Consider the following 288,358-nt stretch of genomic DNA (forward strand, 5'->3'; position numbering starts at 1 on the left):
GGAACTAGGAATTAGTCCTAGCCCTAAAAACAATTACCGGGGTCTATGCGAGTAAGACTGGACTTGCATAATACGGAAATCATAAAATCATGTAAAAATATATAACAATAATTTATAAAAAGAATATATGAAATATGAAAAAAAAGTAACAAAATTAAAAATCAACAAAGTCTTAGTTCGTAATTTCGCTAAGTGCAAATTTCCAGAGCTCAGACACAAACTGTAAAAAAATATACACTACAACCAAAAAAAGACTTGTTGTTGACTTAATTTTGACAATGTCTTTTTTCACTCATCTTTGTAAACACGTAAAGATGCATAAAAAATATCTTATTAAAAACGAATCAACAGACAATACTTGTGTTTAAAATAAATAAAATGTATTACCGTAAAAACAATCGTTTAGAATATATAACACAATTTTTAACAAAATAGCCAACTTACAGTCAATGATTCCAAACAAGCCCAATATTGATGACACCGGCTTTTATACTTGTGGGCATTTCTTATCACTTATAAACACTGATAATAAAGATACTACTTTAAGAGAGAAAACCGTCGATATATATGCTATATGTCAATAGCGATTGCATCAGTAATTGCAAACCAAAGCCAAAATACTGTTCAAATTCTTTCGCTGACTTTTGAAAGTAATGTCTGGTGACACATATGACAAAACTTGTATGGATAATTTTTACACTTATTTTTTTTTTATCGTAATTTTTATTAACATAAGAATTAACAACATTAAATGCTTAAATATATATATGAATATATGAGCTAAAATAAATATATGAGCTAAAACTGGTTACTGTATAAATCTTGACCGCGTTAAATGGTGACAAGAATACTAGCAGCATTTCCCCGTTGAATCGCAATTCCGATCCTCTGGGCAAAAAACGAACCAGCCCTCCTGTCACCAGTGGAGGCAATGAGGCGAGGCGTTATACTTTTGATGAAGCTTTTATTTAAAATTATTTAAATTACATATTTATAAACACTTATTTGACATTATTTAAGAATCACTTTAAAAACAAAACAAAACACGCTCTTCAAATAAACAAAATCTCTAAATGCGAAAATGGAACAAAATCGGTTAATTTTCACATTTGAAATTGTGGGTAGTAGCTGTCACACAAAAACTATACCTGATGGAATCAAAATAGATATGGTAATAATTATAGGTTAGTGATCATTCTTGTTACAAAATTTGATTTGAGGTTAACCGGTGTTATTAATGAGAAGTAAACATTTAAAGAGTCGAGATGGGCCAGTGGTTAGAACGCGTGCATCTTAACCGATGATTGTGAGTTCAAACCCAGGCAAGCACCTCTGTTTCATGTGCTTAATTTGTCTTTATAATTCATCTCGTGCTCTGCGGTGAAGGAAAACATCGTGAGGAAACCTGCATGTGACAAATTTCATAGAAGTTCTGCCACATGTGTATTCCACCAACCCGCATTGGAACAGCGTGGTGGAATAAGTTCCAAACAAGGGAGAGGAGGCCTTTAGCCCAGCGGTAGAACTTACAGGCTGTTGTTGTAAATATTTAAAAAAAACCTTCGTATTCCTTACTGCAAATGCATTTTACAGCATTCACAGTGGTTTAGTGGATAGAAATCCCAACTTACCAAAACATTTCGGCTACTTTCGCAATAATATTGGTATATAGGAAATCTGAAGTATGTTTACGTCTTTAATTTTTACAGAGTCATCTTGTTTAGATGTTTAATAAAATAAAGATAGCGCTATCTCTTCCAGTATATTTATCGCTATTTTAATAATAACAGTTATTTAAATCTTTGTCATCAACCACTTTAATCAATAATTTGTAAATTAAGTGTCAATAAGGTATAGTACGACACAACTTAGATGTAGCATCGGCAAATTCAATAAAACTGATTATTGCCGATTTATACAACCATTAGAAATAGCTTTCTATCTCGTATTCGACGCTATTCGTCGCTATAATTTCTCGCGGCAGTTCAACCCGCGAAAGCAAGTGGATATAAATCGACGTGTCAAATTGACGAATATATAAGATCGTATGATATTACAAGTTATCACGTTTGCGTAAAGATTATATTCACATAAGAAATAAATATTGATAATTTGGGATAGCGTACTTAATTCGGATGTGATCGGTTTTACGAATTTTGCCGATGTTACATCTAATTTGTGTCATACTATAATGATCACCTTTAAATGAAAGACAGACGACCGTCTTCCACTTTCAAATAAAAAAAGGGTAGAAAATCATCAATGACCTTAACCCTCTCGATCAACTTCAAAAAGGAAAGAGTATTCTCATGAAGTTTTGAAATAGTGACGGCGAATTTAGTGATGGTCAGATACGTAAGTTACTTACAGTAAGTAAGTTACTTACTTACTTACAGATACGTTACTTTTTTATTTGTAATCAAAAGTAAACGAAATCGTTGCTACAATATAGAAAAAACAATGGTTATATAGGCATTGCCTTTACGAGCGCATACTCGAGGGTAATTATTTAGATACAATTTTGTGGGACTTGTCAAGTTCTAGTAAACAGATATGTCATTAACGCGCAAAAAATTGAAGACTAGAAAACGTCCTAATTGGGACGTTTGCCTTTAGTCGTTTTCATCCTAATTATGCCAGTAATACGTTATAATACATCATAATTACATATGTAGTAATACGTTTTGCTTAATTAAAACATCTAGTTATCCCTTTTACTTATTGTTTTTATCAAGCTATGCTTTTTACTTGTAACGAAATGTAAAATAAACGGTCCCCGGCGCGGCACACTTTTTTCTGTTGTTTAGTATGGGTATAACATATCTGTTTATTAGAATATCATTGTGCAAAGTCAATAAATCCTTCTTGGGGCAAGGTATCCGTTTCGATTATAAAATTCCGCAGATTTTTTTAACTTAGCTATGTCATAATTTCAAATCATGTGTAAAATTATATTGATAAAGAAGGCATATTATTCAATAAAAGATTATATAGATGATAAAAAGTTTGGAGCTAACACTTGTTGACTTCCAGGTAGGATATATGACTTCGTAATTTTTATTGGTTAAAAAGAGTAATTACTGAGTTTCTTGCCGTTTCTTTTCGGACAGTCTATTCCGAACCTGCGGTAGCTTCACTTAATATAGTTTGTTAAATGACGATTAAAAATAATCGAATAAAGTATATTTTGATTTTAAGATTTTGAATGGTGGAAGATTCTCACTAAAAAAAGAACGAGAAACGTTATTAAGATCTCCAGAACCCATTGCGTTGTCTTTAAAAGAATTATATCGAAATATTCGATTTAAAAATATTTAATCGAATATTTCGATCTCATACGAGTTCATAAAAATATTTTTAAAATAAAATTTTATTAATCTATTTCTATTTAATTTTAATTTATTCAAGTCAGTTTATAAGAATCATTTTCGTTTTTTTAAATCTTTAATAATTCTTTAACTGGCTTATTTCTGATTTTTATAGGTTTTATTAATTTTATATGTGCTTAAAAACTCAAAATATATCTCTTTAAACTTTCCTGATGTACTCTTTATAATTTATTATCGAATATAATTTTTTAGGTGGTAACTTTGTATCATATTTTTTTTTCTTTTGTGTACGTGCAGCTGGCAATTCATAACTCCACAAAATGGCATCATTTCCGGCGGTGGTAAGACGGCGCGGGCGCTATGAGCTCCGCCCGCTTATGAAGTCTAAAGAGTTTATTTTTATAATTCGTTGAAGAATAAGTGTTTCTGTTTTAATTACAAAGAATTAAACTATCTAATTTAACAAATGGGTAAACCAGGTAAGTTATAAATAAATTTTATATTTTCTCGTTTCACACGTGTGGTTACCGCGTGGTGTTTGTCGGCTATTTATGTTTTACATCAGTAATTCAATTATACTTTTATCATTTTAAAGCTAGTTCAGTAAGTTATAACCATTATGATTACATTATGATTTAGTAACATTTACCGAAATTATGACTTTTTTATACGGCCGTGTTTAAGGTTAAGTTTGAAACTACATGTGGAATTTTAGACTGTAGCGTCCGATAAATTGAACAAATTCTAATATTTATATAAAGTTTTATTGATAAAGTGGTGATTTTAGGCACTCCACGTGCTTTCCAAGTAATAACCACATGCTATGAAATAAAATTAACTATACGATAGTCGTTTGAATTTAAATGTAATGATTAATGATACATTGAAGGATTCCCACGTGTTAATTATTCTTTGTTTATCTTCAGATTTTAGTAGTCCGCGTGGCGGCGGGGGTCGTGGTGGATTTCGAGGCGGTCGTGGGGGCGGCGGCGGTCGGGGGGGATTCGGTGGTGGTCGAGGAGGTTTCGGCGGTGGGGGCGGAGGAAAGTTTGAGAAGCGTGGCGGAGGCGGAGGCCGGGGCTTCGGCGGACGAGGCGGCGGAGGTACGATATTTAATAAAATGCCTATTCCATCCAAACTTCAGAAAACTGATAAAAATTACATAGATATTGCTCAAATCGCTGAAGTTTGTTGATCTTTCTATATTTTAACAAGTGTAGGATTTAATTAAATGATGAGAGAATGGTCCCTCTAATCTAGACCTATTCATGAAGACTATGATACCACATACCCACTACTGATATATAAAAAGTAACAACCCAAAATGACATTTCTGTGAGTATATTATATTAATATATTGGTCTTCTCAGGCCGTGGTCGAGGTGGGGCTCCAAGAGGTGGCCGAGGTGGTTTCAAGGGAGGAAAGCAAGTTATCATCGAACCCCACAGGTAAATCTTACAATAATTATTTATTTTCATGTAGTACGATTTATTTAAAGTATCCATGTAAATAGTGTAGTTTGATATATCTTTTGTTTTAAATAAGATTAATTTTTAGTATATACATATATATTTTAACCTTAGTCCTATTAGTACTGACTGACTCATTAATCTTACATCCTTTAATCCTAGTTAAAATAAGTTTTAACGTTATTACAACATGAAGTCGTTATCACAAAATAAAGCAGCAATTTGTAAATATTCTATTGCTGGGAATAATTGCTCTAATGGTGCTGACCCAAATTTTAATCCACATGTAGATAACATTGATATAAAACAGTTACTAGGTTTTTGATAGTTCAGCTCTGTAAATTCTATATTATGTTTAAATAGGTTGACAAATATTAAGTCTCTTTGAATACTTTATAATTTTATTTGATTCCGTTGAAATCTCTCTCAGGATAAATAAGGTCAGAGTAGTTATACATTCAACCTAAATGATGTTTCAAACATAACTTTCGTTCTTCTGAATGCGAATGCTTGAAGCCAAATTATGTTTCTGATAATACCCCCATCAAACTATCGGTACAATATATGTTGGTACAATATTGATAAGTTAATTCTTTTTAGACATCCAGGAGTGTTTATCGCGAGAGGAAAAGAAGATGCATTGGTTACGAAGAATTTAGTGCCCGGTTCAGAAGTTTACGGTGAAAAGAGGATATCAGTCGAGGTTTGTATTGTAATATTATTAATATTTAATCTTTAAATAATGTTGCAATTTGGTGTCCACTTTAGTTATATGTAATAATAAGTAAATAAATTTTAATATACCTTTATCATGGCAACTATTACTTTTCATTTGTAGTGGTTAGCCCACATTAATGTGTAAAGTGCTTATAAAATTATTTCATGCTTTTTATTGATTATACTGACTCTGTTGTATATGATAGAAAACAACAGACAAAAACTCAGAAATTTTTGAAAAATTTTTGAAAATTGCTCTTTTCAGATAATGTTTATAATATGCAGTAAATAAAGGTTTATAGCTAGAGTGGACTATGCATATAATTTTTTTTTCTAAATATTTAAAATGATGATTTGGTCCCTCTAATCTCGACCTAACCGTGAAGACCATATCCACATACCCACTTCTGATTATTAAAAACCTCATAATTTGTTGATACTATTTAGATAATGTATATTAATTCTATAAAATTACATCTCAGAATGAAGGAGAGAAGGTGGAATACAGAGTATGGAATCCGTTCAGATCAAAATTGGCTGCCGCTATCATGGGAGGTGTCGACGCTATACACATGCCACCAGGATCAAGAGTTTTGTATCTCGGTGCAGCCAGCGGTACGACAGTCAGTCACGTCTCAGATGTTGTCGGACCCGTAAGCAATATTATTATTTAATTACACAACTTTTTCTCTTTAGATTGGTTTATAATATATATTGGGTATAAAGAAAAAAAAAACAAGTTTAATCAATCAAATCAAAATAAACTTTATTCAAGTGGGCTTTTACAAGCACTTTTGAATCTTCATTTTACAGTTAAGTGGAGCTATGAGAAGAGCTACTGAGAAGAACTCACAAGAAAATAAATATTATAAACCAATTATGTACACTATTGTTGTGTGCCTTTACATTGTATTATGCAATGAAGTTAAATAATTTTTCAATATATAATTCTAATGATGAAAACAAGTAAACAGACCTATCCATGAAGACTACTTCATATCCACTACCCACTATACTGATTATTTTTCTTATCTACAAGAAATACCATTATCACCAAACAAGATTAACTAACCAAATGTTAAACCCGCAGGAAGGCCTCGTGTACGCAGTGGAGTTCTCACACAGATCGGGACGTGATCTTATAAATGTAGCCAAGAAAAGAACAAATATTATTCCAATTATTGAAGATGCCAGACATCCGTTAAAATATAGGTATGTTACATTTAAAAATTTTTTTTTTAAGTTTTGTATTTGAACAAAATTTAGTTTATTTATTAATTATTTAAAGCAAAGATTATTGATTTCTTTTAAAGCATTACTATGATGATATTCAATATCTAAATATTTCATGTTGATATTATTTGAACTCTCTCTCTGATGAACACTTCAAATTCATAAAAAATAATAATGTAACGACAGAGTCTACAAAACTTCTATTTTTATTTTCAGAATGTTAGTAGGTATGGTTGACACAATTTTCGCGGACGTCGCCCAACCGGACCAAGCTAGAATTGTCAGTTTAAACGCACAACATTTTCTCAAGAATGGAGGACACTTCGTAATATCCATTAAGGTATGTGTATATTAGCTCCTTTTATTTCTTTAGCGGACAGCATTATGTAATATTATTTTACTAGTGTTATATGTCAAAATGTATTAATTTATATAGTATTCTATACTATATAATATAGTATAAGTATAGGATTAGACGAATTTCCTATGATGATACAAAATAACTAAATTTTTCATGTTGAAAGAAATTGAACTCTCTCACTGAGGATTAAGATTCATATTAATAATAAATGTATGAATTACAATATGACCTAATTGATTCTTTCTTACTCCAGGCATCATGTATAGACTCAACAGCGCAGCCAGAAGCTGTTTTCGCAGCGGAAGTTAAAAAATTACAAGCTGACAAACTAAAACCTCAGGAACAGTTAACTTTGGAGCCCTACGAGAGGGACCATGCAGTAGTTGTAGGAGTTTTCAGACCACCGGCTAAGAAAGCGTAGTATTTTGTAATATAAGTAATATAAAATTTTAATGAAAGTGCATCTTAAATTTACTTGGCTTCATTTGATATTCCATGAAATCATTCAAGAATTTTCAGGCAGTTTTTGCTAAAGAAATATTATTAGAAATTTATAAAAATTATAACTATTTTTAATAAAAAGTGTATTTTTATTAACATTTCTGTTAGCACGCCAATGTTTCAATACAAATAGTTGTAAGTTAGGTTAAGTTGTGGACATACGAGGTGATGTATGTTATATTTTTAAGAGATAAATAAAGACGGTGCGAATACAAAATTTATTGTATTATTTACTATTTTTTATACCTTTACATTTTTCTTATCGATTCAGAAATTTAGTAAGATTTTTAACATTCCAGAAGGAAACATTTTTCGTCCTTTTCCCTCATATATATTGTAAAAATATATCCATTACTTTATTTTTTATTAATTTTCATCAACAAACGATGGTAAGTGACGTATTTTTTTAGTTCTAGATAGTTAAGCAAATTTAATAAACTAATCTTGATACTTTTATTGTTATGATTTATTTTTTCACCATGCTTGTCCTTTGTTTGGTGTACTCACTATGTCCAATTAAAGTATGCAAGTGAGGAAATAGTACACGCGTTTGATTTTTATCAGTTGCCAAATTCTTGAGATTGTCCCCACAACGAGGGTTGGCATGTATAGTACGACGCAACTTAGATGTCGCATCGGCAAAATTCGTAAAACCGATCACATCCGAATTGAGTACGCTATACCAAATTGTCAATATTTATTTCTCATGCGAATATGATCTTTGCACGAACGTATTAACTTGTAATTTCATATGACCTAATATATTTGTCAATTTGACGCGTGGATTTACATGCACTTGCTTTCTCTGACGCGCGAATCTATAGCGACGAACAGCGGCGAATGGCGCGATGGGGAGCTATTTCTAATGGTTGTATAAATCGGCAGTAATCGGTTTTAATTTCATTCCATTGCATTTTCCGATGCTACATCTAATTTGTGTCCTACTATACTTAGGTTTTTGGTGAGCTTAATTACAATTCGTAGTGGTATATTTCGGTTGCATATTTTTTCGTATTGTAAGATTAATTAAATATAGCTGAAGTATTTATATTTAACTCGTCTTATTAATGTATGTAGAACTATTAAAATGTTCGTTCATTTTCTAATGTTAGGTCCGTTTGTTGATACTTGATATATACATTTTTATGTAACAATTCCTGACAACTGACGGACAGTGCTAGCCATTGGCATCAATTTAAGCTGCATTATTTTACCCTGATGCTATCTACAATATAAACTGTTATTGTATGATTTCGATACATCCAACTCATTAAGTCGTATGACAAAATTTGTGATTTTTCAGGAGAGCTATTTTTTACTTTCATCTTTGCATTGTTCAGCCACCAAACATAGTTTGTGATTAATTTTGGTACACAGCACAGATTGTATGTTAGAGAGTATAATAAGGCCTATTTATTGATTTGATAATTCGTATTTTAATAAAAATCGGGAAAAAATAAAGCCCTTCTTTATTCGTGTTGTCCTAAGGTCTTTACTTCAACACGAAACGATGCATATAATCGTAAGTTATAGTTACGACGTATAATCAATAAACGTCGACCACGCATAAAGTCGCAACTTCTGTGTTGCAACGTTTTGCGTCGGACATTTGTAGCAATATTTAGTTCTTTTTACACTATACGACGTCGGAACTGCATGGCATGGTGCACTTGTGCGCGCTATAATAGATCAACGTATATCGTCGCAAGCGAGGATACGACTATATGCGCGGTGGTTAAAATATGTGATGTGTAATATTTATATTTTAATACATTACAGTACCAAAATCTCATTTTTGCAAAAAAAATCAAAATAAGACCTAATGCGTTGGGGGTGTCGATTTATTGAGTTTGCTTTAGTGCTTGCAATGTAAGTTAAATAAAGCTTATTTTAATATTAATAGGTTTTACTTCTGTTCGTGTAAAAGGCAAATTCCTGACTTATGATGTCTTTAACACGTTCAGTGCCAGCGACAAGCCTAGCGTGTTCATGCGAATTTCTATAGCCACGCCGGGAACACGCTAGGCTTGTTCTAAGAATTTCAGTGATATCTTAAAAACTAGGCTAAATTATTCATTCAAACTAATTGTGTGCAATCTTCAAGCGATAAGCTACTGAGTTTTTAAGTGGCCCGTTAAAAATAATATTTTTTTTTATTTTAGAAAAAAATGTCTTTTGTAATGCCGGCGACACGCTAGGCTTGTTCACTTATTAAGGATAATCATAGATTGTTTTTTCAACAAACCACATTTTATTAATGGCTTATTACCAATTTGTTGACAATTGAACTAATTTTGTTATTGTTTTCTCAAATTTGAGGAACTTTGTTACATTTTTTTTTGTACAAATATCTATTATTATAAAAATTTATACACCTTTGTAGTAAAACTATATAAGCCGTAATTCTGCCATTCCTATTTAATGACAAAGTTTATACTAAATTGTCTTACTTTGTGTTATGTTGATACTGATACTGATTATGTATTACAAGTACCTATATGTTAGTTCGATTAATCATTAACTACCACATACATACACCAAATATATAAAATCAAACACTAAATAAGGCTGATTTTACCTTAAAAATGTAAACACATGTCAACTTCAAATTCGTGTTACAAGAATTGAAGTAATGAAACAATAAAACGAGTTTAGCTTACAAGAAGCTTGATTATTTTTTAATTATTTGTTTATTAATTATTACTTATTTAATTTTTCTTTATTATTATATCAAGACATGTGCACCGAATCGATATCCTATGACCTTTGAACATTTCTAGCAACTAAAAAGAAAGTGAACGAAACAAGTGAGATAAAAATTGATTTTAGAAATTAATAAGTATGTATTTGAGAAAAAAAAAGAAGGTGGATTTTTATGGACACTTTATGAAGCGAAATTTAAACTCTGTTTTAATTTGTATTGAAAGTTCTAATTTCAAACTGACCCGCGTCCTTTGCAGGGATACAACAGTAGATAACAGATAACAGTATATATCATGAACAATTTTTTTTATTGAAATACGAACTAAATCATAACGCGATAAAAAGTATATGTCACATTCGACACCAATGTAAATATGATATGTGGGAATTTATTAAAAAGTTTTACAACCACTGATTCATTATGATGTTTAGTTACCATAAAAGCGGTTTTTTGTCATAATTCCGGGATAAAACACTGACAACATCATTCTAAACACCTTAATTATTGCATAACACAAGAAATATTAACTAAAAAAGACCGTTTTAACAAAAAAATAATCATTTTTTTGTTCCTGTGCCAGTGGACACGCTACGCTTGTCCATACAATTTATCTTGCGATGCCGGGGACACGCTTAGCGTGTTCGCGGCATTATGTATGCCGGCATCGCTATAAGCATAGGAAAAATTTAGGTGGCAGTGAACGTGTTAATATAAAATAATTCAAATACGAGCGTATAAAATTTAATGCAACATAATGAGTCTTTCCAAGTTAACATTTTTCCTCAATCTCATTGTAGATAAAGTAATTGTAAATTGTCTTTTATTTTTGAATTTTTTGAGCAAAAATTTCATGTGTAGTTTTTAAAAACATTCCCAAGGCTTTTAACTACTTTAATTTTATCAAATTATGTATTACTAATTAAATAATATATTATTTATCAGATATGAATAAAAAGAGAATTACACTTAATAAAATATTTCCATTTACTAATCTTAACTTTACAAAATAATTACAGCGAGTAGGTTCAAATGAAACATCAAATAAAAACAATATTTATTGTGTCAGCCATCCGATCTGTCACTGTGACTGCCTTGGCTCTCTCCGTCCACCTCGTCATCTTCCCACATCTGGTCACTGTCCGATTGATACTTCTCTAGTTCCACTTCCTCATCGGACGATGTGTCTGTAATTTAGAAAATAAATTTATATGTAAATTCAATTATATAGCAGTAAGGGCTTGCCAAGATTAATAATGAAGGAATAAAAATAAACCAGAACTTAATTTAAAATGTTTATCAATATCTCTGAAGCCTTTTTGATATTATCAGTAATAAAGTAACTTGTATGTATCAAAATCCAAATAATAGAAAAATTCACCAAAGGCATGTCTATGGAGATTGACAAATAAAAGAAAAAGCTATCGCATAATAACTACAAAGAATGTTTTTGTATGCAAATTACTAAATAATTACCAAATATTCTATTTATACAATTGGAACCTGTTAATGAGTCACACATAATGAGTTATTTTAATATTAAGCCTATTATTGACACAATTTTTTAATATTTATCTTTTTTACAATTGTCAAGATAAACTTTTAGTATCAATACTATTTATTTGTATCAAATACATGAAGTCATACCATTATACTCAAGTACAGGCTGCTGTTCAATAATTTCGTCTTCGCTGGAGCGTTGTGAAATTGTAAGGTCCAGACGTCCCTTAAGGTTCAACAGTTGACAAAGGTGTGAGCGTCTGAAACACAACAGAAATTATAATAGGCTATTTGACTGGTTTATAAAATCCATTTTATATTATTTAGTAGAGGTTAAGGAACCCATTTAAAGTAGATTTTTTTTATTTCTAGTACATATTTGCCGAAAAATGTCATATTAAAAAAGGGTCGGTGACGTCACTTTGCTGTATTTTAATCTGTGCTACATATAGTAGAAAAACAATGTTTACAAGAAAGTGACTTCATCATAAGCCCGGCCAATCAGGAGCGTTTTGTGTCACGTGACAAACGTTTAAAAAAATGCATTTTTATTTATTGATTTTTGAATAAATTAAGTATTATTTTCAACTTTCGTTAGTAAATAACCATTTTTAAACTCATAATATACACTGATTACAATAATTCAAAAGTTATTTTTCGCATTGTCAAATAGTACAAGTTTTACATAACAATAAAACTTGTATTATTGAGCAGAGACGATGCACAGCATCCGTGAGAGTGCGTTGTATACTTCCCTTTCCTGTTTCTTATTTTTTCGTATGGCGGGTATGACGTCACGTCCGCCCCACTCCTTTCGTTAGGTTCCAGGGGGGCAGCTTGCCATTTTGTTTTCATAGAAGTCTCTCACCAGGAGCCCTTACTGGGATGCTGTGCATCGTCTCTGCTCAATAATACAAGTTTTATTGTTATGTAAAACTTGTACTATTATTTGGCATGTGACGATGCACAGCATCCGTGAGAGACGTGTTTATATCTCCTGGTGACCCCTAAACGACGCTATGTGACAACTGAGAACATATAATAAATATAATAAAATCGGTGTAATTGAAAATTATATATTCACTTGACCAGAAGAATATAAAAATCAACTGAGTTATATAACATCAACTTAAGACTATCCGACTTTATATATTAATTTCAACAGTAACCATAATACACATCGGTGTTTTAGAAAATTATAGACATAAAATTATAAATAATCAATTAATAGTAAATAATTGAATAATCAATATATTAATCTACAGGTTCAAAATTATTTGAAAAATTATAATGAGATGGTTTTGAATTACTTATTATTTGTTTACAATAAAACTTAAGGAAAGTCTTTTCACTGCGCCAGTTTCCACGTGCTAATATGTCTTCAATAGAGAAATGTTCAAACCAATTTAAGGGTGCGACGGCAGAGCGGAAACTGCCTGCCGAAGCTACAATGCCTGCATCTTTAAAAACTGACTTCACCCAACCACTTATCACACAGTACGAGAAGCTGCTCGGTTTGAACCTCTAATTGTTATGAATAGAGAACTATCGCAAATGGGCGTCCGCCGCTCAGTGCCTAATTCGACCACTTTTCTCAACCAGTATACAGGACAAACCCTAGTACATGAATGACTCATCAATTTCCAACCTGATTGCCTGTACGTGGCTGAATCAGTCTTAGAGCCAAATGTAGGATGTAAAACTATATAGTCACCGAAATCAAAGTAATGGCGTGAATCTATTTTTAACAATGTAAGGTCATGAACACGTCTACCAGATGCGAGTAACAAAAGACATGCTAATCGTCGTGAGGCCTCAAACAAGGAATTAATCACTGGTGGATTGTTCTTTAACCAGGCAATCAAATCATTTGGATCCCAAATTGGAGGCTTTATGGTTTTTGGGCTACGGAGAGAAATAGCTTTTAAAATATGCTTAACTAAAAAATGTAAATTCAAATTTTCATTATTTAAAACTTTTCCGAACGTAAGAACTACTGATTTATGTAGGAGAATGGTAGGATAAGCTAATTTCTCTTCTAAGCTCAAAAAGGCCAAAAACCTTGATAAACTAACTCCACTTGGATGTTTAAAATCAAAATTATTTAACGCACACCACCTTATCCATCTAGACCAAGCGGGTTTATATGTTCTAAGTGTGGATTCCCTCCAACTAGAACTAAGCAAAGTCTTTTCAGCTTCAGACCAAGTCTGAATTACATCTTCCCAGCCCCAATTTTCCATACAAAAAGCTCTATGTCTTGAATTCGGGGTGGTGGCAAGCCTGTCGTTTGATCCACCAGCACTTGAGATAGCCGTTTGATCTTCAAAGGTCTGCATAAAGCTCGTCTGCGAAGATCTGGAAGCCAAAACACTCTCTTCCACATTGGTGCAACGATCAAAAAGGTTCCTTGAGCAGTGTTGAGATGTTGTAGCACCCGCGGAATGAGACTCGGTGGAGGGAATACCCACGCTAGATGAAACTGCCATGGACGACTGAAGGCGTTGCAAAACAGAGCTGAGGAGTCCTGACAATTGTTCGAGACGTACTTCTGTACCACTCTTGTTTCCTTCGTGGCAAACAAATCTATCTGAGGAACTCCAAACCTGCGGAATATCACATTGAGAGCAGGTTTCAGTAGGTGCCATTCGGCTGCTTGTTTCCCTCTCGATAAATGATCGGCGATGTCGTTGAATTTGCCTGGAATATATTCTGCTGTCATCGTAATATTCCACTTGTCCAGATAATTCAGAAGCTGGTAGGTTTGATTGAGAAGAGCCATCGATCGTGTGCCGCCTTCTTTTTGAATATATGCGATAACCGTTCGATTGTCTGACTGTAAAATCAGATACGACCTTGTATTTGTAATCTAAAATGTCTTATAGCCGCTATTATGGCAAACATTTCTTTGCGGTTGCAGTGCCATTGCATCTGATCTTTTCTCCATCTGCCTGACACTGTGTGATCGTCCATTTGAGCTCCCCACCCAAAATCTGCAGCATCTGTTGTCAAAAAATGATGAATGAGTTCCGAGTGCAACATTGTTTTTGGCTGAGACGTCTCCAAAGTATTGATCCACCACTTCAGATCTTTTATTACTGCTGCTTGCAAGTTCATTTCTTTCATTGACGATCTCACTAGCATCCTGGATTGTAACTGAAGCTGACGGCAGTGTAATCTCCCTCGAGGGACTACAAAATTGGCAAAATTTAGGTAGCCCAAAAAAGCTTGCGCTTCTTTGAGTGACATTGTACGTCTCTGATTCAGGCGGTATGAAATTGATAATATCTTGTCTTGTCGTTGTTGAAGTTCAACCTGGTGTTCCAAACTATTCCTAAGAATTCCACTTCCTGGGTTGGTTTGATTATAGACTTCTCGTAGTTGATAGTCCAACCCAGCATTCTGAGCTTGTCTATCGCCAACTCTACTTGGGACTGAAGACTTACTTCCGATTGATTTACAATTAAGAAGTCGTCTAAATAAACGACAACTCGCAAACCTTGATTGCGCAAATGTTGTGCCACCCAGTTGGTTAATGCAGCAAAGTTCTTCGGGGCGCAAGACAGTCCGAAAGGAAGGCAAGTCATTTGTAGAACTTGTTGATTGTAAACTAGCCTTAAGAACCTTCGATGGTATTCCCTAATCCCTACATGGAAGTAGGCTGACGACAGGTCGAGTTTCACCATCCAGTCGCCCTTCTGTAGAAATCGCGGTATCTGGAAATGTGATATTAGTCTGAAGGGTTTGGTTGCAATGTACTGGTTTAACCGCTTTAGATTGAATATTGGTCTGTTCGAGCCGTCGCTCTTTTTGACCAGAAATATTTTTGATAGAAAACTGGGTTCGTGGTGGTGATGATTGACTACTTCTAGAACCCTCTGCTCCAATAACATTTTTACTTGTTCGGTCATCTCTGGTGACTGTGGCGTCTGGAAGCGTTCGAGAACCTTTGTTGAAAGTCCGATTAATATTGGTTTGGAGGTAAATGGCAGACGCATTCCCGTAATCATATCGAGAAGAGCCTTCGGAGCTCCAAGCATCTGCCACTGCCTTCGATACGCTCGAAGGCAGCCCCCGTAAAATTTGTTGCGGCGTGGCCAATAGTCACTTGTCAGACGGTCGCTTGACCTGTTGCTTATCCTTTTTAAAGGTTCTTCTATTTTTGGGGTTATACTCTTGTCTTGTAAAACCCGTGTGAGATTTAGGCTTTTTTGTATCGAATCTCGAACGAAAGGAAGGATTAGGACCGTCCATGATGAAATCTGAATTATTAACTTTTTTGGTAGATTTAATAAGAGACTTGTTATTAGTTTTAGATTCTCTTCCTGTATGATACCATGGACGCAACCATTTATCAATACCTCCCGTAGTCTGTATGCAATGTCTAAGTTGATTTTCATCGAAAAGATGATTAGAACTCGGAGGTATTTTACGCAAACCCTCACGAAGGTTCTTATTTGGCAACTCGTTCAGGATACGCTCCCGACGATTTTCAATATATTCGGCACGCTTACCACAGACCATTTGCATAATATCTTCGCTAATTTTGTGAAATTTTGATGTTGGTTGAAATAAATCACTTATTTTGTCAAAAACATTAGTTGCAGACAGCACCGTGTCGACGGAGGCCGCCCAATCAACCAAACATTGTAAATTTTTATTAAGAAGCTCACGCTGTGTAATTAACGCATTACACATGGCCGCCAGTGCTTTTTCGGAGGATGCTAAATAGTCTTTACCTTTTGCAAATTTTGGAGAATTTTTACGTGCTCGGGATCGGCCCGAGGCACCTTTGGGTCTTTAACTGAAGTATTAATCAATCCTAAACTTAAATGACAAGAGGTATTGTTTATGCCAGATAATTCAACTACCGGCCGTTTCAAACAAAACGTTGGTGCTGACGAACTTCCTATGGGTTCGATTGAAGGAGCAGGTAATTGAGTTGCTTGGTTATTATCCGGAAAAGAACTCAATAAATTATTCGAATGCATTTGTGTTTGTGATGCGGGTAGATAAATATTTTGCAATAAAATATTGGTAAGCTCACTGACCTTGTTTGTCAAAGCATCAAGCTGATTGGAAGACCTGATCCGCTTCCTCCGTCTACTGTCTGACTCACTGTCAGAGGAATTCGAAGAAGACAAACTTGAATCGCTTCCATTCCCTTGTTGTTTCCTTTTGTTAGACGCCGGTTCTAAAACCGGCGATTGCAAAGACCGGTTACTACAACCAGCAACTTGCTCGAAACCATTATGGTTCAAGCGCACATTTTCCACATCACTGTCACTACTCATATTAAAAATAGCAGAAACACTTATTAGCACAATATAGTATTTCACTAAATATAACTAACACTATTTTAATTACGAAAGGTACAAAACTTTACACAATTAGCAAAAATTGATGTTACCAGTAAGAGAAGTAACGACGCTATGAAAACAAAATGGCAAGCTGCCCCCCTGGAACCTAACGAAAGGAGTGGGGCGGACGTGACGTCATACCCGCCATACGAAAAAATAAGAAACAGGAAAGGGAAGTATACAACGCACTCTCACGGATGCTGTGCATCGTCACATGCCAAATAATAGCCTATTATATAGTCAATTTACTCTCAACATCAAAAGCAAAATAAACAACGTTTGCCATCTAATTGGTGCGATATGATTGGTCGAGAGCTTGCATAATCTGATATTCATTATGGGTTTGGGAAAAATCGTCGATAAAATTTTTATCGATACAATACAATACAGTAAAAGTAAAACTAAAGAGGATATCAGTAAGTGCGATAAGATTACATCAATCAAGAACTGTAGCGTACTAGCGTATAACATAGCTGAGCATTAAAATAATCTTTATTACTATAATAGCAGAATCTATAAGGCGGATTGTGAATATAGTAATTTGTTTATTTTCTCTTTATTGATGGTCAAAAATCTGCGCAGTTTCGGAAATAAACATCTCGGGCGTGAGAAAAACCAACGAATCGGGTAGCTTTTGATCATTTTATATTGTACAGATGTTTTTTTCAAAAAATAATAATAAACATATTTTCATTATTTGAAACAGTCCGAAGAAAATCCTCATTCCCAAGATGTAATCAACTAAGATGTCAATAGATTTGCAATATCATTTAACATACAAACGCTTTCCACCAACCCGCATTGGAACAGCGTGGTGGAATATGTTCCAAAAACCTTCTCCTCAAAGGGAGAGGAGGCCTTTAGCCCAGCAGAGGGAATTTACAGGCTGTTGTTTTTTTTATATACAAACGCTATGCAACGATTCATTTAAATTTTAAAACGATATATTTTTAAACATACTCTGGGATGTTCTTTTGTATTGTAAAAACTTATAAATGTTGTCCCACAAGAGTTAATAAACACCATGTAGTACACAGGATTAGCAACTCTTTTAGTATGTATACTAGATTAGAAACTTCTATGAATATTTTGTTAAAATTACCTATGAGTAAATATTGCCAGCAATTGTGTGAGGTGGTCCGATGTTTTCGAGTTGAGCGTGGCCAGCACTAAGGCGGAGTGACACTTCAATACTGCTGTTAGCCAGGTGCAAGAAGCAGCACATCTGGAATTTTAACACATTACATATTATAATATTTTCTGTGCAACTGTGTAATCATTGTAACAGCCTAGCCAAATGTCTAGACATAATAAATTAAGTTACTTTTTTAATAAAAGAAGTTTCTTTTTTTCCGTATGTCACAATTACTTTATTTTAATGGTAAAGAATTTAAGTAAAAAAAAAGTAAGCCTCTCAGTAGTAGTCAGAGTCGGATTTAAAGGTGTGGAGGCCCCGGGGCCACAAAGCAGTGAGGGCCCTAGACAAACAGAAGCGTGAAAACCCTAATAATTATATTATTATGAATTAATTAGTTTTTTATTTCAATCAGTAAGCTATGAATTGTTTCGTATTTGTATCGGTAACTTTTAAAATATTAAATAGTAACATTATTATAATTTGACTATATCTCAGTATTTGTTAACTTGCTGAAAACTGTGTCCCCCTCTCATGTGGAGGCCCCAGGGCAGTTGCCCCGGTTGCCCTCCCCTAAATACGGCCCTGGTAGTAGTAGCATTTGATTTGTAAGGTCTACCATCTGACACTGGTAATAAGCAACATCAACATTATATGCTTTCTTATCTGACGTCACCGGCACCGCGCGATCATTGGTCAAAACTTTTTAACCAATCATTCCGCCGGAACCGAGATGGCTGCGTGATTAGAACGCGTGCATCTTAACTGATGATTGCGGGTTCAAACCCAGGCAAGCACCACTATATATATGTGCTTAATTTGTGTTTATAAATTCATCTCGTGTTCAGCGGTGAAGGAAAACATCGTGACGAAACTTGCATGTGTTTAATTTCATAGAAAATCTGCCATATGTATACATATGGCAGATTTAGAGTCGGATTTAAAGGTCTGGAGGCCCCGGGGCCACAAAGCAGTGAGGGCCCTAGACAAACAGAAGCATGAACACCCTAATAATTATATTATTATGAATTAATTAGTTTTTTATTTCAATCAGTAAGCTATAATTTATTTACTTGTATCGGTAACTTTTAAAATATTAAATAGTAACATTATTATAATTTGAATATATCTCAGTATTTGTTAACTTGCTGAAAACTGTGGCCCCCTCTCATGTGGAGGCCCCAGGGCAGTTGCCCCGGTTGCCCTCCCCTAAATCCGGCCCTGTGTATATTCCACCAACCCGCATTGGAACAGGGTGGTGGAATATGTTCCGTAACTCCTCAAAAGGAAGAGGGAGCCTTAACCCAGCAGTGGGAAATTTACAGGCTGTAGGTCAGAGTGCACTCACTGGCTGGTCTTGCGGGCGGCGAGGTCTGCGAGCTGATGCAGCAGGCGCGGTACCAGCTCGGGCGGCAGCGCGCCCACCGTGCGTGTTGCCAGCCGCGCGTCATCCTGTTGCAGCACTGACAGCAGCACGCTGGCAACACCAGGGAATCACAAATCATATATACTCATATTATATTATAGTATATTATATTATATTATATTATATTATATTATATTATATTATATTATATTATATTATATTATATTATATTATATTATATTATATTATATTATATTATATTATACTGTATTATATTATATTATATTATACTGTATTATATTATCGTTTAATTTTTTAAGACTATCTTATGTTTTTTGTACACCTATATCATTCTTTCTTGTACATCCTAAGGTTGGCTGGTAGAGAATGCAGTAGCATTAAGCCCGCCTTTTGTTAATACTTTTGTATTGTACAATAAAGAATTAAAATAAATAAATATATTTAATTAACCGAGACGGCCCAGTGGTTAGAAACTAATTAAAACTTGATTAAGCCAGTGGTAACTGTTAACCTGGTTATTCTCAAAGTGTTAATTTCCGAACGAGGGATAGATTTTTGGGTATCAATATGTAGTAACACTTCTATATTGAATAAAAATTCTGTCTTTAACAGACATAAGGAAGATAACACCTTAGAATTGTCATTGGTATTGGCCAAAGAAAAATTGTATTGTATTTTAAGGTATGAGTCGAGATGGCCCAGTGGTTAGAACGCGTGCATCTTAACCGATGATTGCGGGTTCAAACCCAGACAAGCACCGTTGATTCATGTGCTTAATTTGTCTTTATAATTCATCTCGTGCTCAGCGGTGAAGGAAAACATCGTGAGGAAACCTGCATGTGACAAATTTCATAGAAATTCCGCCACATGTGTATTCCACCAACCCGCATTGGAACAGCGTGGTGGAATATGTTCCAAACCTGCTCCTCAAAGGGAGAGGAGGCCTTTAGCCCAGCAGTGGGAATTTACAGGCTGTTGTTGCTATGTTACAAGATACCTGCTGTCGTGGTATGGGATGAGGACCGTTTTGTAAGAAAGGTCTTGATATGGATGAATATAGATAGAAGTAGAGCACGACCAAGGAAACAATGGATGGATTGAGTGAATGAAGATATGGTTAGAAATAATGTTACTTGTGAGATGACCTCCGACAGAGAAGTATGGAAGGAGAAGACATGAGGATGATGATGATTTTACATTCACTTTGTTATTAATACCAATATTTATAATTATGAATATTTCGTTTTTCTAATCAAAATTAACATATGTTTCAAAGATAGGAACAACCATATCTCAAAATTGAGATGTTTACATTTCCAGGAAGCCCATATGTATACTAAGGTTGTGTTATAATTATATATCAAAATATTTCTTTAAAACAAGTAGAACCTTCTTTGTATTATTAATATAATGTTTTATGTGTCAAAATAAAAAATAAAATTTTAAATTTAAATAAAGAGCAGCTGTCGTTAACCGAAAGTGCGTGTGAATATGTTAGAAAGTTCTGTCGCATTCTGAATAAGCAGGTAATTTTTCTTGTAAATATAAAAATATATCAAGCTGGTAAGTCATTAGGACTTTTACCAGAGAGATTACAACAAGTTGCAAAACAGCAAATAATGGGGCAAATATAATTGATTCATATTAAATACACATTTTTATAAATGAATTCAAATAGTTCCTTTAAAATACGACAGAACTTTCTCTTCAACCTTTTGTTAGCTTTCATACAATTACATTTTAGAAAAGTTAGATAATCTATAAATAAAATATTCAATAAATGCTTGGTGGTAGGGCTTTGTGCAAGCCCGTCTGGGTAGGTACCACCCACTCATCAGTTATTCTACCGCCAAATAACGGTCTGAAGAGTGAGTGAGCCAGTGTAACTACAGGCACAAGGGACATAACATCTTAGTTCCCAAGGTTGGTGGCACATTGACGATGTAAGGAATAGTTAATATTTCTTACAGCTTCATTGTCTATGGGTGATGGTGACCACTTACCATCAGGTGGCCTATATGCTCGTCCGTCAACCTATACTATAAAAAAAATCTTACGATTTATCATTTGAATGCAATCCCTGCATCAAAAGTTTAGTCATGTTCTGACTGACTGCCGACTTGTTTCTATTCTTAACGTCCACTGTTAGGTTTGCAAGGCGGTCTTCCATCGACAACTCCACCTGTTGACAAATTTATGTTTAATATTAGGTTATTTAATACTAGCGATCCACCCCAACTTCACATGGCATTTGAAAGCAAATGAACACTATATAATGGCTATTTGACAATGCCAAAAATAAATTGTGAATTATTGTAATAAGTGTAAATTATGAGTTTAAAAAGGGTTATTTACTAAGTTAAGTTGAAAATAATACTTAATTTATTCAAAAATCCATAAAAATATGCTGTTTTCAAACGTTTGTCACGTGACTGGGCTTACGATGACGTCACTTTCTTGTAAACCTTGCTTTTCTACTATATGTACCACAGATTAAAATACAGGAAAGTCCAAGTAGCGTTCTTGCGCGCTTTTTAAAAATGGAATTTTTAATATGACATTTTTCGACGAATATGTACTAGAAATAAAAAACACAACTTTTACTGGGTTCCTTAACTTCTACTAAATAATATAAAATGGATTTTAAATCTGTCAAATAGCCTATTGATTAAGATTGTGATTAATCTATGATATTCAATATGAATTTGTGAAAAGTAGTATTTTGAAACTATTATTGGAAATTTTGGAAGTACAATGATAGCGGAAATAAGTAGGTTAGTGGAATAGTGTTGTATATGTATAAATATCGAGCAATTTTGATTTTTATCAGTATAAACAAGCCACTTGTTAGATAAGTAAGATACCACTAGTCTTATATTTTATTCATGTATTTGGAATGTTTTTAGTGTGTATTTTGTTGGTGATCTAATGAAATAAAAAAAAATGTAACTTACCTTGCCCCCAGGTGTGATTCTCTTTCTGCTGACTCCCCCCATGGGTTCCACGTATGTGACGTCAGCCCCCTTTTCCGAGCGTACCTTGTTGACATCTTTCTTCTGGTTCACTTTGCTTTTTACTTTCGCCTCACCCCTTATTAACACTTGAGTTTTTGATTTTAAGTCTGGAGTCTGAAATTTAATATTTAAAGGAAATTTAAAAGGTTATCATTGATCGTAGTCTTGTGAAGACATTCATAGATAGTGTCGAAATATCATGCTCGACCGAATAAAAATAAGCGTGATAATTTAAAATCCTATCATTGAATAAATTGATAATATGATATGTAACAGGAACATAAAATTCACACTTTTCATATAAGTACCCACATTGGAACAGTGTGGTGAAATATGTTCCAAGCCCTCTCCTTAATGGAAGAGGAGGCCTTATCTCAGCATTAGGAAATTTACAGGCTGTTACTTTACTTTATATAAGTAGTCTAAATCTAAAGCCCATGGAATTGCAAAGTTCCAGTAGTAGCCCAGTTTTTATTACTATAGACTTTAATATAGTCAAACTTTTTTTCACTAACAAGAACCTCTGCCTAATAATTCTGTTAAGGCAGCTTTACTACTTTGAAAATCTTTAAGTAAGTTTTATTTTTAGTATTTTTAGTGCAATAAAGAATATATTATTGAATGAAAACTTACATACATAAAGGAATTAATTAATACCTTCTCGGCACAAATATAATCCACAACAAAACAGCACAAAGGAAATTATATCTGATGAGGCACATTCTGTTTAATTTATTGGTATAAGAAAATAACATGTAATATACTTACAATTTTCTCGAAGAGTAACGATGGTCCATTGTTGTATCCTATCAGCAAGTCTCCTGTCGTTGGCAATTTACAACACTGCAACGGCAGAGGTTGTGCATCCTCGGTTGTCACTTGTATTGTATTGGAAGGTTTTATTGGTTTAGTTGATGCCCTGAAAGTAATAGCAAGTTTAATATTACTTTTCTTTATGTTGTCTATCATTATTTAATTCATGCATTTACTGTAAACTTTTTTATGACTTATTTGGGTGGAATTGGGGTCACCGCCACTGCCCATACCACCCTGCCCGCTGTTTATTTAAAAACAAATTATATCTTATCATTCTTTACATTGACACAACACCACTAATTTTGGGAACTGTGATATTTTGCGGAACATGTGGCAAGTGGTTTAACCTACAAAATAGGCATGTTAAAATCCTACCTGCCACATATATACCTTTATACCATTTCAAATTATGAATATATAATTTTTTTATAAAGAAATTGAGACTTAAGATTTTACTATTGATTACTTCTAGGCCCTCTGAGATTAAATAATATATCAACCAAATTCAGCATTATAAGTACATTGTGCATACTTTTGATTGACTTAAATTATATTGAAAATAGGACTATAATATATATATAATTATTTGACTGGTATTTAAAATCGATTTTATATTATTTAGTAGAAGTTAAGGAACCCAGTAAAAGTTGTGTTTTTTATTTCTAGTACATATTCGCCGAAAAATATCATTTTAAAAATTCCATATTTAAATAGCGCGAAAAAACGCTACTTGGACAATATGGCGCTGTGTGACTTCATCATAAGCCCGGCCAGCGTTTTGTGTCACGTGGCAAATGTTTGAAAAATTTTCATTTTTATTAATTGATTTTTCTATAAATTAAGTATTATTTTCAACTTTCGTTAGTAAATAAATATTTTTAAACTCATAATATACACTGATTACAATAATTAATATGTATTGTCAAATAGCCTATTAAACCTACCCATTTAACATATGTCCATAATAATGTACAACACCGCTCCTAGTCGCTGCAGCTAAATTTAACTTCGTAGCACCATCTTCTGCTTTTATTTCAACGTCAATAATTCTCGGTGCATCTTCTAGTACAAAGTTGTACGTCGGTGTGGGTATGACTGGAGCATTGAGGGATAACTTTCTTTGTCTTTTACTTGGTGTAACTTCTTCGCCATTTGTTTGAGGTAAGTGTTCGTCTGTTATTGTGACGTCCCAGAATGATAGAAGTCGTTCAGTTCTGTAAATTTTTAATTAATATTATTGGATAGTAGATACTCTAACATGGCAGTTTTAAGAAATGAGATTTAAAGTTAAGTTATTAAAAGCTAAAATACAATGATACAAAATATAAGAGCCTGTTAAACCACATTTTTAAAAAATAGCATTGAAGCCTTTCTAACTTTCCTTATTAGGCGCTAATATGTTGATATATTTTATACCAATATTTGATTTAACAAGTATTTACATATACATACATTAGCAATTTACATACATTTTTATAAAGTGCAGTTTCATTTTATAATGTTGATTAAGAATTGGAAAAAAAAATGTAGTGTCCATGATCACATCTATGGAAGGTCAATAAAGAAAACAAGCTGATGTATGTTTAAAATAATATATAAGGGCTAGAACTTAATTTAGAATACATTAGCATGTGATACGAAAATATCTCAAACTTAAGTTACACATGCTAAAATAACTGCAAGTTCTATTGTCTATGTTTTATCTGTGGCATATTAATATATACCTAGATCATAGTTAATTTATTTCGTTAATATCTATACTAATATAAGAAATGCAAAACTAATTATCTATCTGGGTCTGTTTCATTTATATAATTACGTATTAAGAAAACTAGAACTCCAAGAAGAAACATAAGCTACTTTTTTATGCCTTAATCTTGGCAACCAAACCCTAATACAGGAGCGATACATAGAATGTAGTGCTGGGCGTTTTTTGTAGAAACGGTTTTTAAAACTAGTTCTTTCAAGAAAAACGAACGAACTGTTTCTCGATTTTAGAAAAAACGGTTTTTTAATCGAACGAGAAGGCGCCCGCACTCGATTTCATTGACATTTGACGTTGACGACTGACGTTTTTAGTTCGTTTGGTGGACACTTCGTTCTCTGTCAAGAGCGCACGCAACGCGCAATACTACCAACAAGCCGTTTGTTGGTACTACTGCGCGTTGCGCGAAACCGTTTTCGATCATGTGTAACTAATTAAGTACTCTATTACTATGATCCTAAGGACTATTCTTGTATGAATATTAAACCAGTTACAAAAAACTGTTTTCGATTGGAAGTAACGAATAAGCTGCGATGAACCTTATGTGTAGCATTGTACGATACAAATTTGATTGTAGAAAAATTATGAATAAAAAACCAGTTTTTTCGTAGGCTCGGCGCGAAACGGTTTTCGATCACGTCTAACTAATTAAGCACTCTATTATTATGCGTTTAAAGACTATTCTCGTATGAATATTAAACCAGTTACAAAAAACTGTTTTATTTTGGAATTTACGAATAAGCTGCGATGAACCTTATGCGTAGGAATAAACGATACAAATTTGGTTGTCGCTAAATTATGGATTTAATAACCAGTTTTTTCGTACGCTCGGCGCGAAACAGTTTTTTAACACGTCTAACTAATTAAGCACTGTATTAATATGAGTTTAAGGACTACTCTCGTATGTATACTATACCAGTTACAAAAAACTGTTTTCGATTGGAAGTAACGAATAAGCTGCGATGAACCTTATGCGTAGGAGTAAACGATACAAATTTGGTTGTCGCTAAATTATGGATTTAATAACTAGTTTTTTCGTACGCTCGGCGCGAAACAGTTTTTTAACACGTCTAACTAATTAAGCACTGTATTAATATGATTTTAAGGACTACTCTCGTATGTATACTATACCAGTTACAAAAAACTGTTTTATTTTGGAATTTACGAATAAGCTGCGATGAACCTTATGCGTAGGAGTAAACGATACAAATTTGGTTGTCGCTAAATTATGGATTTCAAAACCAGTTTTTTTCGTAGGCTCGGCGCGAAACGGTTTTCGATCACGTCTAACTAATTAAGCACTCTATTATTATGCGTTTAAAGATTACTCTCGTATGAATACTAAACCAGTTATAAAAAACTGTTTTATTTTGGAATTTACGAATAAGCTGCGATGAACCTTATGCGTAGGGGTAAACGATACAAATTTGGTTGTCGCTAAATTATGGATTTAATAACTAGTTTTTTCGTACGCTCGGCGCGAAACAGTTTTTTAACACGTCTAACTAATTAAGCACTGTATTAATATGAGTTTAAGGACTACTCTCGTATGTATACTATACCAGTTACAAAAAACTGTTTTATTTTGGAATTTACGAATAAGCTGCGATGAACCTTATGTGTAGGAGTAAACGATACAAATTTGGTTGTCGCTAAATTATGGATTTTAAAAACAGTTTTTTTCGTAGGCTCGGCGCGAAACGGTTTTCGATCACGTCTAAGTAATGAAACACTGTATTATTATGCGATTAAGGACTATTCTCGTATGAATATTAAACCAGTTACAAAAAACCATTTTAGGTTTTACGTAACGAACAAGCTACGATGAATGTTATGTTTAGAGACATACAATAGAATTTTGATTGTAGAAGTAATTTGTAATAAATGCTAGTTTCATTCATAGGTTTTGTTTAAAATTGTTTTAATTTTATAATACTTATTAATTTAGAAGGAAATATAATATTTATAACTTAATTAATTTAAAAAATTAGTTAATTTAAATAAATATGATATAATTTTATATATATAAATTTATTTCGGTGAAAAAAAAAAAAAAAAAAAGGTCGACCAAAAAACCAGTTTTTTTTATAACCGTTTTGCAGAACTGTTTTTTGCGAAAAAAAAACTAGTTCGTTTCGTTTCACGTAAAATATGAAATGACCCAGCTCTAATAGAATGTCAACTAGTAAAATATGAAATGTTAACTTACTGAGAGCCCTCTATCAACCAGCATGATTTATTTAACTGAGCTATAGTTAGCAGAGCTCGAGGTGCTGCGCTGTGTCCGAGACATTTGATAACCGCAGAATCATTCCCGTGCAACCTCCATAGACAAACTTGCCATGATGCCGCTATTAAATATTTGGCTGGAGTGTTCTGGAAATAAAGTATTATACTGTTGTATTTATGTGAAAAATGATTTTTTGTAATTCTTTTGTTTCAGACTTTCAGACTATCATTCTGTACAGATTGTTATCTTGATAGTAATGTAAAATGGTGAACAGATCATTCAATTCTCATTTCTCTATCTATATAATAATCTTTAGTTAATTTAATGAGTTTACAATCTGTCTGGATTTGTTATAAACTTTCAATTACCAAATAATATATACATTCTAAAATCCTCAACTTGTTTGAGCATTTTTAGAATGTATTATATGCCCTGTAGTGTTCTGATATAATATTATCAAAATGCAAGAGGTGATGAAATAGGTGTGAATCATAATAGATAATTGTTCAAAAAAATATTTCAAGAGATATATATGCACAATATATAAAAAAAAGAAAATTAAAAAGTCTTAATGCAGTCTACTACTAACTATTTAGTTAAAGTACCACACTGACTCTATAATTTACAGTCATCAGTTCCACTGCATACGGACTAGACATGACTAGAAACAACTGATTTAAAAATAATATGACTTTCAAAAAAATTAATAACAGGTTTAAAAATTTCTATACAATTGATTTAATATTTCTGTTTTTATATTATAAATTCAAAAGAAACTGTTTTCTATACATTGCTCATTCACGGCCAATCACAGAACCAAATTTGATGAAATTTGGTATGTATCCATTTAGAGCCTCAAGGAAGGGCAAAGCACTTAACATGAATGAAGCAGCAGGCAACAACTAGTATTGAGACTTATAAGAAATTATCAAATGCAGTAGTGAGTTGATACATTCGTTTACAAATTAGGTACATAATAATATAAAATAACTAACCTGGTTATGAGGTACGATTCTTATAGCACTGACTTTGTTACTTTGTTTATTCTTACTTGCAATATTAACATTGTACTTATTTCTAACGGTCGAACTCTCTATGTCCCATTCTTGGACGAAGTTGTCATTCGTACAACTAAACAAACCATATTTCCTATGCCAATCTAAACTTTGAATTTTATTCTTTAATTTCGGATCCGTCAAAACCGTTTCGACTTTTGCTTGGCTTATGGAATATAAAAGAATCTTTCCGCTTGTTGTTCCTAACGCTATACATTGTGTTTCTTGAACATCCACAGATTTTCTTCGACCTTTTTGAGGACTCTGAAATTAAGGTTATGTTAGTATTTACGTGTTATCGAATGATTTATTTAAAATATTAACAATATAATTATGGTTTATCATCGAATCTATGTATTCAAAACTGGATACGTATATTTTAAACTCGAATAAATCAAAATAGAGGATAAAAAACCACGTGTGATGTACTTACTGTAGTTGATGTGACGCTGATCCACTGTAAACATGATGGTGGCGACGTCAAATGGAGGTTTGGCGTGTACTCCTGTTCCAGGAGATTAGTTTCTGTGTCCCATATTCTCAATCTACCGTCTTGAGTTATTGCTGAATAATATTTCCCGTCCTTCGAAAAGGCGGCCTCTGCCATCTTTTAGAACCTTTTGACATATACTTAATACACGAACAGTTGACAGATAGTTTGCCAAATGCCTGAAACCATTTTACCTCATAACATAAAAAAAATATTAAAATATTTTTAGAAATTATTTCGTGCTATCAATGATTTTACAGATTTAATAGATGGTATTTAAAGCTATAAATCATTTAAAATAATATTGACTTTAATAAATAGAATCACTTACATGGAAAGCTATTAAATCGTTCTACCTATTTAAATGCGTATTTTAAAAATGGTTAAAGTAATATTTCTGTATTTCAATATTTATTTTATTAATTTAATGAATTTTACTATAGGGATACATTATGCAGATTATTGAGTGTATCAGTATTGAATCATATGTTACTTATGCGGCTAATGTTGACTGATTAAATTATTGTAATTTATTCGGCAACTCAATTACTATTATTACATAGTGTATTTGAAGAATTATTGAGATATTTCGATCCATTGGTATGAAAAACTATGCGTATGATGTATTTTTTAAAAAATAAATCGTCATAATAATAAAACCAAAAATTACCAAAATTGTGGTATAAATTTCGTTATGGTAACTTTCAACTTGTGTCACTTTGACAGTAACAATGTCGGTTCTTAATTTTATTAATTTTAATTTTATTTAATTCTTTAAATCAAATTTAAATGAACAACATTGTATTTTTTAAATCAATGATAAACCATTTTTAAATTATTTTAAGAATATTGTTTAAGCTGAATTATCACACATACTATATGAGTACAGATAAAAAACCCATTTATTCAGGATACCATTTAATGTTGTAAATACATAAAGTAAATTATGATGTAACTGTATTTATTATTTTCATTTTTGTTCACTATCTTTTTTATTTTATTTTGTAGCAATAAATTCATATCTTATGTCGAATTTACCAATAAGAATTAAGGATTGACCATACACCTATTTTCTTATTGGCTACCTACAGAGTTGTAGCGAACTAAGTGTTGCCAAGATAAGATCTAAAAATAAAAATCATACGGTTGGTCCATGAAATCATAACATTCCTTTTTCGTTTCGTCGTGTCTGTTGTCGTTCTGTCGACTATCTATTCGCGAATGCGATCGTGCTAATCGCGAACGAATGTAGATATTTTTTTATAAGTGCTCTCGTTCCACTTTTCGTTAATTCTATTAATTTTTCTTAGTTCTGTGTTTTCTGTGCTGTTCTAAATCTAGGTTCTTTTAAAGTGTAACAAAGGCAGTGGTCATTAAAAGCGATGGTTTTGTGAATATGATGTCACGGTTATTAAATCCTTGAAAAATATGAGTGTTAGTGTTGAAGAGGTTTCGAGTCCTTTATCCGAAGGGCAGAATAGCGTTTTGGAAGCGATCAAGTCGGATAGTGAAATAAACAAAAATGACAGTGTTGAGGAAGATCAAAACAAATCGGAACCAACTACACCCAAACCTCATCCCATGGCTTTCACGATTGACTTTGGAGCCCCGAAACAGTTCGATAACCGTAAGCTTGAGGAGCTAGCGAAGAAGTCCCAGGCCCGGCACCAGCGGGTACAATCGATGTCTGCCAGTCAGTCGAGGCCCAGTCCTGTCTCTCAAAGACCACCTATGAGTGCGAAACTTCCTCGAAAGGCGCAAGGTTATAATTCCGAGGGATATTTTTCGTCTGATCAAGAAGACAGTGGGCTGTCAGGCTCTTTGAAACTGAGAAGAAGTCCCCTCGCTCAGAGTGATCGATCGAATATAACTAGTCCAGTAACGAATAGACAAGTGAAATCGCCTGTCAATGACCTTCTCCAATCCAAACGTACGTCCAAAAGTCCTATAGTCGACAGCATAATGTCGAGAAGTGATAATTTTACGTCCCGTCATGCCCTGAACTTACCTCTGAAGAGTTCAAACAGTTCCTATATAAGAGACGTTCAGAAATCGCCGAGTTACTCTAATATTAATAATAAACATCCCATGGATATTATCGATCAGAGCCCCGAAGGTGTTATGCTGACAGATATTTCTAGCCCAGAATTAGATATATTGACCCCTGACAATGGTTTGTCCACTCCAGAACATTCTAAAAGTCCGTTGCGTAAAAGCAGAGCCTCGTCAGTGACACCGGATTTATTGTTTAAAAAGTGTCCACCGAAATCAGAACCCCTGTATATAGATGATGATGATGATGTCGACGATGAATCAAATCATTCATCGACTGGTACATATACAATTGAAGGTGATAACTACACCGAGGAACAGAAAGCTAGAATGAGCATAGATCGTACTTTCGGTACTAATATATACAATGAAGCTCTAGAAGTCGCTTTAAATAAAACTAAAAATGTCGAGAATGATCCTGAACTAATCTTCGACTTTCCCAATCCTCAGAAAGTTATCACTAAAGAACCACGAAGAGATATCCTCAGAGCACCGGTCTCGTCCAATAAAGATAATGAGCAACAAAAAGTTTCGAAAGATAAAAATGTTCTAGAAATATCCTGTTGCTATGAATCACCCAATGAAAGTGACTTGGCTTTACAAACGACAAAGCAGATTAAATCCACTCGGAGCTATTTAGAAAAGATAAAAAATAGAGTCCGGACAATAACAGAGAAAACATTCTCAAAATCACCTCCTAAACATGATGAAGACGCTGATGAGGGGATGTTTACATCAGTAACAACGTCAGGGGTTCTCAGCTCTAAGTATCCAGTTAAAATTGAAATGCCGAGTCGTAGACGTTGTAGCTTGACCAAATCGGATATAGATCAGACGGATTACGTACATAGACTGTCACGAGAATCCTCAGTGCCGGTTTCATTACCGAGTAATAAAGGTGTTCTTGACGATGCTAAATTTGAAAGCACAGCTTTGAGGAACGCCCAAAAAGTCTTAACAGATAGTAATTCAGATATAACGACTGACCAAGTAGTGGGTAAATTATCATATTTGAGCTTAAATAGGTGTAAAGGTGATAAGACCTGGATTCAGGACTGGGCTGACAGTGTAAAGAAGTATAATAATAATACGTTTGGAAAAGAATCTGATTTGAATACAACAATTTCAATTGAAGACCGTCCTCCTATCAGTCCTAGATTGATACCTGGGAAGGGTAAGTTATTCTCATTTTGTCAAAACATTTATATTTATTCATTTATAATAAATAATTATTTACATTGTACAATAAACAAATTAATAATACATGAAACGAAATTAACCGTTCAATTATTGTGAAGTAGATTTTTATATGGATTCTAAATGCCACCTCTTCCTATAGGCCTCCATTAAGCAATATCAACCAACCTTAGGAACTAAGATATTATATTTCTTGTGCTTGTAGTTCCATTGGCTTACTCTTCAAATTTGAACACAATAATTCTAAGCATTGCTGTCAGTTAGTAGAGTATGTTATTGGTATTATATAAAAAAAATGTAATTCCGATTCTGGTTTTTTTTTTTTACTACTATTATTTTATTCTTAGCTTCAGTTATGCCCAAGGTATACATATCATTGGTGCTCTGAAATTTTTGTTTTTTAAACTAAAATTATTCACATTTGAGAAATTATTTTAATAAAGAAAGAGGCAGTTGTTATACTTGTTAATAATTTTACCTTTTAATTAATTTTATTTTTAATTAGTAAAGCAAACTAAAGTAAAATTGCTGTTATGTTTAATATAATTTAAAGGAATATAATATATGCTCTATAAAATGTTCAAAATCAGTGATTAATAAAACTAAACTAAACTGTTCTTTACATTTGCATCAAATTTAAAGCAGACCAAAAACATTGATTGGGAATTTACTGGCCCCAAAGATATGGGTTCTTCTAGTTTATGGGTACAGGGCCTCTGTGAGATATGTATTTTGATATAAGAACAAAGAATATATTTTGATTTTTTTTTTAATTTAATAATATGTTAAATCTCGTATATGTTTGATTGAACGCGTTGATCATCTGTTTGAAAAAATATTTTCGTGTTAAATAGCCGATGTATTGAGAAAGGCTCTGAATTATATAACACGCTAAGACACGCGGGGCTAAACAGAGGGTAATTCTACTAATTCAATACGTTCACGATATGTTACCGATATAATTTTATTTCACTCGTAACAACTATATCTTTAAAAAATACACATAAATCATTCTTAAAAGAAATTTCTACCTATAAACGCGACTGAGTCGTTGTGATATTTTTTTTATGCTATTGGTTGTCGAACGCATATACCACCTGATGGTAAGTGGTCACCACCGCCTAAAGACAATGACACTGTAAGAAACATTAACCATTCTTTACGTTGCCAATGCGCCACCAACCTTGGGAACTAAGATGTTAAGTCCCTTGTGCCTGTAGTTACTCTTGCTTACTCACCCTTCAAACAGAAATGCAACAATGCTAAGTACTATTGTTTAGCGGTAGAATATTTGATGACTGGTTGTTACCTACCCAAACGAGCTTGCACAAAGCCCTACCTACAAGTAAAGTTATTATAACAGCTAAATGATTTCGATTCGATTGCGAAATGATACTTTTTAGTTTTAGTAGTGTTTAGTAGAATTGTCCCCTAGTAATGTTTAACGCTGGTGCAACTACACGAAGCAGTGGCTTATTGATATCGTTAAATCTGAAAAGTATAACAAGTTTTATAACGCTGGCAACTAACTTGTTATTTTCATATAATTATATTTATTAATTAGTAATAATTATTACGACCGTGTTTCGGCTACTTAGGCCAATGTATATGACATTCTCTTAACTTGATCTGTGCTGGTGATATTATGGTGTAGGTTTGTGTTACTAGTTATCGCTCGTGGCTTAGCTCGCTTTCTGTGAGTTTGGTTGTCATGTGTTAGACAAAAAAAACTAGCCCATGTATAGTACAACACAAATTAGATGTAGCATCGAAAAATGCAATGAAATGAAAATAAAACCGATTACTGCCGATTTACACGACCAATGGGAATAGCTCCCTGTCGCGCCATTCGACGCTATTCGTCACTATAGATTATCGCGTCAGTTCAATCCGAGAAGGCAAGTGCATGTAAATCGACGGGTCAAATTGACGAATATATTAGTTCATATGATATTACAAGTTATTACGTTTGTGTAAAGATCATATTCACATGAGGAATAAATATTGATAATTTGGGAGAGCGTACTCAATTCGGATGTTATCGGTTTTACGAATTTGACCGATGCTACATCTAAGTTGTGTACTTACGTACCTTACTTACTTGGAGTTCAAATTTGCTTAATACCAAATTTCTTCAAAGCGACAGTCAGACAGACGAGTTGGTTAGTTACTTTCACATTTATAATATTAATATAGAAGTATGGATTTTAGTCTTCAGCATTCAGGTCAGGGGCATGTCACAATTAGTTTACGTGTCTCTGAGGCACGACTTTGTATCACTGCCAAATTTTTAACTCCTGGATTCGAAAACACACTAGGTCAGGTCAATAAAAGCTATTCGTATTATATCTTCTTATCCTGTCTCGTTTCCTCGTGATGCTACGAGCAGAAATAATGGAACGGATGCTGATATATGATAACGGTTCCTCTGCAAATCAAATCAATTTTATTCAAGTAAACTTCACAATGAAGCGTTTTTTAATCGTCTAAAATTAAATATAACCATGGTTTCGGAAAGCTGCTTCTAGCGAGTAGAAACGGCAAGAAACTCGCATAGTTTCTCTTTTCATATAAACAGATTTACAAGGCTGTTCTTTGCAATAATTAGTGTCCTGTCATTGAAATGCTTCTCCGAATCGTTTGACTACAGCCATCGCAGGTTTTGGAGCGTCATGGTAGCGTACCGCATGCACGGCCATGCATAAGCGTGAACATCGCCGAGAGACAAAGATGGTACCGCTAAATTTTTAGTGGGTATTCCTGTGTACGAGGATGTCCTAGGCGACCTGAGCACAGGTCACATACCCCCGGGGGAAACATGCGTTTTTCCATCGAGAAACAAAAGTTTTGACCCCGGTACATACCTCGGGATTATCTCAAGAATATTTCCCCGGCGAAAGAAAGTCTATTTCTAAGCGATAATGATATGTATATCATACGATATTTACTTATGGGTGTATATAATTATATGTATCTTTAGTTGAAATATATTGTTAGCGAAATATAGTGAAAAGTAAAAGTAAAGTAACAGTCTGTAAATTTCCCATTGCTGGGCTAAGGCCTCCTCTCCCAATAAGAGGGTTTGGAACAAATTCCACGCTGTTCGAATGCGGGTTGGTGGAATGCACATGTGGCAGAATTTCGATGAAATTAGACACATGCAGGTTTCCTCATGATGTTTTCCTTCACCGTCGCACGAGATGAATTATAAACACAAATTAAGCACATATATATAGTGGTGCTTGCCTGGGTTTCAACCCGCAATCATCGGTTAAGATGCACGCGTTCTAACCACTGGGCCATCTTAGCTCTCAAATATATTTATTTAGATGAGAATGAGGAAGTCTCAATTATAAAACTGAATAATTAAATGCTTTATGTAAATAAATTATTCGTATTAAAAATAAATTTTACTTAGTCTTAGTCTTCTTAGTAATGATTTGAAATTGTGGCCGAGTTCGAGTTACTGATACATATTTTCCAAATATAAGGAAGATAGTAAGCTGTAACGTGAATTGTCTTTTAGAATAATATATTACTTGTTACTACAAGGTATTAATTATCTTTGTGTAAAACACATGTCTCGTGGAACCTTGTAATTGTAAACTGACATTGGATTTATGTAGCATGTTCACGCATCAAAAATATTGTGATATTTTATTATATACTGTAAATATCTCACTGGAATGCTATCAGTTTAGTGAAGGAGGTTTTAAGTTTATTCAGCATGCTCACTTGGTGGTAGGGCTTTGTGCAAGCCCGTCTGGGTAGGTACCACCCACTCATCAGTTATTCTACCGCCAAATAACAGTACTCAGTATTGTTGTGTTCCGGTTTGAAGGGTGAGTGAGCCAGTGTAACTACAGGCACAAGGGACATAACATCTTAGTTCCCAAGGTTGTTGGCACATTGACGGTGTAAGAAATAGTTAATATTTCTTACAGCGTCATTGTCTATGGGTGATGGTGACCATTTACCATCAGGTGGCCCATATGCTCGTCCGCTAACCTATACTATAAAAAAAACGAGCTTTTGTCCGAGTAGATACATTTCCATATGATTGGCAAAGCATGCTAGTTTCTTCAGCGTTGAACGCGACACAGGCAGATTAAAGTAACTAGTATCATCTATACATATAATAAAATTCGAGTATCTGTTTGTAATATTAAAATAACAGCTTATTAAATACATATGTATGTATATAACGGTACATATTCCAAAATAATTTTGACGGGACTTTCACGAGCATAGCTGACGTAATAAGGAGTATCTTAGGCTACAACAATGGTTTTTTTTTGTTAAATTACATACAGAAGTAGCGAACACAGATTGTCCTTAAAATAAATCTATTGTACTATATAAATGTACTGTTAAGATCAAATGTATACCCAGTTATATAAATAAAACGTCTTAACACGAATGCATAGATACCTTACGTTAATATATAGTTTATATTTTATACAATACATATAATTGTATTAACTTCTAATCTAAGATAGATATAAAAATACTTCTTCATCTTTTTGAAATGAATAGATTAGCAATATTTTCCTTTAATCACGCAGCATTCAAATTAATCAAATATTTTTTTGATAATTCAATCAATACAGTAGCATTCGACCACCGGTTCGAAAAAACACAGTAAACCAGTACAATTATAAATTATTACGCAAAGATTACAAATATTATAAAAACAATGTGTAAAGATTACGATAATGTGTATAGATATATAACTAATAAAAGCAGAACCGTTAGCATAGGTTTTATCTGTCATAATATATACTAAAACCTTCTCCGAATTATATAATTTTTTAAGTCATGAACAAATAATTTTGTCATTAATACAGATAATGTCAATTTTAATTCAACGACCAATATAGGAATAGCTTAATTTCTACAATATTAATATATTAATATATTAAATAAGATTCAATAGCGCAATGCGGGCCTAGCCAAGTAAAAAGTCGTACGTTCGATCCTGTCGGTGATCCTCTAAATCAGTCGGCAAGACGCGGCCCGCGAACATCTTCCTTGCGGCCCGTGAATGTTTTGTAAAAACGTTAACAAATCAATGATGTTTTAGTAAACAGATATGTTATTAACGCTCAAAAAGTGAAGACTAGAAAACGTCCTAATTGGGACGTTGGCCTTAAGTCGTTTTACGTAGTAATACGTTTTGCGTAATTAAAACATCTAGTTATTTCTTTTACTTATTGTTTTTATCAAGCTATCCCTTTACTTTCAACGAAATGTAAAATAAAATAAAATAAACGGTCCACACTTTTTTCTGTTGTTTAGTATAGATATAACATATCTGTTTATTAGAATATCATAGTTGACAAATATATTAAACATACAAGAAATAGCGTCTCAAATGCAACCTCAGATATAACACTAAAATTTGTGTAAAGTCAGTTTCTTATTTAGGTCGTTTGTAGCTATTTTCTTTATTTCTCTCTTATTTTTCTAAGCCAAAACATATTAACATAATGTAAGTATTATGTTTACGAATTAAAGTCTGTATCTTTTAACAATTTTCAATAGAATTTTTCTTTTTTTCTATGTAATATGATTCATTAACACTAATTATGCGTAGGTATTCTTTCGGCTCCTGAGGTTAATATCATGACTGCGGCCCGCCTATACTTTATTTTGCCACCTTGTGGCCCTTCCCTAACAAAAGGTTGCCGACCGCTGCTCTAAATTGATAGGGTAGATAGGAATGTTAGTAATTCAATAAAATTTAAATGATATTGATTCAAACTACAGTTGTTTATTCATTGTTGTAAGGTGAGTTGAGAAATGATTAAAATCATTTTTATTTTTATAATACTACTTTGTCGCCCGCGATTTCTTTTGCGTTTAAGGAGTTCCTCTTGGGGTGTTAGACATAAAAAATAGCATATGGTTCTTTCTTGGTCTTCAAGACTTTTTCATACAAATTAGGTTTAGTATTTTAGCCGTCAAAGAGTATTAAACATACTGAAAATAGATAGTATTCGCGTATATAATATTAGTATAGATTAATATAGATATATTATATCAATATATTGTATTCGATAAAACCGAATTTAACACATACGATATGCTCTCGTAAATTATTATAATCGATTACACAAACATCCGATTGATATAATAAACTCGATATAAAACTGATCGCTCATTCGATATTAATTGATCTTCTTTTATAGGAACAGGAAATAATATTTTTATGTACTTAATAGTTTACGCCCGTGTATTTGCCCGCTTGTGCTGTTTCACACTATAATTTATCTGTGTGGCAAATTAATTTACATCCGTTTAACCAACAATCCATATGCTTAAACTTTCTCATTTATTATTTTAATGAGATGAGTTTTGAGTAAGATATCTTGTATTAAAGTCTACATGCCCCGGCTTCGCACGTCTTAACTATCAGTTTCTCTACTATGTTTTGCATTATGATGGAAAGCGCCACCGCCCATGGAAATCTGCAACACTATGGAGCTTGCAGGTGCGTTGCCGGCCTTTAAGAAAGGAGTACGCTCTTTTCTTGAAGGTTCCCATGTCGTATCGGTTCGGAAAAACCGCCGACGAAAGCTGGTTCCACAAAGTGGTTGTGCGAGGCAGAAAATTTCTAAGAAATCGCGCTGTTGTGGATTTTCGGACATCAAGACAGTGCGGGTGAAACTTAGAATTTTGACGAGATGTCCGAAGGTGAAATTATTGTTAATGTATTCCACATATAAACCTTCCTCTTAAATCAGACTATGTATTAAAAAAACCGCATCAAAATCTGTTGGGTAATTTTAAACATCTAAGCATAAATAGAGACAGACAGGTGTGAGACACTTTGTTTTATACTTTGTAGTGATTCTAAGCAAAATGTTAATTTAATTTTAAATTAAAAAAAAATGTAAATAGATAACACAGTTGAATGATGTTAAACCAAAATGATTAACTTTAATTTTTTTTTTTTGTTTTTTATTTTTCTTTTTTTGTATGTGATTGGTGGCAAATTTTAATAATTTCTCGTTAGTATATCCTTTTATATATTATAACGATGTACAAATAGAGATAACATTTCCATGATCACCATTAAATCAATGCTTGTCTTATTATATACATATTTCTGTAAAGTCTATATTGATGTACTAAATAGATATTCCGGCTTACACATTGTCCATCGCACTGGTGTAATTGGACAAGTCACTAGCAGAAAACTGTAAGGGTGCCTCTACGATTAGTGTCGAAGATCTATCGTAGTGGTTGTAATAAGGAAGGAATCCTACATAGTACATAACCCGATTTCTTCTCCTTGACCAGGACCAGTTGTCTGTGCGAAGATTACACCACAAAATGGGTGCAGTTGGTGGAGTACAAATTTGAGAACGTTCTTATCGTAATACTGCAGCGTTACATTTAAAATTTCGAGACTATATATACATTGTAGCGAACCAAACGTTAGCGCGATTTAGATTCCTTTTCATTGAGCCAATGAAAACAGCTGATGCGAAAAATTCCGTTGGTTTATTGGCTGATTGATAAAGCTGTAGATCCTGAATTCCAAGTCCAATAAAACGTAATTCTGTCGAGAACTTTTCAGTAGCTTCCCGGAGTATTTAAAGTTTGTTCAAAGTTAGCAGTGTTTACAGTGCTATGCCTGAGAAAGTATGTGAAGTTTGTACATCTGAATTCTGTCTGGTCGTATCGGATTTTCCGCTCCAACGTATTATGTGGGAGATCAAATATAGTATAATTGAGTTTGCACTTGCGCTTGTCCCATTTTTATTTTTCTGTTCTGTGCCGCATGGCCGACTTGGCCACATTAATCTGGAGGACACCATATATGTGGCGTTTGTAATGTAAAAATAACAGATAATAAAGACAAACGTCAAAATTTAACAATTTTGGCAGTATCGTACGACGTCAAGGTCTCACTAATAGGATATAATTACTCGAAACCTTACAAATTTAACAATACTTGAAGGACAATTAGCTGAGGTTTACCAGTGTTTGTAGTTTTGTCTACGTTTCGTTTTACGTACAAATGTATCGGCTAAAATTGGTATAAGCTTGTTATTAAATAAAATGGAACGTCGAGGTTATTTTTATGAGATAATATAGTTACCCTTTGTATTTAAACATAGCCACTGTAATAATTATTCTGTTTTCAGTCCCTTATATTTTGTAGTCTGATGACTCAGCAATCGGATACAATTGAAGAGAGATTTAAGGCAAATTATTTCCTTCGAATTGGTACTGAGATTGCTTTGACAGAAAAATACACTTATTTTTATATATAGTCAGGCTACAGAATCGAACTCAGGATTTAAATAACTAGCCTTGCCTAACCATTACAGTAGGTACTCTTACTTCCGTTATCTGTCAGAAAAATAAAGACCATATTGCGTCTGACTGAAAAATGCCATATTTGGCCCAAAGTGCAGGTTTTGCCACGACAAAGTCATATTTTCCACTGGCTTTTCAATCCACTGGAATTCCAGCTAACAATATGGCAATATCAAGACGTAAACATATTTCTCACAAAGAAAATAAGTTACTATATACATTCTTTGGTTGCACAAATGTTCGACGCGAGTCATATAACTTTGGTTCCAAGTTTGTCGAACCATTGCCAACGTTAAGGTTACGCCAACTTTATGGCGTGAGTTCATTGGTTCTGCTCCAATCTGCTGTGGCGTTTGTAAAAGCGATTGCTTAATCGATTGGTCGATTGTGGTTAGTCACAAATTGCGTGTTTTGTCTTTGAGTCGAATTCGTGTTCTCATCTAAATGAGAACTTTCTCATCATCTTTATACAGGTCACTCGGAAAAGGACTTAACACGTCCCGCACTCAGGTGAAATCTGAAAACTGATAAACAAAAATAAATTATTCACTCAAGTGAAATCTTGTGCGAAAATTGGTTGTATAAAATGATAATGGTTGCTAAACAAAAACAAACTGTTCGTTGTTGAAACCACCATGTTTAATTTGCGTTGGATAATTTTTAATTATCTGGGTCATTTGTTTTTAATTATAATGTAGTTAATTAATTTTTTCATCGTTTTGACATACTGGGATTCAATTTTACAGCCCTCTAATATAAAATCAAAATAAACTTTATTCACCTAGGTTTTTACAAGCACTTTTTAATCGTCATTTTTACAATTAAGTGAAGCTACCATCGGTTCAGACAGTAGGTTTCACCGAGAAGAACCGACAAGAAACTCAGTAGTTACACTTTTTTAACATTTAAAAAATACAAAGTCGTGTTAGTTAATACGATTATTTAAATTAATATGTCCTGCTTGGAAGGCAACAGGTATTAGCTCCACGCTTTTTTATCATCTATAAAATCTTGTATCGAATAATATCCTTTTTTACCAATGTATTTTTTTACAAACGATTTTACGACGGCAAAGTTAAAATAACTGACGTCATCAGATCGAGAAGACTTACCGAAAAGCAAATGAAAAGGCATAATAGGTTAAAACATTACTTTGGTGAAATGGCGTATTACAAATTATAATCAACCGAGTATCGTTTTGGTTATTGTCTAGACCCCCCCACCGTCCTGGATAAGCTTAATTGTCTACCAAGATATCAGGACACAAACCTTCCTAGCTCAATTTATTTTAAAATGTTTATGATGTCGAGACTAAGGTTTTCATTCACAGCGTTTATTTTGTTATTAATTTTATAAAGCAAAAGATGTTTTACTCAACAATTTGGGTAATTTGGGACGTTTAAACTTTGTTTATTTTATCCGTACGAAGTTAGGAAGTTAGTAGTAATAAATACATATGTAAGTACACGGAATATTAATTGTTCTTTTTTTTTTTAAATTGATTCACAAAACTTTACGGTAAATTGGTGAGTGTCGTTTAATTTCTGATTACGTTTTGAAATCGATTGCTATAAAATCGGATACAATAACAAAATATGTAATTATTAAATATAGAATATAATAAATGAAGATGTATTATCTCCACGGTATATTCAGCCCCATTTTGAGCACAATAACGCAGGTGCAGGTGCAATGTCTTCGCGATTACAGTGACCCAAGATTATCATCATTGGTGAGCCCCCCCTAAGAACGAAATCCAAGTACTTTTGTATCCCTGGGTACATACGAATCTGAATATATTAGTGAAACTGCCTTCGTGTTATATACCATAGAAACTAAGAGGTTAAGTTAAATACAAACTTATCAAAAGAAAATAAGTCAAACAGAAAAATGTAAACGTCGAAATAAACTCGGGTTATTTCCGCTTTGCCGCTGAATATGGTTTTATGCAAATGTTTGCTCGTTTCAAAGTTATTCCCGAATGCAACGGAGTGTATACAATATTATAAGCGTTTGAATTCGTATATTAGTTTCTTTGCTATACAACGAAATGTACGAACGTTTAATCGACAGACAAACTAATGTAATTATGTTATAGTAGTTGTCGTTTGCGGGTTTGCTCGCGTTAAGGGTGGTAGGGCTTTGAGCAAGCCCTTCTGGGTAGGTACCATCCATTCATTATATGTATATTCTACCGCCAAACAACAGTACTTGGTATTGTTGTGTTCCGGTTTAAAGGATGATTATGCCAGTGTAACTATAGACACAAGGGACATCTTAGTTTCCATGGTTGGTGGCGCATTGGTGACGAAAGGAATGGTTAATATTTCTTACAGCGCCCTTGTCTATGGCCACTTACCATCAGTTGGCCCATATGCTCGTTCGCTAACCAATACAATAAAAAATATCATACTCAAAAATATCACAAGTTTAGTTACTTAATTTTTTTTATATTTATGTGTTTCTTTTTCATAAAATTAACATGTATTTGTTTTTACAGCACGTAGTCCGCACGGCACGCCTACCAAGATACCGAGCCCCGTCGGTACACTGCTACACCGCAGGACACCAGTAAGTGTATTTTTAATAGTATATAATATAATGAACTACCCTTGGATTCCCACGGGTAGAATAAGATTCTACACTAACAATAATAAGAAAATATATTTTTATTTTTTGGGCTAACTCGCCAAAGCTTTATCATAATCGGACTAAAAATATAGAAACGCATGGGGACATCATAAAGCATTTATTTTCATTCAGATAGATAGTCTATTTATTCCAACTACTATACTATTAGAATACAAAAAAAAAAAATGAACAACACTTGATCGAATTGACGCTAAATCATTGGTCGAGAGCTAGAATCTTTTATATTAATAGCGTAATCCGATATTTGTCCCAATTATTATGGGACAATAGCTGTACATACAAAATATTTCATGGTCACATTTTAAAGAGCTACAGTCGTAGGTGTGAAAATTAACGAGGATTCTTGATTGCACTTCAATAGTTACAATGTAACTTTACGTGTTTTTTGAATATATGCAAAGTTTTGCAAGATAGTAGTAATCTATGAAGTTCATTATGGATTTGAGGATAAATTGTAACTTCGATGAGACTGTTATCCGATTTTTTTTAAGTCAAATTAAAGTCTATATATGTACAGTGTTGTATTATAAATAAAGACGTATTCATTCAGAATTATTAGTAGTGTAAACTTAGCTGTAATATTTATTTTATAATATATAAGTAATTAGTTATATAAACACACAGATAATAGATGTACATAACCGTTTATGTACTTAGTATCTTAGTGTTCAGAAGCAAATATTGATGTTGATATACGATATATATTATTACATCGTGTTAACTTATTGCTAACTTTGATATGTTTTTTTTAATTTGTACCAGTGTTATAGTTCATTATGGCGCTGTTACATTGTATTTATAAAATTATTTATGAACATAAACTTGAAATGCTTCGAGGTTCTGGCAAACCAAATGTTGGGTCGCTGGTTATTGGGCTTTTTATCGAAAAACTATCTCATCGCCCATGGCTTCGCTGGCGTTTTAGGGCGTTGGGTGTTATGTATTAGGCAAAAAAGTAGTCTATGTCCTTTCTCGGAGTTCAATTTTGCTTCATGCCAAATTTTATCAAATTAGATTCAGTGGTATGGTTGTGAGAGTGCGACAGACTGAGTTACTTCACATTTATAATATTGGTATAGATTGATAGTAAGAGACTAGAAGGTTGGAAGCATGAGGACTCCTGATCCTCGATATAGCTCGTAATGCGTTATTTCTATAATAAACACAGTACATTTTTGTTTTTCGTTTTTATGTCTTACATGATTAGTTAGCCTGTAAGAGTGATGTACCTTCAATCTACATGGTCATATTTCTTAAGACTTGATGTATATAGAGATTTAGGTACTTTGTATATCACGTTGGCTTCCCAAATAAATAAATAAATGTCGTTTCCAGTCGTGTCAGATAGTAGTATGTTTGCACACACATTTGTGCAATAATATGTCCTAAGTAAATGGCTTGTCTTCCTTAAGATAGCGTGGCCTTAATCGATTAGGAGGACGTCAGTCTATGCTATATAAATTATTGTTATAAATGCGAAAGTAACTCTGTCTATCTGTCACTCTTCCACTATCAAACCAATGAACCGAATTTGATGAAATTTTGTGTGAAACAAACTTGAATTTCAATAAAGGACATAGGCTACTTTTTTGCCTGACATATGATAATCAACCACAAAAACGCGCGCGAAGCCGCGTTCGACAACTAGTATTATATAAATGCGTTGCAGTTGCATTAGTATATAGCTTATACACTTATATCGATTTTAGTCGTTTCCCAAGACTACTTCAAAGCGAAACTTTGCATCATAAATCTCATTACTACATAATATAAAACAAAGTCGCTTCCCCCTGTCTGTCTGTTCCTGTAAATGCTTAGATCTTTAAAACTACGTAACGGATTTTGATGGGGTTTTTTTAATAGATAGTGTTTCAAGATAAAACATGTACTCTTATCTAATTAAGTACCTTAAATACATTGTGCATTCATATAGCCCTTTACATCATGTAATTGAAATGAATATATATTCCAAGATATTACAGATTTATAACGCAAGGCCATAACGGTTTGTATTGTCTAATGACAAAAAAAGCTGTGAACGTTGTGCATTTAGTATTAACAGGGCGGGTTGCTAGTAGTTTATATATGATAGTTGTTATATATGTATGTCCCAGTCGAGTTCTATGTTCAATTTAATTATTATCGGTTCAGTGGTTTGGTCGTGAGGTATAAGACAAGACGGAATTACTTTCTCATTTATAATATGAGAAATCAGACCAATATATGTTGTATATAAATAAATATGTATATCAGTAATACTAAGATTTGTGAAGATGTCTAAAAATATAACATACGAGTAGGCTTTTACAAGGATCTTCATTAAACAAACTATAATAAATGAAGCTGTTACCAGTGCGGAGTGTTGATGATGTAGTGTGTATAAATACGTTATGCGAAATAAAGAAAGGGTCATCTACTATTAGTAAACCGAATTTGATGATGATGATACGAAGCAAGCTTGATCTCCAAGAAAGGACGTAAGCTATTTTTTATACCAAACATTTATATATATCAATTAGTCAATAAATCCTCCTCGGAGCAAGGTATTCTTTTCTATAATAAAATTCCGCAGACATTTTTAACTTTGCCGTTTCGTTCGAATCGTTTGAATTGAAAAATACATTGGTAGAAAAAGCATATTATTCGATACAAGATTTTATAGATGATAAGAAAGCATGGAGTTAATACCTGTTGACTTCCAAGCAGGATATATTAATTTAAATAATTGTATTTAACTAACATGACTTTGTATTTTTTAAATGTTTGAAAAGAGTAACTATTGAGTTTCTTGCCGGTTCTTCTCGGTGGAATCTACTTTCCGAACCGGTGGTAGCTTCACTTAATTGTCAAATGACAAAAGTGCTTGTAAAAGCCTACTTGAATAAAGTTTATTTTGATTTGATTTTATATATTCTGTCTGTCATATATATATTTCTCAGCGACATGACTGTTGCTTAAGTAATAAGTGTGTTCCAATTCATCTCAATTTACGATCTAACAATTTGACATACTAAATGTTTAATTTGCAATGTATTTTCTGTGTATAATGTATTGTTCGTGATTGTATTTATTTATAGTCACGATGAAATCGCGTCATCTGTGTCAATTCTGATGTTAACATTCTCTAAATGTAATTAATATAACGGGACTGTTGATGTATAGCCATCTCTTTCACGCTAATGACAGCCGGTATTTGATGGAATGAAATAGACAAGTGACCTCTGCTCCTGTGGAAGGGATGCAAGTTGTTCTAATTTTGATTGGTGGATTTCTTCTCTTTGATTTTAATTGGTCAATGCGACTCAAAGAACAGTGTTTTTTAAGGTATATTAACAAGCCCTTATCAGTCACTACCAATGCAACACCAAACTTGGTAACTAAGATGTTATCTCTATTTTGAGGGCTACACAGATAAGGTATTCTCACTCTACACTCATCAAACGCACACCATTGTTAGGTATTGCTATTTGGCAGTATATTATTTAATGGGCAGGTTGTACCCACCCAGACTGGCTTGAACAAAGCATCAAGTGTTCCAAAAGTAATTGGTTAGGCATAAAAAAGTAGACTATGAAAGCAAGCTTGTGTGTCCCTATCTTTCTTACACAAGCTTCTCAGTAAATTGCATCGAATATGTTTCAGTGGTTTCAAAGAACAACTGATAAACAGATAGAGTTACTTTTGTACAGGACGTTACAACAACAACATGAACAGCCTGTAAATTTCCCACAGTTGGGCTAAGGCCTACTTTCCCTTATGAGGAGAAGGTTTGGAACATACTTCACCACGCTGCTCCAATACGGGTGGTTAATAACAGGTTATTTTCGGTTGAAATATGTCACCAAGCCAAGGTCGTTAAACTAAAATATATTAATTAGTGAAGCACATGGGCACGGCTCTTTCGCACGATATAATATATTACCTAATGAGTAACGAGAATTACCTCAATATTTATATAACACGTGTGTTGAATGTCTAGCAAATCGACATACTTTCCAGCGACAATTGTCGTGAGTTCATTTCCCCCTAAGAAGGCTATTCGTTTAATGTTCGAAAGAGTTAATGCATCACGTAAAATGGTATTTCATTATGGAACATATTATCCTATTGTGTTTATAATTTCCTACTGAATTTATTCATTTTTATTCATATTCAAAAATCTTTATTCAAAATGGAAGTGATTACACTTTCTTATTGATAGTCAAAAATCTATCACCGGATCGGAATTTAACACCTCAGACCTGAGAAGAACCGGCGAAAAAAACTCAGCGGGATCAATTTTTTTTTTCGTATCATCTTGAAGTTAAAAAAGTTACACTTATATTTGTATATGTCTTTTGGTGATATTCCATAGACTAACCTGACCGTTATGTCTTTATAAAATCTGTCAGCTCTTTTGAGAGCACTGTCATCTGAAATACAGTTCAGTTTATGATTATTATAAAAATGTTGTTTATCTTTGAATTGATGTATGGATGGTACTCCCCAACCAAACTTCCATGGCTCCCGTACCCATAGCTAATGGCTGTAACCAGGGGTCTTAAGGATATGTAATTCTGGATACGGATATAATATGAATAATATTTCAAGGGTTTCAGATATGTTTACGGATATAAAATTATTTCGGATTATCCGATTGGTTCGATTACGGTTACGGTTTTCTGTAACGTTCCTTGGTTGATAGGATAAAAAGTTGGGAATTCTTTCATCATTATTAAAGGCCGGCAACGCACCTGCAAGCCCTCTGGTGTTGCAGATGTCCATGGGCGGTGGTCACTTTCCATCATGTGAGCCTCCATCTCGTTTGCCATCTATGTCATAAAAAAAATCTTCTTTATATTCTATTGATATAACAATACTTAAGGTAATATTTCATTATGGTTAAGCAAGATACATTTTACTGTATTCCTCAATTGTAATTCTCAACGTTAAGTCCTGAATACACATATCAATATGTTTGCAAAATGGCATAATAGCTTCGACGTGTGAATGGCATGTTCGTAAATGGCAAGTTTATTGCAAAAGATTTAATTACCAAAAGCTACGTGTGTAATCATGATCATTAATGAATCGTTTAAGATAAACAAATCTTTGATTTATGTACAGTCGGGGTAAGAAAAGGTTCGTCACCTTAAGATCTATTTTCGTGTGCTCGGTGTAAGCGATAATCTGCTTTACCGATCGAGAATAACATATCGCGTCGCAATGATTTGATGTTTAGATTCAAAAGGCACTAAGAGTTTAAGACTTGATAAAGGAATTAATTTGAAAACTGACGAAGGTTTTCTTACTTTGACTGTACATTACATGGTATTTGCTTATAGTTCTGCTATAAACATTTCTTGATTAATAGGTACATCTTCATTTGTAACTAGTAGTCGCCTGCGTTTTCAACCGACTTCCAAAAGGAGGAGGTTATCAATTCGTCTGTATTTTTTTTTTTTTTTTTTTTTTTTTTTTTTTATGTTTGTTACCTCATAACTTTTCACTGGGTGGACCGATTTTGATAAATTTTTTTTTGTTTGAAAGGTAGTGCTTCTCGTGGGGTCCCATTTTTTTTTAATTTTTTTCCGATGATGGTATCCATATGAAAACGACATAAGTCTTAAATTTGCATTATGTATATGCGCGACAAATCGGTGAATAACTGAAAATCACGTTAACCAATTTTGATAATTCTTTTTTTATTATAAAATATATACTTCAAGGGTAATTTGGTGAAAGTTTGGTAAGGTTCTGAGCACAGGATCCATGACAAAGTAACGGAACGGAAGGGAACGGAACAATTCTGAGGAGCACGTTAGCGATACTCAGTCGAATCTTTTATTTATAGGTTATTTGGATATTTGAGTCACCTTCCGTAATGTGGTTATGTTTACGTAATTATCATAGTCGAATATTATAATCAACTAGCTACCCACCCCGGCTTCGCACGGGTGCAATACTGATACTAAATATACTACAGAATTTGTGTATTTACGACATCACATCGCAAACTTCTAAAATTATCAGTGTTTCTTTACTATATTGTTCATGTATTATATACACAAACCTTCCCCTTGAATCACACTATCTTTTAAAAAAAAACCGCATCAAAATCCGTTGCGTAGATTTAATGATATAGGGACAGAGAAAGCGACTTTGTTTTATACTATGTACCTAGTGATGGAACTCCTATACGGCTCGCAGTTAGGGTGCGATATGGGGCAGAATTTCTTACTATCTTTAATCAAATTTTGTGTATGTGATGTGATGTCATATGATGTACGAAATATAGTTGGTCTTTTTCAAAGTTTTTTTGCTGAGTTCGATTACAGCTCTTTCGAGGGATCCTTGTAGTTTACGCCGCGTGACGTATTAAATCCGCATTTTCGAAAGTCTATTTTTGCTTTATTCGCAAGTTTCCTTTGAAATTGTCCTCGAAGTAGTTTCTGACTCATATAAACGGAACGCTTAATCTATCAGCTTCACTTAAAATCAAAAAATAAATAAAAATTTTAACAAAAAGAAAAACCGACTTCAAACAAAACACTATTTTAAAACAAATGAATATGCACGAAAAAGTAATAAAAATAATTGCGTATTCAACATATTTTTTAGAGTCTTCCTAAGTTAAATGAAATGAAAAATATTAGACTACTTAAAAGTCGATTAACGATTATATCATGTAGTTATAATTATTGTTATATTTGGAGTCGGTGTCAGCCAATAAAACCCTACAGTATATCTATCAAAAAACAATACGAGAATACTTTAACAAATATGTTTTTTACAAATTACCTTTTATACAATAATATACTGGATCAATCAAGGGGCTCGTATCGCTTCTTTCTTTTGATTGTTGGGGCAAGGGCACCGTGGCTGACACCGGCTCCAAATATACCAATAACTATAACTACATGATATAATCGTTAATCGACTTTTAAGTAGTCTAATATTTTTCATTTCATTTAACTTAGGAAGACTCTAAAAAATATGTTGAATACGCAATTATTTTTATTACTTTTTCGTGCATATTCATTTGTTTTAAAATAGTGTTTTGTTTGAAGTCGGTTTTTCTTTTTGTTAAAATTTTTATTTATAGAGTGTTGTTTCTCATGTTATAAAAGTAGCCTATGTTCATTCTTGGAAAATTTAATATAGTATATATTTTGGGGGATAAAATAAGGCATCATAGTAGCTCCATGCTTTCATGTCAGTTCAATCAGTCGAAAATCTAAGAAGATTTATACAAACTTTCATGCCCTATTTTATCCACTTAGGAGTGGAATTTATCAAAGTCCTTTCTTACGCCTACGTTGTATCATCTGTCAACTGCATGCCAATTTTCAGCTGGATCCGTCCAGTGGTATGAGCTGTGCGTTGACAGATCAACTGTGTCAGTCAGTATTTGAGTTATATGTACTAAACTTAATGTACTAAACTAGAATTTTATTTCTGAAGTTCCGATAACGACTCCGCCAATATTCGGAATATCAAGTTTTCGCGAATCCATAATGAATATCATAGATTATTCAAGATCTCGGCCAATGATATCACGTCAATTAAATGTCAAGGCTGTTTATTTGTATTTACTCCTGTGGTTAAGATAGGCTATATATTAGATATGTATACATATGTTTAAATTTACATATGTATTTATAAGGAATATTGTTTATTTGAATCGTTGATCTAGGAGATTTATATACGTATAATATGACACATGTATATGTATTAATATATATATGTATCAATTGAGAAACATGGTCCATATTATAAGTAATTTGGACCATGATTAATTTTTATACCTAGTGTAAGCGTTAAAAACTAAAAGCGAGCCTTACAGTACATTTAATGCGTAACATCTGACTTTAAACTTGGTAATATGCAAATTAAAAACTTTTTTATCCCCTCGAAAATGCGTCGGTAATATCTGAAGATCAAATCCAGCACCGCGCGCTTATTGGTCATTTCAAATAGCGCGCGTTTCTGTTACAAACTTCCGTCCTGTTTCACGAAATCAACCTCGCGGATTGTAGGAGCGAGAGGGAAGATGTTACATGAATGAAGTAAATAACAAGTGAAATACAATGTACATTCTCATTGCAGTGGATCGGTGTACAAGTGACTTAGAATTTCCGTCACTTATCAAAATTCTTCGCTATGTTTTGTTATGCACATAAAAATCTAAACGCTTGTGCGAAATTGAACCAGTGAACTTAGCCCTTATTCCCAAATTAATGGTCATTTCTTTTCCTATAGGACTTGCAAGATCGAGAAATGCGAATGTTTACATTATTTATACCTATACACGGCGATTAGATATAATTGTATTTTTTAAATATTTGTTTTTGAATAAAAATGTGTTATTAAAAAGTTTGTATTTATTTTTAGTTTGATGTAGAAATATTTGTTAAGGCAACACTTGGGCCCACGAACAGTAACTGTTCCGTAAGAACCAACTCGAAAATTAACGGAAAGTTTTATGAGATAAATCATTATAATCTATATTAATATTATAAATTTTCACGGGGAATGTTCCGAGGAATTGTTCGGATTAATCCCGGCTGCTGAATTTCACCTTCGGACATCTCGTCAAAATTCTAAGTTTCACCCGAACCACCATGATGTCCGAAAATCCATAACAGCGCGATTTTTTAGACTTTTTCTGCCTCGCACAACCAATTTGTTGAACTAGCTTTCGCCGGCGGTTTTTCCGAACCGTTACGACATAGGAACCTCCAAGAAAAGAGCGTACTCCTTTCTTAAAGGCCGGCAACGCACCTGCAAGCCCCCTGGCGTTGCAGATGTCCATGGGCGGTGGTAGTCACTTTCCATCAGGTGAGCCTCCTTCCTGCTCGTTTGCCACCTATGCCATAAAAAAAAATACGAAAGTGGTTCTTGTCTGTCAGTCTGTCGATTGCTCTTTCACGTCCAATAAACTGATTCAGATGAAATATGGTATGAAGCCATCCTAAAGTCCAAGGTCGTTATAGGACGTTATTAAACCAATTAATTACTACTAAACCATAAAATACGGGCAAAGTCGCCAGCGGCGAGTTATCTTTATATATTCATATGGAAAAACAAAATAGTAAAAAAAAACATAAGTAATATTTTTATTTTGCTACTTATAATATTAATTTGTCTGTAAAAATAAATTAGAAATAAAAGTAAAAAACCGTTTAAATAGTATAAATAATAGTTTTTCTCAAAATTTAATAATGATAATGTTCGAGGTTCACTGATAACATTTTAAACCGACACCCATCAGAAAAGCATCTTAAATTATTTGAAAGTGAGATACGAAATCTTGAATTGAATTGAAGTACTTATAGAATAAGACTGTTGTCGTAAATACATATTATAAATGATTCTAACAAGAATAAGATTTCTTGTAAAGGTGAATTACGATCACGTAGGTGGTCTAGTTGCCAGCCTGTCTTCCTATAGCCATAGAAGCCTTAAATTTGACGTACATCCTGTTAAAATATTAATTACAAGGTATTTTATGCTTCATTAATTAATGTTGGCAGTGTACAGTTTTACGTTTGCCATATGTCAATTTTAAATTAAAAAAAAGTTTTGTACGGTCAAGAAGGAAGTTGGTCAATATGTGATTGTTCTAACGAGGATACATAGGAAGTATGGTGTTAAAGATATTCGAAGATATGATCGTATGTGTTTTTTTTTAATTTTTTATTATTAATTAATTTTAATACGTACGACTTCTAATTCAGACATATATATATATATTGTATGAATACCTTATTTCGATTAAAAAAAAGTTATTCCTACAACTTAAATTTTGATGCTGTCTGGTAATAAAACCTGCATAGTGGTAAATAAAAAAAAATAATATAGGTACGACACAGACAACATGCGTTTGGAGATAACAACAATAACAATAAAAATGTACTAAAACGTCATGTTACAATATACGATTTTATATTTCTAAAGTGAATTAAATAATATTGACAGACCTAATGGTACAACAACAACAACAGCCTGTAAATTCCCATTGCTGGGCTAAAGGCGTCCTCTCCCTTTGAGAAGAAGGTTTGGAACATACTCCACCACGCTGTTCCAATGAGGGTTGGTGGAATACACATGTGGCAGAATTTCTATGAAATTTGTCACATGCAGGTTTCCTCACGATGTTTTCCTTCACCGCTGAGCGCGAGATGAATTATAAAGACAAATTAAGCACATGAGTCAGCGCTGCTTGCATGGGTTTGAACCCGCAATAAGATGCATGCGTTCTAACCACTGGGTCATCTCGACTCATCTAATGGTAACAATCTGTAAATTTCCCACTACGGCGGGCTACGGCGCCCTCTCCCTTTGAGGAGAAGATTAGATGCATATTCCACCACGCTGCTCCAATTAAGGTAGGTGGTTCACATGTGGCAGAATTTCGTTGAAATTAGTCACATGCAAGTTTTCTCATGACGTTTTCCCTACGAGTATGATCTAATTTATAAACATAAATGAAGCACATGAAAATTCAGTGGTGCCTGCCTAGGCTTGAACCCGCTATCATCTTTCTCTCTTAGTGTGTGCAAAGTTTTAGCAAATTATCACATTCTGTAAACGAACTGATTTAATAGCCAGTAGCAAAATTTGACACTCGCATACTAAAACGTGAAGTCAAATAAGAGCTTGTAAATAATGGACCAATTAGAATCAATTCCAAATTTGAATTTGAATATGTTCGTTTAATTTCACGCGGTTTCACTACCGTTAAAACATACTTATATAGTCTATATTACAGTTTATAGTAAAAAAGGCCAACTAACCAGCATTATTTAGTACACTTTATGCCTAAGTTGTGTGAGCCGAGATGGCCCAGTGGTTAAAACTTCGAACGCGTGCATCTTCACAAATGATTGCGGTTTCATAGCCAGGCAAACCAACCACCACTGAATATTCATGTTTAATTTGTGTTTATAATTCATCTCGTCCTCGGCAGAGAAGAAAAACGTGAGAAACTCATTTTGTCATGTGTCTAATTTCATAGAAATTCTGTCACATTTGTATTCCACCAACCCGCAATGGAGCAGCGTATTGGAATATGTTCCAAACCTCAAAAAGAAAACAGGTCTCAGCCCAGCAGTGGGAAATTTACAGACTGTTGTTGTTGTTTGTTGTTTGTTGTTTGTGCCTGTCTTCTTTATCATCAGATTAGGAAAACAAGACGTAGAAAAGATAGTAGCGCGTTCAAACAAACATAGTTAAAGGTATTATAAACCAGTCGAGCCACCGGTCCAGCTGCCAGATGTCTAAGAACAAAGGGTCAATTAGCATACAACTAACGTATATATTGTTTTGTTTATCCTGAATACCTCCGAAATGATTCATAGACCACGCTCAGTGTAACCATCTTTGGTTGTTACTATCTATGGTAATGCTGCGTGGAGTTATTTTGCATCTGCATCATGCATTTGTTATCTGTGGTTTATAATACAGACAAGAATATCTTCATGCAACAAGGTTGCTTATATAAAATGACATATATAATCCGTAATCGGTGTTCTAGTATAAGTTTTACGTATATTGGTTTAGTATTTTTCCAGTTGGATGTTACAATAAAAACGTCACTGCATCTATGGTTCTAGAGATGACGACCTCCATGGTCGAGTGGTGTGTACACCGGTTTTCATGGGTACGCCACTCTGAGGTCCCGGGTTCGATTCCCGGCCGAGTCGATGTAGATTACCATTAGTTTTCTATGTTGTCTTGGGTCTGGTTGTTTGTGGTACCGTCGTTACTTCTGATTTCCATAACACAAGTGCTACAGCTACTTACATAAAAAATAGAGCGCCATTATATTCATCTATACTCTATTAAATGTGTAATATGTGTAATATTCTAATAAATGTGGTAGTATGTCTTGTTTGCATGTGGTAGTATGTCTGTTTCAAATAAATTTGATGTTGTTGTTGTACAGAATCAGCTTTGAACCCAAGTTCCTTTACCTTACATACCCCTTTTGTAAATCATAAACTGATGACCGCTTCCTGTCACCTGAAGGCGTAAAATTTAAATATAAATAAATATTGGACAACACACATACATGACTCTGATCCCAATGTAAGTAGCTAAAGCACTTATGTTATGGAAAATCAGAAGTAACGACGGTACCACAAACACCCAGACCCAAGACAATATAATAAACTAATGAACTTACTCTACATCGACTCGGCCGGGAATCGAAACTGAGATGTAAGAGTGGCGTACCAGAAACCGGTGAACAAATGATTTGACCACGGAGGTCGTCAATATGAAATGGTTGTGAAAAGTTCTGTTCTTTTTTTTATGGTATAGGTTGACGGACGAGTATATGGGCCACCTGATGGTAAGTGGTCACCATCACCCATAGACAATGACGCTGTAAGAAGTATTAACTATTCCTTACATCGTCAATGTGCCACCAACTTTGGGAACTAAGATGTTATGTCCCTTGTGCCTGTAGTTACACTGACTCACTCTTCAAACCGGAACACAACAATACTGAGTACTATTATTTGGCGGTAGAATAACTGATGAGTGGGTGGTACCTACCCAGACGGGCTTGCACAAAGCCCTACCACCAAGTAAACGTTTACGTTTCATAATATTACACAATTATATAACTACGATGTAAATGTTTTACTGTCTCTTTTTGAAGTCAGTTCTCAAACGAAAATAATAGTTTTAATGTCTAATTTTAAATGGAGTTATGATATAAACATGATCGTAAATCTATTTGAAGATGTTTTAAAAGAATAAACGTTAACAATCCTTTTCGACACGTTTTATTACGACTTTGACTTTTTATGGTCTTTGAATGTATATTAACATATCGTTAAATTTATAAATAATAATGTTTATTTAAATAACTTTTGATGGTAAGAATAGAGTATTATAATGACCTTACTTAATGTAATTCACCTTCCATATTTAATTTGTTTAATATAATTTGAGTCTGTTTTTAATATTAAAGTAACTGCTATAAAGTAAATGTAAATTACTCAAGATAAATAAGGTTGTTGACAAAGGCACTCTGAGTCCACGCTTGTAGCCAAGACCAAGACTTACCAACCTTCCAAGACTTGGGATGTACACTGCCAACTTCCACTCTCCAGCTGATAGTGGAAATATCTTGGTAGAAAATCTGGTTCAGTGGTTTGAACAGCCAGACAAAGTTACTGTCGCATCAACAACTAATATAGTTTAGATGTTCTGTGCACCGACTTTCTGGTACACTATTCAAGAATCTAGAGGGTGTAATGACGAAGGTTCACTTTTTAGTTTCCCTTGTAACCAAGCATTACCAACTTTCCAAGGCTTGGAAGTATATACTGCCAACTCCCAAGCTCGAGCTGATACTGGAAATATCTTGGTAGAAAATCTGATTCAGTGGTTTGAACAGCCAGATAGAGTTACTTTCGCATTAATTATATTAGTATAAATGGTCTGTGCAACGATTTTCTGGTAAACTACTCAAGATACACGACGATGTGAAGACAAATATTAACTATTTAGTTAACGCTTGTAACCAAGACCAAGCTTTACCAATTTTCCAAGGTTTGGGAGTATAGACTGCCAACTTCCAAGCTCCGGGTGCTACTGCTTTACCAACTTTCCAAGGCTTGGAAGTATATACTACAAATGTCCAAACTCCAGCTGATACTGGAAATATCTTGGTAGAAAATCTGTTTCAGTGGTTTAATCGTGGACGAGGAAAAGACGGCCAGCCAGTCAGAGTTACTTTCCCATTTATAACATAAGCACAGATAAGCATAGCGTCACGATTCCCATCTATAGATAATTATGCCTTCGTTTAATTATGCAAGCGTGTATTCAGACTGGAACGTAAAAATTTCACTTTTGCCATGAGTTTGAGTCTTGTTGTAAATGCTAGTTAACTAGGTGAATCTGCAGCTTTACCTGCAATTTGTAAAACTTTACCGAGAGTACGCAAACCGTAATACACCACTTTACTCGAGAGTGGATTTAAGAAAATGTATTGTCCAGCTCTAAAACTAGCTACATCTTTAAATTCAACTAAATCGGTTTAAGCGGGAAGTGGTAACAGAGTTACTTCCGATTTTTTAATATTAGCTTGAAGTTTTTTGTTTTGATAATATCTAATTTTAAATTTCTTGTTCCTTAGTTTATTTTGAAATATAACCGTATAAAATTGATATGGAAAATCCCATATGGCCCTAAAGAGTTCAGAGTCAAGTACATTACAAAGTTCTGAATATGGAACTTTAGGCTCCTGGGAAATTTATAATTGATAATCTGTATTTTCCATCGATCCAAACTGGTGTTCGATACCATGATCGTGGGATCCGTACGTACGACAAGCAAGTGAATCGTTCTTACGTGCTCTAAAGTGGTCAGTCTGAAAAATTTGATGATTATTTTTTCATAATAGTTTCTCATCGTACAAGTTATTCAACGTCAAGAATCCAACTTATAATTTATTGTGCCATAAAGGTTTTTTTTTAATGCAATTAAAATAAACTTGGTTAGATACGATCGCGATTCGCTCTAAAGAGGCTTTACTTTTATGCAAATGATTTCAAAATTTATTTTGTAATTATTTAATTTCATACTAGCTAAAAATTTCATTACGCGGTGTGCATACGTTGACAGTACTAGGGCAGTACCTTCGCGCGCGTGCCAGCAAAAACTGCACAAAGTGACAATTAATTAAGATAAACGATGCCTTTTTGCATTGAATACAAACAGGCTCTAGTTATATGTATAAGATAAACAGTCTGGCGGATATATGTGTGCTTATACCAATATTTATTAAAAAAATAAGATATTTTTTTTATTCCATTCACACCCACACCAAGTAATATGAAGTTTGGAAGTGTCATGCATAGTTGTCACGCACACAGAGATAATAATGGGTCATTTAAAAAAAAAGTAAATACCTGTAAATTTCCTATTGCTGGGCTAAGGCCTTCTTTCCTGAATTTCGGCAGAATTTCGACGAAATTAGACACATGCAGGTTTACTCACGATGTTTTCCTACACCGTCGCACGAGATGAATTATGAACACAAATTAAGCACATATATATAGTCGTGCTTGCCTGGGTTTGATCCCGAAATAATCACTTTAGAATCTAAGATGCACGCGGTCTAGCCACTTGGCTCATTTGTTTAAGGTATTTTGTAGCGCGAGTCTATTTAGATATATAAATAATCTAAGGTTATTTCAAATAGCATCAGACTGTACATTCGAAATGAAGCAACACGTTGCAAAACATCAATCTCGTCTAAAGGTGAGTCCACATAAACGCTATAGTCACGAGTGCGTGCGATTCGTAGATTCTGAGAATAGCAATTGGAATTTACGTTGTATTTTAAGTAATGCCATTGTGTCGCTTCTGCGAATATTTCGACGTGCTTTTGACATTTGTTACAGATACAGGCTTTGTCATTAACTATAGCGATGCGTCCCGGGCGCATTGCTGATAGGTACTAAATATACGATAGAATTTTAAACAACGTTCACGATTTTTCAGTTGTTATCAGTGTTTCTTTATTATTGTCTAGGTATTATATACAAAACTATGGAATCATTCTATATATTCAAAAAAACCGCATCAAAATCAGTTTTGTAATTTTAAAGATCTTAACATAGGGACTGATAGCGATGAGCGACTTTGTTTTATACTGACTGTAGGATCAAAACCTCTTCACCTTCTTAAGAGTCTAAACTAGAAAGACTAGTAAATATGCTACTTAAGGGCAGGTTGTCATTAGTGTCAGTAGACATCTTCCATGCGTTACCAATTTTGGGAGCTAATATGCCTGAAGACACTGACTCACTTACTCTCTAAATAAATACTATATTTCTGTTATGCGTGACAATATTTGATAAGTAAAGGATACCGACCAAGAACAAGTAAGAAATATACGAGCGTTTTATTTTTTTACCGTTATGTAATTTTCATATTATATACGAATCTGTTTTATGTAATAAGTGAAATTAAATAATATATAATTATAATTTGATAATATTGCTTCGTTTATTAAGTAATTAAAAAGTTTTAATTATGTAATAATAATTTCGCGCTTAAATATTCACAGACAATTGTTTTTTTTTTTTTTTAATTTTATGTGTGGTCGTTGTCTGCATTATTCGTAAAGTTTATCTAAATTAATATTATATATGTGAAAGTAACTATGTCTGTCTGTTTGTCGCTCTTTCACGATCTTATCGCTGAACCGCTGAAATTTGGTATGAAGCAAACTTGAACACCAAGAAATACATATAATACCAAGGCATCTTTTTTTGTCTTTTTTTGTGTAAATTATTGTTGAAAATAAATTTCGAGACTATTTTATAATTTTTTTTTTTTAATTCTTAAAGTAGCTTGCGAAAGCGATCCCGTGTCGCCATCCAAGAGATGGATAGGGTATAGCTAGTTTTAGTGAGTATTTACTATTTAGGTGTTGGATTCCCACATAGTTCTTATTTAGTCTTTCATACTTTATGTGTAATGCCTTTTTCCACAAGAACAAAAAAAAGAATTACGTACAATGAAAATGAATTCGAATATTAATTTACATTTTGTTTTTGTTTTTTTAATTCATTCAATGTGACGTTTCTTTTTTTTTATGAATGACCGGTAATACACGTAATGCCTAACTTAATATACGTATGTCGCCTTCGTGCTGCGTCGTATCCTGTTGAACGTCTTTCTAAATTTTTATGGTCGCTCTTGACGACCGTTTGTTGCTTTGTCATCGTAATGGTATGTGACCTTAACGATTTCACTTGACAATCATTTTAATATATACATGGGTTATGACATGTGTATGGCCGGTCGTAACCGTTAGAATTGTGCATTCTGAATTTGAATTGATCATTTATATATCACCATATCTGTGGTGATAATCGAGTTTCTTCTTAAAGAATGCACGAAGTATTCTGTAACTCGAATATCATTCGAAACTCGAGTTAAGATGGCATGCCATATGTAATAATTGTTGATTTCTAAATGTTGCTCTTGCTCGAATTTACACTGGCTTATTCGCCCTTTATATTGTCAGGAGAAAGTCTTTTGGTACTTTCCTGACTATCTGAGCTGTGATCCCTTGAATATACAAGCATTATTTAAAAATAAAAACATTTTTTTTTCTAACTGTACATATGCAATCTATTTTTACATTGTTACGAATGACAATGCAATCGGGAAAACGCAGTAATTATATACAATTATAAACCTTATGACTTTGTAATAAGGTCGGTTAACATGCGCTAATTTTAGATAATCTCTGACTGTTTGAATCTAGTATTTTGTTTTAAGTTCGTTTACAACGCTCGACCGGTTACTGTGTTTATAAAGCCCGTTTATATCACACGATCGTTAAATGTATTTCTTTTTCAGTTTTTGTAATATAAATTATTACTTTTTAGATTTTGTTTTAAACTAGACTGGAATATTTGTTTATAGGCGAAATCGTGTCTGTTACATTTTATCTGTGATGAAGAGCAATGAAAAAACAGCTTATGTGTAAAACCTAGTGCATATTGAACGCTTGATTTGTAACTATTGGTCTATAAATTTCAGGTAGGAATAATATTTCCGTCTGTTACAAAGACTGTTACATTATTGTATTTAAATAGATTTACGCCTATCTGTACTTCTATACTAATATTATAAATGTAAAAGTAACTTTGTCTGTCTGTTTGTCGCTCTTTCCCGAATCAATGAACCGAATTTGATACAATTTGATATGAAGCTTGAATTCCAAGGAAGGATAAGCTATTTTTTTCCTAACACATGACAAACTCTTAAACGAGTGAAAACACGGGCTATTAGTAGAAAAATAAATGATACTCAACGACGAAGCGACGTGATGATAGAAAACGTACGTAAATATGGATTGAGCAATAACAGTAGCAATAATAATAACATTTAATATTAAAATATGTGTTATAATTAGAATACGTTTCGTGGTTTTTTTTGGACATTTTAAGTGAGTTTGAGGGGAGATAGAATCAGAATAGAATAGTAGACAAATATAGTCGCTAATGAAAAGAAAAATTTAGTTATATTGAAGGTTAAAATATAATTAGCCCCTTCGAAGTATAACTTAGTAAAAAAGCGTTATCAAAAATTAAATTAGGACCTCCTTTGAGATATAATATATCATAATATATTATATTAAAAACGTAAAAGATAATAAGTGCAAATGATAAACAACTTGAAAAGACTTATTATGAAGACGGCTAAAATGAATGTAAAAGTCAGGTGGTCATACAAAAGCATCAACTGTTTTGAGATACTTTGTAAAATATATCTAAATACAATCGTTGTGGCAAATAAACAAACACAGTCTAATGCGTAATTATTGCTAATCACAATACGTAATGAAGAAGGAAGATATGAAAAGCTGAATAAATGGCGCCCAAATGTGTCGAGCTATTCTCGATAGGTTATCTAATCTCAATGTACGATAACTCATTATAATCCTCTTATTATAATGCGAATGTACGTTTGTTTATTATGCTCTCGTATCTTAAATATTCAATCAAACATCATGATATTACCCCCTCCACATTTGGTGTGAATCCATGGCTGGAGTTAGTGAACAATAACTAATTAGAGGTATTGGGACACCCAGTTGGAACGAAGTCGCTTTTGCTATATACAACAACAGCCTCTAAATTTTTCACTACTGGGCTAAGGTCTCTTCTCCTTTTGCGGATAAGGTTTAGAACATATATCCATCACGCTCTTCCAATGCGGCTTGGTGGAAAACACATGTGGCAAAATTTCTATGAAGTAAGACACATGCAGTTTTCCTCACGATGTTTTCCTTGACCGCCGAGCACGGGATGAGTTGTAAACACAAAATAAGCATATGGCTATTCAGTGGTAATTGCCTGGGTTTTGTTATATATTATTTACTAACAGACATTTTAAAGTGAATTAACAACGTTTAAGAATAAATAAACAACAATGACAAATTATTAATAATTATTCTGTCTGACTAGAATAAGAACGAGAAGGAAATTTTCCCTGGTGGGGTGTAACATTTCATCCTATCTTGATGATTTTTACCAGTTTTCTCTACAGTAAGTTTCATAATAGAACTTCGAACCGAAAATAAAACTAATACCTTACGTATAAGAACTTAATTCCAAGTAATTTTAATTCTAAGTATAAGAACTATATGTGACGTGTGCGTGACGTCAGTCAATAAAGGGGTGAATTGTAATCGCTAATTCAAAGACTTCGACCTTGACACTTCCGTGTGCGAAACAATGGCGTTATCTTATCAATGAATGTTATCACATCGATTATAATATATTTATATTACAAAATGCATCAAGTTTATCTGCATCTAAATCTGCGTGATGTTTTTGTTTCATTACTAAAATGTATAATTGTTCATACTAGATTCTTCCTAAGGGCATTGTCATCGTGTATGGATCCTGGATTATCAGCTTATCATATACTAGCGATTCCCCCGGCTTCGCACGGGTGCAATACTCATACTAAATATACTACAGATTTTTTAATGTTTCTTTACTATAATGTCCATGTATTATATACAAAAATCTTCCTCTCGAGTGACTCTATCTATTAAAAAAACCGCATCAAAATCCGTTGCGTAATTGAAAATCTAAACATAAAGGGACAGAGTAGTTTGTTAGACTTTGTTGTATACTATGTCATATATATACAAAAGTGACCATATATAATTTTGTAATATACATTTTTGCTGATATAGAAAAATTCGTCCACTTTCAAGTTACTACAAAATTAAACAGGTTAATTTAAAATGTAACTTAAAATAAATCATTAAAAAGTGTAGTTGTTAATGACTGTGTGCCATCAGCGCTAAAATAACGGCGTGACATGGCAGCAAAATCGGTTGTGTGGAACTAACTTACAGTTAAGTTGCAAGAGCTAGACCGTGCCACATATACAGCACCTATTAAGTTTTATTCATTTCACGTTTTACTAAACGTTGCGTATAAAATCGTTATACTTAAATTCGACCTTGGAATAAATAATGATTCAAATGGGTACAGTTCCTTTACTATAGATACTAAATTTACTGCAGATTTTCTTTATTTGCGACATCACATTAGAAAATTCTAAAATTATCAGTGTTTCTTTACTATATGTTCATCTATTATATACAAAAACCTTCCTCTCGAATCTGTTGTGTAACGTTAAAGATCTGACGATACATAGGGACAGACAGCGGTAAGCGACTTTGTTTTATACTACGTAATGATAAAGATTAGCTTTAATTGACAATCTGGTATTTTATTTACTTGATGTTTGAATATTTTAAATCTTAATATATAAATATGTTTGAACACATTTTTTCCTATACATTCCACCATGACGGCTATCTGTGTTTTCGTTTAATAAATTGCTTAAAACCAATTTATTGACAATGAGTCATAAATCTTTTACAGTAAGTACATTCCAACCAAAAGATGAAAAAAGTAAACATGATATCACTGACCGAAACTTTGATCAATGTGTGATATTTATCAAGCATTTGCAAAAAAAAACTCTTTGTATTGAACCTTTAGACTTGAAATTGAGGTTATAATAAGTAGTTATTATAAAAAACAAATATTAAACTAGTGATCCGCCCCGGCTTCGCACGCGTGCAATGCTGATACTGAATATACTGTTTACAACGTTCATAGTTTTTTAGTCGTTAGACAATATAACTCGTTATGTCCCTACGTTTTAAATCTATAATACCTTCGAAAATATTCATTAAAATAACATGCGCCAAAATATTGATCTATATTAAATTCACAATGAATTTAAGGTACTTAATTTGATAATAGAAATCACTTCAATAAACCTCTAAAATTTTCAGTGTTTCTGTACTAAGTATATTGTAGCCTTCCTCTTGAGCCAATATATCTATTCAAAATCCGTTGTGTAATTTTAAATATCTAAGCATACAGAGGAACAGACTGCGGTAAGCGACTTTGTTTTATACAACGTTATGATAAAGATCTGTTAGTCATAAACTGTACTGCACAATATAGCTATTAGCAAATCGTATGGAATATTTAAATTTTAGTAAAGCACGTTTACACTTCACGATATATCGTTACAATAACTAATGTCGTCTACGATACCGTTCGATGTAAACGCTCATATTTAATTCTAGTTAGCAAGGAAGTCTTTTGGATTGATTTATAATGTACAGCGACGATTAATGTTTGTCTAAATTAGATATTAGCAAACATGTTCGTACTGTCACATGTGTGTTCCAACGCGCATTGGAATAGTAAATAATAAAAATAGAAAATATAACTTTTACAAAAAAACTTATTGAACTTTTTTTTAAAGAAAATTTAATGCTCTCCAACTTTTGTAATAACTATTTTTTCAATAAATATCATAATTGAGAAGTTATTTAGAAAAAAACCATGAAAGTGTACCTTTTTTTCAAGATGGCGGCGATTCCGGAGCTTTAATTGTTTAGGACTTTTAACCCGTTCATTAATAAGCCAGAATGATCATTGTAACCAAATTTCAAAACTTTCGTATTTATTATTTTTATTTTACCTTTGTTGCCTGGGCTATTCTACTAATTTTATAAATGCGAAAGTTTTTGAGGATGGATGTATGTATGTTTGTTACTCTTTTAGGAAAAAACTACTGAATACACTTGGATGAAATTTAACAGTAACACAGGATATACATCAGAATATCACAATTTATAAAGATTTTATGTAATTTGGTTATAATGTAACGAGACAAATAAAGTACCCGTGCGAAGCTGGGGCGAATCGCTAGTACTATTTATATAATTTCCAACATTTAACATTGAAATACAAAAATGGGAATGAACGCTATGCAGACATAACGTGACTCATCGGTCTGACAGAGCCTCATGCCGTTTGCCTTTCCGGCATAAGAGTCAATCTTAACACCAAGATATAACAATAGATGTTTGAAATCAACTATAATTTGCCAGGCTCTTTGGATAGGGTCACCCACGTCAGTTGACAAGACAAGTGACATTAGATATGTCACTGTGATTAGTGTCAGATTTTTTTTTTTTTAATGTTTATGAGCAGAGACGAATACTCATTGAGCGCCATTGCCGGTATTATTATATAAGTGAAAAAAAAAATTAAGCTGGTGTTATATTTATAACTACTTATGCAACTTATATATTATAGAGTAATTGATTTAAATGCGTAATTGGTATAACATATATTTGAAATCATGAATACAATGATTCAATTTTAAAATCATAACTATACGACCTGTTTGGCATCATAATTCAGATCAAGTACAAATTCCACGACGTGAATCACCTGTCAAACTTTCGCGCGAAAAAAGATACAATAGCCGTCTGCCGCGATCGCTGATTCGTAAATATATTTTTTATTTTAATCGTGCCTAGTTTTATAATAAAAAGTTTTTATTTCGTCGGATAACAGTAATTTTATATTAACAAGGAAATCGATCTGAAAGATTGTGCAGAAATAAACTTTCAAATCTCGTTACATGTCGTGTCCGATCCGTTACACTTTCTATCGCTATTTTAATGTTTTTTTTTTTAATTATTTGTGTTCTGAAATTAAAAACAATGAAAATTTTGAAGAGTTCCATTTTTAACTTTATATTTTGTTGTTTTTTTAACCGAACTTAGTATTATGAATTTATATAAAGAATTTATTGTTTTGACTTTCCATGATTTAAATTTGACATTAAAAGTACTTATTTTACTTTTTTTTAAAGATTTGTTCTTTTTTTTTAAAGGTAGAAATCGTTTTATATTACAATCATTTATTGCATAGATAGTGCTATTGTTTTCGAAGCGTGAAATCAAAGTCTAGATTTAGAAAACAATATGAATCTATGACTCACAACGTTATTAAACAATTATGTATCTGTGAAGTGCTACGGTGCTGTTTTAATAGCTAGCTCTATTTGGTCTCGTTATTTAGTAGCTAGGTACTAATTACTTAAATTTGGCGTTTATTTTTTTTAATATACGTCTTGAGGAAAAGTAGATGTATTACTTCATTCTGCCATATGTATCGTTTTGTGTGGTGATTAGTCATATGTATGAGTATAATTTTAAAAATATTGTGTTACGTCATATTACAGCTTATATCGTCAAGTTGGCTGATTATATTGTATTATATAAATTATCATAATTAAAACTGTGTTGGTTTTATAATTTTGTTTAAATTATTTGAAATACTTTAATCAATTCCATGAAGGGCTTAAGTAAACGACAAAAAATCATGTCAGTTTGATATTTTCCTAAGTCATGGGTACGATTTAAAAAAAAAAGCATTAATATTCAAATAAAGAATAATATAAATATTGCGCGCATTTAGCTGTAATGTAGGCGGTGTCTAGGCCATGTGACACACTTCCGTCATCAATCATACTTATTAATACATACTGTGTTTTAATTAAATCTTCCTCTTGTAACAACAGACCATAAATTGTGAGTAGTGTTTATCATAGGATAAACAATAATATCTGACGGAAGTTGTCCTTGTTAGGGTGATCGTGTCTTAATATTTTGTTTTTTTTTTTTTTTTTTTTTTATAACATATTCGTTACAAGCTGGCCGAGTAAAATTATTTTGATAATTTCGTTATATATGAACTAGCGGATCCGGATTCGCACGGATGAACGTAATTTTTTTTATATTTTTACCTTTTATTTGTATATTCTTTGTTGATTTTTTTATACTTTTTTAAACGTAACACTTTATCTATTTATACTTACTATCTGAATTTGTTTATCTTTTTTTTATTAAAGTAACGTAGATCTGTAGATCTATAAGAAAGTATTATTCTCCTGATACATTGTTTTATTATATATCAAAGGGATTAGACAGCCTTTCCGGTAGAAACTCCCTAGTTTCTTAAATTTTTCTGTCATTCTTAACAAACGTCCTATTTTGACTTATTTACTCAAAAACCATAATATAATATATACCTAAACCTTTCTCATGAATCACTCTGCCTATTAGGGAAAACCACATGAAAATCCGTTCAGTAGTTTTGGATCGAACATACAGACAGACAGACGCGGCCGAGGTACTTTGTTTTATAATATGTAGTGATGATACTATTAGTTTAAGCGGTAAATTGAGCATGTCAGTAAAACTCCCAATTGCTATAATTTATTTATATATTTTTGACAATCGTTATATTTCTACAGGTACCGGGTTCGATTCCAGGCCGAGTCGATGTAGAAAAAGTTCATTAGTTTTCTATGTTGTCTTGGGTCTGGGTGTTTGTGGTATCGTTTCTTCTGATTTTCCAAAACACAAGTGCTTTAGCTGCTTACATTGGGATCAGAGTAATGTATGTGATGTTGTCCCATATTTATTTATTTATATTTTAGCCAGTTTATACAAACCCATTATGAATACTTAACCTTCCACGTTAATCTCTATTACCATTACCGAAAACCGTATGAGAAACCGTGTTGTAGTTTTTGAGTTAATCGCGTTTAAACTGACCGCTAACAAGTGATTTAAAATTGTAAATTTATGAGAATAAGTAATGTGACTAGGTTTAAATTATTCAGACAAGTTTTCTTGATATTATCTTGTTATTATAAAAATGTACTGTATTTTCCTCATTCGCCGTTACATGAACTGGGTATAAAAAAAATATGAGTCGATAAATACATTCGTCGTAATGTGTCTTGAGTAATTTTTAACAATTAAATGGTAACCCTACCCCATGCCGCCATATTGTGCGCGGGAGTCGAGGGCAATGATCTCTAATGACTCAACTTGTATTGTTCTAATATATTTTTTTAAAATAAACGAATATTAATTTGAAATTAACATTTGTTAATTGTATCGTTTTGTTTTTACTCTATTATCATTTGTTATGTATATTGGTTTGTTCTTACACTAATTTTGAAGTGTGGGTTACTAGAAAAAATTAATCAACAATGATTAATATAAAATTGTTCTTTAAATTACACGTAAGTATAGTACGACACAACTTAGATGTCGCATCAGCAAAATCCGTAAAACCGATCACATTCGAATTGAGTACGCTATCCCAAATTATCAATATTTATTTCTCATGTGAGTATGATCTTTGCACAAACGTTATAACTTGTAATATCATATGACCTAATATATTAATATATATAGTAATCGGTTTTATTTTCATTCCATTGCATTTTCCGATGCTACATCTATTTTGTTTCGTACTATAAAGTTGTTAATTTATTGCTGTTATCAATTGTCATATGTGATTACGTTTGTTTAATTCTAAAATGAAATTACTGCATTTGATAAAAATAATATATTTTTTTATCATCAATAAAATGTTTTCATTGATATCATTTTAATTCTGTTACCGTTCTGAAAAGGGTGTCTAACGAGGTTTATTTCAAATAATTTAATTTTAAAAAATATGTATTTCTAAATGTGGGGTAGTCGTTTTCTTAATTCAAAATGTCAAAATCAACTTAATATATCTGCTTCGAAATTTGAATTTAGGAATGCTAATTTTAAGTCTTTGCTCAAACATCAATGCAATAAAAAAAAGAAAAAAAGGAAGAACAGATTATATATATGTGTATTCTGTTCCAAGAAACCAGAATTCTCTATACCTGGGAACTAAATGCATGAGCTTACAGTTTTTGAATATTTATGCACTCGTAATTTCGAACTGCATACAAAATTGAATCGTAAGTATATATAAATAGAGTTCGAAATGTATTGCAAATCAGATCTATTGTCAATTCAACCATGGTCCGCATGTAAATTTGTCCGCAACGTGATAAAGATTGTGTAGTAACCGGTAATGTTGGGAAAGAAATTGTATGGCGCCATACAACTGGATTGTGTTGTCAATAGTTAGAAATGACCAAAACAAAATATAATTTGTTCCAGTAGGCTTAAAGCACTTGTATCACAATTTACAACACTTAATGTTACCAAGTTAAGCAAAAAACTCCCTAGGTACAAATTTGCACCACAAGATATATTTATAACTGTATTTTATAAATAGGCAAAGACAGAAAAGTTTAGTGCCATTTTATTATCGGATTTAAAACCGATTCCTTTGCTAATTAGTCATTTGAAAAAAAAAAGAAAATAGAAATAAAAGAACAAAAATAGTCACAATGTTTTCTTCAAATATTTAAATTATGATTATGTTTAAATTTCGAACACAATTCGAACACATTTATTATATATTCTAAAGTCAACAGTAATACTTTAAATTGGTGTGTTCCGGTTTGAGGGTTGAGTGACCAAGTGTAATGACAGTGATTTGGAATCTTAGAATTTGTGGTCAATAGTGCGTCTATGTTGTAAATGGCTATCTATGGGTAGAGGTTCCATTGATGAGTTTGTGATTAAGCTATTAATAGTAAATTTTATATTTAATCCAGCCATGCGCACCGGCTTTGCACGGGTGCAATGCTAAAAGATCTTTTTAAAATGTATGTATAATATTGTAGTACATTATTTTGATCTATCTCGAAGGAATCAGCCATCGTTATCAATGACGGCAAAAATGTGTTTCTTTTCGACATCACATTAGCAACTTCTAAAATTTTTATGGTTTTCCAACTATTTTATGTGTGTATAAACATCTTAATCATATCTAATAAAAAAGAACACATCAAAATCCGTTACTTAGTTTTAAGGTATTTTGCATACATAGGTACAGAAAGACAGCTACTTTGTTTTATACTATGTATATAGTGATGATCAATACAGCTTTAATTTTTATATGTTTTTTGGAACATGTAGTAAGTCTAAATTGACAAGTAAAAATCGTCAATCTTCTTCAAATCTTCTAATCTAGCTTCAAAGAAACAGAACTTTACGAAAACAGGAAATGTCTAATCTTTTCAGTGCTAGAAGTTTTCAACCAAGAAATGGTTTCTTACTTAGTAATATAAGCTAACATCATATTGGAAGCTGTCTGTATCATAATTATTAAGCGTAAAGGTGAATCTGTTCTTTTTAAAGACTTTATTTTCTATCTTACTGAATAAATAATATGCTTGTTACTCCGTAGTTGGTAGGTCCTTGGTGGTTGAGCTGTGTGCAAGCCCGTCTGAGTGGGTACCACTCGCTCATCAGATATTCCACCGCTAAACAATAGTCCACAGTATTGTAGTGTTGCGGTTTGAAAGATGAGTGAGTCAGTGTAACTACTGACACAAGAGACATAACTTCTTAGTTCCCAAGGTTAGTGGCGCATTGACAATGTCAGGATCAATTAATATTTCTTTCAACGCCATCGTCTATGAGCAGTGGTGATCACTAACCTAAGCCATAAAAATACCTTTGATCTCTACCGCCTAAAATCCTACATAAAATAAGATTCCTGACATTTGCCATTACTTTATTTTCAAATCCGTATTGAAGATACAAAGTTGTCTATTTGTTCTTTCTCAGTTTATTCCATAAATAAAAGTATATTTTTACGTAAAGGTTAATGCCACGAGCTTAAAATAAAGGTACGTCAAAGAATGTTGACACTTCGGTCCGTTTGTTATCATAGATCATTCTGAGATTGGAGTTCGTGCTGTCTCCGGCACGTATGCACTGCAATATGTATTTTAAACATTCGTTCAGGAACCGAATTCCATAGATAGTTGGATTCCAAATATTTATGACTAAGAAGTTTGTTGTAATTAATGGAATGTATGGCACGTCATCGACGTCACGGTAGCACGCGAAAGAGATGAAGTGACATCCGCTGAAGAGACGGAGAGCGTATCAATGTTTTTTTTGTGGGTTTGCCAGTTAGTTAGGTGTTCTGGATACCGGCAAGTCCCTACATCTCATATTTGGAGGAAATGTCTCCTTTTTCTTTCCTGTTTGTTGGAACATTTATTTATTTATTTATTTAATGCCACACTGTATACATATCATTACAGGATTATGCCCCAATTCGATATTACAGCACTTAAAAAAAAAAAAACAAATTAAATACATCTATTTATGTTATAATAATATATATAATACTAAATTGTATATGATATATTCCAAGCAGCAACTACACTAACATAAGTCATTATGTCTCTGAAAGAGTTAAACGTCAGATGGTTGAAAGGACAAGGCATCTAAAGGTTAATTCAATACAGCGTTCTCAATGTTCCAACGTTTGCCAATAGTTCCGTGCCAAGTGCCAATGTCAGATGTCGGGGATGCCGTGTCTCTGTATCAGAACACGAACAAGTGTAGCATCTGTAGCTAATGATAATAATAACTATGTCTAAAACTAAAACGACTACATTTTATTCTTATTAAGATTTATTTAAAATCGTTCAAAAATCAAAATCAAAATCAAAATAAACTTTATTCAACTAGGCTTTTATAAGCACTTTTGAATCGTCATTTTACAATTAAGTGAAGCTTCCACCGGTTCGGAAAGTAGATTCTAGCGAGAAGAACCGGCAAGAAACTCAGTAGTTACTCTTTTTTAACATTTAAAAAATACAACGTCATGTTAATTAAATACAATTATTTAAATTAATGTATCCTGCTTGGAAGTCAACAGGTAAAGACAACAATAAAGAATTTATATATACCAAACTTCTATCATAAGTAAAATAGTTAGTAGAAAATACTGGCTTGATCAAGACAGCACTCTTAATGTGGGATGACGTCATCAGCTTTTGCAATAAAATATTAATAAATTTAAAAGTAGAGATTGTTAGAACACGTGTAGCTTGACTGAAGATTTCGATTTTAAAACTAGGCAAGCACCACTGTTTTCATGTGCCTGATTAGTGCTTATCAGTCATCTCGTGCTCGGCGGTAAAGGAAAACATCGTTAGGAAACCTACATGCGTCTAATTTCAATGGTATTCAGCTATATGTATTACCACAAACTGACGGCTGGGCCGATTTTCAAGACACTTTTACTGGCAGAAAGTTGATGCAATAAAGAGGACTTAGGCTACAATAATAACATTTTTGGTAAATTCAAACACGTACGAAGTCACGGGCAGAGCTAGTATGATATAAATAGTACTAGGCTAGTCGTTTTACTGGTAGGCGAAATCTTCTTTGATCTTGAGAAGATTAGGAGTTTATCGTTCCTCTGAGAGGTTTTTCCTGATCTAGTTGTATATTTTATAATAGGTTGGGGAAAAAGTTTCTTCGTATTTTATATGAAAATTCAAAAAGTTTTTTTTTATAGTTTATTTACATTTGACTAAAGTATGTAGGTGCCATTTTGTTCCATAACTTTTTGCCATCTTGTTGGTAGTGACATGATCCCATTGCTGTAAAAATTTTGGAGCTTCTGATCGAAAAACTGCGACAAGTGGTTTTGGCAGTCCTCTCGTGATGTTAACCTGACACTGCCTAAGGAATTCTGCAGAGACCGAAACAGATGAAAATCTGAAGGTGCAAGGTCAGGACTATACGGCGGATACATTAATATCTCCCAGCCAAACTCTCGTAATCTTTGTTGAGTGGCTAAAGATGTGTGAGGTCTAGCGTTGTCATGGTGAAAAACCACACCCCTTCTGTTGATCAATTCTGGCCGCTTTCTCTCAATTTCTTGCTTCAATCTCATCAATTGTTCGCAATACAGTTCTGAATCGATGGTCCTGCCGGGCGGTAACAGCTCATAATGAATGATGCCCTTCCAATCCCACCATACACACGGCATTACCTTGTTGCGAGTTAATCCGGGTTTTGCCACAGTCTGTGAAGCTTGACCGGCCTTTGACCACGATCTTTTTCGCACGTTCTTGTCGTATGTGATCCACTTTTCATCACCAGTTATCAGCTTCTTCAAAAAAGGTTCGGTTTCATTACGTCGTAATAAAGAATCACAAATGAGTACACGGTTCATTAAGTTTCTTTCAGTGAGTTCATGAGGCACCCATATATCGAGCTTTTTTTGTGTACCCAGCTTTATTCAAATGAGTCAAAACCGTTTTGTGGTCAATTGCCAGTTCTTCAGCTACATCGTAACTACTAATATGCCGATCTTGCTCCACTTTTTCAAAAATGGCATCAATTTTATCCGTAACAGGGCAACCAGAGCGAGATGCATCTTTGATATCAAAATTTCCGGCTTGAAAACGATTAAACCAAACTTGCGCTACTCTCACAGATACTGCATTAGGTCCATAAACATCACAAATTTTTTTCGCGGCTTGAGTTGCATTTTTACCTTTTTTGTAGTAAAATTTTAAAATGTATCGAATTTCTTCTTTAGATTCACTCATTTTAACAACAACAAAAACAAATGAAAATCACACAAATTCCTAATTTGAATTTGGAAGTGCCTTCTTTAAAATTAAAACTTTTTAATGATACCAAAACCAGCCAGATACAAATAGTATAGCCAAAGAGATTTTATTACAAGTTCATACATACTATATGCGAAAAGACTTTTTCCCCAACCTAATATGTTAATGTAACTATCAATAGAAGCAGTTTATACTATTGTTATATACGAGGTAAAAATAGATGTGATTCCAATGCCAAAATAACAAAAGATCTTTGGAATTAAGCCAGTGTATATTGATTTGAAATGTGCGAATTTAAACTTGCTATATACCTTAATTATATATCAACATCAAAATGTACTATATCCTAGTAGGCTTTTACAAGTACCTTTGAATTGTTATTCTACGCAATTGTATGTGCCAAGTTGGGAAGCATTCCGACGGAATGAAGATTCTACCGAGAAGTACCGACAAGTATCTTGGAAGTTTCTCTCTTCCAACATTTGAAGTATAAGGTTAATGTACTATATAAATAAATAATAAATATATATTGAATGTAACTGAAGTGAAGTGATCGTTCACTGATTTTGGTCACTGATAACCACCCAGGATATACAAGGATGAAATGACAAAGGTTCATCCTTTAATTTAATGTTACATTTCAATTGGAAAACAGTTCGAAAGATAAAATCCGAGACCAAACTATACCAACTCTTAATATGCTTCGGAGTATTTTCAGCCAGCATCACAAACTACATAGTATACAAACTTTTTTTCTACGAGGAACATTGTCTATTTGTTTCGACTAATATTTGGATCGGCTAAGCCGATTTTGACGAGACTCCCACTGGCAGATAGCTAAGGTAATAAGGATAGCTTAGGCTACAACAATATTTTGAATTATAGATTTCAGTCTTATTGGAAAGCAAGTAGTCGCGGCAAAGCTAGTTATGAATATACCTAATATGATAACTGTAACTTCAATTTCTTAGTAGGACCTTAATGGTTACTGTTATTTTTTTTTATGGTATAGGTTGGCGGACGAGCAAATGGGCCACCTGATGGTAAGTGGTCACCATCAACCATAGACAATGACGCTGTAAGAAATATTAACTATTCTTACATCGTCAATGTGCCACCAACCTTGGGAACTAAGATGTTATGTCCCTTGTGCCTGTAGTTACACTGGCTCACACACCCTTCAAACCGGAACACAACAATACTGAATACTGCTATTTGGCGGTAGAATAACTGATGAGTGGGTGGTACCTACCCAGACGGGCTTGCACAAAGCCCTACCACCAAGTAAATGGATTTAAAAGCATTTATTGTATGTAACATATAACAGATTCATCTCACAGTCTATTAATAAGTGTTGTGATTCGCAGCTGGCTTTCACGAACTGTCAAGGACGCGACGTTAAAAATATCGGGGCGACCCAATTTTGTTTTCTCTTTAAATCTCGTTATGCTTAAAAAAGAGGAATTCGTCTTATTTTGTTGTCATTAGGACAACCAACAGGGTAAATGTTCTATTATATACATAACTCAAACTCAAACTCAAATTCCTTTATTCAATGTAGAAGCATTACACTTACTTATTGATGGTCAAATTAAACACTACCACCGGTTCGGAAGAGAAGCCCTGACCTGAGAAGAACAAGTGAAAGAAACTCAGTATAGAGGTAGTCTCACCATGCACTATCACATTGCACGATGTGTATTAAAATATTAATGAAACATAACTAATAGTAATTAGAGATAAGAATATTAATACATTTTTTTAATAATTATATAAACTAGTGGTCGCCCGCGGCTTCGTTTGCGTTTTAAGGGTTGGTTGTCATGTATGTCATGTTGGTTGGAGTTCATGTTTGCTTCATACCAAATTTCATAAAATTCGATTAAGGGGTTTTCAGCAAAATTAAAACATCCATAATTATTTAATTTATTCAAAATTAAGAAAATAAAGATTATTGAAGTTTATTTTATTATTTTAATTAAGTAATAATATGAGTACAGCGATTCGAATCTAATGTGTGCAAATGTGCGTTCACGCGTATGTGCATGTGTGTGTTATGTGTATATACTTAATTTATACTAATATTATAAATGCGAAAGTAGCTGTCTACGTTTTCACGCTAACAACTGAACCTATTTGGATGAAATTTGCTATAGAGATAGTTCAAGTCTCGGGAAGTAACATAGGCCGTTTATTATAATTTTATTGTTCCCTCCACGGAGTAAAATGGACTAACACCTAAAGACATATCGATTTGGTGCGGATAAAGCAGATTCAAAGAAGACAATTATCGTTATTTGTCTCGAAGCGACTTTAGGCGGCAAACTTCAAGTTCAACTACGAGAATGGTATTAATACAAAACTCACTTTCTATTTATTAAGCTATTAAAAATATTATGGAACAAAAACTGTTGTTTAACCATAAATTTATTTAATTAAGCCGTACAACAGGTGAAGGGAGTGGCAGAAGTTAATCTGACGTCACCTACCGCGGACAGACTAAAACGAGTTCTATAACTATGGGAATAAGGTTGAAATTAATCAAATTCCATTTATATAGGAGTGTATGTTGCGTTCGGCTTTGTTATTCGAATTTGGAATTAGTTGTTCGCCATTTTAAATTGTGTTCGGTTTAGGCTGAATAATATTTATAATTTTAAAAATGGAATATTTTTAGTTCTTATTTATGCTCTGATTTATTTTTCTTTTTTTAATGTTTTTTTTTTAACATTTTTATATTTAAATGGTGTAAATTTAGTCAGTCTATTCTAGTTTATTATATTATTCAAAAGAATTACATAGACGGCTAGGAATAAAACGCGATATATTTGGGTATAGATTGTTTGTTAATAAATGCAAATTGAAATGATGCTAAATAGACATCGCAGATTTCGCCATTTTAGTTTCAACAGTTTACTGAACAACTGAAAATTAACGTTTTTCAAGGTGATGTATCGTAAATTACAATTGATCATTTTATTACTAATATTTAAAGCAAGGAGGTTAATACAATTCAATACAATTTTTTTAAATAAATATTCCGATTCGTAACTGCGACCTCAAAACTGTGAGGAGCAAAGGTATGACTAATTTCTAACTGTATATTATAAAGACGAAAGATTTCTTTGTATTTAATCTGTAAACTCTGGAACTACTGCAGCGATTCTAATCATTTATTTGACATTAGAAAGCCATTTTATCTGAGAGTACCCTGAATCTATATTTATCAGTAATATTAAGATTTGAGTCAATAATAATGGTATTTCTAATCTCGTAAATATCTATGTGCATTTTCAGTAGTTCGGGATGGCAAAATAAAATGACGTTATACAATGTTGCTCCAATCACTGTATATTTCTTTACAATGCCCCGCAATAATTCAAATGTTTTCTAATGGCAATTCAATCATTTTTTAAATAAGTAATAGTCTTATATGCCAGTATTAAAAAAGTAAATTCAATTGTTTCTGTTACATTCGTAATATGTAATCACAATATCATATAATTATTTATATAGAATGAAATGACATAACACCGTTAACATGGGAGGCTAGGGTTACTCTCTGCTTTCCACGCGGACGAAGACGCAGGCACAGCTCGTTAAACTTATATTTATCGTATCTGTGTGATGTTTGGAACAAACGTTAAATCATCTTTACAAAAAAAAAAAAAACGAAATGTCAAGTATCATTTCGCGCCTTTTTGTGAGCTGTCGTCATCTTGACATTATGTTTTTTTTTTAATTCAAATATCTGGTTAACGTCATGCTTTACAGATTTATGTTATTTTAATCTGTTGTTACAATAAAGCCGGAGTATGTCATATTGATTCAGTCAAGCCGGGCAAAGAGCTTATTTCAGCATTCTGCTCCAAAATACACATGAGGGTAATTGCTTACAGACACATACAAGTTTCACTGGATGTTTTCCTCACACCGGTCGAGTACGAGATGAATTATTAACACAATATAAGCACTCCAAAATTCAGTGGTCGCCCGTTGTGCTCAATATTGAAGCCTCATTAATTTGCTTGCCAAAATAAAAAAGTCAACATTCAGACCAGCGGTTTAAGAAAAAAAAAAAGATGAAAAAAAAAAAAGAATACGCAGACCTGAAGGAATTGGTGTAGGATACTTTTTTTAATTTTAGAATATCCTGGAACCATTCGCATTATACTATGTTAACTTGGTGGTAGGGTCTGGAACCATTCGCATTATACTATGTTAACTTGGTGGTAGGGTTTTGTGCTATTAATTCAACCATCTAATTGTGTACTGAGTGGGCCAGTGTAATTATAGGCAGGTATAAGGGACGTAAAAGCGTTAGTGCCTAAGGTGTTTATCAAATCAAATCAAATTAAAATAAACTTTATTCAAGTAGGCTTTTACAAGCACTTTTGAATTTTACAATTAAGTGAAGCTACCACCGTTTCGGATAGCAGATTCTATCGAAAAGAACCGGCAAGAAACTCAGTAGTTACTCTTTTTCAACCAAAAAATACAACCATGTTAATTAAACAATACATCACTTACCATCAGGCTATAAAAAAACCATCAAAATATAGGTAGCGCGTGGATCGTACATTTGCGAATTATAATAGCATTGCAAAAAGATCATTAAAAATAAGTCTGAAGACTCCAGAGTTTCCAGAATATTCTCCGAAGACATTTTATATTTTCTTTAAACACGACAATCGATTCTCGGGTGCCATTTTGTATTCGCTTCCTTATCTAGGTCAAGTATAAATCTAGATTCAGGATGACGTCACGTTTTGCTGTTTTTTTTTTGCTCGCATTCGAATTGAGTTAATGAGGTACGGTTTTATTAGCGGGACTGAGAAGTACAGACGCGGACATATTAGATGTTATATTGTTTATCTTTTTTTTTTAATTATGGCTGTTTGAAGTTGAACATTATTAAAAAAAAAAACAAATACAAAAAGAAATCAAAATCAAAATAAACTTTATTCAACTAGGCTTTTATAAGCACTTTTGAATCGTCATTATACAATTAAGTGAAGCTACCACCGGTTCGGAAAGTAGATTCTACCGAGAAGAACCGGCAAGAAACTCAGTAGTTACTCTTTTTTAACATTTAAAAAATACAACGTCATGTTAATTAAATACAATTATTTAAATTAATGTATCCTGCTTAGAAGTCAACAGTTATTAACTAATACAATACATAATAATACATAACTAAACTAACATTTGTGGGCAAAGGCTTACCACTAGGCGTACGCATTAAGTATGTTTTAGAATTATTATTTAGATAACATATAAGTTAAAACAATAAGACAGATAAATAATAGCAGCGTTTTACCTGAAATAAAACGCATATTAAAATACTTACCTACACTGGAAGCTTTAGTATGAGATAGCATATCCGTTTCCGTCGAATTTCTACCAGTTTCCGGTCACTTTTTACCCCTAGTGGCGCCGCCTGGTGGTCGTGTGGCAGGTATAGTTTACGTTTATTTCTGCCACGCCATATTTTATCATTGGCTAATTATAACCAGGCAGAGATACACTTAAAGCTTCCAGTGTAGGTAAGTATTTTAATATGAGTTTTATTTCAGGTAAAACGCTGCTATTAAATTACTTGACCGTAACTGGAAGCTTTAGTATGAGATTTGTTTGTTATCGCCTGGTGGTGCCACTATTAATTAACATATAATTTATTTTAAAGTATATAACGCCAATGTGACAATAAATAAAAACAAAATTATTGTGATACTTAATTTATTTAAAAGGAAAATAATATCAATTAAATAAGTAAAATAATTTATAAAGGTAAATTATCACTTAATCAACAATTGGTTCAAATAATTCACTTACATTATTAGGGGTATTATTAACAATAACTTCACGTTTATAGAATTTCTGGAATGTTTTATCTGACCTCCAATTTCCACGGGCTAGAATTTGCTCTATAGGATGATTTTCCAACCAACTTTTTGAAGCGACCGCAGAACGAACACTTCCAGGCGTGGCAGTTATGTCGGCTTCTTTAAATAAGGATTTAATCCAACCTGCAATTACTGTGCGTGAAGCAGGTTTTGCTTTACCTCTAACTGTAACAAAGAGATTAAATGATTTTGCATTATTGCGTTTTTCACTCAATAAGTCTATTGTTCTTTCCACCCAAAAAATTGGATTGAGGTTATTATTATCAGAGTTTAAAAGTAATTTCCATCCCGACTGTCTGTATTTACTATTATCGGTTTTTGAACCAAACTGAGGCCAAAATATTATACTTTGATCGGATTTTATATAATGTTTTTGATCTATTCGCAGTAAAGTTAGGTCGTGTATGCGTCTACCGGAACAAAGTAACAACAAAATAGCAGTATGGCGGGACGTTTGAAAAAGATTGTTACAGTCGATTCTATAGTTAGTTAAATATGAAGTGAGTTTACTGACATCCCATACAGGTGGCTTGGATGGCACTGGATTTTTTAAAGAAATTGATTTTAAAATATGTTTAACTAATACATGTGAACTTAAACTACTTGATGATTCTGTATTACATAGAGTTGATACAACTGATTTGTGTAAAAGAATTGTATTGTAAGATAAGTTATGAATCAAATACAGATCTGATAAGAATTGAGCTAATTGCGCACCTGTAGGGTTTTGCATATCGATGTTCTTAGCAACAGACCATGAACACCAACGATTCCAAGCTACTTCGTACGTCTTTTGCGTAGACTTTCGCCAATAATTTTTAAGTAATAATAATTGTTCTGAATTCCATGTACTTACCGCCTCGGACCACCCCCACATTTCCAGACCTCCAGGATGATGTTCTCGACTTGGGGAGGTGGAAGTCCCGTCGATGTGTCGACTAGATTTTCCTGTAGGTTCCTCAGTATTATTGGTGTTGTTAATGCTCTCGCCTTGAGGTCTGGACGCCAAAATACTTTCTCCCATCGAGGAACTACAATTAGAAATATTCCTGTCGACTGGTTTAAGTGCATTAGAACTTTCGGGATCAGAAATGGTGGCGGAAACACCCACGCGAGTGGGTAATTCCACGGCGAACTGAATGCGTCGTGAAATAGGGCTTGTTTGTCTGTCAGATCTCGAGACACATAGTTGTGGACTATGTGAGCTTTTGCAGAGGCAAACAGATCTACAACAGGGGTTCCCCATTTTGCAAATATGAACTCCACTGAGGCTGGTAACAGGTGCCATTCTGGTGGGCGTCGATGGCGTGAAAGGTGATCGGCATGATTGTTGTATTTCCCTGGTATGTAATGAATGCTGAAATGTATCTGGTTCTGATCTAAAAGACTCAAAATTTGATGTGTGATTTCTGTTAGCTGTAGTGATTTTGTCCCTCCTTCGTTCCGTAGATAACAAACAGTTGTTCTGTTGTCGCTTTGAATGAGTACAGAACTGTGTTTTAATAATTGAATCTGGCTTTGGATTGAGTAGAGTATGGCTAGCATCTCTTTTGAGTTGCAATGCATTGTCTGTTCCTCGTTTGACCAAGTGCCCGAGACAGTCATATTGTTGAGTTGTGCGCCCCATCCCTGGTCTGACGCGTCCGTTGTCAAGAAGTTTGTCGGAGGCGGGTAATGGATAGCCGTGGATAAATGACAATTTTGAGTCCACCAAGTCAGTTCGCTTAAGGCATTTTGAGTGAGCGGATATCTTTTGATTGGAAGATTTTGTATTGAATGTATGGACCTTAGCAGTTGACGATAATTTAGTCGACCTCGTGGTACTACAAAACTGGCAAAATTTAGTAGTCCTACTATTCTTTGAAGATCTTTTAATTTTATCGTCATATTTTTGATGGCTGATTTTGCCGTTTTGACTATTGTGGCAATCTTGTCCCTTGGAAGGGATTTTAGATTTATCCATGGATCCCACAGGATACCCAAGTAGACCAGACTTTTTACGGGATGAAGAATCGATTTCTGAAAGTTTACCTGCCTACCCAGTTTTTGTAATATTGCTACTGTTTGTTGCACATGATTGCAAAGTATGTGAACATTTTGATGTACGATTATAAAATCGTCTAGGTACACTAATATTCTCATACTGTATCTTTGTCGGAGTATCTGGGCCACCCAATTCGTGAGTATTGAGAAAGTTTTGGGTGCTGTGCTCAATCCGAATGGCAGGCATGTCATTTCCAAGAGTTCGTGGTCGTACACTAGACGTAGATAGCGTCTGTGTGACCTGGCCACATTGACATGGAAATATGCTTGGGATAGATCCACTTTGCACATCCAGTCTCGAGGTTGCAAGAAGTCGGGTATTCGGTACATATTTATCAATTGAAATGGCTCGGTGACTACATAGTCGTTTAATCGTTTTAGATTGACAATTGGTCGAGCAGATCCGTCGGGTTTCGGAACTAAAAATAGGGGGGAGACAAAACTTGGCGAAATTTGAACTACTTTGAGTATACCCTGCTCTTTCATTTTGCAAATAATTGTGGACATTTCTTTTGTTACTTGGGTCTGGAAATGGATATCTTTTAAATTCGGAAACAAGAGTGGTGGTTTTTGAACAAAGGGGATTCGATAGCCTTGAATTAGTTTTAAAATTATTTTTGTCGCACCCATTTCCTTCCACTGTGGAAGAAAATACCTCAACTGACCTGCTCGAAAGGGACCCGAGTCATTGTTTGTACCGTTTTTGTCCCCTTGAACCTCGTGTAATTGTACGTCCTCTATTATATCCACGATCGGGCCGCGAGCCTCGGCTGGGAAATAACTCTCTTGGTTGGTTCGAGACAGTGGTGAATTCGTTAGAATTTTGACCACTTACAGGAATATTATATCTGGCACCCCGCGAGAGTGCATTATTACAATGAATTTGCGAATCATTGTGTGTGTCACGAGTAGTAAAGACTGACTCATGAAATTGTTGCGTTCCACGCGATGGAACTGCATGTCGCATGTTTAGCCCCCGCGAGGGGCGGCGACTTGATCGATTGGATTTCATTTGAGAAGATCCATCTATTTTTACAGGCCAAAAGGCTTTACGAACACCCCCAGCCTTTTCTAATGCATTTGTAAAAGGTTCAGAATCAAAAATGTACTTATTAGAAGGTGGAATTCTATTAAGCGATGCTTTGAGCAATGGATCTTTAGCTTGGCTTGTTATGGATTCGCGGCGCATTTGAATAGTTTCGGCCCTATGACCACAAACTAATTGCAAAAGATCAGATGAAACTTTATTTAAATCACCTTTTTGGAATAGTTCATCAACTTTAATATTCAAATTATCAAAATTAACTTCGGTATTTTTAGCCCACAAAAGAAGATTACGAATACTTTCTTGCAAACATTCCTTTTGTTTTAATATAGAATAGGTAATAGCTGCATAGGATCTGTCAGCTAATGCTAAATAACGAAGGGAGTCGTATATTTTAACCTCCTCATTCGTCTCTAAATCAACGAAACCGGGAGTATGATTGTACATTTTTTGTGTTTCTGCGTATCTTATTTCAGACCAAGATGGAGAACCTAAATGCTGCACATCGCTTAACATTTTCAAAAAATTTTCTGTTGTTCTGGGAACAGGCGGTTCTTTTAACTTTGTCTCGATATCGAACGTAAAGTTTTGATTCGAATTTTGACATTCATTATTAATACATCTTGCATTGCTTATATCTCGGTGCTCAAAAAGATTTCCACTTATTCCAGAACAAATTGAAACATGGTCCATGTCATTACAATTTGCCTCAACGTTATTTGATGAAAAAATATGTTCACGAAGCTCACCCACTTCCTTGAGAAGTTTTTCCATCTGCTCCGAATGTTGTCGTTTACTTTTCTTGTGACGCTGTCGGCGTGAACGCTTTCGTTTATTGTTAGAAGATGACGAATTGCTTGAACTACTACTTGTGCTGTCGCTACTAGAACAGCTCCGATTGCGCTTGCGAGACACTCCACTAGAGCCAGGTATCGGCTCAGAATTTAATAAATTTTCGTGGTTATCCATATCTGAAATCAGATTATGTTAGACACAAGCACTTTATTCAACACTATAAAACTGAAAAACAAGCACGGATAACTGGTAGAACAAAACAATTTGCACTTACAGTTTATTTTATGCTTACCCTCCTTATTATCACAAGGTGATGAATTCGTTATTTCTGACTTCACGACTGAATGTTTCAAAAATTTATTATTTAAATTTTATTTAAACTGTACGTTTTAATAAAAAGAAAAAGATTAATTTCGCAATAATTTAGATACTGCGAGTTTGTTGCTTCGACGGAATACGAAACGCCAATGATAAAATATGGCGTGGCAGAAATAAACGTAAACTATACCTGCCACACGACCACCAGGCGGCGCCACTAGGGGTAAAAAGTGACCGGAAACTGGTAGAAATTCGACGGAAACGGATATGCTATCTCATACTAAAGCTTCCAGTTACGGTCAAGTAATTTAATTGATTAATGTAAGTGTAATTACTATGTGTTATTTTTTTATCTATGTTTACAATTTATAATTGTAAATGAGGTTTTTGTATTTTCCGACGATTATAAACAATTACTTCGCTGCTTCGCGTTGGATTATTTCATACTACATATTATATAAGATGGGTGTTTCTACCTACTTACAGTTATTATTAAAATTTAGATTATGCATGTTTACTTTTTTCTTTATAAAGAGCTGGCCATCCTAACACAAGTACTAGTCTCTAGTAACTTAATAAGTTTTGGTTTTTAAACTGTTATAGGTTAAGTTAAGTATTATATGTAACACAATGTTTTTTTTTTTGTTATGATACCTTCCCGATTTAATTTAAATCAAATATAGATACAATAATTTGAAAAAAAATATCGTAACAGAGGGTCAATTCTACTAATTGATGTTGTTTATGAAAGTTGGAAACTTTGACGGAACCTGCTTGTGTTAGAATAAATATTGGACAACATCACATACATTACTCTGATCCCAATGAAAGTAGCTAAAGAACTTGTGTTATGAAAAATCATAAGTAATGACGGTACAACAAACATCCAGACCCAAGACAACATAGAAAACTAATGAACTTTTTCTACATCGACTCGGCCGGGAATTGAACCTCGGAGCAGCGTACCCATGAAAACCCGAGTAACACTCCTTGACAGGACTGAAATGTAACGATTACTACTATTCGATAACGATAAAGTGACAATTTGTTGTTACTGGTCGATAGCTTGAATAGTCTGTGGCGTTCGTGCTAGTGCTGTATATTATCGATAGAAATTTGTAATCACGATTCAGTCTGCTTTAATTAGTTCTGTAAAAAAGAATAATTACTGAGATTTTACTTGATTTTTCTTCTTTAGATTTAGATTAATCTTTTGTTTGTGATTTGGATACGGCTGTATACGTTTAAACCTTTGGCTCGCTATTTTTTTTTTAATTTGTTATATCTATTTATGCGTACGTCTGTACAATAGATATAAATAGAGATATCATTCGAGGTATTACGGAAGCGTCTAGCGTCCGTGACGACTGACGAGATACACTTTCCAAGATTTTATATATTAAGTTATATGCGGCTCTGCGCGATTTCCTAGCGAGTTTTAATTAAACGGTATACTTAGAGGTATGTTTTATCACGCATTCTTTTGTGATGCAGGGTCGAGATGGGTTCAATGAACCTAGAAGTGGCAATCATCGCTCAAAGATAGTGGTTCTGTAAGAAATGTTAACTATAGCTTAAAATACAACAACACAACAACAGCCTGTAAATTCCCACTGCTGGGCTAAAGGCCTCCTCTCCCTTAGAGGAGAAGGTTTGGAACATATTCCACCACGCTGTTCCAATGCGGGTTGGTGGAAAACACATGTGGCAGAATTTCTATGAAATTTGTCACATGCAGGTTTCCTCACGATGTTATCCTTCACCGCTGAGTACGAGATGAATTATAAAGACAAATTAAGCACATGAAACGGCGGTGCTTGTCTGGGTTTGAACCCGCAATCATCGGTTAAGATGCACGCGTTCTAACCACTGGGCCATCTCTACTTATCAAGAGATAAGACTGTTTACTTTTGGTAAACTTCCTTTTGTTTATCGTCGGACTATCTATCATCTTAAGGGCTGAAAGTAAGCAGTTTCAACTGTTTACAAAATAGGAGGAGGCATGCTGTTCGAGAGGGGGTGGCATAATCATGACCCACCCAAAAAACTTAATAATATTATATCTATTTTAAAAAAAACTTGGTACAGAGATACCCATAGATGCTTGAAGTATAATCAACCATCCCATAAAAGTTCCATTTGACGTTCCTCATTTAAAAATATGAGCCCCCCCCCCTAAATTTTATCTGTGACTGCCTTTGAGAAGAAGCTCAGTTTTAGCAGTTCCCATGGTCCTTATCAACCGAGTTACATTACCCATATTAAATAATTTACCATTGAGTCACAACAAAATGGTTAACATTATAGAATGATTCATAACTCTGTTCCTGAGTTACAATATCGCGATTAGTAAACAATAGGAGTGGAGTAAGGCGTCACGCACGTGATCCAGACATGCTCCGACGCGCACGCCACAAGTGTATCCTGACTCCTGAGCGTGATATAAGTTGTAACGTCACAGTGACTATGTTTCTTATAAGTATATTATATATAAGTTATCCTCAAGTAGGAAATAAGATAAACAAACCTTATTTTTACGTATTTCATGCGATTTACGAATACCTCTATATTGGGCAGTACTGTCTATGATTAATTTATTTTTATTAATAATACAAAACTACAATACCTACCTACAATAAATAGGTTCGTGCAATAGTGTCCACTTTTATTTTATTACCAAAAATTTCGATATTCAGTTTCGCCGACGTTCAAAATGCCATTTTTACGCAAATCGACAGTGAACATCATAGACTAAATATGTCAGAGCATCATTTAAATAACCTACTATTGTAACTGAAGGACATACTTTCTCTTATAAATTTAGCAGTTCGGTAACATATGTGCTTAACATTACTTCCACCTTTATATACAACCATCACAGCTCGTAGCGTTATATTAATTAGTACACCAATTAATTATTAACTCAAGAACATTAATTGGACTATCATACGTATTTTCATCATCTGCGTAATTATAATCTTGGTTCAATTAGAGTTTAAAGATAGTAATTTATTAAAAGCTTGGAGGGAAACCTTCTATTGAACAAAAGCATTCATTGTCTTATTTACAAACTCCCACAATATAAGTTTCAGTATGTTTCGTCTTTACTTTAAGAACTATTATTGTAAATTTAAAAGTAACCTGCTATCTTTTCCCGCTTAAAGCGCTGAACCGATTTAGATGAAATATCCTATGGAGATAGTTTAGTCCCGTAAAGGACATAGTAAAGTACATTTTCTTTCACTTCCGATGATGATGATTACGAGTTGAATTATAGACACAAATTAAGCACATGAATATTCAGTGGGTTTGAACCCGTAATCATCGGTTTATATGCACGCGTTCTAACCACTGGACCATCTCACCTGGGAAAGTAATACAACACTTATATTCATTCAACTTATTGGGCAAAAATATGGCTTTTCTGCTATACAGTAATATACAATTATATCGAAATCATAATTTTCTTTATTTAAGTAGGCTTTTATAAGCGCATTGGACCTTGTAGAATTATCGAATTAAAAGGCTACCACGAACTCAGGTAAATCAAGCAAGAAACTCAGTAGTTACTCTTTATCATCAATTTAATTACAGAGTTATGTCGAAACAGTACAATTGTATATATCCTGCCTAAAAATCAACAAGTGTCAAGTAATAAGAAGTATATTTGGCTTTAATGTAAACAAATATTAAATATACATAAATAAGTATGTATACAAACAAAAGGTGGTCCGTACATTAAACGGATGCACGGTCTGTCGGTCACGACGACCGTAAGTCCTTATTTAATGGTTGCAAGGCTCGGCGTATAGCGATTAATCATATATCAATACACTAGCGACCCGCCCGGATTCGCACAGGTGCAATACTGATACTAAATATACTACAGAATTCGTTTATTTACGACTTCACATTACAAACTTCTAAAATTATCAGTGATTCTTTACTGTATTGTCCATGTATTACATACAAAAACTTTCCTCTCGAATCACTCTATCTACGAAATAAAACTGCATCAAAATCCGTTGCGTAGTTTTAAAGATTTAAGCGTACAAAGGGACAGAGAAAGCGACTTTGTTTTATACTATGTAATGATATACTACTAATAGTCGCTTGCGGCTTTGCGTGGTTGATTGTCATGTTTTAGGTAAACATTAGTTAATGTCCTTTCTTGGATTTCAAGTTCGCTTCATACCAAATTTCATCAAATTCGGTCCAGCGGTTTGGTCGTGAAAGAGCGACGAACAAACAGGCTGACAGACTTACTTTCACATTTATAATATTAATATATGATGATTACAATTACGAGAAGATTAATTGTATGTAATAATCAATTATAAGTATGTTTTCTCTTATGAATTGTACCATGCGACATTTTAAACCTGCGCATATCCTCTTATTGACAGCCCTTTGTTTTTCGAAGCCTATGGCCCTTTTTTACCGCGTTAAAAAACACCTGTCAAGTGCGCATGCGTGACGAACATTTGTTTATGTGTGTGTATGTAAATTGACCTTAACCGGATGATACCAGTGGTTGGCTTATAACAGGTGCAGACCCAAGGATATTATAGTAAAGTTGGGTTAAGAAATAGCTTGTAAGTTTCCCACAGCTGGGCTATAATCTTCTCCCCCTTTGAGGTTTGAAGATGATTCCAACCCGCTTTTCCAATACGGGTTGGTGAATTTTGGTGTTGCAGGCACATGGAAATTCAGCTGTACTCGCCTGGGTTTCAACCAGTAATCATTCGTTAAGATGCACGCGTTCTAATCTCTGAACCATCTCAACTCATACTATAGACCAAAGATAAATTTAAAATAAATATATTGGACAACATCACATACATAACTCTGATCCCAACGTAAGCAGTTAAAGCACTTGTGTTATGGAAAATTAATATAATAAGACAACATAGAAAACTATTGGACTTTTTTACATCGACTCAACCGGGAATCGAATCCGAGACCTCGGATTTGCGTGCCCATGAAAACCGGTGTACACACTACTCGACGAGGTCGTCAATCAAGAACCCTTGATTATTCAAGACTTAACTTGGATTAAGGTATTAAAACGCAGACGTTTCAAAACTCTCCGAGATGAAATCAGTGGATAAGCATTTTTTAATTACTTCTTTAATTGAAAAAGGTTTTAAATCCTTGAGAATCATTGGCCTGATATGCCATTTGATTACTAGAAGCAGTTAAGAGGCATAAACGTAAAAGAAAAAAAAACAGATAAAAATGCGTTTAAAAAATATTTCGTTTTTGAATATGGAACGTCTTAAACCTTCTCTCGTAACTTGTACCGAACATGCGGCACAGGACCCGCGCACCTGTTGATGACGTCACTTCCGCTGAATAACAGCCCGTAACAAAGACTTTTAACAAAGCAAGTGGGATTGTATTCAATGCGATTAATTAATTAATATATTTCTTGATAATTATTTAATTTTAATTGTATAATTATTACTATATATTTTTATGTATGTTTTATGATAATTTTAATTTAATGCTTGTAATCATATTTCTTACATATATTAAATGGTCAATATTAAACAGATCGTCACCCTTTCCTCCAATTTGTCAACCGTTTTTTTGTGGCATAATATTGATGGGCTTAAGTTTAAATTAAAAGTTAAAAAAAGTACGTAACATTCAAATTCGTATAGAGTTTCCTTAAGTTTTAAATTATGGTTACATTCGAATGATCATTGGCCGCAATGAAGGTTTTTTTAAGGTATAGGTTGGTGAACGAGCATATGGGCCACCTGATGGTATGTGGTCACCATCACCCATAGACAATGACGCTGTAAGAAATATTAACTATTCCTTACATCGTCAACGTGCCACCAACCACGGGAATGTTATGTCCCTTGTGCCTGTAGTTACACTGGCTCACTCACCCTTCAAACCGGAACACAACAATACTGAGTACTCTTATTTGGCGGTAGAATAACTGATGAGTGGGTGGTACCTCCCCAGACGGTCTCACCGTAGTGATAAGTTATATCAAAACGTGCGAAAAATTCTTATCCCACACTTACGAAATGCCTCCGAAGAAGTTGCACGAAAATTATTGCAATCGGTATCATAAAAAAAATCGATGAACTGACCAAAAATGAAATTCCAAATTCAAAAATAAAAAACAACATCAAAAATATACAGAATATAAAAGATTATATATAATCGCGTCCCATTAACATACATAGCTATGAAGCATAAAAAAATACTTATTAAAGTTATTCAGACCATAAAAACAGGCTAACTACATCTCATACGTACAAAATGGCGAAACATCTTCGTATACCGTTTCATAATGGCTGAAATCGTATTCATAAAAACTATCTGTTTGACGACCTCCGTGGTCGAGTGGTGTGTACGCCGGTTTTCATGGGTACGCCACTCTGAGGTCCCGGGTTCGTCCCGGCCGAGTCGATGTAGATTATCGTTAGTTTTCAATGTTGTCTTGGGTCTGGGTGTTTGTGGTACCGTCGTTACTTCTGATTTTCCATAACACAAGTGCTTCAGCTACTTACATTGGGATCAGAGTAATGTATGTGATGTGGTCTCATATTTATTTAATTATTTATTTGTCTTTGCCAGTCGTTGATAAAATTAAACAGTATTGATTATTTTATTAGTGGTAGGACTTTGTTCAAGCTAACTGGGTAGGAACTGCATACAAGGGACATACAATTTTAATCATTATTGCCCACCGCTCATACTTTCATCCAAGCAGGATATATTATATACATGTATTGACTAGCATAACTTTATATTTTATATGTTGACAAAGAGTAACAAAGTGTGTTTCTTGCCGATTTGTGGAAGAATCTACATTCCGAAACGACGGTAGCGTCACTTAATATAGTTAAGTTTAATTTATGTCTGATTAATTGTTTATTCCGGTTAATCTCTAAAACTGCTGGACAGATTTTGACGAGAGTTTCACTAGCCGATAGCAGATATAATAGGAGAAATTAGAGCTACAATTTTCTTTTCTTAGTCACACCCAATATATCGTATTTTTTAAATATAAGTAACTTTTTAGAACATTAAAGAAATCTTTATAAAACTGCATTTATCTCGTAAGACGTTATCAGAATCTAAACAAAATACGAGACGCAGCATCCCATGATATCACTTATGAGTCAATGTTTATTCTTGACTCATTGCCTGCGCAATCTGAACTTGTCTCGACCTTTTGACCATAAAAGACCAGGTTTCGTATTGTTGGATAAAAATAGCTTGTGTTTACATAACGAGATGATACTTGTTGCTTTAAACCTAAATGGGATGCTATTGATGACCTTGGATGAAATTACCAGGTCTTGATAATTGGTGACGTCAAATAATTTATCCCTAAGCAATACTTGTGTACTACTTGTATCTACCGTAAATCTGATTGCTTCAAAACTGTAATATAAAACGAGAAATTATAGTGTAAAAAAAGGCACGAGCAATTATGAGCCTGTGGATGCAGACTGTTTAATAAAAAAAAAATTGTGTACTAAATTGTGTAATAAGTAGAGACACAAGAGTGTACCTTACCATATAAAATAATGTTTTTTTTTTTTTTTTTTTTAAATAAATATATATATTTTATATATTGATTATTGCCTGAATTTTCGGCTTTAATCGCGCGAGCTATATAAAATAATAGCAAACTGTCACCCCCCATTTTACTATTGAATTTAAAAGAATTTAAAAAGTAGTTTGTCTTTCTTTAACTCAAACATCTCCATAGGAAATTTCCTTAAAATAGGGTGAGTGGTTTTAGTGTTCAGATGTAACAGACAGAGTTACTTTCGCATTTATATTGTAATAGTATTATATTATAATATGTATATAATATATCAGATAGTAGAGTTACAAAAAAGGCAAGTAAGTAGGTGTCACTTTTGCCCAAGAGATTCCATTGTCAAACGACACGTGGTCTAGCGTTGTCTATGGTCAGGGACTTTATAAAAATATTTTTTTCATAACGTCATCAACGTAAGTTGAAAAGTACTATGATGTACTGCTTAAAAGACGCGAATATATTCAATCTGAACACAGTAATTGTTTCATTATTGAAAGAAATAATTCCATACAATATATATAAATAACGCTTAATTGAGATTGAACCTTTAATTCATTGTTTATAAAGATCGATTTAGTAAAATGTGATAAAATTACAAGTATAAATAATTATAGGAAGCATTCTACCGTACCATATATATGTACCGTTTAGTACTTCATCAAAATAGATTAAGTAAAAATAATTCGTAAAGTTGATAACTATAATGACTAGAATTTTTTTCTGTAGAGGATTAAAACTATAGTCTTGATTCCGTTTATATTATTCGTCTTTCTGTCTTAGAATGATTTAATTAATCATTAAGTAATTGGGCTTGCTGGTTGTCAGTCAAATTGTCCATAGTTTTGCTCATAGAAATTGTCTCTGTAAAAACTAAGAAATATCAATCATTTTTTACTTCGCCAATGTCAAGCTTGGGAACTAAGATATTATTCCATGTTATATTTAAAATACAAAACATTCACAAGTAAATCCGCGAGACAGTTTCTAACGAAGCGCGAGTGACCGATTGACAGATCAACCTCGTTTTCTTATGATGGACTTGTAAGTCTTTTCTAAGTATGGCTTCATGCGATAGAGCCTATGCCAATCACAGGAGAAGTTAAAAAAACTACTTTGACATTGATGATGCAATAACATTGGTCGGGAACTTGATTAATCTATGGTATGTGGTATTGGGAACTATATATGTTGTCGATGGTGTAATGATCATATGTAATCAAATGCAATATTAGTTAAATTAAGTACCGTCTTTAACGCGCGCTGGTTAATACACCTACTATTTTTTTTTTGCTTTATTTGTGTCAAAAAACACAATTTATTTCGCCAATGTCACGAGCCATGGCGAAAACACGATAGAGATTGATCGGTACGGTCGAGATTACATGCTCAAATTAATTTTGAATAATAGCAGTAGACGAATTTGGAACCCATAACCTTAAAAATATCCTAAATTTTCCCGCGCTTCGCAATGTGTTACTCGCGATGGCAGATGCATAAATACACAGATAATATATACTTATATAAAATATTAATTAAAAAAAAACTGAATACTATATTTTATTATACATCTGTGTACACTACTCACGATTCGTCCAAGTTAACTTTCTTTTTTAAAGATAAATTAAACAAATAATTATATTTAAGAAGAAATAATCTTGAAAAAATTACTAAATAACTTTTTAGCTTGTAAGATTTAAATATTTAGATAAATAATAATCATATTTTTGACGTAATATTTAAATAAACCGATTTAATATTGTACTTAAATTTATTTTATAAATTATTTAACACAAAATGTTCGAAGTACACGTGACCATGAAATAAATTAACTATTCGTTGAATAAATCTCCTAACCGCATTGTTCAGCGTCAGGAGACCTTACTTCAGCAGTTCAACCTTAATTGTGCTCGAAACTAAGCCGCATCAGGATTTATTATGCATGTGTTTAAATACGGAATGAATAATTTATTTATTTTTTAATTATAACCTTTTTTTTTTTTTTTTTTTTTTCTCGCTGGAAAAACGCTTTACGCGCTTCCCCCACGTGATGGAAAGTGGGGGGGTGTGTGGGACTCCCCGGAGCCCTGGACGCCGAGTGCGCCCAAGTACGCCGGGTTTACCCACTAAAAAACCAGCGGTACCCTCTGCGTCTTTCGATGGACGCCACGGGATCGCTTACGCATGCTACCGTGACGTTTTAATTATAACCTACAATAATACAGCATTAAACACGTTTACTGAGCATATTTAAAAAAAAAAAAAATGTCATGTCAAAATACGTTGATGAATAAGAGTATATTTATGATAAAAAATTATATTTAGTATTTGTTGATTTTCAGAACGGATATAAATTAAATTGATTGTATTTAATTGACACACTATGTTATTAAATTGGCATCAAAGAGTAACTACTGAGTTTCTTGCCGGTTCTTCTCGATATAACCTACCTTCGAAACTGGCGGAATTGGGCTGTTTTTTTTATTATTGTTATTATAGCGGCAACAAATACGTCTGTGATTGACGGACGGACAATGGAATTTTAATAATAGGGTCAGTTTTACCCTTTGGGTTCGGTCCTTATACATTTACGCTTCAAGAAATCCCAAAATTGTAAAGCCCTAACCATCCTCTGAGGATTCACACTTGATTGATCATAGAGGTGGTCGTGTTCATTTTCCACTTGATGGACATTATTAAAAAAAAAAAAAACAATCACTATCACTACATATTATAAATCAAAGTCACCCAGCCGCGTCTGTCTGTCTGTATGTTCGCAATAACCGAAACTACTGAACGGATTTTCATGCAGCTTTCACTAATAGACGAAGCGAATCATAAGGAAGGTTTAGGTATATAATATATTAGGGTTTTTGTGTAAATAACTTGAAACAAAACGACAATTGTTAAATATGTCGGGGAATAAAAAAATATGAATAAAAATGTAAAATAAAATTATGTACACCCGTGCGAAGCCGGGACGGGCCGCTAGTATATTATAAATTTAAGCTAAAGATAGATGACTGTATTACAAATACAAATACACTAATACATAGTTATCAATTTAATAGTATATAATCAATGAATAAATCGCTCGCTTAATACTAAATACAGTTACTAAGCGGGAATGCGATTGTAAAACGGAAGGTCAGTGAAAGTAAGTCGATTTGTGTTGCTGACATAGTTGAGTACTCAGAACAGTCGAAACAGAAGTGCTATGTGACCAGCGCATCTTAAACTGGCAGGTTGAACTTGGCCCTTTAGCTAAGCCGGATGAAACGATACCAAAATCAAAATAAACTTTATTCAAGTAGGATTTTACAAGCACTTTTTAATCGTCATTTTACAATTAAGTGAAGCTACCACCGGTACGGAAAGTAGATTCCACCGAGAAGAACCGCCAAGTAATTCAGTAGTTACTCTTTTTCAACATTTAAAAAATACAAAGTCAAGTTAGTTAAACACAATTATTTAAATTTTTTCCCGCGTGGAAGTCAACAGGTATTAACTACACGCTTTTTTATCATCTATAAAATCTTGTATCGAATAATATGCCTTTTTACCAACGAAACGATTTGAAATTACGAAACGGCAAAGTTAAAAATGTCTGCGGAATATTATTATAGAAAGGGATACTTTGCCCAAGAAAGGATTTATTGATTATGATTTACTGGTTTAAACTAGAATTTGTGTTGTGCAAGTGCTCAGCAAGTGTCTAATTTAAATTAATTTCTGGCACCATCCACCGCCAACCCGTAATAAAGCAACCTGTTGGAATAAGCTCTAACCTTCTCCTCAAAAACAGTAGACATCCAGCAATGGGACATTTGCAAGCTGCTACTATACCTTACATTGGGTTATGTTATTGCTTACAACGCGTGTGCGTGACTTTTTTATTGAAAGGAGGGTTAAATACCAATCAGCTTTTATACTTAGATGTAAAAACAAATGTACATAAGAACGTATAATTTTTATTTTAAATCAATTTGCTAATGGGCAGTTCGCTTACAAATTCAGTAAGTATTTTGTAATCAACTTATCCAGAAACACTAATGACAGACCGTCTGGTTCAGTACACTACACTTACTTCAAGCACAAGAGTCATATCTTAGCTCCCAAGGTTGGCGTATTGGCGAAGTAATGGATGAACCATATTTATTAAAGCACTAAAGCCTATAGGAGTTGGTGACCACTATCACTTGGTCCAATAGCCAATATGTGTACCAAGTTCAAATAAAAAATGATAATAATATATTGATCGGGGTTAGACCAGACCTATGCAAAGATTCGTTAATGCGTTTCGATTTAATATGTATAGTACGACACAAATTAGATGTAACATCGGAAAATTCAATGGAATGAAAATAAAACCGATTACTGCCGATTTACACGACCCATAGAAATAGCTCCCTACCACGCCAATCGACGCTATTCGTCGCTATAGATTCACGCGTCAGAGAAAGCAAGTGTATGTTAATCGACGCGTCAAATTGACGAATATATTAGGTCATATTATATCACAAGTTATTACGTTTGGGCAAAGATCATATTCGCATGAGAGATAAATAATGATAATTTGGGATAGCGTACTCAATTCGGATGTGATCGGTTTTACGAATTTTGCCGATGCGACATCTAAGTGGTGTCGTACTATATGTGTTTACCTATGAAACTCCACTCTGTGGAGATGTGCTCTCGTTTAAATCGATAGCTATTTTTTTTACTGCTCTCAACTAGACCAGAGATTTAATTAAATTAAAAGCTGCATTCCACGCGGCCATGATTCGTACGGAAGCTATTTTTTTATTTTAATCTGTATATTCTCATTTATGTGTTCGATGTAAATAAACGTTTTTACTTCAAAAATATATAAATGTATATCGTTTGGAAATCGTAATGTAGCCGACGAACTCGATTAATTATTAATTAATTTCTAGCAATATTCTGGACTTACTTTTATAATTCTTTTTGTCTACTTGGTGGTTGGACTTTGTGCAAGCCCGCCTGGGTAGGTACCACCCACTCATCAGTTATACTACCGTCAAATAACAGTACTCAGTATTGTTATGTTCCGGTTTGAAGGGTGAGTGAGCCAGTACAGGCACAAGGGTCATAATATCTTAGTTCCCAAGGTTGGTGCCACATTGACGATGTAAGGAATAGTTAATATTTCTTACAGCGTCATTGCCTATGGGTGATGGTGACCACTTGCCATCGGGTGACCTATATGCTCATCCGCCAACCTAAACCATAAAAATGAGAAAAAAATTAAGTCTAACCGTTGAGCGAATGGTTTGACGTTTGACATATGATTATGACAAGTGACATTGTAAAAATTAACGATTGACGTAACCTTGTAACGACGCGCAATGGGAATTAAATAAAATATTATTATTTATTTAATATAATTTATTGTAAGTTTACATATTGTTTTTTATTGTTGGGTAGTAAAACAAATAAACGATACTTATATGTTATCGTAAATTGTACGCCATTACAAAGTTACATCATTAATAAATCTGTCATTATCTTATAAGCCGGACTTGGGGATTACACACATACATAGTAATATTTATATGTCGTGATAGATAAAATATGATTTTGTAACAATCCACTAACGAGACCGTAACGTGAAATGTTAAATATCATAGCTATATTTATTATAATAACATATTCCAATAACAGGAGAATAAATAAATTTTAAACCTAAAAAATAACTAATGATAGAAAATTAAAAAAACACATGTCATACAGAAAAATGCACCACAGTTATTTAAAACAACAAGTAACTAAATGACACAGAGTGATGGGTTTTCAATTCGTGATACCACTAAGCCCTAACTAAGGTTTTTGGGACTGTAAAACCCTTACGCCCTTCGATATAACTGAGTTATTAGCAAATCTCATGTAATTGGTAAATATCTCTTTAGAAGATGGCCCGGTGGTTAGAACGCGTGCATGATGATGATTAACTTGGTCCGATGATTGCGGGATCAAACCCAGGCAAGCACTACTATATATATGTGCTTAATCTGTGTTTATAATTCACCTCGTGCTCGGCGGTAGAGGAACACATCGTGAGGAAACCAGCATGTGTCTAATTTCGAATTCTGCCACATGTGTATTCCACCAATCCGCATTTGAACAGCGTGGTGGAATAAATTCCAAAACCTTCTCCTCAAAGGGAGAAGAGGCCTTAGCCCAGCAATTGGAAATTTAAAGGCTGTTGTTGTATGCATCTCTTTAAATCTGTCCTTGAATTAGTCAACACATACACCCACGTGTCTTTTTTTATCGCTGAAACATCAATGTTATTGTTAAAGAGTGCGTCAGTAAGTATAATGTTTACACTTAAATTAAAGGATATATCTAATAAAAGATAAATTCGTAATGTCTATATGATTCACTTACAAATAAAGGATGAAATATAGATATTTTCTTTCTGGTTAATCTCACTTGTTCTCATTTGTTAATTAAAGTGTCTCCACTGACTTTTGATATTTGAAATTTACTTTTCTGTGCTATTTCAATATTTTATTTAATTAATTTCTATTGAAAATCACAATTAAACATAAAGCCACTTAGATATGTGTATGTAGATATACATAGAAGAAAAGTAGAAGTAAATTAAATTAAAGAACGCTATATAAAGATCATTTTCTTTCGATATCCAGTTTCACCCAGATTATTCTGGATTTATCCGGATATCTAGGAAAACTAGTTCGGTTAAGATCACGCATATTTAATAATTTAAGATAGCGTAATGTTATTATTAATTAACTTATTGCCAATAAATGTTCCACTGTTGGGAAAAGCCTCCTCTTCCCCCTGAGAAGGTTTCGAGCTGTTTTTCATCATTCATCATATTCCAATACGTTTATAGAATTTCATGCAAGAATACGAGCACGAGACGAATTATAAATACAAATGAATCACATGAAAACTGGCGTTAAACTGGTTTGAACCAGTAATCTTGAATTCAGCTTATTCTCACTACTTGACAAAGAAAATTTGGACTTTCTGTTGTTATCAAAATCAAATCAAATCAAAAATAAACTTTATTCAAGTAGGCTTTACAAGCACTTTTGAATCGTCATTTTACAATTAAGTGAAGCTACCACCGGTTCGGAAAGTAGATTCTACCGAGAAGAACGGGCAAGAAACTCAGTAGTTACTCTTTTTTAACATTTAAAAAATACAAAGTCATGTTAATTGAATACAATTATTTAAATTAATATATCCTGCTTGGAAGTCAACAGGTATTAACTCCACGCTTTTTTATCATCTATATAATCTTTTATCTTGTAGCTTTTTCTACCAAAGTATTTTTTACAAACGATTTGATTTACTGCCATTTCTATTATTCTCTACTCTGTGGTTCAATATTTTTGACGTATCGGTATTAGATAATTAACCTACAAACGATTAATCCAAGCAAGATATACAATTAACTTTTTATGTTGTTAAGGAATTAGTATTATGTTCGTTATCGTAGGTTGATCTAAACTGTATATAAAATGCAGGTTAACGTTTTTCATTTTGCATTTGATATGTGCCTAGCGACCCGGCCCGGCTTCGCAATGATATGACGTCATAGTCGGAACTTTTAATAATATCAGAGTATCTTTACTAAATTGTACTTGTGTTATCTACACAAACCTTCCTCCCAAATCATTTTGTCTATTAAAAAAACAGCATCAAAATCCGTTGCGTGATTTTAACTAACGATTAATGTTATATTATAGAAATTAGTAGATTTTTCAAAGTTTAACGGTATGTTGTTTATTTTTAAATCATGACATTTAATCACGCCATCTTAAGGGTTCTTGTTATAATTGTTGTAGGGCCTCTGTCGCAAGGCTGTCCGGTATATCTTACAAATTTCGAATATTTCAAATTGGTCTTATCAATTTTTTATCCGTAGTTATTAATTGATTATATTTATGTATCCTTTTTACACCAGATAAAATACAGTTACATCATTTATGAAATATTCGATTTTTTTCCCATACAATCAAATATCATGACAGGTATTATATGGTATTTGATTGATTAGCGACTTTAATTGAAGTGTATATTCTTAATTTCAATAAATTTGTGCTTTATCATTTACTCAGCAAAATTTTAATGGTAAAGTTAGTGTGTTAATGTTACCATTTCTTAAGACGTAAAGTAATCTCAGACAAAAATTACATTTGTATGTCAAAAAAATTGATGTTGTTCAAAATGTAAATGTATCTCATAACTATAACAGTTTATAGTTATATGGTATATATGTATTATGTAAATTCAAAAATGTCGTTATAGTTTATAATAAGTTCATAGAATACATAAATTATGGAAACAAAAATAAGTAAGTCTCAAAAATGTATTAATTTTTTTTTAACATAAACTTTTCTTTGTTTCAGGATCTAATACCTCCTCAAGACACGGAGTCCTACTTGCTCAAAACACAAAATGCGATCACTAACCTCCAAGCAAAGCTGCACTCCACCCGAGCGAATAACTCTCACATTCCAAACCCATTGACCACAAGCTTGATCAGCGATAAGACGCTCGTCTCCAGATTGCCACTGTCACAACTAAGCAGATCAAATTCACTAAACTATCGTCTAAGAAGGAAAGACAATTCCGGCGACAGCAGTCCCTTAAGGAGTCCAGGGAATTACGTCATAACGGGATCCTCAAAAATACCGGAAAGCACCAAAATTCTCCTCAACACCGCTTCGAGGTCTCTCGACCAAGACACGCGTCATGATTCAAACATGAACAGTCCGAGTTCCGAAAAGGGTTTGTTAAGCAACAGTTCGGATGACAAAACGTTGTCGAATAGACCGCAATACAACGTTGATGCGATCCTATCACCTCACAGGAAAACTCACACGAGGCACAGGTCGTTCGATGGTCGGAATCCCGCGGATTTATTCGCAAATGACGTCAACAATGCCAACAAAACTGTCTGCCTCAAGACAGTCTTGAAAAACAATGCCTTAGAAGCGAAAACCTTTCGAATCGACCAAACGCGTTGTCAAGGTGATCTGAAGAAAAACCATCAAAGAGTATACAGCGATGGCAGGCCAAATAAATCCTTATACAGCCCGAATACAGCTTTCGGAACATCCATCAGGCGTTCGAGTTCATTCAGTACCGTCAACAGAAACAATAATCACATTGAACCGCGATTGGTATCTCGGAGATCAAGCGGCCAGTCCGAGGAATATAAGGATTATTCCGACGAATCGGACAACGGGTCGTTCGAAAAATCGCAAGATTTGAGATTCAAGAGACAAGTCCATAGAGGCAGGGTAGAGTATCCGGATTTAAAATCCATCGTACCGTCGAATTCCCCGAGATGTCCAAATACGCCTGAGATGCAGAGGAAATTTGGACCGGGATTGGTCAGGAATTCAGTAAGAGTGACCAGTAAGGAGCGGGGATTAAATACGAGGATGTCGGAACCGCCAATCTCGAGGGAGGAAAGGTCTAAACCAGCCAATCACCAGAGCCGCAGGATATCGGAGCCAACCAGACAGGCGGTTTTAAATAGACTTACTAAGTCCAGATCGTCTACGAGGGAAGTTCATTCTAAAAATCAGGATAAAGGTTAGTTTTCATATATTTATTACTCATTATTACTCTCATTTTAATAATTATTAATATATTTTTGTTTTAATATTTGTTTAAAATTTAAGTAAGACAAAGCACCTGATAGGTTTAAACAATTGTCACATTTTCCCGCCAAAGACCTTGACATATGCACAGATAAATAACGGAACTAAACTTTTCAATTTGACAATAAGACAAAGAGTTTAACATAATGCCCAATAAGAACAATAGTGGTCCTTGAATATAATCAATTCAATACAATTTATCGCTTCGAACAAAACAATCGATATCGTGATAATGACAACGTGTAATAACAGAGAATACAATTTATTTTATTATTTTAAAAAACTCATATTTTACTGTATTTGTGTGAGTGTGATAATGAACGCAATTTAATGTGGAATAATATTGAACAAAACTTGGGATCAGAAGTGCTAATCTGTATCTTAAAATGTTAAAGCAGACTTGCAGTCAATGATATTCTAATAAACAGATATGTTATATCCATACTAAACAACAGAAAAAAGTGTGCCGCGCCGAGACCGTTTATTTTAGGTTATTATTACATTTCGTTAAAAGTAAAACGGATAGCTTGATAAAAACAATAAGTAAAAGGGATAACTAGATGTTTTAATTACGCAAAACGTATTACTACGTAATTATGATGTATTATAACGTATTACTACGTAAAACAACTAAAGACAAACGTCCCAATTAGGACGTTTTCTAGTCATCACTTTTTGCGCGTTAATAACATATCTGTTTACTACAACATCACTGCTTGCAGTGATATATTTTAAGATATTTGTGAAGCTGTAAATTTTCATACAAAAAGCGATTGCATTTTTCTCTCCGTAAACATAGTCTAGTCTAGTTGTAGATTTCATGAAAAAAAAGGATCCATACATTTTTATTACAAAGAAATATTGCATTCGATTTAAGTTATTAGCATCTAAATACTGCCTTTAAATCTTCCTCGGGCGTTTATTGAAAAATGAAAAAACTACACACAACTTAATGAGTTGTGTGCGTAAATTGTCCATATAAAATACCAAAATTGTTTCATTTCGTAAAGGATGATGAAACGTGAAAAATATCTAAAGTTCTTTCGAGATATAAACACGCACCTCATATCGTAACTTCGAAATAATCTTAAATATTATATAATAATTGTAATCACACTTTCTGACTTTACATGGTCGTCTCCGTAAGTGAGTTTCGAGTTTTTGTACTTACAGAATCTTATCTTACTGAAATTTGTCAGACATAAATATTTACATTAAAACCTGTCATAAAAAAAGCAATATCCTCCAGGGCAAAAGAAACCAAGTCAATATCGTTCATCGTCGGCCCTCGCTACAAAAGAAATGGAGTTCTCCAATTGGAAGAAGAGATCGTCCTATGATCCAATGAAAGCGGCGCAAGAGGGTAGAAAGAAACAGCAGATGGCGAGACGGCAGGAGTGCAACAAGGACGACCTCAGTTCGCCCAGGTTGGTGTTTATAATTATCATATCAATATTATCCATCGATATATTATGTGTACTAATAAATGTCAATCATGTTATCATATACACTCTCTGTTGTTTATATGACACTTGCATGAATGAATGAATTAATTAATTAATTATACGTTACTGAACACCACAAAAACTAAAAAAAAAGAAAGTAACACAAAATTAATAAAATGCAAAAAAATAAGTAGATAGTAGAAAAGTGTTGTACAACGAGTGGTCTTATGGCTTATTAGCCATCTCTTCGGCGTAGGTGATGCAGTCATAAACTTACATACAAATATTTACACACTAATACTTATACTTACTACATATATAAAAATTAGGTATAAATAATATATATATATATATATATATATATATATATATATATATATATATATATATATATATATATATATATATATATATATATCTATTATACACTAATACATACTGAAGACAATAAAATGATAATAAATGTTATATAAAGGTAATTAATTAAAGTCGTCTAAATTATTGTTTAGGTAATAGTTTTTAACGGCTCTTTTAAAAGCTGAAATTGATGGAGCCTTTTTTAACACAAAAAAATTGATGGACACTTTTTACAAAACAAAAGGTTAATTGTCAACGCAACAATTTCACGGAAATTAATTTATCCTACGAAAAAATGAACACCAGCCTTTTTTGATCTCTCATCAATATACTAAGAGCTCTGGTATAATCACAAATAGCTCTTGATTAATGTATATTTACAATTCAATTCATCATTCAGTTGTCGCGTAATACGTTTAAAAAAAACTGCCACACAAGGTTTTACTTTTGACGCAAAGTTTGTATGCTTCGGATATTTGGAGTCGTAGAAATAATATTATAACGATCAATGAAGTGATACTAAAAAAAATCAATGTTGTATCACAACAACAGCCTGTAAATACCCACTGCTGGGCTAAAGGCCTCCTCTCCCTTTGAGAAGGTTTGGAACATATTCCACCACGCTGTTCCAATGCGGGTTGGTGGAATACACATGTGGCAGAATTTCTATTAAATTTGTCACATGCAGGTTTCCTTACGATGTTTTCCTTCACCGCTGAGCACGAGATGAATTATAAAGTCAAATTAAACACATGAATCAGCGGTGCTTGCCTAGGTTTGAACCCGCAATCATCGGTTAAGATGCACGCGTTCTAACCACTGGGCCATCTCGACTCACAATGTTGTATATTGATCTTAAATCCTGCTAAAGGAATAGGCTTTTGTATTTTGCAGATCATATATATTTACATACTCAACCATTATGAAAAATCCTACTAAGGAATATTTGATCATTGATTTTAATATTTTTCCAGTCATTCATCGCCCGTTCATCGTTCACAATCTTTCCACACAACGAACATTGCTGATTTGACCCTGGATTACTCCTCGGAGGAAACTGAAGATGACCAGATACTCTCAACACTACCAATCGATCCCATGATCACATCAACTCATTCAGATATTCTGGACCTGAGGAAAGATCTGAGGAGGCAGGAGGTAGTGCTGGCGAGGGATTATGTCACCAATTTCCATGTAAGTATTAATGGAATCCATGTTAGCGTTAGAAGACAGTAATCAATTAGAGTAAGGCCCCCTTTTCATATACCACTCTTATTCCCCAAAGCGAATTACATATCAAGTTGAAGCATTTCATGCATTTCTAATCGTCAATATGCAGGTTTCCTCACGAGATGATTACAGGCATAAATTAAGTCCATGCTTTCTTTATGGTACTTCAATAATCTTGCCAAAGGTAAACTTAATTATGGTGTATCTGTTTCTCTGGTTTTTATCTGTCAGTTCAATGTATCATAGAGGTATGTAACGCTTAAAGTAAGATACATAATATTCTTTTCCAGGTAAATCAACCTACAGAAAAGCTAAAACGTCGTGACGACAAACGGAAATATCACGACGACTCCAAAGACACGGACTACAAGGAGGCCATAGACAAGAGGAAAACCTTCATTCTGGACAGCGACACGAACTCGACGACCAACGGCAGCAGTCCGCGGAACTCGTCCATATTCAGTCACGAGAAGAACTCTCTGCACACGAGCGACACCGAGGGCGAGAGCGGCCCCGAGAGCGCGCCCGTGCTGCGCCGACAGAAGAAGGCGCCCGTGCAGCCCAAGCAGAGGTGCGTCACACACACACACACACGACACTCACATGTACACGATACATGACGCGTACGCTACACGTACACGGTCATAGACACACTCACATGCACACGACACACAACTCACACGCTACTGTCAAGGTCACAAACACACTCAAATGTTCGCGATACACGACGCGTACGCTGCACTCACAGTCACAGACACACTCACATGCACACGATGCATGACGCGTACGCTGCACTCACACAGTCACAGACACACTCACATGCACACGATACATGACGCGTACACTGCTCTCACACAGACACAGACACACTCACATGCACACGACACACGACTCACACGCTATTCTCATAAGGCCACAAACACACTCAAATGTTCGCGACACATGACGCGTACGCTACACGTATACGGTCACAGACACACTCACATGCACACGACACACGACTCATACGCTATTCTCATAAGGCCACAAATACACTCAAATTTTCGTGACACACGACGCGTACGCTACACGTATACGGTCACAGACACACTCACATGCACACGATATATGACGCGTACGCTACACGTACACGGTCATAGACACACTCACATGCACACTACACACGACTCACACGCTACTGTCAAGGTCACAGACACACTCAAATGTTCACGACACACGACTCACACGCTATTCTCATAGGGTCACAAACACACACAAATGTTCGTGATACACGACGCATACGCTACACTCACACGGTCACTGATACACTCCCATGCACAGTAGCGTCCGTGTGGTGCCCTATTACAAGTTCAAGATAGATTTCCTGTCTGATTTTTTTATAGTGATGGACTGACTACATGTAAATATTACGGAAAACATTAATTTCGTAACTGTCATAACAAATATAAAGCATAGATTATTATCATAATGACAATGGATACACGTGAGTTTTTTTGTTTTTGGTTGAAATCCATGGATTTTACAGCCCAGTTTTGTTATTGCAATTATTGCGACTGAAATAAAGAAATAAAATTATCTACGAGTTATATAATCATAACATAACTATTAATAAGTACACAGTAATATTGTGTTATAACGACGTTAGTATAGTACAATTGATAAAGCAATACGTTCCTTATAACAATAGGTACAGCGGTGACTATTCCATGTCATCGTCAACCACCTCGATAAGTCACAAGAAGCCAAAGGAAATCCAGCCTAGATACTTAGACATATCTAAATATAAGTCTGAAAATTCGCCGAAGAATTTCCTGAGGAGGGATCCGAGTAAGACTTATGTGGGGGTGCTGAATCACTGTGAGAAGAAGGAGGTCAGCAAAGGTAGTGCTCAGCACTACGAAATGGGTAAGACTTTATTTTTAATCACAATTTCTATTAATGCCAAGACACAAGTAACACCACAACCTGTATTAATATTATAGATGTGAAAGTTACTCTGTCTGTCTGGCGCTCTTTCCCTCCTTTCTTCATGACCTACGGCTAAGCCGAATTTGATGAAATTTGGAAAGAAGCAAGGTTAAACTCCGAGAAAGGTCCCGGAGTGCAAGCTTGATTTTTATTTGCAAAAAGTCTAATTTACCTGGCATTTGATAACCAACACCCTAAAACAAGATAGCCGCGGGCGACTGCTAATAATAGATATAAAGCATAATATTTTAATAATAAAGTCATCAATCAATTTTTTTTTTGATTAAATAGAATATATGTTTTTATTTACAGAACAAAAGAAACAGGAACTAGAGAAGTGGAAAAGACGAGCTTCGTACGACCCGCGCAAGGCGGCCGCGCTCGCTAAGAACAAGGCGCCGCCCAAGACCGCCAGGTCAGCATACAATATACATTATCTGTGACATATCCCTCAAACACGATTACGTACATGACACTTTAAAAAATCAATATGTCAAATTATGGCGGGAAAAATGAGTTTGACATTTTAGATTTTTTTTTTAAATAATATTAGTGACAACATTCAAAATATATTCAATAATATTGTATTATATATAAATAAATCTCACGATTATAACCTATACATCCTTAGATTATTTGTAATTCTAGATAGAGTTACACTCGACATTATAATATTTATAATGGCCAAGTATTATTATTAGTCTATCTAGACACATAAATAATCTAGGTTTATACCAGACATTTGATATTAATAATATCCGTTGTTTATTAGGTACTGGAATATAGAAGGTAATAAAATTAAAAATGGTGTACGTAATACCTTATTATCCTATTATTTCAACATACATACATAGACGTATACATTTATTAGTTCACAGACGACATTTATATAAACTGCTACGTATATTATTATTTTTTTAATACTAATATAAATTTTATACCGCTGAGTAGTATAAATAGTTACGAAACATTATTTTGCATTTATATCGTAAAGTGATTTATTTTTGCTACATATATATTTTTTATTTTTTTTTAACATATATGTTATAACATAGGTTTACCAAGAGGAGTTATTAAAATATTGTTGTAATATTTTATAGAGCGTGACAGATGTCAAAATGCATGCAATTCTGGATAAAGTGTCAGTGGCAGCCATCTTGTTGAGGTCAGTTGTAAAGAGTGGCTGATTTGGCGGGAAATGGTGTAGGTGGAATTCGTATGGAATCTGCGATATACTTGCGTTATATTACAAATATATTTGATAAATGTAAGAAAAATAATTAATAATAATATAAGAAAATATAAATATCTTTGGATTGATATGTTACTTGCATTTGTTTTGTTTATATAAATCAATTTCAATTCATTTGTTTTTCATATATTAATTATTAAATGCATTTTGGTTTTCATATGACTAAAGATACGGGCATCAAATATCTTTATACAAATAAGTAATTACATCTAATTATAATTATTTGTATATTAATAATATATCGCACTTTCCATAAAAAAAGTATTAATATTGATAAGATACCCTCTGCCACTTGAATTTGCTGTCACAATATAACAAAAGCTTAAATACACGCTTCTCACAATTTTCAGCTGTTTTCCATCTTGGTTTTTCATTTATTTTTTTTAGTTACCTGATTATATTGTATCGTTCGTGTAGGGTTGAGCTTATAATAAGTTTAGACTTTAGATAGATTTAATTAGTACTAGGTATTTTTAATGAAAAATCAAGATTATTGAATTACATATATGCTTTATATATAATGTTATGCTTTATTGTATCAAATTTGTAACTTATATACGCTTTTATAGCTTAATATGAATTAAATTATTAACATTTATAAATGTATCGCTTTATATATTAAATAAAATAATTATTTTAACAAAACTAAGAACTAGCGTGCACTGGTAACTTTTGTCACGGTGACTGTTTCGTCACTCTTGTCAAGTCTGTGAATATGTACAGATGCAGACACAAATGTCACCCAATTGTCACGTCGTAACGTGCGCGCACCTTCATACATATTCACGGACTCGACAAGAGTGACGAAACAGTCACCGTGACAAAAGTTACCAGTGCGCGCTAGTTCTTAATATGCTTAAAACATATGAATAACGTAATTAAATAAATAATTCGTGTTTCGGGTTGATGTGTGACGAGTAATGCTCGAGTGACCGTGCGATCTGGTTTAGCAGTAACGTGCTGCGCTCGCAGTCGTTCCACGGGCCGGTGCTGTGCGCGCCGCGCCCCGCGCGCCCCCCGCCCGCCCTCGCAGAGGCCGGCGACGCCTCGAGCGACAACGACTTCTAGACGACCCCCGAGCGCCTCGCGCGTCACTCCGACGGAACCAAATGCATAACCCCCAGTACCCGCTTTCGTGACACTGACAGCTGTCAATGTCAAACTTTGCCGCCAAAAGTTTTGTCGTTGATTTTGGGACGATGCAATTTTTCGGTTATTTATCGCACAATACGATATCATATGTTTTTTTTATTATTATTATGATTATTATAATATTTCGTCTACGAAAGTACACTTTGTAAAAGTTATTTAGTCGTATCTATAGGAATTGTTATATCATATGCACTTGTGTAATTAATTAATTAGATGTTATATATTAAGATATTTCCGTTAAGTCAAGTAGTCTTCGAAACGGACTAACTCTCATTTTTTTTTATTATATTAGTAAGTATATAAAAATTATAATAAATTAGTTGCTCATATCATTCATACATCGATTTATTTAATTTTAGTAATTACTAAGCTTTAGTTAGTATGTAGTAGTGCAATTGAAACATCACATGGGAAATCACTTCAAAAATGTTTTTATTTAAACGTCAATCGTATTACTTGTCCAAATATCATCTTCAAAATATACGGCCTTATTGAAAGACTTTGTTTAACGGGTGGTTCAAATATAGAATAGTTTATCTCTGTCTATTGCAAATGATTTGACATGCGAAGGAAAAAGATAGCAATCTTTCACTAATCACCCTCTAAACGACAATTAAAGGCAAATTGAATCAACAGTATTTACGTTTTTTTTTTCTTGTAACAACGTACAAGTAAAAAGGATTGATTTTGAAGTCACTACGCTAAACAGCGGCTTTTTAATAAATTTACATAATTATTATTGAAATAATACAATGATACGCCTAATTCTTCAAAAAGCTGTCCAATAAAAATAGATTTTTTGTAAGACCGTTTCTTAGCGTGGTTCGACTTAAGGCATAATATCATTTAAAAAAAAAAACTTATTGCTCTATGAATTTATCCATTGTTAATGTTTTATTATGAAATAATTTTATATACACAATTATATATTTATTCGTGGCTCGTATAGAACAATTAATTTACGAATTTCTATTTTTGTATTTTGCAAATAATAAAAAAAAATACTATAATATATAACAGTAATACTCATCCTATCAGAATGCAAGTATAATTTATGAATAATGTAAGTTTTTGCTTTCATTTAAGTTAAATTCCAGAGATTAATAAAGTCTAGTATTGTTTTTCGTTTGTACAAATTGTTTAAATTGAAAAGTAATTTGTTCATATACGCTTTAAGCTTTCTGTAATTAGAGTCGAGTGAAGTGGTTTACAAAAAAAAAAATATCTTTCTAAAGTCTTGAATTCGTCCGAAAATGATCTCAATTTTCATAGTAATTATAGGTAATATAATCTGTATTTTCTCTGCTGTATTAAAATATATTAAAAAAAAGACCACTTCACACTTCTCTGTTAAAATTGTCTTTATCTAAAGAGTTTTTACTCAAATTTGAGTATTTCCGTGAGTAGTAAGCCTGGCTTCTAATTTTTGGATTTGAAATGTATAATACAACGCTCGAAGCAAACCGTAGTGTTTATATTATAATAGTTGATGTTTAGCATTTCATAAAAGTATTGTTTTATCGAGGAAATAAAACGAATTATAAACAAAAACGTTTTTTTTTATCCTATTCATATTATCTTGAAATATTTTGAATGACGTAGAGATGAATTTAATGACTTAGAAAAGATGCGACATTTTTATTTTTGTGTTTATTGTAAAGAATTTCTTATAGGATAGATCACGTGGATATTAAAAATTTAAAACACTGTAATTTACAGCAAAAAATGCGGTTTCAAAATGTTAATTTAAATTTTCGCGCAAAATTGGATCTTTATTTCGAATGACGTCACTGCTAACTGTCACTAACCCACTAGTCATACTTGTCCTCACTGGTATTAACACTTATGCATTTATCTCGATCTTTGATATAATTTTTTGTAAAAATTCAAAACGGACTATCGATACTCCGAAAAAAAGTTTTGTTGACGTATGTTTTGTGCCAATGTGTTCAGCTACTTCAACAAAGTTTTTAAGTAAATGGTTTTTGACTGGACATTCTGACACAAAACTGAGATAAAAGTTTCAAGCTGAATAGAGGAATCTGGAGTCTGCTTTGACAAACCCATCTTCCATTTTAATTTGAAAAACGCAATTGATTTTCGTTTCAATGTTCACTTTTTTATAACTATAGCCTGAAATAAGTATTCATAACAGGTGTGACGTCACTGAACGCAAATTAGTATTTTTAAAATACGTTCCGCTTCACGTTACTTTAATTCGTAATTATTATTAAAATAAAAACAAAATTATATCAAATATAAACCTTGCAGTTTTCAGTGGCCCTTCTTTTATATTTTTTTTAACATTTTAATAGAAAAATTTTCGTAAATATTATATTTGCATGTTCCCTATTGCATACAATTAAGGTAAGCGTCATCGTTGTCAGAATTAAACTGTTTCGTGCAATTTAATTAATGTTTGACTCCTGTGTGTGTAATTTCAACGAAATTCGGCTATCCATGTGTATCCAACCCGCATTGGAGCAGCGTGGTGGAATATGCTCTACCTTATCCTCGAAGGGAGAAGAGGCGTCCCAATTGGAAATTTACAAGCTGTTAATGTATGAAATGCAAAAATATTGTAAAATAATATCCTAATCTAACTTGTCTGTCTGTCTGACCGCGTTGAGTCAAAAACTGAACAGATTTTCATAAAGATTCGAATACGTCGTCAAGAACATACTGACACACTGCATACCAGTAAAGGACCCCTTTATTGGTATGCAATATGTTAACAGATAATTACATAATACAATATGAAAGGTTCAAATAGACGCTAGTCCTAGCCCGGGTAGCCGGGGCAGGCAGCTAGTTGTTAAAAAAAAACCACGAAACTACATTTATTATTAGAATTTTATTTTAATTTAATACATCATTTTAATATAATTTCACGTACTTATATATTTATTCATACATACTTGCTGTTGCATACACAGAATTTAGAATTTACTTCTAATATTTATTCACAAAAAAGGTTTGTTTGAAAATAAAACTTTGCGTTATTAATCTTTTAAATTTCGTTGTTCAAACATACTGACTAATGTTAGAATAAGAAATAAATACGTGAATAACATTTCACTGTCACTTTTTAAAAAAGGAACTTTTAAATTTCTTGCCAGTACTATATTAAGTCACAACCACAATTCTCGTGTAATTAAAAAAAAAGTTACATTTTTTTTTTTAATTGAAACCAAATTATTCTAAATTGAGCAAAGTTGAAGTGACGATAAAACGTTATTCGTTAGAAGAGTCAAAGGAACTTCACACGACTTGTAATATTTTTAATAAATTTAGGTCTTTCTTAATAACATATTTCTTTTTTTTATAAAACGATTTATAGATACAATTTCAATTATTTAAAATCAGTCATGTGAAGCAAGCGACAGTAATGAAAGTGTTTGCTGTTTATTTTGAAAATATTTCACTATTATTTAATTAAAAAATATAGAGATGAAAATAAAAAAAAAATTCGTCGTGTTTGGCTACGTAGAATATTCCTGAACTAGAACATTCCTATTTCAAATATTATTTTTTTTTATTAGTGCACATCAACTTTCCTTTCATTATTAGCGTTTTTTTTAAATGTGTAGTTTCGATCTATGAGCAAATAATATAAAGCAAATATACTTCCATTTTCACTTATTTGCAAACAATTTAATTTACAACTGACATCAATCTTGTTATAATATTTTTACAAACTAAGAAAATGGACCACTTATATTAAATATTATTAGAATTAACTTCGCAAAAAAACTGCGCAGTTCGTAGCTATAGTCGTGTATTATTTTTATTATTATAATTAAATAAAAACACACTGAAATTGAAATTAATAGGAATATTCGATCAAACTATTTGCTAACACAAAAATTTAAAATGAATTCCGAGTTGTTAGTAAATACAGTGGAGTTTGTTTATAAACTGACGGAAATTTTAGGCCTTTTGGTATGTATGTAAGGAATCCAGGCCCTGACAAGGACCTCAGGCCCGGAAAACAAAACTCAGTAATAGCTGTATTAATAATATCATGTAATATTGATTTATAGCCCCATTACCTCTTCGAATGTAGAGGAGGAATTAACTCAGTGAGTTAAAATATTTACAGTTTATTACTTCGAGAAGTAGGATACATGGTTCTCAATATAAGAACGCAAGCTAATTATAATGTATTATATTTGTCGATATATATGTATTGTCTGTGTACGGGTTTATACAACTGAATTCTTCTGAAACGACTGGACCAATTTTGATGATCTTTGTTGATATATTGGGTCCCGGGCTGGTTTAAATGTGATACAGTAGGCGGAGCTATGATGGGTTCAAGTAGTTTTTATTACTTCACCCGCGAGAAGTTGGTACGTACAACTAGTATTTATTGGATTTTTTATAAATTTGAAATTAGTGACCATGGCCTACTCTCAAAATGCCTAAATGATAATTAAAATAAATAATATTTTTTATCAATATTTGTAAGAATGTCTATAAAACTCGGTCGGAATTCTGCATAAAGGTCTGAAAATTTAATTTTTACAAACAAACTCCGCCATAATTACTCTCGCATGATAATAATTTATTGAACAATTTAAACAATTTTGATAACTTCGCTAGGAGATACAGCTTATTTAGCTAACGTACCTTTAGTGTAAAAGTCTTTACTTCGAATAAAAAAAAAGAATGTATAAAAAGCGGGGTACGGACTATAATATTATCGAGTCGATAGTATTTCAGATTTATTTAAACAATCATTGCTTGCCTTGTGCGCATTAAAAAAATTAACACCAACTTATAATTAAAATTATTATTAAACGCACTATAACAAACGTTTATTTAATAACATATATTTATTTAAAATCGTAATTTTATATTTTAAAATACTTAATACTTACTTACAATAACTATAAAATAATATCATTTAAATTTTTTGGCTGTATAAATGGCGGGATTATTTATGACATTACAGATATAATATACAAAATTAAAAAGTTCATTGTATTTATTGTTTTTTATAATTCAAAGGTCAAGGGTCTTCAATTATACATTTTAAACTTTTTTTATATTATCTGTATTACATTACAGATAATATCTGTAATACCATCGACTCTAGTCATTTAGAAACACATAATAACAATTTAGTTTTAGATCTACGTTAAATTCATTCAACAATTAAAACCGTGCCTTAATTAAATAATACTTATATAGTATAATGTATCTTTTTTCGTAGTATATATTTAAATCTTAATGAAAAATTTAATTCCTATAACTAACATGTTTAAATCTGTACAATAAATTATAGAAGGGTATTTAACAGAGAAGAATCTTAAAATATACACTACAAATAATTACATAATGTGCATTTTTCACATCAATTTATATATTTATATTTAAACTCACTTTCAACCAATTCAAATAAAATCAAAATACCCTGTCATTTCGTGCCTAAACAGATTAAATAATAAATGCAAGTTTAAGCTGTGATTCCTTTGGCACTACTCTGATGAACAAACGAAAACTTCATTCAAATAAAAACTCATTCTATAGTTTTTTTACTTATAATTCTATCTTAAAATTTAATTAAAGCATCCATGTATGTAACTTACACACATATTTTTCATATGACATATATATTATGTATAATAATAAAACTATTAATTTTTTTTTTTTTTTATATTTTAACCACCTTGGGCTGTCAATGTAAAATTCCTTTTTTTAAACAGTGCTGCCTGGATAAACATATCATGGAATAATATTATATATTAAAAATGTTCTTTTTTCAAAAATAAAAAAATAAAATTGTTGCAAAAAATCGTTTCGAAATATCCTAGAATAATTATTCTAATCCTTTAACGGTTTAATATTTTAGTTCATATACGTCAAACGAAAACATCGACACCACAGATAACATATTTTTTTTATAATATAAATAAAATTAAAATATCGCTTTTTCTCTACATCTAAATTTAACATAACATATGTTATTTTCATTTTACATCTTAGCCGGGGCGGAATTACACAAATCACTACTTTATATATTATTTACAAATATGTAAGCTTTACTACTTTCTCTAATTAATCACTTTGGCATATATTAAATAAAACAAATATTTAATGATAACTCATTTAGCCATAGAGTATAAAATGAAAATATATGTATTTAATATATTATCTGTGTATATAACTCATTAAAAGAATTCGCTTAAGTTATAAATTTCTTTTCTAAATTTAATGTGAAAGATATTACTAAAATGTTGTAATAAGTACCACTGTGTGCGTATGTCCGGCTGTGGTCATCTTGTATGATATAGATTAAAAATATTTCAAAATTTTGCTACCCAAGCGAGTCCAAATATACAAAAATATCAATAAGAAATAACTATACTTTGTGGTTACATAGAAAAATCTAAATTTATTGTTCTAATTTGGCAACAAATTGAGCAAATTGAGCAACCATAATAAACTATTTATAATACTAAGCACTTAGGAAGCATTTAAAATAAAATCTCAATTCAAACTTAACAGATTGTCACAGATTGAAAAGTATTCAAAACAACAATTGATAAAAACAATTCTCACATTGAATGTTATTTATTAAAAACGTACTTTATATTTACAAACCAGAGGCAATATATGTTTTTTTTTTCTAATTTAAAAACGTCCGAACGGCGACACTTCACATCATCACAAGATTAGACGTTTGACAGGTGGCCATTTTGTTTTCGAATGTTCTTAACAACTAATTTCCGAATCACCGAATTCCCCGTTGCTACCCTGTTTAATAACTTTTTTACTTCCAATGACTATTTCGGGGTAATTTTTATTCTTTTTATTGTTGACCATATTCTGCGCGTTACTACCAGAGCTTGAGGACGCATTGTCGCTGTCAGCGTACGGCACGTCAGTCATGGGTCCGTTCAACAGACTCGCCGCGGAACTCGATTGTTTCAACTTCCCTTTCTCATCCTTCGCTTCCGGTTCTTGCGGTGACTGGAGGTCATGTATAACCGCTTTCTTCGGGTCGATTTGAATCGTCTTCGATTCTGACAGTTTATTCGGAGTGACCACGTTTATATATGGCGGAAGGATTCTCATCGTGTTCATAGTTGTCAAGTTAACTGACCCGCTGTTCTTCTTCAGAGCGTTTAAGTTTTGTTCCAATTGAGCTGCGTCTAAGCACAGCGGTTTTGCTTTGGGCATCAGCTTTGGAGGGTCTTTGTTCCAAGCGTTTATTCGCGGCGGGTCGGGCGAAGCGATCGGCGCTGCTTTCTTGTCAACAGTGAGGGAGCTGATATTTGTTTTGTCGATGACGGTGGACTCTATCGCCTGGGACAGGACGTTTTCTGGAGGTTTTGGTGACGTTGGCGTTATGCTTATAAGTTTGTCAACCTGTTAATAGATGATATATTAAAATATCTGTCTTTCGAAGTCATAATACATATGAAAACGAAAGCGATGGTATAAAATACATTTTAAAGATCTGATCCGAACTGAACAAGCATGAGCGACACTAATATTCGCTATAATAATAATATTCGTCAAGCAATATTTTGCTTGACAAAAACAATATTTTGTTTAATTGATTATGCTACCACCACAAGTGTGCAATAACACATTTACTTTAAGGTAGTTCTCATTTTGAGCAAAAAGGTCGTCATTATCAAACTATCCTGCGACCTTCATTTTGACTTATGTCACAAAAAGTTACTTTCTAAGACCTGAGAACCTATGTTTCCGTTCTGAAATGAAAATGTACTAATATTGCCACTGTTTATAGTAGCTGTCAAATATAAAGGTAGATTATCTCACGATGGGTCCAGTGTCTGTGCTCAGTGCGGGTTCAGCAGAGGGAGTCTTGGGTCTGATTTCGGTGAAAGAAGTCTCCCAGACAGCGGGTTTTTCATCTGTCTCTGAGGCCGTATCTTCGTCCATGGATGTGCCTTCCACTGAACTTAATAACCTTCAAAGATAAATGAATAGAGTTATAATAATGACCTTGAATTTTTTCTTTATTTGTTGAAGTTAAGACTACCTACTCGGTAGAGCTGGTGGGACATATTACAGACAGTGTATTTTGGCTATGGTGATTAGGGGCCGTTCATTTATTATGTAAAACGAATTCACTAGTTTTTGACCCCCCCCCCCCTACTATAAGAGAAAATAAGAATAGGGCAACCCACTCCCCCTATATACCTAATATTTATTACGTAAGAATCGAAAGGAAAAAAAAATTGGTTTATTTTAATTTTAATTTCAAAATAAAAAAATATTGAAATGTTTATTTGTAATTTTAAAGCTTCTAAAGGTACGTATTCAAACGAACTTCATGAAGCGCGCGGTTTTGCGCCCTTTTTCAGATAACTTTAATCTTACGTAAGCACTGTCAAAACACCTTTCCACCCCTTTGTGAGAAAACATAAGACATGGTCGACCACCCTCATTAACCATCACATGTCCCATTTGTGTGCCAAACTATTTCAAATAAAATAAATCATCCAAAATCTAGCTACCTGTCAGTCGAGTTAGACGGCAGAAATTTTGTGTTGGTCCGCGTCTCCACGCTGGCAGCAGTGGAGACGTCGCGTTTTGCGCTGACGGTCACGTTCGCGCCCAACGACGCCATTGGAATGTTGCCATATTCTTGTGATGCTGTTATGTTAAGGAGTTAAATAACAGGTATCATCTCAAAGAGTATAACGAAATCCGAAGGTAATAAATGGTTGTAAGTACCAACGCTTTTAGCTGGACGGTACTGTTTTATGTTCGATGTTTCAACCTTTACATAATAACTGTCTAAGTTTCTACATTTTAAACATTGTATTATATTGTACACATTTATGGATTTCTGCTTTGGCTTAAAGTTGGAAATTGATGTAATGATCGGATTTCATACTTCCAGCTTGCCTTGTGACAAGCATAAAAAATAACGTCTATAAATTACCAATGTAAGTGTATAATGTCATCAATATTTGATAACATCGATAATTCGAAAATGATGAAAACAAAAATTCGTGGTGTCTTATTCTGTTAAAATACATTTCATGATTTTAACTATACTCTTTATCGTATAAACCAAAATCATCATCTCTAGCAAAATGCGGTTTTACATCGTTGGTACCAATTATTTTTATATCAACCTTAATCTTTCCATCTTCCATCTCAGGTCAAATATATCTTCTTATCTATTAACAAATTAGACTAACGCTTGGCTTTTTCAATTAAGTATAGTATTCGTTTTAATTACGAGATACAAGCATACCTTTCAGAAGATGTTGATATTGTGAATCCTCTATTTCCGGCTTCTCTTGTGTCGCCGTTAGCGATTTGCTATGAAGTACCAACGGATCCATTGGGCTAAAACAATTTTCAATTACATTTCCGTCCACAGTATCATTCCAATTTTGAATTGAACGTAAAAATTGACAACTCAAAAATGCTCGTCGAATTGACAAATATCATCAAATGTTTTTTTTTGGAGGACATTTATTGGCATAATGGATTTATTCGAAGGTATTTTTGAGTTGTTCAAAAATCTGGTAAGTTTGTGTTTTAATTTTTTTTTTGTTGCATGAATTTTTATAGCATTTAATTTTGATATTAGCCGATTGTTATATTGTTATTTAGAAGAAAATCAATAGGGTTTGGCTCACTAAGCATGCCATAGCTCGTCTGTAGAGCAATTATAAGACTTGTTATTAGGTACGTTACTTTTAAAATTTTCCTTATTTTCCAATATTTTGAATTTCGAATAAAATTTTATTTAATTATAATAATCATTTGTAAAGGAAAAGTTTAAAATACTTAATAGTCTATCTTTGAAAATTATTTTAATTCAACATGCATTCATAATATACCTTCTTGGTTGTAAATTTTAGTTTTTTTTTTAATTTTCAAAGATACCCCAAGGATCAGTTGCAGTTATGACAACAATAATGAGGAACCACTTTAGCTTAATTTGGAATATTAATTGAGAAATAAAATGAATGTTAAATAGAACAGAAGATTGGCAGACATTATTTATTTTTAATTTTTTTAAGTCTCTAATAATTCCAATTGGTTTTTTGATAGAACATTTTGGTACGAAGTCGTTATCGTGAAAATATATAAAATGTCTTTACTAAAAGATATATACCCGATGAGATCAGGAGGAATAATTATAAGCAAATAATTTCGACCTTGAATTTATGTAACACCATTGGTCGAAATCTTAAATAATCCTTACAAACTTCACAACGACTGGCGGATTAAGAATACTCGTTAAAAAAATATTTGAACGTTAGGACTGTCATTGGAATATAGTACGTGAAAGACGGTTTATGGATTTCGGTCGTTTTTCTATTTAAATCATACTTTGTGAACTTTGACGAGTGGTATTTACATAGTCGATTTTTGGTCATATATTAAATGTGACTTATATAAAAAAATCAAAGTTTTATTCAAGTGACCTTAAGAAGCAATTCAATGAACTAATTTAGATAGATTCTACCGAGAACAACTGGTAAGATAATCAGAAGATATTCTGTTCCCCTATTTAAATAATAGAGTGTCAAAGTACAATTAAATTTATGTATATCCTACCTGCAAATGCTACACAAATATTCAGCTTTTTTATTGTGAATTTAATCTTGCATTTAGTAACTAATATGCATTATTTATCAAGACCATACCGGTAATCAATCATCAATAATATTAATCTGACTGTTCTAACCCAAAAAATAAACGTTGTAGAAAGATCCGCCATCTTGTAATTTGAAGCTACTATATACCTAAAGTTTGAAAAGGAAGGAAGACCAGTAGTCAGATTGGAGTATGGGTATATTAGATATTATGAATCATGTTGCAGAAAATTATAAATATTACTTGTAATAAGAACGTATTCTACCAAAATAAATAGTTCCACTGTAAGGTAGTAAGAACGAAATCTACCAAAATAAATAGTTCCACTGTAAATAAGTGTAATAGAACGGCTGCCAATCATCTAAGATCGTTACCTAGCATCCCCTGGCTGGTCCTGAGGCGATAGTGGCACGAGGTAGTCGCCCGCCGAGCGCTGCCAACATCGCGAGGTAAGCGCACAGGGAGACCAACATTACAGTTACACACCACGCAAACATAACCTTACTTTTTATAATCTTTGCTTTATTATATCAAATGAGATTTCCACAATAATAAAAACATATTGCGTATACCATGTTATTTGATATAATCCCTAAAATATACGTCATAGATGTTGCATGTATGGACTTAATAAATATATGAGATATATATATGTTTTAAGATGTTGGTGCTGTTTTGTTTCGCACCGTCTCATCGTGGATGTGTTTTGCTCATGTTAAAATCTCCCTGAGTCTCCACTTCAGGTCTAAGCGTGCATCAGATACTGGGTTTTGTAAAGTTTGCTATAATTTTTTTTATATGTAAACTTTTTGGTTCGATTTTTTTTTTTACAAAACCCAGTTAATAGGATAAAGGTAAAATAAGAAAAATACAGGTATAGATTCTCGCTATAGCTACTAGGCAAGTATACACTCAAATTTTGGAAATGTTTCGGTAAAAAAAGAGATTCTTTGAAATGACGTTGTAGAAGCATGAATGAATAATGATAAATCGTCGTGTATTATTGATAAACGATGTTAAAGTCATGCATTATTAAATTTATGAAATGGTATTTGTGAAAAGAAAAAAAATCAAAGCATTCCAATGAATCTCTCTCTAACTACTGGGTATCTATATATTTCTACGCGATTTTCATTCAGGAGAGGGAGTTAGAAAAAATATATAAAAACTTATAAAATGGTATGATCATGCGCCACTCGCAAGCACGCTTTTTAATATCGGACCTCTAACACCGAAAGACGTGAAAAGAAATTAAAAAAAAAATAAATAAAAATCGGATCCAGTTACTTGCTTCTAGTAGCCAGAGCGAAAACATTTGGAAAGAAAAAAAAAAACAGTTACAAATTAGTACATTTTTAAATTAACAATTTATTTTACATAATCTGTGTATATTTTTTTATTATAGAGTTCAAATACAGATAAACTCCAATGAATATATTTAATTTAAATATAAATAGTTAAATTATATGTTTATATAAAAATACTTTTTTAGTTGTTCAATAAAAATAAGATTTTAATTTAATTAATTACATCAAATAAATTCTAATATTTTTTTATTAAGTTATTGAACAACACGCCTAAATTCGAAGTTCATTGATTCAAAACAGTCAAATTCATATTTGAATTTCCCGCTCATTATAAAATGGCGGCTTTTTGAACGCTATACATGTAGCCATTCCGTAAATTATATAAAAAATAATTCCCTAGATACTTTTTTTTTCATTTGACTATGATATAATATCACTCAGCCATAGGATTATCACTGAGTTTAGAGACGAATAGGAATTACTACATGTTAAGGCGAGACAGGTATTATTTTCAATGTTCTGACCGGTAACTTAAGATGTAATGGTATCAAACATTAATCATATTTTTGTGTCGAAAAAATTAATAAAATTAAAATTTGATTATACAAGTAAATATTATGATTGGGTATTATTATTATCAAATACTTTTTGAATATGATTTAATTAGAAATAAATGAAATAATTTGACAATGACGTGTATTTTTTTTAAATACAACTTCATAAAGGCCTTTCTCAGTACAGCCTGGACTTTAAGTTGAATTTTAAAATATATTTTTTAATATAATAAGGAGCTATAGTATTATGAATGATGTTTTTATTTATCAATATGTTCAAGTTCATTAAATAAAAGAAGACTAAATTTAATTAATACACCAATTTTAAATGCCTTTAAGTTTAGACAAAGTAGTTTAGTCAAACTGTGAAGTGTGTAGTGTAAAACTTCACTGGATTGCAATTGTCAATATATATGACAAATTATTGACCGATCAATCTATATCAATATTATAAATGTGATAGTAACTCTGTCTGTCTGTAGCTCTTTCACGACCAAACCTTCGAAGCTCCAAGAAAGGACATAGGCTACGTTTTACGTCTAACACATGACAACGAACACCCTGAAACGCGAGCCAAACCGCGTGCGTCAACTAGTAATGATATATTTATGTTTGATACCACTTCCATAGTGTATTCTATCCCATGACATCACGTACCTGTGGTCCATTGGCTTCGGGCAATTCAGGGGGTGCGAGATATGAGCACAGAAGCGGGAGAGGTGCGTCCGTTATTTCCGGATCCTATTAATGATTTGTATGTTATTATATTATTTTTATAATAAATAAAAGCTATATAAATGTCTCATTGGCCTAGAGGCTGGCCAGATATTCTGTGATCTTCACGGATTCTGAGGATGAAAAAGTTATTTCTTATCCAAGCTGATCTAATCTTCAGTAACAATATGGATTCTAAAAGTTTGAAGAGTTATAAGAGTCCTCTGCCTCAGAAAAGATCGGATTTAGAGAGTGACGAAAGAGAGCATGTGTTTGCACAAATACTTGTGCACCATAATATCCAGCGAAGTCTGGTCTCCCAGTATCGTCGCCGTGACCGAAAACCACAGTCGTTCTAACCATGTAATAAATTTGTTCATAGTTTATATTGGTTCAATATTCGTAAGCAATAGACCATGATAATTTGGTCATTTCGATTCTTTACGCGTGATTTTCTTTTTGTAATTACTATCTCCAAATCAAGACAATCTACCTATTGCTATGTTAAATAGATAGATTATGAGAATTATTGAATTTGTAGATGATACTAGCCTGCACTAATCTCTGCAGCCTGTCGAACATCTGAGCGAAGGAAGGTCGCTCGGTGGGCGCCGGGTTCCAGCACTCACACATCAGCCTGTAGACGTCAGGCGGGCAGCCTGATTGGATTAAAAAAAAAAACATTATTTTACGTTACATTATAGTTTTGGGTTTTTGATCGGGAAATAATTAGTAACATGATGACGATGATGATGCATTATATGATTTTTTACAGGTTAGGGAGAAGGGTTTGATGATGTGTCATAAGCCTAACCCTGACGTCATCTATCTTAACTTGCCATTAGTACCAAAGTATACCTAAATATTTAGAAGATAACATACCAGGTGGTTTTTCCAGTCTTCCTCCACCAGATACCATCTGCATCACCTCCCTGTTCGCGCAGCCGGTGTACGGCATGATACCCAATGAGAATACTTCCCAAAGTAACACGCCGTAGGACCTGGAAAGAGTCAGACGAATCTCTAACTTAATTGAGCATTACTTGTATTTCGGTATGCTATTGAACACACTCGATTCGACGATGCAAATTCATTCGTAGTGCGCAATTATTTGTCATTTTTATATAAAATTGATCATGAATGAAAAGAGAACTGAGTCGAGATGGCCCAGTGGTTAGAACGCGTGCATCTTAACCGATGATTGCGGGTTCAAACCCAGGCATGCACCGCTGATTCATGTGCTTAATTTGTCTTTATAATTCATCTCGTGCTCAGCGGTGAAGAAAACATCGTGAGGAAACCTTCATGTGACAAATTTCATAGAAATTCTGCCATATGTGTATTCCACCAACCCGCATTGGAACAGCGTGGTGGAATATGTTCCAAACCTTCTCCTTAAAGGGAGAGGAGGCCTTTAGCCCAGCAGTGGGAATTTACAGGCCTGTTGTTATTGTTTTTGTTGAAAAGAGAACTAATATTCTTCTTTATTATCATGCAGTTTTGTCATTATTATATAAATATACAAAAGAATCTCACCAGACATCCGTTTTGACAGTAAATATCCCATCTATATAGGCTTCGGGGGGCATCCATTTAATAGGCAGCATGGCTTTCCCCCCTTTCTTGTAATAGTCAGAGCGGTAGATGTCCCTGGCCATTCCGAAGTCGGCTATCTTCACAACTCGTCCGGGTCCGCGGGAAGTCAGTAGGCAATTGCGGGCAGCTATGTCCCTGTGTATCGCAAACATGGGTATTGAGACCTATGTGACTTTCTTAAGTTTTTCACTTCTCTAAAGAAGAATATTTGGAACTTATACCATCGTTAACGAGCGTGCGATACGGATAGTACTAGTTACATAATTAGTATAACAATTTCGTAGAGATTTACCGACAAAATTGCACCAGAAATAGTTTTTTTCTTTTTGTTTAGAACATATATTAAAGAGACCATACAAATCAAATCAAAATAAACTTTATTCAAGTAGGCTTTCACAAGCAATTTTGAATCGTTATTTTACAATTAAGTGAAGCAACCACCGGTTCGGAAAGTAGATTCTACCGAGAAGAACTGGCAAGACTCTCAGTAGTTACTCTTTTTTAACACTAAAAAGTCATGTTAGTTAAATACAATTATTTAAATTAATATATCTTGCTTAGAAGTCAACAGGTATTAACTCCACGCTTTTTTATCATCTATTACAAGAAAAAACAACATTAAAAGTCAACATCTAAGTTTAAGGCATTAAATTCACATTATACTGAAGATTATATCGGCTTCAAAAATTTTACCAAATAAATAAACTAACCTGTGAACGAATCTCTTGGCTTCCAAATACTTGCATCCCTTGCATATATCCAGCGCGCAAAGCAGGAGATCCTTCATAGTGAGAGCGCTGGCCCTCTCCGGTCGGGGACGACTCTCGCGGAGGAAATTCTTCAAATCCCCACCGGCCAGTAGCTCCAGAACTATAAACCTGGAGAAACAAAAATATCGTCCGGATTCTTGCACTTTATTCCGTCTTGGTGAAAAAATAGCCATCATGTAACATACTCGTACAATGATCAAGTAATAGATACGAGAGCCTGAAAACTAAGCAATCAGCAATAAGTATTGTTTTCATATAGTATACACAATATACCCGCTAAAGACTTTATTGCTTAGCTCAATAGATAAAACGTATAACATTTAAAGAGTTCTCGAATTCTACTAAATCAGTTTATTATTTGGATACCGATTTTTTTTATTCAAAAATTTATGGAAATCTAGACAACGCGATAACCGCAGCTAAGGCGCGTCTCACCTGGGATGGCGGTCGAAGCAGACTCCGATGAGGTGCACGATGTTGGGGTGGTTGAACTTGGCCATGATGGCGGCCTCCATGAGGAAGTCGGACTCCGCCTGCCCCGTGGACAGCTCGGGCAGCGTCTTCACGGCGACCGGCATCTCCAGCGCGTCGCCGGCGCGGTGCCGGTACAGCCCCTGGTACACCTCGCCGAACGCGCCCTGCCCCAGCGCCCTAGGGGGAGTTGGCCCTCAGTCACGATTGTGAGATTATATTTCGTCGAAGTTGTATCGGAATAGAATCGAACTATCATTACTTGCGTTCAACTTCAAGTAACGAAATAAGTTTGTCAGTGATATTATCGACCGACTTCAAAAAAGAGGAGGTTATCAATTCGTCTGTATTTTTTTTAATGTTTGTTAACACAGGCTCCAAATATACAATACAATTACTATACGTTATATAATCGTAAATCGTCTTTTAAGTAGTCCAATATTTTTCTTTCCATTTTTACTTAGGAGGAGTTTAAAAAATATGTTGAATACGCAATTATTTTTATTACTTCTTAGTGCATATTTAGTCGGTTTTTCTTTTTGTTAAATTTTTTATTTATTTTGATCATCACAATTATTTTTAATTTATGAGTCTTCAAAAGTACCATAAAATAATACCATACCACTAAAACCTCCTACAAAAACTTACTTGACAAGCTTCAAGCTCTCCCTGGCTACTTTAGGCAATCCCCTCACATCGACCCCCTGGGGGAGGAAGCTTTCGCTGCCGTAGTGGGGATTGAAGGCCATGTTCAGGGTGTTATCACCCCCAGGAGCTGTTCTTAGTCTATGTAGCTGCAACTCCTGCTGCCTTATCTGTTTCTGTATCAGATCCTCTTCTTTCTTGCGTTGATATTTATTATCTGTGAATAAATAATACTGGAGTTATTCTAGACTACAATAGCGGGCTGACCTGGTGCAATTTATCAATAAAGAAATATAATGAGTCGAGATGGCCCAGTGGTTAGAACGCGTGCATCTTAACCAATGATTGCGGGTTCAAACCCAGGCAAGCACCGCTGATTCATGCGCTTAATTTGTCTTTATAATTCATCTCGTGCTCAGCGGTGAAGGAAAACATCGTGAGGAAACCTGCATGTGACAAATTTCATAGAAATTCTGCCACATGTGTATTCCACCAACCCGCATTAGAACAGCGTGGTGGAATATGTTCCAAAACCTTCTTCTCAATGGGAGAGGAGGCCTTTAGCCCAGCAGTGGGAATTTACAGGATGTTGTTGTTTTGTTGATGCAATATAATGATAAATAAAAACTTATTAAATACTTACAGAAATGAAGAGAAACTACGAATATGACGCCGAGACACAGCACAACGATGATAGATAGTACGATAAAGCTTATCAACCACATTTGGGGCCAGCCTTCCTCCACTAAAAATAAAAATTATAATATGATTAATAAATATTAAATTAAAGCCTTCTATTTCCAAACGCCTTTAATAGTATATTGAGAGGGTCGCTGGTTTCGATTGTTTTAGCGAAATATTTGACGAAACCTTTAATCAGCGGCTTATTTAAAAACTAATATTTATCAAGTGTTTAAAAAACACTCAGATTTTATTGTGTTTTTTGATGACTTCTTTCAAAATTTACATTCTGAACAAATAAATTATGATTTTCGCATTTAATATAATACTGAAAAATGATTAGAAAGTTTAAGTCTATTTTGATTTTACCACCTTATTTTATTTCTTTCAAAGGAATATCAGCTGACTACCATTTGAATAATTATCTTTTTTGAATGTAACACTTACGTATACACTTGGTGGGGTCATTGGCGTCCGTGGACCAAGACGACGGGCAGTAACACTTCACTTCACTTCTGTATTCGTTCATCGCCACACATCGGTAGTTGCAACCGCATTTCTACAAGAAAATTTAATTTTGGAACTTTTGTCCCATACGTCAGTCCCATTGTCCCTTCTTCCTTTTGTTTTGACGTTATTTATTATTAATAGCCATTAAATAGAATTCATGAGCAATCCTAGCATAGAATACTCATGTTTATTTTGAATCTGGCAAACCAAGGTAAAGGAGGCTCACTTTGCATGATGCAATACCAAATTCCCTCTAAGTTACTCTTCTTAAAGAAACTTAATTTGATTGCGTAAGTATTATTAGGAGCGCATGTGTATTAATTATTTTTACGAGTGAGAGAAAATCTTGAGGAACTCAAACTCGTCAAACGATTTGTGCAACAACTCGTAGTGAAGAAGGTCGTATAAGCTATAGCTTAAAATTCTTCACTTTTACAGTAGAGTAGTTTTGTCCAGCAGGGTTATTATTATAGAACATATTTAATTCTTTTAGTTACCATAAATGATTAAGTCGGAATAAAAAAGTATTCATCATAAATTCAGAAACGGAAGTTAGCTTTTTTTGGGCACACGAATAATGCCGACATATATGAACTTCTCCGACTTAGAACGCAAAGAAGATGGCTTCCAAAGAAAAAGAGATGTACTGGCAGCAGAAAGATACCATTGTTTAAAAGCATGTAACAATGGATTAGAGAGACTACGAAAAAGAGCAGTGACCACGACCGTGAAAGTCGCAAAAAAAGAAGACAATCATATCAATGTTATCAATCCAAGTGATGGTAAGACTCTATACTTACATGTATAGCCGGAACCACCAAAACTTCACCGGGGCCAGTTCTCAAGGCCATATTGACTTCCGCATACTCTTTAATCCCCCGGCTGATGTCCACATATGACCATCCTCCACCACCGTGCTGCCCATCACCCTCATTGGTGTTACCACCTATTAAAAGATAATTAAATATTAATTACACTCATCATCAAAATCACCTACTAAGAGATAAAATTACTTTTGGAAGATATTAAGATATTCATTCTACTCAATTGTATTGTTACAAAAACCATAAGTAATTTTGATAGCGTTATCTAAAACTGTTCCAAATTTCAGCTGCAAGTATTTAACCCACACAAACGAAAAGGTGAAGATAGACATAACTATATGTCTAGTAGTAGATAGTTTGTCAGACAGTTTTTTGCCGATCAAAATATTAGAGAGCTGTTTAATTACATTTAGTTAAGAATAAAAAGAAAGTGTTAAAAATATTCTTCTTCTTCTCTATTGAATTCTTTTAAGGTCAAAGAATTAAATAGAGATATTAATCGTTAAACTTTCAGACTAAGATTATTCAGGAAATTTGATTTTTCAACGTCATTTCTACTTACCAACCCATCCTCCACCCCCACCTCCTCTAAGACACCCCCCACCCCCACCACCGAATCCTCCATGCGCTCCCCCGGAACACGCCGCACCCCCGAATCCTCCTTCCCTGAGCGACGTGCCGCGAACCAGTTCAAAGCCTGGCGTTATCGGACCTGGTCGGGATATCCATCCTCCACCAGCACCTACAATCAAACTTATTATATTAAGTATTTTGTATTTCAAAAGTAACATCCTGTAAATTCCCACTGCTGGGCTAAAGGCCTCCTCTCCCTTTGAGGAGAAGGTTTGGAACATATTCCACCACGCTGTTCCAATGCGGGTTGGTGGAATACACATGTGGCAGAATTTCTATGAAATTTGTCACATGCAGGTTTCCTCACGATGTTTTCCTTCACCGCTGAGCACGAGATGAATTATAAAGACAAATTAAGCACATGAATCAGCGGTGCTCGCCTGGGTTTGAACCCGCAATCATCGGTTAAGATGCACGCGTTCTAACCACTGGGCCATGTCAGCTCTTTTTGTATTTTACTTTATGCAAAAAGTAAGCCGAGATGATTTTAGAACTCATATGAAAACTATCATAATACCAATACGGGGCTAATTAGACAGCGTAACGTTTAAGAAATTAAAACTCGACATGATGTGATAATGTAATGTGATCAAATTCTTTTTCTTTTTTAATTCTTGAGTGCGATGCGTGGTCAAAGAGACCCCGAAAGAATATTAAGTAGCTACACCATAGTATTCTGTTTTCCATATAAATATATTTATCAGTATAAGTAAAATAGATGTTATGGTCACGCACGACAGATAATGGTACGCTTTGGAGACATGATATGGAGACATATACGAGGCACATGAGACCTCGCTCCGCATGAACGTGTTAATACAGACAAATTAACTAAAATCATTATTATTCATCGTTAACTTTTAACTCTAGTTACAGAGTGTTTAATATAAATGTATGATCAAAATGAGTCGAGATGGCACAGTGGTTAGAACCCGTGCATCTTAACCGATGATTGCGGGTTCAAACCCAGGCAAGCACCGCTGATTCATGTGCTTAATTTGTCTTTAAAATTCATCTCGTGCTCAGCGGTGAAGGAAAACATCGTGAGGAAACCTGCATGTGACAAATTTCATAGAAATTGTGTGACATGTGTATTCCACCAACCCGCATTGGAACAGCGTGGTGGAATATGTTCCAAAGCTTCTCCTCAAAGGGAGAGGAGGACTTTAGCCCAGCAGTCGGAATTTACAGGCTGTTGTTGTTGTCGTTGTATGATCAAAAATATGATACTATATAAAAGTTTTTTTTTAAGTGAATACGTCATAATGATAGAACTTACCAGAAGTCTTCCCGGGCTGGCCGTACATGTAGCCAGACTCCGGCGTGGTATTCGTTCGGCCTCGCGCGTGCTGTGATCCATCATCCCGGAAAACCCCCACTGACAGACCTCCTCCACCGCCTCCCACCAGCAGGGGTATGGGCTGACCTTCTTTGTCCAGCTATACATTGGATAAATTGATAACAGGGATTAATTAACAGGGATTTTTTTTTATATTAAATCATCGTTGGTATGTCTTTCAATATTCCTAAATTTTACAAGACTTAATACTTAAGGTAATATACAATGAATGATACTAGTTTTTTCGACACGATGGTCCACAGTTACGGCATATGAAAAGTAGTGTACAGTTTTAATTAACCTTAATTTTAATTAACCTTATTATTACCTTGGGGCAAGGTATCTTTAATAAAATTCCACACAAATTTTTAACTTTGCCGTTTCATAAATTTAAATCATTTGTAAAAAAAATACATCGGTAAAGAAGGCATATTTTTCAATACAATATTATAGCAGACGATAAAAAAGCGCGAAATTAATACTTGTTGACTTCCAGGCAGGATATATTACATACATTTATAATTGTATTTTTAAAATGTTGAAAAAGAATAAGTACTGAGTTTCTTGCCGGTTCTTGGCAGAATCTCCTTTCCGAAGTGGTAGTAGCTTCACTTAATATATCAAGTTATTAAATTACGATTCGAAAGTGCTTGTACGAAGTGCATTTTGATTTTGGACAAATGACCAATATTTTTGAATAAAAATTGACCAGGTTCCAAAAACTCACCAGGAAGACGAAAGTAGCGCCCCCGCCCCCTCCCCCGCCGTCGTTGACGTGCGTGTTGCGCACTTCGTGCGTCTTACTCGTGAACACGATGGAGGTCTCGTTGGAATCCCTCCTGGAACACTCCTGGCTCTCCTGCGCCGACAGAGTCTAGGAAAAGACAGTAAAAGTTTAGAAGCATGTTTGATGTATATATTTACAACAATATCATATATGTTGTCTTAAATTTTCGCGATTATTACACATTTAAATAAAACTAATTATAACGGATGAATCGCGTATATTAATTATTTTTAAACATCCCGACGTTTCGAGCACTTTGCAGTCTACCCGTGACCACGAACACTGCAAAGTGCTCGAAACGTCGGGATGTTTAAAAATAATTAATATACGCGATTCATCCGTTATAATTAGTTTTATTTAAATATCATATATATTTACAACAATATCATGTATATTCACAGTAACATTGATCACTTTGATAAAATCAGTGATAATCATTGTATATGCACTAGAAGTAAGGATAAGCTTATAACGCCAAGTTTCCGACTCCGCAAAGTTAATAAATCTTTCTTGGGGCAAGGTATCCATTTCAATAATAAAATTCCGCAGACATTTTTAACTTTGCCGTCTCGTAAATTCAAATCGTTTATAAAAAGTACATTGGTAAAAAAGGCATATTATTCGATACAAGATTTTGTAGATGATTAAAAAGCGTGGAATTAATACCTGTTGACTTCCAGGCAGGATATATTAATTTAAATAATTGTATCAACTAACATGACTGTATTTTTTTTAAATGTTGAAAAAGAGTAACTACTTAGTTTCTTGCCGGTTCTTCTCGGTAGAATCTACTTTCCGAAACGGTGGTAGTTTCACTTAATTGTTAAATGACGATTCAAAAGTGCTTGTAAAATCCTACTTGAATAAAGTATATTTTGATTTTGATTTTTGATGTGAGGCCTGAATCGGGGAGTATGTAGGAGGAGGCTTGTGTTACGAGAGTGACCTTATCCTTCAATACGGTTATGACATTTGATTCTATATCATAATTTATATCACAGTATTATTGCATATTATTAATATCGCAGGTGCTATTGAATGTACTTTATTATATACAATTATTATTGTAATTAATTGATCAATAATTTGTAAAACAGTAATTAACATTATTTTTTATGGCATAGCATTTAATACTATCATGTAAATATTAATCAAGTAAATATTAATGAGCTGTCATTATGAAACAATTGGACGATAGCGTGGGGCATTCTAGCAAAAGATAGAGACATTGAAGCATCATTGTATATATGAGACAATATATATATATATATATATATATATATATATATATATACCTCCATGGTCGAGTGGTGTGTACACCGGTTTTCATGGGTACGCCACTCTGAGGTCCCGGGTTCGATTCCCGGCCGAGTCGATGTAGATTACCATTAGTTTTCTATGTTGTCTTGGGTCTGGGTGTTTGTGGTATCGTTACTTCTGATTGTCCATAACACAAGTGCTTCAGCTACTTACATTGGGATCAGAGTAATGTATGTGATATTGTCTCATATTTATTATTATTAACACTTGCCTTCTTGCAGGCGTTCATGCCCTGTTGGCCCAGCAGCATGTAGAGGCGCTCGCCGCGATGAAGCTCGAAAAGGCCGCGCGCCTGCGCCGCGTGCGACACGCCCGCCCACATGGAGCCCAGCCCGCCCGACGCGCCCGTCGCCAGGATGCTGCGCACAACACGGACCCATTGGAACGCACGGCATTGTCCTCGATGACCGCCATTTTAACGGAAGTAAATTGTAAAACTGTGTAACGTATATCTGTGTAAAGGATCAATATCAAGATCCTTTACCCAAAGGTTGCCTGGAAGAGATCGCTGCTTATCGATAAGGGCGCCTGTTGCACCTCATCCAACTTTTATGTAACTAAAATGTTATTTTTTAGTTGTAAGATTGGGTGCAATGAAGAATAAATAAATAAACGTAACCTTTTTAGACAAAATACAAGTAAGCCAGTTCTTTAATCAATACGCTTACAGACAACCAAAAACAGCGTCTATACAATTTTTTTTTGTTTTGTAAACTGTTTAGAAATGATTTAGTATAACATACATAAGTCAAAGATGTACAACAATCGCGAAACACTATTATTTTGTATATATTATATTTATAACGCAAATTAAATGAAAATCTACTATATTAACTTGATTCTGTAGTTTACATTATTTAATGTCAGTCCTAAATTCCAAACTAGCTTTCCCTGTGTTTATTATCTCTAATATTTTATTAATCATGTGAGACTTACATAATAATTACACACGATTAAATTGTTAATGTTTTAATAATAAATAATTTATATTTATATATCAATAACAATATAAAATCAGTTTACTTACGTATATAGCCCTTCGTTAGGCACCTCCCACACTTGTATCCCCTGGTAGGGTTTGCCTTGTAGCACCGTTACCGCTACGGGCGTGTTGTTGTAAGCGATGTCACACATGGTCTGGTTTGGACCGTAACGGCCAGTGGTACCACAGGTGGAGAAACGGTAATCTAAAATGTATTAATGAAGTACTTAATAATGTGGAAGATTTGGTGAATTTTGGAGACCTAAGTTATGTTATTGTTACGCAACTGGCGACTCACCCTGGCTCCGCACAGTTACTTGATATGTAACGTTATATTATTACCAAATTACATAAAATCATTATAAATTGTAGCCTATGTGATATTCTGATGTATAACCTATATTACTGTAAAATTTCATCCAAATCCGTTCAATAGTTTTTTCGTGAGAGTAAGAACTAGCGCGCACTGGTAACTTTTGTCACGGTGACAGTTTCGTCACTCTCTGTGCGCACCTCCATACATATTCATGGACTCGACAAGAGTGACGAAACAGTTACCGTGACAAAAGACACCAGTGCGCGCTTGTTTTAACAAACATATGTACGTACATACATCCATCCTAACACACTTTCCTATTTATAATATTAGTATTGACATCTTACATTAACTTACATTGTCTAAATTCAAACTGCATTACAATCATTCAAAGTATTGCTATATGGCGGTATATATGAGTGGGCGATACCTTTCTAGATAAGCTTGGTCAAAGCCCTAAGTAGCAGTAAAAATCCGTTGAAGACTCACTGGGCAAAGCCTTATCCCTTATTGAGGAGATTTGGGTTTATTCTACGCTGTTAATGCCACTATGGGAGACATAGTTACATAATACCTGTTGACTGCCAGGATACATTACATACATACATATATTAATTGTATTTAACTAATATGACTGTATTTTGAAAATGTTGAAAAAGAGTAACTACTGAGTTTCTTGCCGGTTTTTCTCGGTAGAATCTACTTTCCGAACTGGTGGTAGCTTCACTTAATTATTAAATGACGATTCAAAAGTGCTCCTAAAAGCCTACTTGAATAAAGTTTATTTTGATTTTGATTTTTTTTTATTGAAATTAAACACATGCAGGTTTCCTCACGATGTTTTCCATCACTAAGCTCGTGATGAATTATAAATTCAACAAGTAAGGCTATTGGTCAAGAAACCACCTCCATACAATCAAGTTACTGTTGGCCTAAAAAGCAACTCAAAGCAGTTAGCTAAAAGATGAAGTATACTTACACGTAGCATCAACGAAGTCTGGATGAGGCGTAGTCTTTTCCTCGAATATGGGATCGTAGTAATTGTAATCCCCCAACGCTGTGGAGTTTATGTTTAGGCCGAAGCATTCGGGTGCCATGGAAAAGTCATCTATCGCGGAGTCAGAGTAGATTCTCATGCCCATGCGAGTTTTGAAGATGAAATAGTACCTGCAAATGAAATACAAATAGGATTATTAAATTTATTAATTTCGGGATATTTACCATGTTTTTTATTTTTGTTCGGTGGAGCTCGATATAAAACACGAGATCGAGTGTCGAGTGTACATAAAATAAATTCAACTAGTGACAATGGTAGGGGTGAAAGTGACAATAGTAGTGGTGACCGGTGTTTACGTAGCAAACGTACAAGAAAGGAGGTAGTTCGATACGGACACCTCTAACATTATCAGCATCTACCCGCAAACTTCAGTCTCGTGAACAAGACATTCGTAGACAATGTCGAAATATCGAGCTCCACCGAACAAAAATAAAAAACATGGTAAATATCCCGAAATTAATAACTTTAATAATAAAAATAACCATGTTAATTTAAAATCTTATATACAAATAGGATATTGAATGATTTATACTCAAACTCAAACTCAAATTCCTTTATTCAATATAAAAGCATTACACTTACTTATTGATTGTCAAATAAACACTACCACCGGTTCGGAAAAAGGAACACCCTGACCTGAGAAGAACCGGCGAAAGAAACTCAGCGGGTCTTTTTTTTCTGTTATTTTTTTTTTGTCAAATTTATAAGGTACATAGTAGTATATGATTAGAAATAGCCAGGAGGCGATCGTTTCATTCCCAAGGTGTGCTATCAAACATAAACTCGCTAATTGTATAGTAACCTTTTGCACACAAGCGTTCCTTAACAATTTTTTTAAATTTGGCAACAGAAGCATTTTGAACGCTTTCTGGGATCCTGTTGTAGAAGCGTATACATTGCCCCACAAAAGAGTTACTGACTCTATGCAGTCGAGTAACAGGAGTAACAAGATTGTGTTTGTTCCTTGTACCAATGTTATGAGAATCACATTTTCTCATAAAAACATTAATATTTTTCCGTACATACAAAACATTACAAAATATGTATTGAGAAGCAACAGTCAATATCTTAATTTCTTCAAATCTATGCCTTAATGATTCCTTGGCTCCTAGGTTATAGATTGCGCGAATAGCCCTCTTCTGCAGCACAAATATAGTTTGGATAGCGGCTGCGTTACCCCAAAGCATAATACCGTAGGACATTATACTATGAAAGTAACTAAAATATACTAGTCGAGCCGTATCAACATCAGTAAGTAATCTAATTTTTTTGACCGCAAATGCCGCAGAACTCAGTCTACCCGCCAATCCGTTTATGTGGGGGAGCCACTGTAACTTGGCATCAAGAGTAAGGCCAAGAAATTCAGTTGTTTCAACTGGATCCATCGATTCCCCATTGATAAGTACATCGGGTTTTACATTTTGCACATTTGGTGTGCTAAATTTTACAATTTTAGTTTTTTTATTATTCAGTCTGAGATTATTTACGCTAAACCAATGTACTATATCGGACATAGCATTGTTTACATCGTCATACTGAACCTGTTTCCTATTAATTTTAAAAACCAAAGAGGTATCATCAGCAAACAATACTATATCATGTTTGTTCCCAACAAGAAAGGGCAAGTCATTTATGTATATGAGGAATAGAAAAGGTCCAAGAATTGATCCTTGTGGGACCCCCATACCAACTGAGATCCCAGGAGACCTTGTCCCTTTAACGTCAACCCTCTGAATTCTATTGTTAAGATAGGAAGTCAGAAGGTCGAGTGCACATTCTCTAATTCCGTAGTGATATAGTTTCCTGACCAGAGTTTCATGCTGAACACAATCAAAGGCTTTGGATAAGTCGCAGAAAATACCCAAGGCATCCTGCGACCCCTCCCAGGCCTCATAGATATTTTTTATAAGTTCGATACCTGCGTCGGTAGTCGAGCGACCCCTCATGAATCCAAATTGTTTTCTGTGAAGCAGATTGTGTCTATTGAAATATGCTAATAATTGATTTAAAATAATTTTTTCAAATATTTTGCTGAGGGTAGGTAATATTGAGATAGGCCTATAGTTATTAGGATCTGAAGTGCTACCAGATTTAAATATTGGAATGACTTTACTATGTTTCATCAGGTCAGGAAATATACCACGCTGAACACAATCATTGAATATTATTGCAAGATAAGGTGCAATCACATCAATAATTGAGTTTATCACCTTTACAGACATACCCCATAGATCAGCAGTTTTCTTAATTTCTAATGATTTAAATGCACAAATTATGATATTGGTGTTTACAGGGGTAAAATTAAATTTTGATTTGCATTCTCGTACATTTTCTTTCATCAATGATTCGGCAACAGCTGGAGAAGAAATAAGTAACCTAGTTGTAGAAACTGGTATGTCAGCAAAAAATTGTTCAAAAACTGAAGCAACTTCCCGTTCACTATTTATGACTTTATTATTATAATTTAAGTTTAATTCGGAGCTCCGATTACCACTTCTACCAGTTTCACAATTTATAACTTTCCAGGTCATTTTTATTTTGTTATGTGCATTCTTAATTCTATTTTTTATAGTTAAAGACTTAGCCAGAAAGCACACTTTTATTATGAATGAGCAATGTGATTCTATTTGCTGATAATATTTTCGAAATAAATTAAAGTATAGTTCCGGGCAGGAATAGGTGTTGTAAAAAATAATTGTTGTGAGATCCAAGTTGATGGTGACGACATTGAAGGGTTCCGTTAGTTTTAATATTAATAGAGATATATCAAAGCAGTACTTTTTAGCTGTTTTTCAAGTTTTCTAATCTACCTTAAGTAAAGTTACATGAAATTGTGTTAATTATTAGAACAGACTAAAATTTGCTTAGTACGTTGACAGCGGCGTTTTTCATTGCTGCGTTACGGCGTTTTTAAGACCTCATATGAAAACTATCACAATACCGGTACGAGGCTTGTTAGATTCCTTAACGTTTAAGAAACTAAAACTTTTGTTCATGATTGAATCAATAATATATTTCTTCATCATATAAATATATTTATCACTTTCCTACGATATATTAAATTTCTTAGCCGCACCGCAAGGGAAACACGTACGAGGCGTTTTAGACCTCGTTCCGCTTTGACCGTTTAAAGGTTAATTATCACTAAAAAAATGTAGCAGTAAAAGAAAAATAAATACTCACTCCAGTAAATAAAGAAGTATCAATCATATAAGGGAATAATAAAAAAATATTCGGATATTTGGGTGTAAATTTAAGAACTTGGCTCTGGATGCACTGCCAATAACTCAAGAGAAACCAACATACTGACCTAAATAAATGACAGCCGCCAAAAATACAGTTCATTTAGAGATAAAAATTGTTACTGTTGCTAAGTGGACATCACGAGTTACGATAGATTGGATCAAATCGTGGAAACTAACTTCAAAATAATATTGCAGTAATAAAGCTTGAAATTCTTCTCCTCATAAGAGAATCTTAGCTGGAAAGTTAGCTTGGTTGTTAAGCTCTGATTGTTGCGATTACAGAAACAAACAAGCACCTGTTAATAAATCTCATTTTCGACGGTACTGGAAAACACCATAACGATATCTGTCCACCAAATCCATTTTGGAACAACTTAAGTAGTGGAAAAGACTCTTACTATTTAAAAGACGAGGAGATTTTGATTCTCACAATATGGTTGAGTTGTACGATATATTATATAAATCAAGTATTATATTGGTAAACATATACGTATGTTCAGTCAGGGTAAGAAAAGCTTCGTCACCTCAAGATCTATTTTCGTGTGCTCAGTGTGAGCGATAATCTTTACCGATCGAGAAGGACATATTGCGTCGCAATGATTTGATGTTTAGACTCAAAAGGTACTAAGAGTTTCAGACTTGATAAAGGAATGAATTTGAAAACTGGACGAAGGTTTTCTTACTCTGACTGTACATTACTCTGATCTGAGACTATTACAATGGCTTACCTTCGGGTAATGTTTGGCAGAAAAATGGCAGCTCTGTACCAGTTCTCCCCCTTGTCCTTAGTGGAGAACCAGAGCGACGTGGTGACGTTCCCTCTCGGAGTCAGTTCGACCACGTCAACGCTCAAGGAGCCGTAGTTGCGACCATTTTGTTGGTAGTAAAATCGAATCTGTTGAAGAAAACATATTTTGCACGTCATATTACCTCTGAGTAATAAGGGGAATGGCTGAAGACATGGGGAACGAAAAAGTGCCTGAAAAAAATATTGTAAGAGTGTTTGGCGAAAGTGGATAGTATTGTTAGGAAATCTGTCTAAGGGTGAACATTTGCAAGAAGAAAGTTAGCTGAAAATATGTCTTGAAATTAATGTATAACAAACACACACTGGCAACCCCAAATAAATGGGATTAAGGTAAGTGATTGTGTTGTATCAAGCGATTTAAAAAAAGTCGGTTCATTTATTACCTAATTGGGTAATTGGACTACTGAGCTTGCCATTATTAAAGAAGCTGAACACAAAGGGCCATATGAAAATTATTACTTTTGTTCCATTTTTAACAATCTTACTAGATACATAATGATATCTTACCATGCAGCAGTTATAATATCTAGAGTTAATGTCTCCGTGAAGCTTAGGCGGCGGATTGAAGATGACGGTTTTCATAACCGCAGTCGATGCGAAGTCAGCCCTCTCTTTATTCGGTCCGGTTACATTCATGTTCACGAAGAAATAGTAACCGACACATGTTGTTAAGGTATAGTTCATGTGCGCGGGTGAGAGCGGCACCATGGGGTTGGCCGTTGTGTACACCAACGTTGGGCCACACGTGTGGTCGTAGTTGGGACCTGTTTTGTCAGTTGGCGTGGGACCGCTGTGTCGCGACCATTTTAGGATCGGCCTAAAATATTTAAAAAAAGAATGTAATCCATGTCTGTCACGAATTAGAATACTTTACAAAAACGAAGAATAAAAATGACGTTATATGAAACATATTTGAATAATAATGTTCCACTTACTGAGGAACATTCTCGAAGCCACAGGAATCTTGCTCGAAGTTGCAATATGAGCCATACGGCATTTTGTCTGCAATTGATAATTACAATTTTATTTATGAAAATTATGATGCCTAAATACCTAATAACTTTCAATTTTTTTTTCATGATAAACGTGGGCGAACGAGCATATGGACCACCTGATGGTAAGTGGTCAACATCGCCTAAAAACAATGACACTGTAAAAATTGTAAACTATTCCTTAAATTGTCAATGCGCACCAACTTTGGGGATTCCAATCTAGTGTAGGAACAACAGATAACCCACCCTGGGAACTAAGATGTTATGTCCCTTGTGTTTGTATTTACAATGGCTCACTTAGACTTCAACAGTTGCGGATTTACCAATAGGCTAAGTAGGCTGAAGCCTAGGGCAGCAGATTTAGAGGGGCAAATTTAGCCCAAATTTGTTATTATCTTACAGAAAATTAAAAAAAAAACTTATAATTATATGTTCCTAATCCGTATACTCGTCACTACATAGCGGGTTGGAAAACTAATCTAGTAACTGACTGAAATATCACCTAGTTTATAATCATACTAATAACGGGAAAAAATCGATGTAATGAGGACGACAGAACACAAATCCTAAATATTGTAAAAAAAGTAGGGGCGGCAAAAATTGAATAGCCTACTAGCGGCAGATTTGTAAATTCGCCACTGGACTTCAAACCGAAGCCATAATACTGTGCACTATTGTTTGGCGGTAGAATCAGGCGGACTTTTATAAAGTCCTACCAGCAAGTGAGGTTAAGGCGGGCCTGTCCATACCTTTGATACGTTCAAACGTTTTTCACGAGACATTGTTATTTGATAACAGCGAATGCAACAAACTCACCGCAATTCTGGTTCTCGTCGCTGCCATCATCGCAGTCTTTCACGAGATCACAAACTTGCTGCAGCTTGATGCAAGACTCCTTCTACGGAAAGATCACATTTTATGAATAAATTTTAAAAGCCCTTTAAATCTAATAAAAAAAATATAATAAAAGAAATCTTTATTATTACTATTTTTCGGGTTTCTTTGTTTTCTGTTTACATTAGATACGTGATGACTCAGTGCATATATTATGTCTTTATTAGATTTGGATCTTGTATTGTGTTTGTTGAAGCAAAAAGTGTATTAAACATTAACTTGATTGGAGAGGTACAAATCCTTTAATATGGAGGAGAACTACTACTTTATATAATAAAATAGTAACAGTCCTGGAAATTTTCCAATGCTGGGCTAAGGCCTCCTCTCCCTTTAAGAGAAGGTTAGGATCATATTCCACCACGCTCCTCCAATGAGTGCTGATAAATTAACGTGCGGCAGAATTTCTTCAAAATTAGACACATTCAGGTTTCTTCATGAACTTTTCCTCCACCGTTTATGATATAGATTATAAACACAAATGAAGCAAATAAAAATTTAGTGTTGCTTGCCTGAGTTTAAACCCGCAATCATCGGTTAAGACATACGCGCTGAAACCACTAAATCTTTACCTTTAATTGTTTATTAATGTGAATTAAAAATACATTGGGAGACAATTAAATATGCCAATAATTATAGAAGGTAGGTTTGACCTTTTTACTTTTAATCATATACTAGTTGTCGCCCACGACTTCGATGGGTTTTAGAGTGTAGGTTGTCATAATTATGTCAAGTAAAAAAGTAGCATATCTCCTTCCTCGGAGTTAAAGTTTGCTTCATACGAAACGTCATCAAATTCGCTTCAGCGGTTTGGTCGTGAAAGAGCGACAGACAGACTTTCACATTTATAATATTGATATAGATTATTATCACATATACATTTTTGGTAATGATAAAGTTCTCACTTACATTCATAATTTTACACTTCAGCTGCCCATTCTGGCATTCACCATTGAACACGGGTGGTTCAGGTAAACACTCCACCATGCGGATGTTGTCGAGCGCTATGTGGGGTAGAGTCTGCGTAAGGCTCACGTAACTCGGTCGGGTTACCTCAACTATTATACGTACTTCCTGCTGGACTTTACCAATCATGAACCGTAAGGGTTGCCAACTGTGGACAAAAATCAAAACGATCAGATCACTATTTATTAATCTTATTATCCAATTATTTTATTATCTTACCATCTAACAATTGTATTGTATACGTAAAAGGTAGCAGATCCCAAGATCATACAATCACTTTTTTACTTTTTTAAGTTTATCTTTCTTTCTGGGTCGGTATTTTTTTATTCTGACGCAAAATTTCAATTTACAGACAAAATGTGTAAGATCTATACACCTCAACTCGGATAGAACATAAAAATACTTCAATAACACATGTATGATAACTTCTTTAATACATTATAATATTAATAATAATCTTTCGTCTTTTAGTGCTTAAAATGTATACATAATTGGTCCCACTTTACAAAAGGTGATCCCAAATTGGGTTATATACTGAAGTAAAATTTCCAAGATTGAGCCTTATACCATTGGAATAAAGTATTAATTTTAATGAATTTGCTTACCTATCGAAATTATTTCCTGCAACTTCTTGAAGAATCCATTGGACTTCGGACATTGTGGATTCGGAGACCAGCCTTATACTTGCATTTTGCATCTTATTTTGGTGAAGACGAGCTTCGAACTAATCAAGAGACAAGTGATATTAATTTCAGAATGTATTGTTTTTTTAATGGGAATGTACTTATAATATTAAATTCAGAAGAATTTTCAGAACCGGCGTAGCTTAACATCTTTACAAAGCAGTTCAACCTTTTGTCCACCAATTTGTTTTTTTGGATCTACTTTTGACAAGATTTAGTGCTTAAAAATTAAAATAAAAGTGCTATGATAAAAATTAGAATCATTCAAATGAAATTCAAAAAATGTGTCTCCATTAATTTTGTAATAATTATGGTTGAATTTTAACCCTAATGAGAAATCGAATATGGTCCTGTAAAATAATGATTCAAAGGACTTGTAAGAAACTATGTAAATAAGGCATATTTTGCTTAGTCTACGAATTTATCCACTCATATGTCAGACAATATTTGTACAACTAATATTACCTTACAGAATTCCCAGAGACCTCGAAAAGGTGGTGACTTTATCACCATGTTCTCCATCGTGGGATCCACCGGAAGATACAGGAAATGACCTGAAAAAATAACAATATTAGAATGTTATCCCCAAACAATTTATAACTCTCATACAAAAGTTGCTCAAAAGATTAATCTTACGCTATCACCATAGCATTCTATATTTACTGACTATAGACTACTTCTGTATATAGTCTATAAATAATAGCCTGTAAATGTTCAAATTCTGGGCTATGACGGTCTCTTCATATGAGGCTTTGGAATTTATTTTACTTCCTCACTCTATGATTTGATGAATATACACGTGTCAGATAAATTTCCTTGACTTCCAATAGTGCTGGCCTTCGTTCTATCTATCTCTAGTTTACGCTTTACAAAAGAGTAGGAAAGAAATAATTGTTTTCATTTTTCAAACGATAATTCTTATACTATTTTCAATCTAAATGAGTCAGCTGTTGTAAATGAGTAAACGAAAAATTTACTTGGACTTATGCTAGACTGTTTTTTTTTCTAATTATACTAATGGTATGTGGCCTCGTTCGCTATAGAAAGTCCACTTTAGAAAAATAAACCATTTCTAACACCGACGGGCCGCCAAGGACAGAATCTAGGTAATTATACTGGCACACTCAAAGAACAAAGTTTCTACGTTTGCCAGTGGAACAATAAAAGCACCTCAGCAATTTCTAAAGCTTATCACGACCAGAATCATCACCGTTGTTAGTTTTTTTACAACTTTTAATAAAGAGGTTGATTCTGTTATTATGAAATGATTCTGTTAATATTTTTAATCGCTATGGGCAAATAATAAACTAAGGGCCGATTTTTCAATCCTCAGTTAATAGGTGCAATAACTATCTAAAGAATAAAATTATTTGGCTGTTTATCAGATGAATAAATGCTCACCGGTTTTTCGACTGTTATTTATTCCATTGATAACTACCTGACATAATAATTCAACTCTGGCAACTCCAACTTCAAAGAAGCGAGACAAATATATTGTTTAGACAAGCATTAGAGCAAGACAGATGTTTTTCACAATTTCTGTCAATAACGTCTCTGTCATGTCACATGCCGTGTCTATTATTTTTAGTTTTATCGTTTGGTTGGATGTGGTGTTTAATTGAAAGTATTTTTTTTGGAATAGGTATAATTGGTGTAGATATAATGGAGTCTAAAAAAAGAGAGTGATCGGTGAACTTTAATGAGGCAGAAGTTCAGCTACTCATGAGTTTAGTCAACAAATATAAAGTGATAATTGAAAATAAAAAGACCGATGCAGTTTCTAATAAAGATAAAGAGGCCGCATGGAAGAAAATTGAGGATGGTTTTAACTCATGCGGAATTACAACAAGTTTCCGCTCGTGGAAAACCTTAAAACTCAAATACGAGGGCTTAAAAAAAAACATTAAAAAAATCTTATAATTCTTTCCTTTCTTTCATTTGAATTACGGTTAATATATAAATTTATTATGGCTTCTTCTTCTAATGCATGCTATCGAAAATATCCATTTTTAATTATTGCATTTGTAACTTTTTTCTAAAATATGAAACCCTAACGTCAAACTTTCAACAATTAAAAATCAACGTCTTTTTCAACGTTTATCTATGGAATAGCGGTTACCGGGCCGTTAAAGGGTCAGATAGATTTATTCCTTCGATAATGGAATTACTCGTCGAATAAAGTCTATCTGACGATTGAACAACTGGTTTTTTGGCTATCGGTCGAATAAACGCTATCTGTCTGTTTATCTGAGGATTGAAAAATCAGCCCTAAATTAAACTATTAAATACCCATAGCTCGCTTGCTAGGTTTTAAGCAGCAAGTATATATATGAAGCAGAAAGCCTATATATCCTTCCTTGTGTTTCAAGATTGTAACAAATTTTACCAAATGCAGTACTGTGGACTGTTCGAACGAGCACCAGATAGGCATAATTATAACTTTTTTTTTATTTTATATATTTTATTTATTATAGGTAAGTGGTCGCCATCACCCACAGACAATGACGCTGTACGAAATAATTCCTTACATCGTCAATGTGCCACCAACGTTGGGAACTAAGATGTTACGTCCCTTGTGCCTGTAGTTACACTGGCTCACTCACCCTTCAAACCGGAACACAACAATACTGAGTACTGTTATTTGGCGGTAGAATAACTGATGAGTGGGTGGTACCTACCCAGACGGGCTTGCACAGAGCCCTACCACCAAGCATTTTTCAACGTTCTGCATTTACAGTGAGCCTTGTTATATCTCTTTGTAGACTCTGGTTAATTTGGTATAGATCGTCAAACCAAATAATAGTCCAACACTATAAACTTATGTTACTTTGAGAAAATTTGTGCAATATAATTCAGTATTTCATATAACATATTCTTACGTATGTACCAACATAACTGAACGTAAAACGTTCTACAAATAAGATGCCGGATTTCCAGAAGCTTTCCGAATGTCATAGGTTAAGTGACGTCAGCAAAAATTCAATATGGCTGACTTTATTTATGTTAATATTTATTTTATGCCCGTAAAAATTGTAGGAACTTTTCAGGAAATTGACACATGTGTTCCAAACTTTATTCCACCTAAGACAATAAAACTAACAATTTATAATAAAAATAAAACTAAAACTAACAAGCCACTTTTATGTGACTACGGTACTGGAATCTATTATGATATCTTGATTAGAGTAATTTATAGCCCAAATATATGTACCTAGCTATATTCAGTAACAGTAGGATTATAAGAGTAATCCTTCAGTTTGTGAAACGTTGATTAAAGATTATCATTTGTTTTCCATTTCTATAAATAGGAAGGTGGACTGGTAAATAGGCTAACTGACGATAATTGATCTTCACTGTCCAGGAATTCCTAAGAAATATTAACAGTTTCTTACATTTTCGAGGCGCCATAGACCACGGAAACTTTCATCACAGTGTTTTCTATTTTATTATCTACAGTAGCCTCGACTAGACTAAAACTCCAAATCAAATTCCTTTATTCAATATAGAAGCATTACTAATACTAATTGATAATTAAATTGGTTACAACCAGTTCGGAAAAAGGAACTACTTTGAAATGACACGCTGTGACTGAAACATACACATCAGGAGGACATTCTTACGAATCATTGTTGATGATCATCACACACTGGCTCACTGACCTTCCAAACCAGAACACAACAAAAAAGTATTGTTGTTTGCCGATACATGATGTGCTTCAGACGGCTTTACTCAAAGTATCAGACTGTACATTTCCCACTGCTGAGATAAGGCCTCCTCTTTCATTAAGGAGAGGTTTTGGAACATATACCACCACGATGTTCCAATGCGGGTCATTGGAATGCACATGTGGCAGAATTTCGTTAAAATTAGACACATTCAGGTTTCCCCACGATGTTTTCCTTCACCGTCGAACATGAGATGAATTATAAATACAAATTAAGCACATATTTGTAGTGGTGCTTGCCTGGGTTCGAACCCGCAATCATCGGTTAAGATGCACGCGTTCTAACTTCTAACCATCTCAGCTCTTTACTCAAGGATCTACATCAAACTTGTCTTTGATTTTTATATGACTTGCAATAAAATTTTCTAGACATGCATTATTATAGTTGTATTGTCTCGAGTCTAAGAATGTTTCTATTATTCATTTAACTTTGTGCTTTGAGCTTAACCCTGTTCCTCGACTGCATAGAGTCAGCAACTCCTTTGTGGAGTATATATGTACAATATGATCCCAGTAAGCGTCAAATACCTCCGTTGCCAAATTTATAGAAATTGTAATATAATTTTTATGTACAAAAGGATATTCATACAACTCAGAGTATCTTTAAATGACATGATGGCTAGCTATTATTTGTTATATTATGTAGTGTAAGTGCAGTAATATATTTTGGCACGTTATATCATTACATAGTCGCTTTCTGCTATCTGTCCCTATGTATGTTAGATCTTGAAAATTACGTAACGGATTTTGATGCAGTTTTTTTAATAGTCAGTGATTCGAGAGGCCTTCCTCCTATCCTTTTGTATAAATTAGATGACAATATAGTAAAGAAATAAGAAAAAATCTGTAGTAGGTATATTTAGTATTAATGTTATCTCTTGCGAAGCTAAGGTCGCTAGTATCATATTACATAATAAATCAATAAAAATGAAGAAAATTAGTAAATAGTAATTTTCATATATGAAAAGAGTTATTTAAGAGGAAGGTTTATCATATGTATGCATGCATATTATAATAGAGAAAAATCTATAATTTCAACTTTCGTAACCTAAAATAAAAGAAAAACAGGAGAAAACCTTCAATTTAGAAATTGGATATAGAAATATTGTAGCCATGTTAACTCGGAACACTAGTATAGATGAGAGATGACTTCGTGCGCTTTTGAATTTAACAAAAAGTTATTGTTGAAATCGCAGATTTGACTATAGTTTCTTAATTCTGTTTTAAGCAGCTTTTATGACATTAAGTCGTTGGTAGGAGGTACCCGACATAACGGCGGAATGGTTTCATGCGCGAGGGCTGCACGCGGTAGGTACCGGATATACTGGATTATTGGTAAATCGACATACATCCGCTAGGATGTGACAGGGGTGACTATTTGCAATAATTTTAACTCCCATATGCATAATCCAAAAGTGAACCATTTTTGAGTTATCACGTTGCTTAACTTTTTTCAAAATTTGTCAAAAATACAACTTAAAATTTTGTTTTTGTTTTTTAGAGAGGACTCGCTTATTAAAACTTCAATTAGACTATATTACAAAATGTCTTCCTTATAATAAGCTATTGAACTGTTTATGTATTTAATTTTAAGCTTGTATTAAGTAAGTTAAGTGAGTAAGTAATATTTTTCGCATTGGATATTATTTTTAATTAATTTTGTGGGAATTTCACCTCCTCCTATCACCTCCTAGCGGATGTACATCGAATTACAATCACCCGTATAGTAGGATAGTATTTAGAACATTGCAGAGTGACTTTATTATGATCTATACTTCTATACTAATATTATAAATTTAAAAGTAACTCTTTCTATTTGTCTGTCTGTCGTTCTTTCACTACCAAACCGTTGAACTTTAATGAACTTGGTATGAAGCAAAATTTAACTTCAAGTAAGGACATATGCTACTTTTTTAACATAAACATGACAACTAAGCCCCTAAAATCCACAGGCTTATTACATCCAGTACCTTCCACTGAAAGTCAGTTAGATATCTCTGTCAAAATTCCACCTGTTCCAGAGATTAGCCGGAACAAACAGACAGACATATTCATTTAGTAAAACGTGGTTATTTTCATATTACAAACAGACACTCCATATATAAGTATATATATTCAAATAGCATTCATTGAGTTAGGGAGGAGACAGCGGATCTATTTCAGACCGGCGCGTGCGCGACAACAACGGGGCATCGAGGAGACATCAACTCAGTCGTTTCATATGCGGAGTTAATTTATTTAAGGAACATTTTGCCTTTGTTTTATTTATAAATGCGCACGCGTCTTAAAGTGCGGGTTTTGAATATAGCGTTTAAAATTAACTTGGATGAATTCTTTAAATTTCTGCTAACTCCTTAGTCAGATGTATGTTTAGTTTTTAGAATCTCATAGCTGTAACTGCGACTTCGTGAAAGTTTGAACAAAATTTTTATTGTTGTAGCCTAAGTTACTCCTTACTACATCAGCTGCTTACCAGTGAGAGTCTCGTCAAAATCGATTCAGCCGGAACAAACACAGTCAGACGGACGGATAAAAATTGAAAAAAATATAGTACCGTGTATATGCATTTAGTAAACAGTGGTTATTTTAATGTTGCAAATAGACACACCAATTTTATTATATGTATAATTGCATATATGTACAGATATTAATAGACGAAAACAAAATCGTTCCGATCATTTCCATTGTGTTTGCAACGCGATTTTACTTTTTGCCATTTTTTGACCATTGACTTCGTAAGAAATGTCTATAGGGTTGGGTACCATTGACCATTAAGTGGTCCATTTGTGGGCTACCGGTTAGAAAAAAAATCTTATTCGAAGATAGAGAAGCGTTCAAATACAAGCAATCTGATCAATCTAAAATCTAGTTTTTGCGTTAATCGGAGACTAATGCGGTGCTTTGTATTTACCTGCAGCGATATCTACAATATAAGTATATGAGTAAATTTCCGACATAACTTATTCAATAATGTCATAAAGCAGCTTTATATAATTTTGCTACGATTTTGTTATATAAGTTATAGGCCCAATATCTTTTTAACTTAAATTTTATATACATTAATTGGTATTAAATGGTGCTGAAATAATATATTAGGGGAAGTGTATGCAGTTTATGATTTAGCCAGCTATGCGGTTCCTCTACAACTAACGCGGTGCTCTGGACCGTCTCCTCGAAAGGAGAGCTGGGCTCATTCCAACAGACACATTTACAAGTGTTACTTTTTTTAAGAATCCCTTAAAATTAAAAAAAAAATCGGCGCCAAGTGTGAATCGGACTCCTGGTTTGACACAACACTGAAGTACAGATTGATGTAACAACAATATTACGGTTTTTAGATTTCTTGCTAAACATGAGCTACAAGACATTGCTTCTTGCCAAATTTCATGATTCTAGGTCAACGGGAAGTGAAGCGTTTTTGATTCCCGTTGCGAATGTATTGGAAATGCGACCTAAATGGTCATATCTTTTGAGATTTAGAGGTCTGATGTTTTCACAGCTTTAAGGGATTGCCGATCTAAGTATTCGGAATGTCAAATTTTTACCTCAACGCAGGCAAAGTAATCTTCTGTGGTTTGCTATTTACTTTTCGAGCTACGGAACCTTAAATAGAGTAAAGGAATGGATATTAATTACCGTTAAGGAAAGGATATCAATATTTATGACTACAGAATAAATAAACGTAAATTAACGTAACGTTGATTTTCTTGTAGGACTAACTTTTACATGAGTTTCCACTAGATTTCATTGTTACAGAATTTCCAAATACTGACAGTGAATATTCAGATTTTAATTTTTGTTTTATAGTTAGTCTCGAAGGTATCACAAGCCGGGATGCCAAGTACTGAACCTTACCTAAGACAAAAGGAACACACGTGAGCCCTCAATAGTTCTTGTTGGTAGGGTTATTACACTCATCATATATTCTACCACCACTCAAGAGATTATTATATTTATCGTATTGTTGTGCTCCGGTTTGAAGGACAAGATCAATGTAATCATAGGCATCTTAACCCTCAATGTTGGCCATATTGGTGTCGATATGGTGGAACATTGGCGGAGCGCCTGATGTTATCACGTATATGAACCAGACAAAGTGCTTATTTAATCTATATTAATATTATAAATGTGAAGGTAGCTCTGTCTGTCTGGCGCTGTCACGACCAAACCGCTGAACCCAAATTTGATAAAATTTGATTTGAAACAAACTTGAACTTCAAGAAAGGATATATATTTTGCCTGACACATAAAAACCAACATCCTATAAAGCCAACTAAGCCCATTTCAACTACTAGTCTTAAATAACATCTCGTAATCTAAATAATCATCTCGAATTTCATATGTAAAATACTAAGTTTTTTTTTTAATAAATCGGCTTCGTCGCAAAGATGTGACCGTAGCTTAAGAGTTATTTCGCGTTGCAGTCGCTTTCGCTTCGCACAGTGGCGTAGGCGTGCTCCCTTCACTTTGTCTCGTTAAATAAGTGCTAAGCTGAGGAAGTCGTTGACGGATCAATTTATTTCAATTGTCTCCTACGGGTTAGGCCTGATTCAAACTGGCAGGAATGTATTATAATATAATAGGCAGGATATATTACACACATATATCTATATAACTTGGTAAAAAAGGCGTATTATTCGATACAAGATTTTGTAGATGATAAAAAAGCGTGGAATTAATTCCTGTTGAATTCCAGGCAGGATATATTAATTTAAATAATTGTATTAACTAACATGACTGTATTTTTTTTTAATGTTAAAAAGGGTAACTACTGATTTTCTTGCCTGTTCTTCTCGGTAGAATCTACTTTCCGAACCGGTGGTAGCTTCACTTAATTGTTAAATGACGATTCAAAAGTGCTTGTAAAAGCCCACTTGAATAAACTATATTTTGATTTTGACTACAACAAACATGACTTTGAATTTTTAAATGTTGAAGGAGAATTCAATAGTAGTAGTACTACTAATAGACAGCCTACTTCAATAAAGTATATTTTGATTTGATTGTATATGTATTGTTTCTTTGGTGACGGTTACACACCAGTGGTAGGAAGCCAAGCTTATACCTACCACTCATTCTACCGACACATAACAATGATATGCATATATGTGTTTTGTTAGAACTAGCGCGCACTTGCAACTTTTGTCACGGTGACTGTTTCGTCACTCTTGTCGAGTCCGTGTATGGAGGTGCGCGCACATTACGACGTGACATTTATGTCTGCATCTGTACATATACACGGACTTGACAAGAGTGACGAAACAGTCACCGTGACAAAAGTTACCAGTGCGCGCTAGTTCTTAGAGTCAAGTTGTTAAATGACGATTCAATAGCAATTGTAAAAGCCTACTTGGATAAAGTATATTTTAATTTGATTTGATTAATATTATAAATGAAAAAGTGACTCTGTCAATCTGTATATCTGTCTATCTATCTGACCGTTGCTTGTTCAGGGCCAAACCAATGCAAGACTTATTTTCAACCGACTTCCAAAAGGAGGAGGTTATCAATTCGTCTGTATTTTTTTTTTTTTTTTTTTTTTTTTTTTTTTTTTTTTTTTTTTTATGTTTGTTACCTCATAACTTTTCACTGGGTAGACCGATTTTGATAATTTTTTTTTTGTTTGAAAGGTAGTGCTTCCCGTGGGGTCCCATTTTTTTTATTTTTTTTTCCGATGATGGTATCCATGTGAAAACGACATAAGTCTTAAAGTTGCATTATGTATATGCGCGACAAATAGGTGAATAACTGAAAATCACGTTAACCAATTTTGATAATTCTTTTTTTATTATAAAATATATACTACAAGGGTAATTTGGTGAAAGTTTGGTAAGGTTCTGAGCACGGATCCATGACAAAGTAACGGAACGGAAGGGAACGGAACAATTCTGAGGAGCACGTTAGCGATACTCGGTCGAATCTTTTATTTATAAGTTATTGGATATTTGAGTCACCTTCCGTAATGTGGTTATGTTTATGTAATTATCATAGTCGAATATTATAATCAACTAGCTACCCACCCCGGCTTCGCACGGGTGCAATACTGATACTACAGAATTTGTTTATATACGACATCACATCGCAAACTTCTAAAATTATCAGTGTTTCTTTACTATATTGTTCATGTATTATATACACAAACCTTCCCCTTGAATGACACTATCTTTTAAAAAAAACCGCATCAAAATCCGTTGCGTAGATTTAAAGATATAGGGACAGAGAAAGCGACTTTGTTTTATACTATGTAGTGATGGAACTCCTATACGGCTCGCAGTTAGGGTGCGATATGGGGCAGAATTTCTTACTATCTAATCAAATTTTGTGTATGTGATGTGATGTCATATGATGTACGAAATATAGTTGGTCTTTTTCAAAGTTTTTTTTGCTGAGTTCGATTACAGCTCTTTCGAGGGATCCTTGTAGTTTACGCCGCGTGACGTATTAAATCCGCATTTTCGAAAGTCTATTTTTGCTTTATTCGCAAGTTTCCTTTGAAATTGTCCTCGAAGTAGTTTCTGACTCATATAAACGGAACGCTTAATCTATCCATATTAAAAAAAATTAGTTAGTCAACATCAGCTTCACTTAAAATCAAAAAATAAATAAAATTTTAACAAAAAGAAAAACCGACTTCAAACAAAACACTATTTTAAAACAAATGAATATGCACGAAAAAGTAATAAAAATAATTGCGTATTCAACATATTTTTTAGTCTTCCTTAGTTAAATGAAATGAAAAATATTAGACTACTTAAAAGTCGATTAACGATTATATCATGTAGTTATAATTATTGTTATATTTGGAGTCGGTGTCAGCCAATAAAACCCTACAGTATATCTATCAAAAAACAATACGAGAATACTTTAACAAATATGTTTTTTACAAATTACCTTTTACACAATAATATACTGGATCAATCAAGGGGCTCGTATCGCTTCTTTCTTTTGATTGTTGGGGCAAGGGCACCGTGGCTGACACCGGCTCCAAATATACCAATAACTATAACTACATGATATAATCGTTAATCGACTTTTAAGTAGTCTAATATTTTTCATTTCATTTAACTTAGGAAGACTCTAAAAAATATGTTGAATACGCAATTATTTTTATTACTTTTTCGTGCATATTCATTTGTTTTAAAATAGTGTTTTGTTTGAAGTCGGTTTTTCTTTTTGTTAAAATTTTATTTATATAATTATTAGAATATAAAATTACTTAAACCAGTATAGTTTGGCATCCCAAATAAAAACCACGTGGTTTATACAGTATGGATCACAATCGAAATGAGAATTCATTTTCAACCGACTTCCAAAAGGAGGAGGTTATCAATTCGTCTGTATTTTTTTTTTATGTTTGTTACCTCATAACTTTTCACTGGGTAGACCGATTTTGATAATTTTTTTTTTGTTTGAAAGGTAGTGCTTCCCGTGGGGTCCCATTTTTTTTATTTTTTTTTCCGATGATGGTATCCATGTGAAAACGACATAAGTCTTAAAGTTGCATTATGTATATGCGCGACAAATAGGTGAATAACTGAAAATCACGTTAACCAATTTTGATAATTCTTTTTTTATTATAAAATATATACTACAAGGGTAATTTGGTGAAAGTTTGGTAAGGTTCTGAGCACGGATCCATGACAAAGTAACGGAACGGAAGGGAACGGAACAATTCTGAGGAGCACGTTAGCGATACTCGGTCGAATCTTTTATTTATAAGTTATTGGATATTTGAGTCACCTTCCGTAATGTGGTTATGTTTATGTAATTATCATAGTCGAATATTATAATCAACTAGCTACCCACCCCGGCTTCGCACGGGTGCAATACTGATACTACAGAATTTGTTTATATACGACATCACATCGCAAACTTCTAAAATTATCAGTGTTTCTTTACTATATTGTTCATGTATTATATACACAAACCTTCCCCTTGAATGACACTATCTTTTAAAAAAAACCGCATCAAAATCCGTTGCGTAGATTTAAAGATATAGGGACAGAGAAAGCGACTTTGTTTTATACTATGTAGTGATGGAACTCCTATACGGCTCGCAGTTAGGGTGCGATATGGGGCAGAATTTCTTACTATCTAATCAAATTTTGTGTATGTGATGTGATGTCATATGATGTACGAAATATAGTTGGTCTTTTTCAAAGTTTTTTTTGCTGAGTTCGATTACAGCTCTTTCGAGGGATCCTTGTAGTTTACGCCGCGTGACGTATTAAATCCGCATTTTCGAAAGTCTATTTTTGCTTTATTCGCAAGTTTCCTTTGAAATTGTCCTCGAAGTAGTTTCTGACTCATATAAACGGAACGCTTAATCTATCCATATTAAAAAAAATTAGTTAGTCAACATCAGCTTCACTTAAAATCAAAAAATAAATAAAATTTTAACAAAAAGAAAAACCGACTTCAAACAAAACACTATTTTAAAACAAATGAATATGCACGAAAAAGTAATAAAAATAATTGCGTATTCAACATATTTTTTAGTCTTCCTTAGTTAAATGAAATGAAAAATATTAGACTACTTAAAAGTCGATTAACGATTATATCATGTAGTTATAATTATTGTTATATTTGGAGTCGGTGTCAGCCAATAAAACCCTACAGTATATCTATCAAAAAACAATACGAGAATACTTTAACAAATATGTTTTTTACAAATTACCTTTTACACAATAATATACTGGATCAATCAAGGGGCTCGTATCGCTTCTTTCTTTTGATTGTTGGGGCAAGGGCACCGTGGCTGACACCGGCTCCAAATATACCAATAACTATAACTACATGATATAATCGTTAATCGACTTTTAAGTAGTCTAATATTTTTCATTTCATTTAACTTAGGAAGACTCTAAAAAATATGTTGAATACGCAATTATTTTTATTACTTTTTCGTGCATATTCATTTGTTTTAAAATAGTGTTTTGTTTGAAGTCGGTTTTTCTTTTTGTTAAAATTTTATTTATATAATTATTAGAATATAAAATTACTTAAACCAGTATAGTTTGGCATCCCAAATAAAAACCACGTGGTTTATACAGTATGGATCACAATCGAAATGAGAATTCATTTTCAACCGACTTCCAAAAGGAGGAGGTTATCAATTCGTCTGTATTTTTTTTTTATGTTTGTTACCTCATAACTTTTCACTGGGTGGACCGATTTTGATAATTTTTTTTTTGTTTGAAAGGTAGTGCTTCCCGTGGGGTCCCATTTTTTTTATTTTTTTTTCCGATGATGGTATCCATGTGAAAACGACATAAGTCTTAAATTTGCATTATGTATATGCGCGACAAATAGGTGAATAACTGAAAATCACGTTAACCAATTTTGATAATTCTTTTTTTATTATAAAATATATACTACAAGGGTAATTTGGTGAAAGTTTGGTAAGGTTCTGAGCACGGATCCATGACAAAGTAACGGAACGGAAGGGAACGGAACAATTCTGAGGAGCACGTTAGCGATACTCGGTCGAATCTTTCATTTATAGGTTATTTGGATATTTGAGTCACCTTCCGTAATGTGGTTATGTTTATGTAATTATCATAGTCGAATATTATAATCAACTAGCTACCCACCCCGGCTTCGCACGGGTGCAATACTGATACTACAGAATTTGTTTATATACGACATCACATCGCAAACTTCTAAAATTATCAGTGTTTCTTTACTATATTGTTCATGTATTATATACACAAACCTTCCCCTTGAATGACACTATCTTTTAAAAAAAACCGCATCAAAATCCGTTGCGTAGATTTAAAGATATAGGGACAGAGAAAGCGACTTTGTTTTATACTATGTAGTGATGGAACTCCTATACGGCTCGCAGTTAGGGTGCGATATGGGGCAGAATTTCTTACTATCTAATCAAATTTTGTGTATGTGATGTGATGTCATATGATGTACGAAATATAGTTGGTCTTTTTCAAAGTTTTTTTTGCTGAGTTCGATTACAGCTCTTTCGAGGGATCCTTGTAGTTTACGCCGCGTGACGTATTAAATCCGCATTTTCGAAAGTCTATTTTTGCTTTATTCGCAAGTTTCCTTTGAAATTGTCCTCGAAGTAGTTTCTGACTCATATAAACGGAACGCTTAATCTATCCATATTAAAAAAAATTAGTTAGTCAACATCAGCTTCACTTAAAATCAAAAAATAAATAAAATTTTAACAAAAAGAAAAACCGACTTCAAACAAAACACTATTTTAAAACAAATGAATATGCACGAAAAAGTAATAAAAATAATTGCGTATTCAACATATTTTTTAGTCTTCCTTAGTTAAATGAAATGAAAAATATTAGACTACTTAAAAGTCGATTAACGATTATATCATGTAGTTATAATTATTGTTATATTTGGAGTCGGTGTCAGCCAATAAAACCCTACAGTATATCTATCAAAAAACAATACGAGAATACTTTAACAAATATGTTTTTTACAAATTACCTTTTACACAATAATATACTGGATCAATCAAGGGGCTCGTATCGCTTCTTTCTTTTGATTGTTGGGGCAAGGGCACCGTGGCTGACACCGGCTCCAAATATACCAATAACTATAACTACATGATATAATCGTTAATCGACTTTTAAGTAGTCTAATATTTTTCATTTCATTTAACTTAGGAAGACTCTAAAAAATATGTTGAATACGCAATTATTTTTATTACTTTTTCGTGCATATTCATTTGTTTTAAAATAGTGTTTTGTTTGAAGTCGGTTTTTCTTTTTGTTAAAATTTTATTTATATAATTATTAGAATATAAAATTACTTAAACCAGTATAGTTTGGCATCCCAAATAAAAACCACGTGGTTTATACAGTATGGATCACAATCGAAATGAGAATTCATTTTCAACCGACTTCCAAAAGGAGGAGGTTATCAATTCGTCTGTATTTTTTTTTTATGTTTGTTACCTCATAACTTTTCACTGGGTGGACCGATTTTGATAATTTTTTTTTTGTTTGAAAGGTAGTGCTTCCCGTGGGGTCCCATTTTTTTTATTTTTTTTTCCGATGATGGTATCCATGTGAAAACGACATAAGTCTTAAATTTGCATTATGTATATGCGCGACAAATAGGTGAATAACTGAAAATCACGTTAACCAATTTTGATAATTCTTTTTTTATTATAAAATATATACTTCAAGGGTAATTTGGTGAAAGTTTGGTAAGGTTCTGAGCACAGGATCCATGACAAAGTGACGGAACGGAAGGGAACGGAACAATTCTGAGGAGCACGTTAGCGATACTCGGTCGAATCTTTCATTTATAGGTTATTTGGATATTTGAGTCACCTTCCGTAATGTGGTTATGTTTATGTAATTATCATAGTCGAATATTATAATCAACTAGCTACCCACCCCGGCTTCGCACGGGTGCAATACTGATACTAAATATACTACAGAATTTGTTTATATACGACATCACATCGTTAACTTCTAAGATTATCAGTGTTTCTTTACTATATTGTTCATGTATTATATACAAAAACGTTCCCCTTGAATCACACTATCTGTTAAAAAAAACCGCATCAAAATCCGTTGCGTAGATTTAAAGATATAGGGACAGAGAAAGCGACTTTGTTTTATACTATGTAGTGATGGAACTCCTATACGGCTCGCAGTTAGGGTGCGATATGGGGCAGAATTTTTTACTATCTTTAATCAAATTTTGTGTATGTGATGTGATGTCATATGATGTACGAAATATAGTTGGTCTTTTTCAAAGTTTTTTTGCTGAGTTCGATTACAGCTCTTTCGAGGGATCCTTGTAGTTCACGCCGCGTGACGTATTAAATCCGAATTTTCGAAAGTCTATTTTTGCTTTATTCGCAAGTTTCCTTTGAAATTGTCCTCGAAGTAGTTTCTGACTCATATAAACGGAACGCTTAATCTATCCATATTAAAAAAAATTAGTTAGTCAACATCAGCTTCACTTAAAATCAAAAAATAAATAAAATTTTAACAAAAAGAAAAACCGACTTCAAACAAAACACTATTTTAAAACAAATGAATATGCACGAAAAAGTAATAAAAATAATTGCGTATTCAACATATTTTTTAGAGTCTTCCTAAGTTAAATGAAATGAAAAATATTAGACTACTTAAAAGTCGATTAACGATTATATCATGTAGTTATAATTATTGTTATATTTGGAGTCGGTGTCAGCCAATAAAACCCTGCAGTATATCTATCAAAAAACAATACGAGAATACTTTAACAAATATGTTTTTTACAAATTACCTTTTACACAATAATATACTGGATCAATCAAGGGGCTCGTATCGCTTCTTTCTTTTGATTGTTGGGGCAAGGGCACCGTGGCTGACACCGGCTCCAAATATACCAATAACTATAACTACATGATATAATCGTTAATCGACTTTTAAGTAGTCTAATATTTTTCATTTCATTTAACTTAGGAAGACTCTAAAAAATATGTCGAATACGCAATTATTTTTATTACTTTTTCGTGCATATTCATTTGTTTTAAAATAGTGTTTTGTTTGAAGTCGGTTTTTCTTTTTGTTAAAATTTTATTTTACAGTTGATCAGTGGTAAGTCTGTGGGATGTTCAATACTATGAGGAAGCAGCCTAAGACGGCTGTCTTTAACTCGTTGCAATTAAAAGAACAATGACCGAATGCTTTATAGTCTCCGACACGATATCGGTATGATTTAATAGGATAGGATAGGATTTTATAATCCTATCCGGATATACTGATATTATCTATATAAAGAAATAGGAGATGTAGTAAAGTAACAGCCTGTAAATTTCCCACTGCTCGGATAAGGCCTCCTCTTCCATTAAGGAGACGGTTTGGAACATATATCACCACGTTGTACAAATGCGGATTGGTGGAATGCACATGTGGCAGATACCTGTAGTTATGCATGTGCCTGTAGTTACACTGGCTCACTCACCCTTAAACCGGAACACAACAATACAAACTACTGTTATTTGGCGGTAGAATATCTCATGAGTGGGTGGTACCTACCCAGGCGGGGTTGCACAAAGCCCTACCACCAAGTAAAAATCGTTATATTAAACTTTATTTAAAAGTCAATGTCCGTTGACAATATCCTATAATGTTGTATTTTAAAATATTATATGATAATGTTGCTCAGCAATTAATCACGACAGCATTCGATGATAATGGTTTGAAAGCATTTCCAACACTGCGGTCTGAAGAGTCCAGAATTATTTAAATAGTAGATTAATGTCAATTCAATTCAATTCAATTCAATTCTTGGTTTAATGGCTTTTAGTTGTGCCGACAGGGCACAGATTATTTAGCCAAAGTCACGTAGGATGGAGAAGACACGAAAGAGATTGATCGGAACAGTTGAGGAATAGATTAATGTCATATTTTACTTTAATACTTACGTCAACTCGCACATGCTTTGGAAAGTTCAACTTGGTTCCTTTACTACATCTATATTTTAATTAAAATGTTAAAAAAAGAAAAGAAAACAGAAAAATATTACTCACAGAAATAAAGTATAAATACTTGTAATTGTAATAAAGATTTATAACATTAAAATTATGCTTAGAAAAAACACCTAAGTATTGATATGAAACACATCAAAATGAGAAAAAAAAACAATAACATTTATAAACAAGACTTATTTATAATAAAAATGAACATGCATAATATTGTCACACACATAAAAATACACATTCACCGTACAAAATATAGACATAAAATAACAACACTATATTTGGCGGAAAGACCATTGAACGATACAATAAAAATGAATGAAATAAACGAAAAAATGTCGACAACGATGAAAAATAGTAAGAGATACCTGGGTCTAGTTTACACCGGGTTAGCTGCCCGGAGCGGCATATGAACGCATAGCATAAAGTAATAAAATGTCCTACTAAATCGCCTAGCATCCAGAGCTAAATTTGTCAAAAAAATATTTATTGGCACTATATATACGTTCATAGTCAATAACCAGAATTAAAAATATATATATACTAATGTATCAACAGTTTTATTTAGCACAAAAGAAAGCATGCATATATTGTTTTGTTAGTTTTCAGAATTATAAACAAAAACTAAAGGACTATCTTCTTGAGTGGAAATATAAAGTTATAAGGCATATCAATCGAAAGATCTATGATAGTTCGTTTTTCAAATACTTATAAGATAAGAATTTACTTATACTTAATAATGAATGAATGAGTTCGAAGATGGCGATCGTTGTATTTGCCGCCCACTCAAAAATGCCGCCCGTCTGCGCTGTAAGTTCTGCATGCGCGCTTGCGGCGGGCTCCATCCAAACAACACTGTTATTGTTGTGTTGTAAAAGTTGTTTAATATTTTACGAGCACCCATATAATTTATCGTAGAGTATAACTTACGACATTATAAAGCATACAGATGATGTTCAACATTCCTAATACGAGTTTTTTTTTTAATTTAATTAAATGTCACCTAAGAAATTAAATTGAGGGATCAACATCGTTTTTAAAAATACATCTAACATCAACAAACACGTGTCAGCTTCAACACGTTCATAAAAATAATCTGTAGTATTTGAATGATACTAGCTTAAACGTGACTCTATATTATGCGTAAATAATTAGATTTTGTTTATGGCAATACTATCATAAAAGTAATTATATTACGGAACTTAAGTTGATAGTAATAATTTGAGAAATACAGTTAATATGACTTTTTTTCTCTCGGTAGAATCTATATTGCGAACCGGTGTTATAAATAGAGTGCATTTAACCCTGTAACGTGAATATATAAAATCGAAAAAAAAAATAAACAATATTCTATAGCTAGGCAGGTCAAGAAAACAGCACCACAGATTACATTTTTTAGAAATATCATCGAAGAAGAACCGCTTGCCTTCTTAAATAAAGTTTATTTTGATTTTGATTGATTTATCCAAGTACGTATGAATGAATGAAATGACAGCAACGTATTATTTAATGATAAATGAGAATGAGAAAGAAGATGAGGGGGTGGTATGTGAAAGCAGAGAGTAACTGGGGCATACGAGAGAAGAAATGTCAAAAAAAAATATCTATCGGCAATAATTATGACTATCAGATAAAAAAAAAAAAATATTTTAATTTTTTTACCAAGCATTCTTTATTGAGGTCATGATCATTTTTGTATTAATTAAAAGAAAAAATTCAAAAAGGTGCATAAGCACTTTTCAATCTCAGTTTAAATCTTATTAATTTACCTAGTTATAAGACGAGAATCTTTTCAAATTACATATATTCTAACATAAAAAAAATTACAGGCATCCACATAAACATGCAAAAGAAACCAGACCAAGCGTTTTTAAAAGAAACCACGATATACCAAAGCGATCTCACCTTCTTTATTTCCATCAGCATCGGTCTGCGGTCCGGAAAACTTGAGACCTCTCGTCGTCATGTTCATTTCGTCGATATCAGCTGCCGTCACCACACGGAAACCCAAACCGTGGTTGGAGACGGTCGAATTCCACTGCCATTTGCACATATCCACGGAATCGTTGTGCTTCTCGAAGTCACAGAACACTCCTGTCACTTGGGGCACGTAATTGTTCTTGTAGATCGCCTCGTACGTGGGCCCTTCTCGCCTGAGAGCCTTCATCTTGTCAGCCAGCGTGTTCGTGTCGTTGTCTCCCGGGGACTTCTGGTTGATCGCGATGGCGCCCTCGTTGTCGTTCATCATGTCGTCGTTCGGCGCCTTGTGCTTCCGATTCAGCTGCAGTATCTTGTTGATGTTCTGCTTCCTGCGCCTGCTGTTCCTGTCCTCGGTCCTGTTCATGAGGTGGCTCAGCTTCTGGAAGGAGCCGCGCACCGGCTCCGGTGCCGCGAACCTGGCTCTCTGCTCCCTTTTCGCCGCCATGGTTTCTTGCGTTTTATTTTTTGCTTCCACCTCATTGTACTCCGCGCTGACGACCGCGAAAAAGGCAATGAAGAGAAGAATTTTATCCAGCGCCATTAGGGAGTGAATATGTATTTTCAGATGTTTCTCGCGTGTGGGCCGCACGGTGCGGTCGATTTTGTCCGCCCCGTTGGGTTTATTAGCATCTTGTGGTGCAATCGTTTATTGTCAATAGGTAATTGATTCATAAATGAACATGTCCTTTATATATGAGTATCGCGAGTCAATACGAGCTGTCCTAAGGAGTGTCGCGATCGTTCGTGCATCGTAAGAGCCGCTGGGTATGCCACCAGTTCGAACACGGTCGATGCACGTTCAACAGTAATTTGCACATTGTATTCGATCAACACATAACACTAATTTACCGAGTCAACCCTGTCCTCCATATCCGTGAGCTGAGCTAGATCACTCGGTATAATGGAGGACGGGGTACGTTGTAGAACGACTTCGCACAACCGAGCGCGGATCGAAAGCGAATTTCAATCGCAACGTATGTAACGCGTCCGCTACAATACACTTGTAACGATACATCCGCAATTTTTCAATTTCAAGAACTAAAATTACGTTTTAACTGGACTCTATTGAGGTACGTACACCTTCCCACTCCCGATCGACTCGCAGCGCCACTACGGGAATACGCGGAACTAGGCGCCCGTAGACCGAAATAATCATTACTTTTCGCGAGATGTGATCTTGGAGCGTCTGAGGGGATGCTGCGCAGGTGTCAGCCCGCCTTTAGCCAATTCCCGGGCTTTTCGCGCAGGATGTCACTGCGTCAGACACCGGATGTAAGATTGGCCCACTTAAAATCGCTGCTAACGTCAAAATGCCTTCATTGGCTCGGTGGCACTGTCAAGTGCCGCCGATTGGTTGTTGTGCAAATTGCCGCGAAAAGCAGCCAATAGGCGACGAAACCGGATATTGCATGGAGGAAATTTCCTCAGAGATTTGTTTACGCGAACGATAGACAGTCGTCGTTTTTTAACGGAGATCTGCGGAAATTATATTAAAGGCACCTTAGAGCTCGTTTTCATCTAATTTCCAATAGAAAAATTTATTACCGCGTACAGCCCTGGGGTTAGATTATAAAAGTATTTTCTAACAAGGCTTGTGCGAAACAAAATTTAATCAATAGCAGGTTACGTCTTAGTAACATTTAAATCTAATACTTAAAGTAATAAGCATTTAAGCTAATTATATTTTGATTAGCATTTAAAAGTAGAAACAACATTGATGTAAATTGTAAATAATATTTAATTGAAGGTAGACATTCTAGATATACATAAGTTCTGATTTCGAGTTCGAACAATAATACACCTCTGACAGCTCACAGCTATACGTAATTAGGAACGTGCGTTCGGAAGTTCATTTCTTAGAACGAATTAGCAATTGTATTATCAATACAAATATTTAAAAAATCTACAATATATGGATACAGAATCAGAATTTTATATATAATAACTAATTTACAAGTTTTTTTCAAATTAGCTATGTGTCAAATACTAATGTGATTCTTGTAAAACGAAATTTTATTAGCTCGATTTCTGAACTTATAGCACCACTCCTTGACCACTATTTTGGTCTGAATGCTCGTTCATCAAAAGTCATGGTGTGAAAACTGTGATTTTATACAAAAAAATAATGTGTGCAAATAATAAGAGGATTCTAATGTGACGTAATATTAATACTGGATATTTACAACGCTATATTGAGGTGAGTAACATTGACTTCAGCTATGTAAATAAATATTAAAAAAAACAACACCAATGTTTTCTATACACCATTTCTTAACCATCTTTTGTTTTAATAATAAATAAAACACTTGAAAAATTCAAGGCTCGTGCTATTGTTATGGTTGAATAGTTGTCGTGATCTATACAAGACATTTTAACCAGCACTCGTAATAAAAAACGTAAGTAATAATCTAAAAATAGTCCAATAGTCATATTAGAAAGGCTTTCCTCTACGGCAAGGAACTAAATTTAGACAATAGTTAGGTAAAGGATGTAATAATAAAGGTTTTATATGAGCTTTAATTGAAACAGTTGTGATTCATCAATTTCGTGGAAATCAAGAAAAAACAAATGAGCGTCTGATCATCGTCCACATTTCGATGACACCTCGAATTTATTAAAAACAGGATTGAAAAAATAAATTAAACGTTTTGTAATTAATAGATCTGAGTCTACTTATGATAATTTTTCATTTTTAATAACTAAAAACTGAAATAACATATTAAAATAGCTCTTTTTCTCTTCATTATCAAACAATTGTTTTAATTAGCTTTTGATTATGATGTTTTGAATAGCTTTTTAATTTCGTTATGAATGGAAATGATAATAGTATAATTAATATAGAATTGATTCTATAATGGACTAAAAATTTACAAATTATCATCTTTGTGAGTATAATTTCAAGTGTGTTAATTTTTTTTTCTTTAAAATTCTGTGTTAAGAAATATTTGATGTTGGGTCAGAATAATTTGGCCCTTGTGTATTACTAGTTCTTATAGTCTATTTTAACCACAAGAGTAGTAAAGCCAAATCAACATCAGTTGACATCAAATTAAGGTAATATTATTGGATGTGAGCTATCATACTTACTATGGATTTTCACAAAAAGCCATTTTGATTGTTGGCAATGCTGTTAGTGGACATAAATTAAAGTAGATATTAGTAGTTCAGTTGATGTGTTGTACAATTTTTTTTTTTATGGTATTGGTTCGCGATCGAGCATATGGGCCACCTGATGGTAAGTGGTCACCATCACCCATAGACAATGTTGCTGTAAGAAATATTAACTATTCTTTACATCGTCAATGTGCCACCAACCTTGGGAACTAAGATGTTATGTCTCCTGTGCCTGTAGTTACACTGGCTCACTCACCCTTCAAACCGGAACACAACAATACTGAGTACTGATATTTGGCGGTAGAATAACTGATGAGTCGGTGATACCTACCCGGGCGGGCTTGTACAAAGCCCTACCACCAAGTAAATGTAGGAGAGTTACTAGTAAATTGCATGAAATATATATATCTAAGGTCTGTTAACTTATATTATTTGATTGGAATTCAATATATGTTGTCCTTAACGAGAAATAGTATGTAGTGATTTTATATAACAAATATATAGTAAAAATAAATAGTTTGTAAAAATTGACCAATCGTCTTTCCACTATTATTTTTTATGTTATTTTAAGTGGTTATCGTTACCCATTAATGAAGGTGCCGTAAAAATACTAACTAACTAACATGGTCTGTGGCACATTCTTGTTGTTAGGTATAACAACAAGAACGTGCCACAGACCATGTGACGTTGTGTCACTTACCTTTCAAAGCGAAACACAACAATCTAAGAATCGTTGTTTAGCAGTGTTGATGAATTGTATTTGGACTTTTCAAAATTTTTAAAAGTATCAGTCTGCAAATGTTCAACTGCAGAATATAAAATTATCTGCATAAACTGGGGAATGATTTGATGTCTATGGAAGTTGTCTCTACTCCTGTAGTATTTATAAATAGGAATGTCCTAACCTATCGAAAAATAAAATAAACATTGAAAAAATACTACAAGTAATTAACAAAGTAATTACTTACAATCAAGCTTCATTCATATACAGACATGTGTTATATATTTGACATCTCTATATCTATGATTCACTGCAATATTAAGCATTTTCTATTATTTCCTTATTCATCTAGTTGTTAAACCTTCTCGTCTGAAAGAGGTTTTACTCCATCTATGGACCGTTGGACGTTTAGAGACTCACTTTTTTACAATGTTTTAAATATATTTTTTTATTGTCCACTTATTACCAATTTCTCTTTATTATTAGGCAACTCAGCCTAAATACCGATAATAAAGCAGAGGACACAAAGGTACTTAACTGTTTTACTTAGTTTATTTGTTTGTGTATAAAAAATATTTACGTCACGGCATATAAATTCATTGTTTAATATAATTTATTATATTTAGGCATTATTTTGTTGTATCTTTGCTTATGAATGAAGTAATAAAAAAAACAAGAGGTCATTGCCCGTTTATTATGTCCCATTTAGGTCTTATTAAGTTGTATTCCGCTAATAAAATTTATTATATAGATTAATTATTATTGGCCTTGTAGTAAATAGACATTATCATGCTATCATTTCATGTGATAACATTTTATGAATAAAATATTTTACAGTGGGGAATTCCGTATTTATGGTTTTAGGTTATCAGTACTTTTTTTTCGTTCTGTTTTATGCTGGTCGAGGTGCAATGTGTTCTGCCAGTGAAACTTGAAGTTTTAATGATAATTATTAAATATTGCTATACAACAATGTTGTTTGATGTTGTATATCTTCATATAAAAGGATGTATTATACTCATGAACATAAAGTTGTTGTCTGCTGCTGAAACTTTGGATTACATATTATTCCTTATTTATTTTTAATTTCTCTGAATTTCGATATCAATATTAAACAAAAACAAAAAATGTGAGATATGAATAATAATCAGTAATTATATCAAACTTTATCATTTAAATCAAAAACATATTTTCTCTATTTTATTGATAACGTAATTATAATAAATGGTTAAGGATGTACAAACGTGTCGTTTTGTTTACATGTGCATTCTCGGCGTGTACATGTGTGTATTTATTTATACACACGATATAACGGCTTCAACCAACCCGATCGATGTAAATGGTTCCAAACTCAGTTGTTCAAAATTATGCCCCTTTGATATTTAAGGTCTTAAAGAGGACCCATAAAAAGTTATTAAGTTTTTCTGCCCAAAAAATCATCATTAGCAGCCCATAGTCTGAAAAATGGTGTCCCCGTAGTCTTGTGCCGATTGAACTCTTTCCGGTATGGTCGAATTATCCTTGTTTCGGATTAGGAACCACCTACGCTTGGGCACATGTTTGCGCACTATGTTCCCATGAAAATCGCCGCCCTTGCCGAAATCAGTCTGGAGGAAAGCATCAGGTTTTAAGAGACCATTTGAAATACCTTACTCAGTCTCACCTACCTGTTGACTTCCACGCAGGATATATTAATTTAAATAATTATATTAACTAATATGACTTTGGATTTTTTAAATGTTGAAAAAGAGTAACTATTGTGTTTCATTGCCGGTTCTTCTCGGTAGAATCTATTTTCCGAACCGGTGGTAGCTTCACTTAATTGTTAATTGACGATTCAAAAGTGCTTGTAAAAGCCCACTTGAATAAAATTTATTTTGATTTTGATTTTTTGATTCAGACTAGACCATTGTCAAATGCCCACGCGCGACACGCAGGTTGTTGTGCAATGTAATAAATATATTCTTTATATAAATGATAATCGTTATCACGAGAAATATTTTAAGATTGAATAATTGACATTTACTTGGTGGTAGGGTCTGTACACTCGACGTGGTAGGTGCCAGCCACTCATTAAATATTCTACTGCCACACAGCAGTACTCAATATTTTTCTGTTCCGATTTGAAGGGTGATTGAGGGAAGAGCCAGCCAGTCAAGAATAAATTGACAACCCTGACATATAAAAAGATTATCATAACATTGATAAGCGATAATAGAGTAAATCGATTCATAGAAAATGATATACAATGAAATGTATAATGTCCCATTTGTAACGTCATATCGTGCGATGCTCATATTCGTTAAGGACTACTGAAGAAAAACTGTTTTTTTTTTTTAATATTGCAAGGTATATTTTATGTCAATTACAAAATATTTAATGTTCAGGTAAATTAAAAAATAATAAAAACATTTTTGAAAAATATGACGCAACTGAATTATGTGATTGTGGAATTGGTGAATACGAGTATGTTAGGCAATAATGGCAACGAGCAGTGAAATTTAATGTGCGTTATTTGTGTTTATATTTGATCTCGTGCTTGAGAAGTGAAGACATCGTGAGGAATCCCACATGTTACCTATATTAACCAACACGTATTGGATTAGGAATAATTTCCGAACCATTCCATTGATATAAAGAAGCCTTAGTGCAAAAGCAGAATAATTACTAATTTAAAAATCTGAAAATTGTATTTATATTAACAAATAGATGTTAAATCGAAACTGGTAACGGCTCAGCTATGTGTTACTAACAGTTCTTGATTAATATTCTTTTATTTATAATACAATAATGTTCCACTTTATATACATTTTAAATTTGCTTCCAAAGTTCTGAAAACCACTTTGTCGACGTTAAAAACGTCAATTTACGCAAATACATATTGAATATGATAGATTTTATTCATGCTCCAGTCCAGTCTAATGTTATTCATTTGTCATGTTGTATGTCAAAAAATATTAACAGCATATATTATTAATTACAGATAAAAATGACATAAAACATGTCTGGCGGTAAGAACAAACGCTCGAAGCGTCATGAGGGCTGGGAGGAAGCAGGGGGTGAGTTCTACCAAGAACTCTACCCCGGGGGTGAACAGGAACTGTTCGAGAATTTGCAGAGGGCTGATGCAGCTAAATTGGCAACTCTCCTGCCTTCGAAACAGGCCAGGAATAGTGAGTATACATTATATAACATGGACACCGAAGAAAATTACGACATATAAATAAATATCTAGTATACTGTAGTCGTCCACGATTTCGTTCGTGATTTTGTGTTTGATTAACAGGTGTAAGGCATAAAAATAGACTGTTTCCTTCATAGGAGTTTAATCTTGCTTCATAGTAAATTTCAACTAATTCGGTTTAGTGAGTAGTGTAGTTTGATCGTAAAAGAGTACCAGGCAGATTAACTATAGCATTTATAATAATATGTAATGCTAGTAGTCGCCCGCAACTTTTCTCCCGTTTTAGGATGTTCAAAAATCTAAAAATAAGCCTATATCGTTTCTTATACTTCAAGTTTGCTAATACCAAATTTCACGAAATTCGGTTCAGTGGTTTGGTCGTGAAATAGCAACATACAGACAGCAACATACAGAGTTACTTTCTCATTTATAATATTAATATAGATAGATAAATGTAGAAAAGTACGTTACATTTTTTTTTACTCTAACTTGTGTTTAAAACATTTAATTGTGCGTTCATAATTGGGCCGGAAGACGCTGACGTCTGCGTCACAGTTAACACTATAATTACACATTAACACATACAGTAAAGTCGTCTCCTAATATTTTAATTTCTATAGTGGCGTAAGCGCCAAATAATACTGGTTTAAACCAGTTTCACACAACTTTGATTGAACTAAAATTAGCAATTTTGATACTTGCGACATTATCATTTTTTGTTTTACTGACCATTTGTTGGAATTGTTTATCTTCTAAGAAATTCTAAATTATTTATAATACATGTTAATTTGTTTAAATTATAATAATGACAATACATTGTTTGTATTCAACATTGTTTGGTTGTGCAATGATAACACAACGTCAAAACGCAGCCTTATCTAAATTATCATAAATATTGATCCATGTATCATTTTAGAACTTGCAATTATAATACTGTCTACTCACAAATCAAATTCCTTTATTCAAGAAGCATTTTTCGGTCACATTTACATTATAACCGGTTCCGAGTGAAAATACCCGGATCTGAAAATGACCGATGAAAAACCTCAAGGAGGTATATTGCTTATTTTAAATGTGTACAGAGTCATAGTAAGAAAACCTTCGTCAGTTTTCAAAAACCTTTATCGTGTCTTAAACTCTTAGTACCTTTTGAATCAAAACATCGAATCATTGCGACGCAATATGTTATTCTCGTTCGGTAAAGCAGATTATCGCTCACACTGAGCACACGAAAATAGATCTTAAGGTGACCAACCCTTTCTTACCCCGACTGTAAGTAATGTTTTTTTACCGGGATCCCAGAAAACATCCAAAAATATGCAATTGTAAAATTTCAAAGTATCGGTAAAATGGGTTGGTGCTCTAAACCAGTAGTTCCCAAACTTACTTTTCTCGTAGATCACTTTCAAAATTTTATTGGTTTCGGTGTTGCTACATTTTTACCACATTTTTTAAGTCGGCTAAAATAAAAATTGTGTCGCTTCTAAGTTACGTCCCTATATTCCGATAGGTAAAATAAAAACGAAAAATAGTACATTTTCTAACACTTTACGTATTAAAGGAATATAATTACAAGAATAATAATAATAATTTTATTAAGGTAATATAAATATAATTATATATTTATTTATATTACCTTAATATTATATAATTATATAAATATATATAATAAAATTTCGTGGACCGTCATTAACATCTAATAGACCCCATTTTTTATTCACGCCTAGGTAGACCCCCATCATGTCTCTCGAGGACCCCTGGGGGTCCGTTTGGACCACTTTGGGAATCACTGCTCTAAATAAATGTCAAAAGTAATGACTTAGTTGATTGAATCAGATGATCGCGTCCAGACTGTTTCAAATAAAATATCTTTAAAATAGGGAATTTAAACAAAATACAAATTATGTATATGTACGTATAGTTTAAGCTATTTTAACAATTGTTATATAACTCATGTATACTGAAAGTATATTGGTACAATATCTCTAAGAACTAGCGCGCACTGGTAACTTTTGTCACGGTGACTGTTACGTCACTCATGTCGAGTCCATGAATATGTATGGAGGTGCACGCACGTTACGACGTGACAATTGGGTAACACTTGTATCTGCATCTGTACATATTCACGGATTTGACAAGAGTGACGAAACAGTCACCAGTGCACGCTAGTTCTAACAGTATCGCGTCATTCAAAACATATTGGTATAACTTTTAGCGACGACGTCGAAACGCGCGCGGTCGCAGAACGAACGCAGACAATCGACCTTCGCGCGCACAACGCAGAGCCGCGACATACATCTCTCCATGCTGCCGGACTTATCGGGTGAGCTATACCACACCTTGCTATAAATAAGGCTAGGCTATTTACAGTAAGTACACGCACACGAAAGCAAGTGTGCGCTCATTGGTTAATACGCGTGACCTTGATTGACTAAATCATTCCTTTGATTTTGCTATAGTTAAGGCTAGTAATACACGGCGCTTCTATACGAGCTTACAGTAAGTACACGCACACGAAAGTAAGCGTGCGCAAATTGGTTAATACGTGTGACCTTGATTGACTAAATCATTCCTTTGGTTAATCATACAAGTCGGATTAGTGTCGCTTATGTGTTCACCGACCAATGAGACGCGAGTATTTTATCCCTAAATATATAAATCAAATAAATATACTTTAGAAATGTTAGTATGTTATAACGTGTTATTTGTAAAAATATCTCGCCAAAATTATTTTTACGATACATAACTGCTAAAATGATATGCGAATTCCACACTAACATTCTGGCTGTTCAAACTACCATAAGCAAAAAATGGAGATATACCGTTAGCAATGCGCTAACAATGTCATCGTAGACACCGTTGTACCGTTAGCAGAAACTGTTTTTTAATCTCCGTATACATAAATGTACGACAAAGAAGTTATAACTACAAACAGCATTATTATTTTAAAATTTAATAGATTATTTATAATTATTTTAAAGTATATCGACCTGTATTACAGGTCGAGTCCAATGGTTAGAATACGTGGATATTTAACGGAGATTGTGGGTTCATTAAATTTGAGTTTTCATCATATAATTGTTTACAATTTGTGTCATCATCATCATCATTGTCGATGGTGAACGAAAACATTATGAATTGCAAGTTAGGTGAAAATTCCGCCAGTTTTATCTTCACCAACCGGCTTTAGAATTTTTATAACTTCTCCTGGATGGGAAAAGTGGCTTTTTTCCGAAAAAAGAACATTTACAAGCTGTTTAAACCTTATAGAGCTCTTTGCATACCAATAATTATCCAACAAAACAGTACGGTAAATATTCTTGTATGCCTTTTTGATATCAATCAGAAAAGCCAATGTATGCCATTACATTCGTCAAACTAGTAACAGCCTGTAAATGACCCACTGCTGGGCTAAGGCCTAATCTTTAAGGAAAGGGTTTGCAACATTCCACTACGCTGTTCCAATGAGGGTTGGTGGAATGCATGTGACACAATTTCGATGAAATTTGTCACATGCAGGTTCCTCGCGATGTTTTCCTTCACCGCTGAGCACGAGATGAATTATAAAGACAAATTAAGCACATATATATGTAGCGGTGCTTGCCTGGGTTTGAACCCGAAATCATCGATTAAGATGCACGCGTTATAACCACTGGGCCATCTCAGCTCTCATTGTGTCTATATATATCTTGCCGACGTGGAATGGTGGCAAAAATGCTGACAGTATATAAATCGCGTTGTATTATGGAAAAAGTAACGGTAAATAATATAAGCGAGTATTCGTACCTATCAGAGATTCCGTAAGATGCTATTACTCATTGCCCGAGCGCCCACCTCAGTCATTAATTGTGTTATCATCAATTAATAACTTACAGTTAAAGTTCAACGACCTTGTATCGCACTTAAACGGTGTGAGGTGACCATTTGTAATTGGCTCGTGAACTATTTATTGCTAAATGGTTGTACCAAGAAATAAATCTATATGTTCCGTAATCCGTATACTCTTCACTACATAGCGGATTGGAAAAATAATCTAGTAACTGACAGAAATATCACCTAGTTTACAATAATACTAATAACGGGGAAAAACCGATGTAATGAGGACGACGACGACGAGAACACAAATCATAAATATTGCAAAAAAAGTAGGGGCGGCAAAAATTGAATAGCCTTACCTACTAGCCCTAGCCTACTATATATAACTAAGAATAGACTTCAAGCCGAAACAATAATAGTGAGCACTGTTGCACCTTCGGTAGAATCGGGCGGACTTTCATAAAGTAGTAGCAAGTAACCTACTCTAGGTGTTTTTTTTATGGTATAGGTTGGCGGACGAGCATACGAGCCACCTGATGGTAAGTGGTCACCATCACCCATAGACAATGACGCTGTAAGATATATGAACCATTCCTTACAACGCCAATGCGCCACCAACCTCGGGAACTAAGATGTTATGTCCCTTGTGCCTGTAGTTACACTGACTTAACCCTTAAAACAGGACACAATAATACTAAATGTTGATTGGTACAGGCGGTTAGTATATTGCCATACCACCTAGTAAGATATTAATGATGATATGTATATTCTAGAAAATCTGTCAAATGAGGAACGCACATGGGAAGAAATAATGCAGATTAAAGCGATGCCGGTGCCCATGAACCAGAAACTCGAAATCAAATCAAGATTACAGGTAAATAAGTGTGATGCTTCTTATTTAATAAAGATTTGGTGTTAGATTGGTATGTATTTAAACTTATATCTGTGTGTGTGTGAACCTACGCTTCTGGTAATCAGGTTAAAAATAATAATCAGATGTTAAACGTATAATATTCCGTTCCGAAAATAAAAAAATGTAAAAATCGGTTCGAAAAAAATACAATCGTAAACTTCCTCCTTCTTTTGCAGTCGGTTAAAAATATACTCAGGCATCCCTAACCTGTAAAAAAATACATATATAATTATTTGTTAAATTTTGTTTCCAGAATGCGACAAAACTTCGTCTACAGGGCTTGGAACAATTGCAATGGAGGCAGCGGAAAGTCTTGCATCGATTTCGTATACGTTTCGCGGAAATTGTCGGCAAATTAGAACTGTGGCAGGCTGCCTTGCGGGAAATCGAGGGGAAGTTCGGAACGGGCGTCGTCTCTTATTTCCTGTTCCTGAGATGGCTGTTATTCCTCAACTTGGCGATATCGATATTCGTTATAACGTTCCTCATTTTGCCGAATGTGTTACTCGTCGAAGTCGAACACGATTGCGACGAATTCGTCGAAAATTCGACAATATGCTGTTCCCAGGCCTATTTTCAACGGAATCTGACTGATAACAACGTAATACTAGACTTAATCCAGGGTACGGGATGGATGGAGCGAACTATCCTGTTCTACGGTGTATATAGTGACCAGGTTTACTCTTACTTTGTTAAAAATCTATGGGACGCTGAAATGTTCTACAACATGCCCTTAGCGTATATCCTTATACCAATATCATGGACGCTTTTCTCCCTGATCGCCATCGTCAAAACGGCAGCCAAGGGTTTCAAGGAGAGGTTAGTGGAAAACGAAGGGCAGTTCTACATGTACTGTAACCTTGTGTTCGGGGGATGGGATTTTTGTATCCATAATGATAAGTCCGCTAAAATTAAACACAAAGCGTTGTACAACGAGGTCAAAGGATGCTTGGAAGAGGAGAGGTACAAAGAGGAGAAACAGTCGCGGACGAGAGAGAGCCAAATACTCATGCATTTAAAGAGGATACTCATTAACTTACTAGTTTTCATAATACTCGTCGGCTCTGGGATTCTTATATACGTAGTTTTCAACCAAGCGATGGACAGGTTGAATGAGGAACAGTATCCATCGATGGAGAGCGATTTCGAAAATATTACGGAAAAATCGACCTTAAGTCCATACAGGGACAATTCATATTCGATCTGGCGGTTTCGTAACACCTTGCTCGAATTCCTTCCATTCATAGCGATAGGGGTGTTGAATATATTCATACCGGAAATATTCGGTTATCTGATAAAATTCGAAACGTATACGCCGGCGAATGCGATTATAATTACTCTACTGAGGACCGTTTTGTTGCGGTTATCGTCGCTGGCTGTTTTACTCAGTCAAATATACATACAGATCTCAGATCCTGATCGAGTAAGGTGTGCGGCTTTCGATGAGGAGTTCAGACAGGAGTGCTGGGAGACGTATGTCGGGCAGCAGCTTTATAAGCTGCTTTTGACGGATTTCGCTCTGCAGTTCGTGATGACGTTTTTCATCAATCTGCCGAGGTCATTCATAGCCAGGCACAGTAACAGCAGGTGCCTAAAGATGATCGGCACTCAGGATTTTTATCTCCCAAAACATGTCTTAGACATAGTCTATGTCCAGACTATAGTTTGGATGGGCGCATTTTTCTGTCCCTTTCTACCGATCATCGGTACGATATTCTGCTTTCTGATATTCTATATTAAAAAATTCGCTTGCTTGACGAATTGTACGCCGTCCCCGATTGTGTACAAGGCGTCAAAGTCAAAGTCGCTGTTTATGTCGGTTCTGCTGTTAGGATTCGTGATATCGATCTTGCCGGTTGCGTATTCGGTGGCTGAAATATCGCCGTCTTGGAATTGCGGCCCGTTTAGAGGTTACGAGACAGTTTGGTCGTTTGTCGTGGAAACCTTCGAGGGGTTCCCGTATTTGATCAGGGAATTCGTTTTCCTGATCGGTACGTCGACGTTCGCTGTCCCAGCATTCGCTATACTGTTATTCTTTTTGTATTATTACTGGGCTGTGGCCGCAGCTAATCGGCATATGGTTGAAGTCCTCAAAAACCAGCTGGTTTTGGAAGGTCACGATAAGCAGTTCTTACTGAACAGACTGAGCGCGTTCATAAGACAGCACCAGAAAAGATGTGAGAGGCGAAATAGAGCCAGTTTTGCGGACGATGACTCCTCTATACAACATAGTTCTAGATAAAATACCTAGTTGACTATGGTTCAGGACAATCTTATTCTTACATAAGTAAAAGTGCCAATGTCCAATAACAATTACAAATAGTCACATTTGAAGTGCCATCTACCAGTGTTCGTTGCTTTTTGGCACTTATTCCATTAAATTCAAATTTCTGAAACTTGGGATGACAATATGCCCAAGTTTCGGAAAATGTACAAATTCGATTGAAATGGATCATTCTACATTCCTTCTTTGTTTCCCTTTTTTCCTATTTTTTTTATTTTGGTGCTACGACTAAGTATGAAACGTTTGACGAGCATTCCAGATTAATGCGACACAGAACTAGTCAGCTAAGTTTTCTTTAATTAAGTAACTTATTCCATTTTAATGATCTTTTTGCAATCCAGATAGATTTTTTTTATATTACGCTCTCTTATTTTGAATTTTCACTCAAATTACTGACAATGTTAGCATGTTTTAATATACAACATGTACAGCTTGTAAATATTGCTGGGCTAAGGTCTCCTCCCCCCTTTTGTGAAGGCTAGGAGCATATTCCACCACGCTGATCCAATTCAGGTTACAATTACAACTGTTTATTATTCTTCACAAAGTCAAGCACAAATGCACAGTTTTGTCAACTTTTGTCACCAAAATTTGTTTACAACACAAAAGTAATTATTTTACGATGATTCAGCTTTACGTAACTGACGCTATGTTGTAAGTAATAACTGTACATAGCATTTATTAGTTAAATTTAGTATTTTTTTTAGTTTAGTGATCTCAGTAAATCTAAAATATACACTTTTAAATTTAAGATTTCATAAATGAAATAGTCAAATGTTGTAACCGAGTTAGCTTGGTCTAGGTCTTAAAACAGTGCCTGTAGTAAATAGCTTAGGTTCCTAAAACTAAGATGTCTCCATACGTGTAATTTCTGTTGCGTTTTTTAATTAAAATATCACAAATTTATTATCTCTTTATTCCTTGGTAATCTTGTGTATACTTACACAAGATTATCTTGTTTGTTTATTTTGAAAAAAATGTTTGATACTTGCTATTGTAATCACAACGTATATTTTAAAGAAAAATACTCATTTTGTTCCTATCAATAAGTTATTCCTTAAAGCTTTCTTTAGTTTAATTACCTTAAGTCCTGTGTTGTTGGTGTATCGGCATTTTAAGGATTGGCAAAAAGTTCTTACAGTGCCAACATCCTATTTGCGTTTCTGTCACAAATAACTATGTTTGGTTCACATTCTGATGTCACTAGGACATTCTATGTCATATTGTCGCTGGCAATTCGAAAATTCCTGATTTAATTGACTTGTAATTTTTTAGTTAAATTTTAATTATCAGTCATAATAAATAAATTGTGTATTAAATTATTGTAAACCGTTGTGATATGTATATTATTATTATTTATTATACGATAAGGTTTAATTGTTCAAAAAGGAAAGTAAGGGCAGCTATTTTTTTTGTTAACCGTACAAATGCATTATTTTGTTATCGAGTATATCTGTAACTACATTTTTGTTGTCTTAGTTCGTATGCAGGCAAAGCCCAAAATGATATTCCAATTTAGTGCACTTAGCTCCTGTCATAACTGCAGTGTATGTTAAACTTTGATTGATGATCGTCCCATCCTGAGATGTTTGTTTCGTGATTTTAGATAAAATTATAGATATAACTAGAAAGTGAAAACTTCTAAACTTATCATAATAACCATAGATTTTATACGATTTATAGTTAGTCCAATTAGAACGCCTAGATGTCCTTAAATTAGTAAAATTTTAATAACAATGGTACTGTTCTATTCTGTAAATTCATTAAGCTTATTCGACAGGGTTGAATATATAGCTATCTCTTTCGCACATTATTATAATATTGAATTTTGCAACCAAACTGGTATTTAATTTAAATGCCGCTTCAAATTATTAAGATATTATTATAGTCTGTTCGCGTTAAGAATGCAGTGAGTTGTCATTGTTTACCGGCCTGAATCCGCACCCTTTGACCAATCAAATCATTTCAAATTACAAAGTCAAGTTCACATTTAATTAATTATTAACTGATATTTTTATTTTTATAATTTAATTTTTTTTTATTTATATATTTATATTTAATTTATTCAAGCTTTACACGTAATAATTAATGTAACCTATAGCTACTAGATGACGTTATGTCAAAATATGTAAATTTCTACATCGCGATGGCAAGATTCGCAAACGATTGTATAATTATAGTGTTAAGAATTTTGTTGATTTAACACCCCGATTTGATTTTTTTATTTTAATGTGTATTTTTTAAATTCATTATACTTAGTCTTTAAAACAAATATAATTTGTTGGAATTTTAACACAAATATGCATACACCTTCACCCTGCTGTTATAAAAGATTTGATTGGTCAGGGGGCGGAGTAAAATGACAACTCACTGCATTCTTAACGCGAACAAACTATAGTAATCGTTACATATTCATTAATGGAACTATAAAATATACTGTCAAACGTCAATCCGCCATCTTGTCGTGGCCATTTTTTATGTATTTAATAATTTAGTTTTGAAGGTTCTTTTTTGTCTGCAATACCAAAAACAGATGCAAATATTAGCATAATTAGTCGCGTCAAATTGCTTGACAATTAAGTTGATAGATTTGGCTCGCATGTTAGTAATGTAACTTAATAAAAACTATTTATTTGTGAGTTTTTTCGTCCTGTCGAATGAGTGTTGTTGAATTTATAAATAAGAATCTGTATCAATATCATATACATTGTACATATACATAATATTTAATAGCACAAAAGCACAGCTAAAATTTATTATAAAATCAATTGTAAAATGATAATATTATGATAAATCGGCCTTATTATTAAACATTTAGCGGATTTTTAGTTAATACTAATTTACATTTTTCAGTCTCTTTGGCAACACTGATTTGACGTTAGGAAGTAAACACATTTAACTAATAATCCGCTAAGCCATATGTAATAGTGAGGCTGTATTTGATTAATATTTTAAATGCGACTTAAATATTATGTATTGAAATAGGAAATTGATTATTCGAATTCAAATATTCGTATTATAAATGCAACTGTTGTATAAAAGGTAATTATTGTAAAATTTGTAAAAATTATCGAAGTAATTTGTAAATTAAAGTATTGTAAAATTTCTCGTTAACATCAAATTAAGTGTTGCATTTTGAGTACGATTTGAATTTTTAATTTCAATATTATGTAGATAATATGAAAATAGAGAAATTTAAGCTAATATAAGATTTATTTGTAAAGTATTATAAATATACGCCATTATAGGAGCGTGCAGATTATAAATATTATAGATAAACTCACTGCCAACTCAATTGTCAAAATGTTTATATGGAAAATAAAATTATGTAACTAGCCAGTGTGTCGTTTTATTTTCGAAAATATCTCAGTAAGGAAATGTTAGCCATTACATTTCATGGTAGGTGGTACGCTATTCGATTTGATTTTGACAGCCATTGATGCACATTGCATCGACGTTATTTTCAAGATTTCCCGCGCACTACGTATGCGAAGAATCGCAAATTTCCCACATTATCTTTATCATTTTTGATACAAATCAAAGCAGATGCTTTTTATTCAAGGAAACTTCACAATAACAATAAAATATTTGAATCGTCAATATTTTCACTCTTCCACCGCTTTGGAATGCCGTGATATACAGCGTGAAGAATCTCGTATAGTTTTGCTTTTCAAATAAACCAGGTTAACAATGGTGTATTCACAATTATTGTTTTACCAGTCCTGTATTGGCACCCGGGAACCCCCGAAAATGATATTTTAATTAATAATGAGATTTATTGATTTAGTCATAATATACCTGTTAAATGATCATTTGATTATATTTTCCGGTAGCTTATATGTGCTCAATCCATTGCCCAAACTAAATCGACCAACAACTAAACATTTTAAACGAAATAAACTTTGAAAGCAGAGCTATATTTACCATTGGGAACTTTGGGTAAGTGCCTAGGGCCCCACGACAGAAAGGGGCCCCCTCAAATCAAATAAATAAGTATAATACAAATGTGATTGTTAATAAAAATAAACCTAGAACCTTGTTTATGTATCTTTCTTTTTCTATTCTAACAAAATGATGTTCTATCAAAGTTAAAGGGGCCTCATTATCTTAATATGCCCAGGGCCTCCTATTGGCATTTATGTATATCCATCAATGGACAGCTCTCTCATATCAGAGCCCTCTTTAACCTACTTTAATTTACTTAGTTACATGAAAAGAAAAAAAAAAAACTAAGATGGTATCGGGGATTATTGTAAATAAAACAACAACATTATAATCACTTTTATTAGTACGCAAAGTACAAAACTAAACTACTATTTATTATATTTAAATATTTGGTCCTGTGGCGCCGTTCAGGATGTAAATAATCATGTATAAACATCACGTATCACATTTCGAGAAGTTAATTTCAAATCAAATCCTTTACGACATCGAAACCTTAGATACTGAAGTAGGCGGAATGCGTGATACATTATAGTGGACCGACTACAGCGAATACAAAAGTATGAAGTAATTAATTTGTTAATACGCAATGATGTTGTAGTAATATAAACAGATATGTTATTAACGCGCAAAAAGTGAAGACTAGGAAACGTCCTAATTGGGACGTTTGCCTTTAGTTGTTTTACGTAGTAATACGTTACAATACATCATAATTACGTAGTAATACATAAACATCTAGTTATCCTTTTTATTTATTGTTTTTATCAAGCTATCCTTTTTACTTTTAACGAAATGTAAAAATAAACTAAAATAAACGGTCCCCGGCGCGGCACACATTTTTCTGTTGTTTAGATGGATATAACATATCTGTTTATTAGAATATCATTGTTAATACGTCAATAATTAAATATATTTCTAACAAACGTAATCAAATTTGCTGTTTCCATACCCGCTGTTATTATGATGACGCTTTATGTTTTGACCATTATTATTTTATAACAATCATAGATAAAAAATATATCATTTAAAATTCGAATAAGGATATTCGAAGTAGCTTGTGATTGGTCAATCGTATTTTTTTTTTAATTTTGATCCTTCTTAGGCATTATTATTTAAATTTTTGTTTATACTATTTCGTATGAATAGTAATATTATAAATAGATTACATAACGTTACTGTAACAATAATTATTGGTTAATTTCAATAAAATAATACAAAAAATCACAACGTTATAATCACATACGTTTTTACATTGAATATGGTCTGTGGTTCTCAAAGTTTTCGTTACTTTATATTTAATCATTAAATAGAGATATGTTCAGAACAAAATTATTACTATCGAATTTATAAGGAGCTTATATTTTAAACTTCACTGAAAATAACATATATTAATACATACATACATGTCGCAATAATAAAAAATAACTATTTAAATATAATTTCACACGACTGACAAAAGAAAATGTATTTTTTCAGGGTTTATGAAGAATGAGTTTATTCATTTTTTTCACTTCATTTATCTAAACAGATTTGAATGGAAGCGATATCGTTAGAATACCAAAATCATCTGAGATGACGGACTAAATATTATGAGAAAGCATAAATATTTCGAAACCCTACTGTATCTAAAAATTACTGTAAATATTTTATTGAATTATCAGATACGATTTCAAAATTTTGTTTCGTAAAGGTTTGTCTTAAAGGTATCTAACCTCGTTTGATAACAACAAATAATTTCAAACATTGACGCTATATTGAGGGTAAATAGAAGCAAATCGATGGGCAAACAGACAGGTATGGCGCTTCAGAGAAATTCTTTTAGGCACTGGATTGACTCAACTAAGCAAATTATATCCTCATGATATCAAAAACCCTCCTCGAAATATCCAAACGAATGTACGATATTATCTAACTATTCCCTGTATTATATGTTATATAAATCAATATATACTTATATAAACATTGTATAGTTTAATTACTTTTAAGATATATTTGGTATAACACAGTAACATACTTCTAATATATTCGACCAGGGTTGTTACACAGCCTTTTATTCATTAAAAATAAGTTGCAATATGTTACCGCCTTACTTTGACCTTGCATAATATACCTTCTATATATCATCGACGATATATATTAGACCGCGATCTCGGGTCCATTTTTTCACTTTATAACTATCAAGCTAATGTTATATAAGTAGCTTTATATGACACCCAAATATTTCCTTACAGAGGTGGCAAGGGTAAAATATGTCGATTTGATGATTCTCAAAAAATAATCTGTGTTTTTTTTGTTAAATCTCAAAATAATTATCTAAATTTAAAAAATATTTGTCCTACAAAGCGTTTGGTTTGTTGAAGGAGTCTCCTCCTTACAATATGTATCAACGGTGAAGCCATCAAAAATGATTACTCACCAACAAATTCTTATAGGATTTTTTTAGGCGTCTTAATGGCTACTCACGAAACCCAAGTGAGTTATCAAGTGAAATAATGGACCAGGGATCTTGAACTATACGATACAAAAATACACATTTTTCATATAACAATATATGTTAATTCGTTACGAAATATCTACTATCTAGAAAATTTAACATTAACTTATTTATATTTTTGTACTTAAAAAAAACGAATGTGTTACATATACTATGCCATCATTATAATTAACAATTAAAAACATATATATTCAACTAAATATTATTAAATACTCTGTTTATAATTAAATGAATTAAATAATTGTGCTTTATCTTCACTCAGTTCAAAAAATGAGAAACAGTGATTAAAACTTTTAAGAATTTTTTTATGTATATTTTGAGCATATCTATGATAGCTATATCTATGAACGGACTATTCAAGATATAAACCAAAAACTGTAAATCGAATTTTAATTAGTTTTCCCTATAAATGATGATTTATTATTATAAGAAAAAATGTTACTAAAATTTCACAAAAAGCAATGACTCTTATTTTCATCAATTGAACTGAAAATAAATTAACTAGAATTTTTACTTTAAATTAAACCAATGAGAAACTCACTATAAATCGAAACATATTATGCCACAAACATAAACATAAAAAAAAAAACAAATTTGCCAATCCAAAAATAAATATAAATAACCATTTACGACCGCTAAAATAAAAATACTTGCTCCGAACACAATTACTTTTATCAAAATTCGGACTACCAAATATTTATTTACTTGTTCAAATAATGTGAGCCCTATTGATTACAACTGTCAATTAGTTTCAGATATTTAATTAATAGCTGCGGATTGTTCGAAGTCGCCTTTGTCGAGGCTCCGCTGGACTTTGGTTGGTTCGTATATTAACATGGACGTGCGTTCCGGACTTGTTCTATTACGCTGCATGTCTAAAAAAATATAAAAATTTACTTACAGTTGTCGCAAATTCAGTTCATCTATGAATCCACCAGTCAATAGCCCATTTATTGAGAAAGTACATAAAACATCACGTCTTTGTTTAGCTCGACCCAACGGGCTTCCTGATTGTATGTGCCCAACATTGACACACATATAAAATATCATAACTATTGACTATATCTCACATAATCAAAATTAGGAACTAAGATGTTATACCCTTGTGCTTGTTACGCTACCCTGGCTTAGTCACCCTTCAAACCGGAACACGGTAGAATATATGAGAGGGTGGGACCAACTCAGACGGGCTTGCAAGAAGTCAGACGTCGACCTGTATAGTACGACACAACTTAGATGTCGCATCGGCAAAATTCGTAAAACCGATCACATCCGAATTAAGTACGCTATCCCAAATTATCAATATTTATTTCTCACGCGAATATGAGCTTTGCACAAACGTAATAACTTGTAATATCATATGACCTAATATATTCGTCACTTTGACGCGTCGATGTGCATACACTTGCTTTCTCTGACGTGTGAATCTACAGCGACGAATAGCGTCGAATGGCGCGATAGGGAGCTATTTCTATTGGTTGTGTAAATCGGCACTAATCGGTTTTATTTTCATTCCATTGCATTTTCCGATGCTACATCTAATTTGTGCCGTACTATACGTGTGGAGTGCGGGTACTCACAGCGCAAGCTGAGTCGGCGCTTGTGCTGGCCGCACAGCTCGAGCTGTCGCCGCAGCAGCTGCGACGCGGACGCCGGCCGCGCGGGCGACGTAGCGCCGCGCACCGCGTCCGACGACGCCGTCTTGTTCAGGCGCTCTACCGCACGAGGAATACATGTCGATATACTAACAGACTTGTCGTCATTTAGAAGATATATTTATTTATTTATTTATTTAAACTTTATTGCACAACTATTTAACAAAAAATAAATTGAGCAAAAGGCGGGCTTAAAGCTATATAGCCTTATCTACCAGCCAACCTTAGCACATGCAAGAAAGAGCGTACAGTAGATGCATAAAGCCATCCTTATATTGAATTACATTACACATACATACATATATATATACACATATATATATATATATAAACATACACACACTTACATAAATATATATTATAAATATATACATATAACATACATTTAATAATATACTAATGATAAAGTAACAAAAAGTTAACAATAATACTAAAAGTACAGTGTAATAATAACAGCTTAAATAAAATAAAAGGGAACGAAACCAAGAAAGGCGATAAAAGCTAAGACTTATATTTCTTTAAGAGAAATTGTTTTACCCTACTTATGAACAGATCTTTAGAGGACGTTTCTCTGATGACGACTGGTAATTCATTCCAAAGTCGTATAGCGTTAACAGTGAAAGAATTAGATACAAAACCAGATGTGTGAGGAGGAATAGAAAGAAGAAGGTTATGAGAAGAACGAAGATGCCTAATATGAGTATCGGAAAGAAAATTAAATTTGGACTTAAGATAAGAAGGAGCAAGTGGATTATAAACAAGAGAGTGTAGAATACATAGTATTCTTAAATGCCTACGATCTTTAATAGGTAGCCAATTAAGCATTAACCGATATGAAGAAATGAGCTCAAATTTACGGAGGCCATATATAAATCGTATGCAGGTGTTATGCAATCTTTCGAGTTTACTTAAAAGTGTTACATTAAGATCGAGATTTACGATATATACGTAACATTAGCTTAAAAAGAAGAACATTCGTTACTACCCGGCCTCGAACTGATGCTATGATATCTACATGCTTCATTATTATCATTATTCTTAAGTGATACACACTCAGGAATAATGTTCACTATTCACCAGTGAAAACAATATTGAAATTTAATAAATACTTCATACAAACTAAATTACCTCTTCATAACATTAATATAGACAAATAGTTTTGCTTAAATCTGACATATGCTGTATTTTACTGGCTCTATACCCAAATTTCGTTACGATCGTTTAAATAATTCACTCATAATAAGGTTCTAAACACTTAGTGTTGCTGTCGAAAATCATGATGTTATTAAAGATTGGTAGCATTTGAACGGTATTATACAGGACCAGATTATCCATTAGGCAATGTAAGCTAGGGATTCCAAGGGCTAATACGGGGTTTATTAAACCAAATATTTTAAAACTAAGTTTTAAAATTCATTACTAACGGAATTTTTAAAACCAAATATATCTCTCATTTCAATAAAATGATTGCATATCTTCGTATTATGGTACAAAACATTGTAACTATGCAATAATTATGTTTTAAGATGATGGAGTAAAAAGCCCGATATGTGAACTAACCTAACCCAACAGAGTTATCTTGGCGAAGGTCACGAAAATAGAAAAAAAATCGACAATTCGCGATACTCACCGCGTTCCGTCAAAACAATCTCTCGGTGCATTTGCGACAATTCAACGTCACTGATTAAGACCCGGTGTCTCAGGTCCGGCAACAAAGAGCGACTCTTTTCAAAAAGCGTATTTTTCGTTTCTTGGAACGATGAATTTTGGCTTGATTGGGACATCTGAAAATTGTACATTTTTCCAACTGTATACCAAGTTTAAAACTATTGAGTTTTTAGTCTCGTTCAGATAGTATTTAAACTATACATTGAATATTACAACAGAATTATACATACCTACTATCTAATTAATTATCTACCTAGATTTAGACATTGACAATTTTACTTCTTTTAACTAATATGAAGTAATAATAACAAAAAATTAACAGCTCATCAGTGTCCCATTGTTACCCAAAATCTTTCCTCTCAAAGGGAACTTATGAAAGCTAATTCAATCACGCCAAGATGCGGTTTGACAGTCTCGAAATATGAACTAAATGAAACAATAATAATATTACGACAATTTGCAAATTTGAAACTGTCCGCAAAAAATTCGTGGTTATGGTAGCGTAATTTTTATTATGAATATTTTAAAAGACGTAGTGTTTCTCTTAAGAATATATTTAATTTATTTATTATTGAATCATCATTATTTGATGATTCGTTATTTGTTATTTGGTATATAAGACATATATTATAAAATAACGTTTGACTAAATTAGCTACAAGAAAATAGACAGGATAAGTTGTTGGGCTGACAAATGGCGACCTGATGGTCTATAGAAATATTAATCATTCCTTACATCGCCAATGCGACACTAAACTTGGGACCTAAGATGTTACGTCCGTCGTGCTTATGAAACACTGGTTCACTATCTCTTCCAATAGAACCACAACTATACGAAATATTGTTGTTTGGCGGTAGAATATATGTGTGGTTTGTAACCCAGACAAGCTTGCACAAAACCCTACCACCAAGTAACCATAATGAATTTCAACTCAATCTGACCCATAGTTTAAGGGAACTCGTGATGTATGTTATTACACAATATAAATAATATTTGATATACGTTGGTTACCTTATTTCTATTGTGTGTTGGACTAGACTGGGGTCTATTCTTAAAATCAATATGATTCACCCCACTTTGATTTCTTACTATAGGTGATAGCTTCCTGAACTCACTTCTTGGTTCCAGTTCGATCTTTACAGTCTCTGAAGTTGATGTATTACTCGCTCTACCGAAAAGCGGGGAAAGCTTCGGCTTAACCCCACTGCTATCAGACTCCTCGACGCTTTCGATTGTAATAGTCGAGTCAATACTATTAGGTTTTCGAATTGGTTTAACAATAATTAAACCTGCATCTAAGCTCTTCTCTTCATTTTCAGACTTCTGCATTTCAAAGTTGGGATTTTCGAAACCAGTTTGGGTAGCGATATCGTCGCTAACTGCTGTAAAAGTTTGAGAAGCTCTATTCGACGCGCGGTTTAACATTCGCTTACGTCGTTCCAGTTCTGCGTGTATGTCAGTTTGCACGCGCAAGTTTATATCGCCGTAACGGCGAACGATATAGTTTAACAGCCAGTGATAGCCTTTTCGAAGGCCTGGATCGATTTTAATTTTGCTTGACTTTGAATCGTACGGACTAGCGCTGTACGATTCAACCAACGTTGGACATCTGTACCTAAAGAGTCACATTATTTTATATTTATGGTTAAATGAAAATATTCTACTTTCAAGTAGGCTCATAAAAGCACTTTTTGTAGTCTTTATGCTAGTCTTAAATTTAATGTAAAGCTACCATCGGTTCTAAAAGCAGTCTACCGAGGGAACCGGCAACAAACTCTGTTACTCTTTTCCAATGTCTATAAAGTAAAATTAAATTTATATATATCCTGCCTGGAAATCAACAAATATTAAGTACACGCCTTTTTTCATTGATATAATCTTGTATTGAGTAGTATGCCTTAGTTATCGACGTTATATGATATAAGATTAAAATTATTATCAGGGGAACTTAAAAACTGTATAATATACATATGTACGTCATCAATAAGTCGACTAGAACGTTAAAAAGGTCTTATATACTGAAACTTCGATGTCACCATTTCTTTACATGGCGTTACGAAGATTGTTTTGTAATTTTATCATAAAGAAATTAATTTATACAAGAATTATTGTATTGCCCGGTATTTACACATGTGTACGTATATATTATTCAATGTCGATCCAAGAATAATGAAAGCCAAAGTAATTTTGAAAACAAAAGGTCCTACTACGAAAGTCTACAAGCTGTAAATTAAATTTCAGATACCTTGAAAGAAATGGCCTTACCTGTTAACGAGTGGTTCGATGTTCAGCTTTTCGACTACATCTATGTCGTCTAATGCACCTCTTTTGTCTTGCTTATTAGCCAACACTAAGACAGGTTTACCTATGTCACAAAAAAGTATATATAAAAAATATATCAAAAGGTTGAGAAGCACTGGAATTTTTGTGTTGTGAAGTAGAAGTTATTTTTTTATAATGTAATAGTCAGGTTGATGATAAGTGGTCACCACTGACCATATATTGGCTCGGAAATTTTAACTATTCCTTACATAACAAAGTGACAACCTTGGGAGTTTAAGATGTTATGTCCCTTGCATACATTGGCCACTGACTTCAAGCAATTCTAAGTATTATTGTTTAGCGGTAGAATATCTTATAAGTTTTCGAGTAAAGTTTGTTAATATAAGTTACAGTATAACACATAAATAAAATGTATAGTTTTTACTAATAAGTAATAAAAAATTATATATAGATTATATATTTATTACGACGACGTGTTTGCATTTTACACTGATAAGAAAAATTTAATTAAAAACACCGTTTCATCGTACGCGATACGGTTGCTAGGTAATGTATAACTAACCAGATATTTTGTCGTGCGATAAAACCTCCTCCAGGACAGATTTACATTCGTCCAACCGTGAAAAATCACTTGAATCGATCACAAATATAACACCGTGAACTTCGCTGTAATACTGAGGCCATATTTGTCTAAACTGCGGCCCCCCGCCCAAATCATAAATGGTTACTGGCGTATCTTTATGAATTAAATTCACAGCCTTAAAACCAACCGTAGGTAAAACTCTATCGTCCTTTTCGCCCGCTAAATTATTAACAGTTTTCGTTTTACCCGCGTTGTCTAATCCGATCATAATTAAAACAATATGACGACGCATTTTGCGCCGTCTGAATAAACCAACACAATTACCCATCACTGAACACTAAATATAACAATATTAACAATATAATACAACTTTTCATTTAAATTTATTGGCAACTTCAAAATTCTCGTAAGCCGCCATTCGGTTTCGTAAACATAACTTTTTTAGTTGACACAACGGTTACCAATGGCGATCAAGTCTGATGTGGCCAGTATTGAGTCAAAACAAAACAAAATGTTTAGCGCTTATATTTGAAATATATAAATTTACATTTGTTTTAAATTATTAAATAAACATTTATATATTTTTTAATTTATTATTTACGATAACTATTTTTGGTTAATAATAATTAATTTTAAATAATTTGTAATAATATTTTATGTATTGTTTCCATATAAAAATTTAAAATTCAATTATTTTGTGAAGGTTTCCCACAAGGTCACAGGTGGTATTTTTCATTGAATTATATTTAAATATTTACAATCTTATACCTGGAGGTCATTTTTTCTTTTAGATTAACTTATTAAACTGTCATTAATTACAAAAAATAAAACATAATGGTTTATTTCTTTATCGATATATTTTGGGAGAAATATATTGGTTTTAAATAAAATAACAAAATAGAAAATACATAGTGAACATTTATTTTGTGAAAAATAAAATTCGCAATAAATACAGGTACAATTTCTCATGGATATTTACAAAGCTAAACTCTTTAAATAATACATTGTTATGATTAGAATTTCGCGCCAATTATAACTGTAGGCATATTCTGGGTTGCCATAATCAAAAATGCTCTCTATCTGAATCTAATAAGGATTGTGTCGCCATTTTTAACTGAAAAATAGGCTAAATCTTTCATAACATTATCCAATGTGATTTCAGCTCCTTGCATTTGATCATCAAGTAAATATAGTGTGGGTGATCCAGTATTTCCCTTCGAAAAGAGTCTCTGTGCCATTGTTACCAGCTTTTGTACTGCCATACTTGACGGGAACTTCTTTTTGAGGACTTTACCGTTTTCATTGCACAGAGTTATTTCTAATAATTGCGATGTGAGGGTTGTTGTTTTTGGTTGTTTGACTAGCAGGCTGTCATCAGGTATGCCATATTCTGAAAAACAATATTTTGTATAATAAAAGACAGTTGTTACAAGGTTTTTAAATATTCGTTACTTAATAGGGTAAAAATTAAGATGACATAACTCTATTCACACATAAGTAAAAAAAAACATTTAATAACAAATTAAGGCGTTATCATTAGTCGATTTCTTTTTCCTACTTCCATTGTAATAAGCTACACGGGAGTTCTTCAATTTAGATATCTTAGCGGATGTTGTGGATAAATTATTTTAGATCTAAATATTAATATGGATATATGTATAATATTTTACTCGATACGGTTATGGAATCGATTCGAAATTCGTATTCGTATAGTTTAATTTATAATTATTACCACTAATACTTGGTATTAGGTATAATCACAGAATAAACTTTTACTTGGTGGTAGGGCTTTGTGCTAGCCCCTGTTGGTAGGTACCACCCACTCATCAGTTATTCTTTCGCCAAATAACAGTACTCAGTATTGTTGTGTTCCGGTTTGAAGGGTAAGCGAGCCAGTATAACTACAGGCACAAGAGACATAATATCTTAGTTCCCAAGATTGGTGGTACATTGACGTTGTAAGGAATAGTTGATATTTCTTACAGCGTCATTGTCTATGGGTGATGGTGACCACTTAATATCAGGTGGCCCATATGCTCGTCCGCCAACCTATACCATAATTTTTTTAACAAAAAATAAAAAACAATAAAGTCCTATAAGACCTGTGTAGCAAAAAAACTTTTTGGACAATTTGGTTATTCTTAGTGATCGACAACAAGTGTTAGGTTATCTTAAACTTACTGGAGATCAGTTCTTGGAAACGACAATGTTCGATATCGAAGGCAACTTTCATCTGTGGGTCGTTCTGGGCTAACTTCCACTCAGCTCCGTATCTTTTCATATAGTCATATTCGGCACCACGTCTTAATTCGCGAGTTATGAGTGATCCGTTTATTTCCTGGAACAAAAAATTCGTAAATCAAGATGTGTATTCTATGTTGCATAATGTTAAAGTAAGGTTATGGTCAGTGACTGGTCAGTATGTGCCACAGCGGGGCTGAGGACTCTTCTTCCATTGATAAAGGAGTTATTACACTAGTTAGATACTAACCAATCATCACAAATTCTACCACCACATAGCTATAGTCAGTATGGTTGTGTATGGTGGTTGATCGTTTGTGAGTCAGTGTAAAAGTTGTTCAGTGACAAAAAATCTTAGTTACAAAATTTGGTTTTATGACAATGTAAGGAATGATTAATAATTTCCTACATTTAAATTAACTGTTACGACCAATTATTATTAGTTAAGTTATCATTCAATCTTTTCATGTGTAGTTGTGGTAGTTCTAAAAGATTTATATTTAATTGGCTGGCAGAAAATGCTATTATAGCTAAGTCCACCCTTTGTACATGTTTTATTTGTGCAATAAAGAATAATAAAAAAAATATTTTTTTTTTATGGCTTACCTGCAAATTACCAATTTTAGCCATGATCATCTGTGAGCCGGTGTCGTAGTCCTCGTCGTTTTGCACTGGGTTCTTTAGGAAGTATAATTTTTTCAGAGATTTCAATTTATCTAATTCACTGAGGGATCGCCACTGAAATATTAATTAATTTCATTACTCATTTTCAACACATAACATAGTTTCTTAATTTGACGACCTCCATGGTCGAGTGCGTACACCGGTTTTCATGGGTCCCTTCACTCCGAGGTCCCGGGTTCGATTCCGATTCCCGGCCGATGTAGATTATCATTAGTTTTCTATGTTGTCTTGGGTCTGGGTGTTTGTGGTACCGTCGTTACTTCTGATTTTCCATAAAACTATTGCTTTAGCTCTTACATTGGGAACAGAGTAATGTATGTGATGTTGTCTCATATTTATTTATTTTATTTATAGTAAAATGGTTTTACTTCTTGAGAGACTTAGTTAAGTTCTATGATATTGTCAACCATTCTATATTAATCTATAGATCTCCTATCTTAACTATTCAATGTAATTATTATAAATTAAATAATTAGTATAAATTAAATAATACAAATAGTTTACACAAGAAATAAATAAATAGTTTGTAAATTAATTTAAAAATTTCTTTAGCCATAGATCTCAAAATGTTTAGAATTGAACAAATAATAAAATCAAAAATATCTTACGCAGAATGTAATAAAGTATACTCACATCATTGATGTTATTTCTGTTCAAAAACAATACTTCCAATTTTTCAAAAACATCAACTTTACCATTGCCCGGTTCGTCATTAAACCTAATCGATCCGATGTTACAATCATTCAGACTTAATATCTTCAAACTTTTCAAACGTCCAAGGTTCATGATCTCCGTCCAGGAATCAATGGGATTACCATCGAGGCGCAATACAGACAGGGTACGGAGAGTCACATCCGGTTGACTTAATTTTTTTATTCTGTTGTACGCTGCAATGAGTTCGTTTATCTTCGGCCACAGATGTGAGAGGGCGAGGATGTCCGTCCATTCATAATCACAGACAGATATATTCAGTTTCTCCAACGCACTGAAGTTTATTGACAGCTGGGTCAAAGTTTCCTCGGGCATATCTATCGCCATTCGGTTTTTGCTGTAATCATAAAAAAAAAGGTTTTACTCCCTCCTATAACAATAAATAGTAGGTTTCGTATTTCAGAAAATTTTGCATACAAGGTATCAGAGCTACTTTATAACCTGGCCCGCCCCCTCCAAACGTGGGCGCATCTTGTACATGACCAAATACTAGACTAAGGCCTCGAAAGAATACAAAGCGCTTACTTTGCGCCCACGTTTTTATACTATAACTAGCCGTGCCCGCGACCTTGTACGCGTTTGAATTTAGGGGTTGTCCATTAATCACGTGAGGCTTGAAAGGGGGGGGAGGGGTTTGATAAAAATCACGAAAATAACACAAGGGGGAGGGGGGTGTAGTAAGATATCTCGTGTATTTATTTTTTCGTCTAAGGACGTGCCAGTGGTGTGGATTGTACTTCTGTACAAAGAAGAAAGTTCAGGAACATGTAAATTCATGTCACAAGCAACCTAATCCGAGCAGTAATAGTGTAGAGATGCACAATGTTCGTCCTTCACGCATCCTAACGCGACGATCAATCGGCAGATCGAAAGAAATTCTCAACGTTGTTCGCGAAAATGATGACACCGAGTGGCTTGATGAAACCGATGTTGATTTTCAACAAAGCACAGTGCCAACAACTGACCTGCAAGATGCTTATCCAGTTGTTAGTGTTGAAGAATGTCTTGCTAATCCATGGTCCGAGGACAATATACATTAAATATATTTATGTACTAGTACAATACATGTTTTTCCTATGATTACACTCTTCGTTTATTATTATTGTTTAACAATGCAATGTTTAACAATGCCATAATATGGCAATAAAAAAATACTTGCAACCCGGTGTAGACATTTTTATTATGGTCCTTAAATTCAGAATAAAATAAGATTATAGTTCCTGTATTTAAATTAAGATAATATTCAGAAAATTTTAAGATTCGTTGTAGGTACTAAAAATACACGTGATGTCGAGAAGGGGGAGGGGGGTGGTCTTAAACCTCACTACGTATCACCAATGGGGGAGGGGGGGTTAAAAAATGCTAAAAAAAGATCACGTGATTAATGGACAACCCCTTAACAAAAAAAAATATTATTGTAGCCTAAGTTACTCTTTATTATATCGGTTATCTGCCAGTGACTCCCATCAAAATCGGTCCAGCCGTTCCAGAGATTAGCCGGAACTTGTTTGTTCCGGCTACAGACAAAAATTGTAAAAAATGTTATTTTGATAAATGTACAATGTATACATACATATGCATTGAATAAAAATGGACTATTTTAATATTAGAAACTGACACTCCAATTTTATTATATGTATTGATATGCCAGCGCCATTTGCAATTTTTAGAATATATCCTCACCTCAGATCCAGCTCCCTCAAGTCCGGTAGCTGAGACGACAGCTGAATAACCTCCCTCCAGTTCGCGAAAAGGTTCTGGGATACATCCAGGCTGCGGACGTTGGGGCAGAGAGCGGCAACATTACCAGCTTTAGACACATTCTGATCATGTACACACACTTCTAGAAGACGATCGAATTTTCTGAAAACAGATAATAAATACCAATTGAGGACCACATTCACACATCTTTTGCTGTCAAAACAGGTCTTATAAGCGATAATTGTTGTTTGTAGTCAATTATCATACCCGGCTTACAGCAATACTAGTAGACTATGTCTATGCTTAAAGAAAAGAAAGACCACAGTGGCGTGCGCTTGGAGAGGCCTATATCCAGCAGTGGACAAAAACGGGCTGATGATGATGATGTCTTTGCCTAAAGTTCTAACTTGAGTCATGAAAGATTTTCTTAAATCTGGTAACTGGTAACATTAACGTCAAACAAAAACTCTTTAGTTTATAATAGAGGTATTGCAGGTGACATTGGTGAAATAATCTGTGCCCTCTTGGCAAAAATAAAAAAGAAGTTATAAAGGTAAATAACATAATAATAGTTATAGAAAGAAAATTACTTTCCCATACTTCAATTAGCCTCAATAAAGATAGTGAGCAAAACAAAAATGAAAAACAAAAAAAAATGGCAAATGAACCAAGTAGATGCAGACCAAGCAAATGGTATACTATTATTAAGAAACAATATACTGAAATATCTTACTTAACCAAAGTACTAATTTGCTTACTGTTTCTGATGTATCTTTTCAAAGCCCACCATCTCAATGAAGGGGGCTCCCATTTCCCTCTTCCACTCATTAATAACCGTCCTGCGGTGAGCTGCAACTGTTTCGTCCTGGAAAAAAATAAAAAGTTTTACAAATCCATTATTTTCTACTACAGATTAAGAAGGTATAAATTATAACCAATTAAATAAATTTATATTTTAAGAACATCAATATGTATGTTAAAACGAAAATAATGTTTTGTTTTTATCTGTATAATGTATAATTTATTCATTCTCCATTTCATTCATTTGTTTAGAGAACATCATTAGACGAGCCCTCTATTTTAAAAATGGCGTTTTGAATGTCGGCGAAAGTGTTTTAGTTACTTTTGAAGTAAAATTCAAGTGGATTGGTGCATTTGAGTGTGATATTGTTGTATTACAAATGTAGATATATTAATCAAAAACTGTTTGTAGTAAATCATATAGAGGAGTTATCAACAAAACACTTGTGATATTGAAAAGTATGCTTTGTTTTGGTTGTTTCTTATTCTCATTGGAATAGAGTATAGATTTCATTTATATCATTTAAAAATATACTGGGAGCTCTGGTCTTGAAGTACATATTATTGCATTTAATCATGATAATTGTATTCATTAAGATCTGGTTGTTTTTCATAATATAGAAGTGATTTTAGCATGGAATGTGTGTACCAAGGGTTTTTTATTCTTAAATATTTCCATACAAATAGGATGTATGTATTGATGTTGCTGGTGTTATGTCATGAATGGGTACTAGCTAACCAGATAAGATTGCTCAAAACTTTACTACTGTGCAATGTATTTTTTGGATATGCAATCATATAAGTAAATTTAAACAATGTAAAAATAACAGAGCTTATTATCTCAGATACTGTAACAAATAGTAATTGAGAACATTTCAATTTGTCAGGTTTATTTTTTACAAAAATAGTTTGACATAAATGACAATAAAATATATTTTTTACATTTTTCAATATGATGAAGTTGTCTTACTTCAGATTGACATGGACAAATTTTATTCTATTACTTGACAAAAGAACTCAAAAATACTTTTTAATTAATCCCATACTTTTTAAAATAGACATTGAAAGTTTATGCTTATTATTAAGTAGCTACTACAAGTACCTTGCTACACCGCAATTTAAATTACACAAAGCTATTTAAGATAATGTAAGTGGTAACCACAAGGTAGAGTTATCTTTGATATAAATAGAGTTAATACTTAAAGCTAAGTCAATATAGCACATAATGTATACAAAAAGCTATCCATAATGGTTTTAAATGGGTAAAATTAGATTCAATATACAACTTTTTAGATTTAAGATTGAACATGAAAAAAATCCTTCTTCAAATATTTTTCCAGACAGAAAAGATGAATTTATTGGATATTCTCCATTAAATAATATCCATCATGTAGTTTAAAAAGTGAAGCGTACAGATGATGACAAGGGACTTATTTATAGTATGTAAGAGACAACATTTTCAGATAGACACATACAAATCTGACACAATTATAGCATAGTATATAGAACTCGTTCTGAGCTTAATACATTACTTTGTTATGGTGAGTCAGAGCAATATTATCATTAAATAGTTTTAATAGAAACTAGGTTAATCAAGTTTATGTGCTTATGTTACTGACAAAGGCATTGTATTCTATAATTAAATCGCCTTTACAGAGAAAGCCCTTTTAAAGATTGTTGTTGTTGACTTACATTGTTTGAAGATATGGGAAGCTTTAAATTCCATGACAATTAAAAGCATATTAATGGTAATAAAATGCACTGGCTATTTTTTTTTCATAACACTTGTTTTCACGTAGATCAACAACAGAGCAACGGTACAATGTATGTACTAGAGTATCACAATTAAATGAGCCTTAAATGTATGCGTGGGTGGATGTTAGTCAGTGGAAAGTTATTGGAATAAAAACACTGTATTTTGTTGATTAACTTACCTCGCGATCACCGTAGTATCTCCTGATCGCCTCCGCGCAGGTTTTATATTGAGCAATTTTATTTGGACGAATAAACGAACCAGCGTTAGGCTTGGTAGTTTTAAAATATTGTATATCGTCAACGAAGCCGTTGTGTTTTCCGCGTTCAGCGTTGTCCCACTCTACACCGTACCATATCCCTTTGTAGCCCTGCACTTCACCGATGTATTTCACAGTAGCAAAATCATCATTGCATTTCACCCTACTACCTATAAACACTGGGTTCTCGCAATCCTCGCCACCATTGTGACTATCCATGGCACCGTTACAAAATTTTGGTATTAAATTTACAGGCATAGCGCCCACCATTCTATTTACGTTTTCGAAAAAAGAACTGTTTATCAAAAGAAAACCAGAATGATTTCGTTTTGGGAATACTTTGATACTTCTGTCAATTTATGAGTCAATATGTCAACACTCAACAGTAAATTTGTGTGTTGTCGCTCTAGGCGATTAAAATATTATAAACAATTATCTTAGTTTCAATTATTTAACGAAAACAAAATTCAGTGGATAGGATATATATTACAGTGCTTGCTTTAACTTTTAACTCCACTTTTTTATTTTATTATTTAAATAATTTATATTTAACTGATTGCCAGGAATAAAATTAATCTAAATAACTGCTAACATTGTCGCTAGGTGCCGCTACTTAGATCATTTTGAAAAGAACAAATAACTTCCTGAAAGGTGATTGGTCGTTGATGAGCGTAGAGTATAATACGACCAAGTATGGACGTTCACTAAATAAGGGCGAAAATGTAAATTTTATTTCCGGATATGTACCGAATCGCACACGTTGTGTCGTAAAAAAGCTTCATCCCTACGGTATATATACGTTTGTATCATTGTATTCAAAGCTTCAGCTGTAGTAAAGTTGTGTTAAATAATTTTTTTGAGTGGAACGTCAATTCATTTTATAGCAGAGGTGTGTGACCGGTAATTCGAAGATAATTTTTAATTCGCTCGTCGTCTCCGCGCAGTGCAAGCGTCCTCCCGCTATCCGTTTTCTAAAATCGAAGGAGACCAACGAAAAACCAAAATTACTTTTTGACAAAAATGGCTACCCCCAATGTCCTAGTCGTGTATTCGAGTCGATAATATAGAAATGTTGAATTGTGTCTGTGAAAATATGCAGTTTATAAGTGAACAATTGTTGCGTGCCGTGCAATAGTGCATAGGGATTAATCACGACAAAGGATACAAGCAACAAAATGAGGTATGTATAGCACAGTTCATCAAACCTTTCTGAGCTTTAGTATGGAAAACAAATAAATAATATCTATCTTACACGCGTCGGTCTATATTTAATCGTGAATATTTACACTTAACCGTCCATCTGTTTTGTTCTCGAGCGCGTAATTTTGACCGATATATTAGAATGTAAACATAGTCATGGAACATTGATTTGTTGATTATGCCTTATAATTTGCACTTTTATGAATGACTCTGCGAAAAACATTGCATATACTAGCTTATAAAGGCTTCGCCCATTCAGAGAACGAGAGAAACGCTTGAATAGGTGTTCCTATTGATTTTTTAACGTGTTCGTAAAGGGTACCCCACACGTCGAAATCGTTTTATTTTGGTAACGTTTCATACGCGTTTGTTTGACCTTGAATGAAATTGCCATGTATATAGGGGATGAGTAATTTTACTTAGAATAAGGGGAGTTTACCCCCATTGAAGGGACGCGAGACCTATGACTAATACCCCGCCCATACCACACTATGTGATCTCGAAATACAATTAGAAATCAACTGGTTATGACGATAATTACAAATGATGAATTTTGATACCTTTATCACATTCTGATTATAAATTAATACCGTCATTAATCAAAACGAACAGAATTACGAAAGATAAACATTGAAAATAAATATATATATATTAAATATTTCATTCATAAACTTCGAAATATAGAAGTAGTAATTAAATTCGAAATAATTGGAAAATTATCTTATTGCAATTTTTCCTATAGATGCAAATAATTTGGATTGAACAAATCTGCAGTTATATTTTTATGACATTTAAAATGTATTTGCCAATCTTTGTTATATGTCCCCTGAATTCTGGAAATTGAATAATCATATTTGAAAAAAAAAATCATTTTATTTTTAAATTGGTATTCCTTTGTAACAATAACAATGTACAATATGTTTTTCATTATTTGATAATCAGACTGTTGAAAATTGTCATTTTATAGATTTAATGATACTACGTTGATTTAAAATGTATTATCATGATATAAATTATGAGTAAAACATTTAATCTGAGGTTCATTTGATTCATTGATGCTCATTCTTGTTAATTATGGATTATTTTGTTGAGTTTTTATTTGGTGATAGGGCTATATTAATGTGGATAGGTACCACTGACTTACTATATCTTTTACCCTCAAATGGGAGTGCTTAAATTGTTGTATTGAAGAGTAAGTGAGCCTAAAGCCGCATCTTATTTCCTAAGATTGTGGAATTTAAGCTACATAATGAATGGTTAAAAGGTTGAATACAATCAGATAACCCCTTAGCCCATCTGTCTAACTTTGATGTAATAAGACAGTGACAATGGCCAATAGAACCCTGGGAATATATGTATGTATGTATGTATACATATATGTGTGTGTGCGGAGGATGTCAGTTGGTGTAAATCCCATGCCGATATACAAAACCTTTAATAGTTTTCAAATGATTGATTTAGAAAGAGAAAAGATAGTTAATTATTTTTATTTATGTATTGATTACATTAACAAAAGTGGATGTATATATATATATCTGTAACTTAATTTATCCCCCATTGTATTACAATTCCGTGAAACATATTCGTATGAAAATAGCTTGTACTCGGTATCGCTAATTAATTGGTTTGTGTGTACAGGGAGTTCATTAAATTAAATTTACTTTATATATTTACTTTCATCATTTTTGTTTGTCATATTTAGTAATGGAAATTTTTTTTCAATGATATGTGTGGATGGAGAAATATGTCACCAAGGTGACCACTTGGTTACAACTGCCTGTTAACCATTCTCTACATCTCTTCTCCACAAGCCTTGGGAACTCAGATGTTATATTTCTTGTCTGTAACTACTCTATCTGATTCCACACTTTAAACCAGAATACAACTAGGTACATCAAGTGTCAAGCCGATTAGCAATAGAATATATGATGAGGTGGTGATACTTACCCAGGCAGGCTTTCATAAAGCATTACAATCTACAATAAATACATTATATTTTATTAAAAAAAAAATTAATTCAGATTACTTCATTATTTAATGATTTCGTTTGTAAATATTAATGGTGTACACACTTGAAGTGAATGTTTATTTTTTGGATGAATGATTCTATGATTTGATTTTGAACCCAGTATTGAAGATATTCAAATGTGAATAAGTCAGTTAGCATTATCTATTGGTACTTAGTGACATGTACTTAGTAATTATTTTTGATTGGGAAAATATTTTTTATAATATGAATGTGCGAAAACTTCATATTTCACCACGCTGTTCCAATGCGGGTTGGTAGAATACACATGTGGCAGAACTTCTATGAAATTAGACACATGCAGGTTTCCTCACGATGTTTTCCTTCACCGCCGAGCGCGAGATGTTTGATGATGATGTATTATAAACACATGAATATTCAGAGGTGCTTACCTGAACCTGCAATCATCATCGGTTAAGATGAACGCGTTCTAACCGCTGGGGCATTTCGTCTTAATAATCATTGAAATCGAACGACATTTGGGCATAACAAAAAAAAATTGAGTTTGAAGCTTATTTTAAAACTTCGTCGAAAAGGTAAAGCTAAGATTGTTATATTACGAAAATAGAATAATTTTAATGAAAGAGCTACGAGTAAAGGTCGCGTCCCGGCTGCCGAGTATCAAAACGTTAATTGGAGATAATTGTTCATCCGTACCCATAAATTAGTTTTGACGGTAACAAACCATTTTGTACTGGTTAATAAGTAAGGTTAAACGTTGTGTGAATTGCGATATTGGTAATTATGCAAATGGTCTTTTTTGTGTTGAACATTTGTCCCGATTAATAGATGTTATGTAGTTTGCTTTTTCCAAAAACTTGACGAAATATGTGTATACTTTAATTGGTGGTAGGGCTTTGTACAAGCCCGCCTGGGTAGGTACCACCCACTCATCAGATATTCTACCGCCAAATAACAGTACTCAGTATTGTTGTGTTCCGGTTTGAAGGGTGAGTGAGCCAGTGTAACTACAGGCACAAGGTACATAACATCTTAGTTCCCAAGGTTGGTGGCACATTGACGATGTAAGGAATAGTTGATATTTCTTACATCGTCATTGTCTATGTTTGATGGTGACCACTTACCGTCAGGTGATGAAAAAAAGCGTGGACATAACACGTTGACTTTCAGACAGAACATGTTCCGTATATAATTGTATTGAAAAGTGTAACTAATGAGTTTCTTGCGATTCTTCTCTGTAGAAATTACATTCTGAAATGGTGGTAGATTTTAGATTCGGAAAGCACCCCGGTGTTTTAGATGTTATGGGTGGTGGTAATCACTTTTCATCAGGTGAGCCGTTTACTCGTTTGCCCCATATATAATTATAACACCAAAAAAGAAAAGCTTTACTCATTATCTAAAATGACGATTCAAGGGCGTGAGACAGTCTTTTTTTTTCTTGCTGGAAAAACGCGTTACGCGCTTCCCTCACGTGCTGGAAGGTAGGGGGGGCTTTATGGGACTCCCCGGGTCCACCGAGTTTACCCACTAAAAAACCAGCAGTACCCTCTCCGTCTTTCGGTGGACGCCACGGGATCGCTTACGCATGCTACCGTGACGCCCTGACGGTCGGCCCGCCTATGCGACCCTCCAACACCTAGGGGGATTCTCGGGGTACTGAGACCCCCTATGGGCGTGAGACAGCCTAATCGAATAAAGTATATTTTGATATTTATGTCCTGAACTATTTCGGTCGCGACATCGCTCCCAAGGGATAGTAATCGATTGTGCAGGAGTGTGTGCATGTAAACAAATTCATGGGTGTCCGGACGTTATACAGATCCTTAATATATATGATAATTATTATTATATAATAAAGTAGCTGTGCCCGCGACCTTTTACGCGTTTCAATTAAAAATAATATTGTAGCTTAAGTTACTCCTTATTATATCAGTTATCTGCCAGTGGAAGTCCCGTCAAAATCGGTCCAGCCGTTCCAGAGATTAGCCGGAACAAACAGACAGACAAAAATTGTAAGAAAATGTTTGTTTGGTATATGTACCGTGTATGCATATAAATGCATTGAGTAAAAAAGGACTATTTTAATATTACAAACAGACACTCCAATTTTATTATATGTATAGATTAACTCTATTGGTTATACTTCTTGATAAATTGTTGATAGATTTGATTATTAATAAACAATTAACTTTTCTATAGAAGTCTATCTAAACGAGTTGGACGATTTGGGACTGGATTTTTTTTATACATCGTTTGCTATTTAAATGTCGATGATATTCATTTAGCAATATATGACTTGTATTAGTCACCTTGACATAATTACGTAACGTTTACTGGTTATTGTGTCTGAGATATGTCAAAACGACCTGTCCCACGTGATCCGGTTTGAACCGGATTAATGGGGTTTGTACAGTATGAAGCTTTCGTTTTCTTTCTAGCGATGTGAGCTATGTTAGGGCAGGTTTTTATTTGAGTGATGATATTTCTAAAAATTTTCACAATTCTACCGATATTTTCATTACTTGGTGGGGGATCTATGCGAGACCACCTGACCATACAGTCATAGTATATTGTACCACCAATTAACAATACTCAGTACTGTTGTGTTCTGTTTTGAAGGGTGAAGGGCACTATATGTCCAATTTCAGATCCTATGGTAGATGGAACACGCGATGTAAGAAACAGTTACTTTTTTTTAAATACTGCGCCAATGTCTTATAGTCTTTGTCCACACTAGGTGGGCCATTCATTCGTTCGTCTATCCTAGCCATTAAATAAAAAAAAAGTATGTAAATATTACTTAGTTGAGATTAATAGTATAATCTGTTGACGCATTTATTTGAACTTGGAACATCAGCGATAGTGTCAAGCTGGAATCGTTATCATGATAAATGAAAAGGGATTTTGTGACGTTAGTGGTATTCATCACAGTTCTGCTGTACAAATTTGTCTGGGTTTTATTCAAGATAAAATTAAAATGCATTGGCATCTCGAATTACATAGTAAATATTTGTAGCGGGAGATTGGACACCTGGTTTGGAAAACCAGATGGCCGGGGCTCAGGGCGACAGGTTGAGAACCGGGATTGTTCTGGCTGATCATTTTTGTCTATGCCTTTCTAGGAAGCTGTTGAAATTGAAGATTCTAAGTTTTAGTATGTTCCGCTTTGAGAGGTGTGTGTACCTACAGGCACAAGAGAGATGGCGTCCCAAAGTTAAACATAGCCAATGTCTTTGTGTGATGGTGACCACTATCCTCAGATGGTCCGTCTTCACTTCTACCAACCTACGACTATAATAATACCTACTTACATAAAAAAGATATTTCCAATGACAAAATTTACCAAGATGCTGAGTTTTGATAGAAACAATCGCCGTAATTTGAGTGTGCTTTGAAAAAATAACCTTCATATGTCTATACAATTAAACAACCTACATTGGAGCAGTATAAGTTCAAAACCTTCTCGAATGCAAAGGCATTAGCCCAGCAGTGGGGTACTAACAGACAGTAAAATTACATCTATTTTATATTGTATCAGTATGTATAGCAGAAATCACATAAAGAAAAAAAATATACCTCCACGAAACCTATAAATGTGAACTGAAAAATCAGTTTGGAATTCGAACCTACAATAATCGTTTAATATTGACATTCGCTGTCTACTAAGCCACGTCAGCTTATTATTATCATAGCGGTTTTACGATATAAATGTTAATAATAACAATTTTCATCGGAGTACGCTTATATACCATGACGAGAGCACGTCACTGCTTTCACATATATGACATTCATAAGGATATATCCCATTTCATTATAGCTATTATGGAGCGTATTAAAATGACGACATAACCTCCCTTAGCCCGCCTCCCCCCGCTCATACCGTTCATACATCCTGAACGAGGTCGCGTCCCATTTTCATTTATAATATCGAGAGTGCAATAGTGCTGAATTTAAACGATAGTGCATCGAAAAGTTAAAATTAACTAACTCACTAATAGGTATCGTTTAGGCGAAATTGTTCGTGATTTTGGACGTGGATTTGGTTCAATCACAACAACAACAACAGCCTGTAAATTCCCACTGCTGGGCTAAAGGCCTCCTCTCCCTTTAAGGAGTGGGTTTGGAACATATTCCACCACGCTGTTCCAATGCGGATTGGTGGAATACACACGTGGCAGAATTTCTATGAAATTTGTCACATGCAGGTTTCCTCACGACGTTTTCCTTCACCGCTGAGCATGAGATGAATTATAAAGACAAATTAAGCACATGAATCAGCGGTGCTTGCCTGGGCTTGAACCCGCAATCATCGGTTAAGATGCACGCGTTCTAACCACTGGGCCATCTCTCATCTCGCCATCTCGATTGGTTCAATCACGCCTGTATCATATTATGTATGTGTGTAGATATAATTATGAAATTACGGTGTGTACATAGTATGAAACAAAATCGCTTCCCGGTCGTCTAAAACAGATTTAAATGTTCATCTTTTAAAGTACTTACCAGGCTTTGATGCTGTTTTTATCCATAAACATGGGATTACAAGAGGAAGGTTTATAGTATGCATATTACATACATATTGTGAAAATAAGAAGAAAAATAATTTCTCCTTATTTTACTCGTATAAAGCCAGGATGCCAGCCAGTAGTTAGTGTACTATATGCATAATAATATGCCTTATCTTCTTTTGATTCAAACTCAAACTTAACTCAAATTATTTTATTCAACATAGAAGCATTACACTTACTTATTGATGGTCAAATTAAACAGTACCACCTGATCGGAAAAAGGAACACCCTGATCTGAGAAGAACCGGTGAAAGAAACTCAACGGGTCTTTTTTTTGTTTTGATTAAGTACAATATAGTATAAATGATTGTAAGTTAGTACTTGTTTATTCGTTCTTAATATATTCGTCCGATTATGATGAAACAGTGGTGAAGTCTTCCACGTTTACCAATAAAGGCCCTGGCCTGGATATAAATTAGTTAATTGGAATAGTTTTGTACTATTAATAAAGATATATTAATTAAGAACCGTTTGGAGGTAAATTTATGGCGATAATAGTTGAGTCATAAGCTTGTTTTAATCCAGGGTGCTGGAGATGCTAAAACCAAGCGTAGAACGTTTTGGACCATTTAAATCTTTTTGGGGAGGGTATTGCCTAAACTGCCTGCACCCGAACGCTTGTTATATTAGAACGGAGCAGAACCTATTAGCAAGTCACATTTTATATGGAAATAATAAATTTTTAGTAAGCTGAAGTGGCAGTGGGCTGGTCATATTTGTCGCAGAACCGACAACCGTTGGGGAAAATGCGTTCTAGAGTGGAGACCGCGTCTCGGCAAACGTAGTGTAGGACGTCCTCAGGCACGGTGGAGTGACGATATACGCAAGGCGGCAGGCAGGAGCTGGATGCGAGTAGCCGGAGAAAGACCACAGTGGCGTGCACTTGGAAAGGTCTATGGATGCCTCCATATTGAGGAGGCATCAGCCTTGGAGAGGCTGATGATGAATAATTTTTCTATGACAATAGGTTATAGTGTAAATTGCCTCGTATCTTGCTTTCTTGGTACCTTTATACTATAAATTGTCAATCTGCAGCATAACTGATAGTTAAGTATAATTGAAGAAGTGCTTCCAACAGCATACTTGAGTGAAGTATATATCTTATGATACATATATAACTTTTATCATAAACATGTCCATCAGTCGTGTAATATAGGTACTAGACGTGTTGAAGTGAGTCATAATTAATATGCGAAAATGAGGTAAATACGTTTACAGGAATGTGAAATCAAGCCCTAGATCCTATTTTCGACTCTATTCGTAATATAAAAGAGACGGTTTTTGTATACGTGTCTTTCAGAGTATTAGCTAAATAGATTAAAGCGAATTACTGCGTAAATTGTCGCTCCAGCCTCCAGGTACGTTTTTTACAGGGGCTTCGTTTATCTCCCGTTTTCCGTTTTTTGTGTCTTTGATTATCTATTTAAATCGAACATGACATTTTTTTTTTTTTAATGTTGAAAAAGAGTATTTACTGAGTTTCGTGCCGGTTTTTCTCGGTAGAATCGACTTTCTGAACCGGTGGTGTCTTCACTTAATATGTTAAATAATAATAATAATAATAATAATTTATTGTCTCCAAAATAAGCAATTACAAGGTATTTCAGTTAACAATAAGTTCCTTAAAGTATGCACACACACAATGACGATTCAAAGGTGCTTGTAAGGGCCTACTTGAATAAAGTTTATTTTGATTTTGATCTTTGAAACTTGTAGTACAGTTGAGAAAGGATTCTGTCTATCAGTACTATAATAATATACTTTTCTTTGGAGGTACTGTTACTCGTCCGCTTATTGAATTTTATATTCAGACCCGAAGTGTTTAAGTGTTTTTATAATTTCCACTTTTCAGAAATGTATGCCTCTTCAAACATAACTATTATTTCACGTTACCTCTACACTGACAACGTATATGCAAAATTAACAGTTCAGTGAAAGCGTTACAAACAAACAAATTCACTTTCGTATTTAGTAATATACTAGCGACACGCCCCGGTTTCGCACGGGCTATACTGATACTAAATGTACTACAGAATTTGTTTATTTACGACATCACATTAGAAACTGCTAAAGTTATCGGTGTTTCATTACTATATCGTCTATATATTATATACAAAAACCTTTCTCTTGAATCACTCTATCTATTAAAAAACGCATCAAAATCCGTTGTGTAGTTTTAAAGATTTAAGCATACAAAGGGACATAGGGACAGAGAATGCAACTTTGTTTTATACTATGTAGTGATTTATGGATAAGGATGTACCATCAAAAAGAACATGAGGATATATTGATATTTTGGCCTACATGACATCGTTAAAGTAGTATTATAAAGAAAACCAGTATTATAAAGACTTTTCGATATAAAACCGCGAGGTAATAAGGGCACGAGAAATGCTCGCGTATAACGGTTAACTTATTTCTGGTATAGGGCATTAACAATGAATTCCTTCGAAGCGAGATTGACTCTTATTTTAGGAATGCGCGTATGACTAACAGTGACGCACGAACGAACCGCTCGATGTTGCAAAAAACACCATTAAAACGGAAATTTATAAGTTGAGTCCTTTGGTGTTATTTCTCTGCGAATAATGGTGATTTCATTACGTTCAACTAACTTCACATAATCCTGGTAAGGCAAAATGCATTTGTGTTCTAATCCATAATGACCAATCATTCTCTAAGATTAAATTAGGAGGAGGAAACAAGGAGTATGTAACACCTTGTGGCCCACGGTTTCGAGGAGGTTTGAAGCTACGACGTTGTTGGTCAAATGCGGTTTGGAACAGTGTCGTCGTCGGTCCATGCAGGTTTCCTCACAATGTCATATATCACCACTAATTAAATGCATTAAAACTATGTTACTTGCCTGGATAATTTTGTTTTCTTAATGGTTCAATGGAAGCAAGAGATAAAAAACATTCACGAAAATTCTAGAAACGACTAACGCGAGTCACATTTTTCAAATAAAACGAGTATGTGACGAAATGTAAACAAGTTTTATAACTCGAATATTTTTTTTTTTGCGCAACGAAGTGGCTTATTCTGAGGATGCGAAACGTGAATTTCGATTATGGTAGCCTGATGGTACCGTTACAATGTACATCCGAAAAAAAATTAAGTATGTTTCCTGTATAAACAATATATCGGTAGAACGAGTATCGAGTATTGAACACAAAGTCGTAATAAAAACTATTTATGTGAATGGGAGACGTGTGTTTATATGCTTATTGTTTTAGCTTGAATGTCTGGTCGGATTAAGAACATAAGGCAACGAAATGTATTTTCCATCGATTTTTTTTTTAACTTTGAAATGTAACGGTGGTACCTACCCAGACGGGCTTGCACAAAGCCCGTCTGGGTAGGTACCACCCACTCATCAGTTATTCTACCGTCAAATAACAGTACTCGGTATTGTTTTGTTTCGGTCTGAAGGGTGAGTGAGCCAGTGTAACTACAGGCACAAGGGATATAACATCTTATTTCCCAAGGTTGGTCGCACATTGACGATGTAAAGAATAGTTAATATTTCTTACAGCCTCATTGTAAATAGGTGATGGTGACCAGTTACCATCAGGTAGCTCGTATGTTCGTCCGCCAAACAATACCATAAAAAAAAATTAATTATTAAGCGATGGGAATAATTTAATTACAACTTAGTTGCTAAGATTACCGATGACGATGTATAGGACGATTATTCAAACATTGTCAATCTATGTTGTGATCACGCTAAGGTGTTGCGTAACTATTTATAAATCTTTACATATAATGGCATTGGAGTGTCTGTTTGTGATATTAATGTAACCGCTTTTTACTCAATGCATATATGTTACATTGTACATTATACCAAAATAATATTTTTTTTCAATATTTGTCTCTCTGTCTGTTCCGACTAATCTCTTGGACGGCAGAGCCGATTTTGATGGGACTTACACTGGCAGATATCTGATGTAATAAGCTACAATAAAGACTATTTTGTTTAATACAAACATGCACAAAACGCGGGCTAGTTTGCAATGAAAAAGAGTCGCAAGTTTTCGTTGGACTAGACTTCGTCTTCATAGAGGTCATTGACACGTAATGTTGTGTGCCAATTGTCTTCCTTGAAGTGTGAAAGGAGTGGAATATATCCAAAATAATTTCAGAAAAAGGCCATATAGCATCAAAATAAATTTTATTTAAGTAGGCTTTTACAAGCATTTTTGAATCGTCATTTAACAATTAAGTGAAGCTACCACCGGTTCGGAAAGAAGATTCTACCGAGAAAAACCGGTAAGAAAGTCAGTAGTTACTCTTTTTCAACATTTAAAAAATACAGTCATATTAGTTAAATACAATTATATATGTTTCTAATGTATCCTGCCCGGAAGTCAACAGGTATTCATTCCACACTTTTTTATCATCTATAAAATCTTGTGTCGAATAACACGCCTTTTTTACCAATGTATTTTTTACAAAAGAATTTACGAAACGGCAAAGTTAAAAATGTCTGCGGAATTTTATTATAGAAACGGATACTTTACCATCAATATGGACATATATAAGTGTGTTCAATATTCATATCTTGTATATTTTATGAGTTAACCGATTATGTCAGCGTTTACATTATTCAAGAGTAGTTATGTACCTACTCCAGTAATTTCATATGTGAGCGTTTAGAGATGGTTCGTTTATATCCGGATTAGCTGAAGGCCGTGAGCTTAAACCTAGTGAGCACCAACAAGATGAAATTTTGGTTAATATGTATTTATATAGGGGTTTAAGGATGTGAGTTAGACCAAGTTAATGGCAGCTTTATTGTAAATTTATTGTTTGTATCGTAAAAAAAAAGATTTACTAAGCAATCATGATTAAGTAAATGATTATATATACATATTATATGTTGAAAACAATTTCACGATAATTTTTGTCTTTACTTTTATAAATCTTCTAAAATCACGATTCAAAAGAGGTTACTTAAATAGTTTATGCAATAAATTATGATTTATATTTTGTTTTGTAACTTGTGCGTGGACCTATAGAAAAATACTAAACATATCGCTTTTGGAATATGACCAATCGACGCGTACTCTTCTGTAAATGTTTATTTAATTTTCAGCGAAGTAGGTGAGGAACACCTGGTTATAATCTATTCTTATAAAAATTAAATGTTTTTTGTCTTTAACTTTACTATTAAGGATATTGTATGAGCTCGTTATCTTTTCAAACGATTGGGATAGAATACTGTGCTTGGAAAACAGATCTAGATCGCTAGCTGCCGTTACTAACATTTATCCAATCAGAATGTGGATAAAGTAAAACTTTGTCACTATATTTTTACTGGAAAGTACAAAACTAATAAACCATATGCCTTTTTCAATTTACGGAAATTGAATTTCGAACATCGTTATTCATTCATAAAGAAGAAAATTTTAAACCTTGTCGAGTTTTTTGTATTCGTTATCCCTCAAGTCCATGAGATTGGGGTCATCAATCTCTCGGATGAATTGTGAAGTTTTTGAAGTTAAATTTCTCTTAGCGAAACATAAATCGAAGCTGAATTCTGTAAAAGCACTGAATTCCGCGTCGATCTAATCAGCGTATGCATTGACTAGTGGTCGCCCGCGGCTGCGCTTGCGTTTTTATGGATTTGGTTGTCATGTGTCAGGCAAAAAAGTAGCCTTTGTCCTTCTTTGGTGTTCAAATTTGCTTCATCATTCATTCAAAGAGCGACAGAGAGACAAAGTTACTTTCTCATTTATAATATTAGTATAGATCAGAGTTAGTAAAAATTTAAAAGGCAGATGGAGAGCACGGAACATCTTAGGCTCAAAAGCGAATGCATAACATGCTCTGCACTGAACTTTGTCGAATGCGCTCTGATGACTTACGATAAGCTGAAGGTTGTACTTTAATGAAAATAAATACAGCTTAATAAAAGTCGCTTCAACGTTTGATGTCATTTTTTTATCAAAGTTTTCTTGAAGCCTTTATCTCTACCATACCTTCTTTATTTACGTGTTTAACCTTATATAGTTACGACCAAATACATCTGTAGTTGAAATGTCAAAAGACTAAATGAGATGCAAGATAAAAAAAACTTTGTCAGCAAAAAGTAGTTGTTACTAAATTCGGAGGATATGTAGTATCTATTTGTAGTCTGATGTTTTTGACCCCCACCCACCAGATGAATCTACATATACGTATATAACAGTGAAATACAACTCATAGATTAATCGCGAAATCTCAGAAACTATATCATCTCCAAACTCGAAATTTGGCAGGTAGGTAACGAGGGTTGGAAGTTTGTGTTGTATTAACTTCGCGCAGTTTTAAACTAGTTTTAGTTCGCGGCTTTGCTCGCCTTTTCGGTATTTGGTCGTCATTTCTTAGGTAAAGGTATGCCTTTCTTGGAGTTCAAGTTTTCTTTTTACCAAATTCTGTTCAGTGATTTTGAGTTAGATCTACATACATTCACACTTTTGCATTTAAAATATCAGTATAGATTTAGTACTCAAAAGCTTAGTGGTGCTCGTACAGATTTGAAGCCACTATCTTCGTAATCGTTCACGTTTTTCTATCAAGTAATCTTATCTACTTTTCCAGATAGCTCGATGTTCATCGAATTTAATTAAAAACTTGATTGAATTCATCAATCAGCACAATCTACTTTTTTTATTAAGTCTAGATGTAATGTAAAAGAATGTCTTTTTGTAGCGACGGTATACTTTTTAATCGTAAAATTGAACGTCTGTACAAATAACAATGGAACGTAGTTGCTGTAATATTCGTTTCTAGATTTTAAAGGCTATTCAGCGGTTAGGTCTCGAATCTAGTCCATTATTCGTGCAGACAATGACCTCAAACACCAGTGTTGCTAGATCTCTTCGAACGGCATCTGAAATATTATACATTAGTAGTGTTGCCAACGGTAATTTGCTTTATTGTATATATAGCAAATTTAAATAAAAGGGATTGCAAGATATCGTCATGATAATAAACTATATGAGTCCATATGAGTCCATATGAGTCGACCTGTCAGTCCCGGTTCGCACGAGTGGAAATAAGTGTTTTTTTTACCTATATTTGTATATATTTTTGTTGCTTTTTTCAGACACATTTAGGTGAAATAGAATAACAATTGCCATTCTTTTCATTTACACAAAAACCTCAATAAATTTTATACCTAAACCTTCCTCATGAGATTCACGAGTTGTCTAGTAGTGAAATCCGAGATATGAATATAGATGAATACAGAGAACATACAGTTTTTTTGTTTTAGTATTTGTAGTAATGAGATACCTCATTGTAAGTGGTCACCAAAAAAAGTCATTCATTCATTTGGTCATCAATTAGCCAAAATGTCCGTTGTGGTTGTACTGGCTCATTTATTCTCAAAGCCCGAACGTTACAATACTAATTGCTCTTTGGCGGTAGAATGTCTGATGGGTGGTAAACCAGACGGTCTTGAACAAAGTTCTACCACCGTGTTAAGTAAGTGTACTAGACTAACAAACTGCTACGCGTTATATTGTGACCACTCAGCTGTCGATATTATCAAAATCAAAATATATACTTTATTCAAGTAGGTTTTTACAGTCAATTTTGAATCATCTACTAACAAGTATATTTATATTTTTTTAATAATTATTTTAATTTATTAACCGGCAAAGTTAAAAATGTCTGTGGAATTTTATTAAAGAAAAAATTCCATAGACTGGCTGATTCTATCGACTACCATTCTATATGAACAGTCGCTCATAATTTTTACTGCTTGAATAATGCCTCATTTCTTTTAGACGAGCAGGTTGGCAGATCTATCGCGTTCTTTCAATGGGATTACTGGATGCTCATGTGTCAGAATTTTTTCCGAATTTTCTCAACACGTTTATCCCTGATCGCCAATTATAAATACCAATTAAGTACATGACAATAAAGTGGCTATACCCAAAAATCTTTTGTTGCAATTCAAGTTTTTTAAAGTTATCGGTTTGATTTTAAAGATCGATTGATTATTATTATTATTATCTACACGGAGTCGAGATGGCCCAGTGGTTAGAGAGTCGAGATGGCCCAGTGGTTAGAACGCGTGCATCTTAACCGATGATTGCGGATTCAAGCCCAGGCAAGCACCGCTGATTCATGTGCTTAATTTGTCTTTATAATTCATCTCGTGCTCAGCGGTGAAGGAAAACATCGTGAGGAAACCTGCATGTGAAAAATTTCATAGAAATTCTGCCACATGTGTATTACACCAACCCGCATTGGAACAGCGTGGTGGAATGTGTTCCAAACCATCTCCTCAAAGAGAGAGGAAGCCTTTAGCCCAGCAGTGGGAATTTGCAGGTTGTTGTAGTTATCTACACGGTATCGAATAAGAAGTGTGAGAATTTATTTTATAAGAATAATATATTCTTAACATGGTCTCCGCAAATGTTCGAACTATTTAACACGTGATGTTAACCAGATAGCTCGTCCGCTGTTTAACGTTGCGATGTTTATAATATTTTATATTGACCTATTTAACGGCTGTGTTTATGAACTATTACTATAGACTCATTTTGTACAAAAATAGTTTTAAATTTGGAACGTTATATACGAGCATATTCAACCCCACGTGAAAATGGAGTGAGGTATTTGGTAAAATTCTAGGTTAATGAATATCAGAGGTAGTTTTTCTACCATCTTTTATATATTTTGTAGTAGTGTTTCTTCTCTACTCTTAGCTAGTCTGGTGGAAATTGTTATTAAGCAATAAGACATACAGTTATATCTGTATGTGACAAATATATTATGTACGTAAAGCTTTTTTTAATTAGTGCATAATTTAGACGCTTGTTTTTCTTTTTATTGCATGGTTTCGCCGTGAAGAACCGGCAAGTTACACAGTAGTTACTCTTTTCCACCTTTCTGTTTACAGAGTAAGCCAATAATTTTTTTAAATACCTATATCTTGTCTGTGCACTTTTAACAAAATCCTGTATTGAGTATGCCTTATTTATCGATACCTTTCTGATATGAGTTATAAATTTTACAAAGTAAAATAAATAAAAATAATAGACCTTAACTAAATTAAATATTATTATTATATATAGCAAATATATAATTTGTATATAATGTACGCGCCATGCACGCTTATGAGAAAAGAGCTGTGACATGAGATAAAGACAGCATACCCTTGATTCGGTTTTAACCTCAAGAAAAATGGATATTACATGTCGGAATACTATAGTCCTTAATATCAGACTACGAGAGTAATACATCATCTGTAAAGCAACTATGAATAGCAAAAGTAGCGAGCGTTTGTTAGATAATAAAGCGTTTAGTCGATAATGGTAGCCGGCAATAGCTATTTGTCAACATGATGTGTATCACTTCTGAAATTGATGTCTTTATACGGAACACTTAAGGCGCTAAAGGCTTACGAAAACTCCATGACGTATTATATTGGGCGAGTCAATGATAAGACGAGTAAAAACTTTTTTATTAAAAACTTTTTGGTATCTATATTTTTTTTGTGGCTAAAAAGGCGGACTGCTTTATGGCCTATCTGATGGTAACCACTGCCCATATATGTATATTGGCGCCTTAAAAAACTAACCATTCCTAACATCCCCAATGTCACCTTGAGAATAAAAGGTTGTGCCTCTTATACTGGCTCTTTTATTTCAACTTTAACTTGAACAAAACAATACTGTGTATTGCTATTTGGCGGTAGAATACATATATTATGACGAGTGGGTGTTACCTACCCAGACGTGCTTGTACAAAGCTCTACCCCCAAGTTAAGAAGTAGGTATAATAAAATTAGTGACCACATAGGTCACGTATTTTACATATTTTGCCTCGTTGATATATATTGTCTTGTAAGGTTTATATGGATGGTGACCACTTACCATCAGGTGGCCTATTTGATAGATCTACCAATATTATAACATTTATAACAAAAACAAAAAAAAACACTAAATAATAACTTAACATAAAGCCTTAGTCGATTGCACCTGTATCGCTATGGTAAATTCAAGGATTAATATTATGACATATATATTATATGAACGCCAACAAAGATGAAGGCGTATAAGCATTATTAAACGCGTACATCAAAGCTTTAAATACGTTTAAAAAACTTGGCGAATTTTTTGCCTGACAACCGTTCAATGCACGATAATGAAATCGCGTATGGTCCAAGTGACAAGACAGATACTTTACGATCTATAAATGTATTTACTATCGAACTTGCCAGAAAAATAAGTATAGTATAGTTGGTATGTTTTATAGTAGGCTTTAAATTTGTTATGACAGTTACGTTTCAGTCTTTTATTAGTGGTTTTGAATTAAACGATCCTAAAAATGGTTTTAAATTCTAGTAATTAAACTTAATTTAAATGGTGAACACTTTTTAAGAATTGTCGAGAAAACAACTACATATATTTAATTTTTTTTTTCAATTAAATTTGTTTTACTAAGTGAGATTACAGATCATAAAACATCGCCTTTCGTCCTATAGGCGAATCAGTATAGTTTGACGCAGATTAAACTATGCGGAGCAGCAAGTTATATCAATATAATATATGACACTTGCACATAATTTTTTTTTTTAGTTTGTGTTTCTCTACATTTTTTTTTTTTAAATCGTAGTGTTTAATTCTCTTGGCGACTATAGCTCACTCACTTTGGTGCATTATGAAATATTAAACATGACTTAAATAGTCACATAATGTGTATGTATGTTTTTATGTATTCTTAGTAAACAAGATCTTCAGATTTAAAATATAAATACAGATAAGAACCATAAATAAAAAAAATGTTATATCGACAATAACCCCATTACGTAATGTTATGAATTATCTTTAAAACATGATGCATGATTCATATGTAAGTTAAAAATCACTAGTCTTGAATGCACTTTGTCTCCCATCTATATTATCTATATTGTAGAAATTGATTCACATAAAAACTTGCTTTTACTTATGTTCTTGCATGTCTATTTGGCGTTATATAAAAAGATTCATTGTCCGTGCGATTAATTAATTACAATGAAATTATTATTATGATAAATGTGATATCTTCTTTTTCACAATTTCTATAACAATTACTCACAAATTAAAACATCAAAATATATAAACATTTCGCTCATCCAGAACGACATCGTCACAATTGCAAAAATCTCTAAAATGACTTTTTCATTCCAAACAATCTCATTTCGTACCTACATACTTTATAGTGTAATATTGACAGAATTATTGTTTCAATAGTTTTTGATTGACATCTATATAACATTTTAACTTCGCACCTTATCTTATTTTGATTTTAAAATAAGGTGCGAAGTTGTCTATTTCGTGCGGCTTGACACTTATTTGGTAGTTAAGCGAGCAGTTTCATCATGTAGTTCCTGTAAAAATATGCGCAAGCATAGTGAAAAATTTTCATACCCAAACATTTTTAAAGCGCCAAAAATAAAATAATAGTGAAATCGCTATCGCCTATGCCTCCCGCCCCTCATTTACAGTTAGGGGTCCCGACCACGTCTGTATGATTTAATAGGCTCATCCGTCCGGATATTATCATGACATGTATTAACCGTCGAAATTAAATGCGCTAACTCCACTCTCGAATTACTATGTTAATTGAACGATTTTTTAAACTGCAAGCTTTTTATTTTAAGTTGTATGCAAATTGTATGTGACGGTTTCTTTAGTATTCGGCAGGTGTTATGTTGATGAGGTATTGTTTTGACTTTTATTGGGTCAATGTACTGCGTGATTGTGTTGTGATGTGTGATTATTGTATTACGAATACAAGGCTGTTATAATAGTCATTCAATACAGTAATAAGATCAGATGCGGTGGCAGATAAGATACGTCAAATTTTGAAAATCGAATAATTAAAGAAATATAAATATGACGTCATCATTCACAGTTAACATTTAAATATATTAATTTAGTTTTATATTGTTTATGTATGTAACTTTATCCGATCGCAAAGACTTTAAGGATGTTTAATTAAGGAGTTCAGTTTTTCAGTCCGGAAAATCTCAGTAAATTTTACAGTCCATTGCCTCGAAAGTTAAAGTCGACTTTATTGTGTCTGTCTGGTCGTTTAGGATTTGCGGAATAATCGACTTTTAGCGTGAGGAAACAGGAGTGCTTCAGTTGGAGCACACTTGTGTAATAGTATGCCCTGCGTAGCTGACTAGTCTCATATTATAATGGACAGCGTAGCCGACATCGCTCATGACATCGTCATCATCATCAATGTTGTCTGATTTTTTGATAGCATTCAATGACCGAGTCGAGATGGCCCAGTGGTTAGAACGCGTGCATCTTAACCGATGATTGCGGGTTCAAATCCAAGCAAGCACCGCTGATTCATGTGCTTAATTTGTCTTTATAATTCATCTCGTGCTCAGCGGTGAAGGAAAACATCGTCAGGAAACCTGCATGTGTCTAATTTCATCGAAATTCTTCCACATGTGCATTCCACCAACCCGCATTGGGACAGCGTGGAGGAATATGTTCCAAACCCTCTCCCTTAATGGACGAGGAGGCCTTATCTCAGCAGTGGGAAATGTAGAGGCTGCTACTTTTTACTCATAAACTTTCTTACAGTGCCAATGTTTCTGGCCGCTCATATAATGTTATATTATAAATAATGACATTCAATCAAGAACTGTTAATAGTACACGTTACAGCTGAGCTATTAGCAAATCGCATCTAATTCATAATTCTAAGCTTAGTTAAGTAGGTATTACAATATTACACATACATTCCTTTTATAATTGATTCTAATATTCTGCATAATAATTTCCTTACTCATAAAAATACCTTTAACAATATTCTCAAATGATTATATTCATAACTAGCTGTTACCCGCGGCTTTGCTCGCGTAGAATATGAATATATTTAAAAATGAACTTAAAAATATTACATTGATGATTGTTATAAAGAGTTAGACCCCTTTGTTCCCAAAAAGTAGCCTATGTATTTTTCAGGCTCTAGACTATTTTGTGTACCAAATTTCATTTAGATCGGTCCAATATTGGCTTGAAGACAGACAGACAGACAGACAGTAATATTAGTTTGAAGTATGGATTATATTATCCGTCATCGATTCATAATGTCTATGCTATATAATATCTTATAGTACAACTAACGCCATCTATCGGCCAAGTCAATCAGTTGTTCCAACAGCTGTCGAATGGGTAATACAATACAACAACATACGAAGTACAGTGAGTTTAAATCATGTGGAAGAGTACGAAGCCGGTCAAGTTCGTTGTTGCCAACTGCCGTTATATTGTGCCAATGAAATGAATTAACAAAAAAAAAAAAAACATGTTAATACTTTTTCGTTAATGTTTAATGAGAAATGCTGATGAATGTATCGAAGACATACTATGTGTTTTAGTTTTATGCCATCATTGGAATTGAATAAATAATAAAATATTAATTATGAACTTATTAATAATAAAAAATCAAAATCGATTCACCCAGTCATAAGTTATGAGGTAAAAAAACATACTCAAATAAAAAAAAATACAGTCGAATTGATAACCTCCTCCTTTTTTGAAGTCTATTAATAACTGTTATTATTATGACAAAATAAATATAATTTCATTTTTTTCACCACACTCATACATTTGCAGATTGACAATTTTAATTTGTAATGAGTTGTGAAGTTTTCTATTTCGAGTGATTTGTATTTCGTCATGTAATTTTCATGTCACACATAAAAATCCACTCATCATTTTTTTATAACGAGTCAAATGAAGCATTTATCTTTAAGAAGCTTAACAATCCAAAACCAATGAAATTAGATGGGAACATTTTGGGACTATTCTACCAAACGCAAAAATGAATCATCAAAATTGTTTCTAAAACGAGAAGTCTTACCCGTTTTACCAGCGAGAGTTGAACATAAATACCAATGTAGTTTGTATCTCTTTCTCATTTTAGCAAACGATAATTCGTATTATTTCTCTCGTCATTGCTACCCCTTGTATGATTAGCAATGAGTATTAATCTAACATTTAAAAGTTATATTTAGTGGATATTTAAATGATTTTCGTTGAGGGAAGTACATACAGTTGTAGGAAAAGGTTTTGAGTCTACCCGTGACCACGAACGCTGTAAAGTGCTCGAAACGTCTGGATGATAAAAATAATTAATATACGCGATTTAAATCCGTTAAAACTAGTTTTATTTCAAGGTTTTGAGTTTATTTCATTACGTTTTTCCAATACAGTGTGGGGGATACCCGTATTGGGAAAAATGGTCATACCATACGACGCATTCAAGTCTCACACGATTTTCCTTCAAAGCACTGCACGTGGTGAATATTTTCTACGATTGGTAATATTAAATATCAATGTTAGTTTTGAGACATCTCCATATTGCAGCGACCTGAAGTTGTACGTGTATTGAAAGCGCCATAGTAACACGAGAATAATTCATAGCTTTCAGTCGGTTTGAACTCGCTACCCTCGTACGACCCTTGTTCTATTGAAATGCAACGCTATTCATTTGAAAATCGCTCGAGGTGTCTTCTGAACGTGAATGTTTTACTCGCACGTGACTTTGTTTCGTACGTTCGTCTGATTCGAGCTGTTTGTGTATCAGAATCTTGTATGGAACCGAGGGAGGGTTGTAATGAACTGGATTTTAAAGGAATCTTTAATCCAACTGATGGGCTAAGTCCTCTTTAAGATAATGTTGGAAGCTTATTCCAGCTGTCTGCTCAAATGTTGGTGATTGGTTATATATGTTAGAAAATGTATTCCAAAGTCATGACTTTGTGCCATGGCACGAGATGAATTGGAAGTACGTAATCTATCTGTGCCCGTTTGAGAAGATCAGGGATCTTTGACTACGTTCTATGTAAATTATATTTATTTAAACATGTGATGTGATTCAGGCAAAAGATGACTAAAAATATTAGGTGAAATAGTGACTGCTTTTTAATCTTTAGTAAAAGGTAAGTTTAATATAAGTCAGAAAATTCTGTTTATAATTTTTTATCACGAATTCTCATCCTATATGTTAGTTTCAAATATTAAATCTTCTTAATTTTCTTTGAAATTGCACTTGATAAGCGTTTCGTAGTGTTTGATATTGAATAACGCCGTGTTCACACTGAAGTATAATGTTTCAGTTCAAATTATCCCTCATTATGTTGTAAATTTACAGATTTTGTAGAAATTTTGTTAATATACATATATAAAATGAGTTCGGGTTTCGTTTTTAATGGTAGCTATTATAATGAAATATATTAAAACGAGGTAAGCCAGCGACATTTACGTGTTTGAATTTAACAAAAAAACATATCGTAGCCTAAGTTACTCCTTATTATATCGGTTATCTGCCAGTGAACGTCCTATCAAAAATAGACAGACAACAATTGTAAAAATGTTATTTTGATATATGTACTGTGTATACATTCATATGCATTGAGTAAAACAGGGCTATTTTAATATGACAAACAGACTCCAATTTTATTATCTGTAAATATATTGTATCGCATAAGCAGTTAGTGAAAAATATTTAATACTAGTCGAAGTTAAAACTATCGAAGGTTCCAAGATGCAAATATCCTATATCGACGACCTCCGTGGTCGAGTGGTGTGTACGGCCGGTTTTCATGGGTACGCCACTCCGAGTACCCGGGTTAGATGCACGGCCGATTCAATGTAGATTATCATTAGTTTTCTGTTGTCTCGGGTCTGGGTGTTTGTGGTACCGTTTTTACTTCTGAGTTTCCACAACACATGTGCTTTAGGTACTTACATTGGGATCAGAGTAATGTATGTGATGTTGTTTTATATTTATTTATCGATACAGAAACTACTACAAAGAGCATTGGTTTTCGTTACTGTGCAAATAGACGACGTAATAAGACGTATTATATCATTCTTTACCTAAAAAGTTAAACAAGTAGCTTAGTGAGCTCTATCGATTTTCCTCATAACAAGAAGCTTTTCGCCAACCAGCTTTTCAGGTTGTTCCATAAGATACGAGCCTTACGGGAAATTTTTTTCCTTTTTTTCGCCAGTATCTAGGTTAGTCTCATTTGAGCTAAGTGTCTAACTTCAATAGGCATTCCTGGAAGCTTGGGAATGTCTTAATTGCTGACTCTACAGATTTTCTGTTTTATATATTACATAACTATCGTTACAATATGTCATAAAATATAGTTAAATAAAGTATTGTGTTAAAAGAATAGAGAAATGTAATACTTACTTGTTTTATTTTTACTTGTCTATGATACTAGTAGTCCTAAATTCGTACGATTCAGACGATTCCAATCGAAGAATAACCAACCGAGATAAATCTGAATAATCCAGGGACAAAATTAAAAACCCACAAAATAATTTGAAACTACATCAAAATCGATCAAGCCTTCTGGGTGTTCTTAGGTACATATAAATGAACAGAATATCAAACATACATATATACATAAGTCTTAGTTTTTGTGAAATACTATTTTTAAATAAATTATAGATTTTAAAGGACGTGAATATTTATTGAAATAGTAGATAGGGCTTACACGTTATGTATCGAATAAACAGCCAGTATGTCAAGACCCTTATGTGGTACGATGGCTCGTCGGTATATGGAGCGGCTCATGCCCCAATTCCCAGCCGCGTTTAATTTCCTTTCCGCGTTATTGAAAAAAATATCACGAATTTATATGCGTTTTAAAACCGATTTTTTTCCATGTGTTGTTTATCGTTAATTATTTGAAATTTTTGAATATACTAACTAATGCAACATATACATATACAAGCAGGACATATTAATTTAAATAATTGTAGTAACTAACATGACTTTGTATTTTTTAAATGTTGAAAAAGAGTAACTACTGAGCTTCTTGCTGATAGAATCTACTTTCCGAAGCGGTGGTAGCTTCACTTAATTGTAAAATGACGATTCAAAAGTGCTTGTAAAAGCCTACTTGAATAAAGGTTATTTTGATTTTGAATGTATAGAGTTATAATACAATGTTGGTGGTACATAGGTGATGTAAGGAATGGTTACGATCTCTCACAGCGTCAATGTCAATGAGCAAGTGGTTACTTACCATCAAGTGACCCCTTTTTATAGCATGATAATGCTATATCAAATTCTGCATCAAAAGACTAACTTTTAAAGGTTTTTTTTAGATTTCTCATATGTACGGACAGTTTTACATAAACTGTTTTGTTAATTTTTGATATACTTAAATAAAGCATATCATTTCTTATTAGTAGAACGAAATTCTTTAGAGCTGCTTATAATAGAGGTAAAAATCGCCGTGAAAGATAAACAGTGTTACCCAAGCTTCCTTTCCTTCTCATACGATTCTGTATAAAAAAAAATTTGTTTTAATTCACACGGTTTTAATTATTTTTTTAAGTCGTTAATTATTCTTATATGATTTAATTCCGCCACTGGTTGCCGGCAGCACAAGACCGGTCGTTGTGGCGATGTTTGGGGTAGGTCTATGTCCAGCAGTGGACGTTCGTTGGCTGACATAGATAGACTGACATAGATAGATAGATGGATAGATTTAATTCCATCTGTTATTTAATATATTTATGTATAATTATACAAATATACTGTAAAAACGCCATTGTTCCTACCGGGTGGGTCTCTTAGGACGCGTCTCGTTACTTATTAAAGAATATAAACCTGCTATCATCGCTTGTGATCCTCGTGTTCTATCTATCATCTCGGCGTATCACTTATTACAATTATAAAACTCTGGATCACTCACCCTTCAGACCGTAACACGACAATATCAAGTACTGCTCTACCCTCTGTAGTATATGTGAGTAGGTGGTACCTTCCCAGACGAGCTTCTCTTTCATCGTAGAACAACGCAAGGCTATGTATACTAATTATTTTAATATTAATATTATACATGTGAAAGTAACTCTGTCTGTCTGTCGTATTATCACGACCAAACCGATGAACTGAATTTGATGAAATTTGGTATGAAGCAAACTTGAACTCCAAGAAAAGACTTCTAATGTTTTGCCTTACTCAAGTTATCCAACACTTAAAACGCGAGCAAAGCTGCGGGCGTTTACTACTTACGTATAAATAGATCACAGCCTGTAAATGCTTGTGAGAAAATTTTCATATTTTTATTTCAGATTCAAGCATTAATCTATTCGATTTAACAATTCAACCAAACAGCAACTGGGCAGTCTTTATATATGTATTATCTAATACTGTAATAATAAAAAAAATGCTTTCATAACTTTTAATTCGATATAAAACTACCTATGCGATTTATCCACTCAACTATTACGGTAGTTAGTGATAGTAGTTTTGAATGTAGGTTAATTTAAAAGGCACTTTAATTACGTAATATAATTACGATTATATACATTTAATTAATTTATTACGATTAAACTTTTATGAGAATTAATGTTTTCTTTTTATTTTACAGGTAATTTAATTTGATGGCGTTTCTTGTTGTAAGTTTTGTTTTTTAAGTATTATTATCATCGTCATCCTGCCCTTATCCCAATTCTACTTTGGCGCAGCATGTCTTCTCCTTCCATACCCCTCTGTTGGATGTTATCGCACAAGTAACATTCTTTCTAACCATATCTTCATTCACACAATCCATCCATCGTTCATTCATGATCAAGACCTTCCTTACAACTTGCTCCTCATTCCTCCTCATAATATGTAAATTTTTAAGTATATTTTAATAATATTTGTTTTAAAAATTAAGCTCGTTCTGGTCGTATGAAATTTAGAATTAATGACGTAATTTTTTTCTCGAATTACAGTTTTTTTGAACTGTTTTTATTTTTGACTTTCAATTTACACAGTGACGTCAATTTCCATATTGAAACAGGAAGTTTTCTGAAGTTCTTCAGTTGTTAAGAAATGAAAAGCAAAAATAACCTTTCTATTGAGATCATTTTTTAATTTTTTTTAGTATAGATTTATAGTCTTAGTTAAATAATTTATTAAACCCTTCCAAAGCCGAGACTTGGTTCTATATCGTCTTAGTAAATATAAACCGACGACCCTTACCTATAGTATATGTAGTTTACGACAAACAGTAGCTTTTTAAGATATACGAATGACCTCAGTTAACCCCGCCGTGAAACAAATTAGTTCTAGACGTAATCGCAGCCTACAGATAGTACTTTATCTAAGTAGCGACCTAAATGTGCATTTGTATATGTATACGATTTTCAACTTTATTTCTTAACCCATAGGGTTCACGAATTTACTATGTTTCAGTTACGTACAACGCTATGCATAGTCTTTGTATATGCAAGCGAAAATAGACTTTAATGTGACGATTTTAAGTTTTTTTTTTAATATGAACTTTTTATTATTTTTTGATTAATGTTAGTAGTCTTTCAGTATAATTTGTTTTCATTATAAATATCAGGTAAAGTTTTATTTTGTACTTTTTATGTTTTTTTTATTTTTTATAATGGAACCGTAAATTATTTTTTGTAAGGTGTGAGTTCATTTTATAATTTACTCTGTTGCTTGAAAATGTAGAGCGTTTTCTGTAAGCCAAACATATAAATATTTTTTTTATATGGTATAGTTTGGCGGACGCGCATTCAGGCCACCTGATGGTAAGTGGTCACCATCACCCATAGACAATGAAGCTGTAAGAACTATTGACTATTCCTTACATGTGCCACCAACCTTGGGAACTAAGATATTATGTCCCTTGTGCCTGTAGTTACACTGGCTCACTCACCCTTCAATCCGGAACACATCAATACTGAGTACTGTTATTTGGCGGAAGAATAACCAATGAGTGGGTGATATCCACCCAGGCGGGCTTGCACAAGGCCCTACCACCAAGTATATATATGGTATATTACGATTGTGAAATGTATGATATTGATTTGTGAATTTTACTTTAATTATTATAGAACATGAGAATAATACGGGTCTACATAAGCAAACATCTATATATATATGTATTTTCGATCGAAGATCAATCATAAAATATCCGATGTTTTTATTCCGGCTAGTTGAAATAGATAGTCTTTCTCTACTATAATAGACAAGTATTATGCATATAAACCTTAGTCTTGAATCGATCGTTTTATTGATGAAACTATTAAAAAGATGAGTAAATGTATTTGAATCTCGTTAAAATAGTTTTTCATAGAACATATATTATTTTTTTAGCATACCAACGTAGTATCGGGACCCTACACCCATAATCCCTAGGTTATTTTTTTCACAACAATCGGTTATAGGGCGTGAATTGAATGCGTGATTTTGTACCTCTAGGCTGTCTCCCGTTGCGCTATTAACGCATGTTATATTTTATTGACTTGTAAAAATATATCAATGTGCGCCAGACCTAATACGTGATTACTTATCGTTGACCGATAAGTAATCTCAACTTGACTTACAATAACAGTAATTAGTTAATCGTTATATACCTGTATCTGGCATCTTTACTTTCATCGATATACATACTAGATTTTACATATTACTCGTACCTAATGGCTATTAAATGTGTTACGCTTAAAATATGCAGTAGAGTTTGTTCGAAGACACACCCCATTGACATTGTGGCACTATAAAAACATTAATGATTCCTTACATCACCAATGCGCCACCTTGGAACTATTATGTTATATCCCTTGTGTATGTAATTACACTGGCTCACTCATCCTTTATACCGAAATTAAAATCCGACACGATCAGAAAGGGTTCGGCACAACAGCAACAGTTTTACGTGCTTGTCGAGATGTGTTTGTGAGTTTGAAGGCAATGCGATACCAAACTTTGAAATTAAGATATTATGTATCTTGTATCTGTAGGTACACGGGCTTATTCACCCTTTTAACACAAATACAAATCCGACTCGATCGGAGAGTTCAAGAGCAGCACCAATAGCTTGAGCTGAGATGGCCCAGTGGTGAGAACGCGTGCATCTTAACTTATATGTGCTTACTTTGTATTTATAATTCATCTTGTGCTCGACGGTGAAGGAAAACATCGTGAGGAAACCGGCATATGTCTAATTTCATTGAAATTCTGCCACATGTGCATTCCACCAACTCGCATTGGAACAGCGTGGTGGAATATGTTCCAAACCTTCTCCTTGATGGAAGAGGAGGCCTTATCTCAGCAGTGGGAAATGTACAGGCTGTTACTTTACTTTACCAATAGCTTTAAGCGTTTGCCGAGACGCACTAGTGTATTGGAAGCTACTGAGATTTTTTTGTCAAATAACCCACTATTTCTTTTACCAGCCTGATCTTGGTTTTGAATTTAAAACCTCGGGATCTACAACACAGTCCAAGTAAAATAAAGCTACAACTGCCTCATTGGTAGACGCTTTCGAAAGAGTTGATTTGTTACATTAAATATTAAGTTTTATTGTGTTAAGACTTTATATTATGTATAATTGAATAATAAAAGCGAATACATATTAAAACCGCAAAGCACAGTTAGTATTGCAAAATATATTTAATATGTAAAACTGAACTTGATAAATTCAATCTGTGTCCTTATTTAGCACAGATTAAAAAATAAAAGTATATCAAAATCAGTGCGCTTAATTTCGGCGCTCTTGCACGCTTTGATTTTTTTTTTTTTAGTTTAATAAAGGTTGAATGCAACCTAGCAACAAACGATTATTAAATCACATGCGTGACACGACAGCCGCTTCCTCTTGCGCCGGATTCATCTCAATAAAAGTTCGTGTCACAGTGTAAACATTGTCAATGATTATAAATATATACAGATGTGACACTAAGATGTAGAGCTATTCTGTGAGAGTAAACTCGAAAGTCACCTCAGGAAACGAACGTGAAATGTTATATGCGACATTGACTGTAATGATATGTTTCATAATGGTGTATGACTTAAATCGGCTGTCGATATTTCACAAGTGAGATACGAAGTGACTTCTTACAGAATCGCATTTATGAGCTGTGATCTTTGAAATTGTGCTTCTTGTAAAATCGACAAAGTACCATACTGATGTTTATATTAATACTTCTGTTAGCTTTTCTCATACTAAACTATTCCAATCATAGAAGACAAAAGACATAAACCATTTTGACGTTTAATTCATGTAATCTTGTTCGATTCGATCTTGATTGATTGTTCTATACATTATGGATTTCCAAAAATGACGCCTTTTAATTACGGCAGAGCTACTTTCGGATATTAAGATATAAAATTCAAGTGGATGTAAATATTTTATTGAAATACTAGCTGTGTGTAATTTAATGAAAAAAAAAAGATTATTGTGGCCTTAGTTACTCTTTATTATAACAGTTATCTGCCAGTGAAAGTCCCATCAAATTCGGTCCAGCTTTCCAGAAATTAGCCGGAACAAACAGACATACATACAGACAGACAGACCGACCGGCAAACATTGTAAAAAATGTTATTTTGGTATATGTACCCTTTATAGCGTGTTGATACATGTGCATTGAGTAAAAAAGGGCTGTTATAATATTACAAACAGACACTGTAATTTTATTATATGTATAAATTAATGTATTATAAATAAAGATCTATCAAATAAGAACTATTGCTACGCTTGTTTGCAAACAAATTAAATTATCTGCTTAATTACAATTATGTTTCGAAGTAATAGCGGTTCCTTTCCTGGTTGTGTTAACGATAATGTGTAAAAAAAATTACAAGCGAATTGTAACAACTTGTTACAAGATGTGAATTATACTTGTACATGTTCAATCTCACAAGCAAGCCAAGCCTGATTTGAAGGTATGTTGGTTATCCACGCAGTTCCAATGCTTATCGAAAAATACGCATTTCGAGCTATTCGAACTGGGAACTTTCGGTAATATTGACGCGACGTGTTCTAACCACTGTGCCACTTTGTATTTTAGAAGTTAATTGTTTGACCTTAATCCGTGACAAGTTTAGGTATTACAGACTTTAGTTTAATGTAATAATTGAATTTGCTATTTCTAAACTAACTACTGGACACGAGCCTACATTAAACGTTTTGTTACATTAAGTGATTTTTAGTCCCAGAGATTTCCCTATAAAAACAAAAAAATTATACTCATGTATAATATAAGTATAGATATGCATTTTATTTCAGCGATTGCTTACGCTATAAAATATACCTATGCAATATTTATAGTAGTATAATATTTCAGCGTTCCAGACTCCATAGTTTAGGCTATGCGTTTATAAGTACAGATTTAAAATAATCAACCGCTAGATGGCGTAACTGTTAACTCTTTAAGATATCGCAAATAATCTTTACCCAGATAACTTATGTGTTATTTCATAATTGATTATCTAGACAACGCATCGGAGCGGAACATGGCTCATTTCCTTTCTGAGAATGTTTAATTTATATCAGTTTAATTCGTAGTAATAAGAGTTGAAGAGTTTTTGGAGTGGAAAGAGATTATTTGCAATGGCAACATTTTAGCGTGGTGAAAATCAATTTCATAATAATTCTGTCTTCACATGATGTTGTATAGGATTAAACAATTTCAGTTCTATAATTGCGTATTCTTATGTATATGAAAAAGAGTATTTACTGTATAGTACGATTTTACGACACAATTTAAATGTAGCATTGACAAATAAAAAACAATTAATCAATGGTCATTACAGATTTCTTTTTTGCGTAAGATATAAATAAAGATAAATGATTTTGAAGTCACTTAGTTCGGTTGTGATCGGTTTTACGAATTTCAGCCGATGATATCTTAATCGTTCTATTATACTTCTTACAGTTTCTTCTCCAGTAGAATTTGTTTTTATTGGAACGATATTATTTTACGCAGCTTGCAGTAAAGTTAAATTGAAAAATCCTCGTAAGGAATAGAAGGTGGAATTTGTATTAAAAAATGTTAGTAATTGTTTTTTACCATATTTTTATTGCAAATTAAAAATTATGTATTATACTTCTCTAAGTGAATTAATTTCTGTTTGTAAGGCCGTATTGTCGTAAAAAAAACTATATATTAAAAAAAAACTTGAATAATCAATAACATCTTTTGTCCACGTTTGTCTCTCAGAGGAAAGTCAAAACAATAACTAAATTAACTTTATATAATCTATGTCAAAATATAAACATTAACTCGATGCGGTATAAACAGATCGTATGCTGTCTCTTTCTGTCGCGATACATCCCTCTCACATCCGTTCGATGTTTACAATTTCCCGCTCTTAGCAGCTACTATTGCTAGTGGCCCGTGATTACTTCGCAAGCGCGGACGTATAGATCGTCGATCGATAGATCCCTTATACGTTTTCTGTGACTGTGTTTTGATACTGTGACAAAACTCCATTGTGTTTTGTGGAATGCAATCGTGATTATTATATGTGATTGAATAATTTTGATAGTTTTATATGAATGGGTTCTTTGACATATATTAAGGTTTTTATTTATTTTTTTATTTAAAAAAAAAAAGTTTGCGTACTGGCAATATGGCAAACTGATGGTAATTATCCCCCACCAGCCACACTAATATTGTGAGAATTTCTAACCATCCCTTATAAATTTAAATGGGCCTTCAACCCTATCAACTAATATGTTACGTCCCTTGTTCCTATAGTTATCCTAGTTCCCTTTACCATTCAAAATGGAACATAGGAATTATTTTAGTTGGGTGGTAGAATATATTATGTTGATTGTGTGGTACCCAGATAGCCTGCCACAAAGTAATAATTAATTATGTAGCTACTTTAATGCATTATCAAACTTCACAAGTATGTACACACAAATGGGTCACCAGTTTCTACAAATGTTTGTATATGATAACAATTACATACAATATAATGTTGTTTTGTTATTTAAAAAGATAACTAATCTATCAGTTTCCTATATTTATTTATAAAAAAAAAAAACAAAGATATATAAGTATATATAATTGTACTTGCTTAATTTTATAAATTAATTAAAACACTTTAACTCGTTAAGAAATTACTGTAGTTTGAAAATAACAACAAATTTTTATTCAGCTTACAGTTAACTCGACAGTAAAACATTCTCACCTGTCCAATTAAACATTCTATGGTTAAATATTTAACTTAATAAAGCAGATGAATTGAACCTTATTTCTTGTATCATAAGACATCGTATTCTCAATATAAAATTTGAAAGAGTATTCAATCTTATAAGCTGTAAGTAACTGTATCTTACAGAGTTAAATAATATTTTTATAAAGACAAGGCTCTACACGGGTTCGCCTGCACTTGAAAGGCAAGACAATAAATACAGTTTATCTCTAATCTTAGTTTCTGAAAATTTAATGTATTGTATAAAAAATAAATATTTTGTTTCTTTCATTCTCTCTCTCTCTCTCTCTCTTTTTGTCACTGAATTCAAATTTCGAACTGCTGAGTCTGCAAATCCGAGGCACATAGGCTATTATTTTTTACACCTGACGATCAAATCGACAACTAATGTTATATACACATGTAAGTTACCCTATATTCTTTTCAGTAACCCTAGCAACATGCATGAAAGTTTTATGATAATCAGTTCAATAGTTAAGATGTGAAAGCATAACAAACCCTGTTACGCCTTTATAATATGGGGTTCAAATTGTATTTTGTCAATAAGAGTTTTAAAGTGAAAAGTTCATACTGGTTGTCGTTCTTGAATGATCTTCGGGTGTCCTTATCGAATTTCACCTAAGTGAAGTTTTCGTGTAAGACACGGACATTTCTTGTGATTTTGTAATGAGGCTTGTGTACTGAAAAAATCATTAGTGCCATGGCTGGTCTATTAAAATAAATACATTGATATAAAGATCTTCCAAGATTTCCCTCGCTATTATATTCTTACGACACAAAACACAGGTTTGAAATATTAAAATATTAATAATTAATATAACATTGATACCAAAATATTATTTTTTACAATATTTGTCTCTCTGTCTGTCTGTTTGTTCCGGCTAATCTGTGGAACAGCTAGACCGATTTTGACGGAACTCACACTAACAAACAGCTGTTCTAATAAGGAGTAACTTAGGCTACAATGGCGCATAAGTCGCGGGCAAAGCTAGTATAAAATAAATCCGGAAGAGTTAGCAATGAAATTAAAAAGTCTATCTTTGGTGAGCTAATCAAATATTAAGCAAACTTTCACCACTTGTAGGCTAACTTAACATTCAAATCTAATTGTTATTCGGGTTGCTTAATATAATAAAATATAAATGGTTTTGGCGCAACCCATTGACACGCATAGGTCTAAGCTGTGAGCTGTTTTATGAACTAAGACATTTTGATAAACTGTTTTGATAATATAATATATTTTAACTTAACTTATATCTACAGCTGGATAGAATTCATCCCATCACCTACTTTACACTTGTACGTATATTGTACTAGTGACCCGTCCTGGCTTTACACAGGGCAATACTGATACTAAATATACTACATAATTTGTTTATTAACGACATCACATTAGACACTTCTTAAATTATCAGTGTTACTTTACTATAATGTCCAAGAATTATATACAAAGACCTTCCTCTTGAATCCCTCTATCTATTAAAAAAAAAACCGCATCAAAATCCGTTGCGTAATTTTATAGATCTAAGCATACGTATGGACAGACAGCGATAGGCGACTTTGTTTCATACTATGTAATGATTCTATTGCCAAACAGAAATATTTTGTAATATTGTGATCTGATGGATAGGTTGAGCCGGTGTAGCGTTGGGCTCAAGGGATCTAATACCATAGTTCTCAAGGAGTTGGTCGATGATGATCACAAATGAGTTGGCTAGTCCGCCTATCAATATAATAACTATTTGTCGCCCGTCTTCGCTCGTGTTTTAGGGGTTGGTTATCATATGGAAAGGCAAAAAACTACACATATATGATGATAAAACTGATAAGAAAGTACCGTTTTAACAACAAACATAAGCTTATTTCATTATTGGAGAATATAAGGGGGGTTTATTATTAATTAGTTTCCGCCCACGGCTTTAATATGTCGTCAATCTCCTCGATGGTCTTGTGGCTGCATATCTAAAGATACTAAGGTTCTGGGTTCTAATCCCAGGTGTCGTTTAGCAAGTTATTCGGTTTCTCTATTTATAAATTCGTATTTATTATCGACTAATATATGCCGGCTTCGTCCGCGTTTTAAAGTGTTGGTTGTCATGTGTTAGGTCACAAAGTAACCTATGTTGGTGGTAGGGCTTTGTGCGAGCCCGTCTGGGTAGGTACCACCCACTCATCAGTTATTCTACCGCCAAATAACAGTAGTCAGTATTGTTGTGTTCAGGTTTGAAGGGTGAGTGAGCCAGTGTAACTACAGGCACAAGGGACATAACATCTTAGTTCCCAAGATTAGTGGCGCAGTGACGATGTAGGGAGTGGTTGATGTTTCTCGCAGCGTCATTGTCTATGGGTGGTGGTGACCACTTACCATCAGGTGGCCCATATGCTCGTCCGCCAACCTATACCATAAAAAAAAAATTGTCCTTTCTTGGAGTTAAAGTTTGCTTCATACCAAATTTCATCAAATTTTGTTCATCGGTTAGGGCGACAGAGTTACATTCACATTTATAATATTAGTATATATATAATGAACACATTGTTTACATAAAATCTATTAGTTATAAAATAATGCGTTTATAATACATAAACAAAGTTGATTAACGAACAATCTATACAGCATTTCCATTACATATTTAATTACATATATGATAACATTCGTATTGTTATAACCGAGTTTGTTATGTGTTTAAATGATGATAAATCACTTAAGTAAATAATAATTTGAGGACATAACTAACTAAATAATTAATGAAGTTATTACCCAAATATTAATATAAATTACTTTATTGTTTTGTACCTATTACTATACAATTTCATACACATTTATAATAAAAAAAATGATTGCTTTCTTTCGTCGTCATATTGTTAACGATAATATGTTGTCTTTATTACTCTTAAGAAAATGACCTTTTATGAAATATACTTTTGGTTCCCTAGTAAGTAGTGAGCCGTCATTTGAACTCAAATTATATTTATTTAGGATTAAAACAAATGAATCCTATCCTATGGTAAGGAAAAATAACATGAAGCAGACGTGTTATCTTGCTATATGCATAACACATTGTAAATTTTCGACCGCAGTAAGGTAATCACGGGATTGAATGCGGCCTTTTTAAGGATAAACGCGTCTTGTTTATAAATCCAGCATTCGACCTTGAAAATAAATTTATGCCGTTCTAGCAGAGGATTGGTCACGAAGGTCAGATCGTATTCTACACTTGGCTATGTTTAGTGGAGCAGAAGTATTTAACATATTCATGTTTGTCGATTATGGTCTTGACAAGACTGAATGAATATTAATATTTAAGTCAATGAGTGGCACATATAACGATAGTAACGATGAAAGTGGTATTGTGTCATTTATAATTATCGTGAGAGAAAATTGCTATAGAACCTTTTTCGATGTCAATAAATTATTAATAACATCGCAAAAGGTTCGATATTCAAATTAAATAGACTTAAAATTTATAAGAATTGATAAAAAGATAGGAGTCGAGATGGCCCAGTGGTTAGGACGCGTGCATCTTAACCGATGATTGCGGGTTCAAACCCAGGCAAACACCGCTGTTTCATGTGCTTAATTTGTCTTTATAATTCATCTAGTGCTCAGCGGTGAAGGAAAACATCGTGAGGAAACCTGCATGTGACAAATTTCATAGAAATTCTGCCACATGTGCATTCCACCAACCCGCATTGGAACAGCGTGTTGGAATATGTTCCAAACCTTCTCCTCAAAGGGAGAGGAGGCCTTTAGCCCAGCAGTGGGAATTTATAGGCTGTTGTTGTTATCGTTGTTGATAAAAAGATAGGAAATGGCAGTTTGGTAGCGATAAAGCTTTTGCAGGACTCAAATGGTCTTCATACAGAATTTCAACTAAATTGGTTCGGTGGTTTGAAGCTGAAGAGCTAACAGATAGACTGAGTTACTTTCGCATTTCGCATTTATAATATAAGTATAGATTATTCCAAAGGATTTGGAAACTAATATTTACTTTGAGTATCAAAAGATTCAGTCGCCTTTTACAAAATGTATACCTACTCGTATATAGAAAGCCGATATCCGAGATGATTAATAGGATTTAGAAGGATAGCTCACCCCTTAAAAGTGCAGGCTCGAATTCAAATGGATCGTCTTTTAAAGAAACCTGGTGCATTGACCGTAATTATATTCGCATACCGAGTTTGATACGAGTAATTTATGATACATATTTCAACCGTTTCCATATCATATACACGAGCCTTTGTTTACTCTTGAAACCATAACAATATAGTACAGAAAACAGACGTGGCAGTTTCGTTTCGAGAAGATACGTTTTCTACTTGGAATAATGGATATTTTAAAAATATGCTCATGTGTATTTTAATAATATTTTTGGTAGATTTTCTTCACTTTTACGCAAGCTCGAATTTAAATCTGTATGTATTGTAAGAACTGACTTCGTATCTCAGTAGTGAAATGTTCGAAACAGTGTTTCTATGATTTCATGACCGTGTTTTGAGTTTCATGATTATTCCTATAGAGTTCTTATTAGTGAATTTCATACTTGACAGCTTAAGAACTATATATAATCCTTTCGCTAACTTAACTGATACTGATAGAATAAAAACTGCTGATTTTTTTTTAATACAATAGTAAGTAGTGATAGTCACATTACAACCTGTAAATTTCCCATTGCTGGGCTAAAGCCATCTCTCCTTTTGAAGAGAAGGTTAGGAGCGTATTCCACCACTCGGCTCCAGTGCGGGTAGGTGGATTCCAATGTGAACGAATGTCGTTTAAATTAGACACAAGCAGGTTTCCTTATGATGTTTTTCAGTCATCGCCGAACTCGAGATGAATTATATATACAAATTAAGCAAATGTAATTTCAGTGGTGCTTGCCTGGGTTTTGAACCCGTAACCATCGGCAGGTGCTGTAACCATTGGGCCGTCTCGGCTCTTAAATGCAGTAGAATTAAAAACATTAAAATGTTTTTTTTGTATATCAAATTACGGAACCCGATTTATTCTTCCACATGGCCTTAAATTGGCGTTCTATAGAAACGCGAAATGATTCATAACGGATAAATTGTGCCGATGGCCACGTTTCGACGGCATAATTGCTCGTGACGGACTCGTATTCATATGACGATTGTTTTATTGTATTCGTATGTGATTGTATGTAATGTTAGAAAGTATTCTAGCTTTCATCTACAAAATTACGTAAGAATTTTACAGCTCACATCACAAAGATCGTGAGTTATAAATTTATTGAAAGGCTTCAAAATAGCTTTTATGTTGAAATGAGTTTCCTTCAATATAATCGTTTTATACAAATACAATAGTAATAATATTGTATTGACAATATTGCATGTATAGTTTCCTCAAATATTCAATAATGATCATGACGGTAATTGGAGCTTGGCGAACACAAGTTAAATTAATTAAAAATAGTAATCATATTTGATTCAAGTAGACTCATACAAGAATATAAATTTAAACTTTATTCAAGTAGGCTTTTACAAGCACTTTTGAATCCTCATTTTACAATTAAGTGAAGCTACCACCGGTTCGGAAAGTAGATTCTACCGAGAAGAACCGGCAAGAAACTCAGTAGTTACTATTTTCCTAAACGGATTCTAGAATTGTCAATGAGGATTAATTAAAAAAAACCTAACGGCTTGTCATTCGTAATTTACTAAATTTACTAGGTTACTGACGTACATTAAATACAATCAACGGCTTTGTCTGTTCATATTTGATTGAATGATAATTAAGAAACTATTTTAATTAAGTTCAATAATACTAGATGGACTAAACACGTAAATACTACACGAAAGTTTTATTATTAGTGTGGAATCTTATATCTTCTCCTATATCAAAGGTTGAAGCGTTGTTTTGCGGTTTGCCGTAGCCGCAATAGCGCTATGTTAGCACTTATTTGTATTTCTTGGTGTGATGCAATTATATAAATGTCTTAGGGATGTCATTTTTTTTTTTAAATAAAAGCAGAATTCGTAAAACCGATCACATCCGAATTAAGTACGCTATCCCAAATTATCAATATTTAATTCTCACGCAAATATGATCTTTGCACAAACGTAATAACTTGTAATATCATATGACCTAATATATTCATCAATTTGACGCGTCGATTTACATGCACTTGCTTTCTCTGACGCGTGTATCTATAGCGACGAATAGCGTCGAATGGCACGATAGGGAGCTATTTCTATTGGTTGTGTAAATCGGCAGTAATCGGTTTTATTTTCATTCCATTGCATTTTCCGATGCTACATCTAATTTGTGTCTTACTATACGTTATTCTGATTTGTTATCTGTTTTAATCATTGTTGACTTAGTTGTTGTTTTTAATGTTTCATATTTAATTATTTGGGTATCGATTTGAATGTTGTCTGCTTAATCGCTTGCTAAACGATTGCACTGTTAATGCTACCATATAGCTTTTCTTGTCCTCTATATCATATACTAGCGACCCGCCCCGGCTTCGCACGGGTACAGTATTGATTTGTTTATTTGTTTATTTTAGACATCAAATTACATACTTCTAAAATGATCAGCGTTTCTTTAGTATATTGTCCATGTATTAATTACAAAAACCTTCCTATAGAATCACTCTATCTCTTAAAAAAACTGCATCAAACTACGTTGCGTAGTTTTAAAGCATACAGGGGGACATAGGGACAGAGAACGCGATTTTGATTTATACTATGTAATGATATAGATGATTTAATGACATTGTTTAACTATTGTGTACGCCTGGACAGGAAAGTTGTTGTGAGTATGTTGACATCGCCTTTTTTTGTTAAATATCATTCAATTTTTCAGATTACAAGTTTCTCTAAAAATATTTAATGGGATTTAAAATTTTTGTTTTGTCTGTAATAAAACCGACGCACCAACTTTTTAAAAACCGGAATATTCACAGTACACAGTAATACGGAATATTGACGTTTTGCGATAGAATAATTAATAAGTGGGTTATACCAACCTAGACGGTTCCGGTACCGGCCCTGGTGCCTTTGTTTGCGGTATGCTCTAAAACCTCGAACCGGAAGGATTTAGTATGTTATTATATTGTTAACGTTATATCTAACAAATCATTCAATCAAAATCAAACAAAGGAAATATTGCAATTTTTTTTTTAAAAAAAATTTACATTATATTGTTGTTCTAAAAAATTAAAATGACATGCATTTTTCTTAAAATGTTTTACATAACACGGATCCTCGAAATTTTCGCTTGCTGGTTCTCGATTCAAATGAGATGAGATTTGCATTTTTTTTTTTGTATAGAGTGAGGAGAAAAGTCGGTCTACTTGAATTATTAAACTGCCTAGCATCTCGTGTATTATACGAATCGTCTCAAGTGTTTTAAGTCTGTAAGTCAGGAGATCAGCTATGAGACTAAATTTAAAACTGGGATTGTTATTCTATTTTCAATATAAATAAATATTGGACAACATCACATACATTATCCGATCTGAATGTAAGTTGCTAAAACACTTGTGTTATGGCAAATCAGACGTAACGACGCTACCACAAACACACAGACCTAAGACAACATAGAAAACTACTTAACATTTTCCACAGAGCACTGAGTGGCGTACCTACCCATGAAAACCGGTGTACACATTACTCGACCACTTGGTGGTCGTCATACCATCAATAGTTTTGTACTTCATAGAGGATCATTACCACAATTGAAAATGATTTGGTCAGGGAAAGTCAAGGTTTCATCAAGAGAAAGTCACCTTTTGTTCCATTGCAGGGCAAAGCCTCTTTTTATCTTTAAGAGAAGCTTGAAGGACTATTTCACATAGGTACTCCAATAAAGATTTGCCGAAATTATAGCATATTAAGGAAAATCGAGTAGCGAGTGGGCGTCAGAATATTTCCTTTACCTGCTAATCTTTCGTTAAACTTTCAAAGGTCAGCAACCGATACAATAGATAAATACAGTAGCATCTCCAAGCTAGCGTGGGTACAGTTCAAACATTGTTACAATGGTGGGCAATTAATGCTTCCCACGATCGTATCCGTTTCGATTTGACCGATATTGGTGTTAAAGATAACAGCAATCATACTTTTTGTACGTTTTAGCCGCTATTGATTTCATAATTACTGTTATAAATCATGAAGCAGTATCATTCGTCCATTTATCATGCTATTTTAATTGACTCTGTTGTAGAGTTCATATAATTATCTATGAAGTTCTGATAAATGATATAAAAGTTTCGGCTTGGATGTGTAAAAGTTATCCATCAAGTGTAACCTATCATTAAATGTCAAAAAAATATGCTAAATAAAGCGTATTACTCAAAACAAGTTATATATTATAAAAATAAAAAAGCATAGAGAATATTTATTGATTTCTAGTCAGAGTTTTCAATTTAATTGTTCTTTAGTGATATACATATTTGAAATGGTGGAAAAGAGTGACTACTGAGTTTTTTTCTGGCTTTTCTCAGAAGAATCACTTCCCGACACAGTGGTAGCTTTAAGTTCAATTCAAGACTGTAAAATCACAATTCAAAAGTTATTTATGAGCCTAATGAATAATATGTTGATTTTGAAAGATATCCTAATTGTCTGCATTTTGAACTTGCAATTTAACTAAATATTTCGCCATATATTACGATTGATATGTGCCTCTTTGCTGAAAGACTATTTTTGATTTTAATTGATTCCAAATTAAAGACGATAAACCTACATATTGTAAGTTAAAGTTGAGCTAGTCTGACCTAGTTGAAACATACATTTTTTTCTAGAGAAATAATGATTATATGTTGTAAAATAATCAGTTATTAAAAAGGTTCATTAATGTTATTAATAATTAATATATGTCTCCACATTCTGACCTGATGCCCTTAATGTTACAAGAATTCAGCCACGAGAGGTAATTGGAATGTCGTAAGATCATTTAGCTTTTAATAAATTAAATAACAGAACTCGTTCGTATGACCCACATGTTTAAAATAAAAGGAGAGATCAAAAAGGGGCCTTTTTTCGAATTGTCCACATCTTTGGTCGAGTAGTGTGTACACCGGTTTTCATGGGTACGCGACTCCGAGGCCCCGGGAACGATTCCCGGTCGAGTCGATGTAGAAAAAGTTTTCTATGTTGTCTTGGGTCTGAGTGCTTGTGGTACCATCGTTACTACTGATTTTCGATAACTAAGTGCTATGTAGTCCAACATATTTTTTTAAATGGCCCGTGTTCGTGTAATGTATTTTGCAAGTCTTGGGACTTAATTATTTGATAGTAAACCTGTGTCCAAGCTCGACTAGGTAGATATTACCTATTTTTTTCCTACCGATAAACACCAATATATTGCATTGCTGCTTTTGGTCTATGGACTATTTCAGACGTTAGGGACAATATATTATATTAACTTAGTTGTTTACTACGAAAAAATAGCACCATTGGAATGCCGTGATAGCATAAAAGAGAATCATAGTGTTTGTCGTCCAAGAGTAAGTCGGTCCTATCCAATAGGCCAATAGGTTTTGACATAAAAAAGGTCGTTAATGCAGCTTCAAATTAACGATTACCTCGTTTACCCTTAAACCGTTAAAATCAACCATTAATTAGTCCAAAAGGTCTACTATAAAACTCATCTATTCCGTAATTTTATCCGCAATCTATATTTATTTCAAAAAGAGAGCTACGTTACTTGGTTTCATTTTAATTGATAACTACCCAATCTTTGAATATTGCTCTACCTAAGTAAAATTACCCATAAGTATACAAAAATATGATAATATTAAGAATCTAACGTGATGAAAAATATCAATTAGTATATTTTATAAGAAATGTATAACAAAATATAATACAATATAAATTAAGTTTCACTAAAATTTTAAAGGGTCGAAAACACAATACTGTACTACCGTCTCTTTCACACGTATGAGGTTTAAAAGGGTAGCAAGTTTGTATTATGTGCAGCTTAGAAATTATACAACTAGGGTTACCAGGTGTTGCCTGTTGTTGTACATGTTTGGCTGACGGCTGTGTCCGGACAAATATATACGTGTCCGGTTTTTTGTCATTATACCTACTGCACTGAGTACAATGAAGTCGAAGTAAGCAATTCCGAATATTATAAATGCTAAGTTATTAAAGCACGTCTGTCGTCACAGGAATTTTGTCCTGCGTTTTGAGAAAAATGGTTGGAATTAATGCTGAGGCCACTTGCAATTTATGGCGTCGAAGTTCTATGTAAAACAGAAATAGAAACGCTTTTATTCTTGATTATTTTCACATGAACTGTTATTTATATACATTTATGTAAATGTTTAGTATATAATAATACTGTTATATACACTTTTAAATCAATTCAAGTGATTCAATGTGAAAAATTATAATAAAATCTATATTAATATTCTGTCCGCTCTTTCACGACCAAACCGCTGAACGGAATTTGATGACTTCGGTATGATGCAAACTTGAACTCCAAGAAAGCAAAAACAACTAACACCCTAAAACACGATCGAAACCGGGGTCGACTACTAGTCACTCATAAAAAACGAAAATTTATTTTAAGATACTAATATTAACCAATATATAGGTACATATAATATATTTGTCGAGAGAATATATAGAGCTGTATTAAAGATTTAGTCTCAAGCTACCTAAATATTTGGTTATTAACTTTGCTTACCTTGTTGCCGAATTTCCATCTGACTGTTACAAACAACCCACGCGTCTCTGTTAAGTGGGTAGAACGAAATTAGGATGGATTTATATAACCCAGCAACGATTTAGCCGAACGGACTATTGACCAATGAAATATTTGTTTTTGCGGTCGCCTACTGATCAAAACATTTAGAAGACAATGATCGCAGATCGTGGATTCGATTCAGTTAAGTAGCACTTGATTTTTTATGTGCTGTTTTTGTCAGTGAAGGAACACGTCGGAAATAATGTGTGTATTGACGTATTCATCATCTCGTACCTTCTTCGCCATGAGATATATGATCAGAAGATTGTGTTTCAGTGGTCTTTTCCAAACAGATATGTTATATCTTTTCCAAAAATACATACGCCATAGATAGTCACGATACTGACACTTAATTAGGTTCTCACTGATTGTGATTTAATTATAGCGACTGTTAATTTATTCCAAATTTAAATAACTTTTATCAATATGAATTCGGATTTGAATTCAGCATCTCTGACCAATGAAGCAGGCGTAATGGTGTCTAATAATATAGATACGTAATATATGTGAGATGATTTGTTATTATGCTATGAAGTTCAGGATTGCGAAAAATTTAATGAAAAGTGCAGCGATAATCGAAGATATGAGTGGATAAAGGTTATATCTGAAAATTTCTAAAGATATATCATAAAATGAAGGTGTTATGACATCAAATTGTTTGTTTACGAAATGTAACATATTACCTTTATCCACCAATGTCTGTCAATCGAATCGCTAGTGGTTCCGCAAATAAAACAAAAGGAAACTTATACTATAAGGAGGAAAGTTTTGTTTGATTTTTCGTATCAACACAAAACCACTTAACCAATTGACTTAGAACTTTCACGTTATAACTGTAAGTGATCACGGTTCTAAGACGGACGTAGTTGTATGTATGTTTAATGTTTGTATGCTTTGTATTGATTTTTGGCATCTTTAACGTTTATATTAATATTATAAATGTGAAAGTAACTCTGTCTATATGTATGTTTGTCTGACACTTTTCTCGACCAAAATGCTGAACCGAATTTATTTGAAGAAAAACTTGAACTGCAAAAAAGGACGTAGACTACTTTTTTGCCTGTCACATGACAACCAACAACCTAAAACACAAGCGGAACCGCGGGCGACTACTAGACGACTAGTACCTATATATATTTATGTATATAGTCCCACAGAATAAGGTAACTGAATTTACTGCAAGATCAATAATAAGTCTCATATTAACTTGGTGCTAAAACGCTTAGTTTAATTATATAAAACGATGTGTTTGCATATCTGTTTGACATAAAGATATGTTTGTTTTATATTGAAGCGATAAAAAAAAATCAAAATGGAGGATGAACGGTGGGGATTAAATCGAAATCGTGCTAGAGTTAGCGCAATTTGTAGCGGCGTAAAAAGGAAATATGTCAATTAGACCAATAGAACAATCACGGCCGTTAGTCTTCTAGTTAAGAATTATCAAGCTCTCGTAGTGCCCTGTAATGTTTTATCAATATTTGTTGCAGTAACAACGGCCAAAGGTAGTTAGAAAATGCTACTGAGCAATTTTTCACCTAATAAACAAACATTTTAACAAAAAGAAAAATCGCCTTCAAAGAATGTACTATTATAAAAAAACAAATCTATATGCACTTAAAATAATTGTGTATTCAATTTATTTTTTAGAGTTCTCCTAAGTAAAATAAAATGAAAAATATTACTTCTTAAAAGTCGATTTACATAATCAAAATCAAAATAAACTTTATTCAAGTAGGCTTTTACAAGCACTTTTAAATCGTCATTTTATAATTAAGTGAAGCTACCACCGGTTCGGAAAGTAGATTCTACCGAGAAGAACCGGCAAGAAACTCAGTAGTTACACTTTTTCAACATTTAAAAAATACAAAGTCATGTTAGTTAGTACAATTATTTAGATTAATATATCCTGCGTGGTAGTCAACAGGTATTAATAAAAAAGGCGACAATTCAAAAAATCAAGAGAAAGAAGCGATACGAGTCCCTTGATTGACCCACTATAGTGTCGTATAAAAGTTAATTAATAAACAAATCCAAAACATATTTCTTAAAAAATCCGTATTATTTTTTGCTAGATATATAATTGTAGGGTTTTCTTGGCTGACGAATTGATAAGTTCCATTTTTGTCGGTTATAAACTCAGTGCAATTTTAATGTCCCGACTTGGACCCCAGGACGCAATTATGAAATTTTCTATATTTGGCGTAAATTTCTAAACGTATTCGTAAGGCGTATGATTTGATTTAAGCATCCGGCTAGTATGGCGTAGGTGATCGACAGATACGGTTCTGTCCAAATTAGGTATCAGCTGATTAACTTTTATCTATCTCTTGTATACTACTTATATTATATGAATTAACATAATTTTATGATGATATTTATAATATATTATTAGTTTTACGACATGCTTGGTGCCGTTTGTATTTTGAATCTATTATTTTTTCGGAAATAACAGTGTGGTAAAAATTAACACACACACAGCACACAATCTAAACTTTAGCTCAAGTCCAATAGATACAGAAGTATACCTAGATTCACGTCGGATGAGACGTTTAGATTCTAAACGATTATAGTTTTAATTACACGTCTCATGATATAATAACTGGAAATCCTACGCAGGCTTCCGTATCACAGCGGTTGACACGGACGCTTTCAACGTAACATCTGTCTTGGAATTTATACATTTGATAATAATTTATCTGTATTTAATTATTGTTAATCATAAACTAACGGTTTGTGTTCTATTTGTGTTTACCTATACGTGTTACCATGAACTGTTAAATCATAATGATAATTATTTATTAAGTTGTATATAAAAGCACTTTTTAAACACCACGTAAAAACTTGAATTTAAAGCTAACACCCGTTAGTTAATTTACTTAAAAGAAATTTACAAGTTTCAACAACAAAACCTCATAGGTATTGTTGATATTCTGATAAATTTTCTGCATGAAAATCAACCAATATTGTCCACATTGTCACACTGAAATGAAGTGTTAAATCATCCATCGATAGAATAGAGAGGCTCTACCAGTTAGGCTGACTGCAAGCTTGCAGCTATAACGGTCTCATTATAAAAAATACATTGGTAAAAAAAGGCATATTATTCGGTACAAGATTTTGTAGATGATAAAAAGCTAGGAAATAATACCTGTTGACTTCCAGGCAGGATACATTACATACATGTATAATTGTATTTAACTAATATGATTGTTTTTTTTTTTAATGTATAAAAAGAGTAACTGTACTGAGTTTCTTTCCGGTTATTTTCGGTAGAATCTACTTTCCGAACCGTTCGTAGCTTCACTTAATTGTTAAATGACGATTCAAAAGTGCTTGTAAAAGCCCACTTGAATAAAGTTTATTTTGATTTTGATTAATTGCAAAGTGTCCCAAATACAAGGTGTCTTCAATACAATCGAAATTGTTAGAAAATATTGTTACAAATAGTCTCTGCTTTGTTTATTTTAGGACACACAAACACGTAACAAAAAGGACTGTATTACAGAGCTGTGATCGTATTTATTTATGGCATGGTATGAAGGAGTAACATTGACATCCACGACATAACGTCCTATCGTGCCTTCGCCACGTCGTAACGCGTTTCTACGTGGTAGACATTAATCATTTTAATTCATACTTTAATGTTATAAATGCGAAATTGTCTCTGTCTATCTGTCTGTTTCGCTTTCACGCCAAAACTACTGGAGCGATTTAAATGAAATTTGCTACACAAATAGTCTAGAAACTGAGAAAGGACATAATATGCTACTTTTTAATTGCAGAAAATGTTGTCGACAAAGAGATCTTGCATCAATGTAATGTTTAAGTTAATTTGTAAATAAATTCATATTTTCTACGCGAGAAAAGCCGCGGGTAACATATAGTACTTAATATACTTTTATAGTTAATGATGTCAACAAATTCCCTGTCGTTAAACGAAGGTTTGTGAGAAACATCCGAAGTATTCCGAGCTGAATGCAACATTATCATTCTTTCCGAGGCGTTCCGCATGTAGTCGCACGTCGCCGTGACAAATCGGTGTGATTGCGGCCCTTCCGAGGAATCGAGACGGTGACTTGGATGTTTTTCGTTTCATCGATAAATTCTAACTTTCGTTATTCGAAAAACTTGCGTAATCTTCGAGAGCGTTACAAAAAATGTTACAATCAAGAGATTTTTAATTATATCAGTAACTAGCTACCCGCCCCGGCTTCGCACGGGCGCAATGCTGCTACTAAACATACTACAGAGTATCTTACAACGTTCACAGTTTTTTGGTTGTTAGACAATACAAAACGCTACCTCTAACGAAATCACTTTTGAAACTAAAATTAGTTATTTGTGTCTGCATGTATTATACATAATTAACGTTCCTCTTGAATCAATCTTTCTATTAAAAAAACCGTATCAAATGTCGTTGGGTATTTTAAAAGATCTAAGCATACATAGGGATAGACTTTGTTTTATACTATTTACTGTACAATCATTCCTGATATAATCAATATGCCATCAGTCTTAAACACTGATGTTACCTTATTCCTGTATAACTGTACTCACTCCTCCTGTATTGATGTTTGGTGGTAGATTATATATAGTATGATTGGGTGGTAACTAACCAGCAGGCTCACACAAAAGCCCTACAAAGTTATAGAATCAAGACTAAAATTTTCGTATATACATATATTATTTAATATATGCACCATGCGGTTTCAACTGTCTGACATGACAGTATTCAGCGTCTGTGCAGCAGCCTGTAAATTTTCTTCACCGCCGAGCACGAGATGAATTATAAACACAAATTAAGCATATATATGTATATCGTGATGCATGCCTGAGTTTGAACTCGAAATCATCGGTTATGATGCACGTGTTCTAACCACTGGGCCATCTCGGCTTTACGTAACGTGATGTTATATAATAATCTATAACCTTTCTCATTAAACAGGCTATCTCTAAAATGCTATCTATATTCAAAGGGTATTGAATGTATAAATTAAATTTATTTGAACTTCGTAGAAAAAAAGATGGTAATTTCATGCCAATATTCTAACTTGACTAGAATAGACAACAATTAATACATATAAATAATATTTTCGGTTATATTAAAACGAAATATAAATACTGAATTGGAAATGCAATGTGATGTTTTTTTAATATTGTAATGGTCGACGACAAAGCTTTGAAATATGAGGTTCTCCTTTAAACAAAACAGTGAATACATACATAAATACACTGCTATATATATATATATATATATATATATATATATATATATATTTACCAGTCAAGAAAATCGAAACTCACCACAAACACGAGCGTGAAATGTCAGACTCCAATATGATAGGTGACAATGACTATAATAATCATAAAATTTATGAGATACACATATTAAAATGGGGTATCACCGTACGTCATTTGTTACGAGAGAGAGATAAGATTCGAATTGTTATAAAATCGCAACGCTTGTAATGTCTTTAGACTGATATCATTTCGGCCGTTTGTAGACCAAAATCATCGAAATTTCATCCCAATTCGATGAATAGTTGAACGTTTGGAAAATTAATTAGGAAAAATGAGTCGCACTCATTTGTATCTATTAAGAATAATAAGGTTATTCTCGTACAATACGAATAATTCCTAACCCCATACCTGAAAAATCCCTGTCATTGCCTGCAACATATTCTTTGACTATGAAAGTACTTGTAAAATTGAATACGAAAATATGTGGCGATGATCGTCTTATTTGATGATAATTTTAGTGATAACAAAGTCGATTTTGTTAATAATTTTTTTCAAAGAAGAAAGGCTTATAATCCAGTTTATATAATAGAACTTGTGTAAACTAACCCATCCTGTACTTTGAACCTGGGACCACTGGATCTGTGGCCATCCACTCCAAACTTACGCGATGATATTGCCGTTAATAACATAAATTACTAGTTAATATAATGGTTTATTGGTAGTGATGCGACGTTCCCCAAAATCTGTCACTACCGAAATAAATATTGACATTCAATGCCAACAAAATTTTGTTTATCAACTAATTAACCGTTAAAGCTTTGAAATGTTTATCCGAATAAACGTTACAAGTTTTATGCTATAAGAATATAAAATAATAAATAATAATATGTTATAAATTATATAATATTAAGCTTTGCACGTAGGAGATTATCAGGAGTTCAAGACTTGATAAGATTGGTTATAAAGTCATTTGTAGCGACGTCTTTGAAGGGGTTTTGGCTTACGGTACGGAGGTATTAATTATTATATTTTCACTTAATATAAACTTTTTACTTAAAAAGAGTACGACAATAAGTAGGTCGAAAGCACTCTCCGTTTAAAACAAAAGTCTTTAATTTCAGATACCAAGTATATTTTTTCTGACTATTTTGGTGTATTGTTGTGAGAAATTTTTCTTATGATGTATTTATTTAAAAAACACAAGTCTGTAGCAGTAGCTCGACTAACTTATCGAGATACCTCAAAAGCTGACATTCACCCAAGACGCACAGTTCCTTAGCAATTCCTATTTCGTGAATTCGACGAGGTTTTCTCGACGCTAGCTAGAATTTTTGTTTTGCTCCAGTATTTTTCTTCAATTATACAAAGACATTTCCGCATCACTGCACTAGATGCGGTTATGCCTCGTTACCCGCGCTAAATCTCGTCTCCACGACCTTTATGTCAACCATATAAAGTTCATTATCCCTCAAGATCCAGGCAATTGAAGTTACGGGGCTAACAACACTCTCTTATCTCGTATTCGCTCGTATGACTTGGGTATAAGGTGCATTTTCGTTTGAACGAGCTGTGGATTTATAGTTGTCAGGTTAAGCCATTGTTAAATCTGCCGAGAAGGCTTTTCCTAGCTTAGTGAATTGCGGTGAATCGAATGCTTTTTTTATTCAAATAACGTCACAATAAATGAAGTACTTTTGTGGACTAGATGAAAGGATTGTGGCTTATGACCTCTTGAATCTTGAGAACTCACGTTTTAGTAACTTTCTAACACTCTTTGATCTTTGAAGGTGTTTTGTCATATTTGTAAATGATTTTTGTTAATGTTGCTTGTTTTCAAAATGAACTGCTGTGTCAGATTAATATTTGCGTTGTGTTTGCTTTTTAACCCATTAAATAAAAGGCTTCCAATTCGTCTGTATAAATACATTTATGTGTGTTTTATAAAATAGAGCGATATTTTTTATATATATTTTTTTGGTATGGGACAATGTTTTGTTTATATTTATGATTTAGATAAATGGATGTGCAAATAGGCTATCTGATGGTAGGCGGTCACAACCGCATATAAATATTGGTACCGGAAGAAATATTAATTATTACATCGCTAATACGCCATCGAGTTTAAGATTTAAGGCGTTATTTCCTCTGTGTCTGTATTTACAATGGCTCACTCACACTTCAAACCGGAACACAAAAATATTAAAAATTGCTATTTGGAGGTACAGTATTTGAAGAGTAGGTCCTATCCAGCTAGATTTGCAAAAGGAAAGATATAACTTTACCCCCAAACCTTCCAATACAGGGAGTATATGGCCTAATTAGAAAAAAGTAGCCTATCTCTCCTACCGGTACTCAAACTATCTCCACATCAAATTTGAGAGTAAAATTCGCATCTATAACATTAGTACAGATTTATGAACTTCAAAATCACTTTCAGTGTGTCCGTGTGTCCGTTAATTTCGTATGTATCTCGGTCGCTGGCATGTGACGTAGATGCATTGTCTAAACACAATTATGTAACGTCTTGGGGGGCCGTCCGTGGTTTGTATTCAAGATGTGCACACGCGGAAAGTGTAAAGCAATACCCGTATTGACATTGTGATAAGAAATGCTGTCATGTTGTTTTTTTTTTTTTTAATTTATTTGGGTGTACTATGATGTGATGTGATATGTGATGAGTCGAGGTGGCCCAGTGGTTAGAACGCGTGCATCTTAACCGATGATGGCGGATTCAAACCCAGGCAAGAACCGCTGATTCATGTGCTTAATTTGTCTTTATAATTCATCTCGTGCTTTTCGGTGAAGGAAAACATCGTGAAGAACAAGCATGTGACAAATTTCATAGAAATTCTGCCACATGTGTATTCCACCAACCCGCATTGGAACAGCGTGGTGGAATATGTTTCAAACCTTCTCCTCAAAGGGAGAGGAGGCGTTTATTAGCCCAGCACTCGGAATTTACAGGCTGCTGTTGTTGAATACCTTCGTTCAAGCTTAAAATAACAATTAACAGTGATACCTCAATTAAAAACCACAGACGGTACAAATCAGCTACATGAAAATATTTTTTAAAATTGTAGTATAGACATTATAATGACTATAAATGTGTACATAAAAAAATAATCGATTAAAAGGCTTACGGACGAATTATACGTGGGAAAATGAATTAACCAATTTTCACGCGTCATTTGAAGCACGCTGTCAGAGTTAGACACGCGATGTTTACATTGTATCGTAATCTTATATAATATAACTGCAGAAGAAAATGTCGGTGCATATGTACTATAACTATAGACCCGCCCCGACTTCGCACGGGTGTAACACTGATGCTAAATTTATTACAGAATTTGTTTATTTACATTACATTATACATTTCTAAAATTATCAGTGTTTGTTAACTATAGTGTTCATGTGTTATATATAAAAATCTTTCTCACGAAACATTATATATGAAAAAAAAAAACTGCATCAAAATCCGTTGCGTTATTTTAAAGATCTAGGCATACATAGAGACATACAGCGGTAACCGACTTTGTTTTATACGATGTATTGAAAAGAGATTTGTTCAATTATTTGATTTCTTGATAAAATCTGAAATATTTAATACTAGATTAATAAGGGATTCAACGTACCTACATATATGAAAGGGAATGGATTACACTAATTTAAAAAAAAAAAAACACAGACAGAATTAAAGTTTCATGTAGGTAAAATATATTCAATAAAATAATAGAACAAATAGTATAACAAATTCATGAAAAACACGTCTTTGAAGAAATGTTACTTCTAAAAAAAAACCGCCAAAAACGTTGAACAGACTGTGTAATATATGACATGTTCAGCAAGGTACAAAGAAGTAATGAGGATATGACTAGGGATATGACGTCACGCATGGAAGGGCAGGCGAATGATGAATGATTCAACGTAAAAAGACCCCAGTTGTGCGAATAGACAAGTTACATGATAATGATAAAAAAGAAGATAATAAAGATCTCTTTTACATATATTCTATATCTATACCTCCATAAATTTAAAATACTATTGTGTATACAGTAATATTGATTGTTTTGATTTTTGGACGAAATCTTGCAACTTAATTTAGTACGTAGTAAGATATCTTTAACCGATTGAGCTGAAGGTTTGTATACGTACGTTACCATACGTTCAGTATGGATGACAATGCATGGTTAAATGTATGACGTCATTCTAAATCATGAATGGCAGAACACCCAGGATGGCGGATATTTTTTTTTATTTTATCTTACAATATGGGTATCTAATGAAAGTTCTCTTACTGAGGTCTTATTGTAACTCGTAATGTAAAAACAAATCATATTCCTCGATAAAATACGCTCTCTAGTAATAAGACATGTTTCTGAACTGTAGTCAAGAGTCTCTCATACTGTTAACATCTCACATATAACACAATATACTATAATTTTATTTAATTATATAAAATTGTTGTCCCTTATCAATCTAATCAATATAATTACCGATGTGGATGCATAATCATATGGAGTAAGCGTTATTGTTTAAATTTACTCCTCACAACTCCAACAAGCGCTTCTACAACGGTCCTCTACTTAAATGAAGTATATTTTTTTGCTGTACCCAGAGCCAAAAATTTAGGATTTATAGTATAGTATATTTATAAGAACTAAATGATTAAGCATTAAGGGTGAAACTAAACGAAAGGACAATTTATATAATATGTTTTTTTTTTTAATTTAATTTAATTTTTCCTCCGCCAGAGCTCTAAATAGATGACCAGTTATAACATAACATTACGTAGATAATTATAAAAAGTACATCTTCCTCTATCCTAACGGTACTAGAGCTTCGTGCTACGTGCTGTAATTACACGGCAGACGATTGCAGGATACAGTCAATCACGGAACTTCCTACTGTACGACAATTAACATCAACTCTTGGTATTGGTTTTGACCAGCTATACCTAAGGGAAGGGTCCTTAGCCCTACGTTTTCCTAATTTGAAAGTGATTTATGTTAAGTTGCTACAGTCATCAATGATAATACATCACTAGTATATGCCAATGTTGTATTATTGATACTTGTAATGTAAACTCTTTAATGTTTGTGTTGTTCTAGGTTAAGGATTAACAAGAAAGTTTCTGCTATTACACTTGTTCTCAAATTTTAATTGGATTTGTTATCTCAACCGTACCGATCAATCTCATTCGTGTATTCTCTATCCTACGTGGCTATGGTGAAATAATATGTGCCCTATAGGGATGACTTAAAGCCATTCGTCTAAGAATTGAATGATAAAAAATTTATCGAATATTGAAAGTCTTAAAAAATATTATACATACAAAAGAGTGTGTGTGTAAGACCCATACACAAAGTATATTGGAAATACTTATATTGGACAACATCACATACATTACTCTGATCCTAATGTAAGTAGCTAAAGCACTTGTGTTATGGAAAATCAGAAGTAACAAAGGTACCACAAATACCCATACCCAAGACGGAATAGAAAACTAATAAACTTTCTACATCGAATCGGCCGGGAATCGAACCCGCGACCTTAGAGTGGCGTACCCATGAAAACCAGGGTACACGCCACTCGACCACGGTAGTCATCAAATATATCATTCGAGTATTTAGTTTACATTTGGACTTATCGTGAAAATTTGAAGACAAATTGTCAGAGTTATAGAAAATGACTCAAATGCAAGTGATACTATCATAATTTAACAACTATTCACAAACAAATCCGATGACGGTTTTAAAATAATGCGTTATTGAATAAAAGTAACTCTGCTAATAATGTTTTCCGTGTTTTCTAAAAAATGTCATGAGAAGAATGAAAACGTTGTGTAACTGCCCGTAGTTGTCGTAAAGCTTATCACAGCAAGCTCTAATGCGCATTGTGCACTCGATTCGTGCAGGCTACCTCGCGTTGTTTTCCTCAACAACTAAAGGATGAATTTAATTTTAAACACAAGCTTATGTAATTTTACGTTTCTTCCACATGCGTTATTTTGTCCATATTTGTGTTGCCAATGTATAACATTGAAAAATACTTGGTGGTAGGACTTCGGTACCACCTACTCGTCATATATTTTATCCTCCTGTAATATGTTTAGTTCCGATTCAAAGGGCGACTGAATCAGTAGTTACAAGGGATACAACATCGTAGTTCCCAAGGTTTGTGGCGCAATACAATAAGTAATGGTCAATATTTCTTACAGCACCAATGTCTTGGCGGTGGTGATCACTTACTATCGTGTGTTTAATAATTATTTAATAATAATGACTAAATTTCGTTGATATAAACAAACAGTGGAGAATTAAGGGGTTGAACAATTTTATCTTTGTGTATTTTGTTATAGTTACTTGACGATACATGATTAATCGAATGAAGAGTTAATACCATACTGTATGCTCTATAAATAAAACGACAACATAACAGAACAATAACAATTGCCTTCATGAGTGCTTGTCAACATTTTTATCTGAACGGCAGCACACGAATCCGAACCGGAAGCGACGGTGTACGATAAGCGTGTCAATACTGGGGCAAATGACGATAGTTGTGTGTAACTAGATTACTTACTAGGTACGTTTGCTCCTTTAGTTTTCCATTTCGAAGCTCGTTATAATCAACATTTTTTTAAAAGATAATTCGTTACTTGGTAGGAGGGATTTATGCAGCAATGGAACGCTTACCATTGCTGTTTTAATGCTTCGTTGCGTTTCGATTTGATGATCGAATGAGTCAATGTAACGAAGCCACAAGAAATTTAACATCTTGGTTTCCAAGGTTGGTGATGCATTGGTGATATGTGGAATGATGAATATTTCTTACATTACCAATGTTTATAACCAACGCCAATGTAATATCGTCCAATTGACGTGCCCCTTAATCTCGTTTAATTAATTGAGAGCTTCTCTGTACTAGATTTCTCAATTACAATATGCAATTTCATTGTCGAAAAGGGTAAATAATGAGTTTCTTGTCGACTTCTCGTTAGAATCTTCATTCTTAGCTGTTTGTGGCTTTGAATTGAATCTTGGAGTGCTTGGAAGAGAATAGTTGATTACAATATATTTTGTTGTAATTTATCATACTCTATAGGAGTTTACAAGAGTAAAACATTGATATTTGCAGGATGAGTAACTAGTGTATGCCTGTCTCGTTGTAATTCCAGACCTACCCCCGCCCCCCCCAAACCCCAAGGAAACCGGCTACTAAGATCGCAAATGATTAATATATTAAAAATCATATAAAAGCATTAAAGTAATTTGTTTTACTAAGAAAAAAACTGAGTTACGTTTTTCGTTTAAGTATCGTCATATTATATTATCACAAGTAAACATACCCGGAATAATTATTCGATTTGTCAGATTTCCTACAAAATGATTCGTCATCAAATAAATTGTACGTTTTTTTTTTCCATTGATGAGACTACCTGCTTTCCGATAACTCGAGTGCCCTTTATCGAGTGCCGATATACAGTTCGTTCGTAGAAATGTAATGTTATTTATGTTGGCGAGCGTTTAGCGGTTATATAGGCGGTAGTGATTTTTGTGAAAGCGATTGATGTTAGGTAATTATTTTATCTTAAAATACTTGTTCTTCGTTGTGCGTAACAATTTTAAAATAGGTATATATTTATATTTAAAACTTTCATACGTTTGTAGGTAATTGATTAACACCCCCCCCCCCAAACTCTAAGTAATTTTCGAATCGATTTGCATGATATATTTTACGTGTATTTGAGTAGTTCCAAGTTGATAGTTCAGATTGAAATTGATAGTTGGCGCTGCAATCGGCGATTAAATTATTTATTATTTTATTTGGACGAAATCAGAACTGGCAGCTAATAAATGTGTAATATAAAACGTCTTATGTGCCACTCGCCATATATTATTGTATTTTGGATTAATGGCTGAGAGATGTATAAATACAGGTAGGTACAAGGAACATGACATTTCAGTTCTGAAGGTTCTCATTAACAATGTAAATAGTAGTTAATTCATATGTATAGCGTTTTTTTCGTACTTTAATTTGACAAGTGAAATGTAAAAGAAAAGATAGATTTTGTTTTATTTTTACACTGGATACACCTTTCTAGATATAGTGTTGACTACTTACAAAAACTTGACACTTGAAAATCAGAAAATAATATATTTAATAGCACAAAAATATTTGTTAATGAATATTATAAAAACGCTCCTCGGAGTCACTGTAACATGTTCACTAGACAGCTTTTCTACAGCTGACCCGCTATTCGATTTCTCCCGGCTCACTTCGCAGAGCATCACGCGAAGATTCATCTGATATATAAATTAAAAAAAATACGATATTATTTGAACAAGTAATTACAAAAAATATAGTTAACTGTTCCGAGTATCGATAGCGCTGAAAACGTGATGAATAAATTATAAACACAAATTAAGCAGATGAATATACAGATTGGCTTGCCCGGGTTTGAACCCGAAATTCTCCTTTAAAAATCATCTAATTTTGGTTCTGATTTTCAAGACTTTGATTAAGTTATTAAATATATCGTGTTAACTGTCATACAGACAACTGTAAAATTTTAATTAAAAATATATACGTCATTGTTAACACTAATGTAAAAAATATGTATAGATCATATAAATAAATAATTAGTAATTGTCGTTAATGGATATGCTTAAGCCTTGTATTTCGGTCTTGTCTTTAATGGTATATTTAAAAAAAAACTAGTGTGTAGGATTTTTTTTTAAACACAAACGAAAGTTATAAATCTCTTAAACAATTTATAACGACTTTTCTTAACAAACATAGATTTGTTAATTTCAATTGCATCCATCAAACTGTCGAGTCGCTAATAACTCTTAAGCGTGTTTATTAGACAATGGTGTCTCGTTACTTGTATTAAGATCAACGAATTAATTAGAAATGGTATCAAGTCTATTTATGTAATAAATCGCACGAAACCATATACACACACACACACACACACACACACACACACACACACACATATATGAACGGTAAGCGCACACACATTAAAACTATTCACATAGTTCTAGTTTAATTATTGTCTTCTAATTTGTAAAGCTAAGGCTAAACTATATTGGTAGTCTTCGTCACTAAAACTTAAGATATATTGTGTATAACCAGCCTGTAAATATTCCACTGCTGGGCTTGGAAGAAAGGGTTGGGACCCTATTTCCACCTCACTGCCCCAATGTGGTTGGTTACAAGTATGGCAGAATTGCTTTGAAATTAGACATGCGGGTTTCCTCATTTATGTTTTCACAAGATGAATTATAAACACATATTAAGCACTTACAATTTCAGTAGTGTTTTCCTGGAATTAAAACCATAATCATTGGTTGAGATGCGCGCGTTTTGCTATCAGCCTGGCTCATATAAACCGTGCTCATGACATGGTTTATTATTTATATTATTAATATAGAATAAGAAGATGATACGAAGTTACGATTTTATATTATTACATAGTGAATTTGAATGCTTACATAGTGAATGTGAAGTAGATTGCTGAGATCTTTAAAATTATTATTTTTTTAATAGATAGAGTGATTCAAGTGGAAGGAATTTGAGTGTTAGTGATGTTGTAAGACGAACCAACAAACAAACTTCTAAAATTATTATCTGTGTTCCTTTACTACATTGTCCATGAAAAAACTTTCTTCTCAAATCACGTGTATTAAAAAAAAACCGCCTCGAATTCCGTTGCGTAGTTTTAAAGATTTAAGCATACAAAAGGGACGTAGGGACAGAGAAAGCGACTTTGTTTCATACTATTTAGTGATCAGCATTGCACCTGCGCGAAGCCGGGGCGGATCGCTAGTTTAGCGTTATAAGATGATATTCAAAATAATCATTGGTAAGATTTCTCAAAACAAATCGTTAGGTGTAATGATCGCAGCGCACTCGAGCACCTGCGTTGTCCAATCAAAACAATTTAACAATTGAAGATGCGCGAGCGCTCGCCATCAGAATGATTTCGAACTAATTGAGTTTAAGAACTCACTTAAGTGTACAGCTGATTGTTATGGAGTTGTGACTTACTGTAACACTCATTGTACGATGCTGATTGATATGTATGTTATCTCCTTATTGTTTGGATATCTTCGTACATTTTAGTTATAATCAAATTGAAATTTGTGTTTATAATTCATCTCGTGCTCGGCGGTGAAGGAAAATCGAGGAAACCTGCAAATGTTTAATTTCATCGAATTTCTGACACATGTGCATTCCACCAACCGCATTGGAACAGCGTGGTGGAATATGTTCTAAACCAGGAGAGGGTTTAGTGGGAGAGGAGGCCTTAGCCCAGCAGTGGGAAATTCATAGACTGTTACTGTTACAAATTGATTTTTTTTAAGTAGGCTTTTACAAGCACTTTTGAATCTTCATTTAACTATAACAAGTGAAGCTACCACCGGTTCGGAAAGTAGATTCTACCACAAAGTCCCGGCAAGACACTCGGTGGTTACTGTGCTTCAAAATTTTATAATATAATCATGTTAGTTAAATACAATTATATATGTATGTAATATATCCTGCCTGGAAGTCAACCCTATATATTATTATTATTATCTTATTAATTCCGCGCCTTTTATCATCTATATTATCTTGTATTGAATAATATGCCTTCTTTAACAATGGTTTTTATACTTTGCTGTTATGTGATATAAATTCATTTGAATTTATATCAAATGATTATAAGAAAGGGCATAGGTTAAATGTTTGTGAGAAATATATTCTTAAATTAAGTGAACAAAAGCTGATGAATACCTTATGTTTTTCATAAGTATAATATTCATATTTGACTACTAAATAGAAAAGATTAAAATAAAAAAATCTGTCCAAAGTCCTTTTTATATTTGTAATTAAGCTAAGTGCGCTATTGTGCCCTAATAGACTCTTTTTTCTAAATTTCTATAACAGATTATAAATATAACATTTCCTCCCCTATAATCAATCAAATACAATTATTCTAACAAAAGAAAGTTTGATAATAATTGCGCTAAATACATACGACGGGCGACGTTTGACGGTATTGCCAAATTGTATTTGTATATAGGTAACGTATTGAATTACGAAATATTCATACAGATAAAATTATAAGGAATTTATAATGATCATTATGGTCAGGAGCAATAACCTCCAAATACTGGAACATCGATCAAAATTATATCTTTTAATTGTGAAGACTTGGATGGTTGATGGTTGTTTCTACATGTCTTAGAGGCTTTATACGGATAGGTACGCATTTCTGAGAAAAAGGGGCCTTGATGCACAGACACACAGATGGACAACGAAGTAATCTTATAAGGGTTTATTTTTTTTTTCTTTAAAGTACGTAACAATTAATTGTTAATTAAAATAATTCTGGCTTACTTAATTAAATCGGTTACTTATTACTAAGTAAATGACTCATTGATGGATAACTGCATTTGAAGTGAGTAATTAGCATGTGCAAAATTTTGATAAGTTTTACGTAATTAATGACATTTATCTATCTTTCTAAGTCGGTTAAGTGAATTTTTTAATTATTATTATTTGATGAAATAAAAGCCATAATAAAAAAATATATTTGATGACTAGTTGGTTTTTGATAGAGGACAACAGGCCGGACATTATATAAAGAATGAGTCATTATTATTTATATACTGAGTAATACTATGATTATCTACAACAATTCCTTAAATGTTTAGTGATCGTTAATTGCAATAGAAATTCATTGTAAAGTGACTGAACGCAAGACGTTGAGTTAAAATGACGTAAAAGTCATAAGAGCCAGAAATTTATACCAAGGTACAGTGCGTGTCTGTAAGAATTCGATTAGTATCTAGGCTTCTGATACGGTTGGCTTCCTATTACGGTAAGCCTTAGAGCTTATTCCACCACGTCGCTTCCTATCTGCTTGGCTTAATATACATGTGTCAAGTATTATACATGCAAGTTTTTCGAGATTTGTTCATTGAAATTTATATTTATATGGTACTAGCGACTCGCCCCGTCTTCGCACTGATACAATGCTGATACTAAATATTACATACTACAGAATTGACTTATCTACGACAACACAATTAGAAACTTCTAAAATTATCAGTGTTACTTTAGTGCATTGTCTAAGTATTGTATACAAAAACCTTCTTCTCGAATCAATCTATCTATAAAAAAACCTCATCAAAATCCGTTGCGCAGTTTGAAAGATCTAAGTAATACATAGGGACAGACAGCGGTAAGCGATTTGTTTTAATACTATGCAATGAACCTTTTTGAGGAGATACTAGATTCATGTTCCGACTTTGTTTCGGCGAAATAAGAATTTGATTTACCGACCGGAGCGCCATCAATCTATCAATTGAACGAGGGACCCACACAAATGCACAAACGAATTAAATCGAAATAAATTATCAACGAGTTCACCAATATACATTACTATTAGGTTTATAGCCTGTAAATTTCCCACTGCTGGGCTAATGCCACCTCTCCCAATAAGGAGAGGGCTTGGCACATATTCCACCACGCTGCTCTAATGTTAGGTTTCGATGTTTTCCTTCAGATTTAAGATTTTCCTATTAGCTTTATTGTAACCAAATTATTTAAATCAAATAAATCAAAATTATCCAAGCTATGACCTTCCACTGTAATATTTAATTTGTATTAATGAAGATCAAACATACTTTGATAATAATTTTATAAATTAAATGCTCTCTCAAAGTTAATTTATTGATGTCTTCGAGATAACGTCAGTGATTTGTGTCATCTATCAGATTAATTTACATTTAATTCATTAATAATTTTTATATATTGAAATCAATGTTTCTTTGTTTTGACCGTATGTATTTATACGCATGCTCTATATGTAGGTGTTATATACGTTGGTATGTTATTTCCAGAGATTAGCGCGTTCACAAACATATCGTACCATAACGTTTATTAAATTTGTATATAATATTTATAGTATTCTTCACACACACTTAAACTTTGAAGAGTAACGGATGAATGTCTTGTCGAAAACATTTATAACAGTTGGTAGTTTTGCTGAGTAAGGAATGATTTAAGAACACAAATAAATCATGTAAACGTTAAAGGACGATGGCTTCAAAGCCGCTATAAATTAATTAACAAGGCATTATTTGCGTTAGAATCTATTCGGTCTCTAAAATGATGACTGAAAGCCAACTTTATTAAAATATGTTATCATTTTATTTTCGACTCTGGAGATAACTATAGTCATTATTAGTCAAAAGTAAGCCTTAAACTTCAGTGGATATTCGTATGATCTGTATAAATATTTGTCACAAATGGTGTCGAATACGTGAGCAACGATCATTATTAAAGTATGTTCGTGCACGCAGTAAACCTTTACCCTTAAAGTTGACGCATTTTTTCTATCCTTTAATATGAAACCTTGTTAAACTCAGGTTAAACAGGTTTTAATGAAGCTGTTCTAATGACAGCTATAGTAGACTCGAAAGATTCGTTGTTCCTATGGATTGGTTGGATTGTCTATGAAGAGTTGATTGATGATGTCCCCCTGATCGATTATGGCCACGATAGTCAATCGCAAGGGAGACTAGCTACAATGCATACTACAGTGCAGGAATACAGGTGTATTCTCTATTCCTCACTCTTATATTCCGATGGGAAGGCAAATTCGATACGACTCGCATGAGTTAAGCCATATGATCAATGGTTTTACGTGCTTTTCGAAGCAGGGCAGTGAACACACCTCCAAAATTTAAAATTCGAGCTTCTAATATCGTCTTTTAATGGAATATTCAATGTTTTTTGTTGGCCGTACCTGTAGTGAACCAAGGATTTTGGGATTTTCGCCTTAGGAGTAATTCTAAAGAGCCCCAATAAAATATATTTCGTAGTTTCACTGTCCGAAGTGTATATGACATATTGGAAGACCTTCGAGGCTCGTTCGTTTACTCGTTACTCAAAAACAATTGGGTAACGTCGAACGTAAACAATTCGTTGAATATAGTAAGCGATGCTCTGCCGCACTTACACTAATTATTGTTCTATAAACTTCCTCTTGCGAGACTTTGATCTGAACATTTTATTTTATACAGGTGTTTTTTTTCTAAGTGTTCGTGGATGGAAAGTTATTAACGATCCTATCGGCTTCAATATCGTTGAGTACCATCCTCGGCTAGGAATTAATCAATGAAACATATTAATGTTTAATTTTTTTAAACTTTTTACGTACTGCTTGTAGTTACGGATTCGTATGTACATTCACACAATCTTGAAAAACTTACTTACTCACACAAATATTATTTATGTAATTTCAAGGGCGTGACAATAATAGTCGAAAATATTATAGACAACATTATTGAAATACAATTCTTAAGAATTAAATTGTAATAGACGGTTTTTGTATGATATTTAATACCTTCATTATGCCTTTCTATTTCGTCCTATTAATATAGGAAATGACTACTTTCGTACTGAACTTGAAGGCTAGAACGGCGTAATAGAATCTATGCAGAGAAAAATAGATCGTATTACCATATAATAGTGAATATTATTCTTAAACGACTAAAATTTGCCCATCGATCATTGTCTTTATACATTTAAAATCAATAAAACATGTACTTCCTTATTACAATATGGTTAAGTACAAAAATGTTTTGCAATAAAAATGGTTTTATTTATCTCGTATCGGATGTCAAGTGATAACTGGTGATGCGTATTGAGGTTAGACAGTCAACTGATTGATAACTATGTCATACTTAACGAAATACTGTCAGTTTGCCGCGCGCCCTCGTGGAGAGAGCACGTGTTGCGCGTTTGAAAAAAAAAATGTTATGTGCATAGTGTTTTAACAATAGATGTCAAAGGACCCATTTGTTGAATAGTGCGTGTGTTTATAGTGACAAAATGAGGCGAATGAAAATGAACCTGAACCCAGATTTGGGTGATCTCGAAGAGATGCTCGCACACGTTCAGACGCAGATTGAACACGAGATAGTGTTGGAGAAAGAATCGAAGATGCCCTCACTGACCAGCGTCCAGGAGTCGCCGAAAATGAAACGTTCGTCTTCCGTGACGAAGGCGGAAAGCTTCGAATACCGCCGGCCGTTGCCGAGACCACACATGAACAGGATTAATAGCGAAAACGGTATCCTGATATCTGATGATCAGAGAAATGAATATGGCCAAACGAATGTGAATCAGAACGGATTGAGAGGTTCCCAGACAAGTCTCAAGTCGGACGACACGATATCCCTCCAATCGTTTCGTTCGGAGCCGGTCCAGAGGCATTCAGTCATGAGCCTCCCGGATAAACGGGACAGTGCCTCGTTAAACGGGAGGGGTAAGACTGCTACCTTACCTAGAGGATACGGCTCGACGAGAGAGAAGAATTGGGAGGATTACTGGGCGCAGTGAGTAACACGTGTTGTTTTTATTAACAATTTTCCTTTATATACTATTTAGGGGATGTATTATGCTGTCTTCTTCATTCAAGTGTCAATTCAATTATGATAGAGAGAGATAGAGTTAGCCTAGCTATGTTGTATATTTAAAAAATATATCTGTTGTAATTGAGCGCTCTATGCATTTATTACGCTGATTGTTAATCACAGCGGATATTAAATCATTTATTTTGTAGTGACTATTAGATATATGTTTGAATTGAATCTATAATACATGTGTATTTCAGTATTGATATTTTACATAAATCTATTTTGAACTATCGAACAAAATTAATAAAGTTTCGTTGACTATATTTCACTTTACGTATGCAATCAGTACAAAGTTCTTATTTATGTTTAAGAATACTAACATAATAATTATACAACCAAAATTATTATTCAGGTTTTAGGGGATTAGAATTCCAAATGGCTAAGTGTCTCGAACAATACTTGATTTATAGCGTTATTTTCCTGGCTATTGGAGTTTATAAAGCGTGTTATGGGAATGAAGACGCGGGAAATGTAGAATTGTTTTTACTGAAAGGGTTCTATGAAATGCCGTCTGGGCTATTAGTAACTATTTATCAGGTATTCCAGCTTTGCGCTGCGTTGGTGTATATTAGATTAAAGCGTGAATGAATCGATAACAAGAATATAGCAGTTCTAAACTTATGTATTCCTCACAACAATCACCACTTACCTGATTGTACCATCACATCTAACGTGTGATTTTATAAAAGATACAATTAGGCGGCCGAGAAAATGGTCTGCCTGATGGTAACTTTGTTGCCTTAAAAAATAAAGCATTCCTCACAGACCAATGCTCCATCGACTTGTCCACTGTGCCTCTTGTTACACTATTTCATTCACCCTTCAAACTGGAACACAACAATACTGAGTATTTCTGTTTGGTGATAGAATATCTCAAGAGTGTGCGATGTCGGGCTTTTGTACAAGGCTCTTTGTATCAAAACAATTTAACACAAGAGTATACATTTTTAAGAATTTATTTAAGAGTATCATAGTTTAAAACAGTTACCAAAAATATGACCAAAAAAAGATAACCGTTAAGTCGGTTCAACAGCTGATAAAGGTTCCATAGAAATGTTTTACGTAAACAATAGTTAGTCAGGTAGCGCGATAAACTCATCACTCGCCTAATTACCGAAACGATTGTTTTAAGAATTATTTCGAGGATTTTATTTTCCTTTAAAATACATTGAAAGTAGATTAAGTGTCTGTCAGGTCCAGTGATAACATTGTTTTGTGGTGTAATTATATTTTAATTTTATGTCTGACTGTTTTTGTATTTATAACTTGAACTGTTGTTATCTTTGAATGTCTTCAATGCGTTTTCGTGAAGCTGACAATTCGATCAGTATTATAGATGTGAAAGTAAGTTTGTTTGTTTGTTACAATTCCGGATTTTATCATCTCTATCTGATAATATGTAATTGAAAAAATACGTGCATATAGATTTTTATAGTATGCTTTAGGTACTGGCAAATGAAAATGAAAAAATATTTATTAACAAAAAACAACATTATACAATGAAATGTCCGGTGGTACCCACTCTAGGTATTCTTGTGTCGTGGGTACCTATTGATAGTTTTACAGTACATGTTTATTGTTGTCGCTCGGCTTAGAATATAATTGTTTAACATACATTGCATGATTTAAGTAGGATTAACTTACAGACGGTCTTACGTTAATGAATGGGTACTACACTAAGTGCAAGAAAAGTTTTTCGGTGGTATCATAGGTCAATGAGGAGAACCAAGAAATAATTTTTGTTTTGGCTTGTTTAATGGGTCACCTGATCATTGATTCACCGCTTCCCAGAGACAGTGCTGTAAGAAGAGTAAGACACTAGTAGTCAAACACGACTTCGTTCGCGTTTTAACGTATTGGTTGTCATGCGTTAGGCAAAAAAGTAGCCTTTGTCCCTTCTTGGAGTTCAAACTTTGCTACATATCAAATTTCATCAAATTCGGTTCAGCGGTTTAGTCATGAAATAGCGACAGACAAACAAAGTTACTTTCACATTTATAATATTAATATAGATTGCGATTGTCTTACTGATTTTGGGGGCTAAGTAGTTATTATGCCTGTAATTGCGCTGGCTCACTCACTCCTCAAACCGAATCATGACAATAGTATTGCTGTTTGCCAGTAGAATACCTAATACTTAAGGGCGGTACTTTTGAGAGCGGCACAAAGCCCTATAAACGAAATATTCTAAAAAGTAAAGGTTATTCTATTCTCTTTGATATAAATTCAACAAAGGACCGGTGTCATACCATTAGACCATCTCGACTTTCAATTATGGTGAAAGCTTTGTTATAATCGAAATCGACTCGGTCGAGACTATAATTTTAATATAATAAAATTGATTACAGACAAACCGCTCAATTGACCAACTTTCGTTTTTGTTTGTTTTGTTATTTTGAATAATAGTGATGTATCTCATTGTACGAACTAATGATAATTGCGTAATAGTTTTAAATATTTGTCAATCTTTAGCCCATTCGAAGAAGAAGTAAAGTTTTACCTTTAAACAATCCATGTATTTTGATAAGAGTACTGCTATATTTCACTACAACCAGTTCTTGATTAATCTCATATATATCTCTATTTATAATACTAGTGACTCGTCCTGGCTTCGCACGGGTGCAATGCTGATACTAAATAAACTACAGAATGTATTTAGAAAGTCTATCATCGTGGACTTAATTTAAGACCTTTGTAACTTACTTAACTTACTTAACTTTATTTAAGATGTACAAAACTGGACAACATTATCTTGATCTATCTCGTTGGGTTGTGCCAGCCCCTCTGGGTAGGTATCATCCACTCAACAGTTATTCTTCCGCCAAATAACAGTACTCACTATTGTTGTGTTCCGGTTTGAAGGGTGAGTGAGCAAGTATAACTACAGGCACAAGGGACATAACATCTTAGTTCCCCAAGATTGGTGGCACATTGACGATGTAAGGAATAATTTATATTTCTTACAGCGTCATTGTATATGCTCGTCCGCCAACCTATACCATAAAAAAAAACTACTTATATTAATTTTAATTTTTCATCCGACGTTATGGTTCCGAAAAAACATCTCCGACAATAATCTCAATTATTTCACGATCATAACAAACAATTTTCACTATATAATCATATATACATATTGGCTCCCCGCGTCAGCCAATATTACGTCAATCCAATGTCAAATTTGTTTGTTTGTCTTTACGCCGCCCGTGATAGAAATAGGTCGTAAATAATGGAATTTTCATGAATTATATAACCAGTTAGTAGCGTTCTGATCAGGTGGCCTTTTTACCGGCCATGTGATATTTACGAGCAGTATAAGTGTCTCGAGTGACCTGTTGATAGAACACGTAAATCCGAATCGAAGCACCGTTTAATTTTTCATGTGTTTTTATCCGTCACGTGCTTGTGTCGTTATGAAACTTTATAGTGATGAAATTTTAAGTAAGACATATACGTTTTAGAGGAGCAATGTGATGGAATTAATACGTCTGATTATTGACTGTATTTCGTGCCCTTACGAGCACTTTTGAATCGTAGTTTCACATGGTTAAAGTAAATTAAATTTACTTCCGGTTCGGAATGTAGATTATAAGAAGTCTTCTATAATCTCAGTCGTTACTATCTTCTGACAATCAGTTACATAGGTTTTTTAAATACAATAATCAAATAATTTAGTACGAGTAGTCGCGGATTTGTACGTGTTTTAGGGTTGATCATCATATGTTAGGCAAAAAAGTATGTCCTTTCTTAGAGTTCAAGTTTGCTTCATACCAAATTTCATCAAATTCGGTTCAGCGGTTTGGTCGACAGGCAGACAGAGTCACTTTTACTTTTTTTTTAAATATTTATATAGATCATATAAATAATCCAGAATACATATTCTTATAGTGATACATAAAGTCACGATCCACAAATATAATACTTTAGAATATTTTAAAAAATAACAAATATCTCGTATAGGAATCCTTCGGTCTCGAATGATGTAACTTTTTTTATAACTTTCCGAGATCTTGTATATGGACATGTGGTGGGCACCTTTCTGCCCACTCGAGTCTTACTTTTTGGCTTTTACCTAAATTTGATAAAAAAATTAACTTGACCGCCCACAGTATTTAACAACATTCTGTAAACGTTTAATATTTGGCAATGGTCCAGTGAATAGGTAATCGAAGAAGATTACGGAAGTTCATAACCGGGCAGGCACACGCTAAAAGAAGTATGGAATAATACTATATAGAAATGTATTTACAATTAATTGAGATTCGCGCAGCTTTACTCGAGTGCAAATTTATGTTTTTTTATTGACTTATAGTCTCTTTTATAAACCTAGTAGAAATTGCTAATTTGTAAAAACTCTTGAGTTTTCTAATAATTCATCCGTTTGAAAGAACAAGGTTCGTTCAAACGGATGAATTATTAGGAAATTGGAAGATTTCCAATTATTAGAAAACTTAAAAGATTATTGAAATCAATGAAGTCGATCCTAAGGATTAAGATAGATTTATAGCGTTACCAAAAAACCTGCTTTCACCTTTTATTCTATCCCAGATCTTTTTATAGGAATTTATCAAAAGGTAGCTTACAATTAATTAGCTACCTGATGGAAAGGGGACACCATCCATAGATATAGTCGCTGTTAGAAATATTAACTATCCCTTCCTAATAACGCAAATACTTCATCAACCTTGATCACGTGTGTACTCTATTCCAACCATAACAGGAAAAAAGCCAAATAAACATTTGATAGTAAATTGACGCGATGTCATTGGTAGAGAGCTTGATTAATCTATGACATTCACTATGGCTTTACGAAAAAATTGTATCGATCAACTTACGAAATTGTCGTCGGTATTTCGGAAGTAAAATTAAAGTGGAAATAAATTGTTGTAGAATAACGATTCGTTTAATAAATAAACTACTTAGTAATTCTTCTTGCGTCAATCTTTCACGTGTATTATGTATAAAATATGTCATTTATATATATTTTCATGTATAGTGTAAACGAATTCTTGATCAGTATTTAATCGTGTACAGATAGTTGATTTTAGACAATGTATATAAGGATTATTTATGTAATACGATTGTGTTACTCAATTGTAATTAGAATTAATTAACCGTTCTTAATTGCTTACTGTTACATGAGTTGAGGATTTGTAATCGTAACAATTAACTCGTTAAATCAATTCTCTGCTGCCCTAGTTTATTTTATGCATGTCATTTTTTTATCATATGATTGTAATGACCCAATACTTAGTCATTGACACAATTCATCAGTTATATTAACCATACATACATAAGTATAGTAAATAAACAGAGTAATAGCATGTACGTCCTCGAGTTCTTTGTAATCCACTAAAAGTATTATGTAAACGTTAGATTATGATAGAACCATTAAAGTGAAATATTAAACAAATGATTTAACGATGCTGGCTTTTATTATACAACAACAAATAAAAAGTAATCAATCTCGTTTAACCTAAACACAGATTGTATGAATACATGACCTTCTGAAGCAATCGACCCACGTCCGCCCTCGCCGAACGACGTTGCATAACTGACAAACGACAATGACAAAACTGTCAAGTCGAGCGCGATTGAAGTTCGAAATTCAAATACACTTGCGTGATCAAGCGAAGCCTGAATTAAAGGTGCTGCTATACTTGTGTTCTTTTATTGAAAGTACAAACTTAGACTTAAGCCTGTTTTGTTTTTTTTTATTGCAAATAATTGTAACATTTAAAAATGGAACAAATTTAACTTAGTCAATACCAAAGTATACTTTATTCGAGTTGGTTGTTATAAACACTTTTAATTCTTTAACATTAAGGTACTATCGGTTCGAAATGTAGTTTAATAATATATATTTATATAGTTTTCTTTATTGATGACACGGCAGATGATTTAGCGATGCTTTCGCCTCGCATTGTTACAGAAGTGCTCGTGATCTTAAGCTTCGTGTACACTGATATAATCTAAACTGTATAATGATTAGCTTACACAGTAGACTGAGAGTTTATTTATTGCATTATTGTACGGAGTCGATAACTGTCTAAGGCTCTAATAGTAAATTTAGTTCTAACGCCTATCGACTTCGATTGTTGTAATTTTGAAAGTCTTATGCATTTCTATATGATATTTTCAACGTCAGCGCGATTCTGATAGAATACTTTTCGTATCTCACTCGTGAAATATGCACATTGGACATACGTCATTTTGATACGTGTATTTTACAAATTTCTTTGAATTCAGATATTTGATAATTTTATTCAATTTGTAAAATGGAATTAGTGGATTTGTTTCGAATGGGGATATGTGTAACACGTGAATCAGACACGAATCACGTTAATTCCATATTTTCCTTAAATTTGCAACACGTCATTACTTCCCAGAATATTCTCCTTCCTTATCAGCTCTTCCAGAGGCTATTGAATGACGTATCAATACCTTAAGATTCATGTCTTGGAATATCGTATTTTATATATTTTACAAATGAAATTGGCATCAAAGACGGCCCGACATTCCTTTGAGTATTTTTGGCGTATCCTCATAGTTGCAAAATTGGTGATCTATGTCTTGTTGGAAGAATTATCCTGTGTATATTGAAGGTTTACATTCTAATAAAATTTGTGTTTACAATACAGTTGATCGATTCTGATCACGAACGTGAGATAAACTACACGAGCGTATATCAGTTCTGCGATTTTATCCTCTAAGCCGTATTGAAGTAGAGCAGTGGATTAATCTCTTATAATTAAAATATGAAGTTTTCGCCAGGATTTAAGGACTTTGAAAACATCAATTGCTTGGATATCTCTAAAATATAATTTTAGGATGTAGATGATGGTAGGGCTTTGTGCAAATCTGTCTAGGTAGGTACAACCCACTTATCAGATATTCTGTCATCAAACAACAGTACATAGCATTGTGGCATTCCGGTTGAAGGGTGCGTGAGCTAGTGCAACTGCAGGCACAAGGGACATAAGATCTTAGCAATGTAAGGAATGGTTAATATTTCTTACCATTGGTTCAGTGCTATCGTCTATGGGCATTGGTGACCACTCACTATCAGGTGGAACATATTATGCCAAATAGTATTTGTCCATCTGTTAATCAAAGTACCCATTTGGTTCCTTAATTAAAACTTCTTTGATTGTCTCGTTACAGTCCTTAGTATATATAACAATTTAGATTTGATCGTTGTTTTTTTCATTTTCTCCGTGTTCTCGGGTCAGCGTTGCTTAAACTTTAAAACTGACTCACGTAACCGTACATATCCTGTCGTTAATATTTGCCTTAATTGACATTATCTCGTTGCATGATTAAAACAAGAAACCAGTACTATTAAATTAATTTTCTTGATTCTTATTGAGTTATGGCGTAACTTAAAAGGGTAATGCATTTTATATGTTTTTATTCTGTTTTGTAAATGTGTGCTGATATATAAGAAATTATAATCGCAAAAAGCATTCGCTTGTGTCATCCTGAGTCAGATAAATTCAATAGATTTAGATTATTCCATAGATATTTACATTCTCGTGCCTCGGAGTCTATGTAGTCGCTGGACTTACGGCCGATTTTCTTCCGATGGTGTCAGATTGCTGACCCATCTGATTATGAAAGCGAAGTAGAGAGCGAAACTGTCGGTATTCCAATGTCACCTGCGCAGTTTTCTTTTGATGTTTGCCGTAAATGAAATTAAGCGAGATGAAACTATTCCATGGTAACAAAAATTATCAGGAAAATACTCAAACATTTTGAAATCAATCAAAATCTTTCACGGCTAAATCGTTCCATCGGTTTTGATCTGCGTTCGTATCGAGATAACATATCTCCGTATGTTTTTAAACTATTATATAGTAACACACAATTTCGTTATAATGCTATCGTGAATAAACTTCAAATTCATATAACTATTTGGTTTTGATGAGGCATAATATGTATAAAATGTTATGAATTTTAATTAAAATAAATCGTATTTTATTTCATTATACAGTATTCAAAAAGTAAAGATTTCATAAAGTCGCGTCAATTATGTAATATAAACAGTCAGCTCTCGATGGAATCTAGAATCCGAATCAGTGGTGACTTTAAGACGATACAAAAGTGCGTTCTTCTATCAGTTTAGCGATAATCTTCAAAACTATTGAACCGATTTTCATGCGGTTTTCACTAATAGACAGAGTGATTCACGAGTTAAGGCATATAATTTATTAATTATTATATGTATAAATTAACGTTAAAAATATTAAAATAAACTTATTTCTCGTGCGAAGTAGGGACGGTCCGCTAGTAACATCTAACTTGAATGGATGTGCTTGTTATTTTGATATCATTTACATCACTTAAAGGGTCAAGCACAAATATATATCTAAGTATACTTGGACGTAATGGTGTCTACCTCGCCGTGGGTAGCTCAAGATTGTCATGTCGTTCTCGTAATCGACCAAGCGTGGGTAGATTACATAATACTTGCGAAAATCTTAAACGGTTGGTTAACCCGTCTCGACGGAGCACTCGTTCAAAACTCCCGGGGGCCGAATCGATACCATTGAGGTTGTTTAACTTGAGATTTTACGAATTTGTATTCATTACTCATGATTTTTTAATAATTGCTGGATTTTGTTTATAGTGAAATTATAAAATTTGATGTCGTACGATCGTATATAGATGAGATTTTGGTCAAATGGATATGCTAAATGGTCACCATCAAATATTAACCGTCCCTCTAATGCCGATGTACCAGCCTCGGGAACTAAGGTATTATGACCCTTGTGTTTGTAGTAACACTGACTCACTCACCCTTCAATTCGGAACGCAACAATATGAATAATTAATTCTAGCAGTGTTTTTCTTAATTGGATTTACCGGAGATTACTTATAAACAAACAATTTTTACCTCTTTGTATTATTATAAGTATAAATATGTTCTAGAATATAATTTAACTTCATAAAGTAATTTGATTGTTTATTTGCAATCATACTAATTTATTAATTAATTAATTGTAAATTAGTTAATTGTTGCAACTATTTTTAAACAAACGAGAAATAATCACTTCTTTATTCACGGTATAATTTAAAGTGTTACTGTTTTAAATGTTTTCTAATTTATTTTAATTAACAAGTAAATAATTGTTCGCAGCGAGCAATCGATCAGCAGCGCGCGCGCATCCGTCATGGTGTACGACGACACCATGAAGCGATGGATACCGTCAGGCTCGAGCTCCGGCCTGTCGAAAGTCCATATCTACCACCACACCCAGCACAACACCTTCCGAGTCGTCGGCAGGAAACTCAACGATCACGAAGTGAGTATCTATACAGATAACAAATCTGATTTTTTTTTTTCAGTTTTTAGAATGTAACAAGTGTCACGTGACTACAATAATCTCTACCCATGTGACGTCATAATGTTAAAGTGCGTTCGTTGATGAGATCGAGACAACGAAATTACACGTCAGTTGCGGGTCGAAGAGATTAACATTGTGAAGTCAGATGAGATTAACAGATGTGCGACACGAAAGTTAAAATATATTACATATATTTTAATTTAATAACTTTATAATATTAAATTATCGATCTGTCCCGGCTTGCGACAAAGGATGTTATGACATCTCATTAGAAACTTTCAAAATTATCCGTCTTTCTTTCTAAGCGATGTGTTATGTACAAGAACCTTCCTCTTGAAACAATCTATCTATTAAAAAAACAGCATCCAAATCCGGGGTGTAATTTTAAAGATATAAGCATAGGGACAGACATCGGTTAGCGACTTTGTTTTATACTATGTAATGATATGAATTGAGCATTGTATGTCTAAATATATTAATATGTAAGTCTTCTTTATATGGGTGTGTGTGTTAACTTCTTCTAAAGTAGTGGACGAATATCGATGAATATTTTGTGTCTGTGAAAGGGTTTCTGGGTGTTTCGGTTTGAATTCGATATTCAGGAAGTAAATACATTTTTTATTTGACACGAACGAAGTCGAGACTGTCGGCTCGTATTTTATATAAATCTAATTCGTGACTCTCGGAAACGGCCGCGGTCTCTTTCGGGTTTTATATTTAGATAAGGTTTTTTAAGAAAAACCTAATTTTATACAACAAAGCTTGGTCGGTTTTATACAGCTTTTAAGTGTTTTAAAAGATAAAAAGTTTTGCAATAAAATGATATTTAATTTTTTATTTTACGTTAATGAAAATAATTCCATTTAACTATCCAATTAGTTGCGCTCTACTTAGTTAGTTTGCTATTATTAGCTCTCGAAGAATTGCTAATAATTGCAATTCTTAGAAGACAGACTTTTGTACTGTACATATACAATAACAATAACTTTGTATATCTCCGTTATAAATGTAATAAATGCACAATGAAAGTATTATTTTGACATATCTAACATAGAAAATGACGAAATCCTTTTTTAGTAATGAAGTATTACGTTTACTCACGCTTATAAGAATTTATTTGTTACGTTTTTTTTAATAATAGATATTAGATATGAACTTTTAACATTCACCTTTTTATGTCTAAACATGAAAAAGTAAAACCTGAGTTATTGTGTATGATTACGACGACCTCCTTGGTCTAGTAGTGTGTGCACCGGTTTTCATGGGTATGCCATTCTGAGGTCCCGGGTTCGATTCCCAGCCGAGTCTGATGATGTCTTGTGTGTTAGTGGTATCGTTACTTCTGATTTTCCATAACACAAGTGCTTTAGCTACTTAAATTGTGATCAGAGTAATAGTAAATATGATTGTTGATTAAGAAATAAATAAAGAGATTAAAGTTTCATGCCCAATGATCTGATGCGAATGAATGATGCATTTGACTACATAGTATTAATTAAACATTTCAGGTGGTAATAAACTGCGGTATCGTCCGCGGTCTCAAGTACAACCAGGCGACGGCCACCTTCCACCAGTGGCGCGACGCGCGTCACGTCTACGGATTGAACTTCTCCTGCCGGGAGGACGCCGACAGCTTCGCGAGAGCCATGATGCATACCTTGGAGGTGGGTTACTATACTACTACATATGTATATAACTACTGAGTTTCTTTTTGGTTCTTCTCGGTAGAATGTACTTTCCGAATCGGTGGTACCTTTACTTGATTGTTAAATGACGATTCAAGTGCTTGTAAAAGCCTACTTGAACTTATTTGATTTTATTTATCAATACATGTAAATGACATATATAGCCTATTCCAATCTATCAAAGACCAATAATAAAGTCATGTTATATTTAGAACTCCATGCAATTGGCTAATAGATCACCTGTATGATATAATAGTAATCATGTATATCACCCAAACAAGTTGTGTTATTGTTTTAGCTTATGTTACTCTATATTACATTAGCTTTCTGCCAGTGGAAGTCTCATTAAAATTTAGCCTTTACAGATATTAGACGGAACAAACAGATGGATAAATATTGAAAAATATGATGATACTTTGGTATATGCATTGTGTATACATACATATGCATTTAGTTAAAAAGGGTTTGTTTAATATTACAAACAGACATAACAATTTTATTATTAAGGATTCCATGCAATTTGCTAAAAGCTCATCTATATAGCACAATACTAAAAGTTAATACATAACTGTTCCACATAACTTCTTAGTTATATCCAGTTTATATTTCCTTCCCTAAATACCGATAGCAGCTTCGTTGACAAAACGCCGTTTTCTGTCAAATCCATAATGAACATCGTAGTCGATAAATTATTCAGGCTCTCGACCAATGATATCGCGTGTATACGATGTCAAATACTGTTTGTTTAGCTTTTGTCCTCTTGTACTTGGAAAAGGCGATAAGTATATAGTAAATTATAGGATTGTACACAAAGAGAGGCGAAGAGGGAGGCATTGCCTTGGTCTTTAACTGTGAGCCAGCCACCTTTGGCAAGACTGCCCTTTCTCACTTTTATAGTCATGTATGTGGGCCTTGCCTTCTCCTAGCTTGGGGTTTCCCAGCAGTAAAGCAAGTCCTACCCATTCTGTCTCTAAGGGGATCACGAGACCCCTTGCGCATGCTAAAGTTAGATACAGACGGCATTAAGAAACAGTACCAACTGTAAAATACATATGAGAAGAGGCACTATCAATTAAATAAGGCTAAAGTAAAGGCTGTAAATGTCACTGCTTTATATCCTCATTAATTGAAGAGAAAGTTCTCGGGAGCTTATGCTCTTTCAAGGCCAAACCGAATTCGATTTTTTGAATTTGGTTGTTTGAATTGAGTCAAGATGGCCCAGTGGTTAGAACGCGTGCATCTTAACCGATGATTGCGGGTTCTAACCCAGGCAAGCACCGCTGATGCATGTGCTTAATTTGTCTTTATAATTCATCTCGTGCTCAGCGGTGAAAGAAAACATCGTGAGGAAACCTGCATGTGACAAATTTCATAAAAAATCTGCCACATGTGTATTCCACCAACCCGCCTTGGAACAACGTGGTGGAATATGTTCCAAATCTTCTCCTCAAAGGGAGAGGAGGTCTTTAGCCCAGCAGTGGGAATTTACAGGCTGTTGTTGTTGTTGTTGATATGATGGTTGTTTCGAATTTGGAATGTTGAACTTCAAGGAAGGAAGGTTTTGAAGGTTATAATGTCCAACACCTGAAAATCTGAGCGAAAACGCGAGTGGCAACTAGTATATAATAATTCAGCGGCACTACATTCGATTTGTCACAATAAAACACGGATACCGGTCTTATTGACAGACAAAAATAAACAAATAAACGATACTCGATCGAAAGCAATGACTTTGAGACGAAATTAGGTCGTCGCTTATTTAATTTTTATACACGAGTCGAGATGGCTCAGTAGCGAGGGCACTTGAATTTTAACAAATGATTTTAAATTCAAATCCATTGTTGACGAGCAATCTTTTTAGTGTATTTATTGATAGTTATATATGTTTTTATATTACATTAACAGCCTGTAAATGTACCACTGCCGGGCTAACCTCTCCATTTGAGGAGAAGGTTTGGAGTATATTCCACCATGTTGCTCCAATGCGAGTTGGTTGCAGGTTCCTCTCGATGTTTTCCTTCACCACCGAGCTAGAGATATATTGTAAACACACATTAAGCACATGAATATCCAGTGGTGCTTACCTGGGCTTGAACTTGCAACCACTGGGCCATCTCATCTCATAATACATATCTTGGTGGTAGGGCTTTGTGCAAGCCCGTCTGGGTAGGTACCACCCACTCATCAGTTATTCTACCGCCAAACAACAGTAAGCAGTATTGTTGTGCCCCGGTTTGAAGGGTGAGTGAGCCAGTGTGACTACAGGCACAAGGGACATAATATCTTAGTTCCCAAGGTTGGTGGCACATTGACGATGTAAGAAATAGCTAGTATTTTTTACACCGTCATTGCCTATGGGTGATGGTGACCACTTACCATGTGGCCTATATGCTCGTCCGCCAACATAAAAAATAAATAAATAAAATAAACGTTTTGTAGGTTTATAATGATTATATGTCAAAAATTGAAGTATTTTAATAAATAATATAATAAAGACTGTCCATTGTCATCAAAAATGAAATTTCATTGATATTTTTCAGATCCTAGCGAACAAAGTCGTCAATAACACAGCGCCACCGCCCCCCCAGCCCCCGAACCCACCCGTGCCCTACAACGGACACAATAACACCCACTACGATGAAGATATGGGCTACAGGTAATGATATTGAAATAAAACTAGTTATTACGGATTTTAATCGCGTCTATTAATTATTTAGGACATCCCGTCGTTTCGAGCACTTTACAGCGTTCGTGGTCACGGGTAGACTGACCGTACGATACGCGATTAAAATCCGTAATAACTAGTTTTATTTAAATGTATTATAATCGAAATCGAAAATTTAAGACAACATTAAACGATGTTGAATATTTGAATTAAATTACTTGAAATTTTAATTCAATATACTTGAAAAGGAATGAGATGCTTTAATCATTCGTTACTCATGTTATGTTTTATATAATATGAATGTGTAATTCAAGTTTGTAACATCAGTAACTAACTTACAAAAAAATAGTATTGTTTGCGAAAACCTCCGAATAGCACAACAGCTTCTCGTATTATTCTTAGCTTCTAGAATTAATCAATATCCTTTGTGTGTTAGACAAACTGATTGATAAATAAACTGGCCGAACTCGATATGTGATATCAAAACAATCCAACCCTCATACTATAAAAAAATAATAAAAAAGTAATACTTCCAGTTCTTACAATTTCAATGAGACCAAAAACTTTAAAATGTGCTACAAATCACTTGTGTTGAAATTGGTTAAAAAAATGTCAATTATATTTATAAGAATTGGATATGACATTTCAAAATCTATATTAAATAATTATACATTATTCTAATAAGCTATAGTGTGCGCTTTTGAATTATAAACAACTACATCACCAAACTAGAGTGGAGACCGCGTCTCGGCAAACGTAGTGTAGGACATCCTCAGGCACGGTGGAGTGACGAAATACGCAAGGCGGCAGGCAGGAGCTGGATGCGAGTAGCCGGAGAAAGACCACAGTGGCGTGCACTGGGAGAGGCCTATGTCCAGCAGTGGACAAAAATAGGCTGTTGATGATGATGATGATGATGATGACATCACCATTTCTGTCACTTTTCCTAACTTTTAATATTTTGTCACCAATATAATGGCGTGCACTGGGAGAGGCCTATGTCCAGCAGTGGACAAAAATAGGCTGTTGATGATGATGATGACATCACCATTTCTGTCACTTTTCCTAACTTTTAATATTTTGTTGTTTCTAATGTAATTACAGAACGATGACGCGCGAAGATGCAGCGATACTGCAGCAGCCGCAGTACCACGCGCCCCATCATCAACAACACCAGCCTATCCAACAACACCAGCCTATCCAACAACACCAGCCTATTCAACAACACCAGCCTATTCAACAGCATCAGCATGCGAGCCAGTATCACGCGCCGCACCATCATCATCCGGCGGTCGTTGTAAGGAGACATGACGCTTATTAATCTGTCAAACAATAGAGTTTGTATAGTACACACACACACATGCGCACATTGATATGTAATCGTAGTTAGTTAGCTTACAACAAGAACAGCCTGGAAATTTTCCATTTAAGGATTAAGGTCTCCTCTCCCTTTGGGAGAGTTTGCCATATATTCCACCACGCTGTTCCAATGCGGGTTGGTAGAACATACATAAAAATGAGAGCCCGTAAATTACCCACTGCTGGGCTAAGGCCTCCTCTTCCATTAAGGAGAGGGTTTGGAATATATCCTACCACGCTGTTCCAATGTGGTTTGATGGAATACAGAGATGGCAGATTTTTTGTGAAATTAAACGCAAGCAGGTTTCATCACGATGTTTTCCTTCACCGCCGAGCACAAGATGAAGAATAGACATAAATTAAACACATGAATATTCAGCGCTGCTTGCCTGGGTTTGAGCCCGCGATCATCGGTTACGTTGCACAAGATCTTACTGGTTCACCATTCAGCTTGAGATGAATAATAAACACAAATTAAGCTCATGAATATTCAGCGTTGTTTGCCTAGTTACCAATAGGAATTGTTTCGCATTAATATGCGCCTTGACTAATAGAGAATGTCTGTAACACGTGTTATAACTAAGCAATAACTGTCCCCGTTGCAGCCGGCGACGGCCAGCACGGCGCCAGCGCCGCCCCCGCACGGCGTGCACACGCTGCCTCACGCGCCCGCGCCGCACGGCCACCACCGCACCAACAGGTGACCACCGACCACCCACCACCCACCACCCACCACCGCCGACTAGATTCCAACACTACCCTTGTGAACTTTATTTACCACTACTATGGACTGACTGATCTTATCCACCACCCACCACCGCCGACTAGATTCCAACACTACCCTTGTGAACTTTATTTACCACTACTATGGACTGACTGATCTTATCCACCACCCACCACCGCCGACTACATTCCAATACTACCCCTGTGAACTTTATTTACCACTACAATTGACTGACTAATCTTATCCACCACCCACCACCGCCGACTACATTCCAATACTACCCCTGTGAACTTCATTTACCACTACAATTGACTGACTGATCTTATCCACCACCCACCACCGCCGACTACATTCCAATACTACCCCTGTGAACTTTATTTACCACTACAATTGACTGACTAATCTTATCCACCACCCACCACCGCCGACTACATTCCAACACTACCCCTGTGAACTTTATTTACCACTACCATTGACTGACTGATCTTATCCACCACCCACCTACATTGGAATGTAGTCGGCGGTGGTGGGTGGTGGATAAGCCACCACCCACCACCGCCGACTACATTCCAATACTACCCCTGTGAACTTTATTTACCACTACCATGGACTGACTGATCTTATCCACCACTCACCACCGCCGACTACATTCCAATACTACCCCTGTGAACTTCATTTACCACTATAATTGACTGACTGATCTTATCCACCACCCACCACCGCCGACTACATTCCAACACTACCCCTGTGAACTTTATTTACCACTACCATTGACTGACTGATCTTATCCACCACCCACCTACATTGGAATGTAGTCGGCGGTGGTGGGTGGTGGATAAGCCACCACCCACCACCGCCGACTACATTCCAATACTACCCCTGTGAACTTTATTTACCACTACCATGGACTGACTGATCTTATCCACCACTCACCACCGCCGACTACATTCCAATACTACCCCTGTGAACTTCATTTACCACTATAATTGACTGACTGATCTTATCCACCACCCACCACCGCCGACTACATTCCAACACTACCCCTGTGAACTTTATTTACCACTACCATTGACTGACTGATCTTATCCACCACCCACCTACATTGGAATGTAGTCGGCGGTGGTGGGTGGTGGATAAGCCACCACCCACCACCGCCGACTACATTCCAATACTACCCCTGTGAACTTTATTTACCACTACCATGGACTGACTGATCTTATCCACCACTCACCACCGCCGACTACATTCCAATACTACCCCTGTGAACTTCATTTACCACTATAATTGACTGACTGATCTTTTATGTTACTATTTCACTACCCCATAGTGATTTAACTATTGGAAGTCATATCTTTCACTATCATCATTACTTATTCAAGTCATATCTTTCACTATCATCACTACTTCAGTACCAATCTACGTCATGTGCAATCAATGAAATCATAATTATTCACCTGAAAGGTGAACCATTTGTTCGATACATAGACAATTTATTATCATATAACATAGGAAAGGAATCACAAACTCACAAATAAAATATTCTCACAATTCTCCCGAAATGAAAAAAATATCTAAATTCTCGTTATTCAAGTATAATTCAAATAAAGCTACAATCGGTTCGGAAAGTAGATTCTACTGAGAACCGACAAGAATCTAATTAGCTTCATACACATTTCACCATCACAAGTACATCTCAATAAGTATGATGAAGACACGTGTTAATTGTCACCCAACCTGTCCGCAGTGCTCCGATGGCGCCCAACATGTCTCTGTCGGCGGCGGGCGCTCCGGCGCCGCCCCCCGTGCCGCCGCACCAGAACCTGCCCGCGCCGCCCGCGCCCCCCGCCCCGCCCAACGTAAGCCCTACAAACTATTATCGAGTGATGGCCCAGTGGTTAGAACGCGTGCATCTTAACCGATGATTGCGGGTTCAAACCCAGGCAAGCACCACTATATATATATATGTTAATTTGTGTTTATAATTCATTACGTGCTCGGCGGTGAAGGAAAACATCGTGAGGAATCCTGCTTGTGTCTAATTTAATCGAAATTCTGCCACATGTGTATTCCACCAACCCGCATTGGAACAGCGTGGTGGAATATGTTCCAAAAGCCTCTCCTTAATGGAAGAGAAGGCCTTGTCCCAGCTGTGGGAAACTTACAGGTTACTTTAAACTATTATCAAACTGAAACTTAAATAACTTTATTCAATATAGAAGCATTACACTTTCTTATTGATGGTCAATTGAAACACTACCACCGGTTCGGAAGAGAAAATACCCCGACCTGAGAAGAACCGGCGAAAGAAACTCAGCGGGTTTTTTTTGTTGTTTGTCTCATATATTATAACAAAGCTATTATTTAAAATAAATATAAATATGTTGTATCAAAATTTGAAAAAAATGTCATACATATTTATTTTCTAATCAGATTTTTTTTTTAATAAAAACACTTCTGGATATTTTAATTATACAATTTTAAAGTATGTAGAACATATAAGTGCTCTCCAGTAAAGGGTATATATTATATATTATTTTATATAAATAAATATGAGACAACATCACATACATTACTCTGATCCCAATGTAAGTAGCTAAAGCACTTGTTTTAAGGAAAATCAGAAGTAGCGACGGTACCACAAACACCCAGACCTAAGACAACATAGAAAACTAATGGTAATCTACATCGACTCGGCCGGGAATCGAACCCGGGACCTCAGAGTGGCGTACCCATGAAAACCGGTGTACACACCACTCGACTACGGAGGTCGTCGATTATTTAAAATAAATAAATATGTTGTATCAAAATTTGATAAAATCTCATAGGTATTTATTTTCTAATCCGATTTTTTTTTAATAAAAACACTTTTGGATATTTTAATTATACAATTTTAAAGTATGTAGAACATATTAAAGGCTCCCCAGTGGGGGGTATATATAAGTGACTTGCTAAAAATATTAGTGTGTACATCGCTAGAATTTTACGATTCGTCGAAAGTGTGGTGATGATATCACCATCATTGAATAGCAGTGGTAAATGATTGATTTAGAACTTATTTACGATATTTGAGATTGTTTTATATTTTCCAGGGCCCGATAGCTCCGCCCACTCCCCCGGCGGCGCCCCAACCACCACCGATGGTAAATATGATATTTTTTCTAACCTAACCTAACCTAACCCAACCACCACCAATGGTAAATATGATATTTTTTTAATTTAAAAGACATATAATTAGGTGAAACAGTTGCTCGTATTTGCTCGCGCTTTTGACGTGGTAACCGAGTATTAGATGTTAAAAATTAGTTCGTGTCTTTCCTTGGAGTTAAAGCATGCTTAGTACTAAATTTCATCAAATTTGGCTCAGTTATTTACTCGTGAAGGAGTAATACACAGACAGATTTACTTTCGCATTTATGTAATTATTTTATTTTATTTATTTATTTAATAAGTACACTAACAATATACATATTAATTGATGGCTTACACAATATCTAAAAAAAGAAAAACAACTTCTGATATGTACATCGATTACAAGTGTACATAACATTCACAGTGTATCGTGTCAACATATTTGTTTAAAGTTGAAATTAAAATATATTATACAATTAAAAAAAAAAATTATTTGACCTATGCTATCGTCGTTTATAAACATAATAACAAAATAATATAACAGAAAAACGAAAAATAAAGAAAACAAAAAACAAAAAAAAATATATATATATATTTTATGTTAACATATGTAGATATGGACTAGTACTAAACCAGTAATAGAAATAGACTTTAATATTGAGTTAGCGTTCAATTACTTATTCACATAAAACTCATACTCTCCCAGTCTTACGAAACAACAGAACAACAACAACAACAACAGCCTGTAAATTCACACTGCTGGGCTAAAGGCCTCCTCTCCCTTTGAGAAGAAGGTTTGGAACATATTCCACCACGCTGTTCCAATGCGGGTTGGTGGAATACACATGTGGCAGAATTTCTATGAAATTTGTCACATGCAGGTTTCCTCACGATGTTTTCCTTCACCGCCGAGCACGAGATGAATTATAAAGACAAATTAAGCACATGAATCAGCGGTGCTTGCCTGGGTTTGAACCCGCAATCATCGGTTAAGATGCACGCGTTCTAACCACTGGGCCATCTCGACTCCGAAACGTCCCGTACTAATTGCCATGATTTTCCAGCAACAGCCAGTGGCACCCTCAGCGCAGGCCCCCGCCCCACCACCGCCGCCACCGCCCCAGCCGCAGCCGCAGCCGCAGGCCCCCGTCGCGCCCTCGCCCGCCGGGCCCCCGCCCCCGCCTCCCCCGCCGCAGCCCCCCGCCGCTGACCCCACGGGACTCGCCGCGCAATTGCAGCAGGCCCGACTGAAGAGACAGGCCAAGGTATGCGAGTAATTGAACGCTACATTGATCGATAGAAACACTACTAGAGGCTATGATGCCAAATAAGTATACAATGTCTACTAATTTGTCAATGACATGCAGAGTCGGATTTAAAGGTGTGGAGGCCCCGGGGCCACAAAGCATTGAGGGCCTTAGACAAACAGAAGCGTGAACACCCTAATAATTATATAATTATGAATTAATTAGTTTTTTTTATTTCAATCAGTAAGCTATGAATTGTTTCGTATTTGTATCGGTAACTTTTAAAATATTAAATAGTAACATTATTATAATTTGACTATATCTCAGTATTTGTTAACTTGCTGTAAACTGTGGCCCCCTCTCATGTGGAGGCCCCAGGGCAGTTGCCCCGGTTGCCCTCCCCTAAATCCGGCCCTGATAACATGTATTAAATCGACCAGCCCAGACGAGACATGGTCGTATCAAAACTGCGGTACTGAGTCTAAAGAAGTGACTGCGTGTACACCGAAATAGGAGTAAAAAACTTGTATGTTCTTGGCGTCGGTTAATAAACGCACGTTACGTCACATATATATATTTTTTTTATGGTATAGGTTGGCGGACGAGCATATGGGCCACCTGATGGTAAGTGGTCACCATCGCCCATAGACATTAACGCTGTAAGAATTATTAAGTATTCCTTACATCGTCAATGTGCCGCCAACCTTGGGAACTAAGATGTTATGTCCCTTGTGCCTGTAGTTACACTGGTTCACTCACCCTTCAGACCGGAACACAACAATACTGAGTACTGTTGTTTGGCGGTAGAATAACTGATGAGTGGGTGGTACCTACCCAGACGGGCTTGCACAAAGCCCTACCACCAAGTACACATATTTTACATTACATTACAGAGAATCTCAATTTAAAGTTGTAAAACGTAAAATCATGGACTTGAACGTAGGAATTAAATTTGATTTGTTTGTTTACAGCAACAGCAGACGACGGTCGGTGGTAGCAGTGGTGGTGGTGGTGGTAGCGGTGGTGGTGGTGGCGAGGCGTCACCGCCGGGCGGCGCGGGCGAGTCGGGCGGCGCGCGAGGCAACCTTCATTGCATGATGCACGAGATGCAGCGCACGCTGGCGCGACGCCGCGCCCACCTCGCGCACCTCGACCGCAACGAGGTAGCCTGCCTGCCCGGCCTCGCGGGTGACATTTGACCTCTCAACTCTCAAGCTATCTACAACGCCCGCCGTTAACTTTGCCTCTTATATGTTATGCGCCAGGAACATCCGAAACTCACACTTATTTCATGACAGTAAATAACTTGGCCTGAGAAACATGACAAAATCAAAATAAACTTTATTCAAGTAGGCTTTTATAAGCACTTTTGAATCGTCATTTTACAATTAAGTGAAGCTACCACCGGTTCGGAAAGTAGATTCTACCGAGAAGAACCGGCAAGAAACTCAGTAGTTACCATGTTTATTAAATACAATTATTTAAATTAATGTATCCTGCTTGGAAGTCAACAGGTATTAACTCCAAGATTTTTTATCATCTATAAAATCTTGTATCGAATAATATGCTTTTTCTACCAATGTATTTTTTACAAACGATTTGAATTTACTAAACGGCAAAGTTAAAAATTTCTGCGGACAATGACATGTTAGTTCACGAAGTTGGCACATTTTCAATGTAAGGGACATTGTATAAAAGTAAAGTAAAGTAACAGCCTGTAAATTTCCCCCTGCTGGGCTAAAGGCCTCCTCTCCCTTTTTGAGGAGAGGGCTTGGAACATATTCCACCACGCTGTTCCAATGCGGGTTGGTGGAATACACATGTGGCAGAATTTCTTTGAAATTTGTCACATGCAGGTTTCCTCACGATGTTATCCTTCACCGCAAAGCACGAGATGAATTATAAAGACAAATTAAGCACATGAAACAGCTGTGCTTGCCTGGGTTTGAACCCGCAATCATCGGTTAAGATGCACGTGTTCTAACCACTGGGCCAACTCGGCTTTTTTAGGGACATTGTATAGTTCACTTAAATTCATAATTCACATAAAGAAGTAAACGAAGTAGGTATTCTTAATTCTCATCGTCATATATTATCCTTTCAGGAATCTTCGACGGAGAGTTCGGCCAGTTCCACACCAATGAAGTCCTGGGAGCGATCCGCGACACTGCCTCATCGACTGCCAGCCGCGTGTAATGGCAACACACGTATGTTTTATTCGTCATATATACTTTTTCTTACCATTCTCTCATGTTCTTTAACAAAAATATATCTGCAATAGAATTATAATATATTCATATATATTTGAAGATCTTTTTTTACATTGTTTATCATCAGAAATAATGTTATTTTATTTATCCTATTGGTTTCGAGACAATTCAAAATTCGAATTGATATTCGTATACTTATGGAAAAATACATAATGACTTTGCAATTAAATTTGCCAAAAGTCATTAAAGATCTGTCAGTAACGGTAGTCGGATGTCTGACCCGTGCATGCGTTACAGCGAACACGGAGTGCGCGGCGCCGTCGCAGTCCCCGCGCTCCGCCCGCAAGCGCTTCGGTTCCGCCAGCGAGGAGACCATCCTCAAGGTACATTCATGCTAACATATTATAATGTTCCAGATTTACGTGGTCTTGATTTGTTATTAGTAATTCCGTTACATGAATAACCCACCAGCGGTGAAACGGTACGGTCGAATATGCTCCTGCTAAATAGGCTATTTGACTGGTTTTTAAGATCCATTTTATATTATTTAGTAGAGCTTAAGGAACCCAGTAAAATTAGTTTTTTTTTAATTTCTAGTACATATTAGCCGAAAAATATCATATTAAAAATTCCATATTTAAATAACGCGCGAAAACGCTACTTGGATAATATGGCGCTGCAATGGGGTCGGTGACGTCACTCTACTGTATTTTAATCTGTGGTACATATAGTAGAAAAGCAAGGTTTACAAGAAAGTGACTTCATCATAAGCTCGGCCAATCAGGAGCGTTTTGTATCACGTGACAAACGTTTGAACAAATACATTTTTATTTATTGATTTTTGAATAAATTAAGTATTATTTTCAAATTTCGTTAGTAAATAACCATTTTTAAACTCATAATATACACTGATTACAATAATTCACAATTTATTTTTCGCATTGTAATATTATAGTAATATTGAATTTGTTTTAAATCATGAACTGTTTAATAGTTTTACTAAATCAAAATCAGACTAAATCAAAATAAACAAAACAAACAAGGTTTGAAAAAAGTACTTATCTTATGTATTGTTTTAAAATTATGAATTTTAATTATATCTATGTCTCCATAGCAAGTGAACGGCGGCAATGACAACGGTTGCGCAAGCGCCGCTGACTGGGAGAGCTTCAAGCAGGACGTCATGCGCGAGATACGAACGCAAGTGGGTCAGATGAAGCGGGAGATACTAGACGGTCAGTGCACACTATTAAGCCTCTTGTTATAGCAGAGAGGCCTGTCTAAGGCCACCTCATGGTATATGGTCTCCAATGCCCATGGACATTGGTGCCGTAAGAAAATTTATTAAATGTAGAATAAGAGTAATTACTGAGTCTCTTGCCGGTTCTCGGTAGAATCTACTTTCCGAACCGGTGGTAGCGTCAGTTAAAATGGTTGTTAAATGACGATTCAAAAGTGCTTGTAAAAGCCTACTTGAATAAAGTATATTTTGATTGATTGATTGATATTGCTTAAATCGCCAAATCGCCATGAAACTAATGCTTATATGTATTATAAAGTCTTCGATAAGTTAAATTTAAGTGTTGTATAATTAAAGATTTATTAGTTTTATATAAAACATAGTGTAGCAGAGTAGTACTTACTACTAGCAAATACTATATGCAAATCGCATACCTAATAATTAATTAATTTGGTTCTTATTTTTTCAGCCATAAAGGTGGAATTCGCCCGCAGGTAAGCTAGTCGGCGCAGACACCACCGGTGAACGATTTTATATACATATACAAAGAAACCACCTGTCCATAAGTACGTTGAATTGTATAACACCAAGTTTGTATGTGAAGTTACAATATACCGATACCATGTTATATATATGCTCATTTATACAGAAATTGTTACAAAAACAGACAGATGATCGAAAAAAAGAGGTCGTATATCGACTTAAAACTACTTCAATATCGAATGATAGATATGCCATTAAAAAAAAAGAAACACAAATTCAGTTTAAAATTCTGATTCTCTAAATAAACGGCTGTGACAGACAGACGGACACATAAATGGTAAACTTTGATGTATAGTCTGTGAAATTAAATCATTAGCTACAGATTAAAAATACAATGTCTTAAGTGTTTATTAAAATGTAGTAAAAAATTGAGATCCTAGAGCTGATTGCTTATGCCCCAAAGTTGGATCTTGATATTTCCTCTCGTATTTAAAAAACATCCGTTCACCAGTGTCGTGGTCGTCTGAGTATTGTGATTGATATTTAGAGTTGCCAGTTAAAAAAAAACAACGATAGTGCTGCCATATGAAACTGGTGATTTCATTGATGGCGACGATTTCTTTGTAAGGAATAGTTTGCGCACGAGTAATGAAGCATAAAGCAAGTTGTGTTTTTTTTTAATTTTATACTTAAAAAAAATATTTATTCGGATATGTATTACCGTGTACGTAGATTTTAAGACGATATACAATTAATAAGGTTACTATTGATTTCTGAACGATATATTCTATATATATTTATAATTTTCACCTAAGAAGACAGTTATATGGTCTTTTATATATCTTTTTTTTTTTGTATTTTCTAATGCTTTGTATTTTTTTCTCAATACTAACAAAAGTATTATTTTTTCAAATCTTTCAGAAATCGATAGTATTCTAAATAAAAAAATATGTGTTATAATCAACTAGTGTCAAGTTATATCTAGTATTATTATTGTATTTATTGACTAAATACGGTAATGGCAACACAGAAGATATAAAAAATCATTTTTTTTTCTTACTGGTGTTTGTTTATATATATTTTTTTATGTAATCTGTGTTGGTATTAACCGATAATTTAGAGGAGTAAGTACTTTACAAGTGAATGTATTTAAAGCAAGTCTCTTTACGGTTGTCGGATGAAATTTTTATTTTTTTTATTTTCGTTTCTTATTCTAAAGTTGGCTTTTGCAGTAAATTGTCTTCCATGAATTTAATACGTATTAATTATTAGTACCAAAAAAGTCAGAACGTAGTTTTTTTTTTTAATATCACCTACATAATTTTAAATACATAACGTATTATGGAAAGTCATGAAAAAATTTTCGCATTTTAGTTCTGGTTAAAATCGCAAATATATTTGAAGGAGTACTCATCAGAATCTATCGGAATACTGCGTATGGTTTTAGCTTTAGAATGTTTTGCTGATATAGGCCAAACTAGATTTAAGTGCTAGACAGCGCTTTTGAAACTTTGATTTCATCCGACAAAACAGTAATTGTATCACAAGTAATGAAGGTTTTATTGAAGTACAAGTCAATATAAAGTTTGGAAATCATCGACTTGTAAGCGTCGGCGTAGCCATCTTGTTTTTATTGACATTTATGACGTCATATATATTATTTTGACGAACGAGGAAATAATATGAATTATATGATTATATTCGTTTATTATGAGTCACAATTTCTGAAAGTAATTTTCAATGTAGAAGCATTACAATAATTGATAATGAAAATAAAAATATATAAGCTTGATTTGAAAGAATTCAAAGCGTTTTTAGTATATGTTTAATTGTAATGCTTCTTATATAATCAGTGAGAGTAGAGTTGTTACAGTATTCGTCTCAGGCTACATCTGTGTTTGTAATAAACGTCACATTTTAGTTGTAAGTAATTCACTGACTGATATACCATTCCATAAAAAAACTGACAGTTTTTTTTTAATTGACATTTAAACTTTTTTTTTTCATGCATCAATAGATAATATCAAACAGTATAGTACAAAATATATCATTGATCGTTTCGATGTTTATCTTTGGATAATTGTGAATGCAATTTTAAAAAGTTGAGGATTTGTTTTTTCTAATTTGTAATTAAACTATGTTCACAAATATCTGACGATATGTACATGTATAGTTCTTTTCAATAGAATGCGTACATAAACCAATACAAAATTTATCTTTTTTTTATATATTTGATTTAATTTTGCACAGATAATGATAATTTGAGTGTTTTAATCATGTTGCTGATCACATGTCGTTTGTTTCACTTATGTAGCTCTTATATGTCAAATCAGTATAAGCCTAAAAAAAAAATCTAATCAGTAAATTTGTCAGTGACAATTTTTTTTTTTAATTATTCGGATGGATCAAGTTTGGTTTTGGATCTAATTGGAAACTAATGTTACTGTTAATGTTTAACATTACACAACAACAAAAACATCCTGTAAATATCCCACTGCTGGGCTAAGGTCTCCACTCCCTTTGAGGTTCAGAACATATTCATATTCATTACCTGTTAACTGCTAACTTACACTTTAAAAATATGAAAGAAAAATTTCGTACAAATTCTATTGATTTGAACTATATAAACAGGGCCGAATTCAGTATGCAAAGAGTGGATGCATCGTTATCTGAAAGATTTGGCTAAATATTTGTAAAGTTTTTTTTACAAACGTTTTTTGGTCAGCTCGAAAAAGAGCATACTCTTATTTATTTAATAATAAAGCGTCACTAATGATTTTATTCAACAAATCCGGCCCTGTTTATCATCACATCCGGCGTCCTAACTAATCAACATCAGAACAAATATAACGGCTCTATTCTTCATTTTCTAAATATTATATTTGGATAAATATATGAAAACTTTTTTGGATGCGTTTATTTTTTAAATTTAGAACGATGGTGCTGATATAGCATATTTTAATTCCAGTTTTTATTTGACTGACGTTGCATTTATAATGGTCTTATTGTTGCCAGCTTAAAACGCAATGCTTTAAAGTGACAAAAAAAATATAATTTAAACAGCTTAAAAGAAAGGCATTTATTGTAGTGTTTTCTGTACTCATAATATTAATCTACATAAGACTACACATAAATTTATTACAACTTTATGTATTATATTTTAATGGCAACATTCTTTTCAATTATGTTTCCTTAACAATATATTTGTTAGAAACTCTGTACTTTAATGTCGGCCATTTTTATTATTTCCCTTTCATTTGTCAGATGCGTATTTTTAAACGTTTACGTTTTAAACTTGCAACAATAATAGTTTTTCTTATTTAAAAAAAACGCGATCAATCTCATAAAATCATACATTAGTGATATATAATATATATAAAAATATATATAATATAACGTGTAAGATAAAAAATATAGTATTAAAAATTTAAACTAACCAAATTTACGTTGGTAATGACGTTTATACTAATTTTTTTTTTATTCTCATCGGTCTCAATTATGTCAAAGATTGTGTATTTATTCATAGTTTATACATATATGTAAATGATTAAAAAAAAAAAAATGCCATTTTCGATGAATATTTGAAGTCGCCTAACATTGAGCTTTTCGTTTCGTGATCGCATAAAAGCATTTTTTATAATATTTTTATTTTTTACTCTGTAATCGACGATGTTTTTAATTGTAAATTTAATATATATAGTGAGATATGTTTTATATCCTCACTGACTCGGCCGTTGCACTACCGCGCACTATTTTTAGCGCCTCTTATACTAATTTGTGTAATTAATTATTAATGCTGTATGTTTGTTTGACGAATGGTTAATTTTTTTTTTTATTAAATGATTTGTATGTTGTATCCAAATAATGGCTTTAAAATATTACCGCTGTAATTAAATGTATGTATAACTAAGATCGTGAATGCTCGCCTATTTTTTTTTTTTATTTGAGACGTTTTGATTTTTTTGTGTACATGAATAATATAAGTTTCATTCTTTAAAAGATTATAGTAAATTTTTGTTTGTGACGAATTTTGTATGATATTAAGATGATTTTTTTATTAATTAATTTAATGTTTTTGTCATCTACGGCTTAAATGTTTGTATATATATTTGATGTGTGGCGGTAATGTTGTAAGCGCGTGGTAAGTGATGCTCTAGTTAAGGTTACCACAAGACGTATGTAATTCAATTTATACTAATTGATGGTTTTCGTAGTCACTCGGATTATTGTAAATACCTACCCTTTACGAATTATATTATTTTTTGTGATCCCATTTCTTTTGTTTTTATTTTTATTTCTCCTTTAATTTTTTTTTGTAATGGCAACATTTTATAATACTGCGTACAGTACAGATTTCTTTTTTATGAATTTTTGTTTTAGATGATAGACAGTATGTTTTATAAAAGTTATAATTTATAATATTATATAACGAAATACATATATTAATTTAATAACTAGTGATTCCTATGAAACATTATTTACCGCATTCAGTCTAGAGTTTGTGTGTTATCGAAATTTATGAAAATAGTCGCGTAATCGTTATCGATATATGTTAATACGAATGAGTGTCGACCGGGTTGTAAACGCCATAGTGTTAAGAATCCTTAGAACACTGCCAATACAATAAACGATCAATTTCGACGATTCTATATTAGTTGTCAATAGTCTACTGAGATATACAATAGTAGCTTCTGGCGTTTACTACGGAGTGCTAGCTTGATGTTTGTACATATGCTGGAGTCAATAAAATGATACGTAAGACGATTTGTTTTATTTCCCATCTCCCTCTTTCACACGCACTGTGGGCACATGTATTTTCCTTCTCTTTTATTCATTATCTTATCGTACACATCCGTGTCTTCTTCTCCGCGCGGAAGCTTACGCCGCACATGTCCATATCAAACCAAAAGATTTTTCCAACACTATTTTTTTAATTTTAATGTTTAAGATTTTTTTTATGGAATCGGTTGACGGACGAGTATATGGGGCACCTGATGGTACTTACCATGACCACTTGGTCACCATCACCCATAGACAATGAAGCTGTAAGAAATATCAACTATTCCTTACATCGTCAATGTGCCACCAACCTTGGGAACTAAGATGTTATGTCCCTCGTGCCTGTAGTTACACT

General features: G+C 33.8%; 9 protein-coding genes and 1 non-coding gene across 14 annotated transcripts; 5 read left to right on the top strand and 5 right to left on the bottom strand.

Moving 5' to 3' along the window:
* Positions 1–3,657: 3,657 nt before the first annotated feature.
* Positions 3,658–7,828, top strand: LOC124540807 (rRNA 2'-O-methyltransferase fibrillarin). The gene is made up of 8 exons (XM_047118526.1): positions 3,658–3,808; positions 4,256–4,432; positions 4,700–4,778; positions 5,400–5,502; positions 5,999–6,169; positions 6,607–6,728; positions 6,966–7,089; positions 7,364–7,828. Exons 1-8 carry the CDS (start codon positions 3,796–3,798, stop codon positions 7,529–7,531), a joined length of 957 nt encoding a protein of 318 aa, XP_046974482.1. The 5' UTR covers positions 3,658–3,795; the 3' UTR covers positions 7,532–7,828.
* On the top strand, positions 5,262–5,337 carry LOC124540880. The gene has a single exon (XR_006967178.1). It is a non-coding gene; the product is annotated as a small nucleolar RNA SNORD59 (small nucleolar RNA).
* A 3,529-nt stretch (positions 7,829–11,357) lies between the features above and the next one.
* On the bottom strand, positions 11,358–29,207 carry LOC124540721 (WD repeat-containing protein 43). The gene is made up of 11 exons (XM_047118404.1): positions 29,008–29,207; positions 28,515–28,838; positions 27,499–27,665; positions 24,469–24,738; positions 23,477–23,627; positions 22,649–22,822; positions 21,752–21,876; positions 19,656–19,784; positions 18,275–18,397; positions 11,960–12,072; positions 11,358–11,499 (listed from the first exon to the last, which is right to left on the bottom strand). The coding sequence occupies exons 1-11, from the start codon at positions 29,179–29,181 to the stop codon at positions 11,378–11,380; spliced, it is 1,872 nt and encodes a 623-aa protein (XP_046974360.1). The 5' UTR covers positions 29,182–29,207; the 3' UTR covers positions 11,358–11,377.
* Positions 29,208–30,222: 1,015 nt separating this feature from the next.
* On the top strand, positions 30,223–109,830 carry LOC124540869. 3 transcript variants are annotated; one of them, XR_006967176.1, is made up of 10 exons: positions 30,223–32,290; positions 43,145–43,215; positions 99,613–100,807; positions 102,125–102,302; positions 103,652–103,871; positions 104,198–104,478; positions 105,595–105,812; positions 106,188–106,290; positions 106,976–107,040; positions 108,081–109,830. XR_006967176.1 is itself a non-coding variant. In XM_047118654.1 (9 exons), the coding sequence occupies exons 1-9, from the start codon at positions 30,493–30,495 to the stop codon at positions 108,193–108,195; spliced, it is 4,179 nt and encodes a 1,392-aa protein (XP_046974610.1). In that variant the 5' UTR covers positions 30,223–30,492; the 3' UTR covers positions 108,196–109,830. The 3 variants fall into 3 exon arrangements, 2 of the variants coding, with proteins under 2 accessions (XP_046974610.1, XP_046974611.1); XM_047118654.1 differs by lacking the exon at positions 106,976–107,040; XM_047118655.1 differs by lacking the exons at positions 106,976–107,040; positions 108,081–109,830 and adding an exon at positions 106,648–106,851.
* Positions 79,254–83,933, bottom strand: LOC124540870 (pre-mRNA-splicing factor CWC22 homolog). Of its 2 annotated transcripts, XM_047118658.1 has the most exons (3): positions 83,265–83,933; positions 80,284–80,458; positions 79,254–79,592 (listed from the first exon to the last, which is right to left on the bottom strand). In XM_047118658.1, the coding sequence occupies exons 1-3, from the start codon at positions 83,482–83,484 to the stop codon at positions 79,589–79,591; spliced, it is 399 nt and encodes a 132-aa protein (XP_046974614.1). In that variant the 5' UTR covers positions 83,485–83,933; the 3' UTR covers positions 79,254–79,588. The 2 variants fall into 2 exon arrangements, with proteins under 2 accessions (XP_046974614.1, XP_046974613.1); XM_047118657.1 differs by lacking the exon at positions 83,265–83,933 and having other exon boundaries at positions 80,284–82,659.
* A 2,214-nt stretch (positions 109,831–112,044) lies between the features above and the next one.
* On the bottom strand, positions 112,045–161,330 carry LOC124540825 (ALK tyrosine kinase receptor). Its single transcript, XM_047118548.1, has 29 exons — positions 160,067–161,330; positions 141,441–141,529; positions 140,898–141,016; positions 140,236–140,440; positions 139,252–139,333; positions 138,379–138,445; positions 137,951–138,260; positions 137,364–137,530; positions 133,313–133,500; positions 132,063–132,222; positions 131,247–131,394; positions 129,656–129,802; positions 128,869–129,028; positions 127,519–127,698; positions 126,933–127,078; positions 126,070–126,181; positions 125,585–125,686; positions 124,945–125,158; positions 124,261–124,476; positions 123,766–123,933; positions 122,996–123,190; positions 122,342–122,460; positions 122,012–122,118; positions 121,403–121,486; positions 119,259–119,317; positions 117,527–117,621; positions 116,778–116,916; positions 116,077–116,227; positions 112,045–115,656 (listed from the first exon to the last, which is right to left on the bottom strand). Exons 1-29 carry the CDS (start codon positions 160,680–160,682, stop codon positions 115,000–115,002), a joined length of 5,202 nt encoding a protein of 1,733 aa, XP_046974504.1. The 5' UTR covers positions 160,683–161,330; the 3' UTR covers positions 112,045–114,999.
* An 837-nt stretch (positions 161,331–162,167) lies between these two features.
* Positions 162,168–175,090, top strand: LOC124540756 (transmembrane channel-like protein 7). 2 transcript variants are annotated; one of them, XM_047118462.1, is made up of 5 exons: positions 162,168–162,338; positions 166,960–167,149; positions 169,376–169,483; positions 171,750–171,850; positions 172,143–175,090. In XM_047118462.1, the coding sequence occupies exons 2-5, from the start codon at positions 166,978–166,980 to the stop codon at positions 174,129–174,131; spliced, it is 2,370 nt and encodes a 789-aa protein (XP_046974418.1). In that variant the 5' UTR covers positions 162,168–162,338; positions 166,960–166,977; the 3' UTR covers positions 174,132–175,090. The 2 variants fall into 2 exon arrangements, with proteins under 2 accessions (XP_046974418.1, XP_046974419.1); XM_047118463.1 differs by lacking the exon at positions 162,168–162,338 and adding an exon at positions 166,386–166,482.
* A 6,108-nt stretch (positions 175,091–181,198) lies between these two features.
* On the bottom strand, positions 181,199–187,257 carry LOC124540744 (ADP-ribosylation factor-like protein 13B). Its single transcript, XM_047118445.1, has 6 exons — positions 186,778–187,257; positions 186,198–186,297; positions 184,944–185,547; positions 183,895–184,048; positions 182,190–182,324; positions 181,199–181,484 (listed from the first exon to the last, which is right to left on the bottom strand). Exons 1-6 carry the CDS (start codon positions 187,124–187,126, stop codon positions 181,369–181,371), a joined length of 1,458 nt encoding a protein of 485 aa, XP_046974401.1. The 5' UTR covers positions 187,127–187,257; the 3' UTR covers positions 181,199–181,368.
* Positions 187,258–187,696: 439 nt separating this feature from the next.
* On the bottom strand, positions 187,697–195,330 carry LOC124540764 (tubulin-specific chaperone E). The gene is made up of 7 exons (XM_047118472.1): positions 194,871–195,330; positions 192,894–193,000; positions 192,118–192,297; positions 190,357–190,771; positions 189,646–189,777; positions 188,980–189,136; positions 187,697–188,188 (listed from the first exon to the last, which is right to left on the bottom strand). The coding sequence occupies exons 1-7, from the start codon at positions 195,216–195,218 to the stop codon at positions 187,875–187,877; spliced, it is 1,653 nt and encodes a 550-aa protein (XP_046974428.1). The 5' UTR covers positions 195,219–195,330; the 3' UTR covers positions 187,697–187,874.
* A 31,539-nt stretch (positions 195,331–226,869) lies between these two features.
* LOC124540718 (protein enabled) lies at positions 226,870–285,660 on the top strand. The gene is made up of 15 exons (XM_047118399.1): positions 226,870–227,051; positions 258,545–259,057; positions 268,275–268,440; positions 269,991–270,146; positions 272,708–272,823; positions 273,937–274,126; positions 274,797–274,891; positions 276,660–276,771; positions 278,005–278,055; positions 279,109–279,309; positions 280,263–280,454; positions 281,396–281,498; positions 281,799–281,884; positions 282,616–282,736; positions 283,211–285,660. Exons 2-15 carry the CDS (start codon positions 258,552–258,554, stop codon positions 283,237–283,239), a joined length of 2,124 nt encoding a protein of 707 aa, XP_046974355.1. The 5' UTR covers positions 226,870–227,051; positions 258,545–258,551; the 3' UTR covers positions 283,240–285,660.
* Positions 285,661–288,358: the final 2,698 nt, after the last annotated feature.

This window comes from Vanessa cardui, chromosome 26, assembly GCF_905220365.1.
Source record: "Vanessa cardui chromosome 26, ilVanCard2.1, whole genome shotgun sequence".
Lineage (NCBI taxonomy): Eukaryota > Metazoa > Arthropoda > Insecta > Lepidoptera > Nymphalidae > Vanessa > Vanessa cardui.

Bases quoted from the DNA above. Each gene is read 5' to 3' on its own strand.
- LOC124540807 (XM_047118526.1), top strand. The intron at 6,729-6,965 runs GTATGTTACATT...TTTTATTTTCAG, and splicing joins AGACATCCGTTAAAATATAG to AATGTTAGTAGGTATGGTTG. The intron at 7,090-7,363 runs GTATGTGTATAT...TTCTTACTCCAG, and splicing joins ACTTCGTAATATCCATTAAG to GCATCATGTATAGACTCAAC.
- LOC124540721 (XM_047118404.1), bottom strand. From the start codon at position 29,181: ATGGCAGAGGCCGCCTTTTCGAAGGACGGGAAATATTATTCAGCAATA. The intron at 23,628-24,468 runs GTAGGTTTAATA...TATTACTTTCAG, and splicing joins TATGGACATATGTTAAATGG to GGCATCAACTAAACCAATAA. The intron at 11,500-11,959 runs GTATGACTTCAT...TCTAAATTACAG, and splicing joins GCCTGTACTTGAGTATAATG to ACACATCGTCCGATGAGGAA.
- LOC124540870 (XM_047118657.1), bottom strand. From the start codon at position 81,390: ATGGATAAATCTAAAATCCCTTCCAAGGGACAAGATTGCCACAATAGT. The intron at 79,593-80,283 runs GTAAGTACATGG...TCTTTGTTACAG, and splicing joins TGTGGGGGTGGTCCGAGGCG to TTAGAGGTAAAGCAAAACCT.
- LOC124540869 (XM_047118654.1), top strand. From the start codon at position 30,493: ATGAGTGTTAGTGTTGAAGAGGTTTCGAGTCCTTTATCCGAAGGGCAG. The intron at 103,872-104,197 runs GTAAGTATTAAT...ATTCTTTTCCAG, and splicing joins ATTATGTCACCAATTTCCAT to GTAAATCAACCTACAGAAAA. The intron at 104,479-105,594 runs GTGCGTCACACA...TTATAACAATAG, and splicing joins CCCGTGCAGCCCAAGCAGAG to GTACAGCGGTGACTATTCCA.
- LOC124540718 (XM_047118399.1), top strand. From the start codon at position 258,552: ATGAGGCGAATGAAAATGAACCTGAACCCAGATTTGGGTGATCTCGAA. The intron at 280,455-281,395 runs GTAGCCTGCCTG...TTATCCTTTCAG, and splicing joins CGCACCTCGACCGCAACGAG to GAATCTTCGACGGAGAGTTC. The intron at 281,499-281,798 runs GTATGTTTTATT...CATGCGTTACAG, and splicing joins CGCGTGTAATGGCAACACAC to CGAACACGGAGTGCGCGGCG.
- LOC124540825 (XM_047118548.1), bottom strand. From the start codon at position 160,682: ATGGCGCTGGATAAAATTCTTCTCTTCATTGCCTTTTTCGCGGTCGTC. The intron at 140,441-140,897 runs GTAAGCAAATTC...TTTTGTCCACAG, and splicing joins GCAGGAAATAATTTCGATAG to TTGGCAACCCTTACGGTTCA. The intron at 125,687-126,069 runs GTAAGTGTTACA...TTTTATTTTTAG, and splicing joins TGACCCCACCAAGTGTATAC to TGGAGGAAGGCTGGCCCCAA.
- LOC124540756 (XM_047118462.1), top strand. From the start codon at position 166,978: ATGTCTGGCGGTAAGAACAAACGCTCGAAGCGTCATGAGGGCTGGGAG. The intron at 167,150-169,375 runs GTGAGTATACAT...TATAACTTTTAG, and splicing joins TTCGAAACAGGCCAGGAATA to CGACGACGTCGAAACGCGCG. The intron at 171,851-172,142 runs GTAAATAAGTGT...TTTTGTTTCCAG, and splicing joins AAATCAAATCAAGATTACAG to AATGCGACAAAACTTCGTCT.
- LOC124540764 (XM_047118472.1), bottom strand. From the start codon at position 195,218: ATGGTGGGCGCTATGCCTGTAAATTTAATACCAAAATTTTGTAACGGT. The intron at 192,298-192,893 runs GTAAGCAAATTA...ATCTGTTTTCAG, and splicing joins GAAAAGATACATCAGAAACA to AAAATTCGATCGTCTTCTAG. The intron at 189,778-190,356 runs GTGAGTATACTT...TTAATATTTCAG, and splicing joins ACAGAAATAACATCAATGAT to TGGCGATCCCTCAGTGAATT.
- LOC124540744 (XM_047118445.1), bottom strand. From the start codon at position 187,126: ATGGGTAATTGTGTTGGTTTATTCAGACGGCGCAAAATGCGTCGTCAT. The intron at 185,548-186,197 runs GTAAGGCCATTT...GTGACTCTTTAG, and splicing joins ATCGAACCACTCGTTAACAG to GTACAGATGTCCAACGTTGG. The intron at 184,049-184,943 runs GTAACCAACGTA...TACAATTTTCAG, and splicing joins CAACACACAATAGAAATAAG to ATGTCCCAATCAAGCCAAAA.